The following is a 288358-nucleotide window of genomic DNA, read 5'->3' as shown; positions in this document are numbered from 1 at the left end:
TGGGCTATAGCCCACGGTCCAAAATGATGAGAAACGAGGCTAACTTTTTTTTTTCAAAATTTCAAAAAACATGGGCTATAACCCATCGTTTTTGTCATTTCGTCATTTTTTTAAATCCTCAAAAATGATGAAAAACGGCGCGCTATAGTATGCCGTACGATATGGGCTATAGCCCACGGTCCAAAATGATGAGAAACGAGGCTAACTTTTTTTTTCAAAATTTAAAAAAACATGGGCTATAACCCATCGTTTTTGTCATTTCGTCATTTTTTTCAAATCTTCAAAAATGATGAAAAACTGTGCGCTATAGTATGCCGTACGATATGGGCTATAGCCCACGGTCCAAAATGATGAGAAACGAGGCTAACTTTTTTTTTCAAAATTTCAAAAAACATGGGCTATAACCCATCGTTTTTGTCATTTCGTCATTTTTTTCAAATCCTCAAAAATGATGAAAAACGGCGCGCTATAGTATGCCGTACGATATGGGCTATAGCCCACGGTCCAAAATGATGAGAAACGAGGCTAACTTTTTTTTTCAAAATTAAAAAAAACATGGGCTATAACCCATCGTTTTTGTCATTTCGTCATTTTTTTCAAATCTTCAAAAATGATGAAAAACTGTGCGCTATAGTATGCCGTACGATATGGGCTATAGCCCACGGTCCAAAATGATGAGAAACGAGGCTAACTTCTTTTTTCAAAATTTCAAAAAACATGGGCTATAACCCATCGTTTTTGTCATTTCGTCATTTTTTTTAAATCCTCAAAAATGATGAAAAACGGCGCGCTATAGTATGCCGTACGATATGGGCTATAGCCCACGGTCCAAAATGATGAGAAACGAGGCTAACTTTTTTTTTCAAAATTAAAAAAAACATGGGCTATAACCCATCGTTTTTGTCATTTCGTCATTTTTTTCAAATCCTCAAAAATGATGAAAAACGGCGCGCTATAGTATGCCGTACGATATGGGCTATAGCCCACGGTCCAAAATGATGAGAAACGAGGCTAACTTTTTTTTCAAAATTTCAAAAAACATGGGCTATAACCCATCGTTTTTGTCATTTCGTCATTTTTTTCAAATCCTCAAAAATGATGAAAAACGGCGCGCTATAGTATGCCGTACGATATGGGCTATAGCCCACGGTCAAAAATGATGAGAAACGAGGCTAACTTTTTTTTTCAAAATTTCAAAAAACATGGGCTATAACCCATCGTTTTTGTCATTTCGTCATTTTTTTCAAATCTTCAAAAATGATGAAAAACTGTGTGCTATAGTATGCCGTACGATATGGGCTATAGCCCACGGTCCAAAATGATGAGAAACGAGGCTAACTTTTTTTTTCAAAATTTCAAAAAACATGGGCTATAACCCATCGTTTTTGTCATTTCGTCATTTTTTTCAAATCTTCAAAAATGATTAAAAACTGTGCGCTATAGTATGCCGTACGATATGGGCTATAGCCCACGGTCCAAAATAATGAGAAACGAGGCTAACTTTTTTTTCCAAAATTTCAAAAAACATGGGCTATAACCCATCGTTTTTGTCATTTCGTCATTTTTTTCAAATCTTCAAAAATGATGAAAAACTGTGCGCTATAGTATGCCGTACGATATGGGCTATAGCCCACGGTCCAAAATGATGAGAAACGAGGCTAACTTTTTTTTTTTCAAAATTTCAAAAAACATGGGCTATAACCCATCGTTTTTGTCATTTCGTCATTTTTTTTAAATCCTCAAAAATGATGAAAAACGGCGCGCTATAGTATGCCGTACGATATGGGCTATAGCCCACGGTCCAAAATGATGAGAAACGAGGCTAACTTTTTTTTTCAAAATTAAAAAAAACATGGGCTATAACCCATCGTTTATGTCATTTCGTCATTTTTTTCAAATCCTCAAAAATGATGAAAAACTGTGCGCTATAGTATGCCGTACGATATGGGCTATAGCCCACGGTCCAAAATGATGAGAAACGAGGCTAATTTTTTTTTCAAAATTTCAAAAAACATGGGCTATAACCCATCGTTTTTGTCATTTTGTCATTTTTTTTTAATCCTCAAAAATGATGAAAAACGGCGCGCTATAGTATGCCGTACGATATGGGCTATAGCCCACGGTCCAAAATGATGAGAAACGAGGCTAACTTTTTTTTTCAAAATTAAAAAAAACATGGGCTATAACCCATCGTTTTTGTCATTTCGTCATTTTTTTCAAATCTTCAAAAATGATGAAAAACTGTGCGCTATAGTATGCCGTACGATATGGGCTATAGCCCACGGTCCAAAATGATGAGAAACGAGGCTAACTTTTTTTTTCAAAATTTCAAAAAACATGGGCTATAACCCATCGTTTTTGTCATTTCGTCATTTTTTTCAAATCCTCAAAAATGATGAAAAACGGCGCGCTATAGTATGCCGTACGATATGGGCTATAGCCCACGGTCCAAAATGATGAGAAACGAGGGTAACTTTTTTTTTCAAAATTTAAAAAAACATGGGCTATAACCCATCGTTTTTGTCATTTCGTCATTTTTTTCAAATCTTCAAAAATGATGAAAAACTGTGCGCTATAGTATGCCGTACGATATGGGCTATAGCCCACGGTCCAAAATGATGAGAAACGAGGCTAACTTTTTTTTTCAAAATTTCAAAAAACATGGGCTATAACCCATCGTTTTTGTCATTTCGTCATTTTTTTCAAATCCTCAAAAATGATGAAAAACGGCGCGCTATAATATGCCGTACGATATGGGCTATAGCCCACGGTCCAAAATGATGAGAAACGAGGCTAACTTTTTTTTTCAAAATTAAAAAAAACATGGGCTATAACCCATCGTTTTTGTCATTTCGTCATTTTTTTCAAATCTTCAAAAATGATGAAAAACTGTGCGCTATAGTATGCCGTACGATATGGGCTATAGCCCACGGTCCAAAATGATGAGAAACGAGGCTAACTTATTTTTTCAAAATTTCAAAAAACATGGGCTATAACCCATCGTTTTTGTCATTTCGTCATTTTTTTCAAATCCTCAAAAATGATGAAAAACGGCGCGCTATAGTATGCCGTACGATATGGGCTATAGCCCACGGTCCAAAATGATGAGAAACGAGGCTAACTTTTTTTTTCAAAATTAAAAAAAACATGGGCTATAACCCATCGTTTATGTCATTTCGTCATTTTTTTCAAATCCTCAAAAATGATGAAAAACTGTGCGCTATAGTATGCCGTACGATATGGGCTATAGCCCACAGTCCAAAATGATGAGAAACGAGGCTAACTTTTTTTTTCAAAATTTGAAAAAACATGGGCTATAACCCATCGTTTTTGTCATTTCGTCATTTTTTTCAAATCTTCAAAAATGATGAAAAACTGTGCGCTATAGTATGCCGTACGATATGGGCTATAGCCCACGGTCCAAAATGATGAGAAACGAGGCTAACTTTTTTTTTCAAAATTTCAAAAAACATGGGCTATAACCCATCGTTTTTGTCATTTCGTCATTTTTTTCAAATCCTCAAAAATGATGAAAAACGGCGCGCTATAGTATGCCGTACGATATGGGCTATAGCCCAAAAAACGAGGCTAACTTTTTTTTTCAAAATTTCAAAAAACATGGGCTATAACCCATCGTTTTTGTCATTTCGTCATTTTTTTCAAATCTTCAAAAATGATGAAAAACTGTGCGCTATAGTATGCCGTACGATATGGGCTATAGCCCACGGTCCAAAATGATGAGAAACGAGGCTAACTTTTTTTTTCAAAATTTCAAAAAACATGGGCTATAACCCATCGTTTTTGTCATTTCGTCATTTTTTTCAAATCTTCAAAAATGATGAAAAACTGTGCGCTATAGTATGCCGTACGATATGGGCTATAGCCCACGGTCCAAAATGATGAGAAACGAGGCTAACTTTTTTTTTCAAAATTTAAAAAAACATGGGCTATTACCCATCGTTTTTGTCATTTCGTCATTTTTTTCAAATCTTCAAAAATGATGAAAAACTGTGCGCTATAGTATGCCGTACGATATGGGCTTTAGCCCACGGTCCAAAATGATGAGAAACGAGGCTAACTTTTTTTTTCAAAATTTAAAAAAACATGGGCTATAACCCATCGTTTTTGTCATTTCGTCATTTTTTTCAAATCCTCAAAAATGATGAAAAACGGCGCGCTATAGTATGCCGTACGATATGGGCTATAGCCCACGGTCCAAAATGATGAGAAACGAGGCTAACTTTTTTTTCCAAAATTTCAAAAAACATGGGCTATAACCCATCGTTTTTGTCATTTCGTCATTTTTTTCAAATCTTCAAAAATGATGAAAAACTGTGCGCTATAGTATGCCGTACGATATGGGCTATAGCCCACGGTCCAAAATGATGAGAAACGAGGCTAACTTTTTTTTTCAAAATTAAAAAAAACATGGGCTATAACCCATCGTTTTTGTCATTTCGTCATTTTTTTCAAATCTTCAAAAATGATGAAAAACTGTGCGCTATAGTATGCCGTACGATATGGGCTATAGCCCACGGTCCAAAATGATGAGAAACGAGGCTAACTTTTTTTTTCAAAATTTCAAAAAACATGGGCTATAACCCATCGTTTTTGTCATTTCGTAATTTTTTTCAAATCCTCAAAAATGATGAAAAACGGCGCGCTATAGTATGCCGTACGATATGGGCTATAGCCCACGGTCCAAAATGATGAGAAACGAGGCTAACTTTTTTTTTCAAAATTTCAAAAAACATGGGCTATAACCCATCGTTTTTGTCATTTCGTCATTTTTTTCAAATCTTCAAAAATGATGAAAAACTGTGCGCTATAGTATGCCGTACGATATGGGCTATAGCCCACGGTCGAAAATGATGAGAAACGAGGCTAACTTTTTTTTTCAAAATTTCAAAAAACATGGGCTATAACCCATCGTTTTTGTCATTTCGTCATTTTTTTCAAATCTTCAAAAATGATGAAAAACTGTGCGCTATAGTATGCCGTACGATATGGGCTATAGCCCACGGTCCAAAATGATGAGAAACGAGGCTAACTTTTTTTTCCAAAATTTCAAAAAACATGGGCTATAACCCATCGTTTTTGTCATTTCGTCATTTTTTTCAAATCTTCAAAAATGATGAAAAACTGTGCGCTATAGTATGCCGTACGATATGGGCTATAGCCCACGGTCCAAAATGATGAGAAACGAGACTAACTTTTTTTTTTCAAAATTTCAAAAAACATGGGCTATAACCCATCGTTTTTGTCATTTCGTCATTTTTTTTAAATCCTCAAAAATGATGAAAAACGGCGCGCTATAGTATGCCGTACGATATGGGCTATAGCCCACGGTCCAAAATGATGAGAAACGAGGCTAACTTTTTTTTTCAAAATTTAAAAAAACATGGGCTATAACCCATCGTTTATGTCATTTCGTCATTTTTTTCAAATCCTCAAAAATGATGAAAAACTGTGCGCTATAGTATGCCGTACGATATGGGCTATAGCCCACGGTCCAAAATGATGAGAAACGAGGCTAATCTTTTTTTCAAAATTTCAAAAAACATGGGCTATAACCCATCGTTTTTGTCATTTCGTCATTTTTTTTTAATCCTCCAAAATGATGAAAAACGGCGCGCTATAGTATGCCGTACGATATGGGCTATAGCCCACGGTCCAAAATGATGAGAAACGAGGCTAACTTTTTTTTTCAAAATTAAAAAAAACATGGGCTATAACCCATCGTTTTTGTCATTTCGTCATTTTTTTTAAATCTTCAAAAATGATGAAAAACTGTGCGCTATAGTATGCCGTACGATATGGGCTATAGCCCACGGTCCAAAATGATGAGAAACGAGGCTAACTTTTTTTTCCAAAATTTCAAAAAACATGGGCTATAACCCATCGTTTTTGTCATTTCGTCATTTTTTTCAAATCCTCAAAAATGATGAAAAACGGCGCGCTATAGTATGCCGTACGATATGGGCTATAGCCCACGGTCCAAAATGATGAGAAACGAGGGTAACTTTTTTTTTCAAAATTTAAAAAAACATGGGCTATAACCCATCGTTTTTGTCATTTCGTCATTTTTTTCAAATCTTCAAAAATGATGAAAAACTGTGCGCTATAGTATGCCGTACGATATGGGCTATAGCCCACGGTCCAAAATGATGAGAAACGAGGCTAACTTTTTTTTTCAAAATTTCAAAAAACATGGGCTATAACCCATCGTTTTTGTCATTTCGTCATTTTTTTCAAATCCTCAAAAATGATGAAAAACGGCGCGCTATAGTATGCCGTACGATATGGGCTATAGCCCACGGTCCAAAATGATGAGAAACGAGGCTAACTTTTTTTTTCAAAATTAATAAAAACATGGGCTATAACCCATCGTTTTTGTCATTTCGTCATTTTTTTCAAATCTTCAAAAATGATGAAAAACTGTGCGCTATAGTATGCCGTACGATATGGGCTATAGCCCACGGTCCAAAATGATGAGAAACGAGGCTAACTTTTTTTTTCAAAATTTCAAAAAACATGGGCTATAACCCATCGTTTTTGTCATTTCGTCATTTTTTTCAAATCCTCAAAAATGATGAAAAACGGCGCGCTATAGTATGCCGTACGATATGGGCTATAGCCCACGGTCCAAAATGATGAGAAACGAGGGTAACTTTTTTTTTCAAAATTTAAAAAAACATGGGCTATAACCCATCGTTTTTGTCATTTCGTCATTTTTTTCAAATCTTCAAAAATGATGAAAAACTGTGCGCTATAGTATGCCGTACGATATGGGCTATAGCCCACGGTCCAAAATGATGAGAAACGAGGCTAACTTTTTTTTTCAAAATTTCAAAAAACATGGGCTATAACCCATCGTTTTTGTCATTTCGTCATTTTTTTCAAATCCTCAAAAATGATGAAAAACGGCGCGCTATAGTATGCCGTACGATATGGGCTATAGCCCACGGTCCAAAATGATGAGAAACGAGGCTAACTTTTTTTTTCAAAATTTCAAAAAACATGGGCTATAACCCATCGTTTTTGTCATTTCGTCATTTTTTTCAAATCTTCAAAAATGATGAAAAACTGTGCGCTATAGTATGCCTTACGATATGGGCTATAGCCCACGGTCCAAAATGATGAGAAACGAGGCTAACTTTTTTTTTCAAAATTAAAAAAAACATGGGCTATAACCCATCGTTTTTGTCATTTCGTCATTTTTTTCAAATCTTCAAAAATGATGAAAAACTGTGCGCTATAGTATGCCGTACGATATGGGCTATAGCCCACGGTCCAAAATGATGAGAAACGAGGCTAACTTTTTTTTCCAAAATTTCAAAAAACATGGGCTATAACCCATCGTTTTTGTCATTTCGTCATTTTTTTCAAATCCTCAAAAATGATGAAAAACGGCGCGCTATAGTATGCCGTACGATATGGGCTATAGCCCACGGTCCAAAATGATGAGAAACGAGGCTAACTTTTTTTTCAAAATTAAAAAAAACATGGGCTATAACCCATCGTTTTTGTCATTTCGTCATTTTTTTCAAATCTTCAAAAATGATGAAAAACTGTGCGCTATAGTATGCCGTACGATATGGGCTATAGCCCACGGTCCAAAATGATGAGAAACGAGGCTAACTTTTTTTTTCAAAATTTCAAAAAACATGGGCTATAACCCATCGTTTTTGTCATTTCGTCATTTTTTTCAAATCCTCAAAAATGATGAAAAACGGCGCGCTATAGTATGCCGTACGATATGGGCTATAGCCCACGGTCCAAAATGATGAGAAACGAGGCTAACTTTTTTTTTCAAAATTTAAAAAAACATGGGCTATAACCCATCGTTTATGTCATTTCGTCATTTTTTTCAAATCCTCAAAAATGATGAAAAACTGTGCGCTATAGTATGCCGTACGATATGGGCTATAGCCCACAGTCCAAAATGATGAGAAACGAGGCTAACTTTTTTTTTCAAAATTTGAAAAAACATGGGCAATAACCCATCGTTTTTGTCATTTCGTCATTTTTTTCAAATCTTCAAAAATGATGAAAAACTGTGCGCTATAGTATGCCGTACGATATGGGCTATAGCCCACGGTCCAAAATGATGAGAAACGAGGCTAACTTTTTTTTTCAAAATTTCAAAAAACATGGGCTATAACCCATCGTTTTTGTCATTTCGTCATTTTTTTCAAATCCTCAAAAATGATGAAAAACGGCGCGCTATAGTATGCCGTACGATATGGGCTATAGCCCACGGTCCAAAATGATGAGAAACGAGGCTAACTTTTTTTTTCAAAATTTCAAAAAACATGGGCTATAACCCATCGTTTTTGTCATTTCGTCATTTTTTTCAAATCTTCAAAAATGATGAAAAACTGTGCGCTATAGTATGCCGTACGATATGGGCTATAGCCCACGGTCCAAAATGATGAGAAACGAGGCTAACTTTTTTTTTCAAAATTTCAAAAAACATGGGCTATAACCCATCGTTTTTGTCATTTCGTCATTTTTTTCAAATCTTCAAAAATGATGAAAAACTGTGCGCTATAGTATGCCTTACGATATGGGCTATAGCCCACGGTCCAAAATGATGAGAAACGAGGCTAACTTTTTTTTTCAAAATTAAAAAAAACATGGGCTATAACCCATCGTTTTTGTCATTTCGTCATTTTTTTCAAATCTTCAAAAATGATGAAAAACTGTGCGCTATAGTATGCCGTACGATATGGGCTATAGCCCACGGTCCAAAATGATGAGAAACGAGGCTAACTTTTTTTTCCAAAATTTCAAAAAACATGGGCTATAACCCATCGTTTTTGTCATTTCGTCATTTTTTTCAAATCCTCAAAAATGATGAAAAACGGCGCGCTATAGTATGCCGTACGATATGGGCTATAGCCCACGGTCCAAAATGATGAGAAACGAGGCTAACTTTTTTTTCAAAATTAAAAAAAACATGGGCTATAACCCATCGTTTTTGTCATTTCGTCATTTTTTTCAAATCTTCAAAAATGATGAAAAACTGTGCGCTATAGTATGCCGTACGATATGGGCTATAGCCCACGGTCCAAAATGATGAGAAACGAGGCTAACTTTTTTTTTCAAAATTTCAAAAAACATGGGCTATAACCCATCGTTTTTGTCATTTCGTCATTTTTTTCAAATCCTCAAAAATGATGAAAAACGGCGCGCTATAGTATGCCGTACGATATGGGCTATAGCCCACGGTCCAAAATGATGAGAAACGAGGCTAACTTTTTTTTTCAAAATTTAAAAAAACATGGGCTATAACCCATCGTTTATGTCATTTCGTCATTTTTTTCAAATCCTCAAAAATGATGAAAAACTGTGCGCTATAGTATGCCGTACGATATGGGCTATAGCCCACAGTCCAAAATGATGAGAAACGAGGCTAACTTTTTTTTTCAAAATTTGAAAAAACATGGGCAATAACCCATCGTTTTTGTCATTTCGTCATTTTTTTCAAATCTTCAAAAATGATGAAAAACTGTGCGCTATAGTATGCCGTACGATATGGGCTATAGCCCACGGTCCAAAATGATGAGAAACGAGGCTAACTTTTTTTTTCAAAATTTCAAAAAACATGGGCTATAACCCATCGTTTTTGTCATTTCGTCATTTTTTTCAAATCCTCAAAAATGATGAAAAACGGCGCGCTATAGTATGCCGTACGATATGGGCTATAGCCCACGGTCCAAAATGATGAGAAACGAGGCTAACTTTTTTTTTCAAAATTTAAAAAAACATGGGCTATAACCCATCGTTTTTGTCATTTCGTCATTTTTTTCAAATCTTCAAAAATGATGAAAAACTGTGCGCTATAGTATGCCGTACGATATGGGCTATAGCCCACGGTCCAAAATGATGAGAAACGAGGCTAACTTTTTTTTTCAAAATTTCAAAAAACATGGGCTATAACCCATCGTTTTTGTCATTTCGTCATTTTTTTCAAATCTTCAAAAATGATGAAAAACTGTGCGCTATAGTATGCCGTACGATATGGGCTATAGCCCACGGTCCAAAATGATGAGAAACGAGGCTAACTTTTTTTTTCAAAATTTCAAAAAACATGGGCTATAACCCATCGTTTTTGTCATTTCGTCATTTTTTTCAAATCCTCAAAAATGATGAAAAACGGCGCGCTATAGTATGCCGTACGATATGGGCTATAGCCCACGGTCCAAAATGATGAGAAACGAGGGTAACTTTTTTTTTCAAAATTTAAAAAAACATGGGCTATAACCCATCGTTTTTGTCATTTCGTCATTTTTTTCAAATCTTCAAAAATTATGAAAAACTGTGCGCTATAGTATGCCGTACGATATGGGCTATAGCCCACGGTCCAAAATGATGAGAAACGAGGCTAACTTTTTTTTTCAAAATTTCAAAAAACATGGGCTATAACCCATCGTTTTTGTCATTTCGTCATTTTTTTCAAATCCTCAAAAATGATGAAAAACGGCGCGCTATAGTATGCCGTACGATATGGGCTATAGCCCACGGTCCAAAATGATGAGAAACGAGGCTAACTTTTTTTTTCAAAATTTCAAAAAACATGGGCTATAACCCATCGTTTTTGTCATTTCGTCATTTTTTTCAAATCTTCAAAAATGATGAAAAACTGTGCGCTATAGTATGCCTTACGATATGGGCTATAGCCCACGGTCCAAAATGATGAGAAACGAGGCTAACTTTTTTTTTCAAAATTAAAAAAAACATGGGCTATAACCCATCGTTTTTGTCATTTCGTCATTTTTTTCAAATCTTCAAAAATGATGAAAAACTGTGCGCTATAGTATGCCGTACGATATGGGCTATAGCCCACGGTCCAAAATGATGAGAAACGAGGCTAACTTTTTTTTCCAAAATTTCAAAAAACATGGGCTATAACCCATCGTTTTTGTCATTTCGTCATTTTTTTCAAATCCTCAAAAATGATGAAAAACGGCGCGCTATAGTATGCCGTACGATATGGGCTATAGCCCACGGTCCAAAATGATGAGAAACGAGGCTAACTTTTTTTTTCAAAATTAAAAAAAACATGGGCTATAACCCATCGTTTTTGTCATTTCGTCATTTTTTTCAAATCTTCAAAAATGATGAAAAACTGTGCGCTATAGTATGCCGTACGATATGGGCTATAGCCCACGGTCCAAAATGATGAGAAACGAGGCTAACTTTTTTTTTCAAAATTTAAAAAAACATGGGCTATAACCCATCGTTTATGTCATTTCGTCATTTTTTTCAAATCCTCAAAAATGATGAAAAACTGTGCGCTATAGTATGCCGTACGATATGGGCTATAGCCCACAGTCCAAAATGATGAGAAACGAGGCTAACTTTTTTTTTCAAAATTTGAAAAAACATGGGCAATAACCCATCGTTTTTGTCATTTCGTCATTTTTTTCAAATCTTCAAAAATGATGAAAAACTGTGCGCTATAGTATGCCGTACGATATGGGCTATAGCCCACGGTCCAAAATGATGAGAAACGAGGCTAACTTTTTTTTTCAAAATTTCAAAAAACATGGGCTATAACCCATCGTTTTTGTCATTTCGTCATTTTTTTCAAATCCTCAAAAATGATGAAAAACGGCGCGCTATAGTATGCCGTACGATATGGGCTATAGCCCACGGTCCAAAATGATGAGAAACGAGGCTAACTTTTTTTTTCAAAATTTAAAAAAACATGGGCTATAACCCATCGTTTTTGTCATTTCGTCATTTTTTTCAAATCTTCAAAAATGATGAAAAACTGTGCGCTATAGTATGCCGTACGATATGGGCTATAGCCCACGGTCCAAAATGATGAGAAACGAGGCTAACTTTTTTTTTCAAAATTTCAAAAAACATGGGCTATAACCCATCGTTTTTGTCATTTCGTCATTTTTTTCAAATCCTCAAAAATGACGAAAAACGGCGCGCTATAGTATGCCGTACGATATGGGCTATAGCCCACGGTCCAAAATGATGAGAAACGAGGGTAACTTCTTTTTTCAAAATTTCAAAAAACATGGGCTATAACCCATCGTTTTTGTCATTTCGTCATTTTTTTAAAATCTTCAAAAATGATGAAAAACTGTGCGCTATAGTATGCCGTACGATATGGGCTATAGCCCACGGTCCAAAATGATGAGAAACGAGGCTAACTTTTTTTTTCAAAATTTCAAAAAACATGGGCTATAACCCATCGTTTTTGTCATTTCGTCATTTTTTTCAAATCCTCAAAAATGATGAAAAACGGCGCGCTATAGTATGCCGTACGATATGGGCTATAGCCCACGGTCCAAAATGATGAGAAACGAGGCTAACTTTTTTTTTCAAAATTAAAAAAAACATGGGCTATAACCCATCGTTTATGTCATTTCGTCATTTTTTTCAAATCCTCAAAAATGATGAAAAACTGTGCGCTATAGTATGCCGTACGATATGGGCTATAGCCCACAGTCCAAAATGATGAGAAACGAGGCTAACTGTTTTTTTCAAAATTTGAAAAAACATGGGCTATAACCCATCGTTTTTGTCATTTCGTCATTTTTTTCAAATCTTCAAAAATGATGAAAAACTGTGCGCTATAGTATGCCGTACGATATGGGCTATAGCCCACGGTCCAAAATGATGAGAAACGAGGCTAACTTTTTTTTTCAAAATTTCAAAAAACATGGGCTATAACCCATCGTTTTTGTCATTTCGTCATTTTTTTCAAATCCTCAAAAATGATGAAAAACGGCGCGCTATAGTATGCCGTACGATATGGGCTATAGCCCACGGTCCAAAATGATGAGAAACGAGGCTAACTTTTTTTTTCAAAATTTAAAAAAACATGGGCTATAACCCATCGTTTTTGTCATTTCGTCATTTTTTTCAAATCCTCAAAAATGATGAAAAACGGCGCGCTATAGTATGCCGTACGATATGGGCTATAGCCCACGGTCCAAAATGATGAGAAACGAGGCTAACTTTTTTTTTCAAAATTTAAAAAAACATGGGCTATAACCCATCGTTTTTGTCATTTCGTCATTTTTTTCAAATCTTCAAAAATGATGAAAAACTGTGCGCTATAGTATGCCGTACGATATGGGCTATAGCCCACGGTCCAAAATGATGAGAAACGAGGCTAACTTTTTTTTTCAAAATTTCAAAAAACATGGGCTATAACCCATCGTTTTTGTCATTTCGTAATTTTTTTCAAATCTTCAAAAATGATGAAAAACTGTGCGCTATAGTATGCCGTACGATATGGGCTATAGCCCACGGTCCAAAATGATGAGAAACGAGGCTAACTTTTTTTTTCAAAATTTCAAAAAACATGGGCTATAACCCATCGTTTTTGTCATTTCGTCATTTTTTTCAAATCCTCAAAAATGATGAAAAACGGCGCGCTATAGTATGCCGTACGATATGGGCTATAGCCCACGGTCCAAAATGATGAGAAACGAGGCTAACTGTTTTTTTCAAAATTTCAAAAAACATGGGCTATAACCCATCGTTTGTCATTTCGTCATTTTTTTCAAATCCTCAAAAATGATGAAAAACGGCGCGCTATAGTATGCCGTACGATATGGGCTATAGCCCACGGTCCAAAATGATGAGAAACGAGGCTAACTGTTTTTTTCCAAAATTCCAAGGATTTGAAAAAAATGACGAAATGACAAAAACGATGGGTTATAGCCCATGTTTTTTGAAATTTTGAAAAAAAAAGTTAGCCTCGTTTCTCATCATTTTGGACCGTGGGCTATAGCCCATATCGTACAGCATACTATAGCGCACAGTTTTTCATCATTTTTGAAGATTTGAAAAAAATGACGAAATGACAAAAACGATGGGTTATAGCCCATGTTTTTTTAAATTTTGAAAAAAAAAGTTAGCCTCGTTTCTCATCATTTTGGACCGTGGGCTATAGCCCATATCGTACGGCATACTATAGCGCGCCGTTTTTCATCATTTTTGAGGATTTAAAAAAAATGACGAAATGACAAAAACCATGGGTTATAGCCCATGTTTTTTGAAATGTTGAAAAAAAAAGTTAGCCTCGTTTCTCATCATTTTGGACCGTGGGCTATAGCCCATATCGTACGGCATACTATAGCGCACAGTTTTTCATCATTTTTGAGGATTTGAAAAAAATGACGAAATGACAAAAACGATGGGTTATAGCCCATGTTTTTTTTAATTTTGAAAAAAAAAGTTAGCCTCGTTTCTCATCATTTTGGACCGTGGGCTATAGCCCATATCGTACGGCATACTATAGCGCGCCGTTTTTCATCATTTTTGAGGATTTGAAAAAAATGACGAAATGACAAAATTGATGGGTTATAGCCCATGTTTTTTGAAATTTTGAAAAAAAAAGTTAGCCTCGTTTCTCATTATTTTGGACCGTGGGCTATAGCCCATATCGTACGGCATACTATAGCGCACAGTTTTTCATCATTTTTGAAGATTTGAAAAAAATGACGAAATGACAAAAACGATGGGTTATAGCCCATGTTTTTTGAAATTTTGAAAAAAAAAGTTAGCCTCGTTTCTCATCATTTTGGACCGTGGGCTATAGCCCATATCGTACGGCATACTATAGCGCACAGTTTTTCATCATTTTTGAAGATTTGAAAAAAATGACGAAATGACAAAAACGATGGGTTATAGCCCATGTTTTTTTTAATTTTGAAAAAAAAAGTTAGCCTCGTTTCTCATCATTTTGGACCGTGGGCTATAGCCCATATCGTACGGCATACTATAGCGCGCCGTTTTTCATCATTTTTGAGGATTTGAAAAAAATGACGAAATGACAAAAACGATGGGTTATAGCCCATGTTTTTTGAAATTTTGAAAAAAAGTTAGCCTCGTTTCTCATCATTTTGGACCGTGGGCTATAGCCCATATCGTACGGCATACTATAGCGCACAGTTTTTCATCATTTTTGAGGATTTGAAAAAAATGACGAAATGACAAAAACGATGGGTTATAGCCCATGTTTTTTGAAATTTTGAAAAAAAAAGTTAGCCTCGTTTCTCATCATTTTGGACCGTGGGCTATAGCCCATATCGTACGGCATACTATAGCGCACAGTTTTTCATCATTTTTGAGGATTTGAAAAAAATGACGAAATGACAAAAACGATGGGTTATAGCCCATGTTTTTTGAAATTTTGAAAAAAAAAGTTAGCCTCGTTTCTCATCATTTTGGACCGTGGGCTATAGCCCATATCGTACGGCATACTATAGCGCACAGTTTTTCATCATTTTTGAAGATTTGAAAAAAATGACGAAATGACAAAAACGATGGGTTATAGCCCATGTTTTTTTAAATTTTGAAAAAAAAAGTTAGCCTCGTTTCTCATCATTTTGGACCGTGGGCTATAGCCCATATCGTACGGCATACTATAGCGCGCCGTTTTTCATCATTTTTGAGGATTTAAAAAAAATGACGAAATGACAAAAACGATGGGTTATAGCCCATGTTTTTTGAAATTTTGAAAAAAAAAGTTAGCCTCGTTTCTCATCATTTTGGACCGTGGGCTATAGCCCATATCGTACGGCATACTATAGCGCACAGTTTTTCATCATTTTTGAAGATTTGAAAAAAATGACGAAATGACAAAAACGATGGGTTATAGCCCATGTTTTTTGAAATTTTGAAAAAAAAAGTTAGCCTCGTTTCTCATCATTTTGGACTGTGGGCTATAGCCCATATCGTACGGCATACTATAGCGCACAGTTTTTCATCATTTTTGAAGATTTGAAAAAAATGACGAAATGACAAAAACGATGGGTTATAGCCCATGTTTTTTGAAATTTTGAAAAAAAAAGTTAGCCTCGTTTCTCATCATTTTGGACCGTGGGCTATAGCCCATATCGTACGGCATACTATAGCGCGCCGTTTTTCATCATTTTTGAGGATTTGAAAAAAATGACGAAATGACAAAAACGATGGGTTATAGCCCATGTTTTTTGAAATTTTGGAAAAAAAAGTTAGCCTCGTTTCTCATCATTTTGGACCGTGGGCTATAGCCCATATCGTACGGCATACTATAGCGCACAGTTTTTCATCATTTTTGAAGATTTGAAAAAATGACGAAATGACAAAAACGATGGGTTATAGCCCATGTTTTTTTAAATTTTGAAAAAAAAAGTTAGCCCCGTTTCTCATCATTTTGGACCGTGGGCTATAGCCCATATCGTACGGCATACTATAGCGCGCCGTTTTTCATCATTTTTGAGGATTTGAAAAAAATGACGAAATGACAAAAACGATGGGTTATAGCCCATGTTTTTTGAAATTTTGAAAAAAAAAGTTAGCCTCGTTTCTCATCCTTTTGGACCGTGGGCTATAGCCCATATCGTACGGCATACTATAGCGCACAGTTTTTCATCATTTTTGAAGATTTAAAAAAAATGACGAAATGACAAAAACGATGGGTTATAGCCCATGTTTTTTGAAATTTTGAAAAAAAAAGTTAGCCTCGTTTCTCATCATTTTGGACCGTGGGCTATAGCCCATATCGTACGGCATACTATAGCGCGCCGTTTTTCATCATTTTTGAGGATTTGAAAAAAATGACGAAATGACAAAAACGATGGGTTATAGCCCATGTTTTTTGAAATTTTGAAAAAAAAAGTTAGCCTCGTTTCTCATCATTTTGGACCGTGGGCTATAGCCCATATCGTACGGCATACTATAGCGCACAGTTTTTCATCATTTTTGAAGATTTGAAAAAAATGACGAAATGACAAAAACGATGGGTTATAGCCCATGTTTTTTTAAATTTTGAAAAAAAAAAGTTAGCCTCGTTTCTCATCATTTTGGACCGTGGGCTATAGCCCATATCGTACGGCATACTATAGCGCGCCGTTTTTCATCATTTTTGAGGATTTGAAAAAAATGACGAAATGACAAAAACGATGGGTTATAGCCCATGTTTTTTGAAATTTTGAAAAAAAAAGTTAGCCTCGTTTCTCATCCTTTTGGACCGTGGGCTATAGCCCATATCGTACGGCATACTATAGCGCACAGTTTTTCATCATTTTTGAAGATTTGAAAAAAATGACGAAATGACAAAAACGATGGGTTATAGCCCATGTTTTTTTAAATTTTGAAAAAAAAAGTTAGCCTCGTTTCTCATCATTTTGGACCGTGGGCTATAGCCCATATCGTACGGCATACTATAGCGCGCCGTTTTTCATCATTTTTGAGGATTTAAAAAAAATGACGAAATGACAAAAACGATGGGTTATAGCCCATGTTTTTTGAAATTTTGAAAAAAAAAGTTAGCCTCGTTTCTCATCATTTTGGACCGTGGGCTATAGCCCATATCGTACGGCATACTATAGCGCACAGTTTTTCATCATTTTTGAGGATTTGAAAAAAATGACGAAATGACAAAAACGATGGGTTATAGCCCATGTTTTTTTTAATTTTGAAAAAAAAAGTTAGCCTCGTTTCTCATCATTTTGGACCGTGGGCTATAGCCCATATCGTACGGCATACTATAGCGCGCCGTTTTTCATCATTTTTGAGGATTTGAAAAAAATGACGAAATGACAAAAACGATGGGTTATAGTCCATGTTTTTTTTAATTTTGAAAAAAAAAGTTAGCCTCGTTTCTCATCATTTTGGACCGTGGGCTATAGCCCATATCGTACGGCATACTATAGCGCGCCGTTTTCATCATTTTTGAGGATTTGAAAAAAATGACGAAATGACAAAAACGATGGGTTATAGCCCATGTTTTTTGAAATTTTGAAAAAAAAAGTTAGCCTCGTTTCTCATCATTTTGGACCGTGAGCTATAGCCCATATCGTACGGCATACTATAGCGCGCCGTTTTTCATCACTTTTGAAGATTTGAAAAAAATGACGAAATGACAAAAACGATGGGTTATAGCCCATGTTTTTTGAAATTTTGAAAAAAAAAGTTAGCCTCGTTTCTCATCATTTTGGACCGTGGGCTATAGCCCATATCGTACGGCATACTATAGCGCGCCGTTTTTCATCATTTTTGAGGATTTGAAAAAAATGACGAAATGACAAAAACGATGGGTTATAGCCCATGTTTATTGAAATTTTGAAAAAAAGTTAGCCTCGTTTCTCATCATTTTGGACCGTGGGCTATAGCCCATATCGTACGGCATACTATAGCGCACAGTTTTTCATCATTTTTGAAGATTTGAAAAAAATGACGAAATGACAAAAACGATGGGTTATAGCCCATGTTTTTTTAAATTTTGAAAAAAAAAGTTAGCCTCGTTTCTCATCATTTTGGACCGTGGGCTATAGCCCATATCGTACGGCATACTATAGCGCGCCGTTTTTCATCATTTTTGAGGATTTGAAAAAAATGACGAAATGACAAAAACGATGGGTTATAGCCCATGTTTTTTGAAATTTTGAAAAAAAGTTAGCCTCGTTTCTCATCATTTTGGACCGTGGGCTATAGCCCATATCGTACGGCATACTATAGCGCGCCGTTTTTCATCATTTTTGAGGATTTGAAAAAAATGACGAAATGACAAAAACGATGGGTTATAGCCCATGTTTTTTGAAAATTTGAAAAAAAAAGTTAGCCTCGTTTCTCATCATTTTGGACCGTGGGCTATAGCCCATATCGTACGGCATACTATAGCGCACAGTTTTTCATCATTTTTGAGGATTCGAAAAAAATGACGAAATGACAAAAACGATGGGTTATAGCCCATGTTTTTTTTAATTTTGAAAAAAAAAGTTAGCCTCGTTTCTCATCATTTTGGACCGTGGGCTATAGCCCATATCGTACGGCATACTATAGCGCGCCGTTTTTCATCATTTTTGAGGATTTGAAAAAAATGACGAAATGACAAAAACGATGGGTTATAGCCCATGTTTTTTGAAATTTTGAAAAAAAAAGTTAGCCTCGTTTCTCATCATTTTGGACCGTGGGCTATAGCCCATATCGTACGGCATACTATAGCGCGCCGTTTTTCATCACTTTTGAAGATTTGAAAAAAATGACGAAATGACAAAAACGATGGGTTATAGCCCATGTTTTTTGAAATTTTGAAAAAAAAAAGTTAGCCTCGTTTCTCATCATTTTGGACCGTGGGCTATAGCCCATATCGTACGGCATACTATAGCGCGCCGTTTTTCATCATTTTTGAGGATTTGAAAAAAATGACGAAATGACAAAAACGATGGGTTATAGCCCATGTTTTTTGAAATTTTGAAAAAAAGTTAGCCTCGTTTCTCATCATTTTGGACCGTGGGCTATAGCCCATATCGTACGGCATACTATAGCGCACAGTTTTTCATCATTTTTGAAGATTTGAAAAAAATGACGAAATGACAAAAACGATGGGTTATAGCCCATGTTTTTTTAAATTTTGAAAAAAAAAGTTAGCCTCGTTTCTCATCATTTTGGACCGTGGGCTATAGCCCATATCGTACGGCATACTATAGCGCGCCGTTTTTCATCATTTTTGAGGATTTGAAAAAAATGACGAAATGACAAAAACGATGGGTTATAGCCCATGTTTTTTGAAATTTTGAAAAAAAAAGTTAGCCTCGTTTCTCATCATTTTGGACCGTGGGCTATAGCCCATATCGTACGGCATACTATAGCGCACAGTTTTTCATCATTTTTGAGGATTTGAAAAAAATGACGAAATGACAAAAACGATGGGTTATAGCCCATGTTTTTTTTAATTTTGAAAAAAAAAGTTAGCCTCGTTTCTCATCATTTTGGACCGTGGGCTATAGCCCATATCGTACGGCATACTATAGCGCGCCGTTTTTCATCATTTTTGAGGATTTGAAAAAAATGACGAAATGACAAAAACGATGGGTTATAGTCCATGTTTTTTTTAATTTTGAAAAAAAAAGTTAGCCTCGTTTCTCATCATTTTGGACCGTGGGCTATAGCCCATATCGTACGGCATACTATAGCGCGCCGTTTTCATCATTTTTGAGGATTTGAAAAAAATGACGAAATGACAAAAACGATGGGTTATAGCCCATGTTTTTTGAAATTTTGAAAAAAAAAGTTAGCCTCGTTTCTCATCATTTTGGACCGTGAGCTATAGCCCATATCGTACGGCATACTATAGCGCGCCGTTTTTCATCACTTTTGAAGATTTGAAAAAAATGACGAAATGACAAAAACGATGGGTTATAGCCCATGTTTTTTGAAATTTTGAAAAAAAAAGTTAGCCTCGTTTCTCATCATTTTGGACCGTGGGCTATAGCCCATATCGTACGGCATACTATAGCGCGCCGTTTTTCATCATTTTTGAGGATTTGAAAAAAATGACGAAATGACAAAAACGATGGGTTATAGCCCATGTTTATTGAAATTTTGAAAAAAAGTTAGCCTCGTTTCTCATCATTTTGGACCGTGGGCTATAGCCCATATCGTACGGCATACTATAGCGCACAGTTTTTCATCATTTTTGAAGATTTGAAAAAAATGACGAAATGACAAAAACGATGGGTTATAGCCCATGTTTTTTTAAATTTTGAAAAAAAAAGTTAGCCTCGTTTCTCATCATTTTGGACCGTGGGCTATAGCCCATATCGTACGGCATACTATAGCGCGCCGTTTTTCATCATTTTTGAGGATTTGAAAAAAATGACGAAATGACAAAAACGATGGGTTATAGCCCATGTTTTTTGAAATTTTGAAAAAAAGTTAGCCTCGTTTCTCATCATTTTGGACCGTGGGCTATAGCCCATATCGTACGGCATACTATAGCGCGCCGTTTTTCATCATTTTTGAGGATTTGAAAAAAATGACGAAATGACAAAAACGATGGGTTATAGCCCATGTTTTTTGAAAATTTGAAAAAAAAAGTTAGCCTCGTTTCTCATCATTTTGGACCGTGGGCTATAGCCCATATCGTACGGCATACTATAGCGCACAGTTTTTCATCATTTTTGAGGATTCGAAAAAAATGACGAAATGACAAAAACGATGGGTTATAGCCCATGTTTTTTTTAATTTTGAAAAAAAAAGTTAGCCTCGTTTCTCATCATTTTGGACCGTGGGCTATAGCCCATATCGTACGGCATACTATAGCGCGCCGTTTTTCATCATTTTTGAGGATTTGAAAAAAATGACGAAATGACAAAAACGATGGGTTATAGCCCATGTTTTTTGAAATTTTGAAAAAAAAAGTTAGCCTCGTTTCTCATCATTTTGGACCGTGGGCTATAGCCCATATCGTACGGCATACTATAGCGCGCCGTTTTTCATCACTTTTGAAGATTTGAAAAAAATGACGAAATGACAAAAACGATGGGTTATAGCCCATGTTTTTTGAAATTTTGAAAAAAAAAAGTTAGCCTCGTTTCTCATCATTTTGGACCGTGGGCTATAGCCCATATCGTACGGCATACTATAGCGCGCCGTTTTTCATCATTTTTGAGGATTTGAAAAAAATGACGAAATGACAAAAACGATGGGTTATAGCCCATGTTTTTTGAAATTTTGAAAAAAAGTTAGCCTCGTTTCTCATCATTTTGGACCGTGGGCTATAGCCCATATCGTACGGCATACTATAGCGCACAGTTTTTCATCATTTTTGAAGATTTGAAAAAAATGACGAAATGACAAAAACGATGGGTTATAGCCCATGTTTTTTTAAATTTTGAAAAAAAAAGTTAGCCTCGTTTCTCATCATTTTGGACCGTGGGCTATAGCCCATATCGTACGGCATACTATAGCGCGCCGTTTTTCATCATTTTTGAGGATTTGAAAAAAATGACGAAATGACAAAAACGATGGGTTATAGCCCATGTTTTTTGAAAATTTGAAAAAAAAAGTTAGCCTCGTTTCTCATCATTTTGGACCGTGGGCTATAGCCCATATCGTACGGCATACTATAGCGCACAGTTTTTCATCATTTTTGAGGATTCGAAAAAAATGACGAAATGACAAAAACGATGGGTTATAGCCCATGTTTTTTTTAATTTTGAAAAAAAAAGTTAGCCTCGTTTCTCATCATTTTGGACCGTGGGCTATAGCCCATATCGTACGGCATACTATAGCGCGCCGTTTTTCATCATTTTTGAGGATTTGAAAAAAATGACGAAATGACAAAAACGATGGGTTATAGCCCATGTTTTTTGAAATTTTGAAAAAAAAAGTTAGCCTCGTTTCTCATCATTTTGGACCGTGGGCTATAGCCTATATCGTACGGCATACTATAGCGCGCCGTTTTTCATCACTTTTGAAGATTTGAAAAAAATGACGAAATGACAAAAACGATGGGTTATAGCCCATGTTTTTTGAAATTTTGAAAAAAAAAGTTAGCCTCGTTTCTCATCATTTTGGACCGTGGGCTATAGCCCATATCGTACGGCATACTATAGCGCACAGTTTTTCATCATTTTTGAAGATTTGAAAAAAAATGACGAAATGACAAAAACGATGGGTTATAGCCCATGTTTTTTGAAATTTTGAAAAAAAAAGTTAGCCTCGTTTCTCATCATTTTGGACCGTGGGCTATAGCCCATATCGTACGGCATACTATAGCGCGCCGTTTTTCATCATTTTTGAGGATTTGAAAAAAATGACGAAATGACAAAAACGATGGGTTATAGCCCATGTTTTTTGAAATTTTGAAAAAAAAAGTTAGCCTCGTTTCTCATCATTTTGGACCGTGGGCTATAGCCCATATCGTACGGCATACTATAGCGCACAGTTTTTCATCATTTTTGAAGATTTAAAAAAAATGACGAAATGACAAAAACGATGGGTTATAGCCCATGTTTTTTGAAATTTTGAAAAAAAAGTTAGCCTCGTTTCTCATCATTTTGGACCGTGGGCTATAGCCCATATCGTACGGCATACTATAGCGCACAGTTTTTCATCATTTTTGAAGATTTGAAAAAAATGACGAAATGACAAAAACGATGGGTTATAGCCCATGTTTTTTGAAATTTTGAAAAAAAAAGTTAGCCTCGTTTCTCATCATTTTGGACCGTGGGCTATAGCCCATATCGTACGGCATACTATAGCGCACAGTTTTTCATCATTTTTGAAGATTTGAAAAAAATGACGAAATGACAAAAACGATGGGTTATAGCCCATGTTTTTTTAAATTTTGAAAAAAAAAGTTAGCCTCGTTTCTCATCATTTTGGACCGTGGGCTATAGCCCATATCGTACGGCATACTATAACGCGCCGTTTTTCATCATTTTTGAGGATTTGAAAAAAATGACAAAATGACAAAAACGATGGGTTATAGCCCATGTTTTTTGAAATTTTGAAAAAAAAAGTTAGCCTCGTTTCTCATCATTTTGGACCGTGGGCTATAGCCCATATCGTACGGCATACTATAGCGCGCCGTTTTTCATCATTTTTGAGGATTTGAAAAAAATGACGAAATGACAAAAACGATGGGTTATAGACCATGTTTTTTGAAATTTTGAAAAAAAAAGTTAGCCTCGTTTCTCATCATTTTGGACTGTGGGCTATAGCCCATATCGTACGGCATACTATAGCGCGCCGTTTTTCATCATTTTTGAGGATTTGAAAAAAATGACGAAATGACAAAAACGATGGGTTATAGCCCATGTTTTTTGAAATTTTGAAAAAAAAAGTTAGCCTCGTTTCTCATCATTTTGGACCGTGGGCTATAGCCCATATCGTACAGCATACTATAGCGCGCCGTTTTTCATCATTTTTGAGGATTTGAAAAAATGAAAAAATGACAAAAACGATGGGTTATAGCCCATGTTTTTTAAAATTTTGAAAAAAAAAGTTAGCCTCGTTTCTCATCATTTTGGACCGTGGGCTATAGCCCATATCGTACGGCATACTATAGCGCGCCGTTTTTCATCATTTTTGAGGATTTGAAAAAAATGACGAAATGACAAAAACGATGGGTTATAGCCCATGTTTTTTGAAATTTTGAAAAAAAAAGTTAGCCTCGTTTCTCATCATTTTGGACCGTGGGCTATAGCCCATATCGTACGGCATACTATAGCGCGCCGTTTTTCATCATTTTTGAGGATTTGAAAAAAATGACGAAATGACAAAAACGATGGGTTATAGCCCATGTTTTTTGAAATTTTGAAAAAAAAAGTTAGCCTCGTTTCTCATCATTTTGGACCGTGGGCTATAGCCCATATCGTACGGCATACTATAGCGCACAGTTTTTCATCATTTTTGAAGATTTAAAAAAAATGACGAAATGACAAAAACGATGGGTTATAGCCCATGTTTTTTGAAATGTTGAAAAAAAAGTTAGCCTCGTTTCTCATCATTTTGGACCGTAGGCTATAGCCCATATCGTACGGCATACTATAGCGCACAGTTTTTCATCATTTTTGAAGATTTGAAAAAAATGACGAAATGACAAAAACGATGGGTTATAGCCCATGTTTTTTGAAATTTTGAAAAAAAAAGTTAGCCTCGTTTCTCATCATTTTGGACCGTGGGCTATAGCCCATATCGTACGGCATACTATAGCGCACAGTTTTTCATCATTTTTGAAGATTTGAAAAAAATGACGAAATGACAAAAACGATGGGTTATAGCCCATGTTTTTTTAAATTTTGAAAAAAAAAGTTAGCCTCGTTTCTCATCATTTTGGACCGTGGGCTATAGCCCATATCTTACGGCATACTATAACGCGCCGTTTTTCATCATTTTTGAGGATTTGAAAAAAATGACAAAATGACAAAAACGATGGGTTATAGCCCATGTTTTTTGAAATTTTGAAAAAAAAAGTTAGCCTCGTTTCTCATCATTTTGGACCGTGGGCTATAGCCCATATCGTACGGCATACTATAGCGCGCCGTTTTTCATCATTTTTGAGGATTTGAAAAAAATGACGAAATGACAAAAACGATGGGTTATAGACCATGTTTTTTGAAATTTTGAAAAAAAAAGTTAGCCTCGTTTCTCATCATTTTGGACCGTGGGCTATAGCCCATATCGTACGGCATACTATAGCGCACAGTTTTTCATCATTTTTGAAGATTTGAAAAAAATGACGAAATGACAAAAACGATGGGTTATAGCCCATGTTTTTTTAAATTTTGAAAAAAACAGTTAGCCTCGTTTCTCATCATTTTGGACCGTGGGCTATAGCCCATATCGTACGGCATACTATAGCGCGCCGTTTTTCATCATTTTTGAGGATTTGAAAAAAATGACGAAATGACAAAAACGATGGGTTATAGCCCATGTTTTTTGAAATTTTGAAAAAAAAAGTTAGCCTCGTTTCTCATCATTTTGGACCGTGGGCTATAGCCCATATCGTACAGCATACTATAGCGCGCCGTTTTTCATCATTTTTGAGGATTTGAAAAAATGAAAAAATGACAAAAACGATGGGTTATAGCCCATGTTTTTTAAAATTTTGAAAAAAAAAGTTAGCCTCGTTTCTCATCATTTTGGACCGTGGGCTACAGCCCATATCGTACGGCATACTATAGCGCGCCGTTTTTCATCATTTTTGAGGATTTGAAAAAAATGACGAAATGACAAAAACGATGGGTTATAGCCCATGTTTTTTGAAAATTTGAAAAAAAAAGTTAGCCTCGTTTCTCATCATTTTGGACCGTGGGCTATAGCCCATATCGTACGGCATACTATAGCGCGCCGTTTTTCATCATTTTTGAGGATTTGAAAAAAATGACGAAATGACAAAAACGATGGGTTATAGCCCATGTTTTTTGAAATTTTGAAAAAAAAAGTTAGCCTCGTTTCTCATCATTTTGGACCGTGGGCTATAGCCCATATCGTACGGCATACTATAGCGCGCCGTTTTTCATCATTTTTGAGGATTTGAAAAAAATGACGAAATGACAAAAACGATGGGTTATAGCCCATGTTTTTTGAAATTTTGAAAAAAAACTTAGCCTCGTTTCTCATCATTTTGGACCGTGGGCTATAGCCCATATCGTACGGCATACTATAGCGCACAGTTTTTCATCATTTTTGAAGATTTGAAAAAAATGACGAAATGACAAAAACGATGGGTTATAGCCCATGTTTTTTGAAATTTTGAAAAAAAAAGTTAGCCTCGTTTCTCATCATTTTGGACCGTGGGCTATAGCCCATATCGTACGGCATACTATAGCGCGCCGTTTTTCATCATTTTTGAGGATTTGAAAAAAATGACGAAATGACAAAAACGATGGGTTATAGACCATGTTTTTTGAAATTTTGAAAAAAAAAGTTAGCCTCGTTTCTCATCATTTCGGACCGTGGGCTATAGCCCATATCGTACGGCATACTATAGCGCACAGTTTTTCATCATTTTTGAAGATTTGAAAAAAATGACGAAATGACAAAAACGATGGGTTATAGCCTATGTTTTTTTTAATTTTGAAAAAAAAAGTTAGCCTCGTTTCTCATCATTTTGGACCGTGGGCTATAGCCCATATCGTACGGCATACTATAGCGCGCCGTTTTTCATCATTTTTGAGGATTTGAAAAAAATTACGAAATGACAAAAACGATGGGTTATAGCCCATGTTTTTTGAAATTTTGAAAAAAAAAGTTAGCCTCGTTTCTCATCATTTTGGACCGTGGGCTATAGCCCATATCGTACAGCATACTATAGCGCGCCGTTTTTCATCATTTTTGAGGATTTGAAAAAAATGAAAAATGACAAAAACGATGGGTTATAGCCCATGTTTTTTGAAATTTTGAAAAAAAAAGTTAGCCTCGTTTCTCATCATTTTGGACCGTGGGCTACAGCCCATATCGTACGGCATACTATAGCGCGCCGTTTTTCATCATTTTTGAGGATTTGAAAAAAATGACGAAATGACAAAAACGATGGGTTATAGCCCATGTTTTTTGAAATTTTGAAAAAAAAAGTTAGCCTCGTTTCTCATCATTTTGGACCGTGGGCTATAGCCCATATCGTACGGCATACTATAGCGCACAGTTTTTCATCATTTTTGAAGATTTGAAAAAAATGACGAAATGACAAAAACGATGGGTTATAGCCCATGTTTTTTTAAATGTTGAAAAAAAAAGTTAGCCTCGTTTCTCATCATTTTGGACCGTGGGCTATAGCCCATATCGTACGGCATACTATAGCGCGCCGTTTTTCATCATTTTTGAGGATTTGAAAAAAATGACGAAATGACAAAAACGATGGGTTATAGCCCATGTTTTTTGAAATTTTGAAAAAAAAAGTTAGCCTCGTTTCTCATCATTTTGGACCGTGGGCTATAGCCCATATCGTACGGCATACTATAGCGCACAGTTTTTCATCATTTTTGAAGATTTGAAAAAAATGACGAAATGACAAAAACGATGGGTTATAGCCCATGTTTTTTTTAATTTTGAAAAAAAAAGTTAGCCTCGTTTCTCATCATTTTGGACCGTGGGCTATAGCCATATCGTACGGCATACTATAGCGCGCCGTTTTTCATCATTTTTGAGGATTTAAAAAAAATGACGAAATGACAAAAACGATGGGTTATAGCCCATGTTTTTTGAAATTTTGGAAAAAAAAGTTAGCCTCGTTTCTCATCATTTTGGACCGTGGGCTATAGCCCATATCGTACGGCATACTATAGCGCACAGTTTTTCATCATTTTTGAAGATTTGAAAAAAATGAAAAAATGACAAAAACGATGGGTTATAGCCCATGTTTTTTTTAATTTTGAAAAAAAAAGTTAGCCTCGTTTCTCATCATTTTGGACCGTGGGCTATAGCCCATATCGTACGGCATACTATAGCGCGCCGTTTTTCATCATTTTTGAGGATTTGAAAAAAATGACGAAATGACAAAAACGATGGGTTATAGCCCATGTTTTTTGAAAATTTGAAAAAAAAAGTTAGCCTCATTTCTCATCATTTTGGACCGTGGGCTATAGCCCATATCGTACGGCATACTATAGCGCGCCGTTTTTCATCATTTTTGAGGATTTGAAAAAAATGACGAAATGACAAAAACGATGGGTTATAGCCCATGTTTTTTGAAATTTTGAAAAAAAAAGTTAGCCTCGTTTCTCATCATTTTGGACCGTGGGCTATAGCCCATATCGTACGGCATACTATAGCGCACAGTTTTTCATCATTTTTGAAGATTTGAAAAAAATGACGAAATGACAAAAACGATGGGTTATAGCCCATGTTTTTTTAAATGTTGAAAAAAAAAGTTAGCCTCGTTTCTCATCATTTTGGACCGTGGGCTATAGCCCATATCGTACGGCATACTATAGCGCGCCGTTTTTCATCATTTTTGAGGATTTGAAAAAAATGACGAAATGACAAAAACGATGGGTTATAGCCCATGTTTTTTTAAATTTTGAAAAAAAAAGTTTGCCTCGTTTCTCATCATTTTGGACCGTGGGCTATAGCCCATATCGTACGGCATACTATAGCGCGCCGTTTTTCATCATTTTTGAGGATTTGAAAAAAATGACGAAATGACAAAAACGATGGGTTATAGCCCATGTTTTTTTAAATTTTGAAAAAAAAAGTTAGCCTCGTTTCTCATCATTTTGGACCGTGGGCTATAGCCCATATCGTACAGCATACTATAGCGCGCCGTTTTTCATCATTTTTGAGGATTTGAAAAAAATGAAAAATGACAAAAACGATGGGTTATAGCCCATGTTTTTTGAAATTTTGAAAAAAAAAGTTAGCCTCGTTTCTCATCATTTTGGACCGTGGGCTACAGCCCATATCGTACGGCATACTATAGCGCGCCGTTTTTCATCATTTTTGAGGATTTGAAAAAAATGACGAAATGACAAAAACGATGGGTTATAGCCCATGTTTTTTGAAATTTTGAAAAAAAAAGTTAGCCTCGTTTCTCATCATTTTGGACCGTGGGCTATAGCCCATATCGTACGGCATACTATAGCGCACAGTTTTTCATCATTTTTGAAGATTTGAAAAAAATGACGAAATGACAAAAACGATGGGTTATAGCCCATGTTTTTTTAAATGTTGAAAAAAAAAGTTAGCCTCGTTTCTCATCATTTTGGACCGTGGGCTATAGCCCATATCGTACGGCATACTATAGCGCGCCGTTTTTCATCATTTTTGAGGATTTGAAAAAAATGACGAAATGACAAAAACGATGGGTTATAGCCCATGTTTTTTGAAATTTTGAAAAAAAAAGTTAGCCTCGTTTCTCATCATTTTGGACCGTGGGCTATAGCCCATATCGTACGGCATACTATAGCGCACAGTTTTTCATCATTTTTGAGGATTTGAAAAAAATGACGAAATGACAAAAACGATGGGTTATAGCCCATGTTTTTTGAAATTTTGAAAAAAAAAGTTAGCCTCGTTTCTCATCATTTTGGACCGTGGGCTATAGCCCATATCGTACAGCATACTATAGCGCGCCGTTTTTCATCATTTTTGAGGATTTGAAAAAAATGAAAAATGACAAAAACGATGGGTTATAGCCCATGTTTTTTTTAATTTTGAAAAAAAAAGTTAGCCTCGTTTCTCATCATTTTGGACCGTGGGCTATAGCCCATATCGTACGGCATACTATAGTGCGCAGTTTTTCATCATTTTTGAGGATTTGAAAAAAATGACGAAATGACAAAAACGATGGGTTATAGCCCATGTTTTTTTAAATTTTGAAAAAAAAAGTTAGCCTCGTTTCTCATCATTTTGGACCGTGGGCTATGGCCCATATCGTACGGCATACTATAGCGCACAGTTTTTCATCATTTTTGAAGATTTGAAAAAAATGACGAAATGACAAAAACGATGGGTTATAGCCCATGTTTTTTTAAATTTTGAAAAAAAAAGTTTGCCTCGTTTCTCATCATTTTGGACCGTGGGCTATAGCCCATATCGTACAGCATACTATAGCGCGCCGTTTTTCATCATTTTTGAGGATTTGAAAAAAATGACGAAATGACAAAAACGATGGGTTATAGCCCATGTTTTTTTAAATTTTGAAAAAAAAAGTTAGCCTCGTTTCTCATCATTTTGGACCGTGGGCTATAGCCCATATCGTACGGCATACTATAGCGCGCCGTTTTTCATCATTTTTGAGGATTTAAAAAAAATGATGAAATGACAAAAACGATGGGTTATAGCCCATGTTTTTTGAAAATTTGAAAAAAAAAGTTAGCCTCGTTTCTCATCATTTTGGACCGTGGGCTATAGCCCATATCGTACGGCATACTATAGTGCGCAGTTTTTCATCATTTTTGAGGATTTGAAAAAAATGACGAAATGACAAAAACGATGGGTTATAGCCCATGTTTTTTTAAATTTTGAAAAAAAAAGTTAGCCTCGTTTCTCATCATTTTGGACCGTGGGCTATAGCCCATATCGTACGGCATACTATAGCGCGCCGTTTTTCATCATTTTTGAGGATTTGAAAAAAATGACGAAATGACAAAAACGATGGGTTATAGCCCATGTTTTTTGAAAATTTGAAAAAAAAAGTTAGCCTCGTTTCTCATCATTTTGGACCGTGGGCTATAGCCCATATCGTACGGCATACTATAGCGCACAGTTTTTCATCATTTTTGAGGATTCGAAAAAAATGACGAAATGACAAAAACGATGGGTTATAGCCCATGTTTTTTTTAATTTTGAAAAAAAAAGTTAGCCTCGTTTCACATCATTTTGGACTGTGGGCTACAGCCCATATCGTACGGCATACTATAGCGCGCCGTTTTTCATCATTTTTGAGGATTTGAAAAAAATGACGAAATGACAAAAACGATGGGTTATAGTTTTTTGAAATTTTGAAAAAAAAAGTTAGCCTCGTTTCTCATCATTTTGGACCGTGGGCTATAGCCCATATCGTACGGCATACTATAGCGCACAGTTTTTCATCATTTTTGAAGATTTGAAAAAAATGACGAAATGACAAAAACGATGGGTTATAGCCCATGTTTTTTTAAATGTTGAAAAAAAAAGTTAGCCTCGTTTCTCATCATTTTGGACCGTGGGCTATAGCCCATATCGTACGGCATACTATAGCGCGCCGTTTTTCATCATTTTTGAGGATTTGAAAAAAATGACGAAATGACAAAAACGATGGGTTATAGCCCATGTTTTTTGAAATTTTGAAAAAAAAAGTTAGCCTCGTTTCTCATCATTTTGGACCGTGGGCTATAGCCCATATCGTACGGCATACTATAGCGCACAGTTTTTCATCATTTTTGAAGATTTGAAAAAAATGACGAAATGACAAAAACGATGGGTTATAGCCCATGTTTTTTTTAATTTTGAAAAAAAAAGTTAGCCTCGTTTCTCATCATTTTGGACCGTGGGCTATAGCCCATATCGTACGGCATACTATAGCGCGCCGTTTTTCATCATTTTTGAGGATTTAAAAAAAATGACGAAATGACAAAAACGATGGGTTATAGCCCATGTTTTTTGAAATTTTGAAAAAAAAAGTTAGCCTCGTTTCTCATCATTTTGGACCGTGGGCTATAGCCCATATCGTACGGCATACTATAGCGCACAGTTTTTCATCATTTTTGAAGATTTGAAAAAAATGAAAAAATGACAAAAACGATGGGTTATAGCCCATGTTTTTTTAAATTTTGAAAAAAAAAGTTAGCCTCGTTTCTCATCATTTTGGACCGTGGGCTATAGCCCATATCGTACAGCATACTATAGCGCGCCGTTTTTCATCATTTTTGAGGATTTGAAAAAAATGACAAAACGACAAAAACGATGGGTTATAGCCCATGTTTTTTGAAATTTTGAAAAAAAAAGTTAGCCTCATTTCTCATCATTTTGGACCGTGGGCTATAGCCCATATCGTACGGCATACTATAGCGCGCCGTTTTTCATCATTTTTGAGGATTTGAAAAAAATGACGAAATGACAAAAACGATGGGTTATAGCCCATGTTTTTTGAAAATTTGAAAAAAAAAGTTAGCCTCATTTCTCATCATTTTGGACCGTGGGCTATAGCCCATATCGTACGGCATACTATAGCGCGCCGTTTTTCATCATTTTTGAGGATTTGAAAAAAATGACGAAATGACAAAAACGATGGGTTATAGCCCATGTTTTTTGAAATTTTGAAAAAAAAAGTTAGCCTCGTTTCTCATCATTTTGGACCGTGGTCCAAAATGATGAGAAACGAGGCTAACTTTTTTTTTTTTTTTTTTTTAACATGGGCTATAACCCATCGTTTTTTGTTTTTTTTTAATCCTCAAAAATGATGAAAAACGGTGTGCCATAGTATGCCGTACGATATGGGCTATAGCCCACGGTCCAAAATGATGAGAAACGAGGCTAACTTTTTTTTTCCAAATTTCAAAAAATATGGGCTATAACCCATCGTTTTTGTCATTTCGTCATTTTTTTCATATCCTCAAAAATGATGAAAAACGGCGCGCTATAGTATGCCGTACGATATGGGCTATAGCCCACGGTCCAAAATGATGAGAAACGAGGCTAACTTTTTTTTTCCAAATTTCAAAAAACATGGGCTATAACCTATCGTTTTTGTCATTTCGTCATTTTTTTCAAATCCTCAAAAATGATGAAAAACGGCGCGCTATAGTATGCCGTACGATATGGGCTATAGCCCATGTTCCAAAATGATGAGAAACGAGGATAACTTTTTTTTCAAAATTTAAAAAAACATGGGCTATAACCCATCGTTTTTGTCATTTTGTCATTTTTTTCAAATCCTCAAAAATGATGAAAAACGGCGCGCTATAGTATGCTGTACGATATGGGCTATAGCCCATGGTCCAAAATGATGAGAAACGAGGCTAACTTTTTTTTTTTTTTTTTTTAAAACATGGGCTATAACCCATCGTTTTTTGTTTTTTTTTAATCCTCAAAAATGAGGAAAAACGGCGTGCGCTATAGTATGCCGTACGATATGGGCTATAGCCCATGGTCCAAAATGATGAGAAACGAGGCTAACTTTTATTTTTATTTTTTTTTAACATGGGCTATAACCCATCGTTTTTTTTTTTTTTTTAATCCTCAAAAATGATGAAAAACGGCGCGCTATAGTATGCCGTACGATATGGGCTATAGCCCATGTTCCAAAATGATGAGAAACGAGGATAACTTTTTTTTCAAAATTTAAAAAAACATGGGCTATAACCCATCGTTTTTGTCATTTCGTCATTTTTTTCAAATCCTCAAAAATGATGAAAAACGGCGCGCTATAGTATGCCGTACGATATGGGCTATAGCCCATGTTCCAAAATGATGAGAAACGAGGATAACTTTTTTTTCAAAATTTCAAAAAACATGGGCTATAACCCATCGTTTTTGTCATTTCGTCATTTTTTTCAAATCCTCAAAAATGATGAAAAACGGCGCGCTATAGTATGCCGTACGATATGGGCTATAGCCCATGTTCCAAAATGATGAGAAACGAGGATAACTTTTTTTTCAAAATTTCAAAAAACATGGGCTATAACCCATCGTTTTTGTCATTTCGTCATTTTTTTCAAATCCTCAAAAATGATGAAAAACGGCGCGCTATAGTATGCCGTACGATATGGGCTATAGCCCATGTTCCAAAATGATGAGAAACGAGGCTAACTTTTTTTTTCCAAATTTCAAAAAATATGGGCTATAACCCATCGTTTTTGTCATTTCGTCATTTTTTTCATATCCTCAAAAATGATGAAAAACGGCGCGCTATAGTATGCCGTACGATATGGGCTATAGCCCACGGTCCAAAATGATGAGAAACGAGGCTAACTTTTTTTTTCCAAATTTCAAAAAACATGGGCTATAACCTATCGTTTTTGTCATTTCGTCATTTTTTTCAAATCCTCAAAAATGATGAAAAACGGCGCGCTATAGTATGCCGTACGATATGGGCTATAGCCCATGTTCCAAAATGATGAGAAACGAGGATAACTTTTTTTTCAAAATTTAAAAAAACATGGGCTATAACCCATCGTTTTTGTCATTTTGTCATTTTTTTCAAATCCTCAAAAATGATGAAAAACGGCGCGCTATAGTATGCTGTACGATATGGGCTATAGCCCATGGTCCAAAATGATGAGAAACGAGGCTAACTTTTTTTTTTTTTTTTTTTTAAAACATGGGCTATAACCCATCGTTTTTTGTTTTTTTTTAATCCTCAAAAATGAGGAAAAACGGCGTGCGCTATAGTATGCCGTACGATATGGGCTATAGCCCATGGTCCAAAATGATGAGAAACGAGGCTAACTTTTTTTTTTATTTTTTTTTAACATGGGCTATAACCCATCGTTTTTTTTTTTTTTTTAATCCTCAAAAATGATGAAAAACGGCGCGCTATAGTATGCCGTACGATATGGGCTATAGCCCATGTTCCAAAATGATGAGAAACGAGGATAACTTTTTTTTCAAAATTTAAAAAAACATGGGCTATAACCCATCGTTTTTGTCATTTCGTCATTTTTTTCAAATCCTCAAAAATGATGAAAAACGGCGCGCTATAGTATGCCGTACGATATGGGCTATAGCCCATGTTCCAAAATGATGAGAAACGAGGATAACTTTTTTTTCAAAATTTCAAAAAACATGGGCTATAACCCATCGTTTTTGTCATTTCGTCATTTTTTTCAAATCCTCAAAAATGATGAAAAACGGCGCGCTATAGTATGCCGTACGATATGGGCTATAGCCCATGTTCCAAAATGATGAGAAACGAGGATAACTTTTTTTTCAAAATTTCAAAAAACATGGGCTATAACCCATCGTTTTTGTCATTTCGTCATTTTTTTCAAATCCTCAAAAATGATGAAAAACGGCGCGCTATAGTATGCCGTACGATATGGGCTATAGCCCATGTTCCAAAATGATGAGAAACGAGGCTAACTTTTTTTTTCCAAATTTCAAAAAACATGGGCTATAACCTATCGTTTTTGTCATTTCGTCATTTTTTTCAAATCCTCAAAAATGATGAAAAACGGCGCGCTATAGTATGCCGTACGATATGGGCTATAGCCCATGGTCCAAAATGATGAGAAACGAGGCTAACCTTTTTTTTTTTTTAACATGGGCTATAACCTATCGTTTTTTTTTTTTTTTTAATCCTCAAAAATGAGGAAAAACGGCGTGCCATAGTATGCCGTACGATATGGGCTATAGCCCACGGTCCAAAATGATGAGAAACGAGGCTAACTTTTTTTTTCCAAATTTCAAAAAATATGGGCTATAACCCATCGTTTTTGTCATTTCGTCATTTTTTTCATATCCTCAAAAATGATGAAAAACGGCGCGCTATAGTATGCCGTACGATATGGGCTATAGCCCACGGTCCAAAATGATGAGAAACGAGGCTAACTTTTTTTTTCCAAATTTCAAAAAACATGGGCTATAACCTATCGTTTTTGTCATTTCGTCATTTTTTTCAAATCCTCAAAAATGATGAAAAACGGCGCGCTATAGTATGCCGTACGATATGGGCTATAGCCCATGTTCCAAAATGATGAGAAACGAGGATAACTTTTTTTTTCAAAATTTAAAAAAACATGGGCTATAACCCATCGTTTTTGTCATTTTGTAATTTTTTTCAAATCCTCAAAAATGATGAAAAACGGCGCGCTATAGTATGCTGTACGATATGGGCTATAGCCCATGGTCCAAAATGATGAGAAACGAGGCTAACTTTTATTTATTTATTTTTTTAACATGGGCTATAACCCATCGTTTTTTTTTTTTTTTTAATCCTCAAAAATGATGAAAAACGGCGCGCTATAGTATGCCGTACGATATGGGCTATAGCCCATGTTCCAAAATGATGAGAAACGAGGATAACTTTTTTTTCAAAATTTAAAAAAACATGGGCTATAACCCATCGTTTTTGTCATTTCGTCATTTTTTTCAAATCCTCAAAAATGATGAAAAACGGCGCGCTATAGTATGCCGTACGATATGGGCTATAGCCCATGTTCCAAAATGATGAGAAACGAGGATAACTTTTTTTTCAAAATTTCAAAAAACATGGGCTATAACCCATCGTTTTTGTCATTTCGTCATTTTTTTCAAATCCTCAAAAATGATGAAAAACGGCGCGCTATAGTATGCCGTACGATATGGGCTATAGCCCATGTTCCAAAATGATGAGAAACGAGGATAACTTTTTTTTCAAAATTTCAAAAAACATGGGCTATAACCCATCGTTTTTGTCATTTCGTCATTTTTTTCAAATCCTCAAAAATGATGAAAAACGGCGCGCTATAGTATGCCGTACGATATGGGCTATAGCCCATGTTCCAAAATGATGAGAAACGAGGCTAACTTTTTTTTTCCAAATTTCAAAAAACATGGGCTATAACCTATCGTTTTTGTCATTTCGTCATTTTTTTCAAATCCTCAAAAATGATGAAAAACGGCGCGCTATAGTATGCCGTACGATATGGGCTATAGCCCATGGTCCAAAATGATGAGAAACGAGGCTAACCTTTTTTTTTTTTTAACATGGGCTATAACCTATCGTTTTTTTTTTTTTTTTAATCCTCAAAAATGAGGAAAAACGGCGTGCCATAGTATGCCGTACGATATGGGCTATAGCCCACGGTCCAAAATGATGAGAAACGAGGCTAACTTTTTTTTTCCAAATTTCAAAAAATATGGGCTATAACCCATCGTTTTTGTCATTTCGTCATTTTTTTCATATCCTCAAAAATGATGAAAAACGGCGCGCTATAGTATGCCGTACGATATGGGCTATAGCCCACGGTCCAAAATGATGAGAAACGAGGCTAACTTTTTTTTTCCAAATTTCAAAAAACATGGGCTATAACCTATCGTTTTTGTCATTTCGTCATTTTTTTCAAATCCTCAAAAATGATGAAAAACGGCGCGCTATAGTATGCCGTACGATATGGGCTATAGCCCATGTTCCAAAATGATGAGAAACGAGGATAACTTTTTTTTCAAAATTTAAAAAAACATGGGCTATAACCCATCGTTTTTGTCATTTTGTCATTTTTTTCAAATCCTCAAAAATGATGAAAAACGGCGCGCTATAGTATGCTGTACGATATGGGCTATAGCCCATGGTCCAAAATGATGAGAAACGAGGCTAACTTTTATTTATTTATTTTTTTAACATGGGCTATAACCCATCGTTTTTTTTTTTTTTTTAATCCTCAAAAATGATGAAAAACGGCGCGCTATAGTATGCCGTACGATATGGGCTATAGCCCATGTTCCAAAATGATGAGAAACGAGGATAACTTTTTTTTCAAAATTTCAAAAAACATGGGCTATAACCTATCGTTTTTGTCATTTCGTCATTTTTTTCAAATCCTCAAAAATGATGAAAAACGGCGCGCTATAGTATGCCGTACGATATGGGCTATAGCCCATGTTCCAAAATGATGAGAAACGAGGATAACTTTTTTTTCAAAATTTCAAAAAACATGGGCTATAACCCATCGTTTTTGTCATTTCGTCATTTTTTTCAAATCCTCAAAAATGATGAAAAACGGCGCGCTATAGTATGCCGTACGATATGGGCTATAGCCCATGTTCCAAAATGATGAGAAACGAGGATAACTTTTTTTTCAAAATTTCAAAAAACATGGGCTATAACCCATCGTTTTTGTCATTTCGTCATTTTTTTCAAATCCTCAAAAATGATGAAAAACGGCGCGCTATAGTATGCCGTACGATATGGGCTATAGCCCATGTTCCAAAATGATGAGAAACGAGGCTAACTTTTTTTTTCCAAATTTCAAAAAACATGGGCTATAACCTATCGTTTTTGTCATTTCGTCATTTTTTTCAAATCCTCAAAAATGATGAAAAACGGCGCGCTATAGTATGCCGTACGATATGGGCTATAGCCCATGGTCCAAAATGATGAGAAACGAGGCTAACTTTTTTTTTTTTTTAACATGGGCTATAACCTATCGTTTTTTTTTTTTTTTTAATCCTCAAAAATGAGGAAAAACGGCGTGCCATAGTATGCCGTACGATATGGGCTATAGCCCACGGTCCAAAATGATGAGAAACGAGGCTAACTTTTTTTTTCCAAATTTCAAAAAATATGGGCTATAACCCATCGTTTTTGTCATTTCGTCATTTTTTTCAAATCCTCAAAAATGATGAAAAACGGCGCGCTATAGTATGCCGTACGATATGGGCTATAGCCCATGTTCCAAAATGATGAGAAACGAGGATAACTTTTTTTTCAAAATTTCAAAAAACATGGGCTATAACCCATCGTTTTTGTCATTTCGTCATTTTTTTCAAATCCTCAAAAATGATGAAAAACGGCGCGCTATAGTATGCCGTACGATATGGGCTATAGCCCATGTTCCAAAATGATGAGAAACGAGGATAACTTTTTTTTCAAAATTTCAAAAAACATGGGCTATAACCCATCGTTTTTGTCATTTCGTCATTTTTTTCAAATCCTCAAAAATGATGAAAAACGGCGCGCTATAGTATGCCGTACGATATGGGCTATAGCCCATGTTCCAAAATGATGAGAAACGAGGATAACTTTTTTTTCAAAATTTCAAAAAACATGGGCTATAACCCATCGTTTTTGTCATTTCGTCATTTTTTTCAAATCCTCAAAAATGATGAAAAACGGCGCGCTATAGTATGCCGTACGATATGGGCTATAGCCCATGTTCCAAAATGATGAGAAACGAGGCTAACTTTTTTTTTCCAAATTTCAAAAAACATGGGCTATAACCTATCGTTTTTGTCATTTCGTCATTTTTTTCAAATCCTCAAAAATGATGAAAAACGGCGCGCTATAGTATGCCGTACGATATGGGCTATAGCCCATGGTCCAAAATGATGAGAAACGAGGCTAACTTTTTTTTTTTTTTAACATGGGCTATAACCTATCGTTTTTTTTTTTTTTTTAATCCTCAAAAATGAGGAAAAACGGCGTGCCATAGTATGCCGTACGATATGGGCTATAGCCCACGGTCCAAAATGATGAGAAACGAGGCTAACTTTTTTTTTCCAAATTTCAAAAAATATGGGCTATAACCCATCGTTTTTGTCATTTCGTCATTTTTTTCATATCCTCAAAAATGATGAAAAACGGCGCGCTATAGTATGCCGTACGATATGGGCTATAGCCCACGGTCCAAAATGATGAGAAACGAGGCTAACTTTTTTTTTCCAAATTTCAAAAAACATGGGCTATAACCTATCGTTTTTGTCATTTCGTCATTTTTTTCAAATCCTCAAAAATGATGAAAAACGGCGCGCTATAGTATGCCGTACGATATGGGCTATAGCCCATGTTCCAAAATGATGAGAAACGAGGATAACTTTTTTTTCAAAATTTAAAAAAACATGGGCTATAACCCATCGTTTTTGTCATTTTGTCATTTTTTTCAAATCCTCAAAAATGATGAAAAACGGCGCGCTATAGTATGCTGTACGATATGGGCTATAGCCCATGGTCCAAAATGATGAGAAACGAGGATAACTTTTTTTTCAAAATTTCAAAAAACATGGGCTATAACCCATCGTTTTTGTCATTTCGTCATTTTTTTCAAATCCTCAAAAATGAGGAAAAACGGCGTGCCATAGTATGCCGTACGATATGGGCTATAGCCCACGGTCCAAAATGATGAGAAACGAGGCTAACTTTTTTTTTCCAAATTTCAAAAAATATGGGCTATAACCCATCGTTTTTGTCATTTCGTCATTTTTTTCATATCCTCAAAAATGATGAAAAACGGCGCGCTATAGTATGCCGTACGATATGGGCTATAGCCCACGGTCCAAAATGATGAGAAACGAGGCTAACTTTTTTTTTCCAAATTTCAAAAAACATGGGCTATAACCTATCGTTTTTGTCATTTCGTCATTTTTTTCAAATCCTCAAAAATGATGAAAAACGGCGCGCTATAGTATGCCGTACGATATGGGCTATAGCCCATGTTCCAAAATGATGAGAAACGAGGATAACTTTTTTTTCAAAATTTAAAAAAACATGGGCTATAACCCATCGTTTTTGTCATTTTGTCATTTTTTTCAAATCCTCAAAAATGATGAAAAACGGCGCGCTATAGTATGCTGTACGATATGGGCTATAGCCCATGGTCCAAAATGATGAGAAACGAGGCTAACTTTTTTTTTTTTAATTTAAAAAAACATGGGCTATAACCCATCGTTTTTTGTTTTTTTTTTAATCCTCAAAAATGAGGAAAAACGGCGTGCGCTATAGTATGCCGTACGATATGGGCTATAGCCCATGGTCCAAAATGATGAGAAACGAGGCTAACTTTTATTTATTTATTTTTTTAACATGGGCTATAACCCATCGTTTTTTTTTTTTTTTTAATCCTCAAAAATGATGAAAAACGGCGCGCTATAGTATGCCGTACGATATGGGCTATAGCCCATGTTCCAAAATGATGAGAAACGAGGATAACTTTTTTTTCAAAATTTCAAAAAACATGGGCTATAACCCATCGTTTTTGTCATTTCGTCATTTTTTTCAAATCCTCAAAAATGATGAAAAACGGCGCGCTATAGTATGCCGTACGATATGGGCTATAGCCCATGTTCCAAAATGATGAGAAACGAGGCTAACTTTTTTTTTCCAAATTTCAAAAAACATGGGCTATAACCTATCGTTTTTGTCATTTCGTCATTTTTTTCAAATCCTCAAAAATGATGAAAAACGGCGCGCTATAGTATGCCGTACGATATGGGCTATAGCCCATGGTCCAAAATGATGAGAAACGAGGCTAACTTTTTTTTTTTTTTAACATGGGCTATAACCTATCGTTTTTTTTTTTTTTTTTAATCCTCAAAAATGAGGAAAAACGGCGTGCCATAGTATGCCGTACGATATGGGCTATAGCCCACGGTCCAAAATGATGAGAAACGAGGCTAACTTTTTTTTTCCAAATTTCAAAAAACATGGGCTATAACCCATCGTTTTTGTCATTTCGTCATTTTTTTCAAATCCTCAAAAATGATGAAAAACGGCGCGCTATAGTATGCCGTACAATATGGGCTATAGCCCATGGTCCAAAATGATGAGAAACGAGGCTAACTTTTTTTTTTTTTTTTTTTTTAACATGGGCTATAACCTATCGTTTTTTGTTTTTTTTTAATCCTCAAAAATGAGGAAAAACGGCGCGCTATAGTATGCCGTACGATATGGGCTATAGCCCATGTTCCAAAATGATGAGAAACGAGGATAACTTTTTTTTCAAAATTTAAAAAAACATGGGCTATAACCCATCGTTTTTGTCATTTTGTCATTTTTTTCAAATCCTCAAAAATGATGAAAAACGGCGCGCTATAGTATGCTGTACGATATGGGCTATAGCCCATGGTCCAAAATGATGAGAAACGAGGCTAACTTTTTTTTTTTTAATTTAAAAAAACATGGGCTATAACCCATCGTTTTTTGTTTTTTTTTTAATCCTCAAAAATGAGGAAAAACGGCGTGCGCTATAGTATGCCGTACGATATGGGCTATAGCCCATGGTCCAAAATGATGAGAAACGAGGCTAACTTTTATTTATTTATTTTTTTAACATGGGCTATAACCCATCGTTTTTTTTTTTTTTTTAATCCTCAAAAATGATGAAAAACGGCGCGCTATAGTATGCCGTACGATATGGGCTATAGCCCATGTTCCAAAATGATGAGAAACGAGGATAACTTTTTTTTCAAAATTTCAAAAAACATGGGCTATAACCCATCGTTTTTGTCATTTCGTCATTTTTTTCAAATCCTCAAAAATGATGAAAAACGGCGCGCTATAGTATGCCGTACGATATGGGCTATAGCCCATGTTCCAAAATGATGAGAAACGAGGCTAACTTTTTTTTTCCAAATTTCAAAAAACATGGGCTATAACCTATCGTTTTTGTCATTTCGTCATTTTTTTCAAATCCTCAAAAATGATGAAAAACGGCGCGCTATAGTATGCCGTACGATATGGGCTATAGCCCATGGTCCAAAATGATGAGAAACGAGGCTAACTTTTTTTTTTTTTTAACATGGGCTATAACCTATCGTTTTTTTTTTTTTTTTTAATCCTCAAAAATGAGGAAAAACGGCGTGCCATAGTATGCCGTACGATATGGGCTATAGCCCACGGTCCAAAATGATGAGAAACGAGGCTAACTTTTTTTTTCCAAATTTCAAAAAACATGGGCTATAACCCATCGTTTTTGTCATTTCGTCATTTTTTTCAAATCCTCAAAAATGATGAAAAACGGCGCGCTATAGTATGCCGTACGATATGGGCTATAGCCCATGGTCCAAAATGATGAGAAACGAGGCTAACTTTTTTTTTTTTTTTTTTTTTAACATGGGCTATAACCTATCGTTTTTTGTTTTTTTTTAATCCTCAAAAATGAGGAAAAACGGCGTGCCATAGTATGCCGTACGATATGGGCTATAGCCCACGGTCCAAAATGATGAGAAACGAGGCTAACTTTTTTTTTCCAAATTTCAAAAAATATGGGCTATAACCCATCGTTTTTGTCATTTCGTCATTTTTTTCATATCCTCAAAAATGATGAAAAACGGCGCGCTATAGTATGCCGTACGATATGGGCTATAGCCCACGGTCCAAAATGATGAGAAACGAGGCTAACTTTTTTTTTCCAAATTTCAAAAAACATGGGCTATAACCTATCGTTTTTGTCATTTCGTCATTTTTTTCAAATCCTCAAAAATGATGAAAAACGGCGCGCTATAGTATGCCGTACGATATGGGCTATAGCCCATGTTCCAAAATGATGAGAAACGAGGATAACTTTTTTTTCAAAATTTAAAAAAACATGGGCTATAACCCATCGTTTTTGTCATTTTGTCATTTTTTTCAAATCCTCAAAAATGATGAAAAACGGCGCGCTATAGTATGCTGTACGATATGGGCTATAGCCCATGGTCCAAAATGATGAGAAACGAGGCTAACTTTTTTTTTTTTAATTTAAAAAAACATGGGCTATAACCCATCGTTTTTTGTTTTTTTTTAATCCTCAAAAATGAGGAAAAACGGCGTGCGCTATAGTATGCCGTACGATATGGGCTATAGCCCATGGTCCAAAATGATGAGAAACGAGGCTAACTTTTATTTTTATTTTTTTTTAACATGGGCTATAACCCATCGTTTTTTTTTTTTTTTTTAATCCTCAAAAATGATGAAAAACGGCGCGCTATAGTATGCCGTACGATATGGGCTATAGCCCATGTTCCAAAATGATGAGAAACGAGGATAACTTTTTTTTCAAAATTTCAAAAAACATGGGCTATAACCCATCGTTTTTGTCATTTCGTCATTTTTTTCAAATCCTCAAAAATGATGAAAAACGGCGCGCTATAGTATGCCGTACGATATGGGCTATAGCCCATGTTCCAAAATGATGAGAAACGAGGCTAACTTTTTTTTTCCAAATTTCAAAAAACATGGGCTATAACCTATCGTTTTTGTCATTTCGTCATTTTTTTCAAATCCTCAAAAATGATGAAAAACGGCGCGCTATAGTATGCCGTACGATATGGGCTATAGCCCACGGTCCAAAATGATGAGAAACGAGGCTAACTTTTTTTTTCCAAATTTCAAAAAACATGGGCTATAACCCATCGTTTTTGTCATTTCGTCATTTTTTTCAAATCCTCAAAAATGATGAAAAACGGCGCGCTATAGTATGCCGTACGATATGGGCTATAGCCCATGGTCCAAAATGATGAGAAACGAGGCTAACTTTTTTTTTTTTTTTTTTTAAACATGGGCTATAACCTATCGTTTTTTTTTTTTTTTTAATCCTCAAAAATGAGGAAAAACGGCGTGCCATAGTATGCCGTACGATATGGGCTATAGCCCACGGTCCAAAATGATGAGAAACGAGGCTAACTTTTTTTTTCCAAATTTCAAAAAATATGGGCTATAACCCATCGTTTTTGTCATTTCGTCATTTTTTTCATATCCTCAAAAATGATGAAAAACGGCGCGCTATAGTATGCCGTACGATATGGGCTATAGCCCACGGTCCAAAATGATGAGAAACGAGGCTAACTTTTTTTTTCCAAATTTCAAAAAACATGGGCTATAACCTATCGTTTTTGTCATTTCGTCATTTTTTTCAAATCCTCAAAAATGATGAAAAACGGCGCGCTATAGTATGCCGTACGATATGGGCTATAGCCCATGTTCCAAAATGATGAGAAACGAGGATAACTTTTTTTTCAAAATTTAAAAAAACATGGGCTATAACCCATCGTTTTTGTCATTTTGTCATTTTTTTCAAATCCTCAAAAATGATGAAAAACGGCGCGCTATAGTATGCTGTACGATATGGGCTATAGCCCATGGTCCAAAATGATGAGAAACGAGGCTAACTTTTTTTTTTTTAATTTAAAAAAACATGGGCTATAACCCATCGTTTTTTGTTTTTTTTTAATCCTCAAAAATGAGGAAAAACGGCGTGCGCTATAGTATGCCGTACGATATGGGCTATAGCCCATGGTCCAAAATGATGAGAAACGAGGCTAACTTTTATTTTTATTTTTTTTTAACATGGGCTATAACCCATCGTTTTTTTTTTTTTTTTAATCCTCAAAAATGATGAAAAACGGCGCGCTATAGTATGCCGTACGATATGGGCTATAGCCCATGTTCCAAAATGATGAGAAACGAGGCTAACTTTATTATTATTATTTTTTTTAACATGGGCTATATCCTATCGTTTTTTTTTTTTTTTTAATCCTCAAAAATGAGGAAAAACGGCGTGCCATAGTATGCCGTACGATATGGGCTATAGCCCACGGTCCAAAATGATGAGAAACGAGGCTAACTTTTTTTTTCCAAATTTCAAAAAACATGGGCTATAACCCATCGTTTTTGTCATTTCGTCATTTTTTTCAAATCCTCAAAAATGATGAAAAACGGCGCGCTATAGTATGCCGTACGATATGGGCTATAGCCCATGGTCCAAAATGATGAGAAACGAGGCTAACTTTATTATTATTTTTTTTTTTAACATGGGCTATATCCTATCGTTTTTTTTTTTTTTTTAATCCTCAAAAATGAGGAAAAACGGCGTGCCATAGTATGCCGTACGATATGGGCTATAGCCCACGGTCCAAAATGATGAGAAACGAGGCTAACTTTTTTTTTCCAAATTTCAAAAAACATGGGCTATAACCCATCGTTTTTGTCATTTCGTCATTTTTTTCAAATCCTCAAAAATGATGAAAAACGGCGCGCTATAGTATGCCGTACGATATGGGCTATAGCCCATGTTCCAAAATGATGAGAAACGAGGATAACTTTTTTTTCAAAATTTAAAAAAACATGGGCTATAACCCATCGTTTTTGTCATTTCGTCATTTTTTTCAAATCCTCAAAAATGATGAAAAACGGCGCGCTATAGTATGCCGTACGATATGGGCTATAGCCCATGTTCCAAAATGATGAGAAACGAGGATAACTTTTTTTTCAAAATTTAAAAAAACATGGGCTATAACCCATCGTTTTTGTCATTTCGTCATTTTTTTCATATCCTCAAAAATGATGAAAAACGGCGCGCTATAGTATGCCGTACGATATGGGCTATAGCCCACGGTCCAAAATGATGAGAAACGAGGCTAACTTTTTTTTTCCAAATTTCAAAAAACATGGGCTATAACCCATCGTTTTTGTCATTTCGTCATTTTTTTCAAATCCTCAAAAATGATGAAAAACGGCGCGCTATAGTATGCCGTACGATATGGGCTATAGCCCATGGTCCAAAATGATGAGAAACGAGGATAACTTTTTTTTTCCAAATTTCAAAAAACATGGGCTATAACCCATCGTTTTTGTCATTTCGTCATTTTTTTCAAATCCTCAAAACTGATGAAAAACGGTGCGCTATAGTATGCCGTACGATATGGGCTATAGCCCATGGTCCAAAATGATGAGAAACGAGGCTAACTTTTTTTTTTTTTTTTTTTTAACATGGGCTATAACCTATCGTTTTTTGTTTTTTTTTAATCCTCAAAAATGAGGAAAAACGGCGTGCCATAGTATGCCGTACGATATGGGCTATAGCCCACGGTCCAAAATGATGAGAAACGAGGCTAACTTTTTTTTTCCAAATTTCAAAAAATATGGGCTATAACCCATCGTTTTTGTCATTTCGTCATTTTTTTCATATCCTCAAAAATGATGAAAAACGGCGCGCTATAGTATGCCGTACGATATGGGCTATAGCCCACGGTCCAAAATGATGAGAAACGAGGCTAACTTTTTTTTTCCAAATTTCAAAAAACATGGGCTATAACCTATCGTTTTTGTCATTTCGTCATTTTTTTCAAATCCTCAAAAATGATGAAAAACGGCGCGCTATAGTATGCCGTACGATATGGGCTATAGCCCATGTTCCAAAATGATGAGAAACGAGGATAACTTTTTTTTCAAAATTTAAAAAAACATGGGCTATAACCCATCGTTTTTGTCATTTTGTCATTTTTTTCAAATCCTCAAAAATGATGAAAAACGGCGCGCTATAGTATGCTGTACGATATGGGCTATAGCCCATGGTCCAAAATGATGAGAAACGAGGCTAACTTTTTTTTTTTTAATTTAAAAAAACATGGGCTATAACCCATCGTTTTTTGTTTTTTTTTAATCCTCAAAAATGAGGAAAAACGGCGTGCGCTATAGTATGCCGTACGATATGGGCTATAGCCCATGGTCCAAAATGATGAGAAACGAGGCTAACTTTTATTTTTATTTTTTTTTAACATGGGCTATAACCCATCGTTTTTTGTTTTTTTTTAATCCTCAAAAATGATGAAAAACGGCGCGCTATAGTATGCCGTACGATATGGGCTATAGCCCATGTTCCAAAATGATGAGAAACGAGGATAACTTTTTTTTCAAAATTTAAAAAAACATGGGCTATAACCCATCGTTTTTGTCATTTCGTCATTTTTTTCAAATCCTCAAAAATGATGAAAAACGGCGCGCTATAGTATGCCGTACGATATGGGCTATAGCCCATGGTCCAAAATGATGAGAAACGAGGCTAACTTTTTTTTTATTTATTTTTTTAACATGGGCTATAACCTATCGTTTTTTTTTTTTTTTTAATCCTCAAAAATGAGGAAAAACGGCGTGCCATAGTATGCCGTACGATATGGGCTATAGCCCACGGTCCAAAATGATGAGAAACGAGGCTAACTTTTTTTTTCCAAATTTCAAAAAACATGGGCTATAACCCATCGTTTTTGTCATTTCGTCATTTTTTTCATATCCTCAAAAATTATGAAAAACGGCACGCTATAGTATGCCGTACGATATGGGCTATAGCCCACGGTCCAAAATGATGAGAAACGAGGCTAACTTTTTTTCCCAAAATTTAAAAAAACATGGGCTATAACCCATCGTTTTTGTCATTTCGTCATTTTTTTCAAATCCTCAAAAATGATGAAAAACGGCGCGCTATAGTATGCCGTACGATATGGGCTATAGCCCATGTTCCAAAATGATGAGAAACGAGGATAACTTTTTTTTCAAAATTTAAAAAAACATGGGCTATAACCCATCGTTTTTGTCATTTCGTCATTTTTTTCATATCCTCAAAAATGATGAAAAACGGCGCGCTATAGTATGCCGTACGATATGGGCTATAGCCCACGGTCCAAAATGATGAGAAACGAGGCTAACTTTTTTTTTCCAAATTTCAAAAAACATGGGCTATAACCCATCGTTTTTGTCATTTCGTCATTTTTTTCAAATCCTCAAAAATGATGAAAAACGGCGCGCTATAGTATGCCGTACGATATGGGCTATAGCCCATGGTCCAAAATGATGAGAGACGAGGATAACTTTTTTTTCAAAATTTCAAAAAACATGGGCTATAACCCATCGTTTTTGTCATTTCGTCATTTTTTTCAAATCCTCAAAAATGATGAAAAACGGCGCGCTATAGTATGCCGTACGATATGGGCTATAGCCCACGGTCCAAAATGATGAGAAACGAGGCTAACTTTTTTTTTCAAAATATCAAAAAACATGGGCTATAACACATCGTTTTTGTCATTTCGTCATTTTTTTCAAATCCTCAAAAATGATGAAAAACGGCGCGCTATAGTATGCCGTACGATATGGGCTATAGCCCACGGTCCAAAATGATGAGAAACGAGGCTATTTTTTTTTTTCAAAATATCAAAAAACATGGGCTATAACCCATCGTTTTTGTCATTTCGTCATTTTTTTCAAATCCTCAAAAATGATGAAAAACGGCGCGCTATAGTATGCCGTACGATATGGGCTATAGCCCACGGTCCAAAATGATGAGAAACGAGGCTAACATTTTTTTTCAAAATATCAAAAAACATGGGCTATAACCCATCGTTTTTGTCATTTCGTCATTTTTTTCAAATCCTCAAAAATGATGAAAAACGGCGCGCTATAGTATGCCGTACGATATGGGCTATAGCCCACGGTCCAAAATGATGAGAAACGAGGCTAACTTTTTTTTTCCAAATTTCAAAAAACATGGGCTATAACCCATCGTTTTTGTCATTTCGTCATTTTTTTTCAAATCCTCAAAAATGATGAAAAACGGCGCGCTATAGTATGCCGTACGATATGGGCTATAGCCCACGGTCCAAAATGATGAGAAACGAGGCTAACTTTTTTTTTCAAAATATCAAAAAACATGGGCTATAACCCATCGTTTTTGTCATTTCGTCATTTTTTTCAAATCCTCAAAAATGATGAAAAACGGCGCGCTATAGTATGCCGTACGATATGGGCTATAGCCCACGGTCCAAAATGATGAGAAACGAGGCTAACTTTTTTTTTCAAAATATCAAAAAACATGGGCTATAACCCATCGTTTTTGTCATTTCGTCATTTTTTTTCAAATCCTCAAAAATGATGAAAAACGGCGCGCTATAGTATGCCGTACGATATGGGCTATAGCCCACGGTCCAAAATGATGAGAAACGAGGCTAACTTTTTTTTTCAAAATATCAAAAAACATGGGCTATAACCCATCGTTTTTGTCATTTCGTCATTTTTTTCAAATCCTCAAAAATGATGAAAAACGGCGCGCTATAGTATGCCGTACGATATGGGCTATAGCCCACGGTCCAAAATGATGAGAAACGAGGCTAACTTTTTTTCCCAAAATATCAAAAAACATGGGCTATAACCCATCGTTTTTGTCATTTCGTCATTTTTTTCAAATCCTCAAAAATGATGAAAAACGGCGCGCTATAGTATGCCGTACGATATGGGCTATAGCCCACGGTCCAAAATGATGAGAAACGAGGCTAACTTTTTTTCCCAAAATATCAAAAAACATGGGCTATAACCCATCGTTTTTGTCATTTCGTCATTTTTTTCAAATCCTCAAAAATGATGAAAAACGGCGCGCTATAGTATGCCGTACGATATGGGCTATAGCCCACGGTCCAAAATGATGAGAAACGAGGCTAACTTTTTTTCCCAAAATTTAAAAAAACATGGGCTATAACCCATCGTTTTTGTCATTTCGTCATTTTTTTCAAATCCTCAAAAATGATGAAAAACGGCGCGCTATAGTATGCCGTACGATATGGGCTATAGCCCATGTTCCAAAATGATGAGAAACGAGGATAACTTTTTTTTCAAAATTTAAAAAAACATGGGCTATAACCCATCGTTTTTGTCATTTCGTCATTTTTTTCATATCCTCAAAAATGATGAAAAACGGCGCGCTATAGTATGCCGTACGATATGGGCTATAGCCCACGGTCCAAAATGATGAGAAACGAGGCTAACTTTGTTTTTCCAAATTTCAAAAAACATGGGCTATAACCCATCGTTTTTGTCATTTCGTCATTTTTTTCAAATCCTCAAAAATGATGAAAAACGGCGCGCTATAGTATGCCGTACGATATGGGCTATAGCCCATGGTCCAAAATGATGAGAGACGAGGATAACTTTTTTTTCAAAATTTCAAAAAACATGGGCTATAACCCATCGTTTTTGTCATTTCGTCATTTTTTTCAAATCCTCAAAAATGATGAAAAACGGCGCGCTATAGTATGCCGTACGATATGGGCTATAGCCCACGGTCCAAAATGATGAGAAACGAGGCTAACTTTTTTTTTCAAAATATCAAAAAACATGGGCTATAACACATCGTTTTTGTCATTTCGTCATTTTTTTCAAATCCTCAAAAATGATGAAAAACGGCGCGCTATAGTATGCCGTACGATATGGGCTATAGCCCACGGTCCAAAATGATGAGAAACGAGGCTATTTTTTTTTTTCAAAATATCAAAAAACATGGGCTATAACCCATCGTTTTTGTCATTTCGTCATTTTTTTCAAATCCTCAAAAATGATGAAAAACGGCGCGCTATAGTATGCCGTACGATATGGGCTATAGCCCACGGTCCAAAATGATGAGAAACGAGGCTAACATTTTTTTTCAAAATATCAAAAAACATGGGCTATAACCCATCGTTTTTGTCATTTCGTCATTTTTTTCAAATCCTCAAAAATGATGAAAAACGGCGCGCTATAGTATGCCGTACGATATGGGCTATAGCCCACGGTCCAAAATGATGAGAAACGAGGCTAACTTTTTTTTTCCAAATTTCAAAAAACATGGGCTATAACCCATCGTTTTTGTCATTTCGTCATTTTTTTTCAAATCCTCAAAAATGATGAAAAACGGCGCGCTATAGTATGCCGTACGATATGGGCTATAGCCCACGGTCCAAAATGATGAGAAACGAGGCTAACTTTTTTTTTCAAAATATCAAAAAACATGGGCTATAACCCATCGTTTTTGTCATTTCGTCATTTTTTTCAAATCCTCAAAAATGATGAAAAACGGCGCGCTATAGTATGCCGTACGATATGGGCTATAGCCCACGGTCCAAAATGATGAGAAACGAGGCTAACTTTTTTTTTCAAAATATCAAAAAACATGGGCTATAACCCATCGTTTTTGTCATTTCGTCATTTTTTTTCAAATCCTCAAAAATGATGAAAAACGGCGCGCTATAGTATGCCGTACGATATGGGCTATAGCCCACGGTCCAAAATGATGAGAAACGAGGCTAACTTTTTTTTTCAAAATATCAAAAAACATGGGCTATAACTCATCGTTTTTGTCATTTCGTCATTTTTTTCAAATCCTCAAAAATGATGAAAAACGGCGCGCTATAGTATGCCGTACGATATGGGCTATAGCCCACGGTCCAAAATGATGAGAAACGAGGCTAACTTTTTTTCCCAAAATATCAAAAAACATGGGCTATAACCCATCGTTTTTGTCATTTCGTCATTTTTTTCAAATCCTCAAAAATGATGAAAAACGGCGCGCTATAGTATGCCGTACGATATGGGCTATAGCCCACGGTCCAAAATGATGAGAAACGAGGCTAACTTTTTTTCCCAAAATATCAAAAAACATGGGCTATAACCCATCGTTTTTGTCATTTCGTCATTTTTTTCAAATCCTCAAAAATGATGAAAAACGGCGCGCTATAGTATGCCGTACGATATGGGCTATAGCCCACGGTCAAAAATGATGAGAAACGAGGCTAACTTTTTTTTTCAAAATATCAAAAAACATGGGCTATAACCCATCGTTTTTGTCATTTCGTCATTTTTTTCAAATCCTCAAAAATGATGAAAAACGGCGCGCTATAGTATGCCGTACGATATGGGCTATAGCCCATGGTCCAAAATGATGAGAAACGAGGATAACTTTTTTTTTTCAAAATTTCTAAAAACATGGGCTATAACCCATCGTTTTTTTCATTTTTTCCAACTTTTTCCATTCCCAACTATGCAGCTTCCACCTGAGGAACCGAGACGTGAAAAATATAACTGAGCGTCACTTGGGATGGTCACAAACTCTCCAACCATACCCACCCCATGTATCTTGGAGTTACACTGGACAGGACACTCTTCTTCAAAAAACACATGGAGAACACAAAAGCCACGGTCAACACCCACAATAACATCCTGTGAAAACTAGTGAACTCCAAGTGGGGCGCAGACCCACAAATAATCCGTGCAACTGCCATGGCCCTGTCTTTCTCTACAGCAGAGTATGCCTGCTCAAGCTGGAGCCGATCACGTCACACCAAATTGGTTGACACAGCCCTAAATGACACCTGTCGCATCATCACAGGATGCGTCAAGACAACACCTGTCCCGTGCCTTTATGCGCTAACCGGCACCTCCCCCCGCACATCAGACGACTGTGTATCGCTTAAGATGAATGGAAAACACAGGAGATAGACAGTGAAGTTAGGGATGAATGAAGGAAAGTCTGGAATGAAATGATAGAGAACACCTCACACACATAGTTTCCTTTCGTGGCTGTTTACATCCGAGGGTCGCCGACTCGCCGGTCCTCTCGAACGGAACAGTTTAACGTCATGCCCAGGACGAAAAGATATAGAGAACACCAACATGACAAATAACAGCAGGAAGGCATGGGCCACAATCTACCGTCTTGGCAAAGACCACACCACCCATAATTCACAACGGTCACAGCAAACTCTATTGCATCACAACTGGTGTAGGTATTGGATGGAGCCAAATGTCCAAATGTTATACTTATTTTTTAAATTAAAAAATAGCAGATCTACAAGCTGCACATCTGATATTTTTGAAATGTTTTGGAAAAATGTTGAAAAATGTTTGGAAAAGTTTGAATAATATTGAGTTTCTTAAAATAATTCTTCTCTGATCTGGGCGGTCCCTGGTACAACATAATGTTCAGATGGGGGTCCCCGGTACAACACATGTTCAGATGGGGGTCCCTGGTACAACACATGTTCAGATGGGGGTCTGTGGTACAACACATGTTCAGATGGGGGTCCCTGGTACAACACATGTTCAGATGGGGGTCCGTGGTACAACACATGTTCAGATGGGTTTTTTGTGTTTTGGGAAACACTGATTTGCAGCACCCATAATAAACTTCAGACAGACACATGCAATGTCCGCTGGTGAACACTAGATGGAGGCAAAACGTCGGTTATCCAGTTAATCGACCTGAAGGTAGTCTCTCAAGACAGACTGTTGAATCACACAGGTTTACCCGAATATTTGACGATGGGATGCTCAGATTGCCCTGAAGGTGAATTAAATCCCATTAAATGGCCACCTTCCAATGCAGCCAACACCAAGACCATTGTGGGTCTGTAATGAGTTACAAAGTGTACAAATGGAACCAAATGCACCCGATTTGGTTCCATTTTGATTTTAAGATATAAATTGCCAGTCCTAGAGATAGAAATGCCATTAAATGGCATTTCATCCTCCCCATGAGGACTGCAAGGACAAGATTGTTGACCGTAAGAATGGAAATTACCGCTGTGAGAAATGTAGAAGAGAATTTCCTGAGTTTGAATATAGACTCATATAGCAGACTTAGCAGACTTGTTTAAGAGGGTCCACCATGTTCATTTCATCAAAACATTTAGAGACGTACAAAAGACACTTCTATAATAAAAACAACAGATCAGGAATACAATCCAGTGACTTTATATGCCTGTCCCCCCTACTTTTAACTTAAAAGTACCTATAAGCTTTTTAAACATTTAAATATAAACTTGAGTTCCCTTGTTAACTAATTTTGCTAATCTAGTTTTTAACCTTTTAAGCTTAAACCCTTTTAAACTTTTTTTTTAAATGTACACCTTATTATGAAATCCTTTATCTAAGCAAATAGAAGAAACAAGCAACACAACAAGTCTTTTATACTTTTACTTAAAAATATGAATTAAAATAAAATGAAATAAAAGTTATCAAAAGTTATCAATTGTGTCTTGTAACTCAATAGAGTTCAGTTTAACAACAGGTAAATGCACTGTTCACTTTTACACTTCCCCAATGCAATGTGAAAACAACATTATTGACACTCTGAACCTTAGATCCCATCTAAGCCGGCATATCAAAATAAAAGCAAAATAAAATGAGTGGGAAGTTGCACCTAGTTAGCACCTTGCTGGCAATATGACCACGGTCTGAATATCATCAATGGACTTAGCTGGGCAGAGTCTGTCAGAAGAGATGAGGGGCAGGACCGACGTTGCCAGAGGAAGGTTAGAGCGTTGCCTGGTCGCTCAACCCGCTATCTGGGATGTCTTGCTTCAGGCGACGTCCTCTTCAGGAAGGTTTAGTAGTTTAAGAGATTGACTGCTTCAGCTAAACAGGCTATCTCCTCCTACCCACTATCATGGTAAACTGTCCAACTAGCTCATCCAACTAGCATGCCAACAGCATACACACACAGTCAGGCCCAACTCTGTCTGCCCAGTTTCCCCACAGTACCTCCCCAATGTCTGCACGCCCTGTCACAGTGACGCTGGAAAACATCCTTGTAACTCTTTGCCCAAATCACTGTTCATCAACCAGTCCAACACTTGCAACTCAACTCTACAGATTATTTTTTCACTAATCTGGTAAAGACAACAACGTGTGACAGACTGTGTTACATTCTCTTCAGCAAGCATTGTTCCTCTTCTTCACTCTGTGCTGCTCTGCTCTCCCTCTCCCCTAATTACGCAATGCCGCACAACTGTGCCCAATCTGCACACGCACGCACGCACACGCTCGCTCGCTCACTCACTCACTCGCTCACACACGCGCACGTGCGCGCCAAGACTTTGTGCAACAGTAGGCTGTAGAAAAATAATGAATCTCTCCGGGGGAGAAGCCAACCACGCCCACTTAGGAGACCATTTTTGTAGGATTTGTGTACCATTTTTGCCTCTAAAGTGGGGTCGACTATCTTCAGTATATTAAACAATCACACTCGTGTGAACCGAGTGGTGCGATTCCGTGTGGGTGTCCCCGGGGGTCCCCGGAACCTCCAGAACCACAGGAACGCGCCCAGGGTGTCGGCCCGGTTCCGGTGAGCCACCCCGCGTCCAAACGGTTGAGAAATGACAGAGTTACCGTGTTAACTGACAGCTGAAAACACTTCTCTCTCTCTCTCTGTCTCTGTCTCTGTCTCTCTCTCTCTCTCTCTCTCTCTCTAGCTCAACAGCGCCACTTTGGCACCTGTTGGTACCCTAAACATAGGGACATACATACAGACATACATACATACATAGGGACGGACATGGAGTGGCTGCTCCACTCAAAACTCTGTCAGTTCCAGGAGCAGCTCTTAAGGCCATCAAACTGCTCTTTAACGTGCTGCAGTTGCTCCATGAGACCAGCGGGGGCGCCGTTCTGCTCCAGTTTCTGCTTGATCTGAAAAAGAAATACAAATTTTAAACGAATTAAGTAAAGATGCATGATACCATCGGTAGCGCATCGGAATAGGCCATATCCGAATCTGTATCAAAATAATACAGATTATTTAATCGGTTTTCATCAGCAAAAAATAAATAAAATGCATCAATAAATCAAAAGTTTCTAGTACCTCTAGTCTAGAACAAAAGCCAAATCAAATATGATATTTATTGATTGATTGAATACTTTATTAACAGGCTTTGGGCCTTGTTTCCATTGTTATCGGTCATAATTTCATTATCGTGCAGCCCTAAAATGAAGCCATCTTCAGATCAACTTGGCTCATCATGCGGTTGTCCAAATCTGATCACGTGATCGGAAACATCCCTAGTATCAATATTATATCCATATCATGATATTAGACTGGATAACGTCCGTGATTTGGGATATTGTTCTGTTGTGATGATATGGCATAAACGTGGTCTATAAAATATAAATATCGGATCGGGGGAAAATAAATTGGTATCGGGGCAGATGCCCGAAATCAAAATCAATTGATCGGAATCGGATCGGAGCAAAAGAAAGACGTGATCGGGATGTGATCCCTAACCATAACCGCACAGTATAGCTCACTGCTCAATGTTGATGAATTGAACAAGGTGGACCCTAATGTAAACAAGTCCACTAGTGGGTCGTCCACTCACAGTTAACACTCTTTGTATTGAGTTGTGCTTGGAATGTACTGTAATTCTGCAAACTGTTAATAAATATTTCAATCAATCAATCAGTCAATCAGTCTCCAAAACAACAGTTCCACTTCCTCATGAACTAAAACCACTTTCAGTAAGCTCACATTTCCTGTGACTAAAATGTTACATTTTGAGAAGTTTAATAGATCACCGTGTTGTCATGAAAGCTTAAACATCTAAACTCAACATCGGGGCTAAAACTGGGTGGAAACTATTTGTACAGTTTCCGGCAGCTTTGGCTATGCAGTGTTGATTTCGTCGACTAAAACTATGACGAAAATGAAATCGAATGTCAGGGAGGGACTAGTGGAGAAGAGATCCAGTAGAACTAAATGTCAGGGAGGGACTAGTGGAGAAGAGATCCAGTAGAACTAAATGTCAGGGAGGGACTAGTGGAGAAGAGATCCAGTAGAACTAAATGTCAGGGAGGGACTAGTGGAGAAGAGATCCAGTAGAACTAAATGTTAGGGAGGGACTAGTGGAGAAGAGATCCAGTAGAACTAAATGTCAGGGAGGGACTAGTGGAGAAGAGATCCAGTAGAACTAAATGTCAGGGAGGGACTAGTGGAGAAGAGATCCAGTAGAACTAAATGTCAGGGAGGGACTAGTGGAGAAGAGATCCAGTAGAACTAAATGTCAGGGAGGGACTATAGTGGAGAAGAGATCCAGTAGAACTAAATGTTAGGGAGGGACTAGTGGAGAAGAGATCCAGTAGAACCAAATGTCAGGGAGGGACTAGTGGAGAAGAGATCCAGTAGAACTAAATGTTAGGGAGGGACTAGTGGAGAAGAGATCCAGTAGAACTAAATGTTAGGGAGGGACTAGTGGAGAAGAGATCCAGTAGAACTAAATGTCAGGGAGGGACTAGTGGAGAAGAGATCCAGTAGAACTAAATGTCAGGGAGGGACTAGTGGAGAAGAGATCCAGTAGAACTAAATGTCAGGGAGGGACTAGTGGAGAAGAGATCCAGTAGAACTAAATGTCAGGGAGGGACTATAGTGGAGAAGAGATCCAGTAGAACTAAATGTTAGGGAGGGACTAGTGGAGAAGAGATCCAGTAGAACCAAATGTCAGGGAGGGACTAGTGGAGAAGAGATCCAGTAGAACTAAATGTCAGGGAGGGACTAGTGGAGAAGAGATCCAGTAGAACTAAATGTCAGGGAGGGACTAGTGGAGAAGAGATCCAGTAGAACTAAATGTTAGGGAGGGACTAGTGGAGAAGAGATCCAGTAGAACTAAATGTCAGGGAGGGACTAGTGGAGAAGAGATCCAGTAGAACTAAATGTCAGGGAGGGACTAGTGGAGAAGAGATCCAGTAGAACTAAATCTTAGGGAGACTTGAAGAAGACTTAAAGACTTGGTTGCGCTAGGGTGATCTACAAGATCTACAAGCTTAGTACGTTTACCTCTGTAAAATACTGCTGGAGGAACTTGTACAGATCTCTCAGGGCAGCGGATTCGTCAAATTCATTTTCATGTTTCTGAAATTGAGGCACAATTATTAAAGCACTAGCGCAAAAAACCCCAATAAAAAATAGAATACTTTGATTTCTTTCTTCACTGTAAGCCAGTGGTCCCCGAGGTGGTTCCACGTGGTCCCCGGCCAAATGATGTGGACCCCTTATTAGATCATTAACCCATTTTGGGGCGGGAACCCCTTTAGTTATTGAAAAATAGCAAATCTACAAGCTCATAGCACGAGCTTGTATATGTCTGCTATCTTTTTTAAATCGAAGAACGACTGACACATAGCTTTTTCAGAAAACTGTCAGGATGTAGAAGACTTTTTTAGAATCTGATCTCAGGTCAGAATGGGTTAACTCTTGAGAATTCAATTTCATTTTACACTCTCAAGAGTTCAATTTATAGTACAATTATTCTGCATTCTCCAATTGTGTAGACTTTTAAATTAAGTACAACAAGTCTACGCAATTAGAAAACATAAAATAATTGTTATTTTTGATCAGCGCGTTTGGCCTGTTATCTCTCCTAATGGTACCAACATCAATACAGCATGGAAGGAATTGTGGACAAAATCAAACGACAACAACATATTCTTTAGTTTTGGCTCCGAGAGGCTAAATGTCATGGATTACCTTGGACTCCTCCCTCAGGAAGCGGTTGAATTCTGAGCTGCCGATTGGTGGTTGGTCTCGGACCTGCTTGTAGAAGGCCTTCACTTCCTGCCTGAACTGAGGCATGTCTTTGGCATACAGGAGCTTGTTTGTTGGTGCATGCTGGGAAAAAAACCACACAAAAAACAAGAACAAGAACATTAGACAGGATAGGACAGGACAGGACGGACGGACAGACAGACAGACAGACAGACGGACAGACGGACAGACGGACAGACAGACAGACGGACAGACGGACGGACAGACAGACGGACAGACGGACAGACGGACAGACCAGTACCTTCCCCAGCGGTGTGTCGGTCAGGGAGAAGGCGTCCATGAAGGCCTGTGCCACCACAGACAGACAGCCGTCCAGGTGCGGACTCTTCTCCATGTCGAACACAAACTGAGGGTTCTTCAGGATGTTGATCCAGAAACGCAGCAGCAAGCTGAGAGGGGGCGGGGCGATCCACACACATTTTAGTAATAATAATAATAAACTTTATTTAGCATTTTTACATAAATGTAGCTCAAAGTGCTTTACGGAGCAGAAAAGATAATGCGTTATTGTCCTATTGTTTTAACTGCATACCCTCTCAGTATCAAAGTTCCCCTTTCTGCAAAAACCTCCTCCATGGAGGTTACAACTTAGAACTGAGATAATCATTTAGCCTCTTTCTAACAACGCACGGACGCACGTGACCACTACCTGTTGGTCTTCCAGATGTGCAGGACGTCGGGGTCGCTGATCTTCTTGGCGTCCGCCTGCGCGTCCAGGAAGTCAAAGAAGTACTTGATGGCGTGTGGCGCCCTGCCCACCAGGGGGCGCTCTGGGCCACCCGCCTGCAGTGGTGACCCCCAGACACCTCTGAACAGGTTCTCTACGAAGGAATGGACAGACACCTAGGGGGGGGGGGGAGGGGGGGGAGAAAGATTTGAGTTTAAAAATATTTGCTGAGAAAGAATAACTATGTTCGAAAATGTGCACACCTTTTCACTATTTTTCGAAAACAGCGGATCTATAAGCACCGAGTGCCGCGCTATGAGCTGCTGTTTTTCAATAGCTAAAGGTTAAAAGGTTAAAAGTGTGATAGAATGGGATGGTTTAGAGTGGTTAAAAGGTTAAAAGTGTGATAGAATAGGATGGTTTAGAGGGGTTAAAAGGTCCTCAGATCTAAGTGTGATAGAATAGGATGGTTTAGAGTGGTTAAAATCAAATCAAATCAAATATAGCACATTTAAAAACAACTCTCATTGTACCAAAGTGCTTCACAAATGCAATACAATATAATACAATACAATACAATACAGTGCGGAAGACGTCAATAATAAAACAACAGGCATATAGGACAGAATAATCTAAAAGGAAATGTGCAGGATCATGTTGGTGGTGGAAAGGCTTGTGAATATAAAAATGTTTTCAGGTGTGATTTAAAAGACTCAACGGAGGGCGCAGACCTAACCGCGAGGGGAATTCTGTTCCACAGAGTGGGGGCTGAGACAGCAAAGGCGCGGTCGCCCCTGAGCCTCTTTTTTGAGTGCGGAACCCCTAAGAGACCCCTGTCTGCTGACCTGAGGGTCCTGGTAGAGGGGGGATAGGATAGGAGGTCGGTGATGTAGGAGGGGGCCAGCCCATTGAGGGCTTTGTACACAAACAGGAGGGTTTTAAACTGGATTCTGAACCAGACCGGCAGCCAGTGGAGAGAGGCCAAGACAGGGGTGATGTGGTCTCTCCTTCTGGTGCCGGTCAGGAGTCTGGCTGCTGCATTTTGGACAAGTTGAAGACGAGACAGGGATGACTGACAAATCCCAGTGTAGAGGGCATTACAGTAGTCTAACCGGGATTATATTAGTGCGTGGATGACTATTTCAAGGTCGTGTGTGGAGAGAAATGGTTTGATTTTGGAGGTGGAGCGGAGGTGAAAGAAACTGGTTTGACTATTGCATTAATTTGTTTGTTGAATTTAAATGCAGAGTCAAAAACTACTCCTAGATTGAGGAGAGGGTGCCGAGATTGTTTTGGATTTGGGTAGTGAAATCAGGTGGACCAAATAATACGACCTCAAACTTGCTGTCATTCAGTTGGAGATAATTAATGGAGATAAACGGTCCTCAGATCTAAGTGTGATAGAATAGGATGGTTTAGAGTGGTTAAAAGGTCCTCAGATCTAAGTGTGATAGAATAGGATGGTTTAGAGTGGTTAAAGGGTCCTCCGATCTAAGTGTGATAGAATAGGATGGTTTAGAGTGGTTAAAAGGTCCTCAGATCTAAGTGTGATAGAATAGGATGGTTTAGAGTGGTTAAAGGGTCCTCAGATCTAAGTGTTATAGAATAGGATGGTTTAGAGTGGTTAAAGGGTCCTCAGATCCAAGTGTGATAGAATAGGATGGTTTAGAGTGGTTAAACGGTCCTCAGATCTAAGTGTGATAGAATAGGATGGTTTAGAGTGGCTAAAGGGTCCTCAGATCTAAGTGTGATAGAATAGGATGGTTTAGAGTGGTTAAACGGTCCTCAGATCCAAGTGTGATAGAATAGGATGGTTTAGAGTGGTTAAACGGTCCTCAGATCTAAGTGTGATAGAATAGGATGGTTTAGAGTGGTTAAAAGGTTAAAAGTGTGATAGAATAGGATGGTTTAGAAGATTGTGAAAGAGGATGTACAGTATGCACTGTAGCGTTGCGGTCGCTTCCTCTTGCCTCTGTGGTCATGAAGCTTTTGTGAGGTGCACTTCCTTGAAAGAAACTTTATCACTAAATCAATTGTTTTAACCTTGGTGGAGAGCGGCTCAGTGAGGTTAAATAAGGTCTTGCCTTGGTGGAGAGCAGCTTCGTGAGGTGCACTTCCTTCAGTTTGAACTTCCTTCTCTCCGGGTTCCCTTTCTGGTCCTCTGCTACGTCTGGGTCAATCTGTACGGAGACAATAATTGAGCAGATTGAGGCGAAATTGCGAATAACAGTCGAATACAGTCCATAAATTATTCTGACCTCTCCCCAAAAAGGCCTACTGTATCTGTCCTGACGCCGTATCCATCATTTATAAATACATTATGGATTGTTACTATGGACTTTGACTGTTATTCGTCTCAAGTGCTCAATCATCACTTCATCACATACAGTACTGTATAGAAAGCACTAGATACAATTAACTCCTGTCAGTGTGTTGTCTCTTACCAAGTGGAAGTATTTTACAGAGAAGTTCTGGTCGTCTAGAGAAAAACAAACAGAAACTAGAGGTTATTATATGAGCAGTTGAAATCATGCACATCTTTTTGGGTGGGTGGGTGGGTGGGGGGGGTCCCCCATCTGTAATAATTACCCTTCAGGCTGCCCTGAGGGCTCAGAGGAGGATGACTCGTCTTAGGAAGAACTTTGATCGAAGCTCCGTCAGGAACCTGTATGGACATGGAGGGAGAGAGAGAGAGAGAGAGAGACAGACTGTTGAAAAATAGCAGATCTAAAAGCTCTGAGCTCGTATAGCGCTGAGCTTGTAGATCTGCTTTTTTTTTTTTTTTTATCTGTGTGCAAATCTTTCAATAGGCCTACATATTCTTTTATGGCAAACGTTTAAAGACGGGTCCCTATAGTACAAATCCTTTTCAGATGGGGGTCCATCTGAAAGTCCATCAGAACCACAGAAAACTGTCAGGATTCAGAAGACATGTTGTATAGAATCGAGACCTTATTCGCTCTTAAACGGGTTAATCCAATATTCCAGTCTGCCATGTGGCCACGAAGACATGGTTGTTGGATCTTATCAGTGTGCTGTTATTTTTAACCCGTTCAGAACAGTAACTCCTTTGGGTGTTTTAAAGCATTATGTTATACTTTAGCAGATCTACACGTTTTTAACTCCAATCTTTGCTTCTGGGGTGAGGACTACATATTTTCAGATGGGGGTCGGCGGCCAATTACATATAATCTTTGGGGTCCTTGACATGAAAATGTTTGACAACGACTGACTGTAGAACACATTTTCAGAAAACTGTCAAGATTTAGAAGACATTTTGTAGAATGGTCCTCAGGACTAAATGGGTTACCATCCAGGGCCAGAGTCTCCCGAGACAGAGACAGGGCAGCACAGGGACGTTCACACATAAAGACATCAAAAGGGGGCTTCAGCCCCTGCCCCTTTTACCCAGTCTGTAAAAAAAACTGCCCTCTCCAGAACCACGAATGCAGCGTTTACTACATTTAAAATGCCCCTCCTCTCCTTCCCATGCCACGCCGGAAGGAAGGCATGAGCGTTCAGGAGAATTGCTTTTCTTTCCGAAGTCTCCTGAACTTGAACACAGCATTTTGCGTTGAACAAATCCTTGTTTAGAAATCCATGTTGTGACGGCGCATCTCCACCAGCTAAAGAGTGCAGGGTTGCGCCCCGGAAATAGCTGATCTACAAGCTCACAACACGTCGCGCTGCGACGTCACAACACGTCGCAGCGCGACGTGTTGTGAGCTTGTAGATCAGCTATTTTCGCATTTTGTTTTTGTCCAAAAGTGCCCTCTTCCGGGATTTCAGCCCCTGCCCCTCTGAGACACTCTGCACGCTCCCTGGGACAGTGATCCCATTAGGAAGCCATTATTACAGGCCGATAGCCTCTGGCCACATCTCCACGCTGCACGCCTCAGTCTGGCCTCTGATAATGCCTTTTAATCGCATTGAGACCCGAGGACAAGTCTACGAATGTCTTCAAAAGCACGACAGTTTCCTGAAAAACCCCATGTTTCTGTGTCAGTGGTGGTTCTCAACCTTTTTCACGTCAAGGACCCCCAGAATTGTCTGTATGTGGCCGTGGACCCCCCCATCTGAAAATATGTAGTTCCAGGGACCCCCCCCCCACCCAGAAGCAAAGATTTGAGTTTAAAAACCTTCTCTACGAAAGAATATATATTCAAAGATTTGCACCACATTTTCACGACTTTTCCAAAAATAGCAGACCTACAAGCTCGTAGTGCGGCACTCGGTGCCGCGCTATGAGCTTGTAGATCTGATATTTTCCAATAGCTAAAGTATAACATAATGCTTTAAAACACCAAAAGGGGTTCCCGCCCCAAAATGTGTTAATCGCATTGAGACCCGAGACCAGAGACTGTGTACAAAATGACGAACAGTTTCTATGTTTCTACGTATGTCCATGGTTCTTCAAGGTATGCAGGACCCCCAGAATTATATGATGATCTGTATTTGGCCGCCGACCCCCATCTGAAACTATGTTGTTGCAGGGACCCCCGTCTGAAAACTATGTTATTGCAGGGACCCCCGTCTGAAACTATGTTGTTGCAGGGACCCCCGTCTGAAACTATGTTATTGCAGGGTGGTTGCGCTCTGAAAAGCAGGTCTATACAAGCTCACAACACTTTGTGATTGTGACCTTGTAGATCTGATATTTTCAGCATGAAACCAAGTGTAAAAGCAAGCATTGTGATGCCGTCAAGGCACCGCCAAAATACAGGTACAAAACTCATTGAAGTCTGTTTCAAAAGACATTTGACATTTGGACATTTTTAGAGGACACGCGAGAAGAGTCACCTTGTAGTGATGGTGTGCGTGCGTGTGCATGTGTGTGTGTGTGTGTGTGTGTGTGTGTGTGCGCGTGCGTGCGTGTCACACCTTGTAGTGTTGCAGTGTGTTCAGCATGGTCATGTCGTTCACCACCTCCGAGCTGGAATCCACTTCCTCCAGAGAGACGAAAGCTCCGCCCCTCTCCATCTCTGTGTCACACACAGGTTCATTTACATAATGCTCATTTACATATCTGTGTCACACACACACACACAGGTTAATTTACATAACGCTCATTTACATATCTCTGTCATATCAACATGTGCTGTCAGACACTGGAACAAAGGTTGTGTTCCGACCTCTGTGTTGTATAGGGTCTACTCTGTAATCTTCAATTATCTAATCTACATCTGCTTTTTTGATTTGACAGTAATATGCAATGTGGCCCTCTGGGGTGAGTGTGGAACTATAGTGGCCCTCTGGAGTGAGTGTGGAACTATAGTGGCCCTCTGGAGTGAGTGTGGAACTATAGTGGCCCTCTGGAGTGAGTGTGGAACTATAGTGGCACTCTGGAGTGAGTGTAGAACTATAGTGGCCCTCTGAAGTGAGTGAGTGTGGAACTATAGTGCCCCTCTGCAGTGAGTGTGGAACTATAGTGGCCCTCTGGAGTGAGTGTGGAACTATAGTGGCCCTCTGGAGTGAGTGTGGAACTATAGTGGCCCTCTGGAGTGAGTGTGGAACTATAGTGGCCCTCTGGAGTGAGTGTGGAACTATAGTGGTCCTCTGGAGTGAGTGTGGAACTATAGTGGCCCTCTGGAGTGAGTGTGGAACTACAGTGGCCCTCTGGAGTGAGTGTGGAACTACAGTGGCCCTCTGGAGTGAGTGTGGAACTATAGTGGCCCTCTGGAGTGAGTGTGGAACTATAGTGGCCCTCGCCATCGTCACAGTTTCCCACCCCTGTTGTAGGGTGTGTTTTGGGGTGTTTTCTGACCTATACGCAGGTCCCTGAGCGCGGTGTTGTAAGGGAAGCCGAACTTGGCCTTGAAGGTGGCGAGGATCTTCTCCTTAACCTGCTCCACCGTGTCGCAGCTGAGCGCACTGACCTCCAGCGGGTCGCTGACCTCACCGTCGCCTCCGCCCACCGTGAACTGGACCTTCAGTTTCTGTGAGAGTCAGAGAGACGCAGTGGTGGACAAACGTACTCACAAATAACTGCAGTAAAAAGCATCAATACCGCAATGTGGAAATATACTACTGTTGCACAAGCTCGAACTAAAGTACAAAAGTATTGAATATGCACACCATCTTGCCAGCAAGGTGGTAATTAGGTGCAATGTCCCATAGACAGCCCATTCATCCAAACATAAAAGTCCTATCTGATTGTATTTAACATCAAAATCACCAACATTGCAGCTGTAGGGAAAGCTTGAATTATCCTCTTTCAGAGTGTCAGAGTTTGGAAGCGCCCGTTACCTCCTGCATTATGTGCAAATTCTAAACAGGTGGCACACATGGGCGTTGAGTGATAGTCAACGAGCGCTTCCAAACTCCAACACAGGATGCGTGCGTGCGTTGCATGCGTTGCGTGTGTGCGTGCGTGCATGCATGCGAGTACATACCACGGTGCTGAAGTCCTGCGCCTGCCACAGTAGCCAGTCCTCACTGAGCGTGTACAGAGCCTTCTCTGTGACCGAGTCCACCGGACCCTTTGAGATCTGCTGGGTCAGTGCGCTCACCAGGAGGTACAGGTGCTGCCCCACCCTCTCCTGGATATGGAACACATGTGGGTCAACAGAGCGCTCAGGGGGGCCTCATGCACACGTATCAAACACGTGTTGCCGTGTCTTGTCTGTCATATGGTTTGACCAAACATTTTTGTTTGATGGGCAGAACACCTGCACGTCGTCAAACAAAAATGTTTGGTCAAACAAACATGTGACTCCGTGTGGCCATTAAACACAGACAAGACACAGAGCATGTGTTTGATATGTGTGTATGAGGCCTCAGAGGAACAATTTTACAGAATTCCAAAACCTTTCCAGAATATTTAACCCTTTAATTTCCAGGCCTATATACCAATCATTCAGATCAATAATGAGTCTTTTTTAACCCATTTAGGCCTGACGTCGAAATTAAGACACACAACCGCTGCTCCAGAACCACTCTGCCGGTACTGGGCGTGCCATCCGGCACGTGGAGGGACTATAGTAGGCACTGTGGGTTGAATCCTGACCGGGCACTTCCTATACGTCTCACCAGGTCCTCTCCTGCTCTCACCAGGAGTACGACCAGGACCTGTGCGTTGCACCAGACACTTCACTCGGGAGTGGTGGATTCTGCAGGCTCCACCAGCGGGGCAACGGTGGTGCCGCAGGCTCCACCAGCGGGGCAACGGTGGTGCCGCAGGCTCCACTTGCCACTTGAATGGCCCTCCTAAAGGCCTCACGTGGGTTTTTTGAATGGCCTCACGTGGGTTTTTTGGGCGTCCTCCTCACGGCGAACACAGGCTGGGGCGCTAAACCAAACTGCTTATACCCGGTTGACGCCTACATTCCGGCTGCCAACCATCTATCAGGTGGTCACCAGACTATTCTCCGCTTGTCACAAAACTATTTTCCCAGGACTGTAAAATGTTTTTTTTTTCATTTTTTCTTTTTTAAATATTTCTAGGAATTTCATGATTCCAGGTAAAAAACAGTATTGGCATCAAAATGTACTTAGAGTACAGTACAGTACAGTACAGTACAGTACAGTACAGTACAGTACAGTACAGACAGACAGACAGACCCTGAGGAAGCCGTAGAGACAGATGGACATCCAGTTGGTCAGCAGCTTCTCCACGATGGACTCTGTGCGTCTCAGCAGCAGTTTGGGATGAGCGTTACTGGGCTGCTCCATCAGAGCCCTGAGGAGGTTCTCCATCACCTGTTAGAGTTAACGTTGAAAAACAGCTGTTAACCATTATTTGACACTTTGGTTGTTGAGAAACAGCTCCTAAAACATTATTTGACACTTTTGGTTGTTGAGAAACAGCTCCTAAAACATTATTTGACACTTTTGGTTGTTGAAAAACAGCTTCTAACCATTATTTGACACTTTGGTTGTTGAGAAACAGCTCCTAAAACATTATTTTACACTTTTGGTTGTTGAGAAACAGCTCCTAAAACATTATTTGACACTTTTGGTTGTTGAAAAACAGCTTCTAACCATTATTTGACACTTTGGTTGTTGAGAAACAGCTCCTAAAACATTATTTGACACTTTTGGTTGTTGAAAAACAGCTTCTAACCATTATTTGACACTTTGGTTGTTGAGAAACAGCTCCTAAAACATTATTTTACACTTTTGGTTGTTGAGAAACAGCTCCTAAAACATTATTTGACACTTTTGGTTGTTGAAAAACAGCTTCTAACCATTATTTGACACTTTGGTTGTTGAGAAACAGCTCCTAAAACATTATTTTACACTTTTGGTTGTTGAGAAACAGCTCCTAAAACATTATTTGACACTTTTGGTTGTTGAAAAACAGCTTCTAACCATTATTTGACACTTTGGTTGTTGAGAAACAGCTCCTAAAACATTATTTTACACTTTTGGTTGTTGAGAAACAGCTCCTAAAACATTATTTGACACTTTTGGTTGTTGAAAAACAGCTTCTAACCATTATTTTACACTTTGGTTGTTGAGAAACAGCTCCTAAAACATTATTTGACACTTTTGGTTGTTGAAAAACAGCTTCTAACCATTATTTGACACTTTGGTTGTTGAGAAACAGCTCCTAAAACATTATTTTACACTTTTGGTTGTTGAGAAACAGCTCCTAAAACATTATTTGACACTTTTGGTTGTTGAAAAACAGCTTCTAACCATTATTTGACACTTTGGTTGTTGAGAAACAGCTCCTAAAACATTATTTTACACTTTTGGTTGTTGAGAAACAGCTCCTAAAACATTATTTGACACTTTTGGTTGTTGAAAAACAGCTTCTAACCATTATTTGACACTTTGGTTGTTGAGAAACAGCTCCTAAAACATTATTTTACACTTTTGGTTGTTGAGAAACAGCTCCTAAAACATTATTTGACACTTTTGGTTGTTGAAAAACAGCTTCTAACCATTATTTGACACTTTGGTTGTTGAGAAACAGCTCCTAAAACATTATTTTACACTTTTGGTTGTTGAGAAACAGCTCCTAAAACATTATTTGACACTTTTGGTTGTTGAAAAACAGCTTCTAACCATTATTTGACACTTTGGTTGTTGAGAAACAGCTCCTAAAACATTATTTTACACTTTTGGTTGTTGAGAAACAGCTCCTAAAACATTATTTGACACTTTTGGTTGTTGAAAAACAGCTTCTAACCATTATTTGACACTTTGGTTGTTGAGAAACAGCTCCTAAAACATTATTTTACACTTTTGGTTGTTGAGAAACAGCTCCTAAAACATTATTTGACACTTTTGGTTGTTGAAAAACAGCTTCTAACCATTATTTGACACTTTGGTTGTTGAGAAACAGCTCCTAAAACATTATTTGACACTTTTGGTTGTTGAGAAACAGCTCCTAAAACATTATTTTACACTTTTGGTTGTTGAAAAACAGCTTCTAACCATTATTTGACACTTTGGTTGTTGAGAAACAGCTCCTAAAACATTATTTTACACTTTTGGTTGTTGAGAAACAGCTCCTAAAACATTATTTTACACTTTTGGTTGTTGAGAAACAGCTCCTAAAACATTATTTGACACTTTTGGTTGTTGAAAAACAGCTTCTAACCATTATTTGACACTTTGGTTGTTGAGAAACAGCTCCTAAAACATTATTTTACACTTTTGGTTGTTGAGAAACAGCTCCTAAAACATTATTTGACACTTTTGGTTGTTGAAAAACAGCTTCTAACCATTATTTGACACTTTGGTTGTTGAGAAAGAGCTCCTAAAACCTTATTTTACACTTTTGGTTGTTGAGAAACAGCTCCTAAAACATTATTTGACACTTTTGGTTGCTGAAAAACAGCTTCTAACCATTATTTGACACTTTGGTTGTTGAGAAACAGCTCCTAAAACATTATTTTACACTTTTGGTTGTTGAGAAACAGCTCCTTAAACATTATTTGACACTTTTGGTTGTTGAAAAACAGCTTCTAACCATTATTTGACACTTTGGTTGTTGAGAAACAGCTCCTAAAACATTATTTGACACTTTTGTTTGTTGAGAAACAGCTCCTAAAACATTATTTGACACTTCTGGTTGTTGAAAAACAGCTTCTAACCATTATTTGACACTTTGGTTGTTGAGAAACAGCTCCTAAAACATTATTTGACACTTTTGGTTGTTGAAAAACAGCTTCTAACCATTATTTGACACTTTGGTTGTTGAGAAACAGCTCCTAAAACATTATTTTACACTTTTGGTTGTTGAGAAACAGCTCCTAAAACATTATTTGACACTTTTGGTTGTTGACAAACAGCTTCTAACCATTATTTGACACTTTGGTTGTTGAGAAAAAGCTCCTAAAACATTATTTTACACTTTTGGTTGTTGAGAAACAGCTCCTAAAACATTATTTGACACTTTTGGTTGTTGAAAAACAGCTTCTAACCATTATTTGACACTTTGTTTGTTGAGAAACAGCTCCTAAAACATTATTTGACACTTTTGGTTGTTGAGAAACAGCTCCTAAAACATTATTTGACACTTTTGGTTGTTGAAAAACAGCTTCTAACCATTATTTGACACTTTGGTTGTTGAGAAACAGCTCCTAAAACATTATTTTACACTTTTGGTTGTTGAGAAACAGCTCCTAAAACATTATTTGACACTTTTGGTTGTTGAAAAACAGCTTCTAACCATTATTTGACACTTTGGTTGTTGAGAAAAAGCTCCTAAAACATTATTTTACACTTTTGGTTGTTGAGAAACAGCTCCTAAAACATTATTTGACACTATTGGTTGTTGAAAAACAGCTTCTAACCATTATTTGACACTTTGGTTGTTGAGAAACAGCTCCTAAAACATTATTTGACACTTTTGGTTGTTGAGAAACAGCTCATAAAACTTTATTGGACACTTTTGGTTGTTGAAAAACAGCTTCTAACCATTATTTGACACTTTGGTTGTTGAGAAACAGCTCCTAAAACATTATTTTACACTTTTGGTTGTTGAGAAACAGCTCCTAAAACATTATTTGACACTTTTGGTTGTTGAGAAACAGCTCCTAAAACATTATTTGACACTTTTGGTTGTTGAAAAACAGCTTCTAACCATTATTTGACACTTTGGTTGTTGAGAAACAGCTCCTAAAACATTATTTTACACTTTTGGTTGTTGAGAAACAGCTCCTAAAACATTATTTGACACTTTTGGTTGTTGAAAAACAGCTTCTAACCATTATTTGACACTTTGGTTGTTGAGAAAAAGCTCCTAAAACATTATTTTACACTTTTGGTTGTTGAGAAACAGCTCCTAAAACATTATTTGACACTATTGGTTGTTGAAAAACAGCTTCTAACCATTATTTGACACTTTGGTTGTTGAGAAACAGCTCCTAAAACATTATTTGACACTTTTGGTTGTTGAGAAACAGCTCATAAAACTTTATTGGACACTTTTGGTTGTTGAAAAACAGCTTCTAACCATTATTTGACACTTTGGTTGTTGAGAAACAGCTCCTAAAACATTATTTTACACTTTTGGTTGTTGAGAAACAGCTCCTAAAACATTATTTGACACTTTTGGTTGTTGAAAAACAGCTTCTAACCATTATTTGACACTTTGGTTGTTGAGAAACAGCTCCTAAAACATTATTTGACACTTTTGGTTGTTGAAAAACAGCTTCTAACCATTATTTGACACTTTGGTTGTTGAGAAACAGCTCCTAAAACATTATTTTACACTTTTGGTTGTTGAGAAACAGCTCCTAAAACATTATTTGACACTTTTGGTTGTTGACAAACAGCTTCTAACCATTATTTGACACTTTGGTTGTTGAGAAAAAGCTCCTAAAACATTATTTTACACTTTTGGTTGTTGAGAAACAGCTCCTAAAACATTATTTGACACTTTTGGTTGTTGAAAAACAGCTTCTAACCATTATTTGACACTTTGTTTGTTGAGAAACAGCTCCTAAAACATTATTTGACACTTTTGGTTGTTGAGAAACAGCTCCTAAAACATTATTTGACACTTTTGGTTGTTGAAAAACAGCTTCTAACCATTATTTGACACTTTGGTTGTTGAGAAACAGCTCCTAAAACATTATTTTACACTTTTGGTTGTTGAGAAACAGCTCCTAAAACATTATTTGACACTTTTGGTTGTTGAGAAACAGCTCCTAAAACATTATTTGACACTTTTGGTTGTTGAAAAACAGCTTCTAACCATTATTTGACACTTTGGTTGTTGAGAAACAGCTCCTAAAACATTATTTTACACTTTTGGTTGTTGAGAAACAGCTCCTAAAACATTATTTGACACTTTTGGTTGTTGAAAAACAGCTTCTAACCATTATTTGACACTTTGGTTGTTGAGAAAAAGCTCCTAAAACATTATTTTACACTTTTGGTTGTTGAGAAACAGCTCCTAAAACATTATTTGACACTATTGGTTGTTGAAAAACAGCTTCTAACCATTATTTGACACTTTGGTTGTTGAGAAACAGCTCCTAAAACATTATTTGACACTTTTGGTTGTTGAGAAACAGCTCATAAAACTTTATTGGACACTTTTGGTTGTTGAAAAACAGCTTCTAACCATTATTTGACACTTTGGTTGTTGAGAAACAGCTCCTAAAACATTATTTTACACTTTTGGTTGTTGAGAAACAGCTCCTAAAACATTATTTGACACTTTTGGTTGTTGAAAAACAGCTTCTAACCATTATTTGACACTTTGGTTGTTGAGAAACAGCTCCTAAAACATTATTTTACACTTTTGGTTGTTGAGAAACAGCTCCTAAAACATTATTTGACACTTTTGGTTGTTGAAAAACAGCTTCTAACCATTATTTGACACTTTGGTTGTTGAGAAACAGCTCCTAAATTATTTTGGGAGGCAAATTATTTTGGCAAATTATTTTGGGAGGCAAATTATTTTGGCAAATTATTTTGGGAGGCAAATTATTTTGGCAAATTATTTTGGGAGGCAAATTATTTTGGCAAATTATTTTGGGAGGCAAATTATTTTGGGAGGCAAATTATTTTGGCAAATTATTTTGGGAGGCAAATTATTTTGGCAAATTGTTTTGGGAGGCAAATTATTTTGGCAAATTATTTTGGGAGGCAAATTATTTTGGGAGGCAAATTATTTTGGCAAATTATTTTGGGAGGCAAATTATTTTGGCAAATTATTTTGGGAGGCAAATTATTTTGGGAGGCAAATTATTTTGGCAAATTATTTTGGGAGGCAAATTATTTTGGGAGGCAAATTATTTTGGCAAAATATTTTGGGAGGCAAATTATTTTGGCAAATTGTTTTGGGAGGCAAATTATTTTGGGAGGCAAATTATTTTGGGAGGCAAATTATTTTGGCAAATTATTTTGGGAGGCAAATTATTTTGGGAGGCAAATTACTTTGGTTGTTGAGAAACAGCTCCTAAAACATTATTTTACACTTTTGGTTGTTGAGAAACAGCTCCTAAAACATTATTTGACACTTTTGGTTGTTGAAAAACAGATTCTAACCATTATTTGACACTTTGGTTGTTGAGAAACAGCTCCTAAAACATTATTTTACACTTTTGGTTGTTGAGAAACAGCTCCTAAAACATTATTTGACACTTTTGGTTGTTGAAAAACAGCTTCTAACCATTATTTGACACTTTTGGTTGTTGAAAAACAGCTTCTAACCATTATTTGACACTTTGGTTGTTGAGAAACAGCTCCTAAAACATTATTTTACACTTTTGGTTGTTGAGAAACAGCTCCTAAAACATTATTTGACACTTTTGGTTGTTGAAAAACAGCTTCTAACCATTATTTGACACTTTGGTTGTTGAGAAACAGCTCCTAAAACATTATTTTACACTTTTGGTTGTTGAGAAACAGCTCCTAAAACATTATTTGACACTTTTGGTTGTTGAAAAACAGCTTCTAACCATTATTTGACACTTTGGTTGTTGAGAAACAGCTCCTAAAACATTATTTGACACTTTTGGTTGTTGAGAAACAGCTCCTAAAACATTATTTGACACTTTTGGTTGTTGAAAAACAGCTTCTAACCATTATTTGACACTTTGGTTGTTGAGAAACAGCTCCTAAAACATTATTTGACACTTTTGGTTGTTGAGAAACAGCTCATAAAACATTATTTGACACTTTTGTTGTTGAAAAACAGCTTCTAACCATTATTTGACACTTTGGTTGTTGAGAAACAGCTCCTAAAACATTATTTTACACTTTTGGTTGTTGAGAAACAGCTCCTAAAACATTATTTCACTTTTGGTTGTTGAAAAACAGCTTCTAACCATTATTTGACACTTTGGTTGTTGAGAAACAGCTCCTAAAACATTATTTGACACTTTTGGTTGTTGAGAAACAGCTCCTAAAACATTATTTGACACTTTTGGTTGTTGAAAAACAGCTTCTAACCATTATTTGACACTTTGGTTGTTGAGAAACAGCTCCTAAAACATTATTTTACACTTTTGGTTGTTGAGAAACAGCTCATAAAACATTATTTGACACTTTTGGTTGTTGAAAAACAGCTTCTAACCATTATTTGACACTTTGGTTGTTGAGAAACAGCTCCTAAAACATTATTTTACACTTTTGGTTGTTGAGAAACAGCTCCTAAAACATTATTTGACACTTTTGGTTGTTGAAAAACAGCTTCTAACCATTATTTGACACTTTGGTTGTTGAGAAACAGCTCCTAAAACATTATTTTACACTTTTGGTTGTTGAGAAACAGCTCCTAAAACATTATTTGACACTTTTGGTTGTTGAAAAACAGCTTCTAACCATTATTTGACACTTTGGTTGTTGAGAAACAGCTCCTAAAACATTATTTTACACTTTTGGTTGTTGAGAAACAGCTCCTAAAACATTATTTGACACTTTTGGTTGTTGAAAAACAGCTTCTAACCATTATTTGACACTTTGGTTGTTGAGAAACAGCTCCTAAAACATTATTTTACACTTTTGGTTGTTGAGAAACAGCTCCTAAAACATTATTTGACACTTTTGGTTGTTGAAAAACAGCTTCTAACCATTATTTGACACTTTGGTTGTTGAGAAACAGCTCCTAAAACATTATTTGACACTTTTGGTTGTTGAGAAACAGCTCCTAAAACATTATTTGACACTTTTGGTTGTTGAAAAACAGCTTCTAACCATTATTTGACACTTTGGTTGTTGAGAAACAGCTCCTAAAACATTATTTGACACTTTTGGTTGTTGAGAAACAGCTCATAAAACATTATTTTACACTTTTGGTTGTTGAAAAACAGCTTCTAACCATTTGACACTTTGGTTGTTGAGAAACAGCTCCTAAAACATTATTTTACACTTTTGGTTGTTGAGAAACAGCTCCTAAAACATTATTTGACACTTTTGGTTGTTGAAAAACAGCTTCTAACCATTATTTGACACTTTGGTTGTTGAGAAACAGCTCCTAAAACATTATTTGACACTTTTGGTTGTTGAGAAACAGCTCCTAAAACATTATTTGACACTTTTGGTTGTTGAAAAACAGCTTCTAACCATTATTTGACACTTTGGTTGTTGAGAAACAGCTCCTAAAACATTATTTTACACTTTTGGTTGTTGAGAAACAGCTCCTAAAACATTATTTGACACTTTTGGTTGTTGAAAAACAGCTTCTAACCATTATTTGACACTTTGGTTGTTGAGAAACAGCTCCTAAAACATTATTTTACACTTTTGGTTGTTGAGAAACAGCTCCTAAAACATTATTTGACACTTTTGGTTGTTGAAAAACAGCTTCTAACCATTATTTGACACTTTGGTTGTTGAGAAACAGCTCCTAAAACATTATTTTACACTTTTGGTTGTTGAGAAACAGCTCCTAAAACATTATTTGACACTTTTGGTTGTTGAAAAACAGCTTCTAACCATTATTTGACACTTTGGTTGTTGAGAAACAGCTCCTAAAACATTATTTGACACTTTTGGTTGTTGAGAAACAGCTCATAAAACATTATTTGACACTTTTGTTGTTGAAAAACAGCTTCTAACCATTATTTGACACTTTGGTTGTTGAGAAACAGCTCCTAAAACATTATTTTACACTTTTGGTTGTTGAGAAACAGCTCCTAAAACATTATTTCACTTTTGGTTGTTGAAAAACAGCTTCTAACCATTATTTGACACTTTGGTTGTTGAGAAACAGCTCCTAAAACATTATTTGACACTTTTGGTTGTTGAGAAACAGCTCCTAAAACATTATTTGACACTTTTGGTTGTTGAAAAACAGCTTCTAACCATTATTTGACACTTTGGTTGTTGAGAAACAGCTCCTAAAACATTATTTTACACTTTTGGTTGTTGAGAAACAGCTCATAAAACATTATTTGACACTTTTGGTTGTTGAAAAACAGCTTCTAACCATTATTTGACACTTTGGTTGTTGAGAAACAGCTCCTAAAACATTATTTTACACTTTTGGTTGTTGAGAAACAGCTCCTAAAACATTATTTGACACTTTTGGTTGTTGAAAAACAGCTTCTAACCATTATTTGACACTTTGGTTGTTGAGAAACAGCTCCTAAAACATTATTTTACACTTTTGGTTGTTGAGAAACAGCTCCTAAAACATTATTTGACACTTTTGGTTGTTGAAAAACAGCTTCTAACCATTATTTGACACTTTGGTTGTTGAGAAACAGCTCCTAAAACATTATTTTACACTTTTGGTTGTTGAGAAACAGCTCCTAAAACATTATTTGACACTTTTGGTTGTTGAAAAACAGCTTCTAACCATTATTTGACACTTTGGTTGTTGAGAAACAGCTCCTAAAACATTATTTTACACTTTTGGTTGTTGAGAAACAGCTCCTAAAACATTATTTGACACTTTTGGTTGTTGAAAAACAGCTTCTAACCATTATTTGACACTTTGGTTGTTGAGAAACAGCTCCTAAAACATTATTTGACACTTTTGGTTGTTGAGAAACAGCTCCTAAAACATTATTTGACACTTTTGGTTGTTGAAAAACAGCTTCTAACCATTATTTGACACTTTGGTTGTTGAGAAACAGCTCCTAAAACATTATTTGACACTTTTGGTTGTTGAGAAACAGCTCATAAAACATTATTTTACACTTTTGGTTGTTGAAAAACAGCTTCTAACCATTTGACACTTTGGTTGTTGAGAAACAGCTCCTAAAACATTATTTTACACTTTTGGTTGTTGAGAAACAGCTCCTAAAACATTATTTGACACTTTTGGTTGTTGAAAAACAGCTTCTAACCATTATTTGACACTTTGGTTGTTGAGAAACAGCTCCTAAAACATTATTTGACACTTTTGGTTGTTGAGAAACAGCTCCTAAAACATTATTTGACACTTTTGGTTGTTGAAAAACAGCTTCTAACCATTATTTGACACTTTGGTTGTTGAGAAACAGCTCCTAAAACATTATTTTACACTTTTGGTTGTTGAGAAACAGCTCCTAAAACATTATTTGACACTTTTGGTTGTTGAAAAACAGCTTCTAACCATTATTTGACACTTTGGTTGTTGAGAAACAGCTCCTAAAACATTATTTTACACTTTTGGTTGTTGAGAAACAGCTCCTAAAACATTATTTGACACTTTTGGTTGTTGAAAAACAGCTTCTAACCATTATTTGACACTTTGGTTGTTGAGAAACAGCTCCTAAAACATTATTTTACACTTTTGGTTGTTGAGAAACAGCTCCTAAAACATTATTTGACACTTTTGGTTGTTGAAAAACAGCTTCTAACCATTATTTGACACTTTGGTTGTTGAGAAAAAGCTCCTAAAACATTATTTTACACTTTTGGTTGTTGAGAAACAGCTCCTAAAACATTATTTGACACTATTGGTTGTTGAAAAACAGCTTCTAACCATTATTTGACACTTTGGTTGTTGAGAAACAGCTCCTAAAACATTATTTGACACTTTTGGTTGTTGAGAAACAGCTCATAAAACTTTATTGGACACTTTTGGTTGTTGAAAAACAGCTTCTAACCATTATTTGACACTTTGGTTGTTGAGAAACAGCTCCTAAAACATTATTTTACACTTTTGGTTGTTGAGAAACAGCTCCTAAAACATTATTTGACACTTTTGGTTGTTGAAAAACAGCTTCTAACCATTATTTGACACTTTGGTTGTTGAGAAACAGCTCCTAAAACATTATTTTACACTTTTGGTTGTTGAGAAACAGCTCCTAAAACATTATTTGACACTTTTGGTTGTTGAAAAACAGCTTCTAACCATTATTTGACACTTTGGTTGTTGAGAAACAGCTCCTAAAACATTATTTTACACTTTTGGTTGTTGAGAAACAGCTCCTAAAACATTATTTGACACTTTTGGTTGTTGAAAAACAGCTTCTAACCATTATTTGACACTTTGGTTGTTGAGAAACAGCTCCTAAAACATTATTTTACACTTTTGGTTGTTGAGAAACAGCTCCTAAAACATTATTTGACACTTTTGGTTGTTGAAAAACAGCTTCTAACCATTATTTGACACTTTGGTTGTTGAGAAACAGCTCCTAAAACATTATTTTACACTTTTGGTTGTTGAAAAACAGCTTCTAACCATTATTTGACACTTTGGTTGTTGAGAAACAGCTCCTAAATTATTTTGGGAGGCAAATTATTTTGGGAGGCAAATTATTTTGGCAAATTATTTTGGGAGGCAAATTATTTTGGCAAATTATTTTGGGAGGCAAATTATTTTGGCAAATTATTTTGGGAGGCAAATTATTTTGGCAAATTATTTTGGGAGGCAAATTATTTTGGCAAATTATTTTGGGAGGCAAATTATTTTGGCAAATTATTTTGGGAGGCAAATTATTTTGGCAAATTGTTTTGGGAGGCAAATTATTTTGGCAAATTATTTTGGGAGGCAAATTATTTTGGGAGGCAAATTATTTTGGGAGGCAAATTATTTTGGCAAATTATTTTGGGAGGCAAATTATTTTGGGAGGCAAATTATTTTGGGAGGCAAATTATTTTGGGAGGCAAATTATTTTGGCAAATTATTTTGGGAGGCAAATTATTTTGGCAAATTATTTTGGGAGGCAAATTATTTTGGGAGGCAAATTATTTTGGCAAATTATTTTGGGAGGCAAATTATTTTGGGAGGCAAATTATTTTGGCAAATTATTTTGGGAGGCAAATTATTTTGGGAGGCAAATTACTTTGGTTGTTGAGAAACAGCTCCTAAAACATTATTTTACACTTTTGGTTGTTGAGAAACAGCTCCTAAAACATTATTTGACACTTTTGGTTGTTGAAAAACAGATTCTAACCATTATTTGACACTTTGGTTGTTGAGAAACAGCTCCTAAAACATTATTTTACACTTTTGGTTGTTGAGAAACAGCTCCTAAAACATTATTTGACACTTTTGGTTGTTGAAAAACAGCTTCTAACCATTATTTGACACTTTTGGTTGTTGAAAAACAGCTTCTAACCATTATTTGACACTTTGGTTGTTGAGAAACAGCTCCTAAAACATTATTTTACACTTTTGGTTGTTGAGAAACAGCTCCTAAAACATTATTTGACACTTTTGGTTGTTGAAAAACAGCTTCTAACCATTATTTGACACTTTGGTTGTTGAGAAACAGCTCCTAAAACATTATTTTACACTTTTGGTTGTTGAGAAACAGCTCCTAAAACATTATTTGACACTTTTGGTTGTTGAAAAACAGCTTCTAACCATTATTTGACACTTTGGTTGTTGAGAAACAGCTCCTAAAACATTATTTTACACTTTTGGTTGTTGAGAAACAGCTCCTAAAACATTATTTGACACTTTTGGTTGTTGAAAAACAGCTTCTAACCATTATTTGACACTTTGGTTGTTGAGAAACAGCTCCTAAAACATTATTTTACACTTTTGGTTGTTGAGAAACAGCTCCTAAAACATTATTTGACACTTTTGGTTGTTGAAAAACAGCTTCTAACCATTATTTGACACTTTGGTTGTTGAGAAACAGCTCCTAAAACATTATTTTACACTTTTGGTTGTTGAGAAACAGCTCCTAAAACATTATTTGACACTTTTGGTTGTTGAAAAACAGCTTCTAACCATTATTTGACACTTTGGTTGTTGAGAAACAGCTCCTAAAACATTATTTTACACTTTTGGTTGTTGAGAAACAGCTCCTAAAACATTATTTGACACTTTTGGTTGTTGAAAAACAGCTTCTAACCATTATTTGACACTTTGGTTGTTGAGAAACAGCTCCTAAAACATTATTTTACACTTTTGGTTGTTGAGAAACAGCTCCTAAAACATTATTTGACACTTTTGGTTGTTGAAAAACAGCTTCTAACCATTATTTGACACTTTGGTTGTTGAGAAACAGCTCCTAAAACATTATTTGACACTTTTGGTTGTTGAGAAACAGCTCCTAAAACATTATTTGACACTTTTGGTTGTTGAAAAACAGCTTCTAACCATTATTTGACACTTTGGTTGTTGAGAAACAGCTCCTAAAACATTATTTGACACTTTTGGTTGTTGAGAAACAGCTCATAAAACATTATTTTACACTTTTGGTTGTTGAAAAACAGCTTCTAACCATTTGACACTTTGGTTGTTGAGAAACAGCTCCTAAAACATTATTTTACACTTTTGGTTGTTGAGAAACAGCTCCTAAAACATTATTTGACACTTTTGGTTGTTGAAAAACAGCTTCTAACCATTATTTGACACTTTGGTTGTTGAGAAACAGCTCCTAAAACATTATTTGACACTTTTGGTTGTTGAGAAACAGCTCCTAAAACATTATTTGACACTTTTGGTTGTTGAAAAACAGCTTCTAACCATTATTTGACACTTTGGTTGTTGAGAAACAGCTCCTAAAACATTATTTTACACTTTTGGTTGTTGAGAAACAGCTCCTAAAACATTATTTGACACTTTTGGTTGTTGAAAAACAGCTTCTAACCATTATTTGACACTTTGGTTGTTGAGAAACAGCTCCTAAAACATTATTTTACACTTTTGGTTGTTGAGAAACAGCTCCTAAAACATTATTTGACACTTTTGGTTGTTGAAAAACAGCTTCTAACCATTATTTGACACTTTGGTTGTTGAGAAACAGCTCCTAAAACATTATTTTACACTTTTGGTTGTTGAGAAACAGCTCCTAAAACATTATTTGACACTTTTGGTTGTTGAAAAACAGCTTCTAACCATTATTTGACACTTTGGTTGTTGAGAAAAAGCTCCTAAAACATTATTTTACACTTTTGGTTGTTGAGAAACAGCTCCTAAAACATTATTTGACACTATTGGTTGTTGAAAAACAGCTTCTAACCATTATTTGACACTTTGGTTGTTGAGAAACAGCTCCTAAAACATTATTTGACACTTTTGGTTGTTGAGAAACAGCTCATAAAACTTTATTGGACACTTTTGGTTGTTGAAAAACAGCTTCTAACCATTATTTGACACTTTGGTTGTTGAGAAACAGCTCCTAAAACATTATTTTACACTTTTGGTTGTTGAGAAACAGCTCCTAAAACATTATTTGACACTTTTGGTTGTTGAAAAACAGCTTCTAACCATTATTTGACACTTTGGTTGTTGAGAAACAGCTCCTAAAACATTATTTTACACTTTTGGTTGTTGAGAAACAGCTCCTAAAACATTATTTGACACTTTTGGTTGTTGAAAAACAGCTTCTAACCATTATTTGACACTTTGGTTGTTGAGAAACAGCTCCTAAATTATTTTGGGAGGCAAATTATTTTGGGAGGCAAATTATTTTGGGAGGCAAATTATTTTGGCAAATTATTTTGGGAGGCAAATTATTTTGGCAAATTATTTTGGGAGGCAAATTATTTTGGCAAATTATTTTGGGAGGCAAATTATTTTGGCAAATTATTTTGGGAGGCAAATTATTTTGGCAAATTATTTTGGGAGGCAAATTATTTTGGCAAATTATTTTGGGAGGCAAATTATTTTGGCAAATTGTTTTGGGAGGCAAATTATTTTGGGAGGCAAATTATTTTGGGAGGCAAATTATTTTGGGAGGCAAATTATTTTGGCAAATTATTTTGGGAGGCAAATTATTTTGGCAAATTATTTTGGGAGGCAAATTATTTTGGGAGGCAAATTATTTTGGGAGGCAAATTATTTTGGCAAATTATTTTGGGAGGCAAATTATTTTGGCAAATTATTTTGGGAGGCAAATTATTTTGGGAGGCAAATTATTTTGGGAGGCAAATTATTTTGGCAAATTATTTTGGGAGGCAAATTATTTTGGGAGGCAAATTATTTTGGCAAATTATTTTGGGAGGCAAATTATTTTGGGAGGCAAATTACTTTGGTTGTTGAGAAACAGCTCCTAAAACATTATTTTACACTTTTGGTTGTTGAGAAACAGCTCCTAAAACATTATTTGACACTTTTGGTTGTTGAAAAACAGATTCTAACCATTATTTGACACTTTGGTTGTTGAGAAACAGCTCCTAAAACATTATTTTACACTTTTGGTTGTTGAGAAACAGCTCCTAAAACATTATTTGACACTTTTGGTTGTTGAAAAACAGCTTCTAACCATTATTTGACACTTTTGGTTGTTGAGAAACAGCTTCTAACCATTATTTGACACTTTGGTTGTTGAGAAACAGCTCCTAAAACATTATTTTACACTTTTGGTTGTTGAGAAACAGCTCCTAAAACATTATTTGACACTTTTGGTTGTTGAAAAACAGCTTCTAACCATTATTTGACACTTTGGTTGTTGAGAAACAGCTCCTAAAACATTATTTTACACTTTTGGTTGTTGAGAAACAGCTCCTAAAACATTATTTGACACTTTTGGTTGTTGAAAAACAGCTTCTAACCATTATTTGACACTTTGGTTGTTGAGAAACAGCTCCTAAAACATTATTTTACACTTTTGGTTGTTGAGAAACAGCTCCTAAAACATTATTTGACACTTTTGGTTGTTGAAAAACAGCTTCTAACCATTATTTGACACTTTGGTTGTTGAGAAACAGCTCCTAAAACATTATTTTACACTTTTGGTTGTTGAGAAACAGCTCCTAAAACATTATTTGACACTTTTGGTTGTTGAAAAACAGCTTCTAACCATTATTTGACACTTTGGTTGTTGAGAAACAGCTCCTAAAACATTATTTGACACTTTTGGTTGTTGAAAAACAGCTTCTAACCATTATTTGACACTTTTGGTTGTTGAAAAACAGCTTCTAACCATTATTTGACACTTTGGTTGTTGAGAAACAGCTCCTAAAACATTATTTTACACTTTTGGTTGTTGAGAAACAGCTCCTAAAACATTATTTGACACTTTTGGTTGTTGAAAAACAGCTTCTAACCATTATTTGACACTTTGGTTGTTGAGAAACAGCTCCTAAAACATTATTTTACACTTTTGGTTGTTGATAAACAGCTCCTAAAACATTATTTGACACTTTTGGTTGTTGAAAAACAGCTTCTAACCATTATTTGACACTTTGGTTGTTGAGAAACAGCTCCTAAAACATTATTTTACACTTTTGGTTGTTGAAAAACAGCTTCTAACCATTATTTGACACTTTGGTTGTTGAGAAACAGCTCCTAAAACATTATTTTACACTTTTGGTTGTTGAGAAACAGCTCATAAAACATTATTTGACACTTTTGGTTGTTGAAAAACAGCTTCTAACCATTATTTGACACTTTGGTTGTTGAGAAACAGCTCCTAAAACATTATTTTACACTTTTGGTTGTTGAGAAACAGCTCCTAAAACATTATTTGACACTTTTGGTTGTTGAAAAACAGCTTCTAACCATTATTTGACACTTTGGTTGTTGAGAAACAGCTCATAAAACATTATTTTACACTTTTGGTTGTTGAGAAACAGCTCCTAAAACATTATTTGACACTTTTGGTTGTTGAAAAACAGCTTCTAACCATTATTTGACACTTTGGTTGTTGAGAAACAGCTCCTAAAACATTATTTTACACTTTTGGTTGTTGAGAAACAGCTCCTAAAACATTATTTGACACTTTTGGTTGTTGAAAAACAGCTTCTAACCATTATTTGACACTTTGGTTGTTGAGAAACAGCTCCTAAAACATTATTTTACACTTTTGGTTGTTGAGAAACAGCTCCTAAAACATTATTTGACACTTTTGGTTGTTGAAAAACAGCTTCTAACCATTATTTGACACTTTGGTTGTTGAGAAACAGCTCCTAAAACATTATTTTACACTTTTGGTTGTTGAGAAACAGCTCCTAAAACATTATTTGACACTTTTGGTTGTTGAAAAACAGCTTCTAACCATTATTTGACACTTTGGTTGTTGAGAAACAGCTCCTAAAACATTATTTGACACTTTTGGTTGTTGAGAAACAGCTCCTAAAACATTATTTGACACTTTTGGTTGTTGAAAAAAAGCTTCTAACCATTATTTGACACTTTGGTTGTTGAGAAACAGCTCCTAAAACATTATTTGACACTTTTGGTTGTTGAGAAACAGCTCCTAAAACATTATTTGACACTTTTAGTTGTTGAAAAACAGCTTCTAACCATTTGACACTTTGGTTGTTGAGAAACAGCTCCTAAAACATTATTTTACACTTTTGGTTGTTGAGAAACAGCTCCTAAAACATTATTTGACACTTTTGGTTGTTGAAAAACAGCTTCTAACCATTATTTGACACTTTGGTTGTTGAGAAACAGCTCCTAAAACATTATTTGACACTTTTGGTTGTTGAGAAACAGCTCCTAAAACATTATTTGACACTTTTGGTTGTTGAAAAACAGCTTCTAACCATTATTTGACACTTTGGTTGTTGAGAAACAGCTCCTAAAACATTATTTGACACTTTTGGTTGTTGAGAAACAGCTCATAAAACTTTATTGGACACTTTTGGTTGTTGAAAAACAGCTTCTAACCATTATTTGACACTTTGGTTGTTGAGAAACAGCTCCTAAAACATTATTTTACACTTTTGGTTGTTGAGAAACAGCTCCTAAAACATTATTTGACACTTTTGGTTGTTGAAAAACAGCTTCTAACCATTATTTGACACTTTGGTTGTTGAGAAACAGCTCCTAAAACATTATTTTACACTTTTGGTTGTTGAGAAACAGCTCCTAAAACATTATTTGACACTTTTGGTTGTTGAAAAACAGCTTCTAACCATTATTTGACACTTTGGTTGTTGAGAAACAGCTCCTAAATTATTTTGGGAGGCAAATTATTTTGGGAGGCAAATTATTTTGGGAGGCAAATTATTTTGGCAAATTATTTTGGGAGGCAAATTATTTTGGCAAATTATTTTGGGAGGCAAATTATTTTGGCAAATTATTTTGGGAGGCAAATTATTTTGGCAAATTATTTTGGGAGGCAAATTATTTTGGCAAATTATTTTGGGAGGCAAATTATTTTGGGAGGCAAATTATTTTGGCAAATTATTTTGGGAGGCAAATTATTTTGGCAAATTGTTTTGGGAGGCAAATTATTTTGGCAAATTATTTTGGGAGGCAAATTATTTTGGGAGGCAAATTATTTTGGGAGGCAAATTATTTTGGCAAATTATTTTGGGAGGCAAATTATTTTGGCAAATTATTTTGGGAGGCAAATTATTTTGGGAGGCAAATTATTTTGGGAGGCAAATTATTTTGGCAAATTATTTTGGGAGGCAAATTATTTTGGCAAATTATTTTGGGAGGCAAATTATTTTGGGAGGCAAATTATTTTGGGAGGCAAATTATTTTGGCAAATTATTTTGGGAGGCAAATTATTTTGGGAGGCAAATTATTTTGGCAAATTATTTTGGGAGGCAAATTATTTTGGGAGGCAAATTACTTTGGTTGTTGAGAAACAGCTCCTAAAACATTATTTTACACTTTTGGTTGTTGAGAAACAGCTCCTAAAACATTATTTGACACTTTTGGTTGTTGAAAAACAGATTCTAACCATTATTTGACACTTTGGTTGTTGAGAAACAGCTCCTAAAACATTATTTTACACTTTTGGTTGTTGAGAAACAGCTCCTAAAACATTATTTGACACTTTTGGTTGTTGAAAAACAGCTTCTAACCATTATTTGACACTTTTGGTTGTTGAGAAACAGCTTCTAACCATTATTTGACACTTTGGTTGTTGAGAAACAGCTCCTAAAACATTATTTTACACTTTTGGTTGTTGAGAAACAGCTCCTAAAACATTATTTGACACTTTTGGTTGTTGAAAAACAGCTTCTAACCATTATTTGACACTTTGGTTGTTGAGAAACAGCTCCTAAAACATTATTTGACACTTTTGGTTGTTGAGAAACAGCTCCTAAAACATTATTTGACACTTTTGGTTGTTGAAAAAAAGCTTCTAACCATTATTTGACACTTTGGTTGTTGAGAAACAGCTCCTAAAACATTATTTGACACTTTTGGTTGTTGAGAAACAGCTCCTAAAACATTATTTGACACTTTTAGTTGTTGAAAAACAGCTTCTAACCATTTGACACTTTGGTTGTTGAGAAACAGCTCCTAAAACATTATTTTACACTTTTGGTTGTTGAGAAACAGCTCCTAAAACATTATTTGACACTTTTGGTTGTTGAAAAACAGCTTCTAACCATTATTTGACACTTTGGTTGTTGAGAAACAGCTCCTAAAACATTATTTGACACTTTTGGTTGTTGAGAAACAGCTCCTAAAACATTATTTGACACTTTTGGTTGTTGAAAAACAGCTTCTAACCATTATTTGACACTTTGGTTGTTGAGAAACAGCTCCTAAAACATTATTTTACACTTTTGGTTGTTGAGAAACAGCTCCTAAAACATTATTTGACACTTTTGGTTGTTGAAAAACAGCTTCTAACCATTATTTGACACTTTGGTTGTTGAGAAACAGCTCCTAAAACATTATTTTACACTTTTGGTTGTTGAGAAACAGCTCCTAAAACATTATTTGACACTTTTGGTTGTTGAAAAACAGCTTCTAACCATTATTTGACACTTTGGTTGTTGAGAAACAGCTCCTAAAACATTATTTTACACTTTTGGTTGTTGAGAAACAGCTCCTAAAACATTATTTGACACTTTTGTTTGTCAAAAACAGCTTCTAACCATTATTTGACACTTTGGTTGTTGAGAAACAGCTCCTAAAACATTATTTTACACTTTTGGTTGTTGAGAAACAGCTCCTAAAACATTATTTGACACTTTTGGTTGTTGAAAAACAGCTTCTAACCATTATTTGACACTTTGGTTGTTGAGAAACAGCTCCTAAAACATTATTTTACACTTTTGGTTGTTGAGAAACAGCTCCTAAAACATTATTTGACACTTTTGGTTGTTGAAAAACAGCTTCTAACCATTATTTGACACTTTGGTTGTTGAGAAACAGCTCCTAAAACATTATTTGACACTTTTGGTTGTTGAGAAACAGCTCATAAAACATTATTTGACACTTTTGGTTGTTGAAAAACAGCTTCTAACCATTATTTGACACTTTGGTTGTTGAGAAACAGCTCCTAAATTATTTTGGGAGGCAAATTATTTTGGGAGGCAAATTATTTTGGGAGGCAAATTATTTTGGCAAATTATTTTGTGAGGCAAATTATTTTGTGAGGCAAATTATTTTGGGAGGCAAATTATTTTGGCAAATTATTTTGGGAGGCAAATTATTTTGGCAAATTATTTTGGGAGGCAAATTATTTTGGCAAATTATTTTGGGAGGCAAATTATTTTGGCAAATTATTGTGGGAGGCAAATTATTTTGGGAGGCAAATTATTGTGGGAGGCAAATTATTTTGGGAGGCAAATTATTTTGGGAGGCAAATTATTTTGGGAGGCAAATTATTTTGGCAAATTATTTTGGGAGGCAAATTATTTTGGCAAATTATTTTGGCAAATTATTTTGGGAGGCAAATTATTTTGGCAAATTATTGTGGGAGGCAAATTATTTTGGGAGGCAAATTATTGTGGGAGGCAAATTATTTTGGGAGGCAAATTATTTTGGGAGGCAAATTATTTTGGGAGGCAAATTATTTTGGCAAATTATTTTGGGAGGCAAATTATTTTGGGAGGCAAATTATTTTGGCAAATTATTTTGGGAGGCAAATTATTTTGGGAGGCAAATTATTTTGGCAAATTATTTTGGGAGGCAAATTATTTTGGGAGGCAAATTATTTTGGCAAATTATTTTGGGAGGCAAATTATTTTGGGAGGCAAATTTTTTTGGGAGGCAAATTATTTTGGCAAATTATTTTGGGAGGCAAATTATTTTGGCAAATTATTTTGGGAGGCAAATTATTTTGGGAGGCAAATTATTTTGGGAGGCAAATTATTTTGGCAAATTATTTTGGGAGGCAAATTATTTTGGCAAATTGTTTTGGGAGGCAAATTATTTTGGGAGGCAAAATATTTTGGCAAATTATTTTGGGAGGCAAATTATTTTGGCAAATTATTTTGGGAGGCAAATTATTTTGGGAGGCAAATTATTTTGGGAGGCAAATTATTTTGGCAAATTATTTTGGGAGGCAAATTATTTTGGGAGGCAAATTATTTTGGCAAATTATTTTGGGAGGCAAATTATTTTGGCAAATTATTTTGGGAGGCAAATTATTTTGGCAAATTATTTTGGGAGGCAAATTATTTTGGCAAATTATTTTGGGAGGCAAATTATTTTGGGAGGCAAATTATTTTGGCAAATTATTTTGGGAGGCAAATTATTTTGGCAAATTATTTTGGGAGGCAAATTATTTTGGCAAATTATTTTGGGAGGCAAATTATTTTGGCAAATTATTTTGGGAGGCAAATTATTTTGGGAGGCAAATTATTTTGGGAGGCAAATTATTTTGGCAGGCAAATTATTTTGGCAAATTATTTTGGGAGGCAAATTATTTTGGGAGGCAAATTATTTTGGCAAATTATTTTGGGAGGCAAATTATTTTGGCAAATTATTTTGGGAGGCAAATTATTTTGGCAAATTATTTTGGGAGGCAAATTATTTTGGCAAATTATTTTGGGAGGCAAATTATTTTGGCAAATTATTTTGGGAGGCAAATTTTTTTGGGAGGCAAATTATTTTGGGAGGCAAATTATTTTGGCAAATTATTTTGGGAGGCAAATTATTTTGGCAAATTATTTTGGGAGGCAAATTATTTTGGGAGGCAAATTATTTTGGGAGGCAAATTATTTTGGCAAATTATTTTGGCAAATTATTTTGGGAGGCAAATTATTTTGGGAGGCAAATTATTTTGGCAAATTATTTTGGGAGGCAAATTATTTTGGCAAATTATTTTGGGAGGCAAATTATTTTGGGAGGCAAATTATTTTGGGAGGCAAATTATTTTGGCAGGCAAATTATTTTGGCAAATTATTTTGGGAGGCAAATTATTTTGGCAAATTATTTTGGGAGGCAAATTATTTTGGCAAATTATTTTGGGAGGCAAATTATTTTGGCAAATTATTTTGGGAGGCAAATTATTTTGGCAAATTATTTTGGGAGGCAAATTATTTTGGGAGGCAAATTATTTTGGCAAATTATTTTGGGAGGCAAATTATTTTGGGAGGCAAATTATTTTGGGAGGCAAATTATTTTGGGAGGCAAATTATTTTGGCAAATTATTTTGGGAGGCAAATTATTTTGGGAGGCAAATTATTTTGGCAAATTATTTTGGGAGGCAAATTATTTTGGCAAATTATTTTGGGAGGCAAATTATTTTGGGAGGCAAATTATTTTGGCAAATTATTTTGGGAGGCAAATTATTTTGGGAGGCAAATTATTTTGGCAAATTGTTTTGGGAGGCAAATTATTTTGGGAGGCAAATTATTTTGGGAGGCAAATTATTTTGGCAAATTATTTTGGGAGGCAAATTATTTTGGCAAATTATTTTGGGAGGCAAATTATTTTGGGAGGCAAATTATTTTGGCAGGCAAATTATATTGGCAAATTATTTTGGGAGGCAAATTATTTTGGGAGGCAAATTATTTTGGGAGGCAAATTATTTTGGGAGGCAAATTATTTTGGCAAATTATTTTGGGAGGCAAATTATTTTGGGAGGCAAATTATTTTGGGAGGCAAATTATTTTGGCAAATTATTTTGGGAGGCAAATTATTTTGGGAGGCAAATTATTTTGGCAAATTATTTTGGGAGGCAAATTATTTTGGGAGGCAAATTATTTTGGGAGGCAAATTATTTTGGGAGGCAAATTATTTTGGCAAATTATTTTGGGAGGCAAATTATTTTGGCAAATTGTTTTGGGAGGCAAATTATTTTGGGAGGCAAAATATTTTGGCAAATTATTTTGGGAGGCAAATTATTTTGGCAAATTATTTTGGGAGGCAAATTATTTTGGGAGGCAAATTATTTTGGGAGGCAAATTATTTTGGCAAATTATTTTGGGAGGCAAATTATTTTGGCAAATTATTTTGGGAGGCAAATTATTTTGGGAGGCAAATTATTTTGGGAGGCAAATTATTTTGGCAAATTATTTTGGGAGGCAAATTATTTTGGCAAATTATTTTGGGAGGCAAATTATTTTGGCAAATTATTTTGGGAGGCAAATTATTTTGGGAGGCAAATTATTTTGGCAAATTATTTTGGGAGGCAAATTATTTTGGCAAATTATTTTGGGAGGCAAATTATTTTGGCAAATTATTTTGGGAGGCAAATTATTTTGGGAGGCAAATTATTTTGGGAGGCAAATTATTTTGGCAGGCAAATTATTTTGGCAAATTATTTTGGGAGGCAAATTATTTTGGGAGGCAAATTATTTTGGCAAATTATTTTGGGAGGCAAATTATTTTGGCAAATTATTTTGGGAGGCAAATTATTTTGGCAAATTATTTTGGGAGGCAAATTATTTTGGCAAATTATTTTGGGAGGCAAATTATTTTGGCAAATTATTTTGGGAGGCAAATTTTTTTGGGAGGCAAATTATTTTGGGAGGCAAATTATTTTGGCAAATTATTTTGGGAGGCAAATTATTTTGGCAAATTATTTTGGGAGGCAAATTATTTTGGGAGGCAAATTATTTTGGGAGGCAAATTATTTTGGCAAATTATTTTGGGAGGCAAATTATTTTGGGAGGCAAATTATTTTGTCTAATTATTTTGGGAGGCAAATTATTTTGGCAAATTATTTTGGGAGGCAAATTATTTTGGGAGGCAAATTATTTTGGGAGGCAAATTATTTTGGCAGGCAAATTATTTTGGCAAATTATTTTGGGAGGCAAATTATTTTGGCAAATTATTTTGGGAGGCAAATTATTTTGGCAAATTATTTTGGGAGGCAAATTATTTTGGCAAATTATTTTGGGAGGCAAATTATTTTGGCAAATTATTTTGGGAGGCAAATTATTTTGGGAGGCAAATTATTTTGGCAAATTATTTTGGGAGGCAAATTATTTTGGGAGGCAAATTATTTTGGGAGGCAAATTATTTTGGCAAATTATTTTGGGAGGCAAATTTTTTTGGGAGGCAAATTATTTTGGCAAATTATTTTGGGAGGCAAATTATTTTGGCAAATTATTTTGGGAGGCAAATTATTTTGGGAGGCAAATTATTTTGGCAAATTATTTTGGGAGGCAAATTATTTTGGGAGGCAAATTATTTTGGCAAATTGTTTTGGGAGGCAAATTATTTTGGGAGGCAAATTATTTTGGCAAATTATTTTGGGAGGCAAATTATTTTGGGAGGCAAATTATTTTGGCAAATTATTTTGGGAGGCAAATTATTTTGGCAAATTATTTTGGGAGGCAAATTATTTTGGGAGGCAAATTATTTTGGCAGGCAAATTATATTGGCAAATTATTTTGGGAGGCAAATTATTTTGGGAGGCAAATTATTTTGGGAGGCAAATTATTTTGGGAGGCAAATTATTTTGGGAGGCAAATTATTTTGGCAAATTATTTTGGGAGGCAAATTATTTTGGGAGGCAAATTACTTTGGTTGTTGAGAAACAGCTCCTAAAACATTATTTTACACTTTTGGTTGTTGAGAAACAGCTCCTAAAACATTATTTGACACTTTTGGTTGTTGAAAAACAGCTTCTAACCATTATTTGACACTTTTGGTTGTTGAAAAACAGCTTCTAACCATTATTTGACACTTTGGTTGTTGAGAAACAGCTCCTAAAACATTATTTTACACTTTTGGTTGTTGAGAAACAGCTCCTAAAACATTATTTTACACTTTTGGTTGTTGAGAAACAGCTCCTAAAACATTATTTGACACTTTTGGTTGTTGAAAAACAGCTTCTAACGATTATTTGACACTTTTGGTTGTTGAGAAACAGCTCCTAAAACATTATTTTACACTTTTGGTTGTTGAGAAACAGCTCCTAAAACATTATTTGACACTTTTGGTTGTTGAAAAACAGCTTCTAACCATTATTTGACACTTTTGGTTGTTGAAAAACAGCTTCTAACCATTATTTGACACTTTGGTTGTTGAGAAACAGCTCCTAAAACATTATTTTACACTTTTGGTTGTTGAGAAACAGCTCCTAAAACATTATTTGACACTTTTGGTTGTTGAAAAACAGCTTCTAACCATTATTTGACACTTTGGTTGTTGAGAAACAGCTCCTAAAACATTATTTTACACTTTTGGTTGTTGAGAAACAGCTCCTAAAACATTATTTGACACTTTTGGTTGTTGAAAAACAGCTTCTAACCATTATTTGACACTTTGGTTGTTGAGAAACAGCTCCTAAAACATTATTTGACACTTTTGGTTGTTGAGAAACAGCTCCTAAAACATTATTTGACACTTTTGGTTGTTGAAAAACAGCTTCTAACCATTATTTGACACTTTGGTTGTTGAGAAACGGCTCCCAAAACATTATTTGACACTTTTGGTTGTTGAGAAACAGCTCATAAAACATTATTTGACACTTTTGGTTGTTGAAAAACAGCTTCTAACCATTATTTGACACTTTGGTTGTTGAGAAACAGCTCCTAAAACATTATTTTACACTTTTGGTTGTTGAGAAACAGCTCCTAAAACATTATTTGACACTTTTGGTTGTTGAAAAACAGCTTCTAACCATTATTTGACACTTTGGTTGTTGAGAAACAGCTCCTAAAACATTATTTTACACTTTTGGTTGTTGAGAAACAGCTCCTAAAACATTATTTGACACTTTTGGTTGTTGAAAAACAGCTTCTAACCATTATTTGTCACTTTGGTTGTTGAGAAACAGCTCCTAAAACATTATTTTACACTTTTGGTTGTTGAGAAACAGCTCCTAAAACATTATTTGACACTTTTGGTTGTTGAAAAACAGCTTCTAACCATTATTTGACACTTTGGTTGTTGAGAAACAGCTCCTAAAACATTATTTTACACTTTTGGTTGTTGAGAAACAGCTCCTAAAACATTATTTGACACTTTTGGTTGTTGAAAAACAGCTTCTAACCATTATTTGACACTTTGGTTGTTGAGAAACAGCTCCTAAAACATTATTTTACACTTTTGGTTGTTGAGAAACAGCTCCTAAAACATTATTTGACACTTTTGGTTGTTGAAAAACAGCTTCTAACCATTATTTGACACTTTGGTTGTTGAGAAACAGCTCCTAAAACATTATTTGACACTTTTGGTTGTTGAGAAATAGCTCATAAAACATTATTTGACACTTTTGGTTGTTGAAAAACAGCTTCTAACCATTATTTGACACTTTGGTTGTTGAGAAACAGCTCATAAAACATTATTTGACACTTTTGGTTGTTGAAAAACAGCTTCTAACCATTATTTGACACTTTTGGTTGTTGAAAAACAGCTTCTAACCATTATTTGACACTTTGGTTGTTGAGAAACAGCTCCTAAAACATTATTTGACACTTTTGGTTGTTGAGAAATAGCTCATAAAACATTATTTGACACTTTTGGTTGTTGAAAAACAGCTTCTAACCATTATTTGACACTTTGGTTGTTGAGAAACAGCTCCTAAATTATTTTGGGAGGCAAATTATTTTGGCAAATTATTTTGGGAGGCAAATTATTTTGGGAGGCAAATTATTTTGGGAGGCAAATTATTTTGGGAGGCAAATTATTTTGGGAGGCAAATTATTTTGGCAAATTATTTTGGGAGGCAAATTATTTTGGGAGGCAAATTATTTTGGGAGGCAAATTATTTTGGCAAATTATTGTGGGAGGCAAATTATTTTGGGAGGCAAATTATTGTGGGAGGCAAATTATTTTGGGAGGCAAATTATTGTGGGAGGCAAATTATTTTGGGAGGCAAATTATTTTGGCAAATTATTTTGGGAGGCAAATTATTTTGGGAGGCAAATTATTTTGGCAAATTATTTTGGGAGGCAAATTATTTTGGCAAATTATTTTGGGAGGCAAATTATTTTGGCAAATTATTTTGGGAGGCAAATTTTTTTGGGAGGCAAATTATTTTGGCAAATTATTTTGGGAGGCAAATTATTTTGGCAAATTATTTTGGGAGGCAAATTATTTTGGCAAATTATTTTGGGAGGCAAATTATTTTGGGAGGCAAATTATTTTGGGAGGCAAATTATTTTGGGAGGCAAATTATTTTGGGAGGCAAATTATTTTGGCAAATTATTTTGGGAGGCAAATTATTTTGGGAGGCAAATTATTTTGGCAAATTGTTTTGGGAGGCAAATTATTTTGGCAAATTGTTTTGGGAGGCAAATTATTTTGGCAAATTATTTTGGGAGGCAAATTATTTTGGCAAATTATTTTGGGAGGCAAATTATTTTGGCAAATTATTTTGGGAGGCAAATTATTTTGGGAGGCAAATTATTTTGGGAGGCAAATTATTTTGGGAGGCAAATTATTTTGGGAGGCAAATTATTTTGGCAAATTATTTTGGGAGGCAAATTATTTTGGGAGGCAAATTATTTTGGCAAATTGTTTTGGGAGGCAAATTATTTTGGCAAATTGTTTTGGGAGGCAAATTATTTTGGCAAATTATTTTGGGAGGCAAATTATTTTGGCAAATTATTTTGGGAGGCAAATTATTTTGGCAAATTATTTTGGGAGGCAAATTATTTTGGCAAATTATTTTGGCAAATTATTTTGGGAGGCAAATTATTTTGGGAGGCAAATTATTTTGGGAGGCAAATTATTTTGGGAGGCAAATTATTTTGGGAGGCAAATTATTTTGGCAAATTATTTTGGGAGGCAAATTATTTTGGGAGGCAAATTACTTTGGTTGTTGAGAAACAGCTCCTAAAACATTATTTTACACTTTTGGTTGTTGAGAAACAGCTCCTAAAACATTATTTGACACTTTTGGTTGTTGAAAAACAGCTTCTAACCATTATTTGACACTTTGGTTGTTGAGAAACAGCTCCTAAAACATTATTTTACACTTTTGGTTGTTGAGAAACAGCTCCTAAAACATTATTTGACACTTTTGGTTGTTGAAAAACAGCTTCTAACCATTATTTGACACTTTGGTTGTTGAGAAACAGCTCCTAAAACATTATTTTACACTTTTGGTTGTTGAGAAACAGCTCCTAAAACATTATTTGACACTTTTGGTTGTTGAAAAACAGCTTCTAACCATTATTTGACACTTTGGTTGTTGAGAAACAGCTCCTAAAACATTATTTTACACTTTTGGTTGTTGAGAAACAGCTCCTAAAACATTATTTGACACTTTTGGTTGTTGAAAAACAGCTTCTAACCATTATTTGACACTTTGGTTGTTGAGAAACAGCTCCTAAAACATTATTTGACACTTTTGGTTGTTGAGAAACAGCTCCTAAAACATTATTTGACACTTTTGGTTGTTGAAAAACAGCTTCTAACCATTATTTGACACTTTGGTTGTTGAGAAACAGCTCCTAAAACATTATTTGACACTTTTGGTTGTTGAGAAACAGCTCCTAAAACATTATTTGACACTTTTGGTTGTTGAAAAACAGCTTCTAACCATTATTTGACACTTTGGTTGTTGAGAAACAGCTCCTAAAACATTATTTTACACTTTTGGTTGTTGAGAAACAGCTCCTAAAACATTATTTGACACTTTTGGTTGTTGAAAAACAGCTTCTAACCATTATTTGACACTTTGGTTGTTGAGAAACAGCTCCTAAAACATTATTTTACACTTTTGGTTGTTGAGAAACAGCTCCTAAAACATTATTTGACACTTTTGGTTGTTGAAAAACAGCTTCTAACCATTATTTGACACTTTGGTTGTTGAGAAACAGCTCCTAAAACATTATTTTACACTTTTGGTTGTTGAGAAACAGCTCCTAAAACATTATTTGACACTTTTGGTTGTTGAAAAACAGCTTCTAACCATTATTTGACACTTTGGTTGTTGAGAAACAGCTCCTAAAACATTATTTTACACTTTTGGTTGTTGAGAAACAGCTCCTAAAACATTATTTGACACTTTTGGTTGTTGAAAAACAGCTTCTAACCATTATTTGACACTTTGGTTGTTGAGAAACAGCTCCTAAAACATTATTTTACACTTTTGGTTGTTGAGAAACAGCTCCTAAAACATTATTTGACACTTTTGGTTGTTGAAAAACAGCTTCTAACCATTATTTGACACTTTGGTTGTTGAGAAACAGCTCCTAAAACATTATTTGACACTTTTGGTTGTTGAGAAACAGCTCCTAAAACATTTTTTGACACTTTTGGTTGTTGAAAAACAGCTTCTAACCATTATTTGACACTTTGGTTGTTGAGAAACAGCTCCTAAAACATTATTTTACACTTTTGGTTGTTGAGAAACAGCTCCTAAAACATTATTTGACACTTTTGGTTGTTGAAAAACAGCTTCTAACCATTATTTGACACTTTGGTTGTTGAGAAACAGCTCCTAAAACATTATTTGACACTTTTGGTTGTTGAGAAACAGCTCCTAAAACATTATTTGACACTTTTGGTTGTTGAAAAACAGCTTCTAACCATTATTTGACACTTTGGTTGTTGAGAAACAGCTCCTAAAACATTATTTTACACTTTTGGTTGTTGAGAAACAGCTCCTAAAACATTATTTGACACTTTTGGTTGTTGAAAAACAGCTTCTAACCATTATTTGACACTTTGGTTGTTGAGAAACAGCTCCTAAAACATTATTTGACACTTTTGGTTGTTGAGAAATAGCTCATAAAACATTATTTGACACTTTTGGTTGTTGAAAAACAGCTTCTAACCATTATTTGACACTTTGGTTGTTGAGAAACAGCTCATAAAACATTATTTGACACTTTTGGTTGTTGAAAAACAGCTTCTAACCATTATTTGACACTTTTGGTTGTTGAAAAACAGCTTCTAACCATTATTTGACACTTTGGTTGTTGAGAAACAGCTCCTAAAACATTATTTGACACTTTTGGTTGTTGAGAAATAGCTCATAAAACATTATTTGACACTTTTGGTTGTTGAAAAACAGCTTCTAACCATTATTTGACACTTTGGTTGTTGAGAAACAGCTCCTAAATTATTTTGGGAGGCAAATTATTTTGGCAAATTATTTTGGGAGGCAAATTATTTTGTGAGGCAAATTATTTTGGGAGGCAAATTATTTTGGGAGGCAAATTATTTTGGGAGGCAAATTATTTTGGCAAATTATTTTGGGAGGCAAATTATTTTGGGAGGCAAATTATTTTGGGAGGCAAATTATTTTGGCAAATTATTGTGGGAGGCAAATTATTTTGGGAGGCAAATTATTGTGGGAGGCAAATTATTTTGGGAGGCAAATTATTGTGGGAGGCAAATTATTTTGGGAGGCAAATTATTTTGGCAAATTATTTTGGGAGGCAAATTATTTTGGGAGGCAAATTATTTTGGCAAATTATTTTGGGAGGCAAATTATTTTGGCAAATTATTTTGGGAGGCAAATTATTTTGGCAAATTATTTTGGGAGGCAAATTTTTTTGGGAGGCAAATTATTTTGGCAAATTATTTTGGGAGGCAAATTATTTTGGCAAATTATTTTGGGAGGCAAATTATTTTGGCAAATTATTTTGGGAGGCAAATTATTTTGGGAGGCAAATTATTTTGGGAGGCAAATTATTTTGGGAGGCAAATTATTTTGGGAGGCAAATTATTTTGGGAGGCAAATTATTTTGGCAAATTATTTTGGGAGGCAAATTATTTTGGGAGGCAAATTATTTTGGCAAATTGTTTTGGGAGGCAAATTATTTTGGCAAATTGTTTTGGGAGGCAAATTATTTTGGCAAATTATTTTGGGAGGCAAATTATTTTGGCAAATTATTTTGGGAGGCAAATTATTTTGGCAAATTATTTTGGGAGGCAAATTTTTTTGGGAGGCAAATTATTTTGGCAAATTATTTTGGGAGGCAAATTATTTTGGGAGGCAAATTATTTTGGGAGGCAAATTATTTTGGCAAATTATTTTGGGAGGCAAATTATTTTGGCAAATTATTTTGGGAGGCAAATTATTTTGGCAAATTATTTTGGCAAATTATTTTGGGAGGCAAATTATTTTGGGAGGCAAATTATTTTGGGAGGCAAATTATTTTGGGAGGCAAATTATTTTGGCAAATTATTTTGGGAGGCAAATTATTTTGGGAGGCAAATTACTTTGGTTGTTGAGAAACAGCTCCTAAAACATTATTTTACACTTTTGGTTGTTGAGAAACAGCTCCTAAAACATTATTTGACACTTTTGGTTGTTGAAAAACAGCTTCTAACCATTATTTGACACTTTGGTTGTTGAGAAACAGCTCCTAAAACATTATTTTACACTTTTGGTTGTTGAGAAACAGCTCCTAAAACATTATTTGACACTTTTGGTTGTTGAAAAACAGCTTCTAACCATTATTTGACACTTTGGTTGTTGAGAAACAGCTCCTAAAACATTATTTTACACTTTTGGTTGTTGAGAAACAGCTCCTAAAACATTATTTGACACTTTTGGTTGTTGAAAAACAGCTTCTAACCATTATTTGACACTTTGGTTGTTGAGAAACAGCTCCTAAAACATTATTTTACACTTTTGGTTGTTGAGAAACAGCTCCTAAAACATTATTTGACACTTTTGGTTGTTGAAAAACAGCTTCTAACCATTATTTGACACTTTGGTTGTTGAGAAACAGCTCCTAAAACATTATTTGACACTTTTGGTTGTTGAGAAACAGCTCCTAAAACATTATTTGACACTTTTGGTTGTTGAAAAACAGCTTCTAACCATTATTTGACACTTTGGTTGTTGAGAAACAGCTCCTAAAACATTATTTGACACTTTTGGTTGTTGAGAAACAGCTCCTAAAACATTATTTGACACTTTTGGTTGTTGAAAAACAGCTTCTAACCATTATTTGACACTTTGGTTGTTGAGAAACAGCTCCTAAAACATTATTTTACACTTTTGGTTGTTGAGAAACAGCTCCTAAAACATTATTTGACACTTTTGGTTGTTGAAAAACAGCTTCTAACCATTATTTGACACTTTGGTTGTTGAGAAACAGCTCCTAAAACATTATTTTACACTTTTGGTTGTTGAGAAACAGCTCCTAAAACATTATTTGACACTTTTGGTTGTTGAAAAACAGCTTCTAACCATTATTTGACACTTTGGTTGTTGAGAAACAGCTCCTAAAACATTATTTTACACTTTTGGTTGTTGAGAAACAGCTCCTAAAACATTATTTGACACTTTTGGTTGTTGAAAAACAGCTTCTAACCATTATTTGACACTTTGGTTGTTGAGAAACAGCTCCTAAAACATTATTTTACACTTTTGGTTGTTGAGAAACAGCTCCTAAAACATTATTTGACACTTTTGGTTGTTGAGAAACAGCTCCTAAAACATTATTTGACACTTTTGGTTGTTGAAAAACAGCTTCTAACCATTATTTGACACTTTGGTTGTTGAGAAACAGCTCCTAAAACATTATTTTACACTTTTGGTTGTTGAGAAACAGCTCCTAAAACATTATTTGACACTTTTGGTTGTTGAGAAACAGCTCCTAAAACATTATTTGACACTTTTGGTTGTTGAAAAACAGCTTCTAACCATTATTTGACACTTTGGTTGTTGAGAAACAGCTCCTAAAACATTATTTTACACTTTTGGTTGTTGAGAAACAGCTCCTAAAACATTATTTGACACTTTTGGTTGTTGAAAAACAGCTTCTAACCATTATTTGACACTTTGGTTGTTGAGAAACAGCTCCTAAAACATTATTTGACACTTTTGGTTGTTGAGAAACAGCTCCTAAAACATTATTTGACACTTTTGGTTGTTGAAAAACAGCTTCTAACCATTATTTGACACTTTGGTTGTTGAGAAACAGCTCCTAAAACATTATTTTACACTTTTGGTTGTTGAGAAACAGCTCCTAAAACATTATTTGACACTTTTGGTTGTTGAAAAACAGCTTCTAACCATTATTTGACACTTTGGTTGTTGAGAAACAGCTCCTAAAACATTATTTGACACTTTTGGTTGTTGAGAAACAGCTCCTAAAACATTATTTGACACTTTTGGTTGTTGAAAAACAGCTTCTAACCATTATTTGACACTTTGGTTGTTGAGAAACAGCTCCTAAAACATTATTTTACACTTTTGGTTGTTGAGAAACAGCTCCTAAAACATTATTTGACACTTTTGGTTGTTGAAAAACAGCTTCTAACCATTATTTGACACTTTGGTTGTTGAGAAACAGCTCCTAAATTATTTTGGGAGGCAAATTATTTTGGGAGGCAAATTATTTTGGGAGGCAAATTATTTTGGGAGGCAAATTATTTTGGCAAATTATTTTGGGAGGCAAATTATTTTGGCAAATAATTTTGGGAGGCAAATAATTTTGGGAGGCAAATTATTTTGGGAGGCAAATTATTTTGGCAAATTATTTTGGTAAATTATTTTGGGAGGCAAATTATTTTGGCAAATTATTTTGGGGGGCAAATTATTTTGGGAGGCAAATTATTTTGGGAGGCAAATTATTTTGGATATTTATTTTGGGAGGCAAATTATTTTGGCAAATTATTTTGGGAGGCAAATTATTTTGGGAGGCAAATTATTTTGGCAAATTATTTTGGCAAATTATTTTGGGAGGCAAATTATTTTGGGAGGCAAATTATTTTGGCAAATTATTTTGGGAGGCAAATTATTTTGGGAGGCAAATTATTTTGGGAGGCAAATTATTTTGGCAAATTATTTTGGCAAATTATTTTGGGAGGCATATTATTTTGGCAAATTATTTTGGGAGGCAAATTATTTTGGGAGGCAAATTATTTTGGCAAATTATTTTGGAAATTTATTTTGGGAGGCATATTATTTTGGTAAATTATTTTGGGAGGCAAATTATTTTGGGAGGCAAATTATTTTGGCAAATTATTTTGGGAGGCAAATTATTTTGGGAGGCAAATTATTTTGGGAGGCAAATTATTTTGGCAAATTATTTTGGAAATTTATTTTGGGAGGCATATTATTTTGGCAAATTATTTTGGGAGGCAAATTATTTTGGCAAATTATTTTGGAAATTTATTTTGGGAGGCATATTATTTTGGCAAATTATTTTGGGAGGCAAATTATTTTGGCAAATTATTTTGGGAGGCAAATTATTTTGGCAAATTATTTTGGGAGGCAAATTATTTTGGGAGGCAAATTATTTTGGGAGGCAAATTATTTTGGGAGGCAAATTATTTTGGGAGGCAAATTATTTTGGGAGGCAAATTATTTTGGGAGGCATATTATTTTGGCAAATTATTTTGGGAGGCAAATTATTTTGGCAAATTATTTTGGGAGGCAAATTATTTTGGCAAATTATTTTGGGAGGCAAATTATTTTGGCAAATTATTTTGGGAGGCAAATTATTTTGGCAAATTATTTTGGAAATTTATTTTGGGAGGCATATTATTTTGGCAAATTATTTTGGGAGGCAAATTATTTTGGCAAATTATTTTGGGAGGCAAATTATTTTGGCAAATTATTTTGGGAGGCAAATTATTTTGGCAAATTATTTTGGGAGGCAAATTATTTTGGGAGGCAAATTATTTTGGCAAATTATTTTGGGAGGCAAATTATTTTGGGAGGCAAATTATTTTGGGAGGCAAATTATTTTGGCAAATTATTTTGGGAGGCAAATTATTTTGGGAGGCAAATTACTTTGGTTGTTGAGAAACAGCTCCTAAAACATTATTTTACACTTTTGGTTGTTGAGAAACAGCTCCTAAAACATTATTTGACACTTTTGGTTGTTGAAAAACAGCTTCTAACCATTATTTGACACTTTGGTTGTTGAGAAACAGCTCCTAAAACATTATTTTACACTTTTGGTTGTTGAGAAACAGCTCCTAAAACATTATTTGACACTTTTGGTTGTTGAAAAACAGCTTCTAACCATTATTTGACACTTTGGTTGTTGAGAAACAGCTCCTAAAACATTATTTTACACTTTTGGTTGTTGAGAAACAGCTCCTAAAACATTATTTGACACTTTTGGTTGTTGAAAAACAGCTTCTAACCATTATTTGACACTTTGGTTGTTGAGAAACAGCTCCTAAAACATTATTTTACACTTTTGGTTGTTGAGAAACAGCTCCTAAAACATTATTTGACACTTTTGGTTGTTGAAAAACAGCTTCTAACCATTATTTGACACTTTGGTTGTTGAGAAACAGCTCCTAAAACATTATTTGACACTTTTGGTTGTTGAAAAACAGCTTCTAACCATTATTTGACACTTTTGGTTGTTGAAAAACAGCTTCTAACCATTATTTGACACTTTGGTTGTTGAGAAACAGCTCCTAAAACATTATTTTACACTTTTGGTTGTTGAGAAACAGCTCCTAAAACATTATTTGACACTTTTGGTTGTTGAAAAACAGCTTCTAACCATTATTTGACACTTTGGTTGTTGAGAAACAGCTCCTAAAACATTATTTTACACTTTTGGTTGTTGATAAACAGCTCCTAAAACATTATTTGACACTTTTGGTTGTTGAAAAACAGCTTCTAACCATTATTTGACACTTTGGTTGTTGAGAAACAGCTCCTAAAACATTATTTTACACTTTTGGTTGTTGAAAAACAGCTTCTAACCATTATTTGACACTTTGGTTGTTGAGAAACAGCTCCTAAAACATTATTTTACACTTTTGGTTGTTGAGAAACAGCTCATAAAACATTATTTGACACTTTTGGTTGTTGAAAAACAGCTTCTAACCATTATTTGACACTTTGGTTGTTGAGAAACAGCTCCTAAAACATTATTTTACACTTTTGGTTGTTGAGAAACAGCTCCTAAAACATTATTTGACACTTTTGGTTGTTGAAAAACAGCTTCTAACCATTATTTGACACTTTGGTTGTTGAGAAACAGCTCATAAAACATTATTTTACACTTTTGGTTGTTGAGAAACAGCTCCTAAAACATTATTTGACACTTTTGGTTGTTGAAAAACAGCTTCTAACCATTATTTGACACTTTGGTTGTTGAGAAACAGCTCCTAAAACATTATTTGACACTTTTGGTTGTTGAGAAACAGCTCCTAAAACATTATTTGACACTTTTGGTTGTTGAAAAAAAGCTTCTAACCATTATTTGACACTTTGGTTGTTGAGAAACAGCTCCTAAAACATTATTTGACACTTTTGGTTGTTGAGAAACAGCTCCTAAAACATTATTTGACACTTTTAGTTGTTGAAAAACAGCTTCTAACCATTTGACACTTTGGTTGTTGAGAAACAGCTCCTAAAACATTATTTTACACTTTTGGTTGTTGAGAAACAGCTCCTAAAACATTATTTGACACTTTTGGTTGTTGAAAAACAGCTTCTAACCATTATTTGACACTTTGGTTGTTGAGAAACAGCTCCTAAAACATTATTTGACACTTTTGGTTGTTGAGAAACAGCTCCTAAAACATTATTTGACACTTTTGGTTGTTGAAAAACAGCTTCTAACCATTATTTGACACTTTGGTTGTTGAGAAACAGCTCCTAAAACATTATTTTACACTTTTGGTTGTTGAGAAACAGCTCCTAAAACATTATTTGACACTTTTGGTTGTTGAAAAACAGCTTCTAACCATTATTTGACACTTTGGTTGTTGAGAAACAGCTCCTAAAACATTATTTTACACTTTTGGTTGTTGAGAAACAGCTCCTAAAACATTATTTGACACTTTTGGTTGTTGAAAAACAGCTTCTAACCATTATTTGACACTTTGGTTGTTGAGAAACAGCTCCTAAAACATTATTTTACACTTTTGGTTGTTGAGAAACAGCTCCTAAAACATTATTTGACACTTTTGTTTGTCAAAAACAGCTTCTAACCATTATTTGACACTTTGGTTGTTGAGAAACAGCTCCTAAAACATTATTTTACACTTTTGGTTGTTGAGAAACAGCTCCTAAAACATTATTTGACACTTTTGGTTGTTGAAAAACAGCTTCTAACCATTATTTGACACTTTGGTTGTTGAGAAACAGCTCCTAAAACATTATTTTACACTTTTGGTTGTTGAGAAACAGCTCCTAAAACATTATTTGACACTTTTGGTTGTTGAAAAACAGCTTCTAACCATTATTTGACACTTTGGTTGTTGAGAAACAGCTCCTAAAACATTATTTGACACTTTTGGTTGTTGAGAAACAGCTCATAAAACATTATTTGACACTTTTGGTTGTTGAAAAACAGCTTCTAACCATTATTTGACACTTTGGTTGTTGAGAAACAGCTCCTAAATTATTTTGGGAGGCAAATTATTTTGGGAGGCAAATTATTTTGGGAGGCAAATTATTTTGGCAAATTATTTTGTGAGGCAAATTATTTTGGGAGGCAAATTATTTTGGCAAATTATTTTGGGAGGCAAATTATTTTGGCAAATTATTTTGGGAGGCAAATTATTTTGGCAAATTATTTTGGGAGGCAAATTATTTTGGCAAATTATTGTGGGAGGCAAATTATTTTGGGAGGCAAATTATTGTGGGAGGCAAATTATTTTGGGAGGCAAATTATTTTGGGAGGCAAATTATTTTGGCAAATTATTTTGGGAGGCAAATTATTTTGGCAAATTATTTTGGGAGGCAAATTATTTTGGCAAATTATTGTGGGAGGCAAATTATTTTGGGAGGCAAATTATTGTGGGAGGCAAATTATTTTGGGAGGCAAATTATTTTGGGAGGCAAATTATTTTGGGAGGCAAATTATTTTGGCAAATTATTTTGGGAGGCAAATTATTTTGGGAGGCAAATTATTTTGGCAAATTATTTTGGGAGGCAAATTATTTTGGGAGGCAAATTATTTTGGCAAATTATTTTGGGAGGCAAATTATTTTGGCAAATTATTTTGGGAGGCAAATTATTTTGGGAGGCAAATTTTTTTGGGAGGCAAATTATTTTGGCAAATTATTTTGGGAGGCAAATTATTTTGGCAAATTATTTTGGGAGGCAAATTATTTTGGGAGGCAAATTATTTTGGGAGGCAAATTATTTTGGCAAATTATTTTGGGAGGCAAATTATTTTGGCAAATTGTTTTGGGAGGCAAATTATTTTGGGAGGCAAAATATTTTGGCAAATTATTTTGGGAGGCAAATTATTTTGGCAAATTATTTTGGGAGGCAAATTATTTTGGGAGGCAAATTATTTTGGGAGGCAAATTATTTTGGCAAATTATTTTGGGAGGCAAATTATTTTGGCAAATTATTTTGGGAGGCAAATTATTTTGGGAGGCAAATTATTTTGGCAAATTATTTTGGGAGGCAAATTATTTTGGCAAATTATTTTGGGAGGCAAATTATTTTGGCAAATTATTTTGGGAGGCAAATTATTTTGGGAGGCAAATTATTTTGGCAAATTATTTTGGGAGGCAAATTATTTTGGCAAATTATTTTGGGAGGCAAATTATTTTGGCAAATTATTTTGGGAGGCAAATTATTTTGGGAGGCAAATTATTTTGGGAGGCAAATTATTTTGGCAGGCAAATTATTTTGGCAAATTATTTTGGGAGGCAAATTATTTTGGGAGGCAAATTATTTTGGCAAATTATTTTGGGAGGCAAATTATTTTGGCAAATTATTTTGGGAGGCAAATTATTTTGGCAAATTATTTTGGGAGGCAAATTATTTTGGCAAATTATTTTGGGAGGCAAATTATTTTGGCAAATTATTTTGGGAGGCAAATTTTTTTGGGAGGCAAATTATTTTGGGAGGCAAATTATTTTGGCAAATTATTTTGGGAGGCAAATTATTTTGGCAAATTATTTTGGGAGGCAAATTATTTTGGGAGGCAAATTATTTTGGGAGGCAAATTATTTTGGCAAATTATTTTGGGAGGCAAATTATTTTGGGAGGCAAATTATTTTGGCAAATTATTTTGGGAGGCAAATTATTTTGGCAAATTATTTTGGGAGGCAAATTATTTTGGGAGGCAAATTATTTTGGGAGGCAAATTATTTTGGCAGGCAAATTATTTTGGCAAATTATTTTGGGAGGCAAATTATTTTGGCAAATTATTTTGGGAGGCAAATTATTTTGGCAAATTATTTTGGGAGGCAAATTATTTTGGCAAATTATTTTGGGAGGCAAATTATTTTGGCAAATTATTTTGGGAGGCAAATTATTTTGGGAGGCAAATTATTTTGGCAAATTATTTTGGGAGGCAAATTATTTTGGGAGGCAAATTATTTTGGGAGGCAAATTATTTTGGGAGGCAAATTATTTTGGCAAATTATTTTGGGAGGCAAATTTTTTTGGGAGGCAAATTATTTTGGGAGGCAAATTATTTTGGCAAATTCTTTTGGGAGGCAAATTATTTTGGCAAATTATTTTGGGAGGCAAATTATTTTGGGAGGCAAATTATTTTGGCAAATTATTTTGGGAGGCAAATTATTTTGGGAGGCAAATTATTTTGGCAAATTGTTTTGGGAGGCAAATTATTTTGGGAGGCAAATTATTTTGGCAAATTATTTTGGGAGGCAAATTATTTTGGCAAATTATTTTGGGAGGCAAATTATTTTGGCAAATTATTTTGGGAGGCAAATTATTTTGGGAGGCAAATTATTTTGGCAGGCAAATTATATTGGCAAATTATTTTGGGAGGCAAATTATTTTGGGAGGCAAATTATTTTGGGAGGCAAATTATTTTGGGAGGCAAATTATTTTGGGAGGCAAATTATTTTGGCAAATTATTTTGGGAGGCAAATTATTTTGGGAGGCAAATTATTTTGGGAGGCAAATTATTTTGGCAAATTATTTTGGGAGGCAAATTTTTTTGGGAGGCAAATTATTTTGGGAGGCAAATTATTTTGGTAAATTATTTTGGGAGGCAAATTATTTTGGCAAATTATTTTGGGGGGCAAATTATTTTGGGAGGCAAATTATTTTGGGAGGCAAATTATTTTGGATATTTATTTTGGGAGGCAAATTATTTTGGCAAATTATTTTGGGAGGCAAATTATTTTGGGAGGCAAATTATTTTGGCAAATTATTTTGGCAAATTATTTTGGGAGGCAAATTATTTTGGGAGGCAAATTATTTTGGCAAATTATTTTGGGAGGCAAATTATTTTGGGAGGCAAATTATTTTGGGAGGCAAATTATTTTGGCAAATTATTTTGGCAAATTATTTTGGGAGGCATATTATTTTGGCAAATTATTTTGGGAGGCAAATTATTTTGGGAGGCAAATTATTTTGGCAAATTATTTTGGAAATTTATTTTGGGAGGCATATTATTTTGGTAAATTATTTTGGGAGGCAAATTATTTTGGGAGGCAAATTATTTTGGCAAATTATTTTGGGAGGCAAATTATTTTGGGAGGCAAATTATTTTGGGAGGCAAATTATTTTGGCAAATTATTTTGGAAATTTATTTTGGGAGGCATATTATTTTGGCAAATTATTTTGGGAGGCAAATTATTTTGGGAGGCAAATTATTTTGGGAGGCAAATTATTTTGGGAGGCAAATTATTTTGGGAGGCATATTATTTTGGCAAATTATTTTGGGAGGCAAATTATTTTGGCAAATTATTTTGGGAGGCAAATTATTTTGGCAAATTATTTTGGGAGGCAAATTATTTTGGCAAATTATTTTGGGAGGCAAATTATTTTGGCAAATTATTTTGGGAGGCAAATTATTTTGGCAAATTATTTTGGGAGGCAAATTATTTTGGGAGGCAAATTATTTTGGCAGGCAAATTATTTTGGCAAATTATTTTGGGAGGCAAATTATTTTGGGAGGCAAATTATTTTGGCAAATTATTTTGGGAGGCAAATTATTTTGGCAAATTATTTTGGGAGGCAAATTATTTTGGCAAATTATTTTGGGAGGCAAATTATTTTGGAAATTTATTTTGGGAGGCATATTATTTTGGCAAATTATTTTGGGAGGCAAATTATTTTGGCAAATTATTTTGGGAGGCAAATTATTTTGGCAAATTATTTTGGGAGGCAAATTATTTTGGCAAATTATTTTGGGAGGCAAATTATTTTGGGAGGCAAATTATTTTGGGAGGCAAATTATTTTGGGAGGCAAATTATTTTGGGAGGCAAATTATTTTGGGAGGCATATTATTTTGGCAAATTATTTTGGGAGGCAAATTATTTTGGCAAATTATTTTGGGAGGCAAATTATTTTGGCAAATTATTTTGGCAAATTATTTTGGGAGGCAAATTATTTTGGCAAATTATTTTGGAAATTTATTTTGGGAGGCATATTATTTTGGCAAATTATTTTGGGAGGCAAATTATTTTGGCAAATTATTTTGGGAGGCAAATTATTTTGGCAAATTATTTTGGGAGGCAAATTATTTTGGCAAATTATTTTGGGAGGCAAATTATTTTGGGAGGCAAATTATTTTGGCAAATTATTTTGGGAGGCAAATTATTTTGGGAGGCAAATTATTTTGGGAGGCAAATTATTTTGGCAAATTATTTTGGGAGGCAAATTATTTTGGGAGGCAAATTACTTTGGTTGTTGAGAAACAGCTCCTAAAACATTATTTTACACTTTTGGTTGTTGAGAAACAGCTCCTAAAACATTATTTGACACTTTTGGTTGTTGAAAAACAGCTTCTAACCATTATTTGACACTTTGGTTGTTGAGAAACAGCTCCTAAAACATTATTTGACACTTTTGGTTGTTGAGAAACAGCTCCTAAAACATTATTTGACACTTTTGGTTGTTGAAAAACAGCTTCTAACCATTATTTGACACTTTGGTTGTTGAGAAACAGCTCCTAAAACATTATTTTACACTTTTGGTTGTTGAGAAACAGCTCCTAAAACATTATTTGACACTTTTGGTTGTTGAAAAACAGCTTCTAACCATTATTTGACACTTTGGTTGTTGAGAAACAGCTCCTAAAACATTATTTTACACTTTTGGTTGTTGAGAAACAGCTCCTAAAACATTATTTGACACTTTTGGTTGTTGAAAAACAGCTTCTAACCATTATTTGACACTTTGGTTGTTGAGAAACAGCTCCTAAAACATTATTTGACACTTTTGGTTGTTGAAAAACAGCTTCTAACCATTATTTGACACTTTTGGTTGTTGAAAAACAGCTTCTAACCATTATTTGACACTTTGGTTGTTGAGAAACAGCTCCTAAAACATTATTTTACACTTTTGGTTGTTGAGAAACAGCTCCTAAAACATTATTTGACACTTTTGGTTGTTGAAAAACAGCTTCTAACCATTATTTGACACTTTGGTTGTTGAGAAACAGCTCCTAAAACATTATTTTACACTTTTGGTTGTTGATAAACAGCTCCTAAAACATTATTTGACACTTTTGGTTGTTGAAAAACAGCTTCTAACCATTATTTGACACTTTGGTTGTTGAGAAACAGCTCCTAAAACATTATTTTACACTTTTGGTTGTTGAAAAACAGCTTCTAACCATTATTTGACACTTTGGTTGTTGAGAAACAGCTCCTAAAACATTATTTTACACTTTTGGTTGTTGAGAAACAGCTCATAAAACATTATTTGACACTTTTGGTTGTTGAAAAACAGCTTCTAACCATTATTTGACACTTTGGTTGTTGAGAAACAGCTCCTAAAACATTATTTTACACTTTTGGTTGTTGAGAAACAGCTCCTAAAACATTATTTGACACTTTTGGTTGTTGAAAAACAGCTTCTAACCATTATTTGACACTTTGGTTGTTGAGAAACAGCTCATAAAACATTATTTTACACTTTTGGTTGTTGAGAAACAGCTCCTAAAACATTATTTGACACTTTTGGTTGTTGAAAAACAGCTTCTAACCATTATTTGACACTTTGGTTGTTGAGAAACAGCTCCTAAAACATTATTTGACACTTTTGGTTGTTGAGAAACAGCTCCTAAAACATTATTTGACACTTTTGGTTGTTGAAAAAAAGCTTCTAACCATTATTTGACACTTTGGTTGTTGAGAAACAGCTCCTAAAACATTATTTGACACTTTTGGTTGTTGAGAAACAGCTCCTAAAACATTATTTGACACTTTTAGTTGTTGAAAAACAGCTTCTAACCATTTGACACTTTGGTTGTTGAGAAACAGCTCCTAAAACATTATTTTACACTTTTGGTTGTTGAGAAACAGCTCCTAAAACATTATTTGACACTTTTGGTTGTTGAAAAACAGCTTCTAACCATTATTTGACACTTTGGTTGTTGAGAAACAGCTCCTAAAACATTATTTGACACTTTTGGTTGTTGAGAAACAGCTCCTAAAACATTATTTGACACTTTTGGTTGTTGAAAAACAGCTTCTAACCATTATTTGACACTTTGGTTGTTGAGAAACAGCTCCTAAAACATTATTTTACACTTTTGGTTGTTGAGAAACAGCTCCTAAAACATTATTTGACACTTTTGGTTGTTGAAAAACAGCTTCTAACCATTATTTGACACTTTGGTTGTTGAGAAACAGCTCCTAAAACATTATTTTACACTTTTGGTTGTTGAGAAACAGCTCCTAAAACATTATTTGACACTTTTGGTTGTTGAAAAACAGCTTCTAACCATTATTTGACACTTTGGTTGTTGAGAAACAGCTCCTAAAACATTATTTTACACTTTTGGTTGTTGAGAAACAGCTCCTAAAACATTATTTGACACTTTTGTTTGTCAAAAACAGCTTCTAACCATTATTTGACACTTTGGTTGTTGAGAAACAGCTCCTAAAACATTATTTTACACTTTTGGTTGTTGAGAAACAGCTCCTAAAACATTATTTGACACTTTTGGTTGTTGAAAAACAGCTTCTAACCATTATTTGACACTTTGGTTGTTGAGAAACAGCTCCTAAAACATTATTTTACACTTTTGGTTGTTGAGAAACAGCTCCTAAAACATTATTTGACACTTTTGGTTGTTGAAAAACAGCTTCTAACCATTATTTGACACTTTGGTTGTTGAGAAACAGCTCCTAAAACATTATTTGACACTTTTGGTTGTTGAGAAACAGCTCATAAAACATTATTTGACACTTTTGGTTGTTGAAAAACAGCTTCTAACCATTATTTGACACTTTGGTTGTTGAGAAACAGCTCCTAAATTATTTTGGGAGGCAAATTATTTTGGGAGGCAAATTATTTTGGGAGGCAAATTATTTTGGCAAATTATTTTGTGAGGCAAATTATTTTGGGAGGCAAATTATTTTGGCAAATTATTTTGGGAGGCAAATTATTTTGGCAAATTATTTTGGGAGGCAAATTATTTTGGCAAATTATTTTGGGAGGCAAATTATTTTGGCAAATTATTGTGGGAGGCAAATTATTTTGGGAGGCAAATTATTGTGGGAGGCAAATTATTTTGGGAGGCAAATTATTTTGGGAGGCAAATTATTTTGGCAAATTATTTTGGGAGGCAAATTATTTTGGCAAATTATTTTGGGAGGCAAATTATTTTGGCAAATTATTGTGGGAGGCAAATTATTTTGGGAGGCAAATTATTGTGGGAGGCAAATTATTTTGGGAGGCAAATTATTTTGGGAGGCAAATTATTTTGGGAGGCAAATTATTTTGGCAAATTATTTTGGGAGGCAAATTATTTTGGGAGGCAAATTATTTTGGCAAATTATTTTGGGAGGCAAATTATTTTGGGAGGCAAATTATTTTGGCAAATTATTTTGGGAGGCAAATTATTTTGGGAGGCAAATTATTTTGGCAAATTATTTTGGGAGGCAAATTATTTTGGGAGGCAAATTTTTTTGGGAGGCAAATTATTTTGGCAAATTATTTTGGGAGGCAAATTATTTTGGCAAATTATTTTGGGAGGCAAATTATTTTGGGAGGCAAATTATTTTGGGAGGCAAATTATTTTGGCAAATTATTTTGGGAGGCAAATTATTTTGGCAAATTGTTTTGGGAGGCAAATTATTTTGGGAGGCAAAATATTTTGGCAAATTATTTTGGGAGGCAAATTATTTTGGCAAATTATTTTGGGAGGCAAATTATTTTGGGAGGCAAATTATTTTGGGAGGCAAATTATTTTGGGAGGCAAATTATTTTGGCAAATTATTTTGGGAGGCAAATTATTTTGGGAGGCAAATTATTTTGGCAAATTATTTTGGGAGGCAAATTATTTTGGCAAATTATTTTGGGAGGCAAATTATTTTGGCAAATTATTTTGGGAGGCAAATTATTTTGGGAGGCAAATTATTTTGGCAAATTATTTTGGGAGGCAAATTATTTTGGCAAATTATTTTGGGAGGCAAATTATTTTGGCAAATTATTTTGGGAGGCAAATTATTTTGGGAGGCAAATTATTTTGGGAGGCAAATTATTTTGGCAGGCAAATTATTTTGGCAAATTATTTTGGGAGGCAAATTATTTTGGGAGGCAAATTATTTTGGGAGGCAAATTATTTTGGCAAATTATTTTGGGAGGCAAATTATTTTGGCAAATTATTTTGGGAGGCAAATTATTTTGGCAAATTATTTTGGGAGGCAAATTATTTTGGCAAATTATTTTGGGAGGCAAATTTTTTTGGGAGGCAAATTATTTTGGGAGGCAAATTATTTTGGCAAATTATTTTGGGAGGCAAATTATTTTGGCAAATTATTTTGGGAGGCAAATTATTTTGGGAGGCAAATTATTTTGGGAGGCAAATTATTTTGGCAAATTATTTTGGGAGGCAAATTATTTTGGGAGGCAAATTATTTTGGCAAATTATTTTGGGAGGCAAATTATTTTGGCAAATTATTTTGGGAGGCAAATTATTTTGGGAGGCAAATTATTTTGGGAGGCAAATTATTTTGGCAAATTATTTTGGCAAATTATTTTGGCAAATTATTTTGGGAGGCAAATTATTTTGGCAAATTATTTTGGGAGGCAAATTATTTTGGCAAATTATTTTGGGAGGCAAATTATTTTGGCAAATTATTTTGGGAGGCAAATTATTTTGGCAAATTATTTTGGGAGGCAAATTATTTTGGGAGGCAAATTATTTTGGCAAATTATTTTGGGAGGCAAATTATTTTGGGAGGCAAATTATTTTGGGAGGCAAATTATTTTGGGAGGCAAATTATTTTGGCAAATTATTTTGGGAGGCAAATTTTTTTGGGAGGCAAATTATTTTGGGAGGCAAATTATTTTGGCAAATTATTTTGGGAGGCAAATTATTTTGGCAAATTATTTTGGGAGGCAAATTATTTTGGGAGGCAAATTATTTTGGCAAATTATTTTGGGAGGCAAATTATTTTGGGAGGCAAATTATTTTGGGAGGCAAATTATTTTGGCAAATTGTTTTGGGAGGCAAATTATTTTGGGAGGCAAATTATTTTGGCAAATTATTTTGGGAGGCAAATTATTTTGGCAAATTATTTTGGGAGGCAAATTATTTTGGCAAATTATTTTGGGAGGCAAATTATTTTGGGAGGCAAATTATTTTGGCAGGCAAATTATATTGGCAAATTATTTTGGGAGGCAAATTATTTTGGGAGGCAAATTATTTTGGGAGGCAAATTATTTTGGGAGGCAAATTATTTTGGCAAATTATTTTGGGAGGCAAATTATTTTGGGAGGCAAATTATTTTGGGAGGCAAATTATTTTGGCAAATTATTTTGGGAGGCAAATTATTTTGGGAGGCAAATTTTTTTGGGAGGCAAATTATTTTGGCAAATTATTTTGGGAGGCAAATTATTTTGGCAAATTATTTTGGGAGGCAAATTATTTTGGGAGGCAAATTATTTTGGGAGGCAAATTATTTTGGGAGGCAAATTATTTTGGCAAATTATTTTGGGAGGCAAATTATTTTGGCAAATTGTTTTGGGAGGCAAATTATTTTGGGAGGCAAAATATTTTGGCAAATTATTTTGGGAGGCAAATTATTTTGGCAAATTATTTTGGGAGGCAAATTATTTTGGGAGGCAAATTATTTTGGGAGGCAAATTATTTTGGCAAATTATTTTGGGAGGCAAATTATTTTGGGAGGCAAATTATTTTGGGAGGCAAATTATTTTGGCAAATTATTTTGGGAGGCAAATTATTTTGGCAAATTATTTTGGGAGGCAAATTATTTTGGCAAATTATTTTGGGAGGCAAATTATTTTGGGAGGCAAATTATTTTGGCAAATTATTTTGGGAGGCAAATTATTTTGGCAAATTATTTTGGGAGGCAAATTATTTTGGCAAATTATTTTGGGAGGCAAATTATTTTGGGAGGCAAATTATTTTGGGAGGCAAATTATTTTGGCAGGCAAATTATTTTGGCAAATTATTTTGGGAGGCAAATTATTTTGGGAGGCAAATTATTTTGGCAAATTATTTTGGGAGGCAAATTATTTTGGCAAATTATTTTGGGAGGCAAATTATTTTGGCAAATTATTTTGGGAGGCAAATTATTTTGGCAAATTATTTTGGGAGGCAAATTATTTTGGCAAATTATTTTGGGAGGCAAATTTTTTTGGGAGGCAAATTATTTTGGGAGGCAAATTATTTTGGCAAATTATTTTGGGAGGCAAATTATTTTGGCAAATTATTTTGGGAGGCAAATTATTTTGGGAGGCAAATTATTTTGGGAGGCAAATTATTTTGGCAAATTATTTTGGGAGGCAAATTATTTTGGGAGGCAAATTATTTTGGCAAATTATTTTGGCAAATTATTTTGGGAGGCAAATTATTTTGGCAAATTATTTTGGGAGGCAAATTATTTTGGGAGGCAAATTATTTTGGGAGGCAAATTATTTTGGCAGGCAAATTATTTTGGCAAATTATTTTGGGAGGCAAATTATTTTGGGAGGCAAATTATTTTGGGAGGCAAATTATTTTGGCAAATTATTTTGGGAGGCAAATTATTTTGGCAAATTATTTTGGGAGGCAAATTATTTTGGCAAATTATTTTGGGAGGCAAATTATTTTGGGAGGCAAATTATTTTGGCAAATTATTTTGGGAGGCAAATTATTTTGGGAGGCAAATTATTTTGGGAGGCAAATTATTTTGGGAGGCAAATTATTTTGGCAAATTATTTTGGGAGGCAAATTTTTTTGGGAGGCAAATTATTTTGGGAGGCAAATTATTTTGGCAAATTATTTTGGGAGGCAAATTATTTTGGCAAATTATTTTGGGAGGCAAATTATTTTGGGAGGCAAATTATTTTGGCAAATTATTTTGGGAGGCAAATTATTTTGGGAGGCAAATTATTTTGGCAAATTGTTTTGGGAGGCAAATTATTTTGGGAGGCAAATTATTTTGGCAAATTATTTTGGGAGGCAAATTATTTTGGCAAATTATTTTGGGAGGCAAATTATTTTGGCAAATTATTTTGGGAGGCAAATTATTTTGGGAGGCAAATTATTTTGGCAGGCAAATTATATTGGCAAATTATTTTGGGAGGCAAATTATTTTGGGAGGCAAATTATTTTGGGAGGCAAATTATTTTGGGAGGCAAATTATTTTGGCAAATTATTTTGGGAGGCAAATTATTTTGGGAGGCAAATTACTTTGGTTGTTGAGAAACAGCTCCTAAAACATTATTTTACACTTTTGGTTGTTGAGAAACAGCTCCTAAAACATTATTTGACACTTTTGGTTGTTGAAAAACAGCTTCTAACCATTATTTGACACTTTTGGTTGTTGAAAAACAGCTTCTAACCATTATTTGACACTTTGGTTGTTGAGAAACAGCTCCTAAAACATTATTTTACACTTTTGGTTGTTGAGAAACAGCTCCTAAAACATTATTTTACACTTTTGGTTGTTGAGAAACAGCTCCTAAAACATTATTTGACACTTTTGGTTGTTGAAAAACAGCTTCTAACGATTATTTGACACTTTTGGTTGTTGAGAAACAGCTCCTAAAACATTATTTTACACTTTTGGTTGTTGAGAAACAGCTCCTAAAACATTATTTGACACTTTTGGTTGTTGAAAAACAGCTTCTAACCATTATTTGACACTTTTGGTTGTTGAAAAACAGCTTCTAACCATTATTTGACACTTTGGTTGTTGAGAAACAGCTCCTAAAACATTATTTTACACTTTTGGTTGTTGAGAAACAGCTCCTAAAACATTATTTGACACTTTTGGTTGTTGAAAAACAGCTTCTAACCATTATTTGACACTTTGGTTGTTGAGAAACAGCTCCTAAAACATTATTTTACACTTTTGGTTGTTGAGAAACAGCTCCTAAAACATTATTTGACACTTTTGGTTGTTGAAAAACAGCTTCTAACCATTATTTGACACTTTGGTTGTTGAGAAACAGCTCCTAAAACATTATTTGACACTTTTGGTTGTTGAGAAACAGCTCCTAAAACATTATTTGACACTTTTGGTTGTTGAAAAACAGCTTCTAACCATTATTTGACACTTTGGTTGTTGAGAAACGGCTCCCAAAACATTATTTGACACTTTTGGTTGTTGAGAAACAGCTCATAAAACATTATTTGACACTTTTGGTTGTTGAAAAACAGCTTCTAACCATTATTTGACACTTTGGTTGTTGAGAAACAGCTCCTAAAACATTATTTTACACTTTTGGTTGTTGAGAAACAGCTCCTAAAACATTATTTGACACTTTTGGTTGTTGAAAAACAGCTTCTAACCATTATTTGACACTTTGGTTGTTGAGAAACAGCTCCTAAAACATTATTTTACACTTTTGGTTGTTGAGAAACAGCTCCTAAAACATTATTTGACACTTTTGGTTGTTGAAAAACAGCTTCTAACCATTATTTGTCACTTTGGTTGTTGAGAAACAGCTCCTAAAACATTATTTTACACTTTTGGTTGTTGAGAAACAGCTCCTAAAACATTATTTGACACTTTTGGTTGTTGAAAAACAGCTTCTAACCATTATTTGACACTTTGGTTGTTGAGAAACAGCTCCTAAAACATTATTTTACACTTTTGGTTGTTGAGAAACAGCTCCTAAAACATTATTTGACACTTTTGGTTGTTGAAAAACAGCTTCTAACCATTATTTGACACTTTGGTTGTTGAGAAACAGCTCCTAAAACATTATTTTACACTTTTGGTTGTTGAGAAACAGCTCCTAAAACATTATTTGACACTTTTGGTTGTTGAAAAACAGCTTCTAACCATTATTTGACACTTTGGTTGTTGAGAAACAGCTCCTAAAACATTATTTGACACTTTTGGTTGTTGAGAAATAGCTCATAAAACATTATTTGACACTTTTGGTTGTTGAAAAACAGCTTCTAACCATTATTTGACACTTTGGTTGTTGAGAAACAGCTCATAAAACATTATTTGACACTTTTGGTTGTTGAAAAACAGCTTCTAACCATTATTTGACACTTTTGGTTGTTGAAAAACAGCTTCTAACCATTATTTGACACTTTGGTTGTTGAGAAACAGCTCCTAAAACATTATTTGACACTTTTGGTTGTTGAGAAATAGCTCATAAAACATTATTTGACACTTTTGGTTGTTGAAAAACAGCTTCTAACCATTATTTGACACTTTGGTTGTTGAGAAACAGCTCCTAAATTATTTTGGGAGGCAAATTATTTTGGCAAATTATTTTGGGAGGCAAATTATTTTGTGAGGCAAATTATTTTGGGAGGCAAATTATTTTGGGAGGCAAATTATTTTGGGAGGCAAATTATTTTGGCAAATTATTTTGGGAGGCAAATTATTTTGGGAGGCAAATTATTTTGGGAGGCAAATTATTTTGGCAAATTATTGTGGGAGGCAAATTATTTTGGGAGGCAAATTATTGTGGGAGGCAAATTATTTTGGGAGGCAAATTATTGTGGGAGGCAAATTATTTTGGGAGGCAAATTATTTTGGCAAATTATTTTGGGAGGCAAATTATTTTGGGAGGCAAATTATTTTGGCAAATTATTTTGGGAGGCAAATTATTTTGGCAAATTATTTTGGGAGGCAAATTATTTTGGCAAATTATTTTGGGAGGCAAATTTTTTTGGGAGGCAAATTATTTTGGCAAATTATTTTGGGAGGCAAATTATTTTGGCAAATTATTTTGGGAGGCAAATTATTTTGGCAAATTATTTTGGGAGGCAAATTATTTTGGGAGGCAAATTATTTTGGGAGGCAAATTATTTTGGGAGGCAAATTATTTTGGGAGGCAAATTATTTTGGCAAATTATTTTGGGAGGCAAATTATTTTGGGAGGCAAATTATTTTGGCAAATTGTTTTGGGAGGCAAATTATTTTGGCAAATTGTTTTGGGAGGCAAATTATTTTGGCAAATTATTTTGGGAGGCAAATTATTTTGGCAAATTATTTTGGGAGGCAAATTATTTTGGCAAATTATTTTGGGAGGCAAATTTTTTTGGGAGGCAAATTATTTTGGCAAATTATTTTGGGAGGCAAATTATTTTGGGAGGCAAATTATTTTGGGAGGCAAATTATTTTGGCAAATTATTTTGGGAGGCAAATTATTTTGGCAAATTATTTTGGGAGGCAAATTATTTTGGCAAATTATTTTGGCAAATTATTTTGGGAGGCAAATTATTTTGGCAAATTATTTTGGGAGGCAAATTATTTTGGGAGGCAAATTATTTTGGGAGGCAAATTATTTTGGCAAATTATTTTGGGAGGCAAATTATTTTGGGAGGCAAATTACTTTGGTTGTTGAGAAACAGCTCCTAAAACATTATTTTACACTTTTGGTTGTTGAGAAACAGCTCCTAAAACATTATTTGACACTTTTGGTTGTTGAAAAACAGCTTCTAACCATTATTTGACACTTTGGTTGTTGAGAAACAGCTCCTAAAACATTATTTTACACTTTTGGTTGTTGAGAAACAGCTCCTAAAACATTATTTGACACTTTTGGTTGTTGAAAAACAGCTTCTAACCATTATTTGACACTTTGGTTGTTGAGAAACAGCTCCTAAAACATTATTTTACACTTTTGGTTGTTGAGAAACAGCTCCTAAAACATTATTTGACACTTTTGGTTGTTGAAAAACAGCTTCTAACCATTATTTGACACTTTGGTTGTTGAGAAACAGCTCCTAAAACATTATTTTACACTTTTGGTTGTTGAGAAACAGCTCCTAAAACATTATTTGACACTTTTGGTTGTTGAAAAACAGCTTCTAACCATTATTTGACACTTTGGTTGTTGAGAAACAGCTCCTAAAACATTATTTGACACTTTTGGTTGTTGAGAAACAGCTCCTAAAACATTATTTGACACTTTTGGTTGTTGAAAAACAGCTTCTAACCATTATTTGACACTTTGGTTGTTGAGAAACAGCTCCTAAAACATTATTTGACACTTTTGGTTGTTGAGAAACAGCTCCTAAAACATTATTTGACACTTTTGGTTGTTGAAAAACAGCTTCTAACCATTATTTGACACTTTGGTTGTTGAGAAACAGCTCCTAAAACATTATTTTACACTTTTGGTTGTTGAGAAACAGCTCCTAAAACATTATTTGACACTTTTGGTTGTTGAAAAACAGCTTCTAACCATTATTTGACACTTTGGTTGTTGAGAAACAGCTCCTAAAACATTATTTTACACTTTTGGTTGTTGAGAAACAGCTCCTAAAACATTATTTGACACTTTTGGTTGTTGAAAAACAGCTTCTAACCATTATTTGACACTTTGGTTGTTGAGAAACAGCTCCTAAAACATTATTTTACACTTTTGGTTGTTGAGAAACAGCTCCTAAAACATTATTTGACACTTTTGGTTGTTGAAAAACAGCTTCTAACCATTATTTGACACTTTGGTTGTTGAGAAACAGCTCCTAAAACATTATTTTACACTTTTGGTTGTTGAGAAACAGCTCCTAAAACATTATTTGACACTTTTGGTTGTTGAAAAACAGCTTCTAACCATTATTTGACACTTTGGTTGTTGAGAAACAGCTCCTAAAACATTATTTTACACTTTTGGTTGTTGAGAAACAGCTCCTAAAACATTATTTGACACTTTTGGTTGTTGAAAAACAGCTTCTAACCATTATTTGACACTTTGGTTGTTGAGAAACAGCTCCTAAAACATTATTTGACACTTTTGGTTGTTGAGAAACAGCTCCTAAAACATTATTTGACACTTTTGGTTGTTGAAAAACAGCTTCTAACCATTATTTGACACTTTGGTTGTTGAGAAACAGCTCCTAAAACATTATTTTACACTTTTGGTTGTTGAGAAACAGCTCCTAAAACATTATTTGACACTTTTGGTTGTTGAAAAACAGCTTCTAACCATTATTTGACACTTTGGTTGTTGAGAAACAGCTCCTAAAACATTATTTGACACTTTTGGTTGTTGAGAAACAGCTCCTAAAACATTATTTGACACTTTTGGTTGTTGAAAAACAGCTTCTAACCATTATTTGACACTTTGGTTGTTGAGAAACAGCTCCTAAAACATTATTTTACACTTTTGGTTGTTGAGAAACAGCTCCTAAAACATTATTTGACACTTTTGGTTGTTGAAAAACAGCTTCTAACCATTATTTGACACTTTGGTTGTTGAGAAACAGCTCCTAAAACATTATTTGACACTTTTGGTTGTTGAGAAATAGCTCATAAAACATTATTTGACACTTTTGGTTGTTGAAAAACAGCTTCTAACCATTATTTGACACTTTGGTTGTTGAGAAACAGCTCCTAAATTATTTTGGGAGGCAAATTATTTTGGCAAATTATTTTGGGAGGCAAATTATTTTGTGAGGCAAATTATTTTGGGAGGCAAATTATTTTGGGAGGCAAATTATTTTGGGAGGCAAATTATTTTGGCAAATTATTTTGGGAGGCAAATTATTTTGGGAGGCAAATTATTTTGGGAGGCAAATTATTTTGGCAAATTATTGTGGGAGGCAAATTATTTTGGGAGGCAAATTATTGTGGGAGGCAAATTATTTTGGGAGGCAAATTATTGTGGGAGGCAAATTATTTTGGGAGGCAAATTATTTTGGCAAATTATTTTGGGAGGCAAATTATTTTGGGAGGCAAATTATTTTGGCAAATTATTTTGGGAGGCAAATTATTTTGGCAAATTATTTTGGGAGGCAAATTATTTTGGCAAATTATTTTGGGAGGCAAATTTTTTTGGGAGGCAAATTATTTTGGCAAATTATTTTGGGAGGCAAATTATTTTGGCAAATTATTTTGGGAGGCAAATTATTTTGGCAAATTATTTTGGGAGGCAAATTATTTTGGGAGGCAAATTATTTTGGGAGGCAAATTATTTTGGGAGGCAAATTATTTTGGGAGGCAAATTATTTTGGCAAATTATTTTGGGAGGCAAATTATTTTGGGAGGCAAATTATTTTGGCAAATTGTTTTGGGAGGCAAATTATTTTGGCAAATTGTTTTGGGAGGCAAATTATTTTGGCAAATTATTTTGGGAGGCAAATTATTTTGGCAAATTATTTTGGGAGGCAAATTATTTTGGCAAATTATTTTGGGAGGCAAATTTTTTTGGGAGGCAAATTATTTTGGCAAATTATTTTGGGAGGCAAATTATTTTGGGAGGCAAATTATTTTGGGAGGCAAATTATTTTGGCAAATTATTTTGGGAGGCAAATTATTTTGGCAAATTATTTTGGGAGGCAAATTATTTTGGCAAATTATTTTGGCAAATTATTTTGGGAGGCAAATTATTTTGGGAGGCAAATTATTTTGGGAGGCAAATTATTTTGGGAGGCAAATTATTTTGGCAAATTATTTTGGGAGGCAAATTATTTTGGGAGGCAAATTACTTTGGTTGTTGAGAAACAGCTCCTAAAACATTATTTTACACTTTTGGTTGTTGAGAAACAGCTCCTAAAACATTATTTGACACTTTTGGTTGTTGAAAAACAGCTTCTAACCATTATTTGACACTTTGGTTGTTGAGAAACAGCTCCTAAAACATTATTTTACACTTTTGGTTGTTGAGAAACAGCTCCTAAAACATTATTTGACACTTTTGGTTGTTGAAAAACAGCTTCTAACCATTATTTGACACTTTGGTTGTTGAGAAACAGCTCCTAAAACATTATTTTACACTTTTGGTTGTTGAGAAACAGCTCCTAAAACATTATTTGACACTTTTGGTTGTTGAAAAACAGCTTCTAACCATTATTTGACACTTTGGTTGTTGAGAAACAGCTCCTAAAACATTATTTTACACTTTTGGTTGTTGAGAAACAGCTCCTAAAACATTATTTGACACTTTTGGTTGTTGAAAAACAGCTTCTAACCATTATTTGACACTTTGGTTGTTGAGAAACAGCTCCTAAAACATTATTTGACACTTTTGGTTGTTGAGAAACAGCTCCTAAAACATTATTTGACACTTTTGGTTGTTGAAAAACAGCTTCTAACCATTATTTGACACTTTGGTTGTTGAGAAACAGCTCCTAAAACATTATTTGACACTTTTGGTTGTTGAGAAACAGCTCCTAAAACATTATTTGACACTTTTGGTTGTTGAAAAACAGCTTCTAACCATTATTTGACACTTTGGTTGTTGAGAAACAGCTCCTAAAACATTATTTTACACTTTTGGTTGTTGAGAAACAGCTCCTAAAACATTATTTGACACTTTTGGTTGTTGAAAAACAGCTTCTAACCATTATTTGACACTTTGGTTGTTGAGAAACAGCTCCTAAAACATTATTTTACACTTTTGGTTGTTGAGAAACAGCTCCTAAAACATTATTTGACACTTTTGGTTGTTGAAAAACAGCTTCTAACCATTATTTGACACTTTGGTTGTTGAGAAACAGCTCCTAAAACATTATTTTACACTTTTGGTTGTTGAGAAACAGCTCCTAAAACATTATTTGACACTTTTGGTTGTTGAAAAACAGCTTCTAACCATTATTTGACACTTTGGTTGTTGAGAAACAGCTCCTAAAACATTATTTTACACTTTTGGTTGTTGAGAAACAGCTCCTAAAACATTATTTGACACTTTTGGTTGTTGAAAAACAGCTTCTAACCATTATTTGACACTTTGGTTGTTGAGAAACAGCTCCTAAAACATTATTTTACACTTTTGGTTGTTGAGAAACAGCTCCTAAAACATTATTTGACACTTTTGGTTGTTGAGAAACAGCTCCTAAAACATTATTTGACACTTTTGGTTGTTGAAAAACAGCTTCTAACCATTATTTGACACTTTGGTTGTTGAGAAACAGCTCCTAAAACATTATTTTACACTTTTGGTTGTTGAGAAACAGCTCCTAAAACATTATTTGACACTTTTGGTTGTTGAAAAACAGCTTCTAACCATTATTTGACACTTTGGTTGTTGAGAAACAGCTCCTAAAACATTATTTGACACTTTTGGTTGTTGAGAAACAGCTCCTAAAACATTATTTGACACTTTTGGTTGTTGAAAAACAGCTTCTAACCATTATTTGACACTTTGGTTGTTGAGAAACAGCTCCTAAAACATTATTTTACACTTTTGGTTGTTGAGAAACAGCTCCTAAAACATTATTTGACACTTTTGGTTGTTGAAAAACAGCTTCTAACCATTATTTGACACTTTGGTTGTTGAGAAACAGCTCCTAAAACATTATTTGACACTTTTGGTTGTTGAGAAACAGCTCCTAAAACATTATTTGACACTTTTGGTTGTTGAAAAACAGCTTCTAACCATTATTTGACACTTTGGTTGTTGAGAAACAGCTCCTAAAACATTATTTTACACTTTTGGTTGTTGAGAAACAGCTCCTAAAACATTATTTGACACTTTTGGTTGTTGAAAAACAGCTTCTAACCATTATTTGACACTTTGGTTGTTGAGAAACAGCTCCTAAATTATTTTGGGAGGCAAATTATTTTGGGAGGCAAATTATTTTGGGAGGCAAATTATTTTGGGAGGCAAATTATTTTGGCAAATTATTTTGGGAGGCAAATTATTTTGGCAAATAATTTTGGGAGGCAAATAATTTTGGGAGGCAAATTATTTTGGGAGGCAAATTATTTTGGCAAATTATTTTGGTAAATTATTTTGGGAGGCAAATTATTTTGGCAAATTATTTTGGGGGGCAAATTATTTTGGGAGGCAAATTATTTTGGGAGGCAAATTATTTTGGATATTTATTTTGGGAGGCAAATTATTTTGGCAAATTATTTTGGGAGGCAAATTATTTTGGGAGGCAAATTATTTTGGCAAATTATTTTGGGAGGCAAATTATTTTGGCAAATTATTTTGGGAGGCAAATTATTTTGGGAGGCAAATTATTTTGGCAAATTATTTTGGGAGGCAAATTATTTTGGGAGGCAAATTATTTTGGCAAATTATTTTGGCAAATTATTTTGGGAGGCATATTATTTTGGCAAATTATTTTGGGAGGCAAATTATTTTGGGAGGCAAATTATTTTGGCAAATTATTTTGGAAATTTATTTTGGGAGGCATATTATTTTGGTAAATTATTTTGGGAGGCAAATTATTTTGGGAGGCAAATTATTTTGGCAAATTATTTTGGGAGGCAAATTATTTTGGGAGGCAAATTATTTTGGGAGGCAAATTATTTTGGCAAATTATTTTGGAAATTTATTTTGGGAGGCATATTATTTTGGCAAATTATTTTGGGAGGCAAATTATTTTGGGAGGCAAATTATTTTGGGAGGCAAATTATTTTGGGAGGCATATTATTTTGGCAAATTATTTTGGGAGGCAAATTATTTTGGCAAATTATTTTGGGAGGCAAATTATTTTGGCAAATTATTTTGGGAGGCAAATTATTTTGGCAAATTATTTTGGGAGGCAAATTATTTTGGCAAATTATTTTGGGAGGCAAATTATTTTGGCAAATTATTTTGGGAGGCAAATTATTTTGGGAGGCAAATTATTTTGGCAGGCAAATTATTTTGGCAAATTATTTTGGGAGGCAAATTATTTTGGGAGGCAAATTATTTTGGCAAATTATTTTGGGAGGCAAATTATTTTGGCAAATTATTTTGGGAGGCAAATTATTTTGGCAAATTATTTTGGGAGGCAAATTATTTTGGCAAATTATTTTGGGAGGCAAATTATTTTGGGAGGCAAATTATTTTGGGAGGCAAATTATTTTGGGAGGCAAATTATTTTGGGAGGCAAATTATTTTGGCAAATTATTTTGGGAGGCAAATTATTTTGGCAAATTATTTTGGGAGGCAAATTTTTTTGGGAGGCAAATTATTTTGGGAGGCAAATTATTTTGGCAAATTATTTTGGGAGGCAAATTATTTTGGCAAATTATTTTGGGAGGCAAATTATTTTGGGAGGCAAATTATTTTGGGAGGCAAATTATTTTGGCAAATTATTTTGGGAGGCAAATTATTTTGGGAGGCAAATTATTTTGGCAAATTGTTTTGGGAGGCAAATTATTTTGGGAGGCAAATTATTTTGGCAAATTATTTTGGGAGGCAAATTATTTTGGCAAATTATTTTGGGAGGCAAATTATTTTGGGAGGCAAATTATTTTGGCAGGCAAATTATATTGGCAAATTATTTTGGGAGGCAAATTATTTTGGGAGGCAAATTACTTTGGTTGTTGAGAAACAGCTCCTAAAACATTATTTTACACTTTTGGTTGTTGAGAAACAGCTCCTAAAACATTATTTGACACTTTTGGTTGTTGAAAAACAGCTTCTAACCATTATTTGACACTTTTGGTTGTTGAAAAACAGCTTCTAACCATTATTTGACACTTTGGTTGTTGAGAAACAGCTCCTAAAACATTATTTTACACTTTTGGTTGTTGAGAAACAGCTCCTAAAACATTATTTTACACTTTTGGTTGTTGAGAAACAGCTCCTAAAACATTATTTGACACTTTTGGTTGTTGAAAAACAGCTTCTAACGATTATTTGACACTTTTGGTTGTTGAGAAACAGCTCCTAAAACATTATTTTACACTTTTGGTTGTTGAGAAACAGCTCCTAAAACATTATTTGACACTTTTGGTTGTTGAAAAACAGCTTCTAACCATTATTTGACACTTTTGGTTGTTGAAAAACAGCTTCTAACCATTATTTGACACTTTGGTTGTTGAGAAACAGCTCCTAAAACATTATTTTACACTTTTGGTTGTTGAGAAACAGCTCCTAAAACATTATTTGACACTTTTGGTTGTTGAAAAACAGCTTCTAACCATTATTTGACACTTTGGTTGTTGAGAAACAGCTCCTAAAACATTATTTTACACTTTTGGTTGTTGAGAAACAGCTCCTAAAACATTATTTGACACTTTTGGTTGTTGAAAAACAGCTTCTAACCATTATTTGACACTTTGGTTGTTGAGAAACAGCTCCTAAAACATTATTTGACACTTTTGGTTGTTGAGAAACAGCTCCTAAAACTTTATTTGACACTTTTGGTTGTTGAAAAACAGCTTCTAACCATTATTTGACACTTTGGTTGTTGAGAAACGGCTCCCAAAACATTATTTGACACTTTTGGTTGTTGAGAAACAGCTCATAAAACATTATTTGACACTTTTGGTTGTTGAAAAACAGCTTCTAACCATTATTTGACACTTTGGTTGTTGAGAAACAGCTCCTAAAACATTATTTTACACTTTTGGTTGTTGAGAAACAGCTCCTAAAACATTATTTGACACTTTTGGTTGTTGAAAAACAGCTTCTAACCATTATTTGACACTTTGGTTGTTGAGAAACAGCTCCTAAAACATTATTTTACACTTTTGGTTGTTGAGAAACAGCTCCTAAAACATTATTTGACACTTTTGGTTGTTGAAAAACAGCTTCTAACCATTATTTGTCACTTTGGTTGTTGAGAAACAGCTCCTAAAACATTATTTTACACTTTTGGTTGTTGAGAAACAGCTCCTAAAACATTATTTGACACTTTTGGTTGTTGAAAAACAGCTTCTAACCATTATTTGACACTTTGGTTGTTGAGAAACAGCTCCTAAAACATTATTTTACACTTTTGGTTGTTGAGAAACAGCTCCTAAAACATTATTTGACACTTTTGGTTGTTGAAAAACAGCTTCTAACCATTATTTGACACTTTGGTTGTTGAGAAACAGCTCCTAAAACATTATTTTACACTTTTGGTTGTTGAGAAACAGCTCCTAAAACATTATTTGACACTTTTGGTTGTTGAAAAACAGCTTCTAACCATTATTTGACACTTTGGTTGTTGAGAAACAGCTCCTAAAACATTATTTGACACTTTTGGTTGTTGAGAAATAGCTCATAAAACATTATTTGACACTTTTGGTTGTTGAAAAACAGCTTCTAACCATTATTTGACACTTTTGGTTGTTGAAAAACAGCTTCTAACCATTATTTGACACTTTGGTTGTTGAGAAACAGCTCCTAAAACATTATTTGACACTTTTGGTTGTTGAGAAATAGCTCATAAAACATTATTTGACACTTTTGGTTGTTGAAAAACAGCTTCTAACCATTATTTGACACTTTGGTTGTTGAGAAACAGCTCCTAAATTATTTTGGGAGGCAAATTATTTTGGCAAATTATTTTGGGAGGCAAATTATTTTGTGAGGCAAATTATTTTGGGAGGCAAATTATTTTGGGAGGCAAATTATTTTGGGAGGCAAATTATTTTGGCAAATTATTTTGGGAGGCAAATTATTTTGGGAGGCAAATTATTTTGGGAGGCAAATTATTTTGGCAAATTATTGTGGGAGGCAAATTATTTTGGGAGGCAAATTATTGTGGGAGGCAAATTATTTTGGGAGGCAAATTATTGTGGGAGGCAAATTATTTTGGGAGGCAAATTATTTTGGCAAATTATTTTGGGAGGCAAATTATTTTGGGAGGCAAATTATTTTGGCAAATTATTTTGGGAGGCAAATTATTTTGGCAAATTATTTTGGCAAATTATTTTGGGAGGCAAATTATTTTGGGAGGCAAATTATTTTGGGAGGCAAATTATTTTGGCAAATTATTTTGGGAGGCAAATTTTTTTGGGAGGCAAATTATTTTGGGAGGCAAATTATTTTGGCAAATTATTTTGGCAAATTATTTTGGGAGGCAAATTATTTTGGCAAATTATTTTGGGAGGCAAATTATTTTGGGAGGCAAATTATTTTGGCAAATTATTTTGGGAGGCAAATTATTTTGGGAGGCAAATTACTTTGGTTGTTGAGAAACAGCTCCTAAAACATTATTTTACACTTTTGGTTGTTGAGAAACAGCTCCTAAAACATTATTTGACACTTTTGGTTGTTGAAAAACAGCTTCTAACCATTATTTGACACTTTGGTTGTTGAGAAACAGCTCCTAAAACATTATTTTACACTTTTGGTTGTTGAGAAACAGCTCCTAAAACATTATTTGACACTTTTGGTTGTTGAAAAACAGCTTCTAACCATTATTTGACACTTTGGTTGTTGAGAAACAGCTCCTAAAACATTATTTTACACTTTTGGTTGTTGAGAAACAGCTCCTAAAACATTATTTGACACTTTTGGTTGTTGAAAAACAGCTTCTAACCATTATTTGACACTTTGGTTGTTGAGAAACAGCTCCTAAAACATTATTTTACACTTTTGGTTGTTGAGAAACAGCTCCTAAAACATTATTTGACACTTTTGGTTGTTGAAAAACAGCTTCTAACCATTATTTGACACTTTGGTTGTTGAGAAACAGCTCCTAAAACATTATTTGACACTTTTGGTTGTTGAGAAACAGCTCCTAAAACATTATTTGACACTTTTGGTTGTTGAAAAACAGCTTCTAACCATTATTTGACACTTTGGTTGTTGAGAAACAGCTCCTAAAACATTATTTGACACTTTTGGTTGTTGAGAAACAGCTCCTAAAACATTATTTGACACTTTTGGTTGTTGAAAAACAGCTTCTAACCATTATTTGACACTTTGGTTGTTGAGAAACAGCTCCTAAAACATTATTTTACACTTTTGGTTGTTGAGAAACAGCTCCTAAAACATTATTTGACACTTTTGGTTGTTGAAAAACAGCTTCTAACCATTATTTGACACTTTTGTTGTTGAGAAACAGCTCCTAAAACATTATTTTACACTTTTGGTTGTTGAGAAACAGCTCCTAAAACATTATTTGACACTTTTGGTTGTTGAAAAACAGCTTCTAACCATTATTTGACACTTTGGTTGTTGAGAAACAGCTCCTAAAACATTATTTTACACTTTTGGTTGTTGAGAAACAGCTCCTAAAACATTATTTGACACTTTTGGTTGTTGAAAAACAGCTTCTAACCATTATTTGACACTTTGGTTGTTGAGAAACAGCTCCTAAAACATTATTTTACACTTTTGGTTGTTGAGAAACAGCTCCTAAAACATTATTTGACACTTTTGGTTGTTGAAAAACAGCTTCTAACCATTATTTGACACTTTGGTTGTTGAGAAACAGCTCCTAAAACATTATTTTACACTTTTGGTTGTTGAGAAACAGCTCCTAAAACATTATTTGACACTTTTGGTTGTTGAAAAACAGCTTCTAACCATTATTTGACACTTTGGTTGTTGAGAAACAGCTCCTAAAACATTATTTGACACTTTTGGTTGTTGAGAAACAGCTCCTAAAACATTATTTGACACTTTTGGTTGTTGAAAAACAGCTTCTAACCATTATTTGACACTTTGGTTGTTGAGAAACAGCTCCTAAAACATTATTTTACACTTTTGGTTGTTGAGAAACAGCTCCTAAAACATTATTTGACACTTTTGGTTGTTGAAAAACAGCTTCTAACCATTATTTGACACTTTGGTTGTTGAGAAACAGCTCCTAAAACATTATTTGACACTTTTGGTTGTTGAGAAACAGCTCCTAAAACATTATTTGACACTTTTGGTTGTTGAAAAACAGCTTCTAACCATTATTTGACACTTTGGTTGTTGAGAAACAGCTCCTAAAACATTATTTTACACTTTTGGTTGTTGAGAAACAGCTCCTAAAACATTATTTGACACTTTTGGTTGTTGAAAAACAGCTTCTAACCATTATTTGACACTTTGGTTGTTGAGAAACAGCTCCTAAATTATTTTGGGAGGCAAATTATTTTGGGAGGCAAATTATTTTGGGAGGCAAATTATTTTGGGAGGCAAATTATTTTGGCAAATTATTTTGGGAGGCAAATTATTTTGGCAAATAATTTTGGGAGGCAAATAATTTTGGGAGGCAAATAATTTTGGGAGGCAAATTATTTTGGCAAATTATTTTGGTAAATTATTTTGGGAAGCAAATTATTTTGGCAAATTATTTTGGGGGGCAAATTATTTTGGGAGGCAAATTATTTTGGGAGGCAAATTATTTTGGATATTTATTTTGGGAGGCAAATTATTTTGGCAAATTATTTTGGGAGGCAAATTATTTTGGGAGGCAAATTATTTTGGCAAATTATTTTGGGAGGCAAATTATTTTGGCAAATTATTTTGGGAGGCAAATTATTTTGGGAGGCAAATTATTTTGGCAAATTATTTTGGGAGGCAAATTATTTTGGGAGGCAAATTATTTTGGGAGGCAAATTATTTTGGCAAATTATTTTGGGAGGCAAATTATTTTGGCAAATTATTTTGGGAGGCATATTATTTTGGCAAATTATTTTGGGAGGCAAATTATTTTGGGAGGCAAATTATTTTGGCAAATTATTTTGGAAATTTATTTTGGGAGGCATATTATTTTGGTAAATTATTTTGGGAGGCAAATTATTTTGGGAGGCAAATTATTTTGGCAAATTATTTTGGGAGGCAAATTATTTTGGGAGGCAAATTATTTTGGGAGGCAAATTATTTTGGCAAATTATTTTGGAAATTTATTTTGGGAGGCATATTATTTTGGCAAATTATTTTGGGAGGCAAATTATTTTGGGAGGCAAATTATTTTGGGAGGCAAATTATTTTGGGAGGCAAATTATTTTGGGAGGCATATTATTTTGGCAAATTATTTTGGGAGGCAAATTATTTTGGGAGGCAAATTATTTTGGGAGGCAAATTATTTTGGCAAATTATTTTGGGAGGCAAATTATTTTGGCAAATTATTTTGGGAGGCAAATTATTTTGGCAAATTATTTTGGGAGGCAAATTATTTTGGCAAATTATTTTGGAAATTTATTTTGGGAGGCATATTATTTTGGCAAATTATTTTGGGAGGCAAATTATTTTGGCAAATTATTTTGGGAGGCAAATTATTTTGGCAAATTATTTTGGGAGGCAAATTATTTTGGCAAATTATTTTGGGAGGCAAATTATTTTGGCAAATTATTTTGGGAGGCAAATTATTTTGGGAGGCAAATTATTTTGGGAGGCAAATTATTTTGGCAAATTATTTTGGGAGGCAAATTATTTTGGGAGGCAAATTACTTTGGTTGTTGAGAAACAGCTCCTAAAACATTATTTTACACTTTTGGTTGTTGAGAAACAGCTCCTAAAACATTATTTGACACTTTTGGTTGTTGAAAAACAGCTTCTAACCATTATTTGACACTTTGGTTGTTGAGAAACAGCTCCTAAAACATTATTTTACACTTTTGGTTGTTGAGAAACAGCTCCTAAAACATTATTTGACACTTTTGGTTGTTGAAAAACAGCTTCTAACCATTATTTGACACTTTGGTTGTTGAGAAACAGCTCCTAAAACATTATTTTACACTTTTGGTTGTTGAGAAACAGCTCCTAAAACATTATTTGACACTTTTGGTTGTTGAAAAACAGCTTCTAACCATTATTTGACACTTTGGTTGTTGAGAAACAGCTCCTAAAACATTATTTTACACTTTTGGTTGTTGAGAAACAGCTCCTAAAACATTATTTGACACTTTTGGTTGTTGAAAAACAGCTTCTAACCATTATTTGACACTTTGGTTGTTGAGAAACAGCTCCTAAAACATTATTTGACACTTTTGGTTGTTGAGAAACAGCTCCTAAAACATTATTTGACACTTTTGGTTGTTGAAAAACAGCTTCTAACCATTATTTGACACTTTGGTTGTTGAGAAACAGCTCCTAAAACATTATTTTACACTTTTGGTTGTTGAGAAACAGCTCCTAAAACATTATTTGACACTTTTGGTTGTTGAAAAACAGCTTCTAACCATTATTTGACACTTTGGTTGTTGAGAAACAGCTCCTAAAACATTATTTTACACTTTTGGTTGTTGAGAAACAGCTCCTAAAACATTATTTGACACTTTTGGTTGTTGAAAAACAGCTTCTAACCATTATTTGACACTTTGGTTGTTGAGAAACAGCTCCTAAAACATTATTTTACACTTTTGGTTGTTGAGAAACAGCTCCTAAAACATTATTTGACACTTTTGGTTGTTGAAAAACAGCTTCTAACCATTATTTGACACTTTGGTTGTTGAGAAACAGCTCCTAAATTATTTTGGGAGGCAAATTATTTTGGGAGGCAAATTATTTTGGGAGGCAAATTATTTTGGCAAATTATTTTGGGAGGCAAATTATTTTGGCAAATAATTTTGGGAGGCAAATAATTTTGGGAGGCAAATTATTTTGGCAAATTATTTTGGGAGGCAAATTATTTTGGCAAATTATTTTGGTAAATTATTTTGGGAGGCAAATTATTTTGGCAAATTATTTTGGGGGGCAAATTATTTTGGGAGGCAAATTATTTTGGGAGGCAAATTATTTTGGATATTTATTTTGGGAGGCAAATTATTTTGGCAAATTATTTTGGGAGGCAAATTATTTTGGGAGGCAAATTATTTTGGCAAATTATTTTGGGAGGCAAATTATTTTGGGAGGCAAATTATTTTGGCAAATTATTTTGGGAGGCAAATTATTTTGGCAAATTATTTTGGGAGGCAAATTATTTTGGGAGGCAAATTATTTTGGGAGGCAAATTATTTTGGCAAATTATTTTGGGAGGCAAATTATTTTGGGAGGCATATTATTTTGGCAAATTATTTTGGGAGGCAAATTATTTTGGGAGGCAAATTATTTTGGGAGGCAAATTATTTTGGCAAATTATTTTGGAAATTTATTTTGGGAGGCATATTATTTTGGCAAATTATTTTGGGAGGCAAATTATTTTGGGAGGCAAATTATTTTGGCAAATTATTTTGGGAGGCAAATTATTTTGGGAGGCAAATTATTTTGGCAAATTATTTTGGAAATTTATTTTGGGAGGCATATTATTTTGGCAAATTATTTTGGGAGGCAAATTATTTTGGCAAATTATTTTGGGAGGCAAATTATTTTGGGAGGCAAATTATTTTGGGAGGCATATTATTTTGGCAAATTATTTTGGGAGGCAAATTATTTTGGGAGGCAAATTATTTTGGGAGGCAAATTATTTTGGCAAATTATTTTGGGAGGCAAATTATTTTGGCAAATTATTTTGGGAGGCAAATTATTTTGGCAAATTATTTTGGGAGGCAAATTATTTTGGAAATTTATTTTGGGAGGCATATTATTTTGGCAAATTATTTTGGGAGGCAAATTATTTTGGCAAATTATTTTGGGAGGCAAATTATTTTGGCAAATTATTTTGGGAGGCAAATTATTTTGGCAAATTATTTTGGGAGGCAAATTATTTTGGGAGGCAAATTATTTTGGCAAATTATTTTGGGAGGCAAATTATTTTGGGAGGCAAATTATTTTGGCAAATTATTTTGGGAGGCAAATTATTTTGGGAGGCAAATTACTTTGGTTGTTGAGAAACAGCTCCTAAAACATTATTTTACACTTTTGGTTGTTGAGAAACAGCTCCTAAAACATTATTTGACACTTTTGGTTGTTGAAAAACAGCTTCTAACCATTATTTGACACTTTGGTTGTTGAGAAACAGCTCCTAAAACATTATTTTACACTTTTGGTTGTTGAGAAACAGCTCCTAAAACATTATTTGACACTTTTGGTTGTTGAAAAACAGCTTCTAACCATTATTTGACACTTTGGTTGTTGAGAAACAGCTCCTAAAACATTATTTTACACTTTTGGTTGTTGAGAAACAGCTCCTAAAACATTATTTGACACTTTTGGTTGTTGAAAAACAGCTTCTAACCATTATTTGACACTTTGGTTGTTGAGAAACAGCTCCTAAAACATTATTTTACACTTTTGGTTGTTGAGAAACAGCTCCTAAAACATTATTTGACACTTTTGGTTGTTGAAAAACAGCTTCTAACCATTATTTGACACTTTGGTTGTTGAGAAACAGCTCCTAAAACATTATTTTACACTTTTGGTTGTTGAGAAACAGCTCCTAAAACATTATTTGACACTTTTGGTTGTTGAAAAACAGCTTCTAACCATTATTTGACACTTTGGTTGTTGAGAAACAGCTCCTAAAACATTATTTTACACTTTTGGTTGTTGAGAAACAGCTCCTAAAACATTATTTGACACTTTTGGTTGTTGAAAAACAGCTTCTAACCATTATTTGACACTTTGGTTGTTGAGAAACAGCTCCTAAAACATTATTTTACACTTTTGGTTGTTGAGAAACAGCTCCTAAAACATTATTTGACACTTTTGGTTGTTGAAAAACAGCTTCTAACCATTATTTGACACTTTGGTTGTTGAGAAACAGCTCCTAAAACATTATTTTACACTTTTGGTTGTTGAGAAACAGCTCCTAAAACATTATTTGACACTTTTGGTTGTTGAAAAACAGCTTCTAACCATTATTTGACACTTTGGTTGTTGAGAAACAGCTCCTAAAACATTATTTTACACTTTTGGTTGTTGAGAAACAGCTCCTAAAACATTATTTGACACTTTTGGTTGTTGAAAAACAGCTTCTAACCATTATTTGACACTTTGGTTGTTGAGAAACAGCTCCTAAAACATTATTTGACACTTTTGGTTGTTGAGAAACAGCTCCTAAAACATTATTTGACACTTTTGGTTGTTGAAAAACAGCTTCTAACCATTATTTGACACTTTGGTTGTTGAGAAACAGCTCCTAAAACATTATTTTACACTTTTGGTTGTTGAGAAACAGCTCCTAAAACATTATTTGACACTTTTGGTTGTTGAAAAACAGCTTCTAACCATTATTTGACACTTTGGTTGTTGAGAAACAGCTCCTAAAACATTATTTGACACTTTTGGTTGTTGAGAAACAGCTCCTAAAACATTATTTGACACTTTTGGTTGTTGGAAAAACAGCTTCTAACCATTATTTGACACTTTGGTTGTTGAGAAACAGCTCCTAAAACATTATTTTACACTTTTGGTTGTTGAGAAACAGCTCCTAAAACATTATTTGACACTTTTGGTTGTTGAAAAACAGCTTCTAACCATTATTTGACACTTTGGTTGTTGAGAAACAGCTCCTAAATTATTTTGGGAGGCAAATTATTTTGGGAGGCAAATTATTTTGGGAGGCAAATTATTTTGGGAGGCAAATTATTTTGGCAAATTATTTTGGGAGGCAAATTATTTTGGCAAATAATTTTGGGAGGCAAATAATTTTGGGAGGCAAATTATTTTGGGAGGCAAATTATTTTGGCAAATTATTTTGGGAGGCAAATTATTTTGGCAAATTATTTTGGGGGGCAAATTATTTTGGGAGGCAAATTATTTTGGGAGGCAAATTATTTTGGATATTTATTTTGGGAGGCAAATTATTTTGGCAAATTATTTTGGGAGGCAAATTATTTTGGGAGGCAAATTATTTTGGCAAATTATTTTGGCAAATTATTTTGGAAATTTATTTTGGGAGGCATATTATTTTGGCAAATTATTTTGGGAGGCAAATTATTTTGGCAAATTATTTTGGGAGGCAAATTATTTTGGGAGGCAAATTATTTTGGCAAATTATTTTGGAAATTTATTTTGGGAGGCATATTATTTTGGCAAATTATTTTGGGAGGCAAATTATTTTGGCAAATTATTTTGGGAGGCAAATTATTTTGGGAGGCAAATTATTTTGGGAGGCATATTATTTTGGCAAATTATTTTGGGAGGCAAATTATTTTGGGAGGCAAATTATTTTGGGAGGCAAATTATTTTGGCAAATTATTTTGGGAGGCAAATTATTTTGGCAAATTATTTTGGGAGGCAAATTATTTTGGCAAATTATTTTGGGAGGCAAATTATTTTGGAAATTTATTTTGGGAGGCATATTATTTTGGCAAATTATTTTGGGAGGCAAATTATTTTGGCAAATTATTTTGGGAGGCAAATTATTTTGGCAAATTATTTTGGGAGGCAAATTATTTTGGCAAATTATTTTGGGAGGCAAATTATTTTGGGAGGCAAATTATTTTGGCAAATTATTTTGGGAGGCAAATTATTTTGGGAGGCAAATTATTTTGGGAGGCAAATTATTTTGGGAGGCAAATTACTTTGGTTGTTGAGAAACAGCTCCTAAAACATTATTTTACACTTTTGGTTGTTGAGAAACAGCTCCTAAAACATTATTTGACACTTTTGGTTGTTGAAAAACAGCTTCTAACCATTATTTGACACTTTGGTTGTTGAGAAACAGCTCCTAAAACATTATTTTACACTTTTGGTTGTTGAGAAACAGCTCCTAAAACATTATTTGACACTTTTGGTTGTTGAAAAACAGCTTCTAACCATTATTTGACACTTTGGTTGTTGAGAAACAGCTCCTAAAACATTATTTTACACTTTTGGTTGTTGAGAAACAGCTCCTAAAACATTATTTGACACTTTTGGTTGTTGAAAAACAGCTTCTAACCATTATTTGACACTTTGGTTGTTGAGAAACAGCTCCTAAAACATTATTTTACACTTTTGGTTGTTGAGAAACAGCTCCTAAAACATTATTTGACACTTTTGGTTGTTGAAAAACAGCTTCTAACCATTATTTGACACTTTGGTTGTTGAGAAACAGCTCCTAAAACATTATTTTACACTTTTGGTTGTTGAGAAACAGCTCCTAAAACATTATTTGACACTTTTGGTTGTTGAAAAACAGCTTCTAACCATTATTTGACACTTTGGTTGTTGAGAAACAGCTCCTAAAACATTATTTTACACTTTTGGTTGTTGAGAAACAGCTCCTAAAACATTATTTGACACTTTTGGTTGTTGAAAAACAGCTTCTAACCATTATTTGACACTTTGGTTGTTGAGAAACAGCTCCTAAAACATTATTTGACACTTTTGGTTGTTGAGAAACAGCTCCTAAAACATTATTTGACACTTTTGGTTGTTGAAAAACAGCTTCTAACCATTATTTGACACTTTGGTTGTTGAGAAACAGCTCCTAAAACATTATTTTACACTTTTGGTTGTTGAGAAACAGCTCCTAAAACATTATTTGACACTTTTGGTTGTTGAAAAACAGCTTCTAACCATTATTTGACACTTTGGTTGTTGAGAAACAGCTCCTAAAACATTATTTTACACTTTTGGTTGTTGAGAAACAGCTCCTAAAACATTATTTGACACTTTTGGTTGTTGAAAAACAGCTTCTAACCATTATTTGACACTTTTGGTTGTTGAAAAACAGCTTCTAACCATTATTTGACACTTTGGTTGTTGAGAAACAGCTCCTAAAACATTATTTGACACTTTTGGTTGTTGAGAAACAGCTCCTAAAACATTATTTGACACTTTTGGTTGTTGAAAAACAGCTTCTAACCATTATTTGACACTTTGGTTGTTGAGAAACAGCTCCTAAAACATTATTTGACACTTTTGGTTGTTGAGAAACAGCTCCTAAAACATTATTTGACACTTTTGGTTGTTGAAAAACATCTTCTAACCATTATTTGACACTTTGGTTGTTGAGAAACAGCTCCTAAAACATTATTTTACACTTTTGGTTGTTGAGAAACAGCTCCTAAAACATTATTTGACACTTTTGGTTGTTGAAAAACAGCTTCTAACCATTATTTGACACTTTGGTTGTTGAGAAACAGCTCCTAAAACATTATTTTACACTTTTGGTTGTTGAGAAACAGCTCCTAAAACATTATTTGACACTTTTGGTTGTTGAAAAACAGCTTCTAACCATTATTTGACACTTTGGTTGTTGAGAAACAGCTCCTAAAACATTATTTTACACTTTTGGTTGTTGAGAAACAGCTCCTAAAACATTATTTGACACTTTTGGTTGTTGAAAAACAGCTTCTAACCATTATTTGACACTTTGGTTGTTGAGAAACAGCTCCTAAAACATTATTTTACACTTTTGGTTGTTGAGAAACAGCTCCTAAAACATTATTTGACACTTTTGGTTGTTGAAAAACAGCTTCTAACCATTATTTGACACTTTGGTTGTTGAGAAACAGCTCCTAAAACATTATTTGACACTTTTGGTTGTTGAGAAACAGCTCCTAAAACATTATTTGACACTTTTGGTTGTTGAAAAACAGCTTCTAACCATTATTTGACACTTTGGTTGTTGAGAAACAGCTCCTAAAACATTATTTTACACTTTTGGTTGTTGAGAAACAGCTCCTAAAACATTATTTGACACTTTTGGTTGTTGAAAAACAGCTTCTAACCATTATTTGACACTTTGGTTGTTGAGAAACAGCTCCTAAAACATTATTTGACACTTTTGGTTGTTGAGAAACAGCTCCTAAAACATTATTTGACACTTTTGGTTGTTGAAAAACAGCTTCTAACCATTATTTGACACTTTGGTTGTTGAGAAACAGCTCCTAAAACATTATTTTACACTTTTGGTTGTTGAGAAACAGCTCCTAAAACATTATTTGACACTTTTGGTTGTTGAAAAACAGCTTCTAACCATTATTTGACACTTTGGTTGTTGAGAAACAGCTCCTAAATTATTTTGGGAGGCAAATTATTTTGGGAGGCAAATTATTTTGGGAGGCAAATTATTTTGGGAGGCAAATTATTTTGGGAGGCAAATTATTTTGGCAAATTATTTTGGGAGGCAAATTATTTTGGCAAATAATTTTGGGAGGCAAAAAATTTTGGGAGGCAAATTATTTTGGGAGGCAAATTATTTTGGCAAATTATTTTGGTAAATTATTTTGGGAAGCAAATTATTTTGGCAAATTATTTTGGGAGGCAAATTATTTTGGGAGGCAAATTATTTTGGGAGGCAAATTATTTTGGATATTTATTTTGGGAGGCAAATTATTTTGGCAAATTATTTTGGGAGGCAAATTATTTTGGGAGGCAAATTATTTTGGCAAATTATTTTGGGAGGCAAATTATTTTGGCAAATTATTTTGGGAGGCAAATTATTTTGGGAGGCAAATTATTTTGGCAAATTATTTTGGGAGGCAAATTATTTTGGGAGGCAAATTATTTTGGCAAATTATTTTGGGAGGCAAATTATTTTGGCAAATTATTTTGGGAGGCATATTATTTTGGCAAATTATTTTGGGAGGCAAATTATTTTGGGAGGCAAATTATTTTGGGAGGCAAATTATTTTGGCAAATTATTTTGGAAATTTATTTTGGGAGGCATATTATTTTGGTAAATTATTTTGGGAGGCAAATTATTTTGGGAGGCAAATTATTTTGGGAGGCAAATTATTTTGGGAGGCAAATTATTTTGGGAGGCAAATTATTTTGGGAGGCAAATTATTTTGGCAAATTATTTTGGAAATTTATTTTGGGAGGCATATTATTTTGGCAAATTATTTTGGGAGGCAAATTATTTTGGGAGGCAAATTATTTTGGGAGGCAAATTATTTTGGGAGGCAAATTATTTTGGGAGGCATATTATTTTGGCAAATTATTTTGGGAGGCAAATTATTTTGGGAGGCAAATTATTTTGGCAAATTATTTTGGGAGGCAAATTATTTTGGCAAATTATTTTGGGAGGCAAATTATTTTGGCAAATTATTTTGGGAGGCAAATTATTTTGGCAAATTATTTTGGGAGGCAAATTATTTTGGCAAATTATTTTGGAAATTTATTTTGGGAGGCATATTATTTTGGCAAATTATTTTGGGAGGCAAATTATTTTGGCAAATTATTTTGGGAGGCAAATTATTTTGGCAAATTATTTTGGGAGGCAAATTATTTTGGCAAATTATTTTGGGAGGCAAATTATTTTGGCAAATTATTTTGGGAGGCAAATTATTTTGGGAGGCAAATTATTTTGGGAGGCAAATTATTTTGGGAGGCAAATTATTTTGGGAGGCAAATTACTTTGGTTGTTGAGAAACAGCTCCTAAAACATTATTTTACACTTTTGGTTGTTGAGAAACAGCTCCTAAAACATTATTTGACACTTTTGGTTGTTGAAAAACAGCTTCTAACCATTATTTGACACTTTGGTTGTTGAGAAACAGCTCCTAAAAAATTATTTTACACTTTTGGTTGTTGAGAAACAGCTCCTAAAACATTATTTGACACTTTTGGTTGTTGAAAAACAGCTTCTAACCATTATTTGACACTTTGGTTGTTGAGAAACAGCTCCTAAAACATTATTTTACACTTTTGGTTGTTGAGAAACAGCTCCTAAAACATTATTTGACACTTTTGGTTGTTGAAAAACAGCTTCTAACCATTATTTGACACTTTGGTTGTTGAGAAACAGCTCCTAAAACATTATTTTACACTTTTGGTTGTTGAGAAACAGCTCCTAAAACATTATTTGACACTTTTGGTTGTTGAAAAACAGCTTCTAACCATTATTTGACACTTTGGTTGTTGAGAAACAGCTCCTAAAACATTATTTGACACTTTTGGTTGTTGAGAAACAGCTCCTAAAACATTATTTGACACTTTTGGTTGTTGAAAAACAGCTTCTAACCATTATTTGACACTTTGGTTGTTGAGAAACAGCTCCTAAAACATTATTTTACACTTTTGGTTGTTGAGAAACAGCTCCTAAAACATTATTTGACACTTTTGGTTGTTGAAAAACAGCTTCTAACCATTATTTGACACTTTGGTTGTTGAGAAACAGCTCCTAAAACATTATTTGACACTTTTGGTTGTTGAGAAACAGCTCCTAAAACATTATTTGACACTTTTGGTTGTTGAAAAACAGCTTCTAACCATTATTTGACACTTTGGTTGTTGAGAAACAGCTCCTAAAACATTATTTGACACTTTTGGTTGTTGAGAAACAGCTCCTAAAACATTATTTGACACTTTTGGTTGTTGAAAAACAGCTTCTAACCATTATTTGACACTTTGGTTGTTGAGAAACAGCTCCTAAAACATTATTTTACACTTTTGGTTGTTGAGAAACAGCTCCTAAAACATTATTTGACACTTTTGGTTGTTGAAAAACAGCTTCTAACCATTATTTGACACTTTGGTTGTTGAGAAACAGCTCCTAAATTATTTTGGGAGGCAAATTATTTTGGGAGGCAAATTATTTTGGGAGGCAAATTATTTTGGCAAATTATTTTGGGAGGCAAATTATTTTGGCAAATAATTTTGGGAGGCAAATAATTTTGGGAGGCAAATTATTTTGGGAGGCAAATTATTTTGGCAAATTATTTTGGGAGGCAAATTATTTTGGCAAATTATTTTGGGGGGCAAATTATTTTGGGAGGCAAATTATTTTGGGAGGCAAATTATTTTGGATATTTATTTTGGGAGGCAAATTATTTTGGCAAATTATTTTGGGAGGCAAATTATTTTGGGAGGCAAATTATTTTGGCAAATTATTTTGGGAGGCAAATTATTTTGGCAAATTATTTTGGGAGGCAAATTATTTTGGCAAATTATTTTGGGAGGCAAATTATTTTGGCAAATAATTTTGGGAGGCAAATAATTTTGGGAGGCAAATTATTTTGGGAGGCAAATTATTTTGGCAAATTATTTTGGGAGGCAAATTATTTTGGCAAATTATTTTGGGGGGCAAATTATTTTGGGAGGCAAATTATTTTGGGAGGCAAATTATTTTGGATATTTATTTTGGGAGGCAAATTATTTTGGCAAATTATTTTGGGAGGCAAATTATTTTGGGAGGCAAATTATTTTGGCAAATTATTTTGGGAGGCAAATTATTTTGGCAAATTATTTTGGGAGGCAAATTATTTTGGGAGGCAAATTATTTTGGCAAATTATTTTGGGAGGCAAATTATTTTGGGAGGCAAATTATTTTGGGAGGCAAATTATTTTGGCAAATTATTTTGGGAGGCAAATTATTTTGGCAAATTATTTTGGGAGGCATATTATTTTGGCAAATTATTTTGGGAGGCAAATTATTTTGGGAGGCAAATTATTTTGGAAATTTATTTTGGGAGGCAAATTATTTTGGGAGGCAAATTATTTTGGCAAATTATTTTGGAAATTTATTTTGGGAGGCAAATTATTTTGGGAGGCAAATTATTTTGGCAAATTATTTTGGGAGGCAAATTATTTTGGGAGGCAAATTATTTTGGGAGGCAAATTATTTTGGCAAATTATTTTGGAAATTTATTTTGGGAGGCATATTATTTTGGCAAATTATTTTGGGAGGCAAATTATTTTGGGAGGCAAATTATTTTGGGAGGCAAATTATTTTGGGAGGCATATTATTTTGGCAAATTATTTTGGGAGGCAAATTATTTTGGCAAATTATTTTGGGAGGCAAATTATTTTGGCAAATTATTTTGGGAGGCAAATTATTTTGGCAAATTATTTTGGGAGGCAAATTATTTTGGCAAATTATTTTGGGAGGCAAATTATTTTGGCAAATTATTTTGGGAGGCAAATTATTTTGGGAGGCAAATTATTTTGGCAGGCAAATTATTTTGGCAAATTATTTTGGGAGGCAAATTATTTTGGGAGGCAAATTATTTTGGCAAATTATTTTGGGAGGCAAATTATTTTGGCAAATTATTTTGGGAGGCAAATTATTTTGGCAAATTATTTTGGGAGGCAAATTATTTTGGGAGGCAAATTATTTTGGCAAATTATTTTGGGAGGCAAATTATTTTGGCAAATTATTTTGGGAGGCAAATTATTTTGGCAAATTATTTTGGGAGGCAAATTTTTTTGGGAGGCAAATTATTTTGGGAGGCAAATTATTTTGGCAAATTATTTTGGGAGGCAAATTATTTTGGCAAATTATTTTGGGAGGCAAATTATTTTGGGAGGCAAATTATTTTGGCAAATTATTTTGGGAGGCAAATTATTTTGGGAGGCAAATTATTTTGGGAGGCAAATTATTTTGGCAAATTGTTTTGGGAGGCAAATTATTTTGGGAGGCAAATTATTTTGGCAAATTATTTTGGGAGGCAAATTATTTTGGCAAATTATTTTGGGAGGAAAATTATTTTGGCAAATTATTTTGGGAGGCAAATTATTTTGGGAGGCAAATTATTTTGGCAGGCAAATTATATTGGCAAATTATTTTGGGAGGCAAATTATTTTGGGAGGCAAATTATTTTGGGAGGCAAATTATTTTGGCAAATTATTTTGGGAGGCAAATTATTTTGGGAGGCAAATTACTTTGGTTGTTGAGAAACAGCTCCTAAAACATTATTTTACACTTTTGGTTGTTGAGAAACAGCTCCTAAAACATTATTTGACACTTTTGGTTGTTGAAAAACAGCTTCTAACCATTATTTGACACTTTTGGTTGTTGAAAAACAGCTTCTAACCATTATTTGACACTTTGGTTGTTGAGAAACAGCTCCTAAAACATTATTTTACACTTTTGGTTGTTGAGAAACAGCTCCTAAAACATTATTTTACACTTTTGGTTGTTGAGAAACAGCTCCTAAAACATTATTTGACACTTTTGGTTGTTGAAAAACAGCTTCTAACGATTATTTGACACTTTTGGTTGTTGAGAAACAGCTCCTAAAACATTATTTTACACTTTTGGTTGTTGAGAAACAGCTCCTAAAACATTATTTGACACTTTTGGTTGTTGAAAAACAGCTTCTAACCATTATTTGACACTTTTGGTTGTTGAAAAACAGCTTCTAACCATTATTTGACACTTTGGTTGTTGAGAAACAGCTCCTAAAACATTATTTTACACTTTTGGTTGTTGAGAAACAGCTCCTAAAACATTATTTGACACTTTTGGTTGTTGAAAAACAGCTTCTAACCATTATTTGACACTTTGGTTGTTGAGAAACAGCTCCTAAAACATTATTTTACACTTTTGGTTGTTGAGAAACAGCTCCTAAAACATTATTTGACACTTTTGGTTGTTGAAAAACAGCTTCTAACCATTATTTGACACTTTGGTTGTTGAGAAACAGCTCCTAAAACATTATTTGACACTTTTGGTTGTTGAGAAACAGCTCCTAAAACATTATTTGACACTTTTGGTTGTTGAAAAACAGCTTCTAACCATTATTTGACACTTTGGTTGTTGAGAAACGGCTCCCAAAACATTATTTGACACTTTTGGTTGTTGAGAAACAGCTCATAAAACATTATTTGACACTTTTGGTTGTTGAAAAACAGCTTCTAACCATTATTTGACACTTTGGTTGTTGAGAAACAGCTCCTAAAACATTATTTTACACTTTTGGTTGTTGAGAAACAGCTCCTAAAACATTATTTGACACTTTTGGTTGTTGAAAAACAGCTTCTAACCATTATTTGACACTTTGGTTGTTGAGAAACAGCTCCTAAAACATTATTTTACACTTTTGGTTGTTGAGAAACAGCTCCTAAAACATTATTTGACACTTTTGGTTGTTGAAAAACAGCTTCTAACCATTATTTGTCACTTTGGTTGTTGAGAAACAGCTCCTAAAACATTATTTTACACTTTTGGTTGTTGAGAAACAGCTCCTAAAACATTATTTGACACTTTTGGTTGTTGAAAAACAGCTTCTAACCATTATTTGACACTTTGGTTGTTGAGAAACAGCTCCTAAAACATTATTTTACACTTTTGGTTGTTGAGAAACAGCTCCTAAAACATTATTTGACACTTTTGGTTGTTGAAAAACAGCTTCTAACCATTATTTGACACTTTGGTTGTTGAGAAACAGCTCCTAAAACATTATTTTACACTTTTGGTTGTTGAGAAACAGCTCCTAAAACATTATTTGACACTTTTGGTTGTTGAAAAACAGCTTCTAACCATTATTTGACACTTTGGTTGTTGAGAAACAGCTCCTAAAACATTATTTGACACTTTTGGTTGTTGAGAAATAGCTCATAAAACATTATTTGACACTTTTGGTTGTTGAAAAACAGCTTCTAACCATTATTTGACACTTTTGGTTGTTGAAAAACAGCTTCTAACCATTATTTGACACTTTGGTTGTTGAGAAACAGCTCCTAAAACATTATTTGACACTTTTGGTTGTTGAGAAATAGCTCATAAAACATTATTTGACACTTTTGGTTGTTGAAAAACAGCTTCTAACCATTATTTGACACTTTGGTTGTTGAGAAACAGCTCCTAAATTATTTTGGGAGGCAAATTATTTTGGCAAATTATTTTGGGAGGCAAATTATTTTGGGAGGCAAATTATTTTGGGAGGCAAATTATTTTGGGAGGCAAATTATTTTGGGAGGCAAATTATTTTGGCAAATTATTTTGGGAGGCAAATTATTTTGGGAGGCAAATTATTTTGGGAGGCAAATTATTTTGGCAAATTATTGTGGGAGGCAAATTATTTTGGGAGGCAAATTATTGTGGGAGGCAAATTATTTTGGGAGGCAAATTATTGTGGGAGGCAAATTATTTTGGGAGGCAAATTATTTTGGCAAATTATTTTGGGAGGCAAATTATTTTGGGAGGCAAATTATTTTGGCAAATTATTTTGGGAGGCAAATTATTTTGGCAAATTATTTTGGCAAATTATTTTGGGAGGCAAATTATTTTGGGAGGCAAATTATTTTGGCAAATTATTTTGGGAGGCAAATTTTTTTGGGAGGCAAATTATTTTGGCAAATTATTTTGGGAGGCAAATTATTTTGGGAGGCAAATTATTTTGGGAGGCAAATTATTTTGGGAGGCAAATTATTTTGGGAGGCAAATTATTTTGGGAGGCAAATTATTTTGGGAGGCAAATTATTTTGGGAGGCAAATTATTTTGGCAAATTATTTTGGGAGGCAAATTATTTTGGGAGGCAAATTATTTTGGCAAATTGTTTTGGGAGGCAAATTATTTTGGCAAATTATTTTGGGAGGCAAATTATTTTGGCAAATTATTTTGGGAGGCAAATTATTTTGGGAGGCAAATTATTTTGGCAAATTATTTTGGGAGGCAAATTATTTTGGCAAATTATTTTGGCAAATTATTTTGGGAGGCAAATTATTTTGGGAGGCAAATTATTTTGGCAAATTATTTTGGGAGGCAAATTTTTTTGGGAGGCAAATTATTTTGGCAAATTATTTTGGGAGGCAAATTATTTTGGCAAATTATTTTGGGAGGCAAATTATTTTGGCAAATTATTTTGGGAGGCAAATTATTTTGGGAGGCAAATTATTTTGGGAGGCAAATTATTTTGGGAGGCAAATTATTTTGGGAGGCAAATTATTTTGGGAGGCAAATTATTTTGGGAGGCAAATTATTTTGGGAGGCAAATTATTTTGGCAAATTATTTTGGGAGGCAAATTATTTTGGGAGGCAAATTATTTTGGCAAATTGTTTTGGGAGGCAAATTATTTTGGCAAATTGTTTTGGGAGGCAAATTATTTTGGGAGGCAAATTATTTTGGGAGGCAAATTATTTTGGCAAATTATTTTGGGAGGCAAATTATTTTGGGAGGCAAATTATTTTGGGAGGCAAATTATTTTGGCAATTTATTTTGGGAGGCAAATTATTTTGGCAAATTATTTTGGGAGGCAAATTATTTTGGGAGGCAAATTATTTTGGCAAATTATTTTGGCAAATTATTTTGGCAAATTATTTTGGGAGGCAAATTATTTTGGCAAATTATTTTGGGAGGCAAATTATTTTGGGAGGCAAATTATTTTGGGAGGCAAATTATTTTGGGAGGCAAATTATTTTGGGAGGCAAATTATTTTGGGAGGCAAATTACTTTGGTTGTTGAGAAACAGCTCCTAAAACATTATTTTACACTTTTGGTTGTTGAGAAACAGCTCCTAAAACATTATTTGACACTTTTGGTTGTTGAAAAACAGCTTCTAACCATTATTTGACACTTTGGTTGTTGAGAAACAGCTCCTAAAACATTATTTTACACTTTTGGTTGTTGAGAAACAGCTCCTAAAACATTATTTGACACTTTTGGTTGTTGAAAAACAGCTTCTAACCATTATTTGACACTTTGGTTGTTGAGAAACAGCTCCTAAAACATTATTTTACACTTTTGGTTGTTGAGAAACAGCTCCTAAAACATTATTTGACACTTTTGGTTGTTGAAAAACAGCTTCTAACCATTATTTGACACTTTGGTTGTTGAGAAACAGCTCCTAAAACATTATTTTACACTTTTGGTTGTTGAGAAACAGCTCCTAAAACATTATTTGACACTTTTGGTTGTTGAAAAACAGCTTCTAACCATTATTTGACACTTTTGGTTGTTGAAAAACAGCTTCTAACCATTATTTGACACTTTGGTTGTTGAGAAACAGCTCCTAAAACATTATTTGACACTTTTGGTTGTTGAGAAACAGCTCCTAAAACATTATTTGACACTTTTGGTTGTTGAAAAACAGCTTCTAACCATTATTTGACACTTTGGTTGTTGAGAAACAGCTCCTAAAACATTATTTGACACTTTTGGTTGTTGAGAAACAGCTCCTAAAACATTATTTGACACTTTTGGTTGTTGAAAAACATCTTCTAACCATTATTTGACACTTTGGTTGTTGAGAAACAGCTCCTAAAACATTATTTTACACTTTTGGTTGTTGAGAAACAGCTCCTAAAACATTATTTGACACTTTTGGTTGTTGAAAAACAGCTTCTAACCATTATTTGACACTTTGGTTGTTGAGAAACAGCTCCTAAAACATTATTTTACACTTTTGGTTGTTGAGAAACAGCTCCTAAAACATTATTTGACACTTTTGGTTGTTGAAAAACAGCTTCTAACCATTATTTGACACTTTGGTTGTTGAGAAACAGCTCCTAAAACATTATTTTACACTTTTGGTTGTTGAGAAACAGCTCCTAAAACATTATTTGACACTTTTGGTTGTTGAAAAACAGCTTCTAACCATTATTTGACACTTTGGTTGTTGAGAAACAGCTCCTAAAACATTATTTTACACTTTTGGTTGTTGAGAAACAGCTCCTAAAACATTATTTGACACTTTTGGTTGTTGAAAAACAGCTTCTAACCATTATTTGACACTTTGGTTGTTGAGAAACAGCTCCTAAAACATTATTTGACACTTTTGGTTGTTGAGAAACAGCTCCTAAAACATTATTTGACACTTTTGGTTGTTGAAAAACAGCTTCTAACCATTATTTGACACTTTGGTTGTTGAGAAACAGCTCCTAAAACATTATTTTACACTTTTGGTTGTTGAGAAACAGCTCCTAAAACATTATTTGACACTTTTGGTTGTTGAAAAACAGCTTCTAACCATTATTTGACACTTTGGTTGTTGAGAAACAGCTCCTAAAACATTATTTGACACTTTTGGTTGTTGAGAAACAGCTCCTAAAACATTATTTGACACTTTTGGTTGTTGAAAAACAGCTTCTAACCATTATTTGACACTTTGGTTGTTGAGAAACAGCTCCTAAAACATTATTTTACACTTTTGGTTGTTGAGAAACAGCTCCTAAAACATTATTTGACACTTTTGGTTGTTGAAAAACAGCTTCTAACCATTATTTGACACTTTGGTTGTTGAGAAACAGCTCCTAAATTATTTTGGGAGGCAAATTATTTTGGGAGGCAAATTATTTTGGGAGGCAAATTATTTTGGGAGGCAAATTATTTTGGGAGGCAAATTATTTTGGCAAATTATTTTGGGAGGCAAATTATTTTGGCAAATAATTTTGGGAGGCAAAAAATTTTGGGAGGCAAATTATTTTGGGAGGCAAATTATTTTGGCAAATTATTTTGGTAAATTATTTTGGGAAGCAAATTATTTTGGCAAATTATTTTGGGAGGCAAATTATTTTGGGAGGCAAATTATTTTGGGAGGCAAATTATTTTGGATATTTATTTTGGGAGGCAAATTATTTTGGCAAATTATTTTGGGAGGCAAATTATTTTGGGAGGCAAATTATTTTGGCAAATTATTTTGGGAGGCAAATTATTTTGGCAAATTATTTTGGGAGGCAAATTATTTTGGGAGGCAAATTATTTTGGCAAATTATTTTGGGAGGCAAATTATTTTGGGAGGCAAATTATTTTGGCAAATTATTTTGGGAGGCAAATTATTTTGGCAAATTATTTTGGGAGGCATATTATTTTGGCAAATTATTTTGGGAGGCAAATTATTTTGGGAGGCAAATTATTTTGGGAGGCAAATTATTTTGGCAAATTATTTTGGAAATTTATTTTGGGAGGCATATTATTTTGGTAAATTATTTTGGGAGGCAAATTATTTTGGGAGGCAAATTATTTTGGGAGGCAAATTATTTTGGGAGGCAAATTATTTTGGGAGGCAAATTATTTTGGGAGGCAAATTATTTTGGCAAATTATTTTGGAAATTTATTTTGGGAGGCATATTATTTTGGCAAATTATTTTGGGAGGCAAATTATTTTGGGAGGCAAATTATTTTGGGAGGCAAATTATTTTGGGAGGCAAATTATTTTGGGAGGCATATTATTTTGGCAAATTATTTTGGGAGGCAAATTATTTTGGGAGGCAAATTATTTTGGCAAATTATTTTGGGAGGCAAATTATTTTGGCAAATTATTTTGGGAGGCAAATTATTTTGGCAAATTATTTTGGGAGGCAAATTATTTTGGCAAATTATTTTGGGAGGCAAATTATTTTGGCAAATTATTTTGGAAATTTATTTTGGGAGGCATATTATTTTGGCAAATTATTTTGGGAGGCAAATTATTTTGGCAAATTATTTTGGGAGGCAAATTATTTTGGCAAATTATTTTGGGAGGCAAATTATTTTGGCAAATTATTTTGGGAGGCAAATTATTTTGGCAAATTATTTTGGGAGGCAAATTATTTTGGGAGGCAAATTATTTTGGGAGGCAAATTATTTTGGGAGGCAAATTACTTTGGTTGTTGAGAAACAGCTCCTAAAACATTATTTTACACTTTTGGTTGTTGAGAAACAGCTCCTAAAACATTATTTGACACTTTTGGTTGTTGAAAAACAGCTTCTAACCATTATTTGACACTTTGGTTGTTGAGAAACAGCTCCTAAAAAATTATTTTACACTTTTGGTTGTTGAGAAACAGCTCCTAAAACATTATTTGACACTTTTGGTTGTTGAAAAACAGCTTCTAACCATTATTTGACACTTTGGTTGTTGAGAAACAGCTCCTAAAACATTATTTTACACTTTTGGTTGTTGAGAAACAGCTCCTAAAACATTATTTGACACTTTTGGTTGTTGAAAAACAGCTTCTAACCATTATTTGACACTTTGGTTGTTGAGAAACAGCTCCTAAAACATTATTTTACACTTTTGGTTGTTGAGAAACAGCTCCTAAAACATTATTTGACACTTTTGGTTGTTGAAAAACAGCTTCTAACCATTATTTGACACTTTGGTTGTTGAGAAACAGCTCCTAAAACATTATTTGACACTTTTGGTTGTTGAGAAACAGCTCCTAAAACATTATTTGACACTTTTGGTTGTTGAAAAACAGCTTCTAACCATTATTTGACACTTTGGTTGTTGAGAAACAGCTCCTAAAACATTATTTTACACTTTTGGTTGTTGAGAAACAGCTCCTAAAACATTATTTGACACTTTTGGTTGTTGAAAAACAGCTTCTAACCATTATTTGACACTTTGGTTGTTGAGAAACAGCTCCTAAAACATTATTTGACACTTTTGGTTGTTGAGAAACAGCTCCTAAAACATTATTTGACACTTTTGGTTGTTGAAAAACAGCTTCTAACCATTATTTGACACTTTGGTTGTTGAGAAACAGCTCCTAAAACATTATTTGACACTTTTGGTTGTTGAGAAACAGCTCCTAAAACATTATTTGACACTTTTGGTTGTTGAAAAACAGCTTCTAACCATTATTTGACACTTTGGTTGTTGAGAAACAGCTCCTAAAACATTATTTTACACTTTTGGTTGTTGAGAAACAGCTCCTAAAACATTATTTGACACTTTTGGTTGTTGAAAAACAGCTTCTAACCATTATTTGACACTTTGGTTGTTGAGAAACAGCTCCTAAATTATTTTGGGAGGCAAATTATTTTGGGAGGCAAATTATTTTGGGAGGCAAATTATTTTGGGAGGCAAATTATTTTGGGAGGCAAATTATTTTGGCAAATAATTTTGGGAGGCAAATAATTTTGGGAGGCAAATTATTTTGGCAAATTATTTTGGGAGGCAAATTATTTTGGTAAATTATTTTGGGAGGCAAATTATTTTGGCAAATTATTTTGGGGGGCAAATTATTTTGGGAGGCAAATTATTTTGGGAGGCAAATTATTTTGGATATTTATTTTGGGAGGCAAATTATTTTGGCAAATTATTTTGGGAGGCAAATTATTTTGGGAGGCAAATTATTTTGGCAAATTATTTTGGGAGGCAAATTATTTTGGCAAATTATTTTGGGAGGCAAATTATTTTGGGAGGCAAATTATTTTGGCAAATTATTTTGGGAGGCAAATTATTTTGGGAGGCAAATTATTTTGGCAAATTATTTTGGGAGGCAAATTATTTTGGCAAATTATTTTGGGAGGCATATTATTTTTGCAAATTATTTTGGGAGGCAAATTATTTTGGGAGGCAAATTATTTTGGCAAATTATTTTGGAAATTTATTTTGGGAGGCATATTATTTTGGTAAATTATTTTGGGAGGCAAATTATTTTGGGAGGCAAATTATTTTGGGAGGCAAATTATTTTGGGAGGCAAATTATTTTGGGAGGCAAATTATTTTGGGAGGCAAATTATTTTGGCAAATTATTTTGGAAATTTATTTTGGGAGGCATATTATTTTGGCAAATTATTTTGGGAGGCAAATTATTTTGGGAGGCAAATTATTTTGGGAGGCAAATTATTTTGGGAGGCAAATTATTTTGGGAGGCATATTATTTTGGCAAATTATTTTGGGAGGCAAATTATTTTGGCAAATTATTTTGGGAGGCAAATTATTTTGGCAAATTATTTTGGGAGGCAAATTATTTTGGGAGGCAAATTATTTTGGCAAATTATTTTGGAAATTTATTTTGGGAGGCATATTATTTTGGCAAATTATTTTGGGAGGCAAATTATTTTGGCAAATTATTTTGGGAGGCAAATTATTTTGGCAAATTATTTTGGGAGGCAAATTATTTTGGCAAATTATTTTGGGAGGCAAATTATTTTGGGAGGCAAATTATTTTGGCAAATTATTTTGGGAGGCAAATTATTTTGGGAGGCAAATTATTTTGGGAGGCAAATTATTTTGGCAAATTATTTTGGGAGGCAAATTATTTTGGGAGGCAAATTACTTTGGTTGTTGAGAAACAGCTCCTAAAACATTATTTTACACTTTTGGTTGTTGAGAAACAGCTCCTAAAACATTATTTGACACTTTTGGTTGTTGAAAAACAGCTTCTAACCATTATTTGACACTTTGGTTGTTGAGAAACAGCTCCTAAAACATTATTTTACACTTTTGGTTGTTGAGAAACAGCTCCTAAAACATTATTTGACACTTTTGGTTGTTGAAAAACAGCTTCTAACCATTATTTGACACTTTGGTTGTTGAGAAACAGCTCCTAAAACATTATTTTACACTTTTGGTTGTTGAGAAACAGCTCCTAAAACATTATTTGACACTTTTGGTTGTTGAAAAACAGCTTCTAACCATTATTTGACACTTTGGTTGTTGAGAAACAGCTCCTAAAACATTATTTTACACTTTTGGTTGTTGAGAAACAGCTCCTAAAACATTATTTGACACTTTTGGTTGTTGAAAAACAGCTTCTAACCATTATTTGACACTTTGGTTGTTGAGAAACAGCTCCTAAAACATTATTTGACACTTTTGGTTGTTGAGAAACAGCTCCTAAAACATTATTTGACACTTTTGGTTGTTGAAAAACAGCTTCTAACCATTATTTGACACTTTGGTTGTTGAGAAACAGCTCCTAAAACATTATTTTACACTTTTGGTTGTTGAGAAACAGCTCCTAAAACATTATTTGACACTTTTGGTTGTTGAAAAACAGCTTCTAACCATTATTTGACACTTTGGTTGTTGAGAAACAGCTCCTAAAACATTATTTGACACTTTTGGTTGTTGAGAAACAGCTCCTAAAACATTATTTGACACTTTTGGTTGTTGAAAAACAGCTTCTAACCATTATTTGACACTTTGGTTGTTGAGAAACAGCTCCTAAAACATTATTTGACACTTTTGGTTGTTGAGAAACAGCTCCTAAAACATTATTTGACACTTTTGGTTGTTGAAAAACAGCTTCTAACCATTATTTGACACTTTGGTTGTTGAGAAACAGCTCCTAAAACATTATTTTACACTTTTGGTTGTTGAGAAACAGCTCCTAAAACATTATTTGACACTTTTGGTTGTTGAAAAACAGCTTCTAACCATTATTTGACACTTTGGTTGTTGAGAAACAGCTCCTAAATTATTTTGGGAGGCAAATTATTTTGGGAGGCAAATTATTTTGGGAGGCAAATTATTTTGGCAAATAATTTTGGGAGGCAAATAATTTTGGGAGGCAAATTATTTTGGCAAATTATTTTGGGAGGCAAATTATTTTGGCAAATTATTTTGGTAAATTATTTTGGGAGGCAAATTATTTTGGCAAATTATTTTGGGGGGCAAATTATTTTGGGAGGCAAATTATTTTGGGAGGCAAATTATTTTGGATATTTATTTTGGGAGGCAAATTATTTTGGCAAATTATTTTGGGAGGCAAATTATTTTGGGAGGCAAATTATTTTGGCAAATTATTTTGGGAGGCAAATTATTTTGGCAAATTATTTTGGGAGGCAAATTATTTTGGGAGGCAAATTATTTTGGCAAATTATTTTGGGAGGCAAATTATTTTGGGAGGCAAATTATTTTGGCAAATTATTTTGGGAGGCAAATTATTTTGGCAAATTATTTTGGGAGGCATATTATTTTTGCAAATTATTTTGGGAGGCAAATTATTTTGGGAGGCAAATTATTTTGGCAAATTATTTTGGAAATTTATTTTGGGAGGCATATTATTTTGGTAAATTATTTTGGGAGGCAAATTATTTTGGGAGGCAAATTATTTTGGCAAATTATTTTGGGAGGCAAATTATTTTGGGAGGCAAATTATTTTGGGAGGCAAATTATTTTGGGAGGCAAATTATTTTGGCAAATTATTTTGGAAATTTATTTTGGGAGGCATATTATTTTGGCAAATTATTTTGGGAGGCAAATTATTTTGGGAGGCAAATTATTTTGGGAGGCAAATTATTTTGGGAGGCAAATTATTTTGGGAGGCATATTATTTTGGCAAATTATTTTGGGAGGCAAATTATTTTGGCAAATTATTTTGGGAGGCAAATTATTTTGGCAAATTATTTTGGGAGGCAAATTATTTTGGCAAATTATTTTGGGAGGCAAATTATTTTGGCAAATTATTTTGGAAATTTATTTTGGGAGGCATATTATTTTGGCAAATTATTTTGGGAGGCAAATTATTTTGGCAAATTATTTTGGGAGGCAAATTATTTTGGCAAATTATTTTGGGAGGCAAATTATTTTGGCAAATTATTTTGGGAGGCAAATTATTTTGGGAGGCAAATTATTTTGGCAAATTATTTTGGGAGGCAAATTATTTTGGGAGGCAAATTATTTTGGGAGGCAAATTATTTTGGCAAATTATTTTGGGAGGCAAATTATTTTGGGAGGCAAATTACTTTGGTTGTTGAGAAACAGCTCCTAAAACATTATTTTACACTTTTGGTTGTTGAGAAACAGCTCCTAAAACATTATTTGACACTTTTGGTTGTTGAAAAACAGCTTCTAACCATTATTTGACACTTTGGTTGTTGAGAAACAGCTCCTAAAACATTATTTTACACTTTTGGTTGTTGAGAAACAGCTCCTAAAACATTATTTGACACTTTTGGTTGTTGAAAAACAGCTTCTAACCATTATTTGACACTTTGGTTGTTGAGAAACAGCTCCTAAAACATTATTTTACACTTTTGGTTGTTGAGAAACAGCTCCTAAAACATTATTTGACACTTTTGGTTGTTGAAAAACAGCTTCTAACCATTATTTGACACTTTGGTTGTTGAGAAACAGCTCCTAAAACATTATTTTACACTTTTGGTTGTTGAGAAACAGCTCCTAAAACATTATTTGACACTTTTGGTTGTTGAAAAACAGCTTCTAACCATTATTTGACACTTTGGTTGTTGAGAAACAGCTCCTAAAACATTATTTGACACTTTTGGTTGTTGAGAAACAGCTCCTAAAACATTATTTGACACTTTTGGTTGTTGAAAAACAGCTTCTAACCATTATTTGACACTTTGGTTGTTGAGAAACAGCTCCTAAAACATTATTTTACACTTTTGGTTGTTGAGAAACAGCTCCTAAAACATTATTTGACACTTTTGGTTGTTGAAAAACAGCTTCTAACCATTATTTGACACTTTGGTTGTTGAGAAACAGCTCCTAAAACATTATTTGACACTTTTGGTTGTTGAGAAACAGCTCCTAAAACATTATTTGACACTTTTGGTTGTTGAAAAACAGCTTCTAACCATTATTTGACACTTTGGTTGTTGAGAAACAGCTCCTAAAACATTATTTTACACTTTTGGTTGTTGAGAAACAGCTCCTAAAACATTATTTGACACTTTTGGTTGTTGAAAAACAGCTTCTAACCATTATTTGACACTTTGGTTGTTGAGAAACAGCTCCTAAAACATTATTTTACACTTTTGGTTGTTGAGAAACAGCTCCTAAAACATTATTTGACACTTTTGGTTGTTGAAAAACAGCTTCTAACCATTATTTGACACTTTGGTTGTTGAGAAACAGCTCCTAAAACATTATTTGACACTTTTGGTTGTTGAGAAACAGCTCCTAAAACATTATTTGACACTTTTGGTTGTTGAAAAACAGCTTCTAACCATTATTTGACACTTTGGTTGTTGAGAAACAGCTCCTAAAACATTATTTTACACTTTTGGTTGTTGAGAAACAGCTCCTAAAACATTATTTGACACTTTTGGTTGTTGAAAAACAGCTTCTAACCATTATTTGACACTTTGGTTGTTGAGAAACAGCTCCTAAAACATTATTTGACACTTTTGGTTGTTGAGAAACAGCTCCTAAAACATTATTTGACACTTTTGGTTGTTGAAAAACAGCTTCTAACCATTATTTGACACTTTGGTTGTTGAGAAACAGCTCCTAAAACATTATTTTACACTTTTGGTTGTTGAGAAACAGCTCCTAAAACATTATTTGACACTTTTGGTTGTTGAAAAACAGCTTCTAACCATTATTTGACACTTTGGTTGTTGAGAAACAGCTCCTAAAACATTATTTTACACTTTTGGTTGTTGAGAAACAGCTCCTAAAACATTATTTGACACTTTTGGTTGTTGAAAAACAGCTTCTAACCATTATTTGACACTTTGGTTGTTGAGAAACAGCTCCTAAAACATTATTTTACACTTTTGGTTGTTGAGAAACAGCTCCTAAAACATTATTTGACACTTTTGGTTGTTGAAAAACAGCTTCTAACCATTATTTGACACTTTGGTTGTTGAGAAACGGCTCCTAAAACATTATTTGACACTTTTGGTTGTTGAAAAACAGCTTCTAACCATTATTTGACACTTTGGTTGTTGAGAAACAGCTCCTAAAACATTATTTTACACTTTTGGTTGTTGAGAAACAGCTCCTAAAACATTATTTGACACTTTTGGTTGTTGAAAAACAGCTTCTAACCATTATTTGACACTTTGGTTGTTGAGAAACAGCTCCTAAAACATTATTTGACACTTTTGGTTGTTGAGAAACAGCTCCTAAAACATTATTTGACACTTTTGGTTGTTGAAAAACAGCTTCTAACCATTATTTGACACTTTGGTTGTTGAGAAACAGCTCCTAAAACATTATTTGACACTTTTGGTTGTTGAGAAACAGCTCCTAAAACATTATTTGACACTTTTGGTTGTTGAAAAACAGCTTCTAACCATTATTTGACACTTTGGTTGTTGAGAAACAGCTCCTAAAACATTATTTGACACTTTTGGTTGTTGAGAAACAGCTCCTAAAACATTATTTGACACTTTTGGTTGTTGAAAAACAGCTTCTAACCATTATTTGACACTTTGGTTGTTGAGAAACAGCTCCTAAAACATTATTTTACACTTTTGGTTGTTGAGAAACAGCTCCTAAAACATTATTTGACACTTTTGGTTGTTGAAAAACAGCTTCTAACCATTATTTGACACTTTGGTTGTTGAGAAACAGCTCCTAAATTATTTTGGGAGTCAAATAATTTTGGGAGGCAAATTATTTTGGGAGGCAAATTATTTTGGGAGGCAAATTATTTTGGGAGGCAAATTATTTTGGCAAATAATTTTGGGAGGCAAATAATTTTGGGAGGCAAATTATTTTGGCAAATTATTTTGGGAGGCAAATTATTTTGGCAAATTATTTTGGTAAATTATTTTGGGAGGCAAATTATTTTGGCAAATTATTTTGGGGGGCAAATTATTTTGGGAGGCAAATTATTTTGGGAGGCAAATTATTTTGGATATTTATTTTGGGAGGCAAATTATTTTGGGAGGCAAATTATTTTGGGAGGCAAATTATTTTGGCAAATTATTTTGGGAGGCAAATTATTTTGGCAAATTATTTTGGGAGGCAAATTATTTTGGGAGGCAAATTATTTTGGCAAATTATTTTGGGAGGCAAATTATTTTGGCAAATTATTTTGGGAGGCATATTATTTTGGCAAATTATTTTGGGAGGCAAATTATTTTGGGAGGCAAATTATTTTGGCAAATTATTTTGGAAATTTATTTTGGGAGGCATATTATTTTGGTAAATTATTTTGGGAGGCAAATTATTTTGGGAGGCAAATTATTTTGGGAGGCAAATTATTTTGGGAGGCAAATTATTTTGGGAGGCAAATTATTTTGGGAGGCAAATTATTTTGGCAAATTATTTTGGAAATTTATTTTGGGAGGCATATTATTTTGGCAAATTATTTTGGGAGGCAAATTATTTTGGGAGGCAAATTATTTTGGGAGGCAAATTATTTTGGGAGGCAAATTATTTTGGGAGGCATATTATTTTGGCAAATTATTTTGGGAGGCAAATTATTTTGGCAAATTATTTTGGGAGGCAAATTATTTTGGCAAATTATTTTGGGAGGCAAATTATTTTGGCAAATTATTTTGGGAGGCAAATTATTTTGGCAAATTATTTTGGGAGGCAAATTATTTTGGCAAATTATTTTGGAAATTTATTTTGGGAGGCATATTATTTTGGCAAATTATTTTGGGAGGCAAATTATTTTGGCAAATTATTTTGGGAGGCAAATTATTTTGGGAGGCAAATTATTTTGGCAAATTATTTTGGGAGGCAAATTATTTTGGGAGGCAAATTATTTTGGGAGGCAAATTATTTTGGCAAATTATTTTGGGAGGCAAATTATTTTGGGAGGCAAATTACTTTGGTTGTTGAGAAACAGCTCCTAAAACATTATTTTACACTTTTGGTTGTTGAGAAACAGCTCCTAAAACATTATTTGACACTTTTGGTTGTTGAAAAACAGCTTCTAACCATTATTTGACACTTTGGTTGTTGAGAAACAGCTCCTAAAACATTATTTTACACTTTTGGTTGTTGAGAAACAGCTCCTAAAACATTATTTGACACTTTTGGTTGTTGAAAAACAGCTTCTAACCATTATTTGACACTTTGGTTGTTGAGAAACAGCTCCTAAAACATTATTTTACACTTTTGGTTGTTGAGAAACAGCTCCTAAAACATTATTTGACACTTTTGGTTGTTGAAAAACAGCTTCTAACCATTATTTGACACTTTGGTTGTTGAGAAACAGCTCCTAAAACATTATTTTACACTTTTGGTTGTTGAGAAACAGCTCCTAAAACATTATTTGACACTTTTGGTTGTTGAAAAACAGCTTCTAACCATTATTTGACACTTTGGTTGTTGAGAAACAGCTCCTAAAACATTATTTGACACTTTTGGTTGTTGAGAAACAGCTCCTAAAACATTATTTGACACTTTTGGTTGTTGAAAAACAGCTTCTAACCATTATTTGACACTTTGGTTGTTGAGAAACAGCTCCTAAAACATTATTTTACACTTTTGGTTGTTGAGAAACAGCTCCTAAAACATTATTTGACACTTTTGGTTGTTGAAAAACAGCTTCTAACCATTATTTGACACTTTGGTTGTTGAGAAACAGCTCCTAAAACATTATTTGACACTTTTGGTTGTTGAGAAACAGCTCCTAAAACATTATTTGACACTTTTGGTTGTTGAAAAACAGCTTCTAACCATTATTTGACACTTTGGTTGTTGAGAAACAGCTCCTAAAACATTATTTTACACTTTTGGTTGTTGAGAAACAGCTCCTAAAACATTATTTGACACTTTTGGTTGTTGAAAAACAGCTTCTAACCATTATTTGACACTTTGGTTGTTGAGAAACAGCTCCTAAAACATTATTTTACACTTTTGGTTGTTGAGAAACAGCTCCTAAAACATTATTTGACACTTTTGGTTGTTGAAAAACAGCTTCTAACCATTATTTGACACTTTGGTTGTTGAGAAACAGCTCCTAAAACATTATTTGACACTTTTGGTTGTTGAGAAACAGCTTCTAACCATTATTTGACACTTTGGTTGTTGAGAAACAGCTCCTAAAACATTATTTGACACTTTTGGTTGTTGAGAAACAGCTCATAAAACATTATTTGACACTTTTGGTTGTTGAAAAACAGCTTCTAACCATTATTTGACACTTTGGTTGTTGAGAAACAGCTCCTAAATTATTTTGGGAGGCAAATTATTTTGGGAGGCAAATTATTTTGGGAGGCAAATTATTTTGGCAAATTATTTTGGGAGGCAAATTATTTTGGCAAATTATTTTGGGAGGCAAATTATTTTGGCAAATTATTTTGGGAGGCAAATTATTTTGGCAAATTATTTTGGGAGGCAAATTATTTTGGCAAATTATTTTGGGAGGCAAATTATTTTGGGAGGCAAATTATTTTGGCAAATTATTTTGGGAGGCAAATTATTTTGGCAAATTGTTTTGGGAGGCAAATTATTTTGGCAAATTATTTTGGGAGGCAAATTATTTTGGGAGGCAAATTATTTTGGGAGGCAAATTATTTTGGCAAATTATTTTGGGAGGCAAATTATTTTGGCAAATTATTTTGGGAGGCAAATTATTTTGGGAGGCAAATTATTTTGGGAGGCAAATTATTTTGGCAAATTATTTTGGGAGGCAAATTATTTTGGCAAATTATTTTGGGAGGCAAATTATTTTGGGAGGCAAATTATTTTGGGAGGCAAATTATTTTGGCAAATTATTTTGGGAGGCAAATTATTTTGGGAGGCAAATTATTTTGGCAAATTATTTTGGGAGGCAAATTATTTTGGGAGGCAAATTACTTTGGTTGTTGAGAAACAGCTCCTAAAACATTATTTTACACTTTTGGTTGTTGAGAAACAGCTCCTAAAACATTATTTGACACTTTTGGTTGTTGAAAAACAGATTCTAACCATTATTTGACACTTTGGTTGTTGAGAAACAGCTCCTAAAACATTATTTTACACTTTTGGTTGTTGAGAAACAGCTCCTAAAACATTATTTGACACTTTTGGTTGTTGAAAAACAGCTTCTAACCATTATTTGACACTTTTGGTTGTTGAGAAACAGCTTCTAACCATTATTTGACACTTTGGTTGTTGAGAAACAGCTCCTAAAACATTATTTTACACTTTTGGTTGTTGAGAAACAGCTCCTAAAACATTATTTGACACTTTTGGTTGTTGAAAAACAGCTTCTAACCATTATTTGACACTTTGGTTGTTGAGAAACAGCTCCTAAAACATTATTTTACACTTTTGGTTGTTGAGAAACAGCTCCTAAAACATTATTTGACACTTTTGGTTGTTGAAAAACAGCTTCTAACCATTATTTGACACTTTGGTTGTTGAGAAACAGCTCCTAAAACATTATTTTACACTTTTGGTTGTTGAGAAACAGCTCCTAAAACATTATTTGACACTTTTGGTTGTTGAAAAACAGCTTCTAACCATTATTTGACACTTTGGTTGTTGAGAAACAGCTCCTAAAACATTATTTTACACTTTTGGTTGTTGAGAAACAGCTCCTAAAACATTATTTGACACTTTTGGTTGTTGAAAAACAGCTTCTAACCATTATTTGACACTTTGGTTGTTGAGAAACAGCTCCTAAAACATTATTTGACACTTTTGGTTGTTGAAAAACAGCTTCTAACCATTATTTGACACTTTTGGTTGTTGAAAAACAGCTTCTAACCATTATTTGACACTTTGGTTGTTGAGAAACAGCTCCTAAAACATTATTTTACACTTTTGGTTGTTGAGAAACAGCTCCTAAAACATTATTTGACACTTTTGGTTGTTGAAAAACAGCTTCTAACCATTATTTGACACTTTGGTTGTTGAGAAACAGCTCCTAAAACATTATTTTACACTTTTGGTTGTTGATAAACAGCTCCTAAAACATTATTTGACACTTTTGGTTGTTGAAAAACAGCTTCTAACCATTATTTGACACTTTGGTTGTTGAGAAACAGCTCCTAAAACATTATTTTACACTTTTGGTTGTTGAAAAACAGCTTCTAACCATTATTTGACACTTTGGTTGTTGAGAAACAGCTCCTAAAACATTATTTTACACTTTTGGTTGTTGAGAAACAGCTCATAAAACATTATTTGACACTTTTGGTTGTTGAAAAACAGCTTCTAACCATTATTTGACACTTTGGTTGTTGAGAAACAGCTCCTAAAACATTATTTTACACTTTTGGTTGTTGAGAAACAGCTCCTAAAACATTATTTGACACTTTTGGTTGTTGAAAAACAGCTTCTAACCATTATTTGACACTTTGGTTGTTGAGAAACAGCTCATAAAACATTATTTTACACTTTTGGTTGTTGAGAAACAGCTCCTAAAACATTATTTGACACTTTTGGTTGTTGAAAAACAGCTTCTAACCATTATTTGACACTTTGGTTGTTGAGAAACAGCTCCTAAAACATTATTTTACACTTTTGGTTGTTGAGAAACAGCTCCTAAAACATTATTTGACACTTTTGGTTGTTGAAAAACAGCTTCTAACCATTATTTGACACTTTGGTTGTTGAGAAACAGCTCCTAAAACATTATTTTACACTTTTGGTTGTTGAGAAACAGCTCCTAAAACATTATTTGACACTTTTGGTTGTTGAAAAACAGCTTCTAACCATTATTTGACACTTTGGTTGTTGAGAAACAGCTCCTAAAACATTATTTTACACTTTTGGTTGTTGAGAAACAGCTCCTAAAACATTATTTGACACTTTTGGTTGTTGAAAAACAGCTTCTAACCATTATTTGACACTTTGGTTGTTGAGAAACAGCTCCTAAAACATTATTTGACACTTTTGGTTGTTGAGAAACAGCTCCTAAAACATTATTTGACACTTTTGGTTGTTGAAAAAAAGCTTCTAACCATTATTTGACACTTTGGTTGTTGAGAAACAGCTCCTAAAACATTATTTGACACTTTTGGTTGTTGAGAAACAGCTCCTAAAACATTATTTGACACTTTTAGTTGTTGAAAAACAGCTTCTAACCATTTGACACTTTGGTTGTTGAGAAACAGCTCCTAAAACATTATTTTACACTTTTGGTTGTTGAGAAACAGCTCCTAAAACATTATTTGACACTTTTGGTTGTTGAAAAACAGCTTCTAACCATTATTTGACACTTTGGTTGTTGAGAAACAGCTCCTAAAACATTATTTGACACTTTTGGTTGTTGAGAAACAGCTCCTAAAACATTATTTGACACTTTTGGTTGTTGAAAAACAGCTTCTAACCATTATTTGACACTTTGGTTGTTGAGAAACAGCTCCTAAAACATTATTTGACACTTTTGGTTGTTGAGAAACAGCTCATAAAACTTTATTGGACACTTTTGGTTGTTGAAAAACAGCTTCTAACCATTATTTGACACTTTGGTTGTTGAGAAACAGCTCCTAAAACATTATTTTACACTTTTGGTTGTTGAGAAACAGCTCCTAAAACATTATTTGACACTTTTGGTTGTTGAAAAACAGCTTCTAACCATTATTTGACACTTTGGTTGTTGAGAAACAGCTCCTAAAACATTATTTTACACTTTTGGTTGTTGAGAAACAGCTCCTAAAACATTATTTGACACTTTTGGTTGTTGAAAAACAGCTTCTAACCATTATTTGACACTTTGGTTGTTGAGAAACAGCTCCTAAATTATTTTGGGAGGCAAATTATTTTGGGAGGCAAATTATTTTGGGAGGCAAATTATTTTGGCAAATTATTTTGGGAGGCAAATTATTTTGGCAAATTATTTTGGGAGGCAAATTATTTTGGCAAATTATTTTGGGAGGCAAATTATTTTGGCAAATTATTTTGGGAGGCAAATTATTTTGGCAAATTATTTTGGGAGGCAAATTATTTTGGGAGGCAAATTATTTTGGCAAATTATTTTGGGAGGCAAATTATTTTGGCAAATTGTTTTGGGAGGCAAATTATTTTGGCAAATTATTTTGGGAGGCAAATTATTTTGGCAAATTATTTTGGGAGGCAAATTATTTTGGGAGGCAAATTATTTTGGCAAATTATTTTGGGAGGCAAATTATTTTGGGAGGCAAATTATTTTGGGAGGCAAATTATTTTGGGAGGCAAATTTTTTTGGCAAATTATTTTGGGAGGCAAATTTTTTTGGGAGGCAAATTATTTTGGGAGGCAAATTATTTTGGCAAATTATTTTGGGAGGCAAATTATTTTGGCAAATTATTTTGGGAGGCAAATTATTTTGGGAGGCAAATTATTTTGGCAAATTATTTTGGGAGGCAAATTATTTTGGGAGGCAAATTATTTTGGCAAATTGTTTTGGGAGGCAAATTATTTTGGGAGGCAAATTATTTTGGCAAATTATTTTGGGAGGCAAATTATTTTGGCAAATTATTTTGGGAGGCAAATTATTTTGGCAAATTATTTTGGGAGGCAAATTATTTTGGGAGGCAAATTATTTTGGCAGGCAAATTATATTGGCAAATTATTTTGGGAGGCAAATTATTTTGGGAGGCAAATTATTTTGGGAGGCAAATTATTTTGGGAGGCAAATTATTTTGGCAAATTATTTTGGGAGGCAAATTATTTTGGGAGGCAAATTATTTTGGCAAATTATTTTGGGAGGCAAATTATTTTGGGAGGCAAATTTTTTTGGGAGGCAAATTATTTTGGCAAATTATTTTGGGAGGCAAATTATTTTGGCAAATTATTTTGGGAGGCAAATTATTTTGGGAGGCAAATTATTTTGGGAGGCAAATTATTTTGGGAGGCAAATTATTTTGGCAAATTATTTTGGGAGGCAAATTATTTTGGCAAATTGTTTTGGGAGGCAAATTATTTTGGGAGGCAAAATATTTTGGCAAATTATTTTGGGAAGCAAATTATTTTGGCAAATTATTTTGGGAGGCAAATTATTTTGGGAGGCAAATTATTTTGGGAGGCAAATTATTTTGGCAAATTATTTTGGGAGGCAAATTATTTTGGCAAATTATTTTGGGAGGCAAATTATTTTGGGAGGCAAATTATTTTGGCAAATTATTTTGGGAGGCAAATTATTTTGGCAAATTATTTTGGGAGGCAAATTATTTTGGGAGGCAAATTATTTTGGCAAATTATTTTGGGAGGCAAATTATTTTGGCAAATTATTTTGGGAGGCAAATTATTTTGGCAAATTATTTTGGGAGGCAAATTATTTTGGGAGGCAAATTATTTTGGGAGGCAAATTATTTTGGCAGGCAAATTATTTTGGCAAATTATTTTGGGAGGCAAATTATTTTGGGAGGCAAATTATTTTGGCAAATTATTTTGGGAGGCAAATTATTTTGGCAAATTATTTTGGGAGGCAAATTATTTTGGCAAATTATTTTGGGAGGCAAATTATTTTGGCAAATTATTTTGGGAGGCAAATTATTTTGGCAAATTATTTTGGGAGGCAAATTATTTTGGGAGGCAAATTATTTTGGCAAATTATTTTGGGAGGCAAATTATTTTGGCAAATTATTTTGGGAGGCAAATTATTTTGGGAGGCAAATTATTTTGGGAGGCAAATTATTTTGGCAAATTATTTTGGGAGGCAAATTATTTTGGGAGGCAAATTATTTTGGCAAATTATTTTGGGAGGCAAATTATTTTGGCAAATTATTTTGGGAGGCAAATTATTTTGGGAGGCAAATTATTTTGGGAGGCAAATTATTTTGGCAGGCAAATTATTTTGGCAAATTATTTTGGGAGGCAAATTATTTTGGCAAATTATTTTGGGAGGCAAATTATTTTGGCAAATTATTTTGGGAGGCAAATTATTTTGGCAAATTATTTTGGGAGGCAAATTATTTTGGCAAATTATTTTGGGAGGCAAATTATTTTGGGAGGCAAATTATTTTGGCAAATTATTTTGGGAGGCAAATTATTTTGGGAGGCAAATTATTTTGGGAGGCAAATTATTTTGGCAAATTATTTTGGGAGGCAAATTTTTTTGGGAGGCAAATTATTTTGGGAGGCAAATTATTTTGGCAAATTATTTTGGGAGGCAAATTATTTTGGCAAATTATTTTGGGAGGCAAATTATTTTGGGAGGCAAATTATTTTGGCAAATTATTTTGGGAGGCAAATTATTTTGGGAGGCAAATTATTTTGGCAAATTGTTTTGGGAGGCAAATTATTTTGGGAGGCAAATTATTTTGGCAAATTATTTTGGGAGGCAAATTATTTTGGCAAATTATTTTGGGAGGCAAATTATTTTGGCAAATTATTTTGGGAGGCAAATTATTTTGGGAGGCAAATTATTTTGGCAGGCAAATTATATTGGCAAATTATTTTGGGAGGCAAATTATTTTGGGAGGCAAATTATTTTGGGAGGCAAATTATTTTGGGAGGCAAATTATTTTGGCAAATTATTTTGGGAGGCAAATTATTTTGGGAGGCAAATTACTTTGGTTGTTGAGAAACAGCTCCTAAAACATTATTTTACACTTTTGGTTGTTGAGAAACAGCTCCTAAAACATTATTTGACACTTTTGGTTGTTGAAAAACAGCTTCTAACCATTATTTGACACTTTTGGTTGTTGAAAAACAGCTTCTAACCATTATTTGACACTTTGGTTGTTGAGAAACAGCTCCTAAAACATTATTTTACACTTTTGGTTGTTGAGAAACAGCTCCTAAAACATTATTTTACACTTTTGGTTGTTGAGAAACAGCTCCTAAAACATTATTTGACACTTTTGGTTGTTGAAAAACAGCTTCTAACGATTATTTGACACTTTTGGTTGTTGAGAAACAGCTCCTAAAACATTATTTTACACTTTTGGTTGTTGAGAAACAGCTCCTAAAACATTATTTGACACTTTTGGTTGTTGAAAAACAGCTTCTAACCATTATTTGACACTTTTGGTTGTTGAGAAACAGCTCCTAAAACATTATTTGACACTTTTGGTTGTTGAGAAACAGCTCCTAAAACATTATTTGACACTTTTGGTTGTTGAAAAACAGCTTCTAACCATTATTTGACACTTTGGTTGTTGAGAAACGGCTCCCAAAACATTATTTGACACTTTTGGTTGTTGAGAAACAGCTCATAAAACATTATTTGACACTTTTGGTTGTTGAAAAACAGCTTCTAACCATTATTTGACACTTTGGTTGTTGAGAAACAGCTCCTAAAACATTATTTTACACTTTTGGTTGTTGAGAAACAGCTCCTAAAACATTATTTGACACTTTTGGTTGTTGAAAAACAGCTTCTAACCATTATTTGACACTTTGGTTGTTGAGAAACAGCTCCTAAAACATTATTTTACACTTTTGGTTGTTGAGAAACAGCTCCTAAAACATTATTTGACACTTTTGGTTGTTGAAAAACAGCTTCTAACCATTATTTGTCACTTTGGTTGTTGAGAAACAGCTCCTAAAACATTATTTTACACTTTTGGTTGTTGAGAAACAGCTCCTAAAACATTATTTGACACTTTTGGTTGTTGAAAAACAGCTTCTAACCATTATTTGACACTTTGGTTGTTGAGAAACAGCTCCTAAAACATTATTTTACACTTTTGGTTGTTGAGAAACAGCTCCTAAAACATTATTTGACACTTTTGGTTGTTGAAAAACAGCTTCTAACCATTATTTGACACTTTGGTTGTTGAGAAACAGCTCCTAAAACATTATTTTACACTTTTGGTTGTTGAGAAACAGCTCCTAAAACATTATTTGACACTTTTGGTTGTTGAAAAACAGCTTCTAACCATTATTTGACACTTTGGTTGTTGAGAAACAGCTCCTAAAACATTATTTGACACTTTTGGTTGTTGAGAAATAGCTCATAAAACATTATTTGACACTTTTGGTTGTTGAAAAACAGCTTCTAACCATTATTTGACACTTTGGTTGTTGAGAAACAGCTCATAAAACATTATTTGACACTTTTGGTTGTTGAAAAACAGCTTCTAACCATTATTTGACACTTTTGGTTGTTGAAAAACAGCTTCTAACCATTATTTGACACTTTGGTTGTTGAGAAACAGCTCCTAAAACATTATTTGACACTTTTGGTTGTTGAGAAATAGCTCATAAAACATTATTTGACACTTTTGGTTGTTGAAAAACAGCTTCTAACCATTATTTGACACTTTGGTTGTTGAGAAACAGCTCCTAAATTATTTTGGGAGGCAAATTATTTTGGCAAATTATTTTGGGAGGCAAATTATTTTGTGAGGCAAATTATTTTGGGAGGCAAATTATTTTGGGAGGCAAATTATTTTGGGAGGCAAATTATTTTGGCAAATTATTTTGGGAGGCAAATTATTTTGGGAGGCAAATTATTTTGGGAGGCAAATTATTTTGGCAAATTATTGTGGGAGGCAAATTATTTTGGGAGGCAAATTATTGTGGGAGGCAAATTATTTTGGGAGGCAAATTATTGTGGGAGGCAAATTATTTTGGGAGGCAAATTATTTTGGCAAATTATTTTGGGAGGCAAATTATTTTGGGAGGCAAATTATTTTGGCAAATTATTTTGGGAGGCAAATTATTTTGGCAAATTATTTTGGGAGGCAAATTATTTTGGCAAATTATTTTGGGAGGCAAATTTTTTTGGGAGGCAAATTATTTTGGCAAATTATTTTGGGAGGCAAATTATTTTGGCAAATTATTTTGGGAGGCAAATTATTTTGGCAAATTATTTTGGGAGGCAAATTATTTTGGGAGGCAAATTATTTTGGGAGGCAAATTATTTTGGGAGGCAAATTATTTTGGGAGGCAAATTATTTTGGCAAATTATTTTGGGAGGCAAATTATTTTGGGAGGCAAATTATTTTGGCAAATTGTTTTGGGAGGCAAATTATTTTGGCAAATTGTTTTGGGAGGCAAATTATTTTGGCAAATTATTTTGGGAGGCAAATTATTTTGGCAAATTATTTTGGGAGGCAAATTATTTTGGCAAATTATTTTGGGAGGCAAATTTTTTTGGGAGGCAAATTATTTTGGGAGGCAAATTATTTTGGGAGGCAAATTATTTTGGGAGGCAAATTATTTTGGCAAATTATTTTGGGAGGCAAATTATTTTGGCAAATTATTTTGGGAGGCAAATTATTTTGGCAAATTATTTTGGCAAATTATTTTGGCAAATTATTTTGGGAGGCAAATTATTTTGGCAAATTATTTTGGGAGGCAAATTATTTTGGGAGGCAAATTATTTTGGGAGGCAAATTATTTTGGGAGGCAAATTATTTTGGCAAATTATTTTGGGAGGCAAATTATTTTGGGAGGCAAATTACTTTGGTTGTTGAGAAACAGCTCCTAAAACATTATTTTACACTTTTGGTTGTTGAGAAACAGCTCCTAAAACATTATTTGACACTTTTGGTTGTTGAAAAACAGCTTCTAACCATTATTTGACACTTTGGTTGTTGAGAAACAGCTCCTAAAACATTATTTTACACTTTTGGTTGTTGAGAAACAGCTCCTAAAACATTATTTGACACTTTTGGTTGTTGAAAAACAGCTTCTAACCATTATTTGACACTTTGGTTGTTGAGAAACAGCTCCTAAAACATTATTTTACACTTTTGGTTGTTGAGAAACAGCTCCTAAAACATTATTTGACACTTTTGGTTGTTGAAAAACAGCTTCTAACCATTATTTGACACTTTGGTTGTTGAGAAACAGCTCCTAAAACATTATTTTACACTTTTGGTTGTTGAGAAACAGCTCCTAAAACATTATTTGACACTTTTGGTTGTTGAAAAACAGCTTCTAACCATTATTTGACACTTTGGTTGTTGAGAAACAGCTCCTAAAACATTATTTGACACTTTTGGTTGTTGAGAAACAGCTCCTAAAACATTATTTGACACTTTTGGTTGTTGAAAAACAGCTTCTAACCATTATTTGACACTTTGGTTGTTGAGAAACAGCTCCTAAAACATTATTTGACACTTTTGGTTGTTGAGAAACAGCTCCTAAAACATTATTTGACACTTTTGGTTGTTGAAAAACAGCTTCTAACCATTATTTGACACTTTGGTTGTTGAGAAACAGCTCCTAAAACATTATTTTACACTTTTGGTTGTTGAGAAACAGCTCCTAAAACATTATTTGACACTTTTGGTTGTTGAAAAACAGCTTCTAACCATTATTTGACACTTTGGTTGTTGAGAAACAGCTCCTAAAACATTATTTTACACTTTTGGTTGTTGAGAAACAGCTCCTAAAACATTATTTGACACTTTTGGTTGTTGAAAAACAGCTTCTAACCATTATTTGACACTTTGGTTGTTGAGAAACAGCTCCTAAAACATTATTTTACACTTTTGGTTGTTGAGAAACAGCTCCTAAAACATTATTTGACACTTTTGGTTGTTGAAAAACAGCTTCTAACCATTATTTGACACTTTGGTTGTTGAGAAACAGCTCCTAAAACATTATTTTACACTTTTGGTTGTTGAGAAACAGCTCCTAAAACATTATTTGACACTTTTGGTTGTTGAAAAACAGCTTCTAACCATTATTTGACACTTTGGTTGTTGAGAAACAGCTCCTAAAACATTATTTTACACTTTTGGTTGTTGAGAAACAGCTCCTAAAACATTATTTGACACTTTTGGTTGTTGAAAAACAGCTTCTAACCATTATTTGACACTTTGGTTGTTGAGAAACAGCTCCTAAAACATTATTTGACACTTTTGGTTGTTGAGAAACAGCTCCTAAAACATTATTTGACACTTTTGGTTGTTGAAAAACAGCTTCTAACCATTATTTGACACTTTGGTTGTTGAGAAACAGCTCCTAAAACATTATTTTACACTTTTGGTTGTTGAGAAACAGCTCCTAAAACATTATTTGACACTTTTGGTTGTTGAAAAACAGCTTCTAACCATTATTTGACACTTTGGTTGTTGAGAAACAGCTCCTAAAACATTATTTGACACTTTTGGTTGTTGAGAAACAGCTCCTAAAACATTATTTGACACTTTTGGTTGTTGAAAAACAGCTTCTAACCATTATTTGACACTTTGGTTGTTGAGAAACAGCTCCTAAAACATTATTTTACACTTTTGGTTGTTGAGAAACAGCTCCTAAAACATTATTTGACACTTTTGGTTGTTGAAAAACAGCTTCTAACCATTATTTGACACTTTGGTTGTTGAGAAACAGCTCCTAAAACATTATTTGACACTTTTGGTTGTTGAGAAATAGCTCATAAAACATTATTTGACACTTTTGGTTGTTGAAAAACAGCTTCTAACCATTATTTGACACTTTGGTTGTTGAGAAACAGCTCATAAAACATTATTTGACACTTTTGGTTGTTGAAAAACAGCTTCTAACCATTATTTGACACTTTTGGTTGTTGAAAAACAGCTTCTAACCATTATTTGACACTTTGGTTGTTGAGAAACAGCTCCTAAAACATTATTTGACACTTTTGGTTGTTGAGAAATAGCTCATAAAACATTATTTGACACTTTTGGTTGTTGAAAAACAGCTTCTAACCATTATTTGACACTTTGGTTGTTGAGAAACAGCTCCTAAATTATTTTGGGAGGCAAATTATTTTGGCAAATTATTTTGGGAGGCAAATTATTTTGTGAGGCAAATTATTTTGGGAGGCAAATTATTTTGGGAGGCAAATTATTTTGGGAGGCAAATTATTTTGGCAAATTATTTTGGGAGGCAAATTATTTTGGGAGGCAAATTATTTTGGGAGGCAAATTATTTTGGCAAATTATTGTGGGAGGCAAATTATTTTGGGAGGCAAATTATTGTGGGAGGCAAATTATTTTGGGAGGCAAATTATTGTGGGAGGCAAATTATTTTGGGAGGCAAATTATTTTGGCAAATTATTTTGGGAGGCAAATTATTTTGGGAGGCAAATTATTTTGGCAAATTATTTTGGGAGGCTAATTATTTTGGCAAATTATTTTGGGAGGCAAATTATTTTGGCAAATTATTTTGGGAGGCAAATTTTTTTGGGAGGCAAATTATTTTGGCAAATTATTTCGGGAGGCAAATTATTTTGGCAAATTATTTTGGGAGGCAAATTATTTTGGCAAATTATTTTGGGAGGCAAATTATTTTGGGAGGCAAATTATTTTGGGAGGCAAATTATTTTGGGAGGCAAATTATTTTGGGAGGCAAATTATTTTGGGAGGCAAATTATTTTGGGAGGCAAATTATTTTGGGAGGCAAATTATTTTGGCAAATTGTTTTGGGAGGCAAATTATTTTGGCAAATTGTTTTGGGAGGCAAATTATTTTGGCAAATTATTTTGGGAGGCAAATTATTTTGGCAAATTATTTTGGGAGGCAAATTATTTTGGCAAATTATTTTGGGAGGCAAATTTTTTTGGGAGGCAAATTATTTTGGCAAATTATTTTGGGAGGCAAATTATTTTGGGAGGCAAATTATTTTGGGAGGCAAATTATTTTGGCAAATTATTTTGGGAGGCAAATTATTTTGGCAAATTATTTTGGGAGGCAAATTATTTTGGCAAATTATTTTGGCAAATTATTTTGGGAGGCAAATTATTTTGGGAGGCAAATTATTTTGGGAGGCAAATTATTTTGGGAGGCAAATTATTTTGGGAGGCAAATTATTTTGGCAAATTATTTTGGGAGGCAAATTATTTTGGGAGGCAAATTACTTTGGTTGTTGAGAAACAGCTCCTAAAACATTATTTTACACTTTTGGTTGTTGAGAAACAGCTCCTAAAACATTATTTGACACTTTTGGTTGTTGAAAAACAGCTTCTAACCATTATTTGACACTTTGGTTGTTGAGAAACAGCTCCTAAAACATTATTTTACACTTTTGGTTGTTGAGAAACAGCTCCTAAAACATTATTTGACACTTTTGGTTGTTGAAAAACAGCTTCTAACCATTATTTGACACTTTGGTTGTTGAGAAACAGCTCCTAAAACATTATTTTACACTTTTGGTTGTTGAGAAACAGCTCCTAAAACATTATTTGACACTTTTGGTTGTTGAAAAACAGCTTCTAACCATTATTTGACACTTTGGTTGTTGAGAAACAGCTCCTAAAACATTATTTTACACTTTTGGTTGTTGAGAAACAGCTCCTAAAACATTATTTGACACTTTTGGTTGTTGAAAAACAGCTTCTAACCATTATTTGACACTTTGGTTGTTGAGAAACAGCTCCTAAAACATTATTTGACACTTTTGGTTGTTGAGAAACAGCTCCTAAAACATTATTTGACACTTTTGGTTGTTGAAAAACAGCTTCTAACCATTATTTGACACTTTGGTTGTTGAGAAACAGCTCCTAAAACATTATTTGACACTTTTGGTTGTTGAGAAACAGCTCCTAAAACATTATTTGACACTTTTGGTTGTTGAAAAACAGCTTCTAACCATTATTTGACACTTTGGTTGTTGAGAAACAGCTCCTAAAACATTATTTTACACTTTTGGTTGTTGAGAAACAGCTCCTAAAACATTATTTGACACTTTTGGTTGTTGAAAAACAGCTTCTAACCATTATTTGACACTTTGGTTGTTGAGAAACAGCTCCTAAAACATTATTTTACACTTTTGGTTGTTGAGAAACAGCTCCTAAAACATTATTTGACACTTTTGGTTGTTGAAAAACAGCTTCTAACCATTATTTGACACTTTGGTTGTTGAGAAACAGCTCCTAAAACATTATTTTACACTTTTGGTTGTTGAGAAACAGCTCCTAAAACATTATTTGACACTTTTGGTTGTTGAAAAACAGCTTCTAACCATTATTTGACACTTTGGTTGTTGAGAAACAGCTCCTAAAACATTATTTTACACTTTTGGTTGTTGAGAAACAGCTCCTAAAACATTATTTGACACTTTTGGTTGTTGAAAAACAGCTTCTAACCATTATTTGACACTTTGGTTGTTGAGAAACAGCTCCTAAAACATTATTTTACACTTTTGGTTGTTGAGAAACAGCTCCTAAAACATTATTTGACACTTTTGGTTGTTGAGAAACAGCTCCTAAAACATTATTTGACACTTTTGGTTGTTGAAAAACAGCTTCTAACCATTATTTGACACTTTGGTTGTTGAGAAACAGCTCCTAAAACATTATTTTACACTTTTGGTTGTTGAGAAACAGCTCCTAAAACATTATTTGACACTTTTGGTTGTTGAAAAACAGCTTCTAACCATTATTTGACACTTTGGTTGTTGAGAAACAGCTCCTAAAACATTATTTGACACTTTTGGTTGTTGAGAAACAGCTCCTAAAACATTATTTGACACTTTTGGTTGTTGAAAAACAGCTTCTAACCATTATTTGACACTTTGGTTGTTGAGAAACAGCTCCTAAAACATTATTTTACACTTTTGGTTGTTGAGAAACAGCTCCTAAAACATTATTTGACACTTTTGGTTGTTGAAAAACAGCTTCTAACCATTATTTGACACTTTGGTTGTTGAGAAACAGCTCCTAAAACATTATTTGACACTTTTGGTTGTTGAGAAACAGCTCCTAAAACATTATTTGACACTTTTGGTTGTTGAAAAACAGCTTCTAACCATTATTTGACACTTTGGTTGTTGAGAAACAGCTCCTAAAACATTATTTTACACTTTTGGTTGTTGAGAAACAGCTCCTAAAACATTATTTGACACTTTTGGTTGTTGAAAAACAGCTTCTAACCATTATTTGACACTTTGGTTGTTGAGAAACAGCTCCTAAATTATTTTGGGAGGCAAATTATTTTGGGAGGCAAATTATTTTGGGAGGCAAATTATTTTGGGAGGCAAATTATTTTGGGAGGCAAATTATTTTGGCAAATTATTTTGGGAGGCAAATTATTTTGGCAAATAATTTTGGGAGGCAAATAATTTTGGGAGGCAAATTATTTTGGGAGGCAAATTATTTTGGCAAATTATTTTGGTAAATTATTTTGGGAGGCAAATTATTTTGGCAAATTATTTTGGGGGGCAAATTATTTTGGGAGGCAAATTATTTTGGGAGGCAAATTATTTTGGATATTTATTTTGGGAGGCAAATTATTTTGGCAAATTATTTTGGGAGGCAAATTATTTTGGGAGGCAAATTATTTTGGCAAATTATTTTGGGAGGCAAATTATTTTGGCAAATTATTTTGGGAGGCAAATTATTTTGGGAGGCAAATTATTTTGGCAAATTATTTTGGGAGGCAAATTATTTTGGGAGGCAAATTATTTTGGCAAATTATTTTGGCAAATTATTTTGGGAGGCATATTATTTTGGCAAATTATTTTGGGAGGCAAATTATTTTGGGAGGCAAATTATTTTGGCAAATTATTTTGGAAATTTATTTTGGGAGGCATATTATTTTGGTAAATTATTTTGGGAGGCAAATTATTTTGGGAGGCAAATTATTTTGGCAAATTATTTTGGGAGGCAAATTATTTTGGGAGGCAAATTATTTTGGGAGGCAAATTATTTTGGCAAATTATTTTGGAAATTTATTTTGGGAGGCATATTATTTTGGCAAATTATTTTGGGAGGCAAATTATTTTGGGAGGCAAATTATTTTGGGAGGCAAATTATTTTGGGAGGCATATTATTTTGGCAAATTATTTTGGGAGGCAAATTATTTTGGCAAATTATTTTGGGAGGCAAATTATTTTGGCAAATTATTTTGGGAGGCAAATTATTTTGGCAAATTATTTTGGGAGGCAAATTATTTTGGCAAATTATTTTGGGAGGCAAATTATTTTGGCAAATTATTTTGGGAGGCAAATTATTTTGGGAGGCAAATTATTTTGGCAGGCAAATTATTTTGGCAAATTATTTTGGGAGGCAAATTATTTTGGGAGGCAAATTATTTTGGCAAATTATTTTGGGAGGCAAATTATTTTGGCAAATTATTTTGGGAGGCAAATTATTTTGGCAAATTATTTTGGGAGGCAAATTATTTTGGCAAATTATTTTGGAAATTTATTTTGGGAGGCATATTATTTTGGCAAATTATTTTGGGAGGCAAATTATTTTGGCAAATTATTTTGGGAGGCAAATTATTTTGGCAAATTATTTTGGGAGGCAAATTATTTTGGCAAATTATTTTGGGAGGCAAATTATTTTGGGAGGCAAATTATTTTGGGAGGCAAATTATTTTGGGAGGCAAATTATTTTGGGAGGCAAATTATTTTGGGAGGCATATTATTTTGGCAAATTATTTTGGGAGGCAAATTATTTTGGCAAATTATTTTGGGAGGCAAATTATTTTGGCAAATTATTTTGGGAGGCAAATTATTTTGGCAAATTATTTTGGGAGGCAAATTATTTTGGCAAATTATTTTGGAAATTTATTTTGGGAGGCATATTATTTTGGCAAATTATTTTGGGAGGCAAATTATTTTGGCAAATTATTTTGGGAGGCAAATTATTTTGGCAAATTATTTTGGGAGGCAAATTATTTTGGCAAATTATTTTGGGAGGCAAATTATTTTGGGAGGCAAATTATTTTGGCAAATTATTTTGGGAGGCAAATTATTTTGGGAGGCAAATTATTTTGGGAGGCAAATTATTTTGGCAAATTATTTTGGGAGGCAAATTATTTTGGGAGGCAAATTACTTTGGTTGTTGAGAAACAGCTCCTAAAACATTATTTTACACTTTTGGTTGTTGAGAAACAGCTCCTAAAACATTATTTGACACTTTTGGTTGTTGAAAAACAGCTTCTAACCATTATTTGACACTTTGGTTGTTGAGAAACAGCTCCTAAAACATTATTTTACACTTTTGGTTGTTGAGAAACAGCTCCTAAAACATTATTTGACACTTTTGGTTGTTGAAAAACAGCTTCTAACCATTATTTGACACTTTGGTTGTTGAGAAACAGCTCCTAAAACATTATTTTACACTTTTGGTTGTTGAGAAACAGCTCCTAAAACATTATTTGACACTTTTGGTTGTTGAAAAACAGCTTCTAACCATTATTTGACACTTTGGTTGTTGAGAAACAGCTCCTAAAACATTATTTTACACTTTTGGTTGTTGAGAAACAGCTCCTAAAACATTATTTGACACTTTTGGTTGTTGAAAAACAGCTTCTAACCATTATTTGACACTTTGGTTGTTGAGAAACAGCTCCTAAAACATTATTTGACACTTTTGGTTGTTGAAAAACAGCTTCTAACCATTATTTGACACTTTTGGTTGTTGAAAAACAGCTTCTAACCATTATTTGACACTTTGGTTGTTGAGAAACAGCTCCTAAAACATTATTTTACACTTTTGGTTGTTGAGAAACAGCTCCTAAAACATTATTTGACACTTTTGGTTGTTGAAAAACAGCTTCTAACCATTATTTGACACTTTGGTTGTTGAGAAACAGCTCCTAAAACATTATTTTACACTTTTGGTTGTTGATAAACAGCTCCTAAAACATTATTTGACACTTTTGGTTGTTGAAAAACAGCTTCTAACCATTATTTGACACTTTGGTTGTTGAGAAACAGCTCCTAAAACATTATTTTACACTTTTGGTTGTTGAAAAACAGCTTCTAACCATTATTTGACACTTTGGTTGTTGAGAAACAGCTCCTAAAACATTATTTTACACTTTTGGTTGTTGAGAAACAGCTCATAAAACATTATTTGACACTTTTGGTTGTTGAAAAACAGCTTCTAACCATTATTTGACACTTTGGTTGTTGAGAAACAGCTCCTAAAACATTATTTTACACTTTTGGTTGTTGAGAAACAGCTCCTAAAACATTATTTGACACTTTTGGTTGTTGAAAAACAGCTTCTAACCATTATTTGACACTTTGGTTGTTGAGAAACAGCTCATAAAACATTATTTTACACTTTTGGTTGTTGAGAAACAGCTCCTAAAACATTATTTGACACTTTTGGTTGTTGAAAAACAGCTTCTAACCATTATTTGACACTTTGGTTGTTGAGAAACAGCTCCTAAAACATTATTTGACACTTTTGGTTGTTGAGAAACAGCTCCTAAAACATTATTTGACACTTTTGGTTGTTGAAAAAAAGCTTCTAACCATTATTTGACACTTTGGTTGTTGAGAAACAGCTCCTAAAACATTATTTGACACTTTTGGTTGTTGAGAAACAGCTCCTAAAACATTATTTGACACTTTTAGTTGTTGAAAAACAGCTTCTAACCATTTGACACTTTGGTTGTTGAGAAACAGCTCCTAAAACATTATTTTACACTTTTGGTTGTTGAGAAACAGCTCCTAAAACATTATTTGACACTTTTGGTTGTTGAAAAACAGCTTCTAACCATTATTTGACACTTTGGTTGTTGAGAAACAGCTCCTAAAACATTATTTGACACTTTTGGTTGTTGAGAAACAGCTCCTAAAACATTATTTGACACTTTTGGTTGTTGAAAAACAGCTTCTAACCATTATTTGACACTTTGGTTGTTGAGAAACAGCTCCTAAAACATTATTTTACACTTTTGGTTGTTGAGAAACAGCTCCTAAAACATTATTTGACACTTTTGGTTGTTGAAAAACAGCTTCTAACCATTATTTGACACTTTGGTTGTTGAGAAACAGCTCCTAAAACATTATTTTACACTTTTGGTTGTTGAGAAACAGCTCCTAAAACATTATTTGACACTTTTGGTTGTTGAAAAACAGCTTCTAACCATTATTTGACACTTTGGTTGTTGAGAAACAGCTCCTAAAACATTATTTTACACTTTTGGTTGTTGAGAAACAGCTCCTAAAACATTATTTGACACTTTTGTTTGTCAAAAACAGCTTCTAACCATTATTTGACACTTTGGTTGTTGAGAAACAGCTCCTAAAACATTATTTTACACTTTTGGTTGTTGAGAAACAGCTCCTAAAACATTATTTGACACTTTTGGTTGTTGAAAAACAGCTTCTAACCATTATTTGACACTTTGGTTGTTGAGAAACAGCTCCTAAAACATTATTTTACACTTTTGGTTGTTGAGAAACAGCTCCTAAAACATTATTTGACACTTTTGGTTGTTGAAAAACAGCTTCTAACCATTATTTGACACTTTGGTTGTTGAGAAACAGCTCCTAAAACATTATTTGACACTTTTGGTTGTTGAGAAACAGCTCATAAAACATTATTTGACACTTTTGGTTGTTGAAAAACAGCTTCTAACCATTATTTGACACTTTGGTTGTTGAGAAACAGCTCCTAAATTATTTTGGGAGGCAAATTATTTTGGGAGGCAAATTATTTTGGGAGGCAAATTATTTTGGCAAATTATTTTGTGAGGCAAATTATTTTGTGAGGCAAATTATTTTGGGAGGCAAATTATTTTGGCAAATTATTTTGGGAGGCAAATTATTTTGGCAAATTATTTTGGGAGGCAAATTATTTTGGCAAATTATTTTGGGAGGCAAATTATTTTGGCAAATTATTGTGGGAGGCAAATTATTTTGGGAGGCAAATTATTGTGGGAGGCAAATTATTTTGGGAGGCAAATTATTTTGGGAGGCAAATTATTTTGGGAGGCAAATTATTTTGGCAAATTATTTTGGGAGGCAAATTATTTTGGCAAATTATTTTGGGAGGCAAATTATTTTGGCAAATTATTGTGGGAGGCAAATTATTTTGGGAGGCAAATTATTGTGGGAGGCAAATTATTTTGGGAGGCAAATTATTTTGGGAGGCAAATTATTTTGGGAGGCAAATTATTTTGGCAAATTATTTTGGGAGGCAAATTATTTTGGGAGGCAAATTATTTTGGCAAATTATTTTGGGAGGCAAATTATTTTGGGAGGCAAATTATTTTGGCAAATTATTTTGGGAGGCAAATTATTTTGGGAGGCAAATTATTTTGGCAAATTATTTTGGGAGGCAAATTATTTTGGGAGGCAAATTTTTTTGGGAGGCAAATTATTTTGGCAAATTATTTTGGGAGGCAAATTATTTTGGCAAATTATTTTGGGAGGCAAATTATTTTGGGAGGCAAATTATTTTGGGAGGCAAATTATTTTGGCAAATTATTTTGGGAGGCAAATTATTTTGGCAAATTGTTTTGGGAGGCAAATTATTTTGGGAGGCAAAATATTTTGGCAAATTATTTTGGGAGGCAAATTATTTTGGCAAATTATTTTGGGAGGCAAATTATTTTGGGAGGCAAATTATTTTGGGAGGCAAATTATTTTGGCAAATTATTTTGGGAGGCAAATTATTTTGGCAAATTATTTTGGGAGGCAAATTATTTTGGGAGGCAAATTATTTTGGCAAATTATTTTGGGAGGCAAATTATTTTGGCAAATTATTTTGGGAGGCAAATTATTTTGGCAAATTATTTTGGGAGGCAAATTATTTTGGGAGGCAAATTATTTTGGGAGGCAAATTATTTTGGGAGGCAAATTATTTTGGCAAATTATTTTGGGAGGCAAATTATTTTGGCAAATTATTTTGGGAGGCAAATTATTTTGGGAGGCAAATTATTTTGGGAGGCAAATTATTTTGGCAGGCAAATTATTTTGGCAAATTATTTTGGGAGGCAAATTATTTTGGGAGGCAAATTATTTTGGCAAATTATTTTGGGAGGCAAATTATTTTGGCAAATTATTTTGGGAGGCAAATTATTTTGGCAAATTATTTTGGGAGGCAAATTATTTTGGCAAATTATTTTGGGAGGCAAATTATTTTGGCAAATTATTTTGGGAGGCAAATTTTTTTGGGAGGCAAATTATTTTGGGAGGCAAATTATTTTGGCAAATTATTTTGGGAGGCAAATTATTTTGGCAAATTATTTTGGGAGGCAAATTATTTTGGGAGGCAAATTATTTTGGGAGGCAAATTATTTTGGCAAATTATTTTGGGAGGCAAATTATTTTGGGAGGCAAATTATTTTGGCAAATTATTTTGGGAGGCAAATTATTTTGGCAAATTATTTTGGGAGGCAAATTATTTTGGGAGGCAAATTATTTTGGGAGGCAAATTATTTTGGCAGGCAAATTATTTTGGCAAATTATTTTGGGAGGCAAATTATTTTGGCAAATTATTTTGGGAGGCAAATTATTTTGGCAAATTATTTTGGGAGGCAAATTATTTTGGCAAATTATTTTGGGAGGCAAATTATTTTGGCAAATTATTTTGGGAGGCAAATTATTTTGGGAGGCAAATTATTTTGGCAAATTATTTTGGGAGGCAAATTATTTTGGGAGGCAAATTATTTTGGGAGGCAAATTATTTTGGGAGGCAAATTATTTTGGCAAATTATTTTGGGAGGCAAATTTTTTTGGGAGGCAAATTATTTTGGGAGGCAAATTATTTTGGCAAATTATTTTGGGAGGCAAATTATTTTGGCAAATTATTTTGGGAGGCAAATTATTTTGGGAGGCAAATTATTTTGGCAAATTATTTTGGGAGGCAAATTATTTTGGGAGGCAAATTATTTTGGCAAATTGTTTTGGGAGGCAAATTATTTTGGGAGGCAAATTATTTTGGCAAATTATTTTGGGAGGCAAATTATTTTGGCAAATTATTTTGGGAGGCAAATTATTTTGGCAAATTATTTTGGGAGGCAAATTATTTTGGGAGGCAAATTATTTTGGCAGGCAAATTATTTTGGGAGGCAAATTATTTTGGGAGGCAAATTATTTTGGGAGGCAAATTATTTTGGGAGGCAAATTATTTTGGGAGGCAAATTATTTTGGCAAATTATTTTGGGAGGCAAATTATTTTGGGAGGCAAATTATTTTGGGAGGCAAATTATTTTGGCAAATTATTTTGGGAGGCAAATTATTTTGGGAGGCAAATTTTTTTGGGAGGCAAATTATTTTGGCAAATTATTTTGGGAGGCAAATTATTTTGGGAGGCAAATTATTTTGGGAGGCAAATTATTTTGGGAGGCAAATTATTTTGGGAGGCAAATTATTTTGGCAAATTATTTTGGGAGGCAAATTATTTTGGCAAATTGTTTTGGGAGGCAAATTATTTTGGGAGGCAAAATATTTTGGCAAATTATTTTGGGAGGCAAATTATTTTGGCAAATTATTTTGGGAGGCAAATTATTTTGGGAGGCAAATTATTTTGGGAGGCAAATTATTTTGGCAAATTATTTTGGGAGGCAAATTATTTTGGCAAATTATTTTGGGAGGCAAATTATTTTGGGAGGCAAATTATTTTGGGAGGCAAATTATTTTGGGAGGCAAATTATTTTGGCAAATTATTTTGGGAGGCAAATTATTTTGGCAAATTATTTTGGGAGGCAAATTATTTTGGCAAATTATTTTGGGAGGCAAATTATTTTGGGAGGCAAATTATTTTGGCAAATTATTTTGGGAGGCAAATTATTTTGGCAAATTATTTTGGGAGGCAAATTATTTTGGCAAATTATTTTGGGAGGCAAATTATTTTGGGAGGCAAATTATTTTGGCAGGCAAATTATTTTGGCAAATTATTTTGGGAGGCAAATTATTTTGGGAGGCAAATTATTTTGGCAAATTATTTTGGGAGGCAAATTATTTTGGCAAATTATTTTGGGAGGCAAATTATTTTGGCAAATTATTTTGGGAGGCAAATTATTTTGGCAAATTATTTTGGGAGGCAAATTATTTTGGCAAATTATTTTGGGAGGCAAATTTTTTTGGGAGGCAAATTATTTTGGGAGGCAAATTATTTTGGCAAATTATTTTGGGAGGCAAATTATTTTGGCAAATTATTTTGGGAGGCAAATTATTTTGGGAGGCAAATTATTTTGGCAAATTATTTTGGGAGGCAAATTATTTTGGGAGGCAAATTATTTTGGCAAATTATTTTGGGAGGCAAATTATTTTGGGAGGCAAATTATTTTGGGAGGCAAATTATTTTGGCAGGCAAATTATTTTGGCAAATTATTTTGGGAGGCAAATTATTTTGGCAAATTATTTTGGGAGGCAAATTATTTTGGCAAATTATTTTGGGAGGCAAATTATTTTGGCAAATTATTTTGGGAGGCAAATTATTTTGGCAAATTATTTTGGGAGGCAAATTATTTTGGGAGGCAAATTATTTTGGCAAATTATTTTGGGAGGCAAATTATTTTGGGAGGCAAATTATTTTGGGAGGCAAATTATTTTGGGAGGCAAATTATTTTGGCAAATTATTTTGGGAGGCAAATTTTTTTGGGAGGCAAATTATTTTGGGAGGCAAATTATTTTGGCAAATTATTTTGGGAGGCAAATTATTTTGGCAAATTATTTTGGGAGGCAAATTATTTTGGGAGGCAAATTATTTTGGCAAATTATTTTGGGAGGCAAATTATTTTGGCAAATTGTTTTGGGAGGCAAATTATTTTGGGAGGCAAATTATTTTGGCAAATTATTTTGGGAGGCAAATTATTTTGGCAAATTATTTTGGGAGGCAAATTATTTTGGCAAATTATTTTGGGAGGCAAATTATTTTGGGAGGCAAATTATTTTGGCAGGCAAATTATATTGGCAAATTATTTTGGGAGGCAAATTATTTTGGGAGGCAAATTATTTTGGGAGGCAAATTATTTTGGGAGGCAAATTATTTTGGGAGGCAAATTATTTTGGCAAATTATTTTGGGAGGCAAATTATTTTGGGAGGCAAATTACTTTGGTTGTTGAGAAACAGCTCCTAAAACATTATTTTACACTTTTGGTTGTTGAGAAACAGCTCCTAAAACATTATTTGACACTTTTGGTTGTTGAAAAACAGCTTCTAACCATTATTTGACACTTTTGGTTGTTGAAAAACAGCTTCTAACCATTATTTGACACTTTGGTTGTTGAGAAACAGCTCCTAAAACATTATTTTACACTTTTGGTTGTTGAGAAACAGCTCCTAAAACATTATTTTACACTTTTGGTTGTTGAGAAACAGCTCCTAAAACATTATTTGACACTTTTGGTTGTTGAAAAACAGCTTCTAACGATTATTTGACACTTTTGGTTGTTGAGAAACAGCTCCTAAAACATTATTTTACACTTTTGGTTGTTGAGAAACAGCTCCTAAAACATTATTTGACACTTTTGGTTGTTGAAAAACAGCTTCTAACCATTATTTGACACTTTTGGTTGTTGAAAAACAGCTTCTAACCATTATTTGACACTTTGGTTGTTGAGAAACAGCTCCTAAAACATTATTTTACACTTTTGGTTGTTGAGAAACAGCTCCTAAAACATTATTTGACACTTTTGGTTGTTGAAAAACAGCTTCTAACCATTATTTGACACTTTGGTTGTTGAGAAACAGCTCCTAAAACATTATTTTACACTTTTGGTTGTTGAGAAACAGCTCCTAAAACATTATTTGACACTTTTGGTTGTTGAAAAACAGCTTCTAACCATTATTTGACACTTTGGTTGTTGAGAAACAGCTCCTAAAACATTATTTGACACTTTTGGTTGTTGAGAAACAGCTCCTAAAACATTATTTGACACTTTTGGTTGTTGAAAAACAGCTTCTAACCATTATTTGACACTTTGGTTGTTGAGAAACGGCTCCCAAAACATTATTTGACACTTTTGGTTGTTGAGAAACAGCTCATAAAACATTATTTGACACTTTTGGTTGTTGAAAAACAGCTTCTAACCATTATTTGACACTTTGGTTGTTGAGAAACAGCTCCTAAAACATTATTTTACACTTTTGGTTGTTGAGAAACAGCTCCTAAAACATTATTTGACACTTTTGGTTGTTGAAAAACAGCTTCTAACCATTATTTGACACTTTGGTTGTTGAGAAACAGCTCCTAAAACATTATTTTACACTTTTGGTTGTTGAGAAACAGCTCCTAAAACATTATTTGACACTTTTGGTTGTTGAAAAACAGCTTCTAACCATTATTTGTCACTTTGGTTGTTGAGAAACAGCTCCTAAAACATTATTTTACACTTTTGGTTGTTGAGAAACAGCTCCTAAAACATTATTTGACACTTTTGGTTGTTGAAAAACAGCTTCTAACCATTATTTGACACTTTGGTTGTTGAGAAACAGCTCCTAAAACATTATTTTACACTTTTGGTTGTTGAGAAACAGCTCCTAAAACATTATTTGACACTTTTGGTTGTTGAAAAACAGCTTCTAACCATTATTTGACACTTTGGTTGTTGAGAAACAGCTCCTAAAACATTATTTTACACTTTTGGTTGTTGAGAAACAGCTCCTAAAACATTATTTGACACTTTTGGTTGTTGAAAAACAGCTTCTAACCATTATTTGACACTTTGGTTGTTGAGAAACAGCTCCTAAAACATTATTTGACACTTTTGGTTGTTGAGAAATAGCTCATAAAACATTATTTGACACTTTTGGTTGTTGAAAAACAGCTTCTAACCATTATTTGACACTTTGGTTGTTGAGAAACAGCTCATAAAACATTATTTGACACTTTTGGTTGTTGAAAAACAGCTTCTAACCATTATTTGACACTTTTGGTTGTTGAAAAACAGCTTCTAACCATTATTTGACACTTTGGTTGTTGAGAAACAGCTCCTAAAACATTATTTGACACTTTTGGTTGTTGAGAAATAGCTCATAAAACATTATTTGACACTTTTGGTTGTTGAAAAACAGCTTCTAACCATTATTTGACACTTTGGTTGTTGAGAAACAGCTCCTAAATTATTTTGGGAGGCAAATTATTTTGGCAAATTATTTTGGGAGGCAAATTATTTTGTGAGGCAAATTATTTTGGGAGGCAAATTATTTTGGGAGGCAAATTATTTTGGGAGGCAAATTATTTTGGCAAATTATTTTGGGAGGCAAATTATTTTGGGAGGCAAATTATTTTGGGAGGCAAATTATTTTGGCAAATTATTGTGGGAGGCAAATTATTTTGGGAGGCAAATTATTGTGGGAGGCAAATTATTTTGGGAGGCAAATTATTGTGGGAGGCAAATTATTTTGGGAGGCAAATTATTTTGGCAAATTATTTTGGGAGGCAAATTATTTTGGGAGGCAAATTATTTTGGCAAATTATTTTGGGAGGCAAATTATTTTGGCAAATTATTTTGGGAGGCAAATTATTTTGGCAAATTATTTTGGGAGGCAAATTTTTTTGGGAGGCAAATTATTTTGGCAAATTATTTTGGGAGGCAAATTATTTTGGCAAATTATTTTGGGAGGCAAATTATTTTGGCAAATTATTTTGGGAGGCAAATTATTTTGGGAGGCAAATTATTTTGGGAGGCAAATTATTTTGGGAGGCAAATTATTTTGGGAGGCAAATTATTTTGGCAAATTATTTTGGGAGGCAAATTATTTTGGGAGGCAAATTATTTTGGCAAATTGTTTTGGGAGGCAAATTATTTTGGCAAATTGTTTTGGGAGGCAAATTATTTTGGCAAATTATTTTGGGAGGCAAATTATTTTGGCAAATTATTTTGGGAGGCAAATTATTTTGGCAAATTATTTTGGGAGGCAAATTTTTTTGGGAGGCAAATTATTTTGGCAAATTATTTTGGGAGGCAAATTATTTTGGGAGGCAAATTATTTTGGGAGGCAAATTATTTTGGCAAATTATTTTGGGAGGCAAATTATTTTGGCAAATTATTTTGGGAGGCAAATTATTTTGGCAAATTATTTTGGCAAATTATTTTGGGAGGCAAATTATTTTGGCAAATTATTTTGGGAGGCAAATTATTTTGGGAGGCAAATTATTTTGGGAGGCAAATTATTTTGGGAGGCAAATTATTTTGGCAAATTATTTTGGGAGGCAAATTATTTTGGGAGGCAAATTACTTTGGTTGTTGAGAAACAGCTCCTAAAACATTATTTTACACTTTTGGTTGTTGAGAAACAGCTCCTAAAACATTATTTGACACTTTTGGTTGTTGAAAAACAGCTTCTAACCATTATTTGACACTTTGGTTGTTGAGAAACAGCTCCTAAAACATTATTTTACACTTTTGGTTGTTGAGAAACAGCTCCTAAAACATTATTTGACACTTTTGGTTGTTGAAAAACAGCTTCTAACCATTATTTGACACTTTGGTTGTTGAGAAACAGCTCCTAAAACATTATTTTACACTTTTGGTTGTTGAGAAACAGCTCCTAAAACATTATTTGACACTTTTGGTTGTTGAAAAACAGCTTCTAACCATTATTTGACACTTTGGTTGTTGAGAAACAGCTCCTAAAACATTATTTTACACTTTTGGTTGTTGAGAAACAGCTCCTAAAACATTATTTGACACTTTTGGTTGTTGAAAAACAGCTTCTAACCATTATTTGACACTTTGGTTGTTGAGAAACAGCTCCTAAAACATTATTTGACACTTTTGGTTGTTGAGAAACAGCTCCTAAAACATTATTTGACACTTTTGGTTGTTGAAAAACAGCTTCTAACCATTATTTGACACTTTGGTTGTTGAGAAACAGCTCCTAAAACATTATTTGACACTTTTGGTTGTTGAGAAACAGCTCCTAAAACATTATTTGACACTTTTGGTTGTTGAAAAACAGCTTCTAACCATTATTTGACACTTTGGTTGTTGAGAAACAGCTCCTAAAACATTATTTTACACTTTTGGTTGTTGAGAAACAGCTCCTAAAACATTATTTGACACTTTTGGTTGTTGAAAAACAGCTTCTAACCATTATTTGACACTTTGGTTGTTGAGAAACAGCTCCTAAAACATTATTTTACACTTTTGGTTGTTGAGAAACAGCTCCTAAAACATTATTTGACACTTTTGGTTGTTGAAAAACAGCTTCTAACCATTATTTGACACTTTGGTTGTTGAGAAACAGCTCCTAAAACATTATTTTACACTTTTGGTTGTTGAGAAACAGCTCCTAAAACATTATTTGACACTTTTGGTTGTTGAAAAACAGCTTCTAACCATTATTTGACACTTTGGTTGTTGAGAAACAGCTCCTAAAACATTATTTTACACTTTTGGTTGTTGAGAAACAGCTCCTAAAACATTATTTGACACTTTTGGTTGTTGAAAAACAGCTTCTAACCATTATTTGACACTTTGGTTGTTGAGAAACAGCTCCTAAAACATTATTTTACACTTTTGGTTGTTGAGAAACAGCTCCTAAAACATTATTTGACACTTTTGGTTGTTGAAAAACAGCTTCTAACCATTATTTGACACTTTGGTTGTTGAGAAACAGCTCCTAAAACATTATTTGACACTTTTGGTTGTTGAGAAACAGCTCCTAAAACATTATTTGACACTTTTGGTTGTTGAAAAACAGCTTCTAACCATTATTTGACACTTTGGTTGTTGAGAAACAGCTCCTAAAACATTATTTTACACTTTTGGTTGTTGAGAAACAGCTCCTAAAACATTATTTGACACTTTTGGTTGTTGAAAAACAGCTTCTAACCATTATTTGACACTTTGGTTGTTGAGAAACAGCTCCTAAAACATTATTTGACACTTTTGGTTGTTGAGAAATAGCTCATAAAACATTATTTGACACTTTTGGTTGTTGAAAAACAGCTTCTAACCATTATTTGACACTTTGGTTGTTGAGAAACAGCTCATAAAACATTATTTGACACTTTTGGTTGTTGAAAAACAGCTTCTAACCATTATTTGACACTTTTGGTTGTTGAAAAACAGCTTCTAACCATTATTTGACACTTTGGTTGTTGAGAAACAGCTCCTAAAACATTATTTGACACTTTTGGTTGTTGAGAAATAGCTCATAAAACATTATTTGACACTTTTGGTTGTTGAAAAACAGCTTCTAACCATTATTTGACACTTTGGTTGTTGAGAAACAGCTCCTAAATTATTTTGGGAGGCAAATTATTTTGGCAAATTATTTTGGGAGGCAAATTATTTTGTGAGGCAAATTATTTTGGGAGGCAAATTATTTTGGGAGGCAAATTATTTTGGGAGGCAAATTATTTTGGGAGGCAAATTATTTTGGGAGGCAAATTATTTTGGGAGGCAAATTATTTTGGGAGGCAAATTATTTTGGCAAATTATTGTGGGAGGCAAATTATTTTGGGAGGCAAATTATTGTGGGAGGCAAATTATTTTGGGAGGCAAATTATTGTGGGAGGCAAATTATTTTGGGAGGCAAATTATTTTGGCAAATTATTTTGGGAGGCAAATTATTTTGGGAGGCAAATTATTTTGGCAAATTATTTTGGGAGGCAAATTATTTTGGCAAATTATTTTGGGAGGCAAATTATTTTGGCAAATTATTTTGGGAGGCAAATTTTTTTGGGAGGCAAATTATTTTGGCAAATTATTTTGGGAGGCAAATTATTTTGGCAAATTATTTTGGGAGGCAAATTATTTTGGGAGGCAAATTATTTTGGGAGGCAAATTATTTTGGGAGGCAAATTATTTTGGGAGGCAAATTATTTTGGGAGGCAAATTATTTTGGGAGGCAAATTATTTTGGGAGGCAAATTATTTTGGGAGGCAAATTATTTTGGCAAATTATTTTGGGAGGCAAATTATTTTGGGAGGCAAATTATTTTGGCAAATTGTTTTGGGAGGCAAATTATTTTGGCAAATTGTTTTGGGAGGCAAATTATTTTGGCAAATTATTTTGGGAGGCAAATTATTTTGGCAAATTATTTTGGGAGGCAAATTATTTTGGCAAATTATTTTGGGAGGCAAATTTTTTTGGGAGGCAAATTATTTTGGCAAATTATTTTGGGAGGCAAATTATTTTGGGAGGCAAATTATTTTGGGAGGCAAATTATTTTGGCAAATTATTTTGGGAGGCAAATTATTTTGGCAAATTATTTTGGGAGGCAAATTATTTTGGCAAATTATTTTGGCAAATTATTTTGGGAGGCAAATTATTTTGGGAGGCAAATTATTTTGGGAGGCAAATTATTTTGGGAGGCAAATTATTTTGGGAGGCAAATTATTTTGGCAAATTATTTTGGGAGGCAAATTATTTTGGGAGGCAAATTACTTTGGTTGTTGAGAAACAGCTCCTAAAACATTATTTTACACTTTTGGTTGTTGAGAAACAGCTCCTAAAACATTATTTGACACTTTTGGTTGTTGAAAAACAGCTTCTAACCATTATTTGACACTTTGGTTGTTGAGAAACAGCTCCTAAAACATTATTTTACACTTTTGGTTGTTGAGAAACAGCTCCTAAAACATTATTTGACACTTTTGGTTGTTGAAAAACAGCTTCTAACCATTATTTGACACTTTGGTTGTTGAGAAACAGCTCCTAAAACATTATTTTACACTTTTGGTTGTTGAGAAACAGCTCCTAAAACATTATTTGACACTTTTGGTTGTTGAAAAACAGCTTCTAACCATTATTTGACACTTTGGTTGTTGAGAAACAGCTCCTAAAACATTATTTTACACTTTTGGTTGTTGAGAAACAGCTCCTAAAACATTATTTGACACTTTTGGTTGTTGAAAAACAGCTTCTAACCATTATTTGACACTTTGGTTGTTGAGAAACAGCTCCTAAAACATTATTTGACACTTTTGGTTGTTGAGAAACAGCTCCTAAAACATTATTTGACACTTTTGGTTGTTGAAAAACAGCTTCTAACCATTATTTGACACTTTGGTTGTTGAGAAACAGCTCCTAAAACATTATTTGACACTTTTGGTTGTTGAGAAACAGCTCCTAAAACATTATTTGACACTTTTGGTTGTTGAAAAACAGCTTCTAACCATTATTTGACACTTTGGTTGTTGAGAAACAGCTCCTAAAACATTATTTTACACTTTTGGTTGTTGAGAAACAGCTCCTAAAACATTATTTGACACTTTTGGTTGTTGAAAAACAGCTTCTAACCATTATTTGACACTTTGGTTGTTGAGAAACAGCTCCTAAAACATTATTTTACACTTTTGGTTGTTGAGAAACAGCTCCTAAAACATTATTTGACACTTTTGGTTGTTGAAAAACAGCTTCTAACCATTATTTGACACTTTGGTTGTTGAGAAACAGCTCCTAAAACATTATTTTACACTTTTGGTTGTTGAGAAACAGCTCCTAAAACATTATTTGACACTTTTGGTTGTTGAAAAACAGCTTCTAACCATTATTTGACACTTTGGTTGTTGAGAAACAGCTCCTAAAACATTATTTTACACTTTTGGTTGTTGAGAAACAGCTCCTAAAACATTATTTGACACTTTTGGTTGTTGAAAAACAGCTTCTAACCATTATTTGACACTTTGGTTGTTGAGAAACAGCTCCTAAAACATTATTTTACACTTTTGGTTGTTGAGAAACAGCTCCTAAAACATTATTTGACACTTTTGGTTGTTGAGAAACAGCTCCTAAAACATTATTTGACACTTTTGGTTGTTGAAAAACAGCTTCTAACCATTATTTGACACTTTGGTTGTTGAGAAACAGCTCCTAAAACATTATTTTACACTTTTGGTTGTTGAGAAACAGCTCCTAAAACATTATTTGACACTTTTGGTTGTTGAAAAACAGCTTCTAACCATTATTTGACACTTTGGTTGTTGAGAAACAGCTCCTAAAACATTATTTGACACTTTTGGTTGTTGAGAAACAGCTCCTAAAACATTATTTGACACTTTTGGTTGTTGAAAAACAGCTTCTAACCATTATTTGACACTTTGGTTGTTGAGAAACAGCTCCTAAAACATTATTTTACACTTTTGGTTGTTGAGAAACAGCTCCTAAAACATTATTTGACACTTTTGGTTGTTGAAAAACAGCTTCTAACCATTATTTGACACTTTGGTTGTTGAGAAACAGCTCCTAAAACATTATTTGACACTTTTGGTTGTTGAGAAACAGCTCCTAAAACATTATTTGACACTTTTGGTTGTTGAAAAACAGCTTCTAACCATTATTTGACACTTTGGTTGTTGAGAAACAGCTCCTAAAACATTATTTTACACTTTTGGTTGTTGAGAAACAGCTCCTAAAACATTATTTGACACTTTTGGTTGTTGAAAAACAGCTTCTAACCATTATTTGACACTTTGGTTGTTGAGAAACAGCTCCTAAATTATTTTGGGAGGCAAATTATTTTGGGAGGCAAATTATTTTGGGAGGCAAATTATTTTGGGAGGCAAATTATTTTGGCAAATTATTTTGGGAGGCAAATTATTTTGGCAAATAATTTTGGGAGGCAAATAATTTTGGGAGGCAAATTATTTTGGGAGGCAAATTATTTTGGCAAATTATTTTGGTAAATTATTTTGGGAGGCAAATTATTTTGGCAAATTATTTTGGGGGGCAAATTATTTTGGGAGGCAAATTATTTTGGGAGGCAAATTATTTTGGATATTTATTTTGGGAGGCAAATTATTTTGGCAAATTATTTTGGGAGGCAAATTATTTTGGGAGGCAAATTATTTTGGCAAATTATTTTGGGAGGCAAATTATTTTGGCAAATTATTTTGGAAGGCAAATTATTTTGGGAGGCAAATTATTTTGGCAAATTATTTTGGGAGGCAAATTATTTTGGGAGGCAAATTATTTTGGGAGGCAAATTATTTTGGGAGGCAAATTATTTTGGCAAATTATTTTGGCAAATTATTTTGGGAGGCATATTATTTTGGCAAATTATTTTGGGAGGCAAATTATTTTGGGAGGCAAATTATTTTGGCAAATTATTTTGGAAATTTATTTTGGGAGGCATATTATTTTGGTAAATTATTTTGGGAGGCAAATTATTTTGGGAGGCAAATTATTTTGGCAAATTATTTTGGGAGGCAAATTATTTTGGGAGGCAAATTATTTTGGGAGGCAAATTATTTTGGCAAATTATTTTGGAAATTTATTTTGGGAGGCATATTATTTTGGCAAATTATTTTGGGAGGCAAATTATTTTGGGAGGCAAATTATTTTGGGAGGCAAATTATTTTGGGAGGCATATTATTTTGGCAAATTATTTTGGGAGGCAAATTATTTTGGCAAATTATTTTGGGAGGCAAATTATTTTGGCAAATTATTTTGGGAGGCAAATTATTTTGGCAAATTATTTTGGGAGGCAAATTATTTTGGCAAATTATTTTGGGAGGCAAATTATTTTGGCAAATTATTTTGGGAGGCAAATTATTTTGGGAGGCAAATTATTTTGGCAGGCAAATTATTTTGGCAAATTATTTTGGGAGGCAAATTATTTTGGGAGGCAAATTATTTTGGCAAATTATTTTGGGAGGCAAATTATTTTGGCAAATTATTTTGGGAGGCAAATTATTTTTGCAAATTATTTTGGGAGGCAAATTATTTTGGCAAATTATTTTGGGAGGCAAATTATTTTGGGAGGCAAATTATTTTGGGAGGCAAATTATTTTGGGAGGCAAATTATTTTGGGAGGCAAATTATTTTGGCAAATTATTTTGGGAGGCAAATTATTTTGGCAAATTATTTTGGGAGGCAAATTTTTTTGGGAGGCAAATTATTTTGGGAGGCAAATTATTTTGGCAAATTATTTTGGGAGGCAAATTATTTTGGCAAATTATTTTGGGAGGCAAATTATTTTGGGAGGCAAATTATTTTGGCAAATTATTTTGGGAGGCAAATTATTTTGGGAGGCAAATTATTTTGGCAAATTGTTTTGGGAGGCAAATTATTTTGGGAGGCAAATTATTTTGGCAAATTATTTTGGGAGGCAAATTATTTTGGCAAATTATTTTGGGAGGCAAATTATTTTGGGAGGCAAATTATTTTGGCAGGCAAATTATATTGGCAAATTATTTTGGGAGGCAAATTATTTTGGGAGGCAAATTACTTTGGTTGTTGAGAAACAGCTCCTAAAACATTATTTTACACTTTTGGTTGTTGAGAAACAGCTCCTAAAACATTATTTGACACTTTTGGTTGTTGAAAAACAGCTTCTAACCATTATTTGACACTTTGGTTGTTGAGAAACAGCTCCTAAAACATTATTTTACACTTTTGGTTGTTGAGAAACAGCTCCTAAAACATTATTTGACACTTTTGGTTGTTGAGAAACAGCTTCTAACCATTATTTGACACTTTGGTTGTTGAGAAACAGCTCCTAAAACATTATTTGACACTTTTGGTTGTTGAGAAACAGCTCCTAAAACATTATTTGACACTTTTAGTTGTTGAAAAACAGCTTCTAACCATTTGACACTTTGGTTGTTGAGAAACAGCTCCTAAAACATTATTTTACACTTTTGGTTGTTGAGAAACAGCTCCTAAAACATTATTTGACACTTTTGGTTGTTGAAAAACAGCTTCTAACCATTATTTGACACTTTGGTTGTTGAGAAACAGCTCCTAAAACATTATTTGACACTTTTGGTTGTTGAGAAACAGCTCCTAAAACATTATTTGACACTTTTGGTTGTTGAAAAACAGCTTCTAACCATTATTTGACACTTTGGTTGTTGAGAAACAGCTCCTAAAACATTATTTGACACTTTTGGTTGTTGAGAAACAGCTCATAAAACTTTATTGGACACTTTTGGTTGTTGAAAAACAGCTTCTAACCATTATTTGACACTTTGGTTGTTGAGAAACAGCTCCTAAAACATTATTTTACACTTTTGGTTGTTGAGAAACAGCTCCTAAAACATTATTTGACACTTTTGGTTGTTGAAAAACAGCTTCTAACCATTATTTGACACTTTGGTTGTTGAGAAACAGCTCCTAAAACATTATTTTACACTTTTGGTTGTTGAGAAACAGCTCCTAAAACATTATTTGACACTTTTGGTTGTTGAAAAACAGCTTCTAACCATTATTTGACACTTTGGTTGTTGAGAAACAGCTCCTAAATTATTTTGGGAGGCAAATTATTTTGGGAGGCAAATTATTTTGGGAGGCAAATTATTTTGGCAAATTATTTTGGGAGGCAAATTATTTTGGCAAATTATTTTGGGAGGCAAATTATTTTGGCAAATTATTTTGGGAGGCAAATTATTTTGGCAAATTATTTTGGGAGGCAAATTATTTTGGCAAATTATTTTGGGAGGCAAATTATTTTGGCAAATTATTTTGGGAGGCAAATTATTTTGGGAGGCAAATTATTTTGGGAGGCAAATTATTTTGGCAAATTATTTTGGGAGGCAAATTATTTTGGGAGGCAAATTATTTTGGGAGGCAAATTATTTTGGGAGGCAAATTATTTTGGCAAATTATTTTGGGAGGCAAATTTTTTTGGGAGGCAAATTATTTTGGGAGGCAAATTATTTTGGCAAATTATTTTGGGAGGCAAATTATTTTGGCAAATTATTTTGGGAGGCAAATTATTTTGGGAGGCAAATTATTTTGGCAAATTATTTTGGGAGGCAAATTATTTTGGGAGGCAAATTATTTTGGGAGGCAAATTATTTTGGCAAATTGTTTTGGGAGGCAAATTATTTTGGGAGGCAAATTATTTTGGCAAATTATTTTGGGAGGCAAATTATTTTGGCAAATTATTTTGGGAGGCAAATTATTTTGGCAAATTATTTTGGGAGGCAAATTATTTTGGGAGGCAAATTATTTTGGCAGGCAAATTATATTGGCAAATTATTTTGGGAGGCAAATTATTTTGGGAGGCAAATTATTTTGGGAGGCAAATTATTTTGGGAGGCAAATTATTTTGGGAGGCAAATTATTTTGGGAGGCAAATTATTTTGGGAGGCAAATTATTTTGGGAGGCAAATTTTTTTGGGAGGCAAATTATTTTGGCAAATTATTTTGGGAGGCAAATTATTTTGGCAAATTATTTTGGGAGGCAAATTATTTTGGGAGGCAAATTATTTTGGGAGGCAAATTATTTTGGGAGGCAAATTATTTTGGCAAATTATTTTGGGAGGCAAATTATTTTGGCAAATTGTTTTGGGAGGCAAATTATTTTGGGAGGCAAAATATTTTGGCAAATTATTTTGGGAGGCAAATTATTTTGGCAAATTATTTTGGGAGGCAAATTATTTTGGATATTTATTTTGGGAGGCAAATTATTTTGGCAAATTATTTTGGGAGGCAAATTATTTTGGGAGGCAAATTATTTTGGGAGGCAAATTATTTTGGGAGGCAAATTATTTTGGGAGGCAAATTATTTTGGGAGGCAAATTATTTTGGGAGGCAAATTATTTTGGCAAATTATTTTGGCAAATTATTTTGGGAGGCATATTATTTTGGCAAATTATTTTGGGAGGCAAATTATTTTGGGAGGCAAATTATTTTGGCAAATTATTTTGGAAATTTATTTTGGGAGGCATATTATTTTGGTAAATTATTTTGGGAGGCAAATTATTTTGGGAGGCAAATTATTTTGGCAAATTATTTTGGGAGGCAAATTATTTTGGGAGGCAAATTATTTTGGGAGGCAAATTATTTTGGCAAATTATTTTGGAAATTTATTTTGGGAGGCATATTATTTTGGCAAATTATTTTGGGAGGCAAATTATTTTGGGAGGCAAATTATTTTGGGAGGCAAATTATTTTGGGAGGCAAATTATTTTGGGAGGCATATTATTTTGGCAAATTATTTTGGGAGGCAAATTATTTTGGCAAATTATTTTGGGAGGCAAATTATTTTGGCAAATTATTTTGGGAGGCAAATTATTTTGGCAAATTATTTTGGGAGGCAAATTATTTTGGCAAATTATTTTGGGAGGCAAATTATTTTGGGAGGCAAATTATTTTGGCAGGCAAATTATTTTGGCAAATTATTTTGGGAGGCAAATTATTTTGGGAGGCAAATTATTTTGGCAAATTATTTTGGGAGGCAAATTATTTTGGCAAATTATTTTGGGAGGCAAATTATTTTGGCAAATTATTTTGGGAGGCAAATTATTTTGGGAGGCAAATTATTTTGGGAGGCAAATTATTTTGGGAGGCAAATTATTTTGGGAGGCAAATTATTTTGGGAGGCAAATTATTTTGGCAAATTATTTTGGGAGGCAAATTATTTTGGCAAATTATTTTGGGAGGCAAATTTTTTTGGGAGGCAAATTATTTTGGGAGGCAAATTATTTTGGGAGGCAAATTATTTTGGCAAATTATTTTGGGAGGCAAATTATTTTGGCAAATTATTTTGGGAGGCAAATTATTTTGGGAGGCAAATTATTTTGGCAAATTATTTTGGGAGGCAAATTATTTTGGGAGGCAAATTATTTTGGCAAATTGTTTTGGGAGGCAAATTATTTTGGGAGGCAAATTTTTTTGGCAAATTATTTTGGGAGGCAAATTATTTTGGCAAATTATTTTGGGAGGCAAATTATTTTGGGAGGCAAATTATTTTGGCAGGCAAATTATATTGGCAAATTATTTTGGGAGGCAAATTATTTTGGGAGGCAAATTACTTTGGTTGTTGAGAAACAGCTCCTAAAACATTATTTTACACTTTTGGTTGTTGAGAAACAGCTCCTAAAACATTATTTGACACTTTTGGTTGTTGAAAAACAGCTTCTAACCATTATTTGACACTTTTGGTTGTTGAAAAACAGCTTCTAACCATTATTTGACACTTTGGTTGTTGAGAAACAGCTCCTAAAACATTATTTTACACTTTTGGTTGTTGAGAAACAGCTCCTAAAACATTATTTTACACTTTTGGTTGTTGAGAAACAGCTCCTAAAACATTATTTGACACTTTTGGTTGTTGAAAAACAGCTTCTAACGATTATTTGACACTTTTGGTTGTTGAGAAACAGCTCCTAAAACATTATTTTACACTTTTGGTTGTTGAGAAACAGCTCCTAAAACATTATTTGACACTTTTGGTTGTTGAAAAACAGCTTCTAACCATTATTTGACACTTTTGGTTGTTGAAAAACAGCTTCTAACCATTATTTGACACTTTGGTTGTTGAGAAACAGCTCCTAAAACATTATTTTACACTTTTGGTTGTTGAGAAACAGCTCCTAAAACATTATTTGACACTTTTGGTTGTTGAAAAACAGCTTCTAACCATTATTTGACACTTTGGTTGTTGAGAAACAGCTCCTAAAACATTATTTTACACTTTTGGTTGTTGAGAAACAGCTCCTAAAACATTATTTGACACTTTTGGTTGTTGAAAAACAGCTTCTAACCATTATTTGACACTTTGGTTGTTGAGAAACAGCTCCTAAAACATTATTTGACACTTTTGGTTGTTGAGAAACAGCTCCTAAAACATTATTTGACACTTTTGGTTGTTGAAAAACAGCTTCTAACCATTATTTGACACTTTGGTTGTTGAGAAACGGCTCCCAAAACATTATTTGACACTTTTGGTTGTTGAGAAACAGCTCATAAAACATTATTTGACACTTTTGGTTGTTGAAAAACAGCTTCTAACCATTATTTGACACTTTGGTTGTTGAGAAACAGCTCCTAAAACATTATTTTACACTTTTGGTTGTTGAGAAACAGCTCCTAAAACATTATTTGACACTTTTGGTTGTTGAAAAACAGCTTCTAACCATTATTTGACACTTTGGTTGTTGAGAAACAGCTCCTAAAACATTATTTTACACTTTTGGTTGTTGAGAAACAGCTCCTAAAACATTATTTGACACTTTTGGTTGTTGAAAAACAGCTTCTAACCATTATTTGTCACTTTGGTTGTTGAGAAACAGCTCCTAAAACATTATTTTACACTTTTGGTTGTTGAGAAACAGCTCCTAAAACATTATTTGACACTTTTGGTTGTTGAAAAACAGCTTCTAACCATTATTTGACACTTTGGTTGTTGAGAAACAGCTCCTAAAACATTATTTTACACTTTTGGTTGTTGAGAAACAGCTCCTAAAACATTATTTGACACTTTTGGTTGTTGAAAAACAGCTTCTAACCATTATTTGACACTTTGGTTGTTGAGAAACAGCTCCTAAAACATTATTTTACACTTTTGGTTGTTGAGAAACAGCTCCTAAAACATTATTTGACACTTTTGGTTGTTGAAAAACAGCTTCTAACCATTATTTGACACTTTGGTTGTTGAGAAACAGCTCCTAAAACATTATTTGACACTTTTGGTTGTTGAGAAATAGCTCATAAAACATTATTTGACACTTTTGGTTGTTGAAAAACAGCTTCTAACCATTATTTGACACTTTTGGTTGTTGAAAAACAGCTTCTAACCATTATTTGACACTTTGGTTGTTGAGAAACAGCTCCTAAAACATTATTTGACACTTTTGGTTGTTGAGAAATAGCTCATAAAACATTATTTGACACTTTTGGTTGTTGAAAAACAGCTTCTAACCATTATTTGACACTTTGGTTGTTGAGAAACAGCTCCTAAATTATTTTGGGAGGCAAATTATTTTGGCAAATTATTTTGGGAGGCAAATTATTTTGTGAGGCAAATTATTTTGGGAGGCAAATTATTTTGGGAGGCAAATTATTTTGGGAGGCAAATTATTTTGGCAAATTATTTTGGGAGGCAAATTATTTTGGGAGGCAAATTATTTTGGGAGGCAAATTATTTTGGCAAATTATTTTGGGAGGCAAATTATTTTGGGAGGCAAATTACTTTGGTTGTTGAGAAACAGCTCCTAAAACATTATTTTACACTTTTGGTTGTTGAGAAACAGCTCCTAAAACATTATTTGACACTTTTGGTTGTTGAAAAACAGCTTCTAACCATTATTTGACACTTTGGTTGTTGAGAAACAGCTCCTAAAACATTATTTTACACTTTTGGTTGTTGAGAAACAGCTCCTAAAACATTATTTGACACTTTTGGTTGTTGAAAAACAGCTTCTAACCATTATTTGACACTTTGGTTGTTGAGAAACAGCTCCTAAAACATTATTTTACACTTTTGGTTGTTGAGAAACAGCTCCTAAAACATTATTTGACACTTTTGGTTGTTGAAAAACAGCTTCTAACCATTATTTGACACTTTGGTTGTTGAGAAACAGCTCCTAAAACATTATTTTACACTTTTGGTTGTTGAGAAACAGCTCCTAAAACATTATTTGACACTTTTGGTTGTTGAAAAACAGCTTCTAACCATTATTTGACACTTTGGTTGTTGAGAAACAGCTCCTAAAACATTATTTGACACTTTTGGTTGTTGAGAAACAGCTCCTAAAACATTATTTGACACTTTTGGTTGTTGAAAAACAGCTTCTAACCATTATTTGACACTTTGGTTGTTGAGAAACAGCTCCTAAAACATTATTTGACACTTTTGGTTGTTGAGAAACAGCTCCTAAAACATTATTTGACACTTTTGGTTGTTGAAAAACAGCTTCTAACCATTATTTGACACTTTGGTTGTTGAGAAACAGCTCCTAAAACATTATTTTACACTTTTGGTTGTTGAGAAACAGCTCCTAAAACATTATTTGACACTTTTGGTTGTTGAAAAACAGCTTCTAACCATTATTTGACACTTTGGTTGTTGAGAAACAGCTCCTAAAACATTATTTTACACTTTTGGTTGTTGAGAAACAGCTCCTAAAACATTATTTGACACTTTTGGTTGTTGAAAAACAGCTTCTAACCATTATTTGACACTTTGGTTGTTGAGAAACAGCTCCTAAAACATTATTTTACACTTTTGGTTGTTGAGAAACAGCTCCTAAAACATTATTTGACACTTTTGGTTGTTGAAAAACAGCTTCTAACCATTATTTGACACTTTGGTTGTTGAGAAACAGCTCCTAAAACATTATTTTACACTTTTGGTTGTTGAGAAACAGCTCCTAAAACATTATTTGACACTTTTGGTTGTTGAAAAACAGCTTCTAACCATTATTTGACACTTTGGTTGTTGAGAAACAGCTCCTAAAACATTATTTTACACTTTTGGTTGTTGAGAAACAGCTCCTAAAACATTATTTGACACTTTTGGTTGTTGAAAAACAGCTTCTAACCATTATTTGACACTTTGGTTGTTGAGAAACAGCTCCTAAAACATTATTTGACACTTTTGGTTGTTGAGAAACAGCTCCTAAAACATTATTTGACACTTTTGGTTGTTGAAAAACAGCTTCTAACCATTATTTGACACTTTGGTTGTTGAGAAACAGCTCCTAAAACATTATTTTACACTTTTGGTTGTTGAGAAACAGCTCCTAAAACATTATTTGACACTTTTGGTTGTTGAAAAACAGCTTCTAACCATTATTTGACACTTTGGTTGTTGAGAAACAGCTCCTAAAACATTATTTTACACTTTTGGTTGTTGAGAAACAGCTCCTAAAACATTATTTGACACTTTTGGTTGTTGAAAAACAGCTTCTAACCATTATTTGACACTTTGGTTGTTGAGAAACAGCTCCTAAAACATTATTTTACACTTTTGGTTGTTGAGAAACAGCTCCTAAAACATTATTTGACACTTTTGGTTGTTGAAAAACAGCTTCTAACCATTATTTGACACTTTGGTTGTTGAGAAACAGCTCCTAAAACATTATTTTACACTTTTGGTTGTTGAGAAACAGCTCCTAAAACATTATTTGACACTTTTGGTTGTTGAAAAACAGCTTCTAACCATTATTTGACACTTTGGTTGTTGAGAAACAGCTCCTAAAACATTATTTTACACTTTTGGTTGTTGAGAAACAGCTCCTAAAACATTATTTGACACTTTTGGTTGTTGAAAAACAGCTTCTAACCATTATTTGACACTTTGGTTGTTGAGAAACAGCTCCTAAAACATTATTTGACACTTTTGGTTGTTGAGAAACAGCTCCTAAAACATTATTTGACACTTTTGGTTGTTGAAAAACAGCTTCTAACCATTATTTGACACTTTGGTTGTTGAGAAACAGCTCCTAAAACATTATTTTACACTTTTGGTTGTTGAGAAACAGCTCCTAAAACATTATTTGACACTTTTGGTTGTTGAAAAACAGCTTCTAACCATTATTTGACACTTTGGTTGTTGAGAAACAGCTCCTAAAACATTATTTGACACTTTTGGTTGTTGAGAAACAGCTCCTAAAACATTATTTGACACTTTTGGTTGTTGAAAAACAGCTTCTAACCATTATTTGACACTTTGGTTGTTGAGAAACAGCTCCTAAAACATTATTTTACACTTTTGGTTGTTGAGAAACAGCTCCTAAAACATTATTTGACACTTTTGGTTGTTGAAAAACAGCTTCTAACCATTATTTGACACTTTGGTTGTTGAGAAACAGCTCCTAAATTATTTTGGGAGGCAAATTATTTTGGGAGGCAAATTATTTTGGGAGGCAAATTATTTTGGGAGGCAAATTATTTTGGGAGGCAAATTATTTTGGCAAATTATTTTGGGAGGCAAATTATTTTGGCAAATAATTTTGGGAGGCAAATAATTTTGGGAGGCAAATTATTTTGGGAGGCAAATTATTTTGGCAAATTATTTTGGTAAATTATTTTGGGAAGCAAATTATTTTGGCAAATTATTTTGGGGGGCAAATTATTTTGGGAGGCAAATTATTTTGGGAGGCAAATTATTTTGGATATTTATTTTGGGAGGCAAATTATTTTGGCAAATTATTTTGGGAGGCAAATTATTTTGGGAGGCAAATTATTTTGGCAAATTATTTTGGGAGGCAAATTATTTTGGCAAATTATTTTGGGAGGCAAATTATTTTGGGAGGCAAATTATTTTGGCAAATTATTTTGGGAGGCAAATTATTTTGGGAGGCAAATTATTTTGGGAGGCAAATTATTTTGGCAAATTATTTTGGGAGGCAAATTATTTTGGCAAATTATTTTGGGAGGCATATTATTTTGGCAAATTATTTTGGGAGGCAAATTATTTTGGGAGGCAAATTATTTTGGCAAATTATTTTGGAAATTTATTTTGGGAGGCATATTATTTTGGTAAATTATTTTGGGAGGCAAATTATTTTGGGAGGCAAATTATTTTGGCAAATTATTTTGGGAGGCAAATTATTTTGGGAGGCAAATTATTTTGGGAGGCAAATTATTTTGGCAAATTATTTTGGAAATTTATTTTGGGAGGCATATTATTTTGGCAAATTATTTTGGGAGGCAAATTATTTTGGGAGGCAAATTATTTTGGGAGGCAAATTATTTTGGGAGGCAAATTATTTTGGGAGGCATATTATTTTGGCAAATTATTTTGGGAGGCAAATTATTTTGGGAGGCAAATTATTTTGGCAAATTATTTTGGGAGGCAAATTATTTTGGCAAATTATTTTGGGAGGCAAATTATTTTGGCAAATTATTTTGGGAGGCAAATTATTTTGGCAAATTATTTTGGAAATTTATTTTGGGAGGCATATTATTTTGGCAAATTATTTTGGGAGGCAAATTATTTTGGCAAATTATTTTGGGAGGCAAATTATTTTGGCAAATTATTTTGGGAGGCAAATTATTTTGGCAAATTATTTTGGGAGGCAAATTATTTTGGCAAATTATTTTGGGAGGCAAATTATTTTGGGAGGCAAATTATTTTGGGAGGCAAATTATTTTGGCAAATTATTTTGGGAGGCAAATTATTTTGGGAGGCAAATTACTTTGGTTGTTGAGAAACAGCTCCTAAAACATTATTTTACACTTTTGGTTGTTGAGAAACAGCTCCTAAAACATTATTTGACACTTTTGGTTGTTGAAAAACAGCTTCTAACCATTATTTGACACTTTGGTTGTTGAGAAACAGCTCCTAAAACATTATTTTACACTTTTGGTTGTTGAGAAACAGCTCCTAAAACATTATTTGACACTTTTGGTTGTTGAAAAACAGCTTCTAACCATTATTTGACACTTTGGTTGTTGAGAAACAGCTCCTAAAACATTATTTTACACTTTTGGTTGTTGAGAAACAGCTCCTAAAACATTATTTGACACTTTTGGTTGTTGAAAAACAGCTTCTAACCATTATTTGACACTTTGGTTGTTGAGAAACAGCTCCTAAAACATTATTTTACACTTTTGGTTGTTGAGAAACAGCTCCTAAAACATTATTTGACACTTTTGGTTGTTGAAAAACAGCTTCTAACCATTATTTGACACTTTGGTTGTTGAGAAACAGCTCCTAAAACATTATTTGACACTTTTGGTTGTTGAGAAACAGCTCCTAAAACATTATTTGACACTTTTGGTTGTTGAAAAACAGCTTCTAACCATTATTTGACACTTTGGTTGTTGAGAAACAGCTCCTAAAACATTATTTTACACTTTTGGTTGTTGAGAAACAGCTCCTAAAACATTATTTGACACTTTTGGTTGTTGAAAAACAGCTTCTAACCATTATTTGACACTTTGGTTGTTGAGAAACAGCTCCTAAAACATTATTTTACACTTTTGGTTGTTGAGAAACAGCTCCTAAAACATTATTTGACACTTTTGGTTGTTGAAAAACAGCTTCTAACCATTATTTGACACTTTGGTTGTTGAGAAACAGCTCCTAAAACATTATTTTACACTTTTGGTTGTTGAGAAACAGCTCCTAAAACATTATTTGACACTTTTGGTTGTTGAAAAACAGCTTCTAACCATTATTTGACACTTTGGTTGTTGAGAAACAGCTCCTAAATTATTTTGGGAGGCAAATTATTTTGGGAGGCAAATTATTTTGGGAGGCAAATTATTTTGGCAAATTATTTTGGGAGGCAAATTATTTTGGCAAATAATTTTGGGAGGCAAATAATTTTGGGAGGCAAATTATTTTGGCAAATTATTTTGGGAGGCAAATTATTTTGGCAAATTATTTTGGTAAATTATTTTGGGAGGCAAATTATTTTGGCAAATTATTTTGGGGGGCAAATTATTTTGGGAGGCAAATTATTTTGGGAGGCAAATTATTTTGGATATTTATTTTGGGAGGCAAATTATTTTGGCAAATTATTTTGGGAGGCAAATTATTTTGGGAGGCAAATTATTTTGGCAAATTATTTTGGGAGGCAAATTATTTTGGGAGGCAAATTATTTTGGCAAATTATTTTGGGAGGCAAATTATTTTGGCAAATTATTTTGGGAGGCAAATTATTTTGGGAGGCAAATTATTTTGGGAGGCAAATTATTTTGGCAAATTATTTTGGGAGGCAAATTATTTTGGGAGGCATATTATTTTGGCAAATTATTTTGGGAGGCAAATTATTTTGGGAGGCAAATTATTTTGGGAGGCAAATTATTTTGGCAAATTATTTTGGAAATTTATTTTGGGAGGCATATTATTTTGGCAAATTATTTTGGGAGGCAAATTATTTTGGGAGGCAAATTATTTTGGCAAATTATTTTGGGAGGCAAATTATTTTGGGAGGCAAATTATTTTGGCAAATTATTTTGGAAATTTATTTTGGGAGGCATATTATTTTGGCAAATTATTTTGGGAGGCAAATTATTTTGGGAGGCATATTATTTTGGCAAATTATTTTGGGAGGCAAATTATTTTGGGAGGCAAATTATTTTGGGAGGCAAATTATTTTGGCAAATTATTTTGGGAGGCAAATTATTTTGGCAAATTATTTTGGGAGGCAAATTATTTTGGCAAATTATTTTGGGAGGCAAATTATTTTGGAAATTTATTTTGGGAGGCATATTATTTTGGCAAATTATTTTGGGAGGCAAATTATTTTGGCAAATTATTTTGGGAGGCAAATTATTTTGGCAAATTATTTTGGGAGGCAAATTATTTTGGCAAATTATTTTGGGAGGCAAATTATTTTGGGAGGCAAATTATTTTGGCAAATTATTTTGGGAGGCAAATTATTTTGGGAGGCAAATTATTTTGGCAAATTATTTTGGGAGGCAAATTATTTTGGGAGGCAAATTACTTTGGTTGTTGAGAAACAGCTCCTAAAACATTATTTTACACTTTTGGTTGTTGAGAAACAGCTCCTAAAACATTATTTGACACTTTTGGTTGTTGAAAAACAGCTTCTAACCATTATTTGACACTTTGGTTGTTGAGAAACAGCTCCTAAAACATTATTTTACACTTTTGGTTGTTGAGAAACAGCTCCTAAAACATTATTTGACACTTTTGGTTGTTGAAAAACAGCTTCTAACCATTATTTGACACTTTGGTTGTTGAGAAACAGCTCCTAAAACATTATTTTACACTTTTGGTTGTTGAGAAACAGCTCCTAAAACATTATTTGACACTTTTGGTTGTTGAAAAACAGCTTCTAACCATTATTTGACACTTTGGTTGTTGAGAAACAGCTCCTAAAACATTATTTTACACTTTTGGTTGTTGAGAAACAGCTCCTAAAACATTATTTGACACTTTTGGTTGTTGAAAAACAGCTTCTAACCATTATTTGACACTTTGGTTGTTGAGAAACAGCTCCTAAAACATTATTTTACACTTTTGGTTGTTGAGAAACAGCTCCTAAAACATTATTTGACACTTTTGGTTGTTGAAAAACAGCTTCTAACCATTATTTGACACTTTGGTTGTTGAGAAACAGCTCCTAAAACATTATTTGACACTTTTGGTTGTTGAGAAACAGCTCCTAAAACATTATTTGACACTTTTGGTTGTTGAAAAACAGCTTCTAACCATTATTTGACACTTTGGTTGTTGAGAAACAGCTCCTAAAACATTATTTTACACTTTTGGTTGTTGAGAAACAGCTCCTAAAACATTATTTGACACTTTTGGTTGTTGAAAAACAGCTTCTAACCATTATTTGACACTTTGGTTGTTGAGAAACAGCTCCTAAAACATTATTTTACACTTTTGGTTGTTGAGAAACAGCTCCTAAAACATTATTTGACACTTTTGGTTGTTGAAAAACAGCTTCTAACCATTATTTGACACTTTGGTTGTTGAGAAACAGCTCCTAAAACATTATTTGACACTTTTGGTTGTTGAGAAACAGCTCCTAAAACATTATTTGACACTTTTGGTTGTTGAAAAACAGCTTCTAACCATTATTTGACACTTTGGTTGTTGAGAAACAGCTCCTAAAACATTATTTTACACTTTTGGTTGTTGAGAAACAGCTCCTAAAACATTATTTGACACTTTTGGTTGTTGAAAAACAGCTTCTAACCATTATTTGACACTTTGGTTGTTGAGAAACAGCTCCTAAAACATTATTTGACACTTTTGGTTGTTGAGAAACAGCTCCTAAAACATTATTTGACACTTTTGGTTGTTGAAAAACAGCTTCTAACCATTATTTGACACTTTGGTTGTTGAGAAACAGCTCCTAAAACATTATTTTACACTTTTGGTTGTTGAGAAACAGCTCCTAAAACATTATTTGACACTTTTGGTTGTTGAAAAACAGCTTCTAACCATTATTTGACACTTTGGTTGTTGAGAAACAGCTCCTAAATTATTTTGGGAGGCAAATTATTTTGGGAGGCAAATTATTTTGGCAAATTATTTTGGGAGGCAAATTATTTTGGCAAATAATTTTGGGAGGCAAATAATTTTGGGAGGCAAATAATTTTGGGAGGCAAATTATTTTGGGAGGCAAATTATTTTGGCAAATTATTTTGGGAGGCAAATTATTTTGGCAAATTATTTTGGGGGGCAAATTATTTTGGGAGGCAAATTATTTTGGGAGGCAAATTATTTTGGATATTTATTTTGGGAGGCAAATTATTTTGGCAAATTATTTTGGGAGGCAAATTATTTTGGGAGGCAAATTATTTTGGCAAATTATTTTGGCAAATTATTTTGGCAAATTATTTTGGAAATTTATTTTGGGAGGCATATTATTTTGGCAAATTATTTTGGGAGGCAAATTATTTTGGGAGGCAAATTATTTTGGCAAATTATTTTGGGAGGCAAATTATTTTGGGAGGCAAATTATTTTGGCAAATTATTTTGGAAATTTATTTTGGGAGGCATATTATTTTGGCAAATTATTTTGGGAGGCAAATTATTTTGGGAGGCAAATTATTTTGGGAGGCAAATTATTTTGGGAGGCATATTATTTTGGCAAATTATTTTGGGAGGCAAATTATTTTGGGAGGCAAATTATTTTGGGAGGCAAATTATTTTGGCAAATTATTTTGGGAGGCAAATTATTTTGGCAAATTATTTTGGGAGGCAAATTATTTTGGCAAATTATTTTGGGAGGCAAATTATTTTGGAAATTTATTTTGGGAGGCATATTATTTTGGCAAATTATTTTGGGAGGCAAATTATTTTGGCAAATTATTTTGGGAGGCAAATTATTTTGGCAAATTATTTTGGGAGGCAAATTATTTTGGCAAATTATTTTGAGAGGCAAATTATTTTGGGAGGCAAATTATTTTGGCAAATTATTTTGGGAGGCAAATTATTTTGGGAGGCAAATTATTTTGGGAGGCAAATTATTTTGGCAAATTATTTTGGGAGGCAAATTATTTTGGGAGGCAAATTACTTTGGTTGTTGAGAAACAGCTCCTAAAACATTATTTTACACTTTTGGTTGTTGAGAAACAGCTCCTAAAACATTATTTGACACTTTTGGTTGTTGAAAAACAGCTTCTAACCATTATTTGACACTTTGGTTGTTGAGAAACAGCTCCTAAAACATTATTTTACACTTTTGGTTGTTGAGAAACAGCTCCTAAAACATTATTTGACACTTTTGGTTGTTGAAAAACAGCTTCTAACCATTATTTGACACTTTGGTTGTTGAGAAACAGCTCCTAAAACATTATTTTACACTTTTGGTTGTTGAGAAACAGCTCCTAAAACATTATTTGACACTTTTGGTTGTTGAAAAACAGCTTCTAACCATTATTTGACACTTTGGTTGTTGAGAAACAGCTCCTAAAACATTATTTTACACTTTTGGTTGTTGAGAAACAGCTCCTAAAACATTATTTGACACTTTTGGTTGTTGAAAAACAGCTTCTAACCATTATTTGACACTTTGGTTGTTGAGAAACAGCTCCTAAAACATTATTTTACACTTTTGGTTGTTGAGAAACAGCTCCTAAAACATTATTTGACACTTTTGGTTGTTGAAAAACAGCTTCTAACCATTATTTGACACTTTGGTTGTTGAGAAACAGCTCCTAAAACATTATTTTACACTTTTGGTTGTTGAGAAACAGCTCCTAAAACATTATTTGACACTTTTGGTTGTTGAAAAACAGCTTCTAACCATTATTTGACACTTTGGTTGTTGAGAAACAGCTCCTAAAACATTATTTGACACTTTTGGTTGTTGAGAAACAGCTCCTAAAACATTATTTGACACTTTTGGTTGTTGAAAAACAGCTTCTAACCATTATTTGACACTTTGGTTGTTGAGAAACAGCTCCTAAAACATTATTTTACACTTTTGGTTGTTGAGAAACAGCTCCTAAAACATTATTTGACACTTTTGGTTGTTGAAAAACAGCTTCTAACCATTATTTGACACTTTGGTTGTTGAGAAACAGCTCCTAAAACATTATTTTACACTTTTGGTTGTTGAGAAACAGCTCCTAAAACATTATTTGACACTTTTGGTTGTTGAAAAACAGCTTCTAACCATTATTTGACACTTTGGTTGTTGAGAAACAGCTCCTAAAACATTATTTGACACTTTTGGTTGTTGAGAAACAGCTCCTAAAACATTATTTGACACTTTTGGTTGTTGAAAAACAGCTTCTAACCATTATTTGACACTTTGGTTGTTGAGAAACAGCTCCTAAAACATTATTTTACACTTTTGGTTGTTGAGAAACAGCTCCTAAAACATTATTTGACACTTTTGGTTGTTGAAAAACAGCTTCTAACCATTATTTGACACTTTGGTTGTTGAGAAACAGCTCCTAAAACATTATTTGACACTTTTGGTTGTTGAGAAACAGCTCCTAAAACATTATTTGACACTTTTGGTTGTTGAAAAACAGCTTCTAACCATTATTTGACACTTTGGTTGTTGAGAAACAGCTCCTAAAACATTATTTTACACTTTTGGTTGTTGAGAAACAGCTCCTAAAACATTATTTGACACTTTTGGTTGTTGAAAAACAGCTTCTAACCATTATTTGACACTTTGGTTGTTGAGAAACAGCTCCTAAATTATTTTGGGAGGCAAATTATTTTGGGAGGCAAATTATTTTGGGAGGCAAATTATTTTGGGAGGCAAATTATTTTGGCAAATTATTTTGGGAGGCAAATTATTTTGGCAAATAATTTTGGGAGGCAAATAATTTTGGGAGGCAAATTATTTTGGGAGGCAAATTATTTTGGCAAATTATTTTGGGAGGCAAATTATTTTGGGAGGCAAATTATTTTGGATATTTATTTTGGGAGGCAAATTATTTTGGCAAATTATTTTGGGAGGCAAATTATTTTGGGAGGCAAATTATTTTGGCAAATTATTTTGGGAGGCAAATTATTTTGGCAAATTATTTTGGGAGGCAAATTATTTTGGGAGGCAAATTATTTTGGCAAATTATTTTGGGAGGCAAATTATTTTGGGAGGCAAATTATTTTGGGAGGCAAATTATTTTGGCAAATTATTTTGGGAGGCAAATTATTTTGGCAAATTATTTTGGGAGGCATATTATTTTGGCAAATTATTTTGGGAGGCAAATTATTTTGGGAGGCAAATTATTTTGGCAAATTATTTTGGAAATTTATTTTGGGAGGCAAATTATTTTGGGAGGCAAATTATTTTGGCAAATTATTTTGGAAATTTATTTTGGGAGGCAAATTATTTTGGGAGGCAAATTATTTTGGGAGGCAAATTATTTTGGCAAATTATTTTGGGAGGCAAATTATTTTGGGAGGCAAATTATTTTGGGAGGCAAATTATTTTGGCAAATTATTTTGGAAATTTATTTTGGGAGGCATATTATTTTGGCAAATTATTTTGGGAGGCAAATTATTTTGGGAGGCAAATTATTTTGGGAGGCAAATTATTTTGGGAGGCATATTATTTTGGCAAATTATTTTGGGAGGCAAATTATTTTGGCAAATTATTTTGGGAGGCAAATTATTTTGGCAAATTATTTTGGGAGGCAAATTATTTTGGCAAATTATTTTGGGAGGCAAATTATTTTGGCAAATTATTTTGGGAGGCAAATTATTTTGGCAAATTATTTTGGGAGGCAAATTATTTTGGGAGGCAAATTATTTTGGCAGGCAAATTATTTTGGCAAATTATTTTGGGAGGCAAATTATTTTGGGAGGCAAATTATTTTGGCAAATTATTTTGGGAGGCAAATTATTTTGGCAAATTATTTTGGGAGGCAAATTATTTTGGCAAATTATTTTGGGAGGCAAATTATTTTGGGAGGCAAATTATTTTGGGAGGCAAATTATTTTGGCAAATTATTTTGGGAGGCAAATTATTTTGGCAAATTATTTTGGGAGGCAAATTATTTTGGCAAATTATTTTGGGAGGCAAATTTTTTTGGGAGGCAAATTATTTTGGGAGGCAAATTATTTTGGCAAATTATTTTGGGAGGCAAATTATTTTGGCAAATTATTTTGGGAGGCAAATTATTTTGGGAGGCAAATTATTTTGGCAAATTATTTTGGGAGGCAAATTATTTTGGGAGGCAAATTATTTTGGCAAATTGTTTTGGGAGGCAAATTATTTTGGGAGGCAAATTATTTTGGCAAATTATTTTGGGAGGCAAATTATTTTGGCAAATTATTTTGGGAGGAAAATTATTTTGGCAAATTATTTTGGGAGGCAAATTATTTTGGCAGGCAAATTATATTGGCAAATTATTTTGGGAGGCAAATTATTTTGGGAGGCAAATTATTTTGGGAGGCAAATTATTTTGGGAGGCAAATTATTTTGGGAGGCAAATTACTTTGGTTGTTGAGAAACAGCTCCTAAAACATTATTTTACACTTTTGGTTGTTGAGAAACAGCTCCTAAAACATTATTTGACACTTTTGGTTGTTGAAAAACAGCTTCTAACCATTATTTGACACTTTTGGTTGTTGAAAAACAGCTTCTAACCATTATTTGACACTTTGGTTGTTGAGAAACAGCTCCTAAAACATTATTTTACACTTTTGGTTGTTGAGAAACAGCTCCTAAAACATTATTTTACACTTTTGGTTGTTGAGAAACAGCTCCTAAAACATTATTTGACACTTTTGGTTGTTGAAAAACAGCTTCTAACGATTATTTGACACTTTTGGTTGTTGAGAAACAGCTCCTAAAACATTATTTTACACTTTTGGTTGTTGAGAAACAGCTCCTAAAACATTATTTGACACTTTTGGTTGTTGAAAAACAGCTTCTAACCATTATTTGACACTTTTGGTTGTTGAAAAACAGCTTCTAACCATTATTTGACACTTTGGTTGTTGAGAAACAGCTCCTAAAACATTATTTTACACTTTTGGTTGTTGAGAAACAGCTCCTAAAACATTATTTGACACTTTTGGTTGTTGAAAAACAGCTTCTAACCATTATTTGACACTTTGGTTGTTGAGAAACAGCTCCTAAAACATTATTTTACACTTTTGGTTGTTGAGAAACAGCTCCTAAAACATTATTTGACACTTTTGGTTGTTGAAAAACAGCTTCTAACCATTATTTGACACTTTGGTTGTTGAGAAACAGCTCCTAAAACATTATTTGACACTTTTGGTTGTTGAGAAACAGCTCCTAAAACATTATTTGACACTTTTGGTTGTTGAAAAACAGCTTCTAACCATTATTTGACACTTTGGTTGTTGAGAAACGGCTCCCAAAACATTATTTGACACTTTTGGTTGTTGAGAAACAGCTCATAAAACATTATTTGACACTTTTGGTTGTTGAAAAACAGCTTCTAACCATTATTTGACACTTTGGTTGTTGAGAAACAGCTCCTAAAACATTATTTTACACTTTTGGTTGTTGAGAAACAGCTCCTAAAACATTATTTGACACTTTTGGTTGTTGAAAAACAGCTTCTAACCATTATTTGACACTTTGGTTGTTGAGAAACAGCTCCTAAAACATTATTTTACACTTTTGGTTGTTGAGAAACAGCTCCTAAAACATTATTTGACACTTTTGGTTGTTGAAAAACAGCTTCTAACCATTATTTGTCACTTTGGTTGTTGAGAAACAGCTCCTAAAACATTATTTTACACTTTTGGTTGTTGAGAAACAGCTCCTAAAACATTATTTGACACTTTTGGTTGTTGAAAAACAGCTTCTAACCATTATTTGACACTTTGGTTGTTGAGAAACAGCTCCTAAAACATTATTTTACACTTTTGGTTGTTGAGAAACAGCTCCTAAAACATTATTTGACACTTTTGGTTGTTGAAAAACAGCTTCTAACCATTATTTGACACTTTGGTTGTTGAGAAACAGCTCCTAAAACATTATTTTACACTTTTGGTTGTTGAGAAACAGCTCCTAAAACATTATTTGACACTTTTGGTTGTTGAAAAACAGCTTCTAACCATTATTTGACACTTTGGTTGTTGAGAAACAGCTCCTAAAACATTATTTGACACTTTTGGTTGTTGAGAAATAGCTCATAAAACATTATTTGACACTTTTGGTTGTTGAAAAACAGCTTCTAACCATTATTTGACACTTTTGGTTGTTGAAAAACAGCTTCTAACCATTATTTGACACTTTGGTTGTTGAGAAACAGCTCCTAAAACATTATTTGACACTTTTGGTTGTTGAGAAATAGCTCATAAAACATTATTTGACACTTTTGGTTGTTGAAAAACAGCTTCTAACCATTATTTGACACTTTGGTTGTTGAGAAACAGCTCCTAAATTATTTTGGGAGGCAAATTATTTTGGCAAATTATTTTGGGAGGCAAATTATTTTGGGAGGCAAATTATTTTGGGAGGCAAATTATTTTGGGAGGCAAATTATTTTGGGAGGCAAATTATTTTGGCAAATTATTTTGGGAGGCAAATTATTTTGGGAGGCAAATTATTTTGGCAAATTATTGTGGGAGGCAAATTATTTTGGGAGGCAAATTATTGTGGGAGGCAAATTATTTTGGGAGGCAAATTATTGTGGGAGGCAAATTATTTTGGGAGGCAAATTATTTTGGCAAATTATTTTGGGAGGCAAATTATTTTGGGAGGCAAATTATTTTGGCAAATTATTTTGGGAGGCAAATTATTTTGGCAAATTATTTTGGCAAATTATTTTGGGAGGCAAATTATTTTGGGAGGCAAATTTTTTTGGGAGGCAAATTATTTTGGCAAATTATTTTGGGAGGCAAATTATTTTGGCAAATTATTTTGGGAGGCAAATTATTTTGGGAGGCAAATTATTTTGGGAGGCAAATTATTTTGGGAGGCAAATTATTTTGGGAGGCAAATTATTTTGGCAAATTATTTTGGGAGGCAAATTATTTTGGGAGGCAAATTATTTTGGCAAATTGTTTTGGGAGGCAAATTATTTTGGCAAATTATTTTGGGAGGCAAATTATTTTGCCAAATTATTTTGGGAGGCAAATTATTTTGGCAAATTATTTTGGGAGGCAAATTATTTTGGCAAATTATTTTGGCAAATTATTTTGGGAGGCAAATTATTTTGGGAGGCAAATTATTTTGGCAAATTATTTTGGGAGGCAAATTATTTTGGGAGGCAAATTATTTTGGCAAATTATTTTGGGAGGCAAATTATTTTGGCAAATTATTTTGGGAGGCAAATTATTTTGGCAAATTATTTTGGGAGGCAAATTATTTTGGGAGGCAAATTATTTTGGGAGGCAAATTATTTTGGGAGGCAAATTATTTTGGGAGGCAAATTATTTTGGGAGGCAAATTATTTTGGGAGGCAAATTATTTTGGGAGGCAAATTATTTTGGCAAATTATTTTGGGAGGCAAATTATTTTGGGAGGCAAATTATTTTGGCAAATTGTTTTGGGAGGCAAATTATTTTGGCAAATTGTTTTGGGAGGCAAATTATTTTGGGAGGCAAATTATTTTGGGAGGCAAATTATTTTGGCAAATTATTTTGGGAGGCAAATTATTTTGGGAGGCAAATTATTTTGGGAGGCAAATTATTTTGGCAAATTATTTTGGGAGGCAAATTATTTTGGCAAATTATTTTGGGAGGCAAATTATTTTGGGAGGCAAATTATTTTGGCAAATTATTTTGGCAAATTATTTTGGGAGGCAAATTATTTTGGCAAATTATTTTGGGAGGCAAATTATTTTGGGAGGCAAATTATTTTGGGAGGCAAATTATTTTGGGAGGCAAATTATTTTGGGAGGCAAATTATTTTGGGAGGCAAATTACTTTGGTTGTTGAGAAACAGCTCCTAAAACATTATTTTACACTTTTGGTTGTTGAGAAACAGCTCCTAAAACATTATTTGACACTTTTGGTTGTTGAAAAACAGCTTCTAACCATTATTTGACACTTTGGTTGTTGAGAAACAGCTCCTAAAACATTATTTTACACTTTTGGTTGTTGAGAAACAGCTCCTAAAACATTATTTGACACTTTTGGTTGTTGAAAAACAGCTTCTAACCATTATTTGACACTTTGGTTGTTGAGAAACAGCTCCTAAAACATTATTTTACACTTTTGGTTGTTGAGAAACAGCTCCTAAAACATTATTTGACACTTTTGGTTGTTGAAAAACAGCTTCTAACCATTATTTGACACTTTGGTTGTTGAGAAACAGCTCCTAAAACATTATTTTACACTTTTGGTTGTTGAGAAACAGCTCCTAAAACATTATTTGACACTTTTGGTTGTTGAGAAACAGCTCCTAAAACATTATTTGACACTTTTGGTTGTTGAAAAACAGCTTCTAACCATTATTTGACACTTTGGTTGTTGAGAAACAGCTCCTAAAACATTATTTTACACTTTTGGTTGTTGAGAAACAGCTCCTAAAACATTATTTGACACTTTTGGTTGTTGAAAAACAGCTTCTAACCATTATTTGACACTTTGGTTGTTGAGAAACAGCTCCTAAAACATTATTTGACACTTTTGGTTGTTGAGAAACAGCTCCTAAAACATTATTTGACACTTTTGGTTGTTGAAAAACAGCTTCTAACCATTATTTGACACTTTGGTTGTTGAGAAACAGCTCCTAAAACATTATTTTACACTTTTGGTTGTTGAGAAACAGCTCCTAAAACATTATTTGACACTTTTGGTTGTTGAAAAACAGCTTCTAACCATTATTTGACACTTTGGTTGTTGAGAAACAGCTCCTAAATTATTTTGGGAGGCAAATTATTTTGGGAGGCAAATTATTTTGGGAGGCAAATTATTTTGGGAGGCAAATTATTTTGGGAGGCAAATTATTTTGGCAAATTATTTTGGGAGGCAAATTATTTTGGCAAATAATTTTGGGAGGCAAATAATTTTGGGAGGCAAATTATTTTGGGAGGCAAATTATTTTGGCAAATTATTTTGGTAAATTATTTTGGGAAGCAAATTATTTTGGCAAATTATTTTGGGAGGCAAATTATTTTGGGAGGCAAATTATTTTGGGAGGCAAATTATTTTGGATATTTATTTTGGGAGGCAAATTATTTTGGCAAATTATTTTGGGAGGCAAATTATTTTGGCAAATTATTTTGGGAGGCAAATTATTTTGGCAAATTATTTTGGGAGGCAAATTATTTTGGGAGGCAAATTATTTTGGCAAATTATTTTGGGAGGCAAATTATTTTGGGAGGCAAATTATTTTGGGAGGCAAATTATTTTGGCAAATTATTTTGGGAGGCAAATTATTTTGGCAAATTATTTTGGGAGGCATATTATTTTGGCAAATTATTTTGGGAGGCAAATTATTTTGGGAGGCAAATTATTTTGGGAGGCAAATTATTTTGGCAAATTATTTTGGAAATTTATTTTGGGAGGCATATTATTTTGGTAAATTATTTTGGGAGGCAAATTATTTTGGGAGGCAAATTATTTTGGCAAATTATTTTGGGAGGCAAATTATTTTGGGAGGCAAATTATTTTGGGAGGCAAATTATTTTGGGAGGCAAATTATTTTGGCAAATTATTTTGGAAATTTATTTTGGGAGGCATATTATTTTGGCAAATTATTTTGGGAGGCAAATTATTTTGGGAGGCAAATTATTTTGGGAGGCAAATTATTTTGGGAGGCATATTATTTTGGCAAATTATTTTGGGAGGCAAATTATTTTGGGAGGCAAATTATTTTGGCAAATTATTTTGGGAGGCAAATTATTTTGGCAAATTATTTTGGGAGGCAAATTATTTTGGCAAATTATTTTGGGAGGCAAATTATTTTGGCAAATTATTTTGGGAGGCAAATTATTTTGGCAAATTATTTTGGAAATTTATTTTGGGAGGCATATTATTTTGGCAAATTATTTTGGGAGGCAAATTATTTTGGCAAATTATTTTGGGAGGCAAATTATTTTGGCAAATTATTTTGGGAGGCAAATTATTTTGGCAAATTATTTTGGGAGGCAAATTATTTTGGCAAATTATTTTGGGAGGCAAATTATTTTGGGAGGCAAATTATTTTGGGAGGCAAATTATTTTGGGAGGCAAATTACTTTGGTTGTTGAGAAACAGCTCCTAAAACATTATTTTACACTTTTGGTTGTTGAGAAACAGCTCCTAAAACATTATTTGACACTTTTGGTTGTTGAAAAACAGCTTCTAACCATTATTTGACACTTTGGTTGTTGAGAAACAGCTCCTAAAAAATTATTTTACACTTTTGGTTGTTGAGAAACAGCTCCTAAAACATTATTTGACACTTTTGGTTGTTGAAAAACAGCTTCTAACCATTATTTGACACTTTGGTTGTTGAGAAACAGCTCCTAAAACATTATTTTACACTTTTGGTTGTTGAGAAACAGCTCCTAAAACATTATTTGACACTTTTGGTTGTTGAAAAACAGCTTCTAACCATTATTTGACACTTTGGTTGTTGAGAAACAGCTCCTAAAACATTATTTTACACTTTTGGTTGTTGAGAAACAGCTCCTAAAACATTATTTGACACTTTTGGTTGTTGAAAAACAGCTTCTAACCATTATTTGACACTTTGGTTGTTGAGAAACAGCTCCTAAAACATTATTTGACACTTTTGGTTGTTGAGAAACAGCTCCTAAAACATTATTTGACACTTTTGGTTGTTGAAAAACAGCTTCTAACCATTATTTGACACTTTGGTTGTTGAGAAACAGCTCCTAAAACATTATTTTACACTTTTGGTTGTTGAGAAACAGCTCCTAAAACATTATTTGACACTTTTGGTTGTTGAAAAACAGCTTCTAACCATTATTTGACACTTTGGTTGTTGAGAAACAGCTCCTAAAACATTATTTGACACTTTTGGTTGTTGAGAAACAGCTCCTAAAACATTATTTGACACTTTTGGTTGTTGAAAAACAGCTTCTAACCATTATTTGACACTTTGGTTGTTGAGAAACAGCTCCTAAAACATTATTTGACACTTTTGGTTGTTGAGAAACAGCTCCTAAAACATTATTTGACACTTTTGGTTGTTGAAAAACAGCTTCTAACCATTATTTGACACTTTGGTTGTTGAGAAACAGCTCCTAAAACATTATTTTACACTTTTGGTTGTTGAGAAACAGCTCCTAAAACATTATTTGACACTTTTGGTTGTTGAAAAACAGCTTCTAACCATTATTTGACACTTTGGTTGTTGAGAAACAGCTCCTAAATTATTTTGGGAGGCAAATTATTTTGGGAGGCAAATTATTTTGGGAGGCAAATTATTTTGGGAGGCAAATTATTTTGGGAGGCAAATTATTTTGGCAAATAATTTTGGGAGGCAAATAATTTTGGGAGGCAAATTATTTTGGCAAATTATTTTGGGAGGCAAATTATTTTGGCAAATTATTTTGGTAAATTATTTTGGGAGGCAAATTATTTTGGCAAATTATTTTGGGGGGCAAATTATTTTGGGAGGCAAATTATTTTGGGAGGCAAATTATTTTGGATATTTATTTTGGGAGGCAAATTATTTTGGCAAATTATTTTGGGAGGCAAATTATTTTGGGAGGCAAATTATTTTGGCAAATTATTTTGGGAGGCAAATTATTTTGGCAAATTATTTTGGGAGGCAAATTATTTTGGGAGGCAAATTATTTTGGCAAATTATTTTGGGAGGCAAATTATTTTGGGAGGCAAATTATTTTGGCAAATTATTTTGGGAGGCAAATTATTTTGGCAAATTATTTTGGGAGGCATATTATTTTTGCAAATTATTTTGGGAGGCAAATTATTTTGGGAGGCAAATTATTTTGGCAAATTATTTTGGAAATTTATTTTGGGAGGCATATTATTTTGGTAAATTATTTTGGGAGGCAAATTATTTTGGGAGGCAAATTATTTTGGGAGGCAAATTATTTTGGGAGGCAAATTATTTTGGGAGGCAAATTATTTTGGGAGGCAAATTATTTTGGCAAATTATTTTGGAAATTTATTTTGGGAGGCATATTATTTTGGCAAATTATTTTGGGAGGCAAATTATTTTGGGAGGCAAATTATTTTGGGAGGCAAATTATTTTGGGAGGCAAATTATTTTGGGAGGCATATTATTTTGGCAAATTATTTTGGGAGGCAAATTATTTTGGCAAATTATTTTGGGAGGCAAATTATTTTGGCAAATTATTTTGGGAGGCAAATTATTTTGGCAAATTATTTTGGGAGGCAAATTATTTTGGCAAATTATTTTGGAAATTTATTTTGGGAGGCATATTATTTTGGCAAATTATTTTGGGAGGCAAATTATTTTGGCAAATTATTTTGGGAGGCAAATTATTTTGGCAAATTATTTTGGGAGGCAAATTATTTTGGCAAATTATTTTGGGAGGCAAATTATTTTGGGAGGCAAATTATTTTGGCAAATTATTTTGGGAGGCAAATTATTTTGGGAGGCAAATTATTTTGGGAGGCAAATTATTTTGGCAAATTATTTTGGGAGGCAAATTATTTTGGGAGGCAAATTACTTTGGTTGTTGAGAAACAGCTCCTAAAACATTATTTTACACTTTTGGTTGTTGAGAAACAGCTCCTAAAACATTATTTGACACTTTTGGTTGTTGAAAAACAGCTTCTAACCATTATTTGACACTTTGGTTGTTGAGAAACAGCTCCTAAAACATTATTTTACACTTTTGGTTGTTGAGAAACAGCTCCTAAAACATTATTTGACACTTTTGGTTGTTGAAAAACAGCTTCTAACCATTATTTGACACTTTGGTTGTTGAGAAACAGCTCCTAAAACATTATTTTACACTTTTGGTTGTTGAGAAACAGCTCCTAAAACATTATTTGACACTTTTGGTTGTTGAAAAACAGCTTCTAACCATTATTTGACACTTTGGTTGTTGAGAAACAGCTCCTAAAACATTATTTTACACTTTTGGTTGTTGAGAAACAGCTCCTAAAACATTATTTGACACTTTTGGTTGTTGAAAAACAGCTTCTAACCATTATTTGACACTTTGGTTGTTGAGAAACAGCTCCTAAAACATTATTTGACACTTTTGGTTGTTGAGAAACAGCTCCTAAAACATTATTTGACACTTTTGGTTGTTGAAAAACAGCTTCTAACCATTATTTGACACTTTGGTTGTTGAGAAACAGCTCCTAAAACATTATTTTACACTTTTGGTTGTTGAGAAACAGCTCCTAAAACATTATTTGACACTTTTGGTTGTTGAAAAACAGCTTCTAACCATTATTTGACACTTTGGTTGTTGAGAAACAGCTCCTAAAACATTGACACTTTTGGTTGTTGAGAAACAGCTCCTAAAACATTATTTGACACTTTTGGTTGTTGAAAAACAGCTTCTAACCATTATTTGACACTTTGGTTGTTGAGAAACAGCTCCTAAAACATTATTTGACACTTTTGGTTGTTGAGAAACAGCTCCTAAAACATTATTTGACACTTTTGGTTGTTGAAAAACAGCTTCTAACCATTATTTGACACTTTGGTTGTTGAGAAACAGCTCCTAAAACATTATTTTACACTTTTGGTTGTTGAGAAACAGCTCCTAAAACATTATTTGACACTTTTGGTTGTTGAAAAACAGCTTCTAACCATTATTTGACACTTTGGTTGTTGAGAAACAGCTCCTAAATTATTTTGGGAGGCAAATTATTTTGGGAGGCAAATTATTTTGGGAGGCAAATTATTTTGGGAGGCAAATTATTTTGGCAAATAATTTTGGGAGGCAAATAATTTTGGGAGGCAAATTATTTTGGCAAATTATTTTGGGAGGCAAATTATTTTGGCAAATTATTTTGGTAAATTATTTTGGGAGGCAAATTATTTTGGCAAATTATTTTGGGGGGCAAATTATTTTGGGAGGCAAATTATTTTGGGAGGCAAATTATTTTGGATATTTATTTTGGGAGGCAAATTATTTTGGCAAATTATTTTGGGAGGCAAATTATTTTGGGAGGCAAATTATTTTGGCAAATTATTTTGGGAGGCAAATTATTTTGGCAAATTATTTTGGGAGGCAAATTATTTTGGGAGGCAAATTATTTTGGGAGGCAAATTATTTTGGCAAATTATTTTGGGAGGCAAATTATTTTGGCAAATTATTTTGGGAGGCATATTATTTTTGCAAATTATTTTGGGAGGCAAATTATTTTGGGAGGCAAATTATTTTGGCAAATTATTTTGGAAATTTATTTTGGGAGGCATATTATTTTGGTAAATTATTTTGGGAGGCAAATTATTTTGGGAGGCAAATTATTTTGGCAAATTATTTTGGGAGGCAAATTATTTTGGGAGGCAAATTATTTTGGGAGGCAAATTATTTTGGGAGGCAAATTATTTTGGCAAATTATTTTGGAAATTTATTTTGGGAGGCATATTATTTTGGCAAATTATTTTGGGAGGCAAATTATTTTGGGAGGCAAATTATTTTGGGAGGCAAATTATTTTGGGAGGCAAATTATTTTGGGAGGCAAATTATTTTGGGAGGCATATTTTGGCAAATTATTTTGGGAGGCAAATTATTTTGGCAAATTATTTTGGGAGGCAAATTATTTTGGCAAATTATTTTGGGAGGCAAATTATTTTGGCAAATTATTTTGGGAGGCAAATTATTTTGGCAAATTATTTTGGAAATTTATTTTGGGAGGCATATTATTTTGGCAAATTATTTTGGGAGGCAAATTATTTTGGCAAATTATTTTGGGAGGCAAATTATTTTGGCAAATTATTTTGGGAGGCAAATTATTTTGGCAAATTATTTTGGGAGGCAAATTATTTTGGGAGGCAAATTATTTTGGCAAATTATTTTGGGAGGCAAATTATTTTGGGAGGCAAATTATTTTGGGAGGCAAATTATTTTGGCAAATTATTTTGGGAGGCAAATTATTTTGGGAGGCAAATTACTTTGGTTGTTGAGAAACAGCTCCTAAAACATTATTTTACACTTTTGGTTGTTGAGAAACAGCTCCTAAAACATTATTTGACACTTTTGGTTGTTGAAAAACAGCTTCTAACCATTATTTGACACTTTGGTTGTTGAGAAACAGCTCCTAAAACATTATTTTACACTTTTGGTTGTTGAGAAACAGCTCCTAAAACATTATTTGACACTTTTGGTTGTTGAAAAACAGCTTCTAACCATTATTTGACACTTTGGTTGTTGAGAAACAGCTCCTAAAACATTATTTTACACTTTTGGTTGTTGAGAAACAGCTCCTAAAACATTATTTGACACTTTTGGTTGTTGAAAAACAGCTTCTAACCATTATTTGACACTTTGGTTGTTGAGAAACAGCTCCTAAAACATTATTTTACACTTTTGGTTGTTGAGAAACAGCTCCTAAAACATTATTTGACACTTTTGGTTGTTGAAAAACAGCTTCTAACCATTATTTGACACTTTGGTTGTTGAGAAACAGCTCCTAAAACATTATTTGACACTTTTGGTTGTTGAGAAACAGCTCCTAAAACATTATTTGACACTTTTGGTTGTTGAAAAACAGCTTCTAACCATTATTTGACACTTTGGTTGTTGAGAAACAGCTCCTAAAACATTATTTTACACTTTTGGTTGTTGAGAAACAGCTCCTAAAACATTATTTGACACTTTTGGTTGTTGAAAAACAGCTTCTAACCATTATTTGACACTTTGGTTGTTGAGAAACAGCTCCTAAAACATTATTTGACACTTTTGGTTGTTGAGAAACAGCTCCTAAAACATTATTTGACACTTTTGGTTGTTGAAAAACAGCTTCTAACCATTATTTGACACTTTGGTTGTTGAGAAACAGCTCCTAAAACATTATTTTACACTTTTGGTTGTTGAGAAACAGCTCCTAAAACATTATTTGACACTTTTGGTTGTTGAAAAACAGCTTCTAACCATTATTTGACACTTTGGTTGTTGAGAAACAGCTCCTAAAACATTATTTTACACTTTTGGTTGTTGAGAAACAGCTCCTAAAACATTATTTGACACTTTTGGTTGTTGAAAAACAGCTTCTAACCATTATTTGACACTTTGGTTGTTGAGAAACAGCTCCTAAAACATTATTTGACACTTTTGGTTGTTGAGAAACAGCTCCTAAAACATTATTTGACACTTTTGGTTGTTGAAAAACAGCTTCTAACCATTATTTGACACTTTGGTTGTTGAGAAACAGCTCCTAAAACATTATTTTACACTTTTGGTTGTTGAGAAACAGCTCCTAAAACATTATTTGACACTTTTGGTTGTTGAAAAACAGCTTCTAACCATTATTTGACACTTTGGTTGTTGAGAAACAGCTCCTAAAACATTATTTGACACTTTTGGTTGTTGAGAAACAGCTCCTAAAACATTATTTGACACTTTTGGTTGTTGAAAAACAGCTTCTAACCATTATTTGACACTTTGGTTGTTGAGAAACAGCTCCTAAAACATTATTTTACACTTTTGGTTGTTGAGAAACAGCTCCTAAAACATTATTTGACACTTTTGGTTGTTGAAAAACAGCTTCTAACCATTATTTGACACTTTGGTTGTTGAGAAACAGCTCCTAAAACATTATTTTACACTTTTGGTTGTTGAGAAACAGCTCCTAAAACATTATTTGACACTTTTGGTTGTTGAAAAACAGCTTCTAACCATTATTTGACACTTTGGTTGTTGAGAAACAGCTCCTAAAACATTATTTTACACTTTTGGTTGTTGAGAAACAGCTCCTAAAACATTATTTGACACTTTTGGTTGTTGAAAAACAGCTTCTAACCATTATTTGACACTTTGGTTGTTGAGAAACGGCTCCTAAAACATTATTTGACACTTTTGGTTGTTGAAAAACAGCTTCTAACCATTATTTGACACTTTGGTTGTTGAGAAACAGCTCCTAAAACATTATTTTACACTTTTGGTTGTTGAGAAACAGCTCCTAAAACATTATTTGACACTTTTGGTTGTTGAAAAACAGCTTCTAACCATTATTTGACACTTTGGTTGTTGAGAAACAGCTCCTAAAACATTATTTTACACTTTTGGTTGTTGAGAAACAGCTCCTAAAACATTATTTGACACTTTTGGTTGTTGAAAAACAGCTTCTAACCATTATTTGACACTTTGGTTGTTGAGAAACAGCTCCTAAAACATTATTTTACACTTTTGGTTGTTGAGAAACAGCTCCTAAAACATTATTTGACACTTTTGGTTGTTGAAAAACAGCTTCTAACCATTATTTGACACTTTGGTTGTTGAGAAACAGCTCCTAAAACATTATTTGACACTTTTGGTTGTTGAGAAACAGCTCCTAAAACATTATTTGACACTTTTGGTTGTTGAAAAACAGCTTCTAACCATTATTTGACACTTTGGTTGTTGAGAAACAGCTCCTAAAACATTATTTTACACTTTTGGTTGTTGAGAAACAGCTCCTAAAACATTATTTGACACTTTTGGTTGTTGAAAAACAGCTTCTAACCATTATTTGACACTTTGGTTGTTGAGAAACAGCTCCTAAATTATTTTGGGAGGCAAATAATTTTGGGAGGCAAATTATTTTGGGAGGCAAATTATTTTGGGAGGCAAATTATTTTGGGAGGCAAATTATTTTGGCAAATAATTTTGGGAGGCAAATAATTTTGGGAGGCAAATTATTTTGGCAAATTATTTTGGGAGGCAAATTATTTTGGCAAATTATTTTGGTAAATTATTTTGGGAGGCAAATTATTTTGGCAAATTATTTTGGGGGGCAAATTATTTTGGGAGGCAAATTATTTTGGGAGGCAAATTATTTTGGATATTTATTTTGGGAGGCAAATTATTTTGGGAGGCAAATTATTTTGGGAGGCAAATTATTTTGGCAAATTATTTTGGGAGGCAAATTATTTTGGCAAATTATTTTGGGAGGCAAATTATTTTGGCAAATTATTTTGGGAGGCAAATTATTTTGGGAGGCAAATTATTTTGGCAAATTATTTTGGGAGGCAAATTATTTTGGGAGGCAAATTATTTTGGCAAATTATTTTGGGAGGCAAATTATTTTGGCAAATTATTTTGGGAGGCATATTATTTTGGCAAATTATTTTGGGAGGCAAATTATTTTGGGAGGCAAATTATTTTGGCAAATTATTTTGGAAATTTATTTTGGGAGGCATATTATTTTGGTAAATTATTTTGGGAGGCAAATTATTTTGGGAGGCAAATTATTTTGGGAGGCAAATTATTTTGGGAGGCAAATTATTTTGGGAGGCAAATTATTTTGGGAGGCAAATTATTTTGGCAAATTATTTTGGAAATTTATTTTGGGAGGCATATTATTTTGGCAAATTATTTTGGGAGGCAAATTATTTTGGGAGGCAAATTATTTTGGGAGGCAAATTATTTTGGGAGGCAAATTATTTTGGGAGGCATATTATTTTGGCAAATTATTTTGGGAGGCAAATTATTTTGGCAAATTATTTTGGGAGGCAAATTATTTTGGCAAATTATTTTGGGAGGCAAATTATTTTGGCAAATTATTTTGGGAGGCAAATTATTTTGGCAAATTATTTTGGGAGGCAAATTATTTTGGCAAATTATTTTGGAAATTTATTTTGGGAGGCATATTATTTTGGCAAATTATTTTGGGAGGCAAATTATTTTGGCAAATTATTTTGGGAGGCAAATTATTTTGGCAAATTATTTTGGGAGGCAAATTATTTTGGGAGGCAAATTATTTTGGGAGGCAAATTATTTTGGCAAATTATTTTGGGAGGCAAATTATTTTGGGAGGCAAATTATTTTGGGAGGCAAATTATTTTGGCAAATTATTTTGGGAGGCAAATTATTTTGGGAGGCAAATTACTTTGGTTGTTGAGAAACAGCTCCTAAAACATTATTTTACACTTTTGGTTGTTGAGAAACAGCTCCTAAAACATTATTTGACACTTTTGGTTGTTGAAAAACAGCTTCTAACCATTATTTGACACTTTGGTTGTTGAGAAACAGCTCCTAAAACATTATTTTACACTTTTGGTTGTTGAGAAACAGCTCCTAAAACATTATTTGACACTTTTGGTTGTTGAAAAACAGCTTCTAACCATTATTTGACACTTTGGTTGTTGAGAAACAGCTCCTAAAACATTATTTTACACTTTTGGTTGTTGAGAAACAGCTCCTAAAACATTATTTGACACTTTTGGTTGTTGAAAAACAGCTTCTAACCATTATTTGACACTTTGGTTGTTGAGAAACAGCTCCTAAAACATTATTTTACACTTTTGGTTGTTGAGAAACAGCTCCTAAAACATTATTTGACACTTTTGGTTGTTGAAAAACAGCTTCTAACCATTATTTGACACTTTGGTTGTTGAGAAACAGCTCCTAAAACATTATTTGACACTTTTGGTTGTTGAGAAACAGCTCCTAAAACATTATTTGACACTTTTGGTTGTTGAAAAACAGCTTCTAACCATTATTTGACACTTTGGTTGTTGAGAAACAGCTCCTAAAACATTATTTTACACTTTTGGTTGTTGAGAAACAGCTCCTAAAACATTATTTGACACTTTTGGTTGTTGAAAAACAGCTTCTAACCATTATTTGACACTTTGGTTGTTGAGAAACAGCTCCTAAAACATTATTTGACACTTTTGGTTGTTGAGAAACAGCTCCTAAAACATTATTTGACACTTTTGGTTGTTGAAAAACAGCTTCTAACCATTATTTGACACTTTGGTTGTTGAGAAACAGCTCCTAAAACATTATTTTACACTTTTGGTTGTTGAGAAACAGCTCCTAAAACATTATTTGACACTTTTGGTTGTTGAAAAACAGCTTCTAACCATTATTTGACACTTTGGTTGTTGAGAAACAGCTCCTAAAACATTATTTTACACTTTTGGTTGTTGAGAAACAGCTCCTAAAACATTATTTGACACTTTTGGTTGTTGAAAAACAGCTTCTAACCATTATTTGACACTTTGGTTGTTGAGAAACAGCTCCTAAAACATTATTTGACACTTTTGGTTGTTGAGAAACAGCTCCTAAAACATTATTTGACACTTTTGGTTGTTGAAAAACAGCTTCTAACCATTATTTGACACTTTGGTTGTTGAGAAACAGCTCCTAAAACATTATTTTACACTTTTGGTTGTTGAGAAACAGCTCCTAAAACATTATTTGACACTTTTGGTTGTTGAAAAACAGCTTCTAACCATTATTTGACACTTTGGTTGTTGAGAAACAGCTCCTAAAACATTATTTGACACTTTTGGTTGTTGAGAAACAGCTCCTAAAACATTATTTGACACTTTTGGTTGTTGAAAAACAGCTTCTAACCATTATTTGACACTTTGGTTGTTGAGAAACAGCTCCTAAAACATTATTTTACACTTTTGGTTGTTGAGAAACAGCTCCTAAAACATTATTTGACACTTTTGGTTGTTGAAAAACAGCTTCTAACCATTATTTGACACTTTGGTTGTTGAGAAACAGCTCCTAAATTATTTTGGGAGGCAAATTATTTTGGGAGGCAAATTATTTTGGGAGGCAAATTATTTTGGCAAATTATTTTGGGAGGCAAATTATTTTGGCAAATAATTTTGGGAGGCAAATAATTTTGGGAGGCAAATTATTTTGGCAAATTATTTTGGGAGGCAAATTATTTTGGCAAATTATTTTGGCAAATTATTTTGGTAAATTATTTTGGGAGGCAAATTATTTTGGCAAATTATTTTGGGGGGCAAATTATTTTGGGAGGCAAATTATTTTGGGAGGCAAATTATTTTGGATATTTATTTTGGGAGGCAAATTATTTTGGCAAATTATTTTGGGAGGCAAATTATTTTGGGAGGCAAATTATTTTGGCAAATTATTTTGGGAGGCAAATTATTTTGGGAGGCAAATTATTTTGGCAAATTATTTTGGGAGGCAAATTATTTTGGCAAATTATTTTGGGAGGCAAATTATTTTGGGAGGCAAATTATTTTGGGAGGCAAATTATTTTGGCAAATTATTTTGGGAGGCAAATTATTTTGGCAAATTATTTTGGGAGGCATATTATTTTGGCAAATTATTTTGGGAGGCAAATTATTTTGGGAGGCAAATTATTTTGGGAGGCAAATTATTTTGGCAAATTATTTTGGAAATTTATTTTGGGAGGCATATTATTTTGGCAAATTATTTTGGGAGGCAAATTATTTTGGGAGGCAAATTATTTTGGGAGGCAAATTATTTTGGCAAATTATTTTGGGAGGCAAATTATTTTGGGAGGCAAATTACTTTGGTTGTTGAGAAACAGCTCCTAAAACATTATTTTACACTTTTGGTTGTTGAGAAACAGCTCCTAAAACATTATTTGACACTTTTGGTTGTTGAAAAACAGCTTCTAACCATTATTTGACACTTTGGTTGTTGAGAAACAGCTCCTAAAACATTATTTTACACTTTTGGTTGTTGAGAAACAGCTCCTAAAACATTATTTGACACTTTTGGTTGTTGAAAAACAGCTTCTAACCATTATTTGACACTTTGGTTGTTGAGAAACAGCTCCTAAAACATTATTTGACACTTTTGGTTGTTGAAAAACAGCTTCTAACCATTATTTGACACTTTGGTTGTTGAGAAACAGCTCCTAAAACATTATTTTACACTTTTGGTTGTTGAGAAACAGCTCCTAAAACATTTTTGGCAAATTATTTTGGGAGGCAAATTATTTTGGCAAATTATTTTGGGAGGCAAATTATTTTGGGAGGCAAATTATTTTGGGAGGCAAATTATTTTGGGAGGCATATTATTTTGGCAAATTATTTTGGGAGGCAAATTATTTTGGCAAATTATTTTGGGAGGCAAATTATTTTGGCAAATTATTTTGGGAGGCAAATTATTTTGGCAAATGATTTTGGGAGGCAAATTATTTTGGCAAATTATTTTGGGAGGCAAATTATTTTGGCAAATTATTTTGGAAATTTATTTTGGGAGGCATATTATTTTGGCAAATTATTTTGGGAGGCAAATTATTTTGGCAAATTATTTTGGGAGGCAAATTATTTTGGCAAATTATTTTGGGAGGCAAATTATTTTGGCAAATTATTTTGGGAGGCAAATTATTTTGGGAGGCAAATTATTTTGGCAAATTATTTTGGGAGGCAAATTATTTTGGGAGGCAAATTATTTTGGGAGGCAAATTATTTTGGCAAATTATTTTGGGAGGCAAATTATTTTGGGAGGCAAATTACTTTGGTTGTTGAGAAACAGCTCCTAAAACATTATTTTACACTTTTGGTTGTTGAGAAACAGCTCCTAAAACATTATTTGACACTTTTGGTTGTTGAAAAACAGCTTCTAACCATTATTTGACACTTTGGTTGTTGAGAAACAGCTCCTAAAACATTATTTTACACTTTTGGTTGTTGAGAAACAGCTCCTAAAACATTATTTGACACTTTTGGTTGTTGAAAAACAGCTTCTAACCATTATTTGACACTTTGGTTGTTGAGAAACAGCTCCTAAAACATTATTTTACACTTTTGGTTGTTGAGAAACAGCTCCTAAAACATTATTTGACACTTTTGGTTGTTGAAAAACAGCTTCTAACCATTATTTGACACTTTGGTTGTTGAGAAACAGCTCCTAAAACATTATTTTACACTTTTGGTTGTTGAGAAACAGCTCCTAAAACATTATTTGACACTTTTGGTTGTTGAAAAACAGCTTCTAACCATTATTTGACACTTTGGTTGTTGAGAAACAGCTCCTAAAACATTATTTTACACTTTTGGTTGTTGAGAAACAGCTCCTAAAACATTATTTGACACTTTTGGTTGTTGAAAAACAGCTTCTAACCATTATTTGACACTTTGGTTGTTGAGAAACAGCTCCTAAAACATTATTTTACACTTTTGGTTGTTGAGAAACAGCTCCTAAAACATTTTTGGCAAATTATTTTGGGAGGCAAATTATTTTGGCAAATTATTTTGGCAAATTATTTTGGGAGGCAAATTATTTTGGGAGGCAAATTATTTTGGGAGGCATATTATTTTGGCAAATTATTTTGGGAGGCAAATTATTTTGGGAGGCAAATTATTTTGGGAGGCAAATTATTTTGGCAAATTATTTTGGGAGGCAAATTATTTTGGCAAATTATTTTGGGAGGCAAATTATTTTGGCAAATTATTTTGGGAGGCAAATTATTTTGGCAAATTATTTTGGGAGGCAAATTATTTTGGCAAATTATTTTGGAAATTTATTTTGGGAGGCATATTATTTTGGCAAATTATTTTGGGAGGCAAATTATTTTGGCAAATTATTTTGGGAGGCAAATTATTTTGGCAAATTATTTTGGGAGGCAAATTATTTTGGCAAATTATTTTGGGAGGCAAATTATTTTGGGAGGCAAATTATTTTGGGAGGCAAATTATTTTGGGAGGCAAATTATTTTGGCAAATTATTTTGGGAGGCAAATTATTTTGGGAGGCAAATTACTTTGGTTGTTGAGAAACAGCTCCTAAAACATTATTTTACACTTTTGGTTGTTGAGAAACAGCTCCTAAAACATTATTTGACACTTTTGGTTGTTGAAAAACAGCTTCTAACCATTATTTGACACTTTGGTTGTTGAGAAACAGCTCCTAAAACATTATTTTACACTTTTGGTTGTTGAGAAACAGCTCCTAAAACATTATTTGACACTTTTGGTTGTTGAAAAACAGCTTCTAACCATTATTTGACACTTTGGTTGTTGAGAAACAGCTCCTAAAACATTATTTTACACTTTTGGTTGTTGAGAAACAGCTCCTAAAACATTATTTGACACTTTTGGTTGTTGAAAAACAGCTTCTAACCATTATTTGACACTTTGGTTGTTGAGAAACAGCTCCTAAAACATTATTTTACACTTTTGGTTGTTGAGAAACAGCTCCTAAAACATTATTTGACACTTTTGGTTGTTGAAAAACAGCTTCTAACCATTATTTGACACTTTGGTTGTTGAGAAACAGCTCCTAAAACATTATTTTACACTTTTGGTTGTTGAGAAACAGCTCCTAAAACATTATTTGACACTTTTGGTTGTTGAAAAACAGCTTCTAACCATTATTTGACACTTTGGTTGTTGAGAAACAGCTCCTAAAACATTATTTTACACTTTTGGTTGTTGAGAAACAGCTCCTAAAACATTATTTGACACTTTTGGTTGTTGAAAAACAGCTTCTAACCATTATTTGACACTTTGGTTGTTGAGAAACAGCTCCTAAAACATTATTTGACACTTTTGGTTGTTGAGAAACAGCTCCTAAAACATTATTTGACACTTTTGGTTGTTGAAAAACAGCTTCTAACCATTATTTGACACTTTGGTTGTTGAGAAACAGCTCCTAAAACATTACTTTACACTTTTGGTTGTTGAGAAACAGCTCCTAAAACATTATTTGACACTTTTGGTTGTTGAAAAACAGCTTCTAACCATTATTTGACACTTTGGTTGTTGAGAAACAGCTCCTAAAACATTATTTGACACTTTTGGTTGTTGAAAAACAGCTTCTAACCATTATTTGACACTTTGGTTGTTGAGAAACAGCTCCTAAAACATTATTTTACACTTTTGGTTGTTGAGAAACAGCTCCTAAAACATTATTTGACACTTTTGGTTGTTGAAAAACAGCTTCTAACCATTATTTGACACTTTGGTTGTTGAGAAACAGCTCCTAAATTATTTTGGGAGGCAAATTATTTTGGGAGGCAAATTATTTTGGGAGGCAAATTATTTTGGCAAATTATTTTGGGAGGCAAATTATTTTGGCAAATAATTTTGGGAGGCAAATAATTTTGGGAGGCAAATTATTTTGGCAAATTATTTTGGGAGGCAAATTATTTTGGCAAATTATTTTGGGAGGCAAATTATTTTGGCAAATTATTTTGGGGGGCAAATTATTTTGGGAGGCAAATTATTTTGGGAGGCAAATTATTTTGGGAGGCAAATTATTTTGGCAAATTATTTTGGGAGGCAAATTATTTTGGCAAATTATTTTGGGAGGCAAATTATTTTGGCAAATTATTTTGGGGGGCAAATTATTTTGGGAGGCAAATTATTTTGGGAGGCAAATTATTTTGGGAGGCAAATTATTTTGGATATTTATTTTGGGAGGCAAATTATTTTGGCAAATTATTTTGGGAGGCAAATTATTTTGGGAGGCAAATTATTTTGGGAGGCAAATTATTTTGGCAAATTATTTTGGGAGGCAAATTATTTTGGGAGGCAAATTATTTTGGCAAATTATTTTGGGAGGCAAATTATTTTGGGAGGCATATTATTTTGGCAAATTATTTTGGGAGGCAAATTATTTTGGGAGGCAAATTATTTTGGGAGGCAAATTATTTTGGCAAATTATTTTGGAAATTTATTTTGGGAGGCATATTATTTTGGCAAATTATTTTGGGAGGCAAATTATTTTGGGAGGCAAATTATTTTGGCAAATTATTTTGGAAATTTATTTTGGGAGGCATATTATTTTGGGAGGCAAATTATTTTGGGAGGCAAATTATTTTGGGAGGCAAATTATTTTGGGAGGCAAATTATTTTGGGAGGCAAATTATTTTGGGAGGCAAATTATTTTGGGAGGCATATTATTTTGGCAAATTATTTTGGCAAATTATTTTGGGAGGCAAATTATTTTGGCAAATTATTTTGGGAGGCAAATTATTTTGGCAAATTATTTTGGGAGGCAAATTATTTTGGCAAATTATTTTGGGAGGCAAATTATTTTGGCAAATTATTTTGGAAATTTATTTTGGGAGGCATATTATTTTGGCAAATTATTTTGGGAGGCAAATTATTTTGGCAAATTATTTTGGGAGGCAAATTATTTTGGCAAATTATTTTGGGAGGCAAATTATTTTGGGAGTCAAATTATTTTGGCAAATTATTTTGGGAGGCAAATTATTTTGGGAGGCAAATTATTTTGGGAGGCAAATTATTTTGGGAGGCAAATTATTTTGGCAAAGTTAACATGTTACTGGGCTGCTCCATCAGAGCCCTGAGGAGGTTCTCCATCACCTGTTAGAGTTAACATGTTAGTCTAGTTTTTATTTGTTGACGAAATTGTCAATATATTTAGTCTTAGTCATCGTAGCTTCGTTTTCGTTTAGTTTCCATGTAGTTTTCGTCAGTGAAAAAAGGTAGTATTTATTTTTAGTCGAAGGAAACAACTCATAATGTCTCACCTGCGTGAGGTAGACCAGGTCTCCGTGTAGAGCCACTGTCAGCAGAGAGGCCACGGTACACCTGAGGAGACATTGACCAATCATATGAGGAGACGGAACAAAATTAACCAATCAGCAGAGAGGCCACGGTACACCTGAGGAGACATTGACCAATCACATGAGGAGACGGCACAACATTAACCAATCAGCAGAGAGGCCACGGTACAACTGAGGAGACATTGACCAATCACATGAGGAGACTGCACAACATTAACCAATCAGCAGAGAGGCCACAGTGGTGAGGAGACCACACACATTAAACCTAGCATCACAGATTAAGGTCCTTGAGGGTGTTCCAGGGGGTCCCCAGCTAAATGATAGTTAGGAACCAAATGGACCCTTATGGGTCTGTAACTCAGAGAGTAAGTAGCATTGTCGAGCCATGAGGCCCATAGGGGCAGGACCCTGTCTCCTGTTTCTGTAGCGTGAGGCAGCTTGATGTACAAGTACACCCCCTGGACATGACGCTAATATGTCGCTAACTCAGAGTGTGCACAAATGGTTTGTACACTCTCAGAGTTAAATTAACTTTGATTTTACAATATAAATTGGGTGTCTCAGAGATAGAAATGCCATTAAATGGCACTCTGTGCCGCACTACAAGCTTGTAGATCTGCTATTTTTTTTTAAATCGCGAAAATGTGTCACAAATCATTGAACATATTTTCTTTCAGAGCGAACGTTTTTTACTCAAATCTTTGCTTCCCTGAAACAACATATTTTCAGATGGGGGTCTGCCTGTCGTCAAATACAGATAATTCTGGGCTTCCTTGACATGAAAATGGTTGAGCACCACTGACACAGAAACATGAGGTTTTTTCAGGAAACCTTTAGGATTTAGAAGACTTAGAGGTGTCCTCTCAGGCCGTGGGACATTTAGAAGACTTAGAGGTGTCCTCTCAGGCCGTGGGACATTTAGAAGACTTAGAGGTGTCCTCTCAGGCCGTGGGACACGACAGCACTGACTTGTCTTTGATGGTGAAGGTCTTCTGCTCCTCCAGGGCGTGGACCATGGACGTCAGGAACAGCTGGTCCTGGATCAGTTTGGACAGGGCCTGGCAGCACGCCTCTGGCTGCACCTTCACCGCATCCTGATGACCATATAAGGACATATAGGGTTCGTTTAGGAAATTCAGGTTGTTTTTGGTGCTTGTCCAGTGTGTGTGTGTGTGTGTGTGTGTGTGTGTGTGTGTGTGTGTCAGTGTTGATTTCGTCGACTAAAACTAAGACGAAAAATGTTCGTCGACTAACTTTTTCCACTGACGAAAACTAAATGGAAACTAAATGGATCCAGTATAAGCTCACAACCCGGCGCATCGCGATGCGTTGTGAGCTTGTAGATTGGCTATTTTCAGCAAGTGTAAAAACAGTCATTACGATCATAATTATAGTTATAGAGGGCAAGTATTGTATTGTATGTATGTATGTATGTATGTATGTATTTGGTTAAAATGGGTAGGGTTTAAAAAAAGGCAAGAGTTTTCTCTGGTGCACTGGCCTAAAAGTGGGTCCTTAAAAACTGCTAAAACTTCTGAAATGTATGTATGTGTAGGTATGTATGTATGTGTGTAGTATTTAAAAGGGGGGCTTTAAAAAAAAAAGCCCAGCCCACAATACGGTTACCAGTGAAGGGCAAAATGCCTATTCACTGGGGACTATGCAAGGCAGAGTCGTCCACCCCCCTGAGTCCAAGTTAAGCTAGACCGCATGTATGTATTTGGTTAAAATGGGTGGGGTTTAAAAAAAGGCAAAAACTTGCTCTGGTGCACTGGCCTAAAAGTGGGTCCTTAAAAACTGCTAAAACGTCTGAAATGTATGTATGTAGGTGGGTATGTATGTATGTGTGTAGTATTTTAAAAGGGGGGGCTTTTTAGTAAAAAGCCCAGCCCATAAAACCTTCCTAAATTTAAAACAAATCCAAAATAAGGTTACCAGTGAAGGGCAAAATGCCTATTCACTGGGGACTATGCAAGGCAGGGGCGTCCACCCCCCTGAGTCCAAGTTAAGCTAGACCGCATACCTAAACCAATGTCCGAAATGTCTTCTAAAACCCAAGGGTAAAATGGATATAAAAATAGACAGTAATAAAACCACCTAAAACCATAAAGGAGTAAAAGTTCACAGCAAGGCCTGGAAACCATTTATTGATGGGACAGATAAAAGAACAGAAAGAGATAAAAATCAACTTCTTTCATTAAGACCAGTGGGTGTTACAGTTAGTAATTTTTTAATCCATCTGTGCTCCATGAGTTTCCGCTGTCCACTGGTCCATCGGACTCCACATTCCAGACCTGAAATGATGAGGTTAGCGATAGAATGGGATTGAAAGTGTGTGTATAGGGTTGTGTTTATGTCTGCTCGTTTGATGTGATATAAGTGTTGTTTGAGTCGTGTTTCTAGTGTGTGTCCGGTTTCTCCTATGTAGTGTTTATGACATTGTGTGCAGGTGATGATGTAGACTATGTTGGGTGTGGTCAGAGACAGAGGGTCCGTAATGGGGGAGGAAGTGTGACTATGGGGGTTGTTGATGAATTTGCGGGGTTTGAAATGGAGTGTATGTGGCTGTGGGGGCTTGGGAGGTAAAGTGGAAAATTTGGAATGCACAAGGAGGTCTCCCAGGTTCTTGTTCCTTCTAAGTGCTGAAATGACTTGATGTGCTTGTAATGGGGGGTAGGATTGTTGTGTAGTGGTGAAATTTTGTTTAAATTTGTGGTGAAGTGGTTGGAGTGTATGTGAAAATGTGGTTATGAATGGGAGTAATGTTTTAATTGTAGAGGAGCCGATGGCCTGGATGGTGAGAGAAGAAGAGTTGGAGGAGGGAAGACATAGAGGAGAGGGTAATGTGTGGGCCCCGTCCAGGTCCGTCCCTGTCCCTGCGCTAGAGAGGGGCCTCTGATCCGGGTGCATGCTCTGAGGTGGCTGGGGAAGAAAGCTGGGATTGAGGTTAGGGTTAGAATTGGGGATGAGAGGGTTAGGGGTAGGAGGCAGAGTGTTGGTGGAGAGTGACTGGGTGGGGGAGAGAGAGGCCAGGGCATTGCTCCTGATGGTACGTAAAAGTCTTTTACTATAACCTCTCCTTCGGAGGACTGTAAAGAGTGTGTGTGTGGCCTGATTGAAGTGTTCCCTATTGGATGAAATCCTGAAAAACCGAATGATTTGTGATTTGATGATGCCTGCAAAAGTGTGCTTTGGGTGGTAACTGTGTTTGTGGAGTAGTGCGTGTGTGTCTGTGTCCTTAAAATATATTTTTGTCAGTAGTCGTTTATGTGTCTGGTCTATTGTATGAAAAAATACGGTGGTGTCCAGGAAGTTAATCTCTGTTGGATGAATTATGTGTTTGATGGTTATGGAAGCATGGTGTGTGTTCAAGATCTGTAAAAAGTTATCAAACTGTTGTAAGGTGTGTGGCCAGAGCCCTATGATGTCATCTAAAAATCTGAAATACATGGTGGGTTGTAGTGGACACTTTGCCAAGGCCTCTCTCTCCCACTCACTCATGTAAATGTTGGCATAAGCGGGTGCAAATTTCTTGCCCATAGCTGTGCCCTCTATCTGTAAATAGTGTTTGTTATTAAATGTGAAATCATTGCAATTGAGACTAAGTTCTAATAGTTGTAAAATGGCATTGTCTGGTCTAGTGTTGTCCGGGTGTGTCTGGAAGAGGTTTCTAACTGCCTGTAAACCAGTGGCTGTATGTATGTTAGTGTAAAGGCTGTCAACGTCTATGGTGAAAATGTATGTGTGTGGTGGCACAGCTATGGGCTTGATTTTTTCCAGGAAATCATATGTGTCTCTTAAATAACTGGCGTGTATGGTGGAGAGGGGGTTGAGGAAGTGGTCTATATATTGTGCTATGTGGTAGGACTCACTGCTGCAGTCTGATACTATGGGTCTGCCGGGAGGCACCTCGAAGGGAATAGTCCAAGTCTGAGGATCCTTGTGGATCTTGGGTAGTAGATAGAAAATCCTAGGTCTGGGGTTATCGGGTCCATAGAGGAAGTCGCGTTGTTTGGAGGTGATGTAGTTTTGGTGATAAAGTGTTGTAATGATTTGTCTGAGTTTGATCTGAGTCTGTGGTTGTATGCTGGCTGCTATGTGAGTGTAATATCTGGTGTTGGATAGTTGTCTGTTGGCTTCATATGTGTATTGGAAATTATCTAAAATGACTATTTTTGAACCTTTATCAGCTGGTTTAATAACTATTTGTGTGTTGTTCCGCAGTGTTGTGATGCTGTTCCGTTCGTCTGTGGTCAGGTTGTCCGGTCTGTCTGGTGATGGGTGGTACTGATTAAGTGTATGGTTATCTAGCTGTATGAGGTCTCGTATCCTGCCGTCCACCTGGGAGAGTTTAGGCTCCCAGGTGGAGGGCAGGACAAAGGGTGTAGGTCCGTCTGTCTGTGTGTTTTGGAAGTAGTCTATTAATTTAAGTCTCCTATGGTATCTATGTGTGTCCCTTCGAAGTGCCTCCCAATCCGTCCCTGTGGGTCGAGGAATGTAGGCGAGACCCCTCTCCAGCAACTGGGCCTCTGCGGCCGTGAGACGGACGGACCTGGACAGGTTCAACACATTGGAGTGGGGGTCAGGTGCTGGTCGGAGGGACTGAATGGCTGTTGGACGTTGAGAGGAAGAGGGGGGAAGAATGGTGGTGGGCGGTGTGGGGGAGGGGGGAGGGGGGGAGGGGGGAGGAGGAGGAGGAGGAGGAGGAGGAGGAGGAGGGGGGGAGCCTGTTGGGAACAAGGTAGGTACCAGAGGAAGAGGAGAGATAGGGCAGGAATCCAGGCTGCGGCTCCTGTTTAGGGAAAATTTAAATGTGTGCACCAATGGTTAAATATTGTGACTGCTGTGGTGTGTGTCCAGTGTATGTTGTCGGGTTTTGTGTGAAACTGGTCAGGGTCAACTGGTGGGATGTATGGGAAATGTGTTGTGATGTACTGGTTCATGAGTGTGAGGTTCTTTTTCTGTTTGACTGTTAGGAACTGGGAGAAGTTGATGAGGGGAATGTGGATGCTGGCGTTGGGAAAGGTCCGTTGTGCCTCCTTGTGCATTCCACTTAGCTGCCTATAGGAGGTCTGGTCTGTATCATTGTCCTTGCAGTTGATGCCCACTGAGAGAATGACTTCTTCTACCCTGGGGTGAACCTCCGCCTTTTCCAAAATCTTGGTCAGGTGGTTGAAGGTCGCCCCAGGGTAGCTGTCTATTTGGAGCTCAGTGTGGTGTGATGGTGGGATTCTACTTAAATTGGAGTCCCCCAAGATGGCCACCGGCTTTCGGACCATGATGTTCCAGTCCAACACCTTTTTCTTAGGCCTGGCCGTGTGAGAGGTGGGTATACAGGGAAGTGCTGGGGATGGAGGGGGTGGTGACGTGTGTGGCTGTGAGGCGCCAGTAGTGAGAGGCTGCGGGATCGGGTGGTTCTGAGAGGGTTCAGAGGGGCCTGTTTGGTCACGGTTGTTTCCGTATAGAGGCCTACTCATCATTACCCGGGATCTTAGGGTACCGATCCCGCGCTTCACACCGGCGCCTCCTGTGGGGGAAAGGGAAATGGAGTTTAAAACATGGAATGATGCTGTGGTGTGCTGGGGAGTGGTGGGTGTGGTGGGAAGGACTAGTGAGGTGGTTTGGAGTGGACTTGGGGCTGTGGACTCCTCACAGGTGGAGCACCCTCTGGGTTGGAAACGGGGGGAGGTTCCAGTGGTGGTGTGGGTGGACATGGGTGTCGAGGAGGCAGAAGGAAGGGGATAGGGTGAGATGCCCGCCACCTCCACCTCCCGAACACCGCTAGGGGGTCCGGGTGAAGAGGAGGCAGGCAGTGTTGAGTCCTCCGGGACAGGGGGGAGGGGGGTTGTGGGGGGCAACCGGGAGCTGGTCCTCTGGGGTTTTACTCTCTGTGGCTGGGGGGGCGCCAGAGCAAAGGCCTCCGGACGTCTCCCCAGCGACAGAGAGCAAATGGGTCTGGGTGGTGGGCGGGGGGCACTAGGGAGGACGGGTCGCCGGTCTGTGGGGGTTATGAGGAGGGGTGGGATGGTAGGCCGCCTGGTTATAGGGAAGGTGAGAAGGGGTGGGATGGAAGGCGTGGGGAGTAAGGCTGGTGGGGAAGTGTTCCTGCCCAGAGGAGGGGGGAACACTTGGGCTGGGGTCCTAGGGTGTGGGAGCAGGCCAGGCCGAGCACTAGCAGAGCTATTGGGAGGTCTCGAGTGAGGTGGAGGGGGGGCGGTGTGTGTTGCTGTGTGTGTGTTCGCTCGTGTATGTATGTTGTAGCGGTTGGTATGTGTGACATGTTGCTGTGTATGTTGTCTGTGTTGTGTGTGTTGTGTGTGTTGTGTTGGCTGTCTGTGTTGTGTGTGTTGTGTGGTTGGCTGTGTGTGTCGTGTGGTTGGCTGTGTGTGTTGTGTGTGTTGTGTGTGTTGTGTGGTAGGCTGTGTGTGTTGTGTGTGTTGTGTGGTTGGCTGTGCGTGTTGTGTGTGTTGTGTGGTTGGCTGTGTGTGTTGTGTGTGTTGTGTGGTTGGCTGTGTGTGTTGTGTGCGTGTCTGTATCTGTAGTATGTTGCTAACCCGGGTCAGGGTTGCACACCCCTGAGTTAAGCTAGACCGCATGTATGTATTTGGTTAAAATGGGTGGGGTTTAAAAAAAGGCAAAAGCTTGCTCTGGTGCACTGGCCTAAAAGTGGGTCCTTAAAAACTGCTAAAACGTCTGAAATGTATGTATGTAGGTGGGTATGTATGTATGTGTGTAGTATTTTAAAAGGGGGGGCTTTTTAGTAAAAAGCCCAGCCCATAAAACCTTCCTATATTTAAAACAAATCCAAAATAAGGTTACCAGTGAAGGGCAAAATGCCTATTCACTGGGGACTATGCAAGGCAGAGGCGTCCACCCCCCTGAGTCCAAGTTAAGCTAGACCGCATACCTGTATGTATGTATGTATTTGGTTAAAATGGGTGGGGTTTAAAAAAAGGCAAAAGCTTGCTCTGGTGCACTGGCCTAAAAGTGGGTCCTTAAAAACTGCTAAAACGTCTGAAATGTATGTATGTAGGTGGGTATGTATGTATGTGTGTAGTATTTTAAAAGGGGGGGCTTTTTAGTAAAAAGCCCAGCCCATAAAACCTTCCTATATTTAAAACAAATCCAAAATAAGGTTACCAGTGAAGGGCAAAATGCCTATTCACTGGGGACTATGCAAGGCAGAGGCGTCCACCCCCCTGAGTCCAAGTTAAGCTAGACCGCATACCTAAACCAATGTCCGAAATGTCTTCTAAAACCCAAGGGTAAAATGGATATAAAAATAGACAGTAATAAAACCACCTAAAACCATAAAGGAGTAAAAGTTCACAGCAAGGCCTGGAAACCATTTATTGATGGGACAGATAAAAGAACAGAAAGAGATAAAAATCAACTTCTTTCATTAAGACCAGTGGGTGTTACAGTTAGTAATTTTTTAATCCATCTGTGCTCCATGAGTTTCCGCTGTCCACTGGTCCATCGGACTCCACATTCCAGACCTGAAATGATGAGGTTAGCGATAGAATGGGATTGAAAGTGTGTGTATAGGGTTGTGTTTATGTCTGCTCGTTTGATGTGATATAAGTGTTGTTTGAGTCGTGTTTCTAGTGTGTGTCCGGTTTCTCCTATGTAGTGTTTATGACATTGTGTGCAGGTGATGATGTAGACTATGTTGGGTGTGGTCAGAGACAGAGGGTCCGTAATGGGGGAGGAAGTGTGACTATGGGGGTTGTTGATGAATTTGCGGGGTTTGAAATGGAGTGTATGTGGCTGTGGGGGCTTGGGAGGTAAAGTGGAAAATTTGGAATGCACAAGGAGGTCTCCCAGGTTCTTGTTCCTTCTAAGTGCTGAAATGACTTGATGTGCTTGTAATGGGGGGTAGGATTGTTGTGTAGTGGTGAAATTTTGTTTAAATTTGTGGTGAAGTGGTTGGAGTGTATGTGAAAATGTGGTTATGAATGGGAGTAATGTTTTAATTGTAGAGGAGCCGATGGCCTGGATGGTGAGAGAAGAAGAGTTGGAGGAGGGAAGACATAGAGGAGAGGGTAATGTGTGGGCCCCGTCCAGGTCCGTCCCTGTCCGAAGAAGAAGAAGAAAGAAGAAATGCGTTCTGGTAAATCAAGTTTACCAAGGGTAACTCGACTAAGCATCAGATACTTGTTTACAGCAAGGCCCACATGGAGCATTTCATGGTAGAGGTTCAATGCCTTGTCCAAGGGCACTTCAACGGTGGTAATTTTAACGTGTCGGATCGCTGATTCGAACTGGCGACCTTCCGGTATCTAGACCGCTCCGCAATCCACTCGGCCACCGCTGCCTAGAGAGGGGCCTCTGATCCGGGTGCATGCTCTGAGGTGGCTGGGGAAGAAAGCTGGGATTGAGGTTAGGGTTAGAATTGGGGATGAGAGGGTTAGGGGTAGGAGGCAGAGTGTTGATGGAGAGTGACTGGGTGGGGGAGAGAGAGGCCAGGGACATGTATGTATGTATGTATGTATGTATGTATGTATGTATGTATGTATGTCATTCTTATGAGACAGGGATCCTTTTAATACAATTTAACTGAATTATACGTAGTATTATACCTATATCTTTCATGTCCCATGATTGCATTCTGTTCAACGCAGACACACCAACAGTCCGTGTAAAAAGATTTGACTGAGAGCATTTTTTCTCCCCAAAAATGTGTTAATAGCGCAGGCAGACTCTTCACGTACTAATAAGTGTCAGAGCTGAAATTGACATGTAAATATGAAATAAATGCAAACATGTAGCTAGGCGTAATGTTAGAGTCCACAGAAGACATGTAAATATGAAATAAATGCTTAAACATGTAGCTAGGTGTAATGTTAGAGTCCACAGAAGACATGTAAATATGGAATAAATGCTTAAACATGTAGCTAGGTGAAATGTTAGAGTCCACAGAAGTGAACCTTTCAAGCCTGCTTTCTCAACTCGCTGTTTCTCTGCAAGACATTACTCTATAAGCCATATCTCCAAAACTGGTGGGTCAAACTGAACAACCAATATGTCAATTTGAAGCTATGATTCCCTGCTTTCACATGACATGAAACGAAAAAAAAAATGGCAGTCCCTCAGTCAAATTTGGTCACAGATAATTACCTGGCCAATGTCTTTGATATAAGATGTCACCAACGTTCCGCCCTGGAAGGAATTGAAAAGTTGGTTAAAAAAAAAAAGAAAAAAAAGAATGTACCTCAAAGAACCCATTTATCATTTATCAGACTTCAATCTAGACGCACCTCAGGGAAGAAGATTCTGGAGGCGAAATGCTTGTAGTCCAGGAAGGGAATCGTTCCCACGTTTTCTATCAGGGCCGACTTTTCTGTCTGCAGATCCACGAAACCTGAGGACCGGGAAGTAGTTATGTTTACAATGTGTGTGCGCTCGCGTGCGTGCGTGCGTGCGTGCGTGCGTGTGTGTGTGTGTGTGTGTGTGTGTGTGTGTGTGTGTAAGCAGATCTTCAAGCTCACAATGTGAGCTTGTAGATCTGCTATTTTCAATATATTTTGTACAAAAAGATATGGGACATGCTGCAATATGAGTACTTCTACTTTTAGTACTTCAAGTACATTTTGATGCCGATACCTTTGTACTTTTACTCAAGTACATTTTCAATTCCATACTTTTGCTTGTAACGAAGTAGTTCTAAAATGCAGTATTGGTACTTTTACTTACTAAAACAACACTGGTGTGTTTTAACCGACCTTGTCTGATGTCGTTCCGGATGTCCAGCTCCAGGTCTTCGATGCGTTTGTTCATCTGAGCTGTGAGTTTCTGCTGCTGGCTGCGATGCAGGACCACCACAGCTACACAACAACACACAACACACCATTAAGACCACAGCTAGACAACACAACACACCATTAACAACACCACAGCTACACAACAACACACAACACACCATTAACAACACCACAGCTACACAACAACACACAACAAACCATTAACACCACAGCTACACAACAACACACAACACACCATTAACACCACAGCTACACAACAACACACAACACACCATTAAGACCACAGCTACACAACACAACACACCATTAACAACACCACAGCTACACAACAACACACAACAAACACACAACACACCATTAACAACACCACAGCTACACAACAACACACAACACACCATTAAGACCAGGAACACCACAGCTACACAACAACACAAACAAGGTGAGGGAATGAAACCAGGAACGCCACAGCTACACAACAACACAAACAAGGTGAGGGAATGAAACCAGGAACGCCACAGCTACACAACACAACAAACAAGGTGAGGGAATGAAACCAGGAACGCCACAGCTACACACCACACAAACAAGGTGAGGGAATGAAACCAGGAACGCCACAGCTACACAACAACACAAACAAGGTGAGGGAATGAAACCAGGAACGCCACAGCTACACAACAACACAAACAAGGTGAGGGAATGAAACCAGGAACGCCACAGCTACACACCACACAAACAAGGTGAGGGAATGAAACCAGGAACGCCACAGCTACACAACACACAAACAAGGTGAGGGAATGAAACCAGGAACGCCACAGCTACACAACACAACAAACAAGGTGAGGGAATGAAACCAGGAACGCCACAGCTACACACCACACAAACAAGGTGAGGGAATGAAACCAGGAACGCCACAGCTACACAACACAACAAACAAGGTGAGGGAATGAAACCATTAAGACCAGGAACCCCACAGCTACACAACAAAACACACAGGACCAGGGAATGAAACAATTAAGACCAGGAACACCACACACAACAAACAAACAAGACTTTATTTTTTTGGTGAGGGGGGGACGGGGGACGGGGGGGGGGGGGGGGGCGGGGACAGGGGGACGGGACGGGGGGACGGGGGGGGGTGACGGACATGGGGGTCACACACACATACATATCATACTGGGCGTCCTTGACAGTGAAATAGTTTGAGAACCACTGATATAGAAACATGGGACATTTTATACAATCTCAGGCCTCAATGTGTTAAAAACCATCAGTCAAATTTAATAAAAAATAAAGTGGCAACGGTTTACTTACCAACGATAGATATAGGCAGTAATAGGAGCAGCAGCAGGAGAAATATCTGCAGAGTGAGGACGACAACTCCGTCTCCAAATGTGATCTGGAATGCAGGAGCGGCACAAGAGTGGAGTTTCTACAGAGACTGAACGCATCGAAGACGGCTCGATATACTGTCAGATCGTTTAAAGCTAACAATATTCACCTTCAGGGCCTGGATTTTGTCGTCGGTTTTATTCAGTATCTTACAGATGAGAAACTCGGGTCCAATCCTCTCCATAACGCACTCGTACTGCTTGTCTCCCTGGAGCGCTCGGACTGACACCTCGGACAAACTCAGGTTCAGTTTGTCACGCTTCTTCTGAAGGATCAACAAGACAGACATACTAAGCATTTAAAGTATGAGGTATAAAGTACGGCAGCCTTGTGTTCATACAACAGAGAGATCGGCTATTGGGTAAGACTGACGTTATGTATCTTTCAAGGACCTTTCACTGCTTCGTCTCAACCATTACTCTATGGCTCTGGTCTCAGCCACCTACATGTTTACCTTACATGTAAACTACACAGGTCCATCTCTATTACTGTTGGAGCAGCCATAAACTACACAGGTTCATCTCTACTACTGTTGGAGCAGCCATAAACTACACAGGTTCATCTCTACTACTGTTGGAGCAGCCATGAACTACACAGGTTCATCTCTATTACTGTTGGAGCAGCCATAAACTACACAGGTTCATCTCTACTACTGTTGGAGCAGCCATGAACTACACAGGTTAATCTCTATTACTGTTGGAGCAGCCATAAACTACACAGGTTCATCTCTATTACTGTTGGAGCAGCCATAAACTACACAGGTTCATCTCTATTACTGTTGGAGCAGCCATAAACTACACAGGTTCATCTCTATTACTGTTGGAGCAGCCATAAACTACACAGGTTCATCACTACTGTTGGAGCAGCCATAAACTACACAGGTTCATCTCTATTACTGTTGGAGCAGCCATGAACTACACAGGTTCATCTCTACTACTGTTGGAGCAGCCATAAACTACACAGGTTCATCTCTATTACTGTAGGAGCAGCCATGAACTACACAGGTTCATCTCTATTACTGTTGGAGCAGCCATAAACTACACAGGTTCATCTCTATTACTGTTGGAGCAGCCATAAACTACACAGGTTCATCTCTATTACTGTTGGAGCAGCCATAAACTACACAGGTTCATCACTACTGTTGGAGCAGCCATAAACTACACAGGTTCATCTCTATTACTGTTGGAGCAGCCATGAACTACACAGGTTCATCTCTACTACTGTTGGAGCAGCCATGAACTACACAGGTTCATCTCTATTACTGTTGGAGCAGCCATAAACTACACAGGTCCATCTCTATTACTGTTGGAGCAGCCATAAACTACACAGGTTCATCTCTATTACTGTTGGAGCAGCCATAAACTACACAGGTTCATCACTACTGTTGCAGCAGCCATAAACTACACAGGTTCATCTCTACTACTGTTGGAGCAGCCATAAACTACACAGGTTCATCTCTACTACTGTTGGAGCAGCCATAAACTACACAGGTTCATCTCTATTACTGTTGGAGCAGCCATAAACTACACAGGTTCATCACTACTGTTGGAGCAGCCATAAACTACACAGGTTCATCTCTATTACTGTTGGAGCAGCCATGAACTACACAGGTTCATCTCTATTACTGTTGGAGCAGCCATAAACTACACAGGTTCATCTCTATTACTGTTGGAGCAGCCATAAACTACACAGGTTCATCTCTATTACTGTTGGAGCAGCCATAAACTACACAGGTTCATCACTACTGTTGGAGCAGCCATAAACTACACAGGTTCATCTCTATTACTGTTGGAGCAGCCATGAACTACACAGGTTCATCTCTACTACTGTTGGAGCAGCCATGAACTACACAGGTTCATCTCTATTACTGTTGGAGCAGCCATAAACTACACAGGTCCATCTATATTACTGTTGGAGCAGCCATAAACTACACAGGTTCATCTCTACTACTGTTGGAGCAGCCATAAACTACACAGGTTCATCTCTATTACTGTTGGAGCAGCCATAAACTACACAGGTTCATCACTACTGTTGTATATATATTTTATACGATATATATATATATATATATTATATATATATATATTATATATATTTTCAGATGGGGGTTGGCGGCCAAACACAGATAATTCTGGGGGTCCTTTACATGAAAAAGGTTGCGCACCACCACTGACACATAGAAACATAGGGTTTTTCAGAAAACCGTCAGGATTTAGAAGACATTTTGTAGAATGGTCCTGTTCAGTACCTGGACGGTGACCTGCAGGTCGGCGCGGTCCGGTCCCGTTCTCACGGAGGTGAAGTTGATGAAGTGTGGGTCAGGGTGGTAGGTCATGTGGACCGGGCACGGCAGGATCTGATTGGCTACCTTCAGGGACACGGAGACGCTAGTGGACGATTCACCGGCGCGTTGTTCAGCCAACGGGGGCGAGGCGTACCACAGAGTCTACGGTGACAAATAACAACGGAAATGATGTCAAGGGGTGTGTGTGTGTGTGTGTGTGTGTGTGTGTGTGGGGCGGGTGTGTGTAACACCCACCTCCATGGGTGTGTGTGTGGGACGGGTGTGTGTAACAGTCACCTCCATGGGTGTGTGTGTGTGGGGCGGGTGTGTGTAACAGTCACCACCATGGGGGTGTGTGTGTGTGTATGTGTGTGTGTGTGTGTGTGTGTGTGTGTGTGTGTGGGACAGGTGTGTCTAACAGTCACCTCCATGTGTGTGTGTGTGTGTCTGTGTGTGTGTGTGTGTGTGGGACAGGTGTGTGTAACAGTCACCTCCATGTGTGTGTGTGTGTGTGTGTGTGTGTGTGTGTGTGTGTGTGTGTGGGACAGGTGTGTGTAACAGTCACCTCCATGGGTGTGTGTGTGGGACAGGTGTGTGTAACAGTCACCTCCATGTGTGTTTGTGTGTGTGTGGGACAGGTGTGTGTAACAGTCACCTCCATGTGTGTGTGTGTGTGTGTGTGTGTGTGTGTGTGTGTGTGTGTGTGTGTGTGTGTGTGTGTGGGACGGGTGTGTGTAACAGTCACCTCCATGTGTGTGTGTGTGTGTGTGTGTGTGTGTGTGTGTGTGTGTGTGTGTGGGACGGTGTGTGTAACAGTCACCTCCATGTGTGTGTGTGTGTGTGTGTGTGTGTGTGTGTGTGTGTGTGTGTGTGTGTGTGGGACGGGTGTGTGTAACAGTCACCTCCATGTGTGTGTGTGTGTGTGTGTGTGTGTGTGTGTAACAGTCACCTCCATGTGTGTGTGTGTGTGTGTAACAGTCACCTCCATGTGTGTGTGTGTGTGTGTGTGTGTGTGTGTGTAACAGTCACCTCCATGTGTGTGTGTGTGGGACGGGTGACTTCGTGGCCGTGGATGAGTTCCTCCACAAACTCCAGGTTGGAACCCTCCATGGTGATGTTCCTGTTCCCACTGAGGAGAAAATGGTAAATGGTGCATTTATATTTCATATATAAGCGCTGTTTATCCAAAGCGTTTTACATACGGCAGCACTAGAATTGCATTTTATGTAGTCAAAGCACTTTATAGTACATTATGTATAGCATAGTATAGTATGTATAGTTTATATATAGATAGTTTCATTATATAGATACTCCACTGTTACGTTCTTACGCGCTTACGCATGTTTCATGATAACTACTTTTTATATATGGGATGTATTGCCATTAGGCCTGTCAAAAAAAATCGATTCGAGTTAGAATCGCGATTCTAATGCCGTCCGATTCAGAATCGATTCTCATTTTCCAAAAATCGATTTTTCTAGGATTTTTTTTTTTTTTTTAAGTTTTTTTTTTTTTTAATTTCACAAATGTACCTGTGCATGCAATGCATTATGGCCTGGGTTTCTGCATAGTGCATTTACTACCAGCTAAGCTAAGCCTGCCAATTGTACTTATTTTACACCTGTTTTAATACTAATGTATTGTTCTGGTATTGAGTGAGAAGAGATTTTGTAACTTTTGTACTGGTTCAAATTTGTGCAAGCTAAATAATGTTCTTACTCTTGGATTTAACCTTTGTGTGTTTAAATCATACTCGTACTAAATGTACTCTGCTTTCATGCCAGAAGACTGGAGTAGATCATGCTAAAATTCTATTTAATTGTTTTTAATAAATAAAAAAAACTGCTTTAGAATCGAAAAAATCTTTTTTGAATCGAGAATCGGACAAATCGAAAAGATCGTTTTTGAATCGAATCGTCACCCCAAGAATCGGAATCGAATCGAATCGTGAGACACCTAAAGATTCGCAGCCCTAATTGCCATGCTTTTTGTTCTTGCTTAATGTAGTATGTAGTTTAGAAACCGTCCTCCAGTGACATCATCGATGGGGAATACAACAAGCTAATAGAAACTGCAGGCTTTCTAGTCCTGAAAAGTTGCAATGCGAAAATGGAAGCCACCGTTCTCACGATGATGAAAATCTAAACATTTTTGTAAAAAAGAGTCTTGTTTAAAAAAAAAAAAATCTGCCTAATGATGATGTCACTGTCCATCAGTACAGTACCTGGCCCAGCTGGTGTCCGGTGTGATCCTGCCACAGACGGGTGAGGAGCGGTAGGTGAGGTGGGCGTGGCCGTGGCAGCTGCCGTCCGCCATGACGGCACAGATCTGGACCGGGCCTTTGTCCGCCGCGGGGACGTCGAACACCAGCCTGTGCCCCGACCTGTTACGCACCGCTGACCTGGAGATACAGTACACTGTTACGCACCACAGACTTGGAGATACAGTACACTGTTACGCACCACAGACCTGGAGATACAGTACACTGTTACGCACCGCTGACCTGGAGATACAGTACACTGTTACGCACCGCGGACCTGGAGATACAGTACACTGTTACGCACCGCAGACCTGGAGATACAGTACACTGTTACGCACCGCAGACCTGGAGATACAGTACACTGTTACGCACCGCAGACCTGGAGATACAGTACACTGTTACGCACCGCAGACCTGGAGATACAGTACACTGTTACGCACCGCAGACCTGGAGATACAGTACACTGTTACGCACCGCAGACCTGGAGATACAGTACACTGTTACGCACCGCAGACCTGGAGATACAGTACACTGTTACGCACCACAGACCTGGAGATACAGTATACTGTTACGCACCACAGACCTGGAGATACAGTACACTGTTACGCACCACAGACCTGGAGATACAGTACACTGTTACGCACCACAGACCTGGAGATACAGTACACTGAAGTTGTTTTGCTTATACTTAATCTAACTATACGAATGCAACACGTCTGTCTGTCTATCTGTCCATAGCACTTACCTACCCCCTTAGATAGCATTTCTGTAGACTTAGATAGCATTTGATACAGGTTCATAGCATGTTATGTAGACAGCACTATAATTGCATTGTATGTAGTCATAGCACGTCATAGTACATATGTATAGCATAGTATAGTATATATGTATAGTTTATATGTATAGTTTCATTATATAGATATTCCACTGTTACGCATGTTTCATGATAAATGCTTTTTAAGTGATGTATTCCCATGCTTTTTGTTCTTGCTTAATGTAAATCGCTCTGCATTAAGAGCGGCTACGAAATGCCTAAATTGTAAATTGTCCGGTTGTAATCCACGTTAACTTTCACCCGTTCACCGACGCGTTCCACTTAGGGACTTAGCGTTCCACTGAGGGACTTAGCGTTCCACTGAGGGACTTAGCGTTCCACTGAGGGACTTAGCGTTCCACTGAGGGACTTAGCGTTCCACTTAGGGACTTAGCGTTCCACTGAGGGACTTAGCGTTCCACTGAGGGACTTAGCGTTCCACTGAGGGACTTAGCGTTCCACTTAGGGACTTAGCGAAGAAGGACTCACTCTTTGGCACTGCAGTCCATGTCTCGGTGGAAGCGGACCCCGGTCACATGACCGAGGTTACGGCCGGTCATCAGGACATCGTTTCTGCCGTGGAACGACACCTCACTGGGAGAGACGGACGAGATGTGGGGTTCCTAGCACGCACACGCACACACGCACACACAGCCACACACGCATGTCGCACATACACGCACGCACACACACACACAGCCACACACGCACGTCACACACACACACACATGCACACAACGCCACATGCACACAACGCCACACACACATACAGACACATAGCCACATGCACACACAGCCACGCATTTCGATTTATTTATTTGAGTCCACATTTATAAAATACATTATCAAGGGCACAAATATTTTCAGTTGCTTCTGATATACTACGCACTCGAAACATCACGTGTCTCAGTGCTTGAGTCCAAACAAGCCCTAAATGTACAGAATATAACGCACACACACACACACGTCGCACACACAATTTCAATTCAATTTCAATTCAAAGGGCTTTATTGGCATGAGAAAACATACGTTTACATTGCCAAAGCAGAAAGAACAAAACAACAATACAGCAATACAATCAAAACAAAAATTATGTACTTTGAAGGTCAGAATCTTCAATAGATCAACTTCTGTGTACCAAGATAACTCGATGCAGGTATAGTGCAGGAATATACACACACTCGTCGCACGCACGCACACACACACGGTTGGATACGTGAGAACAGGGAAGTTGGGTTTGTTGAAATGCTAGATTAGACAAAGTGTTGAAAACACACATGAGAGGATATTACTCCACATCCTGAGGTGGAAAGATAAATCTGGCTGACTTGTTGTTTCTGTTTGTAAAACCATGTTTTTTTTAACCTTGTACTGTTGTTGCTTCTGCTATGTTTAGCTTTGTTTTTTCCCCCTAATAAAGTCTGATCCTAGTGTTGTTACGTAAAGCGATTTGGGTATTCAGAAAAGTGCTACAGTATATAAACTTGAGCTATATTATTATTATTATGTTTGTTTCAGTGAAATGGAATGACTGAGAGTTCCATGAAATTATGTTTTTATTGTTGTATACGGACTGTCAATAACGCTTTTTTTCTTCTTAACTTAGACTTTGTTTTAAAAGGGCTCAAGAACAAAGCAGCCTATTTTATTCCAGCAACCACCGGAGAACTGATCTGGAGAACTGATCTTGGTCTGTGTGTGAAATCTGTGAATCAGAGCCAGAGAGTTGCGTCATTGAGGGGTCAGAAAACCCAGCGCTCGAGCGCCGTTCGTGCAGCCTGGATGGAGAGGGACAAGCTGGACTTTGAAATACATTGTTTTCAACGAGGGGCGGCGCAAATATCAGCAATTTTAGGTCATGTGTGCAACATGACAACCGTTTTAAAGCAGTGGTTCCCAAACGTTTTCATGACGAGGACCCCCAAATTCACACTAATTAGCCCCGCGGACCCCCATTTGAGAAGTTATTCCAGGGATGTCATAAGAGAAGATTTTTTTTCAAGGACCCCCAGTTTGAAGTGCTTTAGTCTACGGACCCCCATTTAATGGCATTTCTATCTCTGGGACCCCGAATTTATATTGTAAAATCAATGTTAATTTTGCTCTGAGAGTGTACCCTAACAGGTCCATTTGGTTCCATTTGTACACTCTCAGAGTTACAGACCCATAAGGGTCCATTTGGTTCCAAACTACCATTTATCTGGGGACCCCCTGGAACTCCCTCAAGGACACCTGGCCGGACGCCACTTTGGGAACCCCTGTTTTAACGTATTGTCTCTGTAATGTTTATGTTGTACTATTACTAAGAAAAAACATTAAACAATCTAAAATAAAGGGATTTAAGATCATTAAATGGACAAAGCGTTCATGACTGGTCAAGTAAAAGTACAAATACCTTAAAATTGTACAGTACTTAAGTAAAAGTATAGCACTGCCGGGACCCAAACTGGTGAAAACAGAAGATGAGGTAAAAAACTAAGTATAAAGTATGAGCTTGGTGTACTTACTGCATCGTCCATTCCTGACTCAGCCATGGTACACACAGCGTCCTCCTGTTGGGTGGAAGTGAGAAGAGGAAGTGGTTGGTGAAATGAAGAAGCAAGCAGGAGCCATACTGTGATAATGAAACCCAATATAGTGTTTTAGTGTTTTACCGTTTGAAGCTATGATTATGCAGTATGCAATGACGACAAAACTAACAAGAAAACAAACATAATACCGTCTGTCAACCCATTTAGACCCAAGGACGATTCTACAAAAAAATGCCTTCTGAATCATGACAGTTTTCTGAAAAACTTGTTTCTATATCAGTGGTGCTCAAACATTTTCATGTCAAGGACCCCCAAAAATATATGTAATTGGCTGCCGACTCCCATGTGAAAATGAGTTGTTCCAGGGACCCCTCCTCCAGAAGCAAAGATTTGAGTTAAAAACGTTCGCTCTGAAAGAATATATTCAAACATTTGTTACATTAACAGCCAGGTTGGTCCAGGAACAGGTGTTGTCACTCCAGCCACACCCAGCCATGATGCACTGACGACACCTGAGGAGAGAACAACCAATCAGTGATGACACCTGAGGAGAGGACAACCACAATCAGTGACGACATCTGAGGTCTCATTCACACGTATCAAATGGGAAGCACCCTATGATCCGACGGACCATTGCTCCGAAGGAGCATTGGTCCGAGGTCGCTGGGGGTCGGGAGAGGGTGGGTGGTTAGGTTTAGGTGTCTGACCCGGGGGAGGTTAGGGTTAGGGTGAGGGTTTGAGGTAGGTCGTCGATCGGACCAATGGACCGTCGGCATATTGACGCGGACCCGTATCAAACACCATCAAACAAATGTTTGGTCATTTCTTTGAGGCCCCCACAATGCTTTTCCAATGGGAGTCACGTGGTTAATTGACCAAACATTTGTGTTTGATTGCTGGTGGTGTTCTGCCCCTCCTCTTGTTTTTGGCAGCAAATTTTGATTTTAGTTTCAGTCATAGTCTTTTTTCATTTAGTTTTAGTCACATTTTAGTCACCTGGAATGTGTTAGTGTTAGTCTAGTTTCAGTCGACCAAATGTCATGAGATTTTAGTCGACTAAAATGTATTTTGGCGGGCCTTGATGCAGTCGCAATGACTGATTTTACACTTGCTGAAAATAGCCGATCTACAACGTGTCGCGTTGTGAGCTTGTAGATCGGCTATTGTCAGTATGCAACAAAGTGTAACATGACTTATAGTGGATCTCTTGTCCACTAGTCCCATTCCTAACATTTGAGTCTATAGTTTTTATTTGTTGACAAAATCGACAGTATATTTAGTCTTATAGTTTTAGTCATCAATCATAGCTCAGTTTTCATTTAGTTTTAGTCAGTGGATAAAGGTAGGTCGTCTTATAGTTTTAGTCGAGGAAAACAACAGTGTGACTCACAGGAGCGAAGTAGGAGGTCCAGAGATGTGAGAACAGTTGGTCAGCCTCAGTCCCTCCTCCAGGCGGGTCTGTGGCGTCTTCCCCAGGAGGACCGTGACGGTGACATTCAGCCCTGGGAGAGAAGAACATCAAAAATCTAAAATCTTTTGAATATATTTTCATTTAGTTTTAGGCATATTTTAGTCACCTGGAATGTTTTAGTGTTATAGTCGACTAAATCTACAGTTGATTTTGTAATTGATGGCAGGACAGATTTTACACTTTTACACTGCATGCTGAAAATAGCCGATCTACAAGCTCACAGCGTGTCACGCTGCAACGTGTTGTGAGTTTGTGGATCTGCTATTTTCAGGGCACGACACCCGAGCGCAACCATTAACCAAATATTAAATGACCTCCTCTCCACTAGTCCCTCCCTAACATTCTAGTCTAGTTTTTATTTGTTGACAAAATTGTCAGTATATTTATTAGTCACAGTTTTAGTCATCATGGCTAATTTTAAATTTTTGTTTTATGTAGTTTCGTCAGTGAAGGATAGTCGACGTTTTTTCCGTCATAGTTTCAGAGGATGAAATCAACACAACTACCTATGTTGATTTCATCGACTAAAACTATGACCTATACCTTTTTTCACTGACAGAAACTACATAAAAACAAAATAAAAACTAAGCCACGATGACTAAAACTAGACTAAAATGTTAGGAAGGGACTAGTGGACAAGAGCTCCAGTATAAGTCATTTTACACTTGGTTGCATGCTGAAAATAGCCGATCTACAAGCTCTGCGACGCGTTGTGAGATTGTAGATCTAGTAAAATGTCAAACTAAACGAAAACTATTCAAGAGACTATGACTAAAACTGAAATTGACATTTGCTGCCAAAACTGACGGCTACTGCAGGGTTTGAGTTATTTTGGAGTGCTGAAAGGTCAAAGGTCACTGACCCTGACCTCTGGCAGGCAGTCTGTCAGTAGCGATGAGACAGGTGCACCATGGGAACCGAGGGGCGGGGCTTCCCGGGTCACACAACACGCGCCCATCGGAGGTGGTCGTCGTCGTGGAGAAGGAGCAGGAGAAGTCTGGCGGAGACGCGTCCCCGCTCCTACTCAGATGAGCCTGGATAGTCAGGTTGATCTGACAGGACACAAATAATAAAGGAAATGCATCTTTATAGCGCTTTTCCAAGTGCTTCTCAAAGCGCTTTACATTCGTTCATTCATTCATTCATTCATTGGGAGGTGAAGTGGTGAACAGTCGACGCCAGCGTCCTCACTTCCCACATTCACACACCGACGGTGGCGAGCTCACAGCCTCACACCGACCGACTCATTGGAGGCAACGTAGGGTTCAGTGTCTTGCCCGAGGACACTTCCACATGTGGACAGGAGGAGGAGGAGGAGGAGCCGGGATTGGAACCGGCACCGACCCACGGATCATTTGGACGACCTGCTCTACCTCCTGAGCCACAGTCGCCCTGCATGTCTTCATTTATTATAAATATACTGTATATAGATTATCATGGCATTCCTTAGACGTCTGGATAACAATTATCATGGGGCTTATAGGTATTTCAAAAAGACAAGATGGTAATTGACCAACACTTGATATGCTTAATTACACTGATTGGTACGTTGTCCTTATCATCACCCACCCAGCGTAAATAAATGCTCAGTATGTGATAAAAAAAATTTATGACAAACTAATTACTACTATTAATAAAACTATAATACATCTTTACTTGCATAGCACTTTCCAAAACAAGACAAAAGTGTAACAAGCTTAAAAGTAGCCCGAAACACAAAAGAATGAACCGTATATTGAATTGTGAAATGGACTCAACCAAAGTTCCATACACGTTACAGAAAGTTACATGTCTACAAAATCGTTGCTGTCATTTTTGAGATTTTTGATTAATATTTTTTTGTATAAATCAGCGCTATTGAACACCCTTTACGTCTGTGTGTTGTTTTGAAAATATTGAACCAATGGAAAGTAGTAAAAAGTGCTTTGGACAAATAAACCTCTTAACTCCATTGGACCCTCAAAATGTCTGCTAAAGCAACTATAACTCCACCACCTCTCCCCCTCTCATGGAAGTAATTGACAATATATAAAGTCACAACACCAACTTTGATGAGGCTGAATTGCTTTGTTATTAAATATATAAGGTAATTTTATGGAGTTATGGAGGTTTCCTCCCGTGTATGCAGATCTGTACCTGACCGTTGCTCTTCTCGACTCGATGAGAGACGATCTTCTGTTCGCTGGAGTCGTCGGGAATGGACAGCCACACCGAACCACGGCATTCTTCCTCAAACGTGCAGCTGTCAATTGAACGAGAAGTCATCGTCAAGACTGAAGACCGAGGACAACGTTTCAATTGAACGAGAAGTCGTCGTCAAGACAGAGGACAACGTTGCGACGCATTGTGAGCTTGTAGATCGGCTATTTTCAAAATGGCCAAAATGTATAGGGTTGAAGTGAAGTCTAATCAAAGGGTCTAATCAAAAAAAAATTAAATCGACAAAAAAGTACAAACACCTCAAATTTGGCAACCCCCCGAGGGGTCGCGACCCACGGGTTGAGAACCCCTGCTATAACAGACCTCTGCCTAATCAAACCCTCTGAGCACCAGCTGCACGGGCTGCTGTTTCCTACATGTAAACACACACAGTGTCATTTACAGTTAAACACTGCTCTCAAAAATGTTTTTGAAAAGATTTGAGCGAGGAAATAGACAAAGCAGAATTACGTAACGAATCAACAGAGAACTGAAAACACAAGGGCACATAAATAGACAAGGACTAACTAGTGTAGCAAGTGGCACAATGGGTAAGAGATTGACTGCGTGTAAACCAGGTTCGGAAAAGGAGCTCAATGTGTGTATGAAAACCAATGAAATAAGGCAGAAACTGGAGTGAAAAGGTAACTGAAATATTATTATTATTATCAAAAACAACTTAAACAACTTTGAACAATTATAGAAAATAATAAACCAAAAAAATGGGGGCCCTTTAAAGGTGGTGACTGTCCAGGTGGAGTTCCTAGCTAGGGGACATTCAGTCTTTCTCCAGGGGGGGAGAATTGGGTTACCACATTTGTGGAGGGAGGGGGGCGTCGAGGTCCGGGTCGGCTCGCCAGGTTCAGGTACCAGCCGGTACCAGAACCATCCAAGGAGTTTCCTTTTAAGGACACAAAAAACCTGACCGAAGACGAAGAGTATCCAAAGATTGTCACAGTGAACCTGCTGCTCCTGCCATGCTGCTGTCAAACATTTCGGCCATCTTGAATAGGTGGAAGTGGGAGTGGGGAGTGTAAGACCTGATGTCACTTTTATACTGCCTTGATTGACAGTTGACATGGGTTGCCATTCGCGGGTTGCCATGTTGGCTGGGTTACACTAGACACAGGTGAACACAACTGACCTGATCTACTGACCTGCCTATTTCACGAATCTTGGATTAACCATCCAGGATATAGGCCAAAACCAGGCTTTTTAAATCCTGATCTTTACAGCCTGGTTTATTCCGTTCCACTAAAGCCAAGCGAGGCTCAGAATTGGCGGATTTGGCGAGCCGGGATCAGCAAGCCTGGCTTAATAGACAGTCTGGCCTTTTGTCTCTAGACCCATTATGTGATCACAGATTTACTGATCCTTCTTCTTCATGTTTTGCATTTTGCATCCTTGCATCCTTAATAGTTGCATTACAGCCCCCTTCTGTATATCTCATTATCTTTACTAATCTATTCAAGACTTACTGATACAAGGACTTAAGCTTCTAAAATAAATACTGCTGCTGTAATTAAAGAGAGAACATACTCTCAATAGTGGATAGACTGAATGATTAACTACCCCAAAAATATAGTTTACATTTTACCACTACTATTAACTTAAAACAGAATTCTTAATATTGTAAGCATAATGATATTGTCGCATTGTGATATTTGGCCATAACTCCCTCCTCTGAGGGAGCTACCTTTGGGGAAGGGGGTTGTTGTCCAGACAGGGGCCAGACTGGTGAGGGTCATGGGTTCATGTAGCATGCCAAAATTTGTGCTATTGCCATTGAGAATACATTGGGCGTTTAAGTTAAATAACTCAGAAACTACAAAACATTTCAAAGTTCCAGCATGTGTCTCCACAGTAAGCTGAATTTTACAAAGTGTGAATGGAGTTTCTAGGTGATTTTTTGAAGTGCCACTATCTGCCTATAAATGTCTCAAATTTGAAAGCACTATATTTCTAAAACTATGAAACATTTCAAAGATTCCTTTTCAGGCACACATGTCCACCGTAGGATGAACCTAAATAGGTTTGAATGGGGTTTCTAGGTGTAAGTATGTAGGCCCATATCGTACGGCATACTATAGCGCACAGTTTTTCATCATTTTTGAAGATTTGAAAAAAATGACGAAATGACAAAAACGATGGGTTATAGCCCATGTTTTTTTAAATGTTGAAAAAAAAGGTTAGCCTCGTTTCTCATCATTTTGGACCGTGGGCTATAGCCCATATCGTACGGCATACTATAGCGCGCCGTTTTTCATCATTTTTGAGGATTTGAAAAAAATGACGAAATGACAAAAACGATGGGTTATAGCCCATGTTTTTTTAAATTTTGAAAAAAAAAGTTTGCCTCGTTTCTCATCATTTTGGACCGTGGGCTATAGCCCATATCGTACGGCATACTATAGCGCGCCGTTTTTCATCATTTTTGAGGATTTGAAAAAAATGACGAAATGACAAAAACGATGGGTTATAGCCCATGTTTTTTTAAATTTTGAAAAAAAAAGTTAGCCTCGTTTCTCATCATTTTGGACCGTGGGCTATAGCCCATATCGTACGGCATACTATAGCGCACAGTTTTTCATCATTTTTGAAGATTTGAAAAAAATGACGAAATGACAAAAACGATGGGTTATAGCCCATGTTTTTTTTAATTTTGAAAAAAAAAGTTAGCCTCGTTTCTCATCATTTTGGACCGTGGGCTATAGCCCATATCGTACGGCATACTATAGTGCGCAGTTTTTCATCATTTTTGAGGATTTGAAAAAAATGACGAAATGACAAAAACGATGGGTTATAGCCCATGTTTTTTGAAATTTTGAAAAAAAAAAGTTAGCCTCGTTTCTCATCATTTTGGACCGTGGGCTATAGCCCATATCGTACGGCATACTATAGCGCACAGTTTTTCATCATTTTTGAAGATTTGAAAAAAATGACGAAATGACAAAAACGATGGGTTATAGCCCATGTTTTTTTAAATTTTGAAAAAAAAAGTTTGCCTCGTTTCTCATCATTTTGGACCGTGGGCTATAGCCCATATCGTACGGCATACTATAGCGCGCCGTTTTTCATCATTTTTGAGGATTTGAAAAAAATGACGAAATGACAAAAACGATGGGTTATAGCCCATGTTTTTTTAAATTTTGAAAAAAAAAGTTAGCCTCGTTTCTCATCATTTTGGACCGTGGGCTATAGCCCATATCGTACGGCATACTATAGCGCGCCGTTTTTCATCATTTTTGAGGATTTGAAAAAAATGACGAAATGACAAAAACGATGGGTTATAGCCCATGTTTTTTGAAAATTTGAAAAAAAAAGTTAGCCTCGTTTCTCATCATTTTGGACCGTGGGCTATAGCCCATATCGTACGGCATACTATAGCGCACAGTTTTTCATCATTTTTGAGGATTCGAAAAAAATGACGAAATGACAAAAACGATGGGTTATAGCCCATGTTTTTTTAAATTTTGAAAAAAAAGTTAGCCTCGTTTCACATCATTTTGGACCGTGGGCTATAGCCCATATCGTACGGCATACTATAGCGCGCCGTTTTTCATCATTTTTGAGGATTTGAAAAAAATGACGAAATGACAAAAACGATGGGTTATAGCCCATGTTTTTTGAAATTTTGAAAAAAAAAGTTAGCCTCGTTTCTCATCATTTTGGACGGTGGGCTATAGCCCATATCGTACGGCATACTATAGCGCGCCGTTTTTCATCATTTTTGAAGATTTGAAAAAAATGACGAAATGACAAAAACGATGGGTTATAGCCCATGTTTTTTGAAATTTTGGAAAAAAAAAATTAGCCTCGTTTCTCATCATTTTGGACCGTGGGCTATAGCCCATATCGTACGGCATACTATAGCGCACAGTTTTTCATCATTTTTGAAGATTTGAAAAAAATGACGAAATGACAAAAACGATGGGTTATAGCCCATGTTTTTTGAAATTTTGAAAAAAAAAGTTAGCCTCGTTTCTCATCATTTTGGACCGTGGGCTATAGCCCATATCGTACGGCATACTATAGCGCGCCGTTTTTCATCATTTTTGAGGATTTGAAAAAAATGACGAAATGACAAAAACGATGGGTTATAGCCCATGTTTTTTGAAATTTTGGAAAAAAAATTTAGCCTCGTTTCTCATCATTTTGGACTGTGGGCTATAGCCCATATCGTACGGCATACTATAGCGCACAGTTTTTCATCATTTTTGAAGATTTGAAAAAAATGACGAAATGACAAAAACGATGGGTTATAGCCCATGTTTTTTGAAAATTTGAAAAAAAAAGTTAGCCTCGTTTCTCATCATTTTGGACCGTGGGCTATAGCCCATATCGTACGGCATACTATAGCGCACAGTTTTTCATCATTTTTGAGGATTCGAAAAAAATGACGAAATGACAAAAACGATGGGTTATAGCCCATGTTTTTTTAAATTTTGAAAAAAAAGTTAGCCTCGTTTCACATCATTTTGGACCGTGGGCTATAGCCCATATCGTACGGCATACTATAGCGCGCCGTTTTTCATCATTTTTGAGGATTTGAAAAAAATGACGAAATGACAAAAACGATGGGTTATAGCCCATGTTTTTTGAAATTTTGAAAAAAAAAGTTAGCCTCGTTTCTCATCATTTTGGACGGTGGGCTATAGCCCATATCGTACGGCATACTATAGCGCGCCGTTTTTCATCATTTTTGAAGATTTGAAAAAAATGACGAAATGACAAAAACGATGGGTTATAGCCCATGTTTTTTGAAATGTTGAAAAAAAAAAATTAGCCTCGTTTCTCATCATTTTGGACCGTGGGCTATAGCCCATATCGTACGGCATACTATAGCGCACAGTTTTTCATCATTTTTGAAGATTTGAAAAAAATGACGAAATGACAAAAACGATGGGTTATAGCCCATGTTTTTTGAAATTTTGAAAAAAAAAGTTAGCCTCGTTTCTCATCATTTTGGACCGTGGGCTATAGCCCATATCGTACGGCATACTATAGCGCGCCGTTTTTCATCATTTTTGAGGATTTGAAAAAAATGACGAAATGACAAAAACGATGGGTTATAGCCCATGTTTTTTGAAATTTTGGAAAAAAAATTTAGCCTCGTTTCTCATCATTTTGGACTGTGGGCTATAGCCCATATCGTACGGCATACTATAGCGCACAGTTTTTCATCATTTTTGAAGATTTGAAAAAAATGACGAAATGACAAAAACGATGGGTTATAGCCCATGTTTTTTGAAATTTTGAAAAAAAAGTTAGCCTCGTTTCTCATCATTTTGGACCGTGGGCTATAGCCCATATCGTACGGCATACTATAGCGCACAGTTTTTCATCATTTTTGAAGATTTGAAAAAAATGACGAAATGACAAAAACGATGGGTTATAGCCCATGTTTTTTGAAATTTTGAAAAAAAAAGTTAGCCTCGTTTCTCATCATTTTGGACCGTGGGCTATAGCCCATATCGTACGGCATACTATAGCGCGCCGTTTTTCATCATTTTTGAGGATTTGAAAAAAATGACGAAATGACAAAAACGATGGGTTATAGCCCATGTTTTTTGAAATTTTGAAAAAAAAAGTTAGCCTCGTTTCTCATCATTTTGGACCGTGGGCTATAGCCCATATCGTACGGCATACTATAGCGCACAGTTTTTCATCATTTTTGAAGATTTGAAAAAAATGACGAAATGACAAAAACGATGGGTTATAGCCCATGTTTTTTTAAATTTTGAAAAAAAAAGTTAGCCTCGTTTCTCATCATTTTGGACCGTGGGCTATAGCCCATATCGTACGGCATACTATAACGCGCCGTTTTTCATCATTTTTGAGGATTTGAAAAAAATGACAAAATGACAAAAACGATGGGTTATAGACCATGTTTTTTGAAATTTTGAAAAAAAAAGTTAGCCTCGTTTCTCATCATTTTGGACCGTGGGCTATAGCCCATATCGTACGGCATACTATAGCGCGCCGTTTTTCATCATTTTTGAGGATTTGAAAAAAATGACGAAATGACAAAAACGATGGGTTATAGCCCATGTTTTTTTAAATTTTGAAAAAAAAAGTTAGCCTCGTTTCTCATCATTTTGGACCGTGGGCTATAGCCCATATCGTACGGCATACTATAGCGCGCCGTTTTTCATCATTTTTGAGGATTTGAAAAAAATGACGAAATGACAAAAACGATGGGTTATAGCCCATGTTTTTTGAAAATTTGAAAAAAAAAGTTAGCCTCGTTTCTCATCATTTTGGACCGTGGGCTATAGCCCATATCGTACGGCATACTATAGCGCACAGTTTTTCATCATTTTTGAGGATTCGAAAAAAATGACGAAATGACAAAAACGATGGGTTATAGCCCATGTTTTTTTAAATTTTGAAAAAAAAGTTAGCCTCGTTTCACATCATTTTGGACCGTGGGCTATAGCCCATATCGTACGGCATACTATAGCGCGCCGTTTTTCATCATTTTTGAGGATTTGAAAAAAATGACGAAATGACAAAAACGATGGGTTATAGCCCATGTTTTTTGAAATTTTGAAAAAAAAAGTTAGCCTCGTTTCTCATCATTTTGGACGGTGGGCTATAGCCCATATCGTACGGCATACTATAGCGCGCCGTTTTTCATCATTTTTGAAGATTTGAAAAAAATGACGAAATGACAAAAACGATGGGTTATAGCCCATGTTTTTTGAAATTTTGGAAAAAAAAAATTAGCCTCGTTTCTCATCATTTTGGACCGTGGGCTATAGCCCATATCGTACGGCATACTATAGCGCACAGTTTTTCATCATTTTTGAAGATTTGAAAAAAATGACGAAATGACAAAAACGATGGGTTATAGCCCATGTTTTTTGAAATTTTGGAAAAAAAAATTAGCCTCGTTTCTCATCATTTTGGACTGTGGGCTATAGCCCATATCGTACGGCATACTATAGCGCACAGTTTTTCATCATTTTTGAAGATTTGAAAAAAATGACGAAATGACAAAAACGATGGGTTATAGCCCATGTTTTTTGAAATTTTGAAAAAAAAAGTTAGCCTCGTTTCTCATCATTTTGGACCGTGGGCTATAGCCCATATCGTACGGCATACTATAGTGCGCAGTTTTTCATCATTTTTGAGGATTTGAAAAAAATGACGAAATGACAAAAACGATGGGTTATAGCCCATGTTTTTTGAAATTTTGAAAAAAAAATTAGCCTCGTTTCTCATCATTTTGGACCGTGGGCTATAGCCCATATCGTACGGCATACTATAGCGCGCCGTTTTTCATCATTTTTGAGGATTTGAAAAAAATGACGAAATGACAAAAACGATGGGTTATAGCCCATGTTTTTTGAAAATTTGAAAAAAAAAGTTAGTCTCGTTTCTCATCATTTTGGACCGTGGGCTATAGCCCATATCGTACGGCATACTATAGTGCGCAGTTTTTCATCATTTTTGAGGATTTGAAAAAAATGACGAAATGACAAAAACGATGGGTTATAGCCCATGTTTTTTGAAATTTTGAAAAAAAAAGTTAGCCTCGTTTCTCATCATTTTGGACCGTGGGCTATAGCCCATATCGTACGGCATACTATAGCGCACAGTTTTTCATCATTTTTGAAGATTTGAAAAAAATGACGAAATGACAAAAACGATGGGTTATAGCCCATGTTTTTTTAAATTTTGAAAAAAAAAGTTAGCCTCGTTTCTCATCATTTTGGACCGTGGGCTATAGCCCATATCGTACGGCATACTATAGCGCGCCGTTTTTCATCATTTTTGAGGATTTGAAAAAAATGACGAAATGACAAAAACGATGGGTTATAGCCCATGTTTTTTGAAATTTTGAAAAAAAAAGTTAGCCTCGTTTCTCATCATTTTGGACCGTGGGCTATAGCCCATATCGTACAGCATACTATAGCGCGCCGTTTTTCATCATTTTTGAGGATTTGAAAAAAATGAAAAATGACAAAAACGATGGGTTATAGCCCATGTTTTTTGAAATTTTGAAAAAAAAAGTTAGCCTCGTTTCTCATCATTTTGGACCGTGGGCTACAGCCCATATCGTACGGCATACTATAGCGCGCCGTTTTTCATCATTTTTGAGGATTTGAAAAAAATGACGAAATGACAAAAACGATGGGTTATAGCCCATGTTTTTTGAAATTTTGAAAAAAAAAGTTAGCCTCGTTTCTCATCATTTTGGACCGTGGGCTATAGCCCATATCGTACGGCATACTATAGCGCACAGTTTTTCATCATTTTTGAAGATTTGAAAAAAATGACGAAATGACAAAAACGATGGGTTATAGCCCATGTTTTTTTAAATGTTGAAAAAAAAAGTTAGCCTCGTTTCTCATCATTTTGGACCGTGGGCTATAGCCCATATCGTACGGCATACTATAGCGCGCCGTTTTTCATCATTTTTGAGGATTTGAAAAAAATGACGAAATGACAAAAACGATGGGTTATAGCCCATGTTTTTTGAAATTTTGAAAAAAAAGGTTAGCCTCGTTTCTCATCATTTTGGACCGTGGGCTATAGCCCATATCGTACGGCATACTATAGCGCACAGTTTTTCATCATTTTTGAAGATTTGAAAAAAATGACGAAATGACAAAAACGATGGGTTATAGCCCATGTTTTTTTAAATTTTGAAAAAAAAAGTTAGCCTCGTTTCTCATCATTTTGGACCGTGGGCTATAGCCCATATCGTACGGCATACTATAGCGCGCCGTTTTTCATCATTTTTGAGGATTTAAAAAAAATGACGAAATGACAAAAACGATGGGTTATAGCCCATGTTTTTTGAAATTTTGAAAAAAAAAGTTAGCCTCGTTTCTCATCATTTTGGACCGTGGGCTATAGCCCATATCGTACGGCATACTATAGCGCACAGTTTTTCATCATTTTTGAAGATTTGAAAAAAATGAAAAAATGACAAAAACGATGGGTTATAGCCCATGTTTTTTTAAATTTTGAAAAAAAAAGTTAGCCTCGTTTCTCATCATTTTGGACCGTGGGCTATAGCCCATATCGTACGGCATACTATAGCGCGCCGTTTTTCATCATTTTTGAGGATTTGAAAAAAATGACGAAATGACAAAAACGATGGGTTATAGCCCATGTTTTTTGAAAATTTGAAAAAAAAAGTTAGCCTCATTTCTCATCATTTTGGACCGTGGGCTATAGCCCATATCGTACGGCATACTATAGCGCGCCGTTTTTCATCATTTTTGAGGATTTGAAAAAAATTACGAAATGACAAAAACGATGGGTTATAGCCCATGTTTTTTGAAATTTTGAAAAAAAAAGTTAGCCTCGTTTCTCATCATTTTGGACCGTGGGCTATAGCCCATATCGTACGGCATACTATAGCGCACAGTTTTTCATCATTTTTGAAGATTTGAAAAAAATGACGAAATGACAAAAACGATGGGTTATAGCCCATGTTTTTTTAAATGTTGAAAAAAAAAGTTAGCCTCGTTTCTCATCATTTTGGACCGTGGGCTATAGCCCATATCGTACGGCATACTATAGCGCGCCGTTTTTCATCATTTTTGAGGATTTGAAAAAAATGACGAAATGACAAAAACGATGGGTTATAGCCCATGTTTTTTTAAATTTTGAAAAAAAAAGTTTGCCTCGTTTCTCATCATTTTGGACCGTGGGCTATAGCCCATATCGTACGGCATACTATAGCGCGCCGTTTTTCATCATTTTTGAGGATTTGAAAAAAATGACGAAATGACAAAAACGATGGGTTATAGCCCATGTTTTTTTAAATTTTGAAAAAAAAAGTTAGCCTCGTTTCTCATCATTTTGGACCGTGGGCTATAGCCCATATCGTACGGCATACTATAGCGCACAGTTTTTCATCATTTTTGAAGATTTGAAAAAAATGACGAAATGACAAAAACGATGGGTTATAGCCCATGTTTTTTTTAATTTTGAAAAAAAAAGTTAGCCTCGTTTCTCATCATTTTGGACCGTGGGCTATAGCCCATATCGTACGGCATACTATAGTGCGCAGTTTTTCATCATTTTTGAGGATTTGAAAAAAATGACGAAATGACAAAAACGATGGGTTATAGCCCATGTTTTTTGAAATTTTGAAAAAAAAAGTTAGCCTCGTTTCTCATCATTTTGGACCGTGGGCTATAGCCCATATCGTACGGCATACTATAGCGCACAGTTTTTCATCATTTTTGAAGATTTGAAAAAAATGACGAAATGACAAAAACGATGGGTTATAGCCCATGTTTTTTTAAATTTTGAAAAAAAAAGTTTGCCTCGTTTCTCATCATTTTGGACCGTGGGCTATAGCCCATATCGTACAGCATACTATAGCGCGCCGTTTTTCATCATTTTTGAGGATTTGAAAAAAATGACGAAATGACAAAAACGATGGGTTATAGCCCATGTTTTTTTAAATTTTGAAAAAAAAAGTTAGCCTCGTTTCTCATCATTTTGGACCGTGGGCTATAGCCCATATCGTACGGCATACTATAGCGCGCCGTTTTTCATCATTTTTGAGGATTTAAAAAAAATGATGAAATGACAAAAACGATGGGTTATAGCCCATGTTTTTTGAAAATTTGAAAAAAAAAGTTAGCCTCGTTTCTCATCATTTTGGACCGTGGGCTATAGCCCATATCGTACGGCATACTATAGTGCGCAGTTTTTCATCATTTTTGAGGATTTGAAAAAAATGACGAAATGACAAAAACGATGGGTTATAGCCCATGTTTTTTTAAATTTTGAAAAAAAAAGTTAGCCTCGTTTCTCATCATTTTGGACCGTGGGCTATAGCCCATATCGTACGGCATACTATAGCGCGCCGTTTTTCATCATTTTTGAGGATTTGAAAAAAATGACGAAATGACAAAAACGATGGGTTATAGCCCATGTTTTTTGAAAATTTGAAAAAAAAAGTTAGCCTCGTTTCTCATCATTTTGGACCGTGGGCTATAGCCCATATCGTACGGCATACTATAGCGCACAGTTTTTCATCATTTTTGAGGATTCGAAAAAAATGACGAAATGACAAAAACGATGGGTTATAGCCCATGTTTTTTTTAATTTTGAAAAAAAAAGTTAGCCTCGTTTCACATCATTTTGGACCGTGGGCTACAGCCCATATCGTACGGCATACTATAGCGCGCCGTTTTTCATCATTTTTGAGGATTTGAAAAAAATGACGAAATGACAAAAACGATGGGTTATAGCCCATGTTTTTTGAAATTTTGAAAAAAAAAGTTAGCCTCGTTTCTCATCATTTTGGACCGTGGGCTATAGCCCATATCGTACGGCATACTATAGCGCGCCGTTTTTCATCATTTTTGAAGATTTGAAAAAAATGACGAAATGACAAAAACGATGGGTTATAGCCCATGTTTTTTGAAATTTTGAAAAAAAAAGTTAGCCTCGTTTCTCATCATTTTGGACCGTGGGCTATAGCCCATATCGTACGGCATACTATAGCGCACAGTTTTTCATCATTTTTGAAGATTTGAAAAAAATGAAAAAATGACAAAAACGATGGGTTATAGCCCATGTTTTTTTAAATTTTGAAAAAAAAAGTTAGCCTCGTTTCTCATCATTTTGGACCGTGGGCTATAGCCCATATCGTACGGCATACTATAGCGCGCCGTTTTTCATCATTTTTGAGGATTTGAAAAAAATGACGAAATGACAAAAACGATGGGTTATAGCCCATGTTTTTTGAAATTTTGAAAAAAAAAGTTAGCCTCGTTTCTCATCATTTTGGACCGTGGGCTATAGCCCATATCGTACGGCATACTATAGCGCACAGTTTTTCATCATTTTTGAAGATTTGAAAAAAATGACGAAATGACAAAAACGATGGGTTATAGCCCATGTTTTTTTAAATGTTGAAAAAAAAAGTTAGCCTCGTTTCTCATCATTTTGGACCGTGGGCTATAGCCCATATCGTACGGCATACTATAGCGCGCCGTTTTTCATCATTTTTGAGGATTTGAAAAAAATGACGAAATGACAAAAACGATGGGTTATAGCCCATGTTTTTTTAAATTTTGAAAAAAAAAGTTTGCCTCGTTTCTCATCATTTTGGACCGTGGGCTATAGCCCATATCGTACGGCATACTATAGCGCGCCGTTTTTCATCATTTTTGAAGATTTGAAAAAAATGACGAAATGACAAAAACGATGGGTTATAGCCCATGTTTTTTGAAATTTTGAAAAAAAAAGTTAGCCTCGTTTCTCATCATTTTGGACCGTGGGCTATAGCCCATATCGTACGGCATACTATAGCGCACAGTTTTTCATCATTTTTGAAGATTTGAAAAAAATGAAAAAATGACAAAAACGATGGGTTATAGCCCATGTTTTTTTAAATTTTGAAAAAAAAAGTTAGCCTCGTTTCTCATCATTTTGGACCGTGGGCTATAGCCCATATCGTACGGCATACTATAGCGCGCCGTTTTTCATCATTTTTGAGGATTTGAAAAAAATGACGAAATGACAAAAACGATGGGTTATAGCCCATGTTTTTTGAAAATTTGAAAAAAAAAGTTAGCCTCATTTCTCATCATTTTGGACCGTGGGCTATAGCCCATATCGTACGGCATACTATAGCGCGCCGTTTTTCATCATTTTTGAGGATTTGAAAAAAATGACGAAATGACAAAAACGATGGGTTATAGCCCATGTTTTTTTGAAATTTTGAAAAAAAAAGTTAGCCTCGTTTCTCATCATTTTGGACCGTGGGCTATAGCCCATATCGTACGGCATACTATAGCGCACAGTTTTTCATCATTTTTGAAGATTTGAAAAAAATGACGAAATGACAAAAACGATGGGTTATAGCCCATGTTTTTTTAAATGTTGAAAAAAAAAGTTAGCCTCGTTTCTCATCATTTTGGACCGTGGGCTATAGCCCATATCGTACGGCATACTATAGCGCGCCGTTTTTCATCATTTTTGAGGATTTGAAAAAAATGACGAAATGACAAAAACGATGGGTTATAGCCCATGTTTTTTTAAATTTTGAAAAAAAAAGTTTGCCTCGTTTCTCATCATTTTGGACCGTGGGCTATAGCCCATATCGTACGGCATACTATAGCGCGCCGTTTTTCATCATTTTTGAGGATTTGAAAAAAATGACGAAATGACAAAAACGATGGGTTATAGCCCATGTTTTTTGAAATTTTGGAAAAAAAAATTAGCCTCGTTTCTCATCATTTTGGACTGTGGGCTATAGCCCATATCGTACGGCATACTATAGCGCACAGTTTTTCATCATTTTTGAAGATTTGAAAAAAATGACGAAATGACAAAAACGATGGGTTATAGCCCATGTTTTTTTTAATTTTGAAAAAAAAAGTTAGCCTCGTTTCTCATCATTTTGGACCGTGGGCTATAGCCCATATCGTACGGCATACTATAGCGCACAGTTTTTCATCATTTTTGAGGATTCGAAAAAAATGACGAAATGACAAAAACGATGGGTTATAGCCCATGTTTTTTTAAATTTTGAAAAAAAAAGTTAGCCTCGTTTCTCATCATTTTGGACGGTGGGCTATAGCCCATATCGTACGGCATACTATAGCGCGCCGTTTTTCATCATTTTTGAAGATTTGAAAAAAATTACGAAATGACAAAAACGATGGGTTATAGCCCATGTTTTTTGAAATTTTGGAAAAAAAAGTTTGCCTCGTTTCTCATCATTTTGGACCGTGGGCTATAGCCCATATCGTACGGCATACTATAGCGCGCCGTTTTTCATCATTTTTGAAGATTTGAAAAAAATGACGAAATGACAAAAACGATGGGTTATAGCCCATGTTTTTTGAAATTTTGAAAAAAAAAGTTAGCCTCGTTTCTCATCATTTTGGACCGTGGGCTATAGCCCATATCGTACGGCATACTATAGCGCGCCGTTTTTCATCATTTTTGAGGATTTGAAAAAAATGACGAAATGACAAAAACGATGGGTTATAGCCCATGTTTTTTGAAATTTTGGAAAAAAAAGTTAGCCTCGTTTCTCATCATTTTGGACTGTGGGCTATAGCCCATATCGTACGGCATACTATAGCGCACAGTTTTTCATCATTTTTGAAGATTTGAAAAAAATGACGAAATGACAAAAACGATGGGTTATAGCCCATGTTTTTTGAAATTTTGAAAAAAAAAGTTAGCCTCGTTTCTCATCATTTTGGACCGTGGGCTATAGCCCATATCGTACGGCATACTATAGCGCGCCGTTTTTCATCATTTTTGAGGATTTGAAAAAAATGACGAAATGACAAAAACGATGGGTTATAGCCCATGTTTTTTGAAAATTTGAAAAAAAAAGTTAGCCTCGTTTCTCATCATTTTGGACCGTGGGCTATAGCCCATATCATACGGCATACTATAGTGCGCAGTTTTTCATCATTTTTGAGGATTTGAAAAAAATGACGAAATGACAAAAACGATGGGTTATAGCCCATGTTTTTTGAAATTTTGAAAAAAAAAGTTAGCCTCGTTTCTCATCATTTTGGACCGTGGGCTATAGCCCATATCGTACGGCATACTATAGCGCACAGTTTTTCATCATTTTTGAAGATTTGAAAAAAATGACGAAATGACAAAAACGATGGGTTATAGCCCATGTTTTTTTAAATTTTGAAAAAAAAAGTTTGCCTCGTTTCTCATCATTTTGGACCGTGGGCTATAGCCCATATCGTACGGCATACTATAGCGCGCCGTTTTTCATCATTTTTGAGGATTTGAAAAAAATGACGAAATGACAAAAACGATGGGTTATAGCCCATGTTTTTTTAAATTTTGAAAAAAAAAGTTAGCCTCGTTTCTCATCATTTTGGACCGTGGGCTATAGCCCATATCGTACGGCATACTATAGCGCGCCGTTTTTCATCATTTTTGAGGATTTGAAAAAAATGACGAAATGACAAAAACGATGGGTTATAGCCCATGTTTTTTGAAAATTTGAAAAAAAAAGTTAGCCTCGTTTCTCATCATTTTGGACCGTGGGCTATAGCCCATATCGTACGGCATACTATAGCGCACAGTTTTTCATCATTTTTGAGGATTCGAAAAAAATGACGAAATGACAAAAACGATGGGTTATAGCCCATGTTTTTTTTAATTTAGAAAAAAAAAGTTAGCCTCGTTTCTCATCATTTTGGACCGTGGGCTATAGCCCATATCGTACGGCATACTATAGCGCGCCGTTTTTCATCATTTTTGAGGATTTGAAAAAAATGACGAAATGACAAAAACGATGGGTTATAGCCCATGTTTTTTGAAAATTTGAAAAAAAAAGTTAGCCTCGTTTCTCATCATTTTGGACCGTGGGCTATAGCCCATATCGTACGGCATACTATAGCGCACAGTTTTTCATCATTTTTGAGGATTCGAAAAAAATGACGAAATGACAAAAACGATGGGTTATAGCCCATGTTTTTTTAAATTTTGAAAAAAAAAGTTAGCCTCGTTTCACATCATTTTGGACCGTGGGCTATAGCCCATATCGTACGGCATACTATAGCGCGCCGTTTTTCATCATTTTTGAGGATTTGAAAAAAATGACGAAATGACAAAAACGATGGGTTATAGCCCATGTTTTTTGAAATTTTGAAAAAAAAAGTTAGCCTCGTTTCTCATCATTTTGGACGGTGGGCTATAGCCCATATCGTACGGCATACTATAGCGCGCCGTTTTTCATCATTTTTGAAGATTTGAAAAAAATGACGAAATGACAAAAACGATGGGTTATAGCCCATGTTTTTTGAAATTTTGGAAAAAAAAAATTAGCCTCGTTTCTCATCATTTTGGACCGTGGGCTATAGCCCATATCGTACGGCATACTATAGCGCACAGTTTTTCATCATTTTTGAAGATTTGAAAAAAATGACGAAATGACAAAAACGATGGGTTATAGCCCATGTTTTTTTAAATTTTGAAAAAAAAAGTTAGCCTCGTTTCTCATCATTTTGGACCGTGGGCTATAGCCCATATCGTACGGCATACTATAGCGCGCCGTTTTTCATCATTTTTGAGGATTTGAAAAAAATGACGAAATGACAAAAACGATGGGTTATAGCCCATGTTTTTTGAAAATTTGAAAAAAAAAGTTAGCCTCGTTTCTCATCATTTTGGACCGTGGGCTATAGCCCATATCGTACGGCATACTATAGCGCACAGTTTTTCATCATTTTTGAGGATTCGAAAAAAATGACGAAATGACAAAAACGATGGGTTATAGCCCATGTTTTTTTAAATTTTGAAAAAAAAAGTTAGCCTCGTTTCTCATCATTTTGGACCGTGGGCTATAGCCCATATCGTACGGCATACTATAGCGCGCCGTTTTTCATCATTTTTGAGGATTTGAAAAAAATGACGAAATGACAAAAACGATGGGTTATAGCCCATGTTTTTTGAAAATTTGAAAAAAAAAGTTAGCCTCGTTTCTCATCATTTTGGACCGTGGGCTATAGCCCATATCGTACGGCATACTATAGCGCACAGTTTTTCATCATTTTTGAGGATTCGAAAAAAATGACGAAATGACAAAAACGATGGGTTATAGCCCATGTTTTTTTAAATTTTGAAAAAAAAAGTTAGCCTCGTTTCACATCATTTTGGACCGTGGGCTATAGCCCATATCGTACGGCATACTATAGCGCGCCGTTTTTCATCATTTTTGAGGATTTGAAAAAAATGACGAAATGACAAAAACGATGGGTTATAGCCCATGTTTTTTGAAATTTTGAAAAAAAAAGTTAGCCTCGTTTCTCATCATTTTGGACGGTGGGCTATAGCCCATATCGTACGGCATACTATAGCGCGCCGTTTTTCATCATTTTTGAAGATTTGAAAAAAATGACGAAATGACAAAAACGATGGGTTATAGCCCATGTTTTTTGAAATTTTGGAAAAAAAAAATTAGCCTCGTTTCTCATCATTTTGGACCGTGGGCTATAGCCCATATCGTACGGCATACTATAGCGCACAGTTTTTCATCATTTTTGAAGATTTGAAAAAAATGACGAAATGACAAAAACGATGGGTTATAGCCCATGTTTTTTGAAATTTTGAAAAAAAAAGTTAGCCTCGTTTCTCATCATTTTGGACCGTGGGCTATAGCCCATATCGTACGGCATACTATAGCGCGCCGTTTTTCATCATTTTTGAGGATTTGAAAAAAATGACGAAATGACAAAAACGATGGGTTATAGCCCATGTTTTTTGAAATTTTGGAAAAAAAATTTAGCCTCGTTTCTCATCATTTTGGACTGTGGGCTATAGCCCATATCGTACGGCATACTATAGCGCACAGTTTTTCATCATTTTTGAAGATTTGAAAAAAATGACGAAATGACAAAAACGATGGGTTATAGCCCATGTTTTTTGAAATTTTGAAAAAAAAGTTAGCCTCGTTTCTCATCATTTTGGACCGTGGGCTATAGCCCATATCGTACGGCATACTATAGCGCACAGTTTTTCATCATTTTTGAAGATTTGAAAAAAATGACGAAATGACAAAAACGATGGGTTATAGCCCATGTTTTTTGAAATTTTGAAAAAAAAAGTTAGCCTCGTTTCTCATCATTTTGGACCGTGGGCTATAGCCCATATCGTACGGCATACTATAGCGCGCCGTTTTTCATCATTTTTGAGGATTTTAAAAAAATGACGAAATGACAAAAACGATGGGTTATAGCCCATGTTTTTTGAAATTTTGAAAAAAAAAGTTAGCCTCGTTTCTCATCATTTTGGACCGTGGGCTATAGCCCATATCGTACGGCATACTATAGCGCACAGTTTTTCATCATTTTTGAAGATTTGAAAAAAATGACGAAATGACAAAAACGATGGGTTATAGCCCATGTTTTTTTAAATTTTGAAAAAAAAAGTTAGCCTCGTTTCTCATCATTTTGGACCGTGGGCTATAGCCCATATCGTACGGCATACTATAACGCGCCGTTTTTCATCATTTTTGAGGATTTGAAAAAAATGACAAAATGACAAAAACGATGGGTTATAGACCATGTTTTTTGAAATTTTGAAAAAAAAATTAGCCTCGTTTCTCATCATTTTGGACTGTGGGCTATAGCCCATATCGTACGGCATACTATAGCGCACAGTTTTTCATCATTTTTGAAGATTTGAAAAAAATGACGAAATGACAAAAACGATGGGTTATAGCCCATGTTTTTTGAAATTTTGAAAAAAAAGTTAGCCTCGTTTCTCATCATTTTGGACCGTGGGCTATAGCCCATATCGTACGGCATACTATAGCGCACAGTTTTTCATCATTTTTGAAGATTTGAAAAAAATGACGAAATGACAAAAACGATGGGTTATAGCCCATGTTTTTTGAAATTTTGAAAAAAAAAGTTAGCCTCGTTTCTCATCATTTTGGACCGTGGGCTATAGCCCATATCGTACGGCATACTATAGCGCGCCGTTTTTCATCATTTTTGAGGATTTGAAAAAAATGACGAAATGACAAAAACGATGGGTTATAGCCCATGTTTTTTGAAATTTTGAAAAAAAAAGTTAGCCTCGTTTCTCATCATTTTGGACCGTGGGCTATAGCCCATATCGTACGGCATACTATAGCGCACAGTTTTTCATCATTTTTGAAGATTTGAAAAAAATGACGAAATGACAAAAACGATGGGTTATAGCCCATGTTTTTTTAAATTTTGAAAAAAAAAGTTAGCCTCGTTTCTCATCATTTTGGACGGTGGGCTATAGCCCATATCGTACGGCATACTATAGCGCGCCGTTTTTCATCATTTTTGAAGATTTGAAAAAAATGACGAAATGACAAAAACGATGGGTTATAGCCCATGTTTTTTTAAATTTTGAAAAAAAAAGTTAGCCTCGTTTCTCATCATTTTGGACGGTGGGCTATAGCCCATATCGTACGGCATACTATAACGCGCCGTTTTTCATCATTTTTGAGGATTTGAAAAAAATGACAAAATGACAAAAACGATGGGTTATAGACCATGTTTTTTGAAATTTTGAAAAAAAAAGTTAGCCTCGTTTCTCATCATTTTGGACGGTGGGCTATAGCCCATATCGTACGGCATACTATAGCGCGCCGTTTTTCATCATTTTTGAAGATTTGAAAAAAATGACGAAATGACAAAAACGATGGGTTATAGCCCATGTTTTTTGAAATTTTGGAGAAAAAAAAATTAGCCTCGTTTCTCATCATTTTGGACCGTGGGCTATAGCCCATATCGTACGGCATACTATAGCGCACAGTTTTTCATCATTTTTGAAGATTTGAAAAAAATGACGAAATGACAAAAACGATGGGTTATAGCCCATGTTTTTTGAAATTTTGAAAAAAAAAGTTAGCCTCGTTTCTCATCATTTTGGACCGTGGGCTATAGCCCATATCGTACGGCATACTATAGCGCGCCGTTTTTCATAATTTTTGAGGATTTGAAAAAAATGACGAAATGACAAAAACGATGGGTTATAGCCCATGTTTTTTGAAATTTTGGAAAAAAAAATTAGCCTCGTTTCTCATCATTTTGGACTGTGGGCTATAGCCCATATCGTACGGCATACTATAGCGCACAGTTTTTCATCATTTTTGAAGATTTGAAAAAAATGACGAAATGACAAAAACGATGGGTTATAGCCCATGTTTTTTGAAATTTTGAAAAAAAAGTTAGCCTCGTTTCTCATCATTTTGGACCGTGGGCTATAGCCCATATCGTACGGCATACTATAGCGCACAGTTTTTCATCATTTTTGAAGATTTGAAAAAAATGACGAAATGACAAAAACGATGGGTTATAGCCCATGTTTTTTGAAATTTTGAAAAAAAAAGTTAGCCTCGTTTCTCATCATTTTGGACCGTGGGCTATAGCCCATATCGTACGGCATACTATAGCGCGCCGTTTTTCATCATTTTTGAGGATTTGAAAAAAATGACGAAATGACAAAAACGATGGGTTATAGCCCATGTTTTTTGAAATTTTGAAAAAAAAAGTTAGCCTCGTTTCTCATCATTTTGGACCGTGGGCTATAGCCCATATCGTACGGCATACTATAGCGCACAGTTTTTCATCATTTTTGAAGATTTGAAAAAAATGACGAAATGACAAAAACGATGGGTTATAGCCCATGTTTTTTTTAAATTTGAAAAAAAAAGTTAGCCTCGTTTCTCATCATTTTGGACCGTGGGCTATAGCCCATATCGTACGGCATACTATAGTGCGCAGTTTTTCATCATTTTTGAGGATTTGAAAAAAATGACGAAATGACAAAAACGATGGGTTATAGCCCATGTTTTTTGAAATTTTGAAAAAAAAAGTTAGCCTCGTTTCTCATCATTTTGGACCGTGGGCTATAGCCCATATCGTACGGCATACTATAGCGCACAGTTTTTCATCATTTTTGAAGATTTGAAAAAAATGACGAAATGACAAAAACGATGGGTTATAGCCCATGTTTTTTTAAATTTTGAAAAAAAAAGTTTGCCTCGTTTCTCATCATTTTGGACCGTGGGCTATAGCCCATATCGTACGGCATACTATAGCGCGCCGTTTTTCATCATTTTTGAGGATTTGAAAAAAATGACGAAATGACAAAAACGATGGGTTATAGCCCATGTTTTTTGAAATTTTGGAAAAAAAATTTAGCCTCGTTTCTCATCATTTTGGACTGTGGGCTATAGCCCATATCGTACGGCATACTATAGCGCACAGTTTTTCATCATTTTTGAAGATTTGAAAAAAATGACGAAATGACAAAAACGATGGGTTATAGCCCATGTTTTTTGAAATTTTGAAAAAAAAAGTTAGCCTCGTTTCTCATCATTTTGGACCGTGGGCTATAGCCCATATCGTACGGCATACGGCGTTTTTCATCATTTTTGAGGATTTTAAAAAAATGACGAAATGACAAAAACGATGGGTTATAGCCCATGTTTTTTGAAATTTTGAAAAAAAAAGTTAGCCTCGTTTCTCATCATTTTGGACCGTGGGCTATAGCCCATATCGTACGGCATACTATAGCGCACAGTTTTTCATCATTTTTGAAGATTTGAAAAAAATGACGAAATGACAAAAACGATGGGTTATAGCCCATGTTTTTTTAAATTTTGAAAAAAAAAGTTAGCCTCGTTTCTCATCATTTTGGACCGTGGGCTATAGCCCATATCGTACGGCATACTATAACGCGCCGTTTTTCATCATTTTTGAGGATTTGAAAAAAATGACAAAATGACAAAAACGATGGGTTATAGACCATGTTTTTTGAAATTTTGAAAAAAAAATTAGCCTCGTTTCTCATCATTTTGGACTGTGGGCTATAGCCCATATCGTACGGCATACTATAGCGCACAGTTTTTCATCATTTTTGAAGATTTGAAAAAAATGACGAAATGACAAAAACGATGGGTTATAGCCCATGTTTTTTGAAATTTTGAAAAAAAAGTTAGCCTCGTTTCTCATCATTTTGGACCGTGGGCTATAGCCCATATCGTACGGCATACTATAGCGCACAGTTTTTCATCATTTTTGAAGATTTGAAAAAAATGACGAAATGACAAAAACGATGGGTTATAGCCCATGTTTTTTGAAATTTTGAAAAAAAAAGTTAGCCTCGTTTCTCATCATTTTGGACCGTGGGCTATAGCCCATATCGTACGGCATACTATAGCGCGCCGTTTTTCATCATTTTTGAGGATTTGAAAAAAATGACGAAATGACAAAAACGATGGGTTATAGCCCATGTTTTTTGAAATTTTGAAAAAAAAAGTTAGCCTCGTTTCTCATCATTTTGGACCGTGGGCTATAGCCCATATCGTACGGCATACTATAGCGCACAGTTTTTCATCATTTTTGAAGATTTGAAAAAAATGACGAAATGACAAAAACGATGGGTTATAGCCCATGTTTTTTTAAATTTTGAAAAAAAAAGTTAGCCTCGTTTCTCATCATTTTGGACCGTGGGCTATAGCCCATATCGTACGGCATACTATAACGCGCCGTTTTTCATCATTTTTGAGGATTTGAAAAAAATGACAAAATGACAAAAACGATGGGTTATAGACCATGTTTTTTGAAATTTTGAAAAAAAAAGTTAGCCTCGTTTCTCATCATTTTTGACGGTGGGCTATAGCCCATATCGTACGGCATACTATAGCGCGCCGTTTTTCATCATTTTTGAAGATTTGAAAAAAATGACGAAATGACAAAAACGATGGGTTATAGCCCATGTTTTTTGAAATTTTGGAGAAAAAAAAAATAGCCTCGTTTCTCATCATTTTGGACCGTGGGCTATAGCCCATATCGTACGGCATACTATAGCGCACAGTTTTTCATCATTTTTGAAGATTTGAAAAAAATGACGAAATGACAAAAACGATGGGTTATAGCCCATGTTTTTTGAAATTTTGAAAAAAAAAGTTAGCCTCGTTTCTCATCATTTTGGACCGTGGGCTATAGCCCATATCGTACGGCATACTATAGCGCGCCGTTTTTCATAATTTTTGAGGATTTGAAAAAAATGACGAAATGACAAAAACGATGGGTTATAGCGCATGTTTTTTGAAATTTTGGAAAAAAAAATTTGCCTCGTTTCTCATCATTTTGGACTGTGGGCTATAGCCCATATCGTACGGCATACTATAGCGCACAGTTTTTCATCATTTTTGAAGATTTGAAAAAAATGACGAAATGACAAAAACGATGGGTTATAGCCCATGTTTTTTGAAATTTTGAAAAAAAAGTTAGCCTCGTTTCTCATCATTTTGGACCGTGGGCTATAGCCCATATCGTACGGCATACTATAGCGCACAGTTTTTCATCATTTTTGAAGATTTGAAAAAAATGACGAAATGACAAAAACGATGGGTTATAGCCCATGTTTTTTGAAATTTTGAAAAAAAAAGTTAGCCTCGTTTCTCATCATTTTGGACCGTGGGCTATAGCCCATATCGTACGGCATACTATAGCGCGCCGTTTTTCATCATTTTTGAGGATTTGAAAAAAATGACGAAGTGACAAAAACGATGGGTTATAGCCCATGTTTTTTGAAATTTTGAAAAAAAAAGTTAGCCTCGTTTCTCATCATTTTGGACCGTGGGCTATAGCCCATATCGTACGGCATACTATAGCGCACAGTTTTTCATCATTTTTGAAGATTTGAAAAAAATGACGAAATGACAAAAACGATGGGTTATAGCCCATGTTTTTTGAAAATTTGAAAAAAAAAGTTAGCCTCGTTTCTCATCATTTTGGACCGTGGGCTATAGCCCATATCGTACGGCATACTATAGTGCGCAGTTTTTCATCATTTTTGAGGATTTGAAAAAAATGACGAAATGACAAAAACGATGGGTTATAGCCCATGTTTTTTGAAATTTTGAAAAAAAAAGTTAGCCTCGTTTCTCATCATTTTGGACCGTGGGCTATAGCCCATATCGTACGGCATACTATAGCGCACAGTTTTTCATCATTTTTGAAGATTTGAAAAAAATGACGAAATGACAAAAACGATGGGTTATAGCCCATGTTTTTTTAAATTTTGAAAAAAAAAGTTTGCCTCGTTTCTCATCATTTTGGACCGTGGGCTATAGCCCATATCGTACGGCATACTATAGCGCGCCGTTTTTCATCATTTTTGAGGATTTGAAAAAAATGACGAAATGACAAAAACGATGGGTTATAGCCCATGTTTTTTTAAATTTTGAAAAAAAAAGTTAGCCTCGTTTCTCATCATTTTGGACCGTGGGCTATAGCCCATATCGTACGGCATACTATAGCGCGCCGTTTTTCATCATTTTTGAGGATTTGAAAAAAATGACGAAATGACAAAAACGATGGGTTATAGCCCATGTTTTTTGAAAATTTGAAAAAAAAAGTTAGCCTCGTTTCTCATCATTTTGGACCGTGGGCTATAGCCCATATCGTACGGCATACTATAGCGCACAGTTTTTCATCATTTTTGAGGATTCGAAAAAAATGACGAAATGACAAAAACGATGGGTTATAGCCCATGTTTTTTTAAATTTTGAAAAAAAAAGTTAGCCTCGTTTCTCATCATTTTGGACCGTGGGCTATAGCCCATATCGTACGGCATACTATAGCGCGCCGTTTTTCATCATTTTTGAGGATTTGAAAAAAATGACGAAATGACAAAAACGATGGGTTATAGCCCATGTTTTTTGAAATTTTGAAAAAAAAAGTTAGCCTCGTTTCTCATCATTTTGGACGGTGGGCTATAGCCCATATCGTACGGCATACTATAGCGCGCCGTTTTTCATCATTTTTGAAGATTTGAAAAAAATGACGAAATGACAAAAACGATGGGTTATAGCCCATGTTTTTTGAAATTTTGAAAAAAAAAAATTAGCCTCGTTTCTCATCATTTTGGACCGTGGGCTATAGCCCATATCGTACGGCATACTATAGCGCACAGTTTTTCATCATTTTTGAGGATTTGAAAAAAATGACGAAATGACAAAAACGATGGGTTATAGCCCATGTTTTTTGAAATTTTGGAGAAAAAAATTTAGCCTCGTTTCTCATCATTTTGGACTGTGGGCTATAGCCCATATCGTACGGCATACTATAGCGCACAGTTTTTCATCATTTTTGAAGATTTGAAAAAAATGACGAAATGACAAAAACGATGGGTTATAGCCCATGTTTTTTGAAATTTTGAAAAAAAAGTTAGCCTCGTTTCTCATCATTTTGGACCGTGGGCTATAGCCCATATCGTACGGCATACTATAGCGCACAGTTTTTCATCATTTTTGAAGATTTGAAAAAAATGACGAAATGACAAAAACGATGGGTTATAGCCCATGTTTTTTGAAATTTAGGAAAAAAAAGTTAGCCTCGTTTCTCATCATTTTGGACCGTGGGCTATATCCCATATCGTACGGCATACTATAGCGCGCCGTTTTTCATCATTTTTGAGGATTTGAAAAAAATGACGAAATGACAAAAACGATGGGTTATAGCCCATGTTTTTTGAAATTTTGAAAAAAAAAGTTAGCCTCGTTTCTCATCATTTTGGACCGTGGGCTATAGCCCATATCGTACGGCATACTATAGCGCACAGTTTTTCATCATTTTTGAAGATTTGAAAAAAATGACGAAATGACAAAAACGATGGGTTATAGCCCATGTTTTTTTTAATTTTGAAAAAAAAAGTTAGCCTCGTTTCTCATCATTTTGGACCGTGGGCTATAGCCCATATCGTACGGCATACTATAACGCGCCGTTTTTCATCATTTTTGAGGATTTGAAAAAAATGACAAAATGACAAAAACGATGGGTTATAGACCATGTTTTTTGAAATTTTGAAAAAAAAAGTTAGCCTCGTTTCTCATCATTTTGGACCGTGGGCTATAGCCCATATCGTACGGCATACTATAGCGCACAGTTTTTCATCATTTTTGAAGATTTGAAAAAAATGACGAAATGACAAAAACGATGGGTTATAGCCCATGTTTTTTGAAATTTTGAAAAAAAAAGTAAGCCTCGTTTCTCATCATTTTGGACCGTGGGCTATAGCCCATATCGTACGGCATACTATAGCGCACAGTTTTTCATCATTTTTGAAGATTTGAAAAAAATGACGAAATGACAAAAACGATGGGTTATAGCCCATGTTTTTTTAAATTTTGAAAAAAAAAGTTAGCCTCGTTTCTCATCATTTTGGACCGTGGGCTATAGCCCATATCGTACGGCATACTATAACGCGCCGTTTTTCATCATTTTTGAGGATTTGAAAAAAATGACAAAATGACAAAAACGATGGGTTATAGACCATGTTTTTTGAAATTTTGAAAAAAAAAGTTAGCCTCGTTTCTCATCATTTTGGACCGTGGGCTATAGCCCATATCGTACGGCATACTATAGCGCACAGTTTTTCATCATTTTTGAAGATTTGAAAAAAATGACGAAATGACAAAAACGATGGGTTATAGCCCATGTTTTTTTAAATTTTGAAAAAAAAAGTTTGCCTCGTTTCTCATCATTTTGGACCGTGGGCTATAGCCCATATCGTACGGCATACTATAGTGCGCCGTTTTTCATCATTTTTGAGGATTTGAAAAAAATGACGAAATGACAAAAACGATGGGTTATAGCCCATGTTTTTTGAAATTTTGAAAAAAAAAGTTAGGCTCGTTTCTCATCATTTTGGACCGTGGGCTATAGCCCATATCGTACGGCATACTATAGCGCACAGTTTTTCATCATTTTTGAAGATTTGAAAAAAATGACGAAATGACAAAAACGATGGGTTATAGCCCATGTTTTTTGAAATTTTGAAAAAAAAAGTTAGGCTCGTTTCTCATCATTTTGGACCGTGGGCTATAGCCCATATCGTACGGCATACTATAGCGCACAGTTTTGCATCATTTTTGAAGATTTGAAAAAAATGACGAAATGACAAAAACGATGGGTTATAGCCCATGTTTTTTGAAATTTTGAAAAAAAAAGTTAGGCTCGTTTCTCATCATTTTGGACCGTGGGCTATAGCCCATATCGTACGGCATACTATAGCGCACAGTTTTTCATCATTTTTGAAGATTTGAAAAAAATGACGAAATGACAAAAACGATGGGTTATAGCCCATGTTTTTTTAAATTTTGAAAAAAAAAGTTTGCCTCGTTTCTCATCATTTTGGACCGTGGGCTATAGCCCATATCGTACGGCATACTATAGCGCACAGTTTTTCATCATTTTTGAAGATTTGAAAAAAATGACGAAATGACAAAAACGATGGGTTATAGCCCATGTTTTTTGAAATTTTGAAAAAAAAAGTTAGGCTCGTTTCTCATCATTTTGGACCGTGGGCTATAGCCCATATCGTACGGCATACTATAGCGCACAGTTTTTCATCATTTTTGAAGATTTGAAAAAAATGACGAAATGACAAAAACGATGGGTTATAGCCCATGTTTTTTGAAATTTTGAAAAAAAAAGTTAGGCTCGTTTCTCATCATTTTGGACCGTGGGCTATAGCCCATATCGTACGGCATACTATAGCGCACAGTTTTTCATCATTTTTGAAGATTTGAAAAAAATGACGAAATGACAAAAACGATGGGTTATAGCCCATGTTTTTTGAAATTTTGAAAAAAAAAGTTAGGCTCGTTTCTCATCATTTTGGACCGTGGGCTATAGCCCATATCGTACGGCATACTATAGCGCACAGTTTTTCATCATTTTTGAAGATTTGAAAAAAATGACGAAATGACAAAAACGATGGGTTATAGCCCATGTTTTTTTAAATTTTGAAAAAAAAAGTTTGCCTCGTTTCTCATCATTTTGGACCGTGGGCTATAGCCCATATCGTACGGCATACTATAGTGCGCCGTTTTTCATCATTTTTGAGGATTTGAAAAAAATGACGAAATGACAAAAACGATGGGTTATAGCCCATGTTTTTTGAAATTTTGAAAAAAAAAGTTAGGCTCGTTTCTCATCATTTTGGACCGTGGGCTATAGCCCATATCGTACGGCATACTATAGCGCACAGTTTTTCATCATTTTTGAAGATTTGAAAAAAATGACGAAATGACAAAAATGATGGGTTATAGCCCATGTTTTTTGAAATTTTGAAAAAAAAAGTTAGCCTCGTTTCTCATCATTTTGGACCGTGGGCTATAGCCCATATCGTACGGCATACTATAGCGCACAGTTTTTCATCATTTTTGAAGATTTGAAAAAAATGACGAAATGACAAAAACGATGGGTTATAGCCCATGTTTTTTTAAATTTTGAAAAAAAAAGTTAGCCTCGTTTCTCATCATTTTGGACCGTGGGCTATAGCCCATATCGTACGGCATACTATAGCGCGCCGTTTTTCATCATTTTTGAGGATTTGAAAAAAATGACGAAATGACAAAGACGATGGGTTATAGCCCATGTTTTTTGAAATTTTGAAAAAAAAAGTTAGCCTCGTTTCTCATCATTTTGGACCGTGGGCTATAGCCCATATCGTACAGCATACTATAGCGCGCCGTTTTTCATCATTTTTGAGGATTTGAAAAAAATGAAAAAATGACAAAAACGATGGGTTATAGCCCATGTTTTTTGAAATTTTGAAAAAAAAAGTTAGCCTCGTTTCTCATCATTTTGGACCGTGGGCTATAGCCCATATCGTACGGCATACTATAGTGCGCCGTTTTTCATCATTTTTGAGGATTTGAAAAAAATGACGAAATGACAAAAATGATGGGTTATAGCCCATGTTTTTTGAAATTTTGAAAAAAAAAGTTAGCCTCGTTTCTCATCATTTTGGACCGTGGGCTATAGCCCATATCGTACGGCATACTATAGCGCACAGTTTTTCATCATTTTTGAAGATTTGAAAAAAATGACGAAATGACAAAAACGATGGGTTATAGCCCATGTTTTTTTAAATTTTGAAAAAAAAAGTTAGCCTCGTTTCTCATCATTTTGGACCGTGGGCTATAGCCCATATCGTACGGCATACTATAGCGCGCCGTTTTTCATCATTTTTGAGGATTTGAAAAAAATGACGAAATGACAAAGACGATGGGTTATAGCCCATGTTTTTTGAAATTTTGAAAAAAAAAGTTAGCCTCGTTTCTCATCATTTTGGACCGTGGGCTATAGCCCATATCGTACAGCATACTATAGCGCGCCGTTTTTCATCATTTTTGAGGATTTGAAAAAAATGAAAAAATGACAAAAACGATGGGTTATAGCCCATGTTTTTTGAAATTTTGAAAAAAAAAGTTAGCCTCGTTTCTCATCATTTTGGACCGTGGGCTACAGCCCATATCGTACGGCATACTATAGCGCGCCGTTTTTCATCATTTTTGAGGATTTGAAAAAAATGACGAAATGACAAAAACGATGGGTTATAGCCCATGTTTTTTGAAATTTTGAAAAAAAAAGTTAGCCTAGTTTCTCATCATTTTGGACCGTGGGCTATAGCCCATATCGTACGGCATACTATAGCGCACAGTTTTTCATCATTTTTGAAGATTTGAAAAAAATGACGAAATGACAAAAACGATGGGTTATAGCCCATGTTTTTTGAAATTTTGAAAAAAAAAGTTAGCCTCGTTTCTCATCATTTTGGACCGTGGGCTATAGCCCATATCGTACGGCATACTATAGCGCACAGTTTTTCATAATTTTTGAAGATTTGAAAAAAATGACGAAATGACAAAAACGATGGGTTATAGCCCATGTTTTTTTTAATTTTGAAAAAAAAAGTTAGCCTCGTTTCTCATCATTTTGGACCGTGGGCTATAGCCCATATCGTACGGCATACTATAGCGCGCCGTTTTTCATCATTTTTGAGGATTTAAAAAAATGACGAAATGACAAAAACGATGGGTTATAGCCCATGTTTTTTGAAATTTTGAAAAAAAAAGTTAGCCTCGTTTCTCATCATTTTGGACCGTGGGCTATAGCCCATATCGTACGGCATACTATAGCGCACAGTTTTTCATCATTTTTGAAGATTTAAAAAAAATGACGAAATGACAAAAACGATGGGTTATAGCCCATGTTTTTTTAAATTTTGAAAAAAAAAGTTAGCCTCGTTTCTCATCATTTTGGACCGTGGGCTATAGCCCATATCGTACGGCATACTATAGTGCGCCGTTTTTCATCATTTTTGAGGATTTGAAAAAAATGACGAAATGACAAAAACGATGGGTTATAGCCCATGTTTTTTTAAATTTTGAAAAAAAAGGTTTGCCTCGTTTCTCATCATTTTGGACCGTGGGCTATAGCCCATATCGTACGGCATACTATAGCGCGCAGTTTTTCATCATTTTTGAGGATTTGAAAAAAATGACGAAATGACAAAAACGATGGGTTATAGCCCATGTTTTTTTAAATTTTGAAAAAAAAAGTTAGCCTCGTTTCTCATCATTTTGGACCGTGGGCTATAGCCCATATCGTACGGCATACTATAGCGCGCCGTTTTTCATCATTTTTGAGGATTTGAAAAAAATGACGAAATGCCAAAACTGATGGGTTATAGCCCATGTTTTTTTAAATTTTGAAAAATAAAGTTAGCCTCGTTTCTCATCATTTTGGACCGTGGGCTATAGCCCATATCGTACGGCATACTATAGTGCGCCGTTTTTCATCATTTTTGAGGATTTGAAAAAAATGACGAAATGACAAAAACGATGGGTTATAGCCCATGTTTTTTGAAATTTTGAAAAAAAAAGTTAGCCTCGTTTCTCATCATTTTGGACCGTGGGCTATAGCCCATATCGTACGGCATACTATAGCGCACAGTTTTTCATCATTTTTGAAGATTTGAAAAAAATGACAAAATGACAAAAACGATGGGTTAGAACCCATGTTTTAATAAATTTTGAAAAAAAAAGTTTGCCTCGTTTCTCATCATTTTGGACCGTGGGCTATAGCCCATATCGTACGGCATACTATAGCGCGCCGTTTTTCATCATTTTTGAGGATTTGAAAAAAATGACGAAATGACAAAAACGATGGGTTATAGCCCATGTTTTTTGAAATTTTGAAAAAAAAAGTTATCCTCGTTTCTCATCATTTTGGACCGTGGGCTATAGCCCATATCGTACGGCATACTATAGCGCACAGTTTTTCATCATTTTTGAAGATTTGAAAAAAATGACGAAATGACAAAAACGATGGGTTATAGCCCATGTTTTTTAAAATTTTGAAAAAAAAAGTTAGCCTCGTTTCTCATCATTTTGGACCGTTGGCTATAGCCCATATCGTACGGCATACTATAGCGCGCCGTTTTTCATCATTTTTGAAAAAAATGACGAAATGACAAAAACGATGGGTTATAGCCCATGTTTTTTGAAATTTTGAAAAAAAAAGTTATCCTCGTTTCTCATCATTTTGGACCATGGGCTATAGCCCATATCGTACGGCATACTATAGCGCGCCGTTTTTCATCATTTTTGAAAATAAATGTAATAATGAAAACAAAATTTGTATGTCTACTTGGAAGTTATGCACATTTTATGATAGGCCACTCCCATTGCATCTCCCCCACCCCTTTTAGCCAATTGGTCTGAAAGCACATGACCTTCATGCAACATTTCAGTCTTCTACAGCAAATATTGTAGCTGCTAGAGGGACGTTTAGGAAGATTTGACAAAACCGCTGGCGGCCATTTTGAAAAATGGCTGCCACACCCACCAGAATAAGAATTTGGGATGGCCCAATATCCAGTTTCGTTACCAATATATCTGTCAACTTCTGCCAAATTTGGCGCTTACGTCATAAAATGAACGATAGGTTAGCTATGCCGCCTCACTATGGAACGAAAATCATCCCGAGACCATGGGCTATAGTCCATGATCTTGGAATGATTAGTCTATTTTTTTAAATCCTCCAAAATGAAAAACGGCATACTGAAAAACGAGGATTTGAAAAAAGTTCCATGGACTTCTAATATGGACCCCCAACCCCCAACTGACTGCCGAGTGTGACCGTGGACTGCCATTTTTGGTGGAAGGAGAAGAGAAAACCAAGAGTACCTTCGGGCTTGTCCCTAAATAGACTTGTAACCCAAATGTAGAGAGTACAAACGCAGTAAAGAACCTGGGGGTTATCATCTCTGAAAAGGCAACAATGAGCAGAAAATGAACCATGTAAATACAACAAATTGAGGGCACCGCAGGGAGTTGAACCCCATTCTGGTAAACCAGTAGTACCACACCAGTGCCTTAGTTTGTTTTGTTGTAATTTACAGGTCCAAAAGCAATCACATTCATAATAATTTGAATCATAATGGACTATAAATGATTATGTCTTACAATTGAAATCGAGAAGAAGACTAAGGAAAACTCCTCAGACATAAACCAAGAAAATTTTTAATTTTTCCGTGCTCATAAAGAGCTGCAAAGTGCTAAAAGTGAAAAGTGCAGCAGAAAACCTTTGGGTCATAGGCCCATCGTCAATGCCTCGCCTACTGACCGGCATGAATTAAGTTTTAGCTGCAAATGGCAGCATAAATAAATCACATCAATACACACCACATAATGTGATGTGAACTGACACGATGAAGCTTCACTCGCACATTATAAAAGACATACATCACATCAATCCACATCACATACCTAACCCTAGCCCTAACCCTAAATTCATCATGTGATGTGGGGATGACGTGATGAAGCCTTACTCACCAATGTGAAATGATACGAGACATAAACACACATCACATACCGGGCCTGTGTTCATATGTGATGTGGGCTTAGATGAAGCTTTATACTCACAAATTGGATCTGATAATATAGCACAAACAATGCTCTTATGACCTAGAGGTTTGCTGCTGGACTTCTCACTTAAAGCACTTGGAGCGCTTTATGAACATGAACAAAACAAAAAGATTCTTGGTCTCCGCCCAAGCAGTTGGCCTTAGGTTTGTGGCCAGTCTTTCTAGCCAGTTGTCCCACATTTCTATTTTAAAATCTACATGTTTTCAAAAGAATTGCCCACATTTAAATATACATTACAATTTATGCCATTTGTGGACGATTGACAAATTATACGAGGTGCAAATTATGCAATGGCAGAAGCATTCTTTGGACCCCAGTATTTGTCAGCAATACAGCAACACTATGAACATGAGAACACAACATACATACAACATTAGAACACAAGAGCAATGAACAGAGTGCATGGCGTGCAACGAGCTATCCGCAATTTGTGAAATAATCACATAAAAATATCACATAAATGCACATCACATACCGGCCTGTGTTCATATCTGATGTGAACTGACGTGATGGCGCTTTACCAGCAAATGACACAACGCAAATGACGTGAAACGATACAGCTCCAATCAAATGATTAGAAACTGTATGAGAGACACGACCCGACACACGCACCACATACACTAGTGAAGAACTAGTGATAGATAGGAAAGAAAGAAATGACTTATGAAAAATAAAGCAAAATGCGATTAAAAACTCTGACCAGAAAAAACAATAACTTTATTAAAGCAAAGAATAGAAGAGAAGATGAAAGTTCGGGGTAGAAACCGTGCATGTTCGATACTAATAGGTTATATTCAATAATGGATGATCTTTGCATCGTGAGCTTGTAGATCAGCTATTTGCTACTTTAGTGTGTGACACTGTAGCATGACCAAGTAAGGAAATTAATTTACAAAAGGTTGAACTATGGAGATACAAGGTTTCTGCCCGACATCAAAAAATAATAAACTACGCCCACTTACCTTCAATATCAGCACTAAACAAAACAAACTAACCAACGAAGAAAATCTGCCATAATTTTCTTCCTGTTAGTTTGGACAGATCTACAGCATAGAAGGCTGTAAACAGTGTTAAGCAGGCTACATGCTACCATAATGATACCGGAAATAAGTCGCATGACGCCAAATCACATTTTGTACACACAGTCCACTAGTGAAGAACTAGGGCAATGGGCAAGGAGAAATAAAATAAAATACTTTTTTTTATTAAAAGAGAAAGGAAATAGAAATTCTAATAACTCGACACAGAAAACAGCACAGAAAGACTACAACAGAACATACATAATGTGATGTGACGTGACGCGACAGCTTTACCCGTAAATGATGTTAAACAATACATAAATCACATTGCGGCATGTGATGTAGAGTGGCATTATACACAGATTACGTGAAACGATACACGGTGCGAATGACAACCTATGGTATGGTAGCATGTAGCATGTAGCCCACTTACACAAGCATCAGGAATCAAAAGGTTCATTACTAACCTTCACTGCCAACAGCACCC

General features: G+C 34.9%; 1 protein-coding gene across 1 annotated transcript; it reads right to left on the bottom strand.

The window, feature by feature from the left end:
* Positions 1-54877: 54877 nt before the first annotated feature.
* Positions 54878-255987, bottom strand: LOC308312346 (plexin-C1-like; the record flags this gene model as incomplete). Its single annotated transcript, XM_080758951.1, has 32 exons — positions 54878-55111; positions 57249-57323; positions 57939-58079; positions 58258-58405; positions 58666-58859; positions 60768-60863; positions 61128-61162; positions 61273-61348; positions 63565-63665; positions 64448-64619; positions 65076-65222; positions 66244-66381; positions 231854-231914; positions 232859-232983; positions 241010-241051; positions 241150-241253; positions 241615-241716; positions 242965-243049; positions 243152-243307; positions 245291-245488; positions 246356-246455; positions 247551-247727; positions 248890-249023; positions 250908-250952; positions 251371-251443; positions 252322-252433; positions 253265-253454; positions 254539-254675; positions 254942-254974; positions 255073-255091; positions 255414-255522; positions 255971-255987. The coding sequence occupies 32 exons, from the start codon at positions 255985-255987 to the stop codon at positions 55007-55009; spliced, it is 3447 nt and encodes a 1148-aa protein (XP_080615077.1). The 3' UTR covers positions 54878-55006.
* Positions 255988-288358: the final 32371 nt, after the last annotated feature.

The sequence above is a fragment of the Protomyctophum bolini genome (genome assembly GCF_963924005.1).
Source record: "Protomyctophum bolini genome assembly, chromosome: 3".
NCBI classification, from domain to species: Eukaryota; Metazoa; Chordata; class Actinopteri; order Myctophiformes; family Myctophidae; genus Protomyctophum; species Protomyctophum bolini.
This window is presented reverse-complemented; position numbering and strand designations above follow the sequence as displayed.